The following is a 256,162-nucleotide window of genomic DNA, read 5'->3' as shown; positions in this document are numbered from 1 at the left end:
CTGAATTTGTGCTTTACGAGGAAGGCATTGTTTAGCTAAACGAATGTCGTATGAATCAATGTGCAAACATTTCTTATCTCACTTGTATCCGTAACTCAAATCACATCAACTGTAACTCAGAGTGTCAATGTGTCAAATTTGAAAGTAACTTTTTATCTCTAAGGGTTAAAGCAGTTTGTTGGATGATGGGAAAATTATTTATGTCATTGCAGCAGAAATGGATGTCACCTTTTTTGTCAGTATGACAGGTACAGTTGGATATCTAATTTATTTGACAATGAATTTAAACTATCTCTGAAGAAAAACAGTAGTCTTTGGCAAGAGATGCAAGAGTCATCCTTTTTCATTAGGGTCAGGGGTCATTCAAGATTTAAAACATCTGTCAAGGCAGCTGAAATTTTAGTTTATGGTCACAATAAATAGCCATATATGGCTTTTTGTTTTCTGATCATCACAGGTTTCTCACATACACAGAATGTATTTCATTCTTAATGAGTTGAGCAACTAGACCAGATATGTTTGGTGTACAAATTAAGATCAGCGTATATTTTTAAGGCTGAGATTATTTCCTTTATTGGATTGATTAAAGTGGTAACGATGCAGTAATCTTTTGTGGAAAATAAATTTGATAGAGAACGTATACCTGTAATTTATATTATAATTTTGTTATACAACCTTGATAATGTAATAGTAATAATAATAATAATACATGGTTCCCACGCTTTTCTAAACATAAATTTCCAGGGTTTTTCCAGGTTGAAATTACTTTTTTCAAGGTTCACATATGACCATTACTGAATGGAACTAAAGAACATTGTAGATTATAAAACAGACGTTTTCTAAATCTAAAGATATTTCTCTCAAGACCTCCAAGAACATCGAAGTCGGAGAAGATGATCATGTACAAAACCTCAAAATATATCACACGAAACAAGTTTGATTATATTACTATAAATTAGCATGTAAAGTCATTTCGATGTACAGAATAAAAATTTTAACTTTATTTTGCTGCATTTTGTTGCTAAGTGAGAACAACATAATGAACATAAATTATGTTTTGTTTCCTTTCAAACTTTAATTCTAAAGAATTCTGTAGCAATATATATCAATTTCATAGAAAGTAACATTTCCTATTACAGTATAGAAAAACAAATAATTAGAATCTTGCCTTGCAACGAAGAGTTTAACCCTGAATTTAGCTGTACCAATAAAATCCCCCCAAAAAAGATTTTTCAAACAACCTAATCTCTTTAAGACGATCAGGTTAAAAAGCCCATCATTTGAAAATCATTTTCAAGACCTTCACAATTATATAATGTTGTATAAACAAGGACTGAATTTTCTGTAAAATCAACTTGTCTTCTTGTAATTCGTTAGACCAGTCTCCAAACATGTATTGATACAGGAGCTCGTATTGGGTTTTAAATATATACAATGCTGTCGAGCATTTCTGCGCACCTAAGGTTTCTGTCTCCGATACTGAAGCAAAACGCATACTGAATTCGACCGATTGACGAAAATAAAATACTGTAATGCTTACCATTTAAAAAGAGGCAATTGTCACCACAATATTCAGTTCAAAATAATATTAATTTTAGACACACGGGATACCACCACCGTGTTTTCATGACTCGAGATATGTCGGCCAATTTTGCGCACAGCTTTCAAAAAATTTAATGTTTATCCATCGGGCTATATCAACTAAATACATTACTTTGGACTGTTTCTGTCGGCGGTTCCGTCGAGTAGTTTGATCAGGGTTATAGATAGTTTTGCCAAACTGAACGTAACAATGTCAATAAATGGCAAGCGATATTAAGCCAACTAAACCGATCTTGTAAAATGTTTTAGTAAAATTAGATATTTTATATAAAAAAGAGCTATTATGTGAAAGAGAAACAACAATGAATATGGTGTAATGTGTTTACAACGTCTTGTTTATGGGGACACATACTAAAACATTTAGAAACAGGCTATACGTTGGGAAATTATGTGAAATTCCCGTTCTAGTGGCAAGCTGACATGTCGGGCAGCAGATGATTCTGTATGCGTGGGACAACTTCTTGCTAAATTGGAAACTTTGATTCAGATGCGTAATTTTATTTTAAGGTATACATTTCCTACTTTTATAAAAATGTAGTTATTTGTATGATTGTAACAGATACATAGTAAATAGGATGTTCTGGGTTACAGGTTCAAGCACAGGAGTCTGACGTTTTATCAATAAAGTACGGCGAAATTCTGACAACATGACATCACCTTATCGGTAATATAAATGAACACAAGGAGTGCAAGTGTGACCACAACCCTCCGCTCGATTATACTTTTCTCAAGCGTCTTTTATCACTTCAGAATCGCAAGAAGTCTAAAAAAAACTACACATATATATTCAAGAAACAGTGACGTACCAACGCATGAATCCAATCCGGCGAATCAACCTTTATTTTCATCATTATTTTTTCAGGAATGGCAAGTATTATAATCGTTATGTCGTTAATCTGCAATCAAACAAGACGAAACTACGGCATAGATGAAACCTGACCCAGTACTCGCCATTTGCATCACTAGTCACATGACTTCACAAATCTCAAATGAATACATCGATAGTCTAATATTCACGTGATATCAACAACAAACTCCTTTATAGTGTTGTTGTAGAGAAATTCAATTATATTAAATGAAAGTTAGATACTTATTGTAAAATCCAGCAATCTGGATAGTCTGGTCTATCAAGCAGAGATCACTTGTCCACGTGGTGGTTACGTGAAACAACAATACTCCAAAAGTTGTTCTCGGAATATATAAATATGGATAATTTTGTGTTCGTTCGTTTTTGTATTTTTATTACAACCAGTATAAGACTTAATTTAATATTTTTTTCTTTCTCTGAAACATTTGAAAAGGTGGGTTGTTAAATATGTGTACAGTACGCTAGCACCAGGTCACATTTCATCAACGACGTAGTTTTATCTTGTCTTTTAGCAGATTAAAGACAACGATTTTACTACTCACAATTTCTGAGAAAACAAGTAATTTTAACATCGATTTCATGCATGTGTCATTCGATCTGAGAACGTTTAAGGTTAGCTAGGCCATTCGGTAAGCGGCTACGCTTTCCCACCACCATGTTGGCTTCTTGTGATGCTAGATTGGTTTTCATACCTTTCATGTAAGGAAAGATACGCATATCGAGCTGACTTTGAAAATGAAAGTCTACAAGACGATTCTAATCCACTGAGCGTTTGGACTGACTCAGCATATATGTTAGGGGGCAAATTTCTGTCGATCTATGAAGAACACATTAGTTTGAGACCAGAGAACAATTAATTAGATTTATGGAGACAGGCGCATGTTAAATCGCTATACTGCAAGAATTTCTAAATGTCTGGTAGGGGACAGTAGTGACGCTAATTACACTTTTGTTTATATAGCAGCCAGACGGCCTATTAGGGACACGGTTAAGCTTCGTTTCATAGTGGAACTGTCAAAAATTGAAAACCATAAACCGTTAGTCGCAACGTAGAAGGTCAAACCGATACCAGATTTGGCGCCTAGTAATAAAAGGCGGTAAATACATTTAATTCTGATTGGTTAAGCTAAAAAAAGGGCGTGTTTCCCACACTAAATTTCCTAGTTTTAAATATCGCCACATCGAAAAAATCTAATTAGTCTAAGCTTTGCTGCAAGAGTAAACGTACATGGACTCCGAGAGGAATTTGAAAGATATTCTCTCTCGTAAAAAACACTTGTCCAAGGCAGCGGCGGTCTGAGGGTTCAACGGTCACAATTTTGGGGTAAGAGCAAGAAAACGTTGAAGCACAGGGGAAAATAGCTATTCCGACGTATCATCAGATGTACCTACGCACTGAGCAATCAATTAGCCGTGTATCTACATGCTGACATAACTACCTACCCACACAAAAAAGAGGACCGAAGGGAGGCGAAGCAGTAGAAATGTTGGAGAGGAGAAAGAAAAAGGAAGGAAAGAAAGGGCGAAAGGACATAGAACAGCAGAGTGAAATTGGAGGGAACCAGAGCTAAGCAGGTTATGCAATTGTACAATTGTACAAGGCAACGATTTCGATTGTTCACTCGATCGTATGATGACTAATTCTATCAGTTAAACAGATCGACTATTTTTATAAATATATTTGTGTTTTGAAATTTGGTGAAAGATTTATTCCAAAGAAGTGTATCTTCCTAATTTATTGTATTATCTCCAGTGTTTATGTAATTGATTAAATTTTGATTCTTTTCGTACGGGGACTCGTGTCATTCTGTTCTATATATCTGCTCAGATCTCTATTTATTCCACCTATAAGTTTACTCGATCCGTGCAATAACACCGAGGGCGATCATCTCCTAGATAACGAGAACCTAATAAAGCGGACACCTTGAAAGAAGGTATAATCCACCAATCAACCTACACTCTTTGCAAGTGAGGGGCGTACCTTTACAATATATGTTTGTTGCAAGCAACCAAATAATCCATACTGCACTCTCCGAATATTCTGTTAGAAATCGATAAATTTAACTCACGATCAGTTTAGTAACGATTCAATTACGTGATTGTTTCGGACGTCAGGTGGTGGCGGAAAATTCCAGGGTTTTTCCCGACTTTCATCAATATTTGCGAAATTCCAGGACTTTTCATGGTTGGGAATTTTGTTTTCATTTCTCCCGACTTTTTCCCGATAACCCGGTAGCGTGGGAACCATGATAATAATAATAACTGATAATGATATTAGTGCCTGGTCCTTTTCAAAAACAAATTTTAACGCAGCTTAACCTGTGTGCAACAACCAGTTTTGTCTTTAAACCTTTATTCTAATAGTAGTAATACATTTTCGGTCACTATTGCCTTGTTGAATTTGTCAGTTCAGAGTGAGGCTGATGGTTCAGAGAAACTGGCATAAGCAAATGTACTTAAATTTGTGGTAAGAATATTCCTACTGTAAGCTTTCGAAAGGCTACGCCATATTTTTAGCCATCAGGTTAGGGCCAAACAATAATATGCCTTCGTTCTGGTGTGCCAAAATTCGAAGCTAAAAGGAGGAGAAAGTATTGTGTGACTAATATCTTCCAGTGACAAAGGATCAAGATGGGTCCAGGCAGTGGTAGTAGTCTGATTTCATGGGCTTAGTTCTCTTGAAAGAAAGGTGCCTCACAGTGAGGGATTGATTGGCTCTCTTGATCGTGTGGACACTCTTTATGGAGATGTTATATGGTCAGTATACTAGTAGAGCCCATACATTATTGGAACAGCTGTTTCTGGCTTTTCCTTCTCCATTTTAAACTGGTTAAATAATACTGTGAAGCTTCAACTAGAACGAGAAACATGTCCTGATCATTCTGAGCAAAGACTTGACTTGAGACTGGGGATCTCAAAATGTAGTTGTGCTAGTAAAGGAATATGGTTCCTTGCCAGAAACCCAGGTTTGCAAAGGAAAGAAAAGGACTAAGAATTATCAGTGAACTGTACACAGCCTTTTTCTACAGACAAGACATGAAGCTCACTTATTTTTCTCACACATATTAAGAAGAACTGGAAGTAAGTTTAAAGTGCATTTTCTTGAAGGAATCTTCACTCAGCAAGTGATAAAGATGTTTTGATAAAGCCCACTAAATGCACGAGAGATTCCATCTTAGCATCAGTGGGTGAGATATTGCTTTCTGCAGCTGAAATACTTGATAAAATCAGAAAGATGATGATCTGACCCAGTGGACGAATACTTCGAGAACTTAAGAGTGTTAGACAGGACTGCCCTATCATTCTTAATGATCATGCTTGGAATATGCTAGACACGGATGGAGATCCCAGCCTAGGCTTTCTAAACCTCCACGGGAAGGAGGAGACCATCATACAATGACCCCGTAATTGGTTAGTGCACTCTTTGTAGGGACAAAATTACGACTGTATTTTCAGGTTATGGGAGCGTTGGGGCCACAGAGGGGCTACTAGACAACATTGGTCAGTTGTGGCGCACTTGTGGAAACATTATAAAGGAGCTTGTTGTTCAGCTTCTTCGCGAACAAGTCCACCAATATCATCCCCAGAACCTGAAAAGAGATTCTGCTACGGATTAGACCATTCGCTAAGTACCACCCTGACAACTCTGGACATAGCGTTTTTGCATAATATTGATCATGCTTGGAATATGCTAGACACGGATGGAGATCCCAGCCTAGGCTTTCTAAACCTCCACGGGAAGGAGGAGACCATCATACAATGACCCCGTAATTGGTTAGTGCACTCTTTGTAGGGACAAAATTACGACTGTATTTTCAGGTTATGGGAGAAAGCTTCTTTGTTGAACCACAAATCCTGATGCGTTACCCCTTCCAGTCCTAAATTAACTCCTCAACCCGAATCTGAGGTGTCGGTATACAGACATAAGAGGCATTATGAGGCTTGAATTGGGATTCCGGTCAAAAACTGGTCCCAATTGGACCACCAACTTGGATGATGGTGAAAAGTATACCCTGATATATCCGGGCTGATAGGGATGTTTGTGCGGTCTCCGGTTTGCCAGGAAAAGGAACTAGCTAGTACGCAAGTGAAGTCTTCCAAGGGAAACCATGTCAGCCGCTGATTTTAAAGTTCCCAGGAGTGAAAGATAAGGACAAGCCGAAATCGAAGCCTTTGCTTGGAGTGCTGACAAAAGAAACCATATTCCGTCAATTCTGTTCAGTAGAAGGGCTGAAGCTGGCGAGGAAGTTCATCTCCAAATAAAGAAGATCCTGAGAAGGGATTAGATTAGATGTTTCTACGTTTGGAATAAACCATGCTGTAACAGTGTGGACCAACTGAAGAACATATCCTGCAAAGGGGACTCACTGAGATTATTGTGTATTAACAAGTCATCGACATACTCGAAGATGGGAATCCCTCGAGAGTTCAGATGGACTGCAAATAGTCATATCACCCTGATAACAGGTTTATGGCTGCTGCTAGTCCAAACGACAGAGCTCGAAATTGACACCAAAAATTTCTCTATTCAGACAGAACCGGAAAACCGGACGTACTTCCTGCGGAGATGAAATATTAGAATGTCATGATAAGCATCCTGTAGGTCGACGAAGAATGTCCTGTCACAGGGCCTAATGGTGTTCCTGACTGAGGTGGTAGTCTCTCTTTTGATTTAATATTCCCCAAGGAATGTATGTTTAAGACAAAAAAGATGAATAGCCATAACGGCCCTCCTTGCATAGACGCTAGGAAGATCTGGGAGTACAAAAGCACGAGACTTAAACCCCTCACTCCCTCTCTACTGCGACGTTCAGTAGAAGGGTTTGCACATCTTGTCTTAATTGAAAAAACTTCGGTATAAGAGGATGGAGCTCCTTGATAAATGATGTTTTCTTCGGAAACTAAAAGGTTGTCCTTTATGCTAGAAAAAGAACCCACACATATTTCGTTATGTTTGACCAGACTTTTGAAAAGAGGGCTTGCTGAGCTTTCGCGGGGACTCCAGGAAGAGCAATAAACGGTAGGAGAGGGATTTAGTCTCTAAAACTTCCTCTCCTACCCTACTGTGGTCGAGTAAGTCATTCGAGGTCCCCATAGCAACATCACTGCTGTGAGGAAGTGCAGCCCTGCTAATATCGCCATAGACATGGATAAGACATGGCCAACAGATTTTGCTATAGCCTCCAACGGGCGTTGAAATGGGGACGGAGACAAATTTTCCACCTTCAAAAGATTGAAGTAGGCGTCGAATATAGTATTGGCATGTGAGGCTGTAATGACAAGAATGCAGGACATTAAGACCATCGCTTTTAGCCTTCCATGCCTTGATCAGAGGTTAGCGTATGGCCCCATCGAGATCCACACCTGTGATTCCCCCGTGTTTGGAAAAGGGGCAGAGGAGGCTTAAGGAGACAGCGTAGAGGGAGACAGGCCAACCATTATATTGCCTAGAAAACTCCTGACTCCTAGAGAACTTTTGGGAAAGCTCCCGTACAGTCGCTGAATGATGGGTAAGAGAAGATCCGAGCGTGATGTTGACCCGAGGAGTTTCCAAACTAAAGATGAGTATCTTGTTCACCAAGCTCAAAGGCTCTGTTAACAAGTTTAGTGTTTGAAGGCTGTAAGCCTCATTTACCACCTTATACAACTTTCAGATTTCGTCCACCTCCAACGTCGGAACAAACAGGTGGGTATATACCGGAGATCCGAAAGGAAGATGTGGGGCCGTCTTAGCTGGCTCCTCGTCACACTCGTTAGAGTAACCCAAAAAATATAGGACGTCCTAGTGATGTGCTTATTCAAGATGAGTTAAATTGGTTTATGCAAAGCTTAAAACTAATTTCAGCACATCATAAGCTATGCATAGTGGCCAGTATATTTGCTGGAGGAAGAAATGCCTATCGTACTGACACGCTTTCTCATATACCCACTATCTTCGAGCCACATGGGGACACTCGCTCTAGACAATATACAGGACTTTTCATTTTAAAGTCTTTCTCGTGACAGTAGACTTGCGAATAAGGAAAGCTTCGTCCGTCAACTCTGCCTAGGATGTGCTGAAACTGCTCTTACTAGCACACCATTTAACAGGACCAGATCCCTCTCATCCATCCCAGAATGGCTAGAGAAAAAGAACAGCTAACATTGGCTCTGCATGAATAGACAAAGGTCCGGGATCTGCAATATTTAAGTTGTTTCAAGGCTAAGGAAAGGTATCAATTGGGCAATGAAGGGAAAGGAGGGAACATAGGGGAGAGTGAATGCCGATCCGATCCTAATCATTAGTTAGGTCAATACATGACGATTCATTATTCCGTTATGATTGATTGGTAGCTTATAGACGGGGATGGCATCCAACCGATGCCCGAACCCAGACTGCTGACGGGAATCCATTGACCAATCACTGGTGCTGGAAGACCAGCGACCAGTCAGGCCACAACGATATTAGATAAAGATTCTCATCGGAAGAAAGAGATCGCGATTGTTGCTCACTCCCTCCCCCACTCCTTCAAATTAAAGCGCGATCTGCTTTGAATTTGTATCAACGATTGCCTGATCGCGATGTATCACGGTGTGTACACGTCTGTTTTCATGTTATATTGTTGCATCAGCGACGTTACTGCACCGATAAATTCTGTGCCAGGATGAACTTGTAGCAATTGTGGCCATCGCTGACCGACATGCGGATATGGTCCTCGCGAATAAATTCGTTCAAACACCGCTGAGACATCCGTCGATGTTTTAAACGATAACGGTTCAGCCTCTTCGTATCTACTTGCAACATTTACGACAGACAACGCGTATTTGCATGTGCGCCGTTTATGTACGTCGTGTGGTAAAAACAAGATATCTGCCTGATGAACTTCAGTGGGTGCGTTGACATCAAACCGTCCATATTGAAATATTTTTGGGACATGGAAGATAAATTTGCAATATGGCATGTCGTGACAACCAATCTGCGGCTTCAGCATGTGTGACACCTGCTGAAGTGGTGAGTGTTTTAATGACTGTTGTACCTTTCCAATAACCTCTTGGACTATAATGAATCGACTCCATTATGTAATTGCTGTAGTTTAATTGCCAGCTGGGGAGCTACGCTTCTAACACTATTTTACCTTTCATCGCCGATCTTGACAAATTTGCGAGAGATCCTCATATGTTTTGTTTTGTCTTTATCGAATCCAGCGCGTGAATTAACTTGACATCCGCGATATGTCGTTATTGAAGACCTGGATTTTTATGCGTCACATCATGAATATGGCACGCTTGATCAAACGCATTTACCGGAAATTCACCTGGTTTTGATTGATTTTTTTCGTCAAGTCTAATATCAAGGCGAGTTCCAAGACCACACTAGTTATGTCCTGGAAGTCGTTTTTCCCCAGGATACTTAGCCCATGGTGCTCCAGGTATTTTCCCCAGTGCCTTAACGATATCGCCACCTTCTTTGCAACATGAATACTCACAAACTGATATCTTTGTGCGCTGAACTTTACACATTTACCTGTAATTGCCGGAGAATTATTTTTCAACGTGGTTGCTCTCAGAAATGTAGTACCAGTTACTGTTTTGCATCGAACACAAACTAAACTTATGACTATAAATAAAATTATATTTGTACAATATGAACGTGATTGAATTTTCAGCAACACGTGAGCTAGCACCGGTCAAACATCATTCAGTGTTACCAGTTTCCATTCGAGCTATTATAATTGGTCCATCTGAGTCGGGTAAAACTCAGTTGTTGCTCGACCTCATAATGAAGTGACTCAAATGGGACAAACATTTTTTTTGTAGCTCCATCCGTGGATGACCAACGATGATATGATGTTTTTAAGGAATTTAATTAACCTTCAGCGACGGAAGACGATGTCATTGAATTTATCACAGACATCGATTCAGCTCCGTCCGTTGAGGATCTTAACGGGGACAAGCGAATCCAGCCAGAATATTTTCACGGGGCAAACATAAAAACACCGATGTCATTTACGTAACTCAGCGGTATACTCAAAGTCCCAAACTGATCAGAAGTAACTAATTTGTTGGTTATTTTTAAAGGGGTTGATATACATATGCTGTGAAATATTCATCGGACATTATGTCCCGGCGATATGGATATAGGTAAGTTTCAAAACTTCTTTGCACATGCATAGAAAACCCCGCATGAATTCATCACGATAAATTTACACGAATCAGCAACACGTTATTGAAATGGTCCCGATACAATCTTTTATTAAAGAAATGCGTTTGCTGTATAATGAACCAGGAAAATATTAACGAGAGTATCTCTACGATCGAACAATTTCAGCAAGATGGTCTCGCGCTTCAACTCAATGTTGAAAAACTCAACGATGAGTTTGATATGGATGAAGGGACGTGAAGAGGGCAGATATACACTCGCGATTGATTACAGATTTATCAAATTACTCCAGCGTGAAATGGAATTTTCGTTGGCGGATTTACATAAACAACATGGTAGAGCTAAATACTATCAGAGCTATCTCATCAAAATGAAACTCGTGATAGACAACTAAAAAAATTGTATTGGAGTCTATTAAAAATGAGAAGTATTCTCCATGGAGGCATACCCCAAACGACCAAAAAGGAATTAACGACATCAAATAAGTTTGTCGTTCATTTGTTGGGGTCATTTTTTGTATTGTTGTTAAAAAATTATCATAGTGGGCCGTCATGGCCTGTCACGGACATACAAACTAACAGTCGATTCTTCACCATTTTTGTCCAGTAAACTATCGTCTTGGTCAGTTAGACGAAAACGTATTCGTGACAGCGGTGGATTATGACATATTAAAAATAAATATGGTTAGTTGGCACCGACACAATCAAATGACCCGGCGGGACATCTGGAGAAAAGCTGTGAAGAACATATCCCTGCTGAGTCTAATCTTGTAATGCTTGACCAGACGAGGTATAGCTACCGTCGACTGCGTCTGACTAGATTTACAGAAATCATCGACGTTATATTGACAATATCCGGCGACACATGACGACCACCACCTGTTGGATAGTTGTTATGTAGGATACTATCTGGAGGGCCCCGTAACTTCCTGTGAATAAAAATCAAATCTCCCTGGACGTGGTGGTTTAACAGCACCTGGTGATGTCAGTGGCTATCCTAGCCCTTTCCGGATTGACGATTTGCATATGTCAACGGTCTAATTGGATGCCTCAGAATCCACCGCCGATATTTCAATGTCGGTGAACAGCGTTGACTCCTATACATTGATATCGATCTTTGTTTCTTTTCCTGTTTCTGATTTAATTCTTGCATTGAAGTTCATCATTGATTTGTTTGATATGATGTTACCCTGATGGAATGGTAACGACTTCCCAGACCAGCTCGACGGTTCCTTCAGCGGTGGTTTTATGCGAAAATAACAGTGAATTATTAGCGTCTAATCTACCAAATGATTTTTCTCTGATATTTGGCTAACAATAATAAAGTCGTAATTGAGCCAGAGCAGTCTCATCGGATTGGAAAACCAATATCGAATTCCAGCTGTGTGACGTTGCTAATATCATTGTGGTAGTCGGTGGTGTGGTGTTAGCGATTACCCGTTACAATCGTGTCGTTATTTATGCGGTCATTATTATCTATACGGCAGATTCTAAATGCGGCGTTGGCAAGTTTTAATTATTGTGATACCGATAATAAATATCCCTGATCGCATCAGATTCATTGTCCGATATGATCGTTTAACCCTTGACAGTATAGATGATATATTTATGCAATCATAGATATCAGCGTAAGTTATTTCAACAGAGACATCGATTTCAACCACGGGTGGTATCACGTGCGTCGCTGTATACGTGCAGACTAACGACGTTGTTCAAGCGGCCAGCGAGGAAACCGCCTATACAACATTGTCGATCACAACGACTGATTGCCTAAGTAAATCCAAGTGCACCTGCGGAAAGTAATAGACTGGATACAACGACATAAAATCTGCAAACTTGAATCAATATTCTGATCATGACCCGTAAATGTCAGTAAACGATGAATACACGTGCAACTTGATTATTCTCAAAATTCAACAACACTTCTTCAGATGGTTCTTGATGACCATTTATCCTCAGAGAGACTTCAGAAACTCCAAGCGGGTCAAACACCATTGGATTTCGTACCTGCGCATCTGCTCTGACCTTATCCTGAAACACTATGAATATATGTCGAGGTGCTGAAACTCGTAGCTGTGATGCTATCTGCCATATAAATAACCCAACAACCTTACTCTGGACACTGTCTGTGGTCATCGTCAACAATGACAAAGACTTGCGCCACTGTCCATGACTGAGATCAGCCGTTATTCTTCAGCGAGTGATGGTGTCATTGTTTGCATCCACATCGAAAGTTTTGTCAGTATTACTTTATCAGCATCATCGACAGGGCGTCAGACTGCACTGTTGTCGGTGGCTTTTCTGACAAGCACAATTGTGTTTTTAGCACCGAAAAAGCTTTTCTGGGAATTCTGCAGAATCCAAAGATGTGAGACAGTGGAATTACACATGAAAATTCTATGTTTTTACCCTTTAACATTTATCGCAGTGCTGAAAATCCCAGGTTGAATTCTGGATTGACGCTCTGCAGTGTCGCAAAAGCAGCGCAGGTCGTGGTATCGTTGCAGCTGCTGAAATATCGAAACTAGCCTATGCTAAAGGTACCATGAGATGCTGCCTATCGTCAGGGAGGTCAGTAATGCCCTTGGCGAATATCATTGACGAACCGGCGGACGGTGAATAACCATCGGAATAGCTTGCCAGATCTAGTATTGTCGTGGCAACATCAACATTTTCCAGACATGATTCAATGTTTTTTTTTCTTCTTCTTCCATCTATCATATACGCGGCTCTGTTACATAATGCCGTAACACTATTATTAACAAAACCAACTCGAACTTCAGATGCATGTGTTGTATTATCTGTTTTCAGAAGTTTTCCTTCGATCTCAATGAAAGCCTCGGCGGGCAGAAAATATCTGGTTGAATACTGCACTTGTAGCTCGATTCATCCACTTGCGTCAAGTACACGTGTATCATAAGAATAATGCTGAAAATAACGCACTGAATAATCTTTGAGGACTGGTGAGTCCATGTCAAACGTGGGACCAGATACACGCTTGAACATTTTTATTTATGTCGTTGTTGTCTAAAACGTTTGTCAACAGCAACAACAACTATTATTATTATTATTACTGAAATATTACTGATTTCAAGAAAGTTTAACTGTTATTATATTCTTATTTACGTACGAGAAGTAGATCATAAACAACATTTAGTTAATTCTGGTACATAGTGGCTACTATTAAATGAAATTGCAACCTTAATCTTATAAGGATATGTAAGCCACCGTCAGTATATGACCTATAATCATCAAACATCAGACGCTACACTGAATATATTTTGTGATCAAAGCCAATGAAGGTATAGCAAGTTCGATTGGAGTTTTGTATACGATGATCAACGTAATTGCATGCGCTTAACAAAAAAGTGATGTTCATTCTTTTCCATTGTAAACTTACAACAAAAAAAAAGGTTTACATTCTAGAGGAAATTGTGCTGTAAGATATTTGCGTCCTTACTGGCTACAGCTTTACATCTGTAAACAACCGCAATACAGCCCGTGTCCAAAATTAATCGGAAAATCCCGTTTGCCGTGATACGCGCGCGCGCGCGTGTGTGTGTGTGTGTGTGTGTGTGAGAGAGAGAGAGAGAGAGAGAGAGAGAGAGATGTACTTACGTTTGTTTCAAACTGTGTTGATTTTTTGTAAATGTATTTTTTCTCTCCTGGTTTAATTCTTGATGTGTTCGAACAAAAAAAGAAGCTCTCTTATCCAGGCCAATACATAAAATCTCTCGTCAGACAGCACTACTATTCTTTTTTGATGTTGTTATTGTGAAAGGACTGCTAACTACTTCTAGTTGTGACCTGTCACGGTCTATTCCTTCGACCAATTATAACTAAAAAACAGAAGATGTGCACCTGTGCAAATTTTTGCTACAATAACAACATTACATGCTCAAATTTGTGTTACTTTGAGATGTAGACCTTCGAGAACACATTTTTATAAATTATGTACATCTACAGTTGTATTTTATTTGCATTGTAATCAGTTGGCCGCTATCTACCGTCATAATATTTAGTAACTATAGAGTTTAAATAATTGTTTTTAATTAGTCAAAAAATGAGTTAAAATTGTCCAGGTGAACTTGGGTGTTCGGAAGGGAAGGCGGAGAAATATTTCACAACAACAATAAGAGGACTGAATCTAGTCTGGTTTCCTGACCACTCTCCACTCCATTCATAACGGAGTGGAGAGAGGTTAGGGAACCAGACTAGATTGAATCTAATCACCTCAGTGTTTGCATAAATAATCAGTGAGAAAAAGTCACGATATGCTCCGATTGCAATATGGCTGCAAATATAATTCGCATTAGTCTCAGAGGCATACCGTTATGTAAATTAGAATTTAATTCTCCCCAATGTTTTTCTTTTCGTCACATATGTCATTTTAGCACCACTAGCTATATCAGGGGTAAAGATTGGGCTAAAGTTTATCATGAAAAAAAGGAGAACATGAAAGGTACTATAGTCAGCAATGTGTATTGCAAATTTGCAATGTTGAAAACATGCCTTTCCAGATTACTCCATAAATATCCATCGCATTATTTTTTAATGGTACATTTAACTTGCACTTATTTATACATGTTTATTATTGTTTTAGGTTCGTCTTTCTCATGGGCGAGGGGTTGCATGCAGTGCCCTGGTCAATCGAGACTGCAATATTTTAACCAAATGCAATAGCCTTGGTGGCTATTAAACTAGTTCAATGACAAGATGGTTATAACGTTGATTTCTGCTTTGGGTATTTTTATTGGACTTGTATTGTCACCCTCGTTGCAATCCAATTAACGTGTGTGACTTGGATTTTTAACATAGCTTTTTATAATTTTTTTAGTCATGCTATGATGTGTGGCAGTTTATAGTGATGTCTAGCACTGGGATATAGGCAGCTGCTTGTTCCATTTTTATAAGTATTTGGTATGACTCGGCTGGGTTTGAACCCACAACTTCCCGTATCCCATGTGTCCACTCTAACCACTTAATCAGGACACATATTGTATCTGCAGATGGAATACACTCCAGCCCAGTTGATCTATGTTGTGGTGTTCAACAGGGGTCTGTTCTTGGACCAGTTTTCTACATTCTGTACACTTAGTCGCTCTCAAGTGTCACAGGTCATCATCCAGTGTCTCACCAATTGTGGGGCCCTGAGTGGCCAAGTGGTCTAAAGCGCTCTCCGTCACAGATCACTGCCATCTCACCGGTCTGCGTGGGTTCGAGTCTCGGGCAAATGTGGATATGAGAGAAAGCTTGCCGGTAGCTTCTCGTGGGTCAGTGGTTCTTTTTTGGGTTTTCCCGGGTTCTTCCTCCACCATTAATACTGGCTGCCATGTATAGCCTGTTGTGTGCTGAAAAATGGCGTTAAACCCTATAACAACAACAACAACAACACACCAATTGTACACTGATGACACCCAAATATACAAATCTAGCCACCCAACTGAAGTTGATGCTACCATCTAAGGTGTAGAGAGGTGCATTTCTGATGAGAAATCATGGATGACATGTAACAAGCTGCAGATGAATGATGAAACTGAGGTCATTCTGATCACAACACAAAGACTATACCTCAAACAATAAATATCAGCAACACCAACAATAAATTCACACAATCAGTATGAAACCTAAGTGTTACTCTGGACAGTACTCTCACATTGCACCAACATGTCATGAACATATGCAAGGCTGCATATCTTGAGTTGAGATGCATCAGCTCAATTCGCAAATATCTTTCAGCTGATGCCACTAAAACACTTGTGTGTTCACTAGTACTTGCAAGACTGGACTATTGTAATTCAATTCTGTCTGGTTCATCTCAATATCTGCTCCAGAAACTTCAGAGAGTTCAAAACACAGGTGCTCTGATCATACATAGAGTACAATGATCAGAGCACACCTCCCCGCTGCTCTGTACCCTACACTGGCTATCCATTCGATCCAGAATCAAACACAGAATTTGTTCTCTGTGCTACGTTTCACTGATGGACTCTAGTCCAACATACCTATCCGACCTCACCCATGTGTACACACCAGCAAGATACTTACGCTCCTCTTCTGACAATCGTATACTCATTATTCCCACTATGAAAACAAAGTCATATGGAGAGCATTCTTTTGCATACTAGAGGCCCAGCAACGTGGAATGAATTGCCCACTGAATTAAGAAACAGAGACACAGTGATTACATTCAAGAGGGCTCTCTTATTTCGACTGCAAGAACAAAAAGACATTAATGTTTCCTACCTGAAATATTCTCAGCATGTTTTTTTTAATAATGTTTTCTAATTTCATGGTGTTTTTGTAATCATATAATTATATGTATTTTATCTTTAGGTGTTGTCTAATGTTGTAAAGTGCTTAGAGCTAAAGATTAGGCGCTATACAAAGTCCTCATTATTATTATTATTAAGCCACCAGAGCTGCTCATAAAGAGAGTATATTGTGTATCTTTGGCTCAGATGTTTCCATTTTGCAAAAAAATTCTTCACAATTTCAAAGCTGTTCTAACATTTTTAGATAATTCTTAAATTAAAACAAGCACCATCACCCCAAGCTTCTAACATTTTGAACATGTGAAAGTCTGTCATGTGGTCAGAACTGGATATAGTCCATTTTAAAATGTCAGCAGGTTTGTAATTTTAAGAGACTGCTGAAAAAATAGGACTTTTGACTTTGTTGAGTCCGTCTTAGGGGACACAATTACATGACCAATACTTTGGTATTCGTGTGCATGTCCATTTGTCTATCCATAATCTGTATATGCCCTAGATTAACCTGAATCCTGAAGTTTTTATGTGATCAGTTTATCAAGTACAGTTGATCACAGTGTCATGTTTCAGGGTTCTCCATGACAGAGTTTTGGATGTATGAAAATTTCAACAGTCGAGTCATTTGTATGTATGATGTTTGTCAGTGAACTTCTATTCTTTGATCCATATCTTCAGTCATGTAGTGTACGGGCTATCAAACATAGTTCAAGTGTGAACTTATTAGGTTAAGACGTATATGTGTGTCACATAATTGCTTGCTAATGCCAAATGATTATTTTGATCTAAAGACTGTTAACACTTGCATTTTATTGTCCACCATATTTAAAAAATGTCAAGATTTTGGGAATATTTTGTTTGTCGGAAGAATAAAAATGCCTGTGTTAATTAATGACAAATTGTCATTAAAATCAGCTTTTCTTCTGTGTCATATGCAGTTATACATTTGTTTTCCAGTGGTTATCACATACACATGCATAAACACACACACACACATCACCAAATTGATATAGTTTTATTCTGTTCTCTTCCAATACATTGTGCCATGAAAATTTCATAAATGTTTGTGATAGATGCATGTGTATCAAAGATAGAAAACATCCTTTGTTTTGGTTGGATGAAACCCACTCTAATGGTGTTTTGTCACAAGGTTTCTCTAAGTTTTAAAGGGTCTTTTATATGGACACAAGACAGCAACCACCAGGCCTGATTTGGTAATCAAACTCTGGTACTACTTGATGAGAGTCACTCATGGGAACTTGAGTTTCTACAAAATTAATAGATACAATAAACATTTTTTTAGCCTTTTGTTTTGCATAAAGTAGAATCTATAAAGCTAAAGGTATATTTGCATTGGTGCTAATCAGCTTCCATTATTTAATAGCTTTAATATTTGTTCATGCAGTTTTATATTAAAAACATTATACGTGTAATTAAATGGCAATAAGCAATCAATGTAGTTTTTGGCTTTTGTCAGTCAGAGTTTTAAATATTCAGATATACCATTTATACTTGCCAATAAGTCGAGTCCAACTGCATAGAACAGAGACCCTGATCTGCCATCACATAATGGGCAGGCTATTGCTCCCACGCTAACGGGAAAAAGTCGGGAGAAATTATAATTTTTTCCTCGCCGTGAATAGTCTTTGCATTTCGCAATTATTGATGAAAGTCTGGAAAACCCCGGGAATTTAACGCCGTCACTTGATGCCCGAAGCAGTCACGTAATTGAATTGTAACTAAACTGATCGTGAGTTAAATTTATCAAGTTCTAACCAGAATATTCAGAGAGTACAGTATGGATCATTTGGGTGCTTGCAATAAACATATGCTGAGTGAATCCAAATTCTCAGTGGATTAGATTCATTTAGTAGACATGTTTTCAAACTTTGCTCGATATCTGTATCTTTCGTTACATAGAAGGTATGAAAACCAGTCTAGCATCACAAGATGCCAACATGGTAGTGGCAAAGCATAGCCGCTTATCGGATGGCTGAGCAAACTTAAACCTTCTTAGATCGGGTGATACATGCATGAAATCGATATGAAAATTATTTTTTCAGAAATTGTGAGTATTCAAATCATTGTCTTTAATCTGCTGAAAGACAAGATAAAACTACTGCGTTGATGAAATGTTACCTGGTACTCGCAATTTGCATTGCTAATCGCATGAGTACACAAATCTAACGACCCACATTTTCAAATGTCATAGAGAAAGAAATTTTTTTTAAAATGAAAGTCGTATGCTGGTTGTACTAAAAATACAAAAATGAAAGAACACAAAATTCTCCATGTTTATATATTCCAAGAACAACTTCTGGAGTTTTGTTGACATGTGCTCTCTGCTTGATAAATCAGACTGGCCAGATTGCTGGTTTTTACAAAAAGTATCTGACTTTCATTTATTATACTTGAATTTCTGTACAGTACCATTAAAAAGGATTGTTTTTGTTGATATCATGTGACTTTTGGACTTCTGATGTTTTTTGAGATTTGTGAAGTCATATGACTAGTAATGCAAATCGCGAGTACAGGGTCAGGTTTTATCTATGCTGTAGTTTCTTCTAGTCTATCTGCGGATTAAAGACATAACGTTTATAATACTTGCCATTTCTGAGAAAATAAATCATTTTCCTATCGATTTCATGCAGGTATGGGTCAATATAACGTAAGTTTAAATTTGCTAGGCCCACTGGTATGGGACTACCATATGTCACTAAGCACGGTAGTGGCAAATTCCAAATTTTTGATATGCAATTGCAATGACCCCACACACCAGCCTAAATATCCAAATATGAAAAATGGGGTGGAAATCTTCAGAGGAAACCCAAATTAGAAAATGCACTGCTATTTGTTTTAAGCCAAAGTTGTAGGAAATGTATACTTTCTATAGGATGCATATATATATATATGTATATATTGCTATAGAAATGTTTACAATTATAGGTTGGAAAGGAAACAAAACTAATTTCATTATGTTGTTCCCACTTGGCAACATAATGCAGGTCAGCAAAATAATGTTAGAATTGTTATTCTGTACATTGAATTGACTTTGTATGCCAATTTATAGGACTATAATCAAACTTCTTTCGCGTGATATATTTTGTGGTTTTGTACACAATCATCTTTTCTGACTTGGAGAGTGTTGAAAGAGAAATATCTTTAGATTTAGAAAATGCATGTTTCACAATCTAAAAGGTTCTTTTATTCCATTCAGTAATGGTCATATGTGAACCTTGAAAAAATTAATTTCATCGTGGAAATGACTTGGAAATTTATCTTTAGAAAAGTGTGGGAACCATGGCTGGCAGATTTGATTACTCATTACAAATGGCAGAGAACCAGATCTACTAATGCATTATGTGATAGCAGATCTGGGTCTGTGGAGTTTTGGCTTATAAGTGAGTATATATGGTATTCCCAGAGGAAGTTGTATACTCCAGCAACAGGAACTAAAATGGCTGCTGGGATACATTGATTGGACCAGGATCAGCTGTCTTCATTATAGTGCGGAAATTAGATAATGCATACCTGAGACATTATTTTGTCTCAGGTATTCAACAGAATTCCAAACTCTCTCCTGAAGGAAGTAGTGTAGTAATTCTAGTCATCAGTACAGAGAAAGCATCTAGGTCATAAATTATCTATAGACAAAGTCACCTTCAGATAGAAAATGAAACAGCTTGAGGGAGGTTTGCAGTAATGGAATTTTGATTGTGAGTGATAATTAACAGCTTGGAGTTCGTACTTGGAAATAGAATACTGGCTTTCTACATACACTACTGGGTGAGACTATTTTTATAAATACACATCTTTAAGGTTACAAATTGGAATTCATGTATTGAACTCTGATTTGAAATTGTTGATCTTTGAAAGAGGAACATCAAAGAAAATATTGGAAATTTTTGTGGTACCAAAACTGGGGCATCACTTTTTTTAGATTAATAAATTATGAAGATTAAGATAAAATAAAAACACCAGGCACATTATTGTTTTGTACTTAAGTTAAATTGTCAAGAATGAACAAAATAAATAACATGATAAAAATACAGTGGATATTTGCATTGATTGAGTCATTCGTTGCCATAAACGTGCCCTTTTATCATTGTCCAAATGACAGAGTATTTCAGAGTATCAATATATTATTTCTGTGAAACTAAAACAATTTGGGATAACTAAAAATATCCACAGAAAGCAGAGATCTACCACAAGTAGCTGAGAACACCATAAGTCTAACATACCATTTGGATGAGTGCATGTCCAGGACAGAATTGGAGACTTAATGCTTGCTATTTAACCTGCGTGTTCAACCTTTTTTCATAACGGGACACATTGCAATTTTTTCTCAGCCACAGGGCCTGCTGAGCAAATTCAGAAAAATATGGTATTAGATGGCACAAAATAAACACAAGTTATGAAAGCTTGTCGGGCAAGATATAGGCTGTATGTTGTACATTCCTACTTTAGAAGGATTAATCAACAAATGTTCCTGAGTGTGTTGTGCTTGTGTTTTTTTAATATTTTTAACATAGCTTTTGACAGTTTGAGTCATATTTTGCAATGGTGTCTACAGTGTGGCAGTTAATAGTGATGTCTAGCACTGGGGCATCATGCCATGGGCATGTAACATCATATTGACCCAGTCACATTATCCTGACACCAGGCCAACCAGTCCTAACATTAACCTATTAATGTTGAGTGCCAATTATTTGAAATAAAATTATATTTTTCATTTATCTGTGAACATTTTATTACAGTTTATGTGTGTGTTATACTTTCAGCTTTCCTCAAAATATTAATCCGACTACTATTTTTCCCAACAATGAAATGAGGCTGTTCAACATCCAAGTCTATGGATTTGACTATGATTATACGCTGGCAACCTGTAAGCCAGCGTATGAAAATTTGTGTGAAACATTTTCATTTATTTGAGATACAGTTCTATTTTTCATTTATCTGTGCACATTTTATTACAGTTTATGTGTATGTTGTAATTTCAGCTGTTCCCCTTCCTCGAAATATTAATCCGACGACAATTTTTGCCAACAATGAAGTGAGGCTGTCCAACATCCAAGTCTATGGATTTGACTATGATTATACACTGGCAACCTATAAGCCAGAGCTGTACCATCTACTATATAAATTAGGGAGAGAAATGCTTGTAACTAAATATACAGTAAGTTAAATTTCAGTTTATACCCTTGTAACTAAATATACAGTACTGGTAAATTAAATTTCAGCTTATAAGCTCCTCATGCAACAAGACCAAGTACGGTAAGGATAAGCATCGATTGTATATCGATCAGCAGTTACTATTTTAAACTTCACAAAATCCACCAAGCCATTGGTGGACTGTATGATGGAAATTCATGCTGTGGAAGCACCCTGGTATGGAAGTTTTAAATTGTGTAAATTATGCTGGACTGCCATCAGATAATGGCCAGTGTTACTAAAAGTAGAACAAATCCTTTAAAATACTTATCAAAACTGTTTAACAGACTTAATCAGATTGAAGAGACTATTTAACAAATTGAATAGGCTGTTTAGGTGGCACTCTACAGTTTCATATTTTGCGATGGTTAGATTTTTAAAGAAAATGAATTTCTCTGGTTTCCTCACTAGGTATTATTCAAAGAACTTTTAATTCCCTTTATTTTGGTGTATGATTGATGTGTGTTATTTGGGTTATTGAGTATACAGCTTGTGCTTCAGATGTGCACCTTTAAAAAAAAACCTGCTATATCTGCTTGGTTATTTTCCCTTCCTGGGCTTCAGAGGTAAATGTTAAAAAAAGTGCCAGTAACTTTTTTTTTACATTTGATGTATTTGGTGAATTCATTCATTGCCCTTTAAAAAGCCAGTATTGTCTATTCTGGCAAAATTTGTTTTTCCTAATTTAATTGCTGCAAAAGATAGTGTACTTTTGACTAATTCAAGCTGGTGTTTTAACACAAGGGAGCAGTCCTTTTTTTTTTAGCTGTGTGCTTAGATCATGTCCAGTTTCCACAAGTACAATAGCCAAAGAAATTTCATCCACAATACATGAGAATAACATGGGGGATGTCAACATTCTCTCCACTGTACATGTTGCAAATATAAACAACTTCACCCTATGCTCGTCACTGTCAGTAGTTCACAATATCTATAGAGCGCCTCGATAAAGAACACATAGGTATTATTATTGTATGAATTAATTTTGGCTCTATGGCTGAAGCAATTAAGTTGTAAGCATTAAAACAGTCCCTTATTTGTGTCAGTCTCACATGAGCCCAGCTCCTTATGATGAAAAAGGGAGTTATTTTAAAAATGCACATTACATTTTGTCAACAAAATAATCAGTATCGTGCTGAAAGACATGAAACTTGCCACAATTATTCCTGAGATGTCACCAATAAATTTTACAGTTTGAAAAGGGATTAAATTCATGGAGGGCAAAGGTCAAGGGTTAAAATGTTTGCTTATTGTTCTAACACTAGCATATTTTCAAATTCAGACATTGTGCGAGGTTAATCATAACATTGTATATATATAATTGAAATATATGATGTTAATCACAATTTTGTATTTTAAATATGATATGTAGGATGTTAATCACAACATCGTATATACATGATTCAACATTATGTGTGTGAGTTTAATAACAGAAATATTATTTCAGTACCCAGATGAAATTTTGGATTGTGAGTTCGACCCAAATTTTGCAGTAAGAGGTCTTATCTATGATGTCAGGAAGGTAACTATAGCAGATTTTGATATAGTTTATCAGCCTCAGGAGATGTCAGTTACCATATATATATATATATAATATATATATATATATATAGAGAGAGAGAGAGAGGATCTCAAATGGGTAATGATTTAACATTGAATTTGTGAAACTAATTAAATATCCCTGGCTCGCAAAAGCTGGACATTATCTAATGAGTTTCATAAATTTAATGTTAAATCATTACCCATTTGGGATTTTTTTTTATCACATAGTTTTATTTCAGTAGAAATTATTTAGATAGAAAGAGGAAAGAATAATTTGTCATTCTGACAGACACTGTACCTTTCATTTGTTGTGCGTAAAAAATAGTCCCAAAATAATTTGAAATAGTAAAAGTATATTCTACATTTTTGATAAATATAAATTGAAGAATAAACAGAACATTTTATAAAAGAAAAAACATTTGTCAACACAAAATGCCCAATGCGTGTGATGTCACATTGTTTGATATGGCGCACAGACCAGTTTGAGTTGGCCAACACAATACAGTGGCAGTGTTTATGTTGAAATTCCACACCTGAACATTACATTGTTGCGATATTTTTTGAAAAGAAGATTACTGGATGCAGAAATACACATATTTACTGTATTTGATTTGGATCATTAGATTATACAGAATATGTAAACAAATCTCTGACTCGGACTTGCATCACATATTTACCACATAAATGTGCAATGGTTGGATAAAGTTCTGTCAGTTGGGGAGACCGGTTTATGTCTACATTCTTCTGTGAACAAAGGTGAGTTTGTTTACTAAGTTCACGTTTAAACCAAGCTTGCATATTGGGTTGATTCCATGCTACAGATATACCGCTCATCCATCCCCACCCCACCCTTGTTATCATCTAAGCAATGACTGTAGTTTTACTTCTTGTAATTGTTCTTGTCACGGGGTTTTGCCATTAATCATGTTATGATATGATATACATGACGTAACAAACCCCTTGGGAGTAAATTGACAATATTGAAACAAACAGTACCATTATTTTGCAGTTCCAACAATGGCGACCAAAAACATGTAGTGAAAACAAACAATTCCAGAAGGCGGGGTTTAAAAAGTTTCCCAAGGATTGCAGCCAGTCAGTAAAGAGAATACTGCACAATAATTTCATGGGCTTATTTGGACCAATCAGAATCACATAAAGTGATATGTTCATATGTGTAATATCAAAAATATTAAAACTGCACATCTACAAGTTACACAGACTCAGATATGCCATTGTATGTTGTACCAGCAGATCTTTGTCACTGATGTTTGTTAGGGGTAATCATGAGGGCAAACAACATATAAATCATTATTTGCTGATGTATATGTAATGTTGGATGACGATTTATATTGTATGGAATTCGATTGATCTTGTATATGAGTATATACATTACTTTCTTTTGAAGTACAAAAGCAAAGGAGATTAAATAACTTTAATATGTGTTATGCAAATATAGGCATAAAGTATAATATGGGATTTGAAATATCATCAAGTATGTGTGTGTGTGGTTTGGTTTTTTAACATAGCTTAAAAACATTTCAGTCATATCACTACAATGTCTGCAGTGTGGCAGTTTATAGTGATGTCTAGCACTGGGGCATCATGCCACAGACATGTAGCATCGTGTCCCACCCAGTAATGTTATTCTGACACCAGGCTGACCAGTCCTAACACTAACCTCTTAATGCTGAGCACCTAGCAAGGCAGCTGTTAGTACAATTTTTATGTCTTTGGTATGACTCAGCCATGGTTCTAACCACTAGGCCACTGGAGCAGTCAGATAAATGTTAAATACTGTCAAGTACAGAACACAAACATTTCATGTAAAACTATGTTGATGGAGCTGAGTACGTTTTAAAGTACTCAGTACAAGTACTTCTGTTTTATTAGGATTGAGTACAAGTATAGGTATACTTCTGTTTTATTAGGATTGAGTACAAGTATAGGTATACTTCTGTTCAATTAGGATTGAGTACAAGTATAGTTATACTTCTGTTCTATTAGGATTGAGTACAAGTATAGGTATACTTCTGTTTTATTAAGATTGAGTACAAGTATAGGTATACTTCTGTTTTATTAGGATTGAGTACAAGTATAGGTATACTTCTGTTCTATTAAGATTGAGTACAAGTATAGGTATACTTCTGTTTTATTAAGATTGAGTACAAGTATAGGTATACTTCTGTTCTATTAAGATTGAGTACAAGTATAGGTATACTTCTGTTCTATTAAGATTGAGTACAAGTATAGGTATACTTCTGTTTTATTAAGATTGAGTACAAGTATAGGTATACTTCTGTTCTATTAAGATTGAGTACAAGTATAGGTATACTTCTGTTCTATTAAGATTGAGTACAAGTATAGGTATACTTCTGTTCTATTAAGATTGAGTACAAGTATAGGTATACTTCTGTTTTATTAGGATTGAGTACAAGTATAGGTATACTTCTGTTCTATTAGGATTGAGTACAAGTATAGTTATACTTCTGTTCTATTAGGATTGAGTACAAGTATAGGTATACTTCTGTTTTATTAAGATTGAGTACAAGTATAGGTATACTTCTGTTCTATTAAGATTGAGTACAAGTATAGGTATACTTCTGTTCTATTAAGATTGAGTACAAGTATAGGTATACTTCTGTTTTATTAAGATTGAGTACAAGTATAGGTATACTTCTGTTTTATTAAGATTGAGTACAAGTATAGGTATACTTCTGTTCTATTAAGATTGAGTACAAGTATAGGTATACTTCTGTTCTATTAAGATTGAGTACAAGTATAGGTATACTTCTGTTTTATTAAGATTGAGTACAAGTATAGGTATACTTCTGTTTTATTAAGATTGAGTACAAGTATAGGTATACTTCTGTTCTATTAAGATTGAGTACAAGTATAGGTATACTTCTGTTCTATTAGGATTGAGTACAAGTATAGGTATACTTCTGTTCTATTAAGATTGAGTACAAGTATAGGTATACTTCTGTTCTATTAAGATTGAGTACAAGTATAGGTATACTTCTGTTTTATTAGGATTGAGTACAAGTATAGGTATACTTCTGTTCTATTAGGATTGAGTACAAGTATAGGTATACTTCTGTTCTGTTAGGATTGAGTACAAGCATAAGTAAACATACAACTGTTTTTCCTGTTTGAATTGCTAGTGTGTACTTTTTAAATTGTTCTTTTGAGTACAAATTATTGGTTGGTTAGATTTTAATGGCACTTTTATGACATTGTATGATGCTAAAAAAATGGGAATTAAGTTCCTTTCTCGAGGACACACTGAGGCAGCAGAGTATTAAAGTCACAAATCTTCGATTTACAAGTTTCATTTTATACACATGAAGCTACATGGGTCAAATGGAGCTCTTTGGAAAATATACTTTGGAGTTCAGAAAGCCTGAGAGTACTATTTGGAGTTCAAAAGCCTGACAAAGTACTTTAGAGTTCAAAAGCCTGATACAGTACATTATAGTTCAAAAGCCTGACACAATACTTTACAGATCAGAAAGCCTGACAAAGTACTTTAGAGTTCAAAAGCCTGACAAAGTACTTTTGAGTTCAAAAGCCTGTCAGAGTACATTAGAGTTCAAAAGCCTGACACAGTACTTGACAATATTTGTAACTTTTCAACTACATACACAAACAATAGAGAAAGCTAACCTGTAGCTTTCTTCCTCATGCTACGGACTTCATCAGCAGACTAAAAAATTTGCTTGGTAATTATTGATTAACTGTTTGGACAGATCTTGCAAACGTGCTGTGCCATCCTTCCACTGAATTGTTGGTAGACAAATCTCCGATTGAATAGCTTCATAGTAATCCCATCTCTCAACTTGGAATAAAGTGCCAGCTCTGGCTCTACAACCATGTTTTCTTGCAATGAAGGTTTCTTCAAAGTAGTTGTGAAGAGGTTCCGTGTCTGGGAAAGAATCCAGGTCAATTAGCTCTTCATACAGACATGTTTTATTGCAACTGGGTACATATGCCAAAGCTACCAGCATCCAAATGCACATTGCAAACTTGAAATTGCAGTATAGTTGAAGTTTGATGCAAAACCCAGTTCTTGAGTTTTTTCTCCAGATGCACTTACCCAGATGGAAGTGGAAACCATCAATATTTGTCAAATAGATGGCATTGAACATGTTTATTGCTGCTCTTTCAAAATAGATGATTACTGCTTGAGGATTCAAACATGAATTTAGTTCTCTGGTTGTTTTGCGATGAGAGCTATTTACACTTTTTCAGATTTGTTTGGCATCAAGGCAAAGACACAAGATATGTTGAAGTCATCAATTTGGCCGGGATTTGTATACAATTCAGTAAATCCAGCTGGACTGACCTTGAACATACCAAGTGATGTTTTAAAATTGCCTTATCTGATTTGCAGTACTCCAAATTGTCTGCTTTTGCTTACTCTGAATCATCTGCTCTGTATTATCCATTCCAAATTGTCCTGCTCCGAAATAACTGTTCACCTAAACAATCAACTTCTAACTTCTGTCTCCCATGCTTCACACAAAGTGTCCCCCCACCTTGGGTGAACCTATTCTGGAAAACAGGTGATCCAAGTCATTTCATATGGTCTCCAGATCTTGTTTATCTGCACCCGACCCCCAACATATACACTTTAGTTGTCCCACTTCATGTCAAATGCTGAAGAGATCCCATGAATGCAGACATCCTATTGAAAGAGATAGAGAGGTTTTGTTTGTACAACAATGTACCCTGGACCTCTCCTCAGAATATTGCTAGTAATGAAGTCCAATGGCAAATTAGATTTTGCAGTCTAAGTCAATTTATTTCTGCCTGAGAATTGAAGATAGAGATGGTTGACACATTTTTGTTATGCTGATTCTTATGGCATCACACATATATCTTTGATTCACATATTATGGGGTTGTATACCAATTCCGTGCCCTTCAGCTTCATTATAAGACCTTGGGCCTTAACTGAGATGTTGGACTGTGTTGTATCCCATGCCCCTACACAGTGACAGTAGTTTACCTGAATGACATCTACAGAAAGATTTGGTAAGTATGGTTTTGGTTCATGACATAATCAACCTTCTCACCCTAATTTGTAGTCTACAATAGATATTTCATGTAGAGAAGTTGGTTCTTATTCCTTTTCAGCATTTTATTTATCTAGATATTGGAGTTATTTGCCAATAAAAAAGGTAAAAAATAGATATTTCTGAATGTGATGGCAATGGCATCAACACTAGAACTGATATTAAGGTCTTTTATTAAAACATTTGTGTGTGTGTGTGACTTTGGATTTTTAATGTAGTTTAAAAAAATTCAGTCATATCAATACGATGTCTGCAGTGTGACAGTTTATAGAGATGTCTAGCACTGGGGCATAACGCTGCAGACATACATCACGATGTCCCAGCCGGTCACATTATCCTGACACCTGGCTGGCCAGACCTAACATTAATCTCTAAATGTGCCTAGCAAGGCAGCTGCTAGTACACTGCTCTCTTGATAACTTGCACCCTGATAACTTGCAAACCCGCTTATAATGCGGGGTCAGTCGTGGATCCCCTTATCTGTACTAGAAAGTACCAAAGTTTGACCCCTATTTGTTGAACATGAAGAAAATAGTGATCAAAATTGGTAATTGAAACCATGATATATCACTTGTTTTATCATTGAAAACAGTCGAAATGACATGAATTTTAATCAACATTATGAAATTATCAACTTTTAATACATTGGCAATACATTGGCATGTAATTGTGAATATTTCTTTCCAAACAACATTCATGGTACACCGTAAAGAACAGTATGCAGTGAAATTTAGATCATTGAAATTGTCACTAACTGTTACTTGAGGCAGCATTATAACAAATAAATACCAATTAAATAAGTTTTATATCAAGTGAAATGTGTGTTTTAGTCGTATCTTTTAGTTCAGTTTAAGTGTAATGATCATAAATACAATGTGTAATGTTGTGTTCAAAACGTGAACTATGTCAGTCTACAGTAACAGCTATGTCTGCAAGCATTTCTGTGAAAACCTAATTAAGTACCAATGGTGTTTTGATACGTAAGTTGCATAAGTATTTGTAATTCTAAGCTGACCTCCTTGTATTACCACATTAATTAGACTTGTATTACCACATTAATTAGACTTGTATTACCACATTAATTAGACTTTTGTATCAAATAAAGGGATGGAATAAGTTGAAAGGCATGCAGTTCCAACCTGTGCAAGAGCTATTGGCCCTGGTTGAGTGTCAGGTCAACTCATTTCAAGTGGTCAATCAAACACTGTTAGAATTCTTTGGGGTGAATGTAATCTAATTAAACAACCTTAAATTAGCATACTCATTAGCAAATGTGATCAAATATAGCAAGGCAACCATCGAATACTTGATGAAATAAAATTATGTTTCAGATACATTTTATTAATGATAAGCAAGTTTCAGAGTTTGTAATTTGTAGTTATTGAATTGGCACTCGGAGATTCCCTCATGGATGAGAAGAAGTTTCACTATTACTTGCAATAAAATCATGGTATCAGTATTTTACTAATAGAACAATAAAAAAATTGTCAACACTGTCGGCTGATTCACAAACAAAATGTTCTGTTGTGTTTTTTAATAAAAGGAGTCTTGTTTGGTTGTGAATTTGAATCAATAACTAGTCTGTTTCCCTGCTTAGTATTGCACTGCATTCCACTATAATAGAGAGCAAAGCAGGGAATATACGGTTCAGGGAACCAAACTGAACAACAACAATATAAAGCAGTGATGTAATACACAATGTTTTTGCATACACGTGACGGTTGTTGAAACCAGTTGGAATCATGTTAATGATTTAACAGTGATTGTGCATCTTGAAAGCAAAGGGCATTTTTACATAAAAACAAATAATTTAGCTTGGAAAAGCTCTATATTGATAATTGTTCCCAACACTATTTTAAAACAAGTGTTCAGTCATTAAACAGATCAGTTTGCCCCCCCCCCCCACGTTTTTTTTTATATCAAGCAAAGATGGCATCATTTCATATTGTTATTTAAATTCCTCGATAACTCGTGCCCTTGCTTATAGTGTGGTCTATGTTTGGGACCCCATTGTTTGTGAGTTATGGAGGGAGAGGTGTACCATTTGTATAAGTCTTTGGTGTGACTCGGTCCGTGCTCGAACCCACGACCATTTGCATCTCAGGCGGACACACTAACCACCAGGCCACCGTAGCAGTCAGTATTAGCATTTGAAAGTCATATATCTTTTACAGTTTTGGGATAATATGCTAGATGTTTAATATTCGTAGCCAGAGATGCTAAAATTTAAAGTACCTTTGTCAAAATGCTGTTCAGGGCAGACATTGTATTTCATGGAATGCTTGCTTTAATTTGTATTTTTTTTTCTTCTTTATCAGGGTTTACTGATGAAGATGGACTCCTATCACAATATACAACTAGGGACAGTGTATAGGTGAGTATTCATCATGTTCAGCATTTGTAACCATGTGGCAACTATGAAGATGGTGGAATTAAAGAAATTATCTCTAAATTGTTAGCTGCATTTTTGGGGTGTCTCTATCAATGTATTCAGACACAAAACCCAGATCCTACCATGGAGAAGGCTGGGTTCAGTTTTAAGATGGCACTTGAAGAGACCTAAAAATCGTACCTCTTGAATGCTCTCCCCCAGCATCTTCACACCTGGTATACCATGTGAAAGCATCAACAGATATAGATGATGAAAATGACCATCCCTTTTTCCCGCTAAGATCAAGAAGGTTGCTAACCGTTTGTTGGAAAAAGATATCAGACCCTGGTAATTGCCATGTCTTTTTCAAAGAAAGCCAGCTGCTGGTGTTATTTTACATTCGTTGGTATAAATCTGATTTGGACTGTTTAACTCTTTTTTTGTGGAAGTCCCAAAATATAGGGTCATTGTGATCTGTATTTCACATTTTACTGGATTATGTTTTGTATTTGCTCATGGCCAGTTGTCTTTTCTTGACTGGTGCAATCATTGTGAGTTGCTAACACAGGGACTGCAGCTGTATTTCTATTTCCCACTCTATGCTGTCATTGATAAAGAATTGCACTTTATAGATCTTAATTACATAATCAAGACGTGGTAAGAACATGTGCCACATGAGTGATTGGGCTTGGAATTAGGCTACAGAATGGCATATGGTCAGATTCTAAAGCATTGCTTGCTGAACTGATTGTGTATCGGAATTACAACAGTAAATGTCACTGTAAGTAAAATATTTATATTAGCTCCAAAGCAGGGTGTAAAATAACCATACATGTTCACCTATAAACCCAGTCCAAGTGCAAAGAACACCAATCTGCTGGCACATTTTGTGATGGCAATCATACAACATTTTTTCAACTCAAGCGGATATGAGCATATGGGTATGCCTTGATGGATGGAAAATGTAGCATTGATAAATAAATTAGATTCTGTGTGAAAATGCTGACAGTGATTTAACATTTGTCAGTGTTGTTCAGAGGTAAGTATTTGTTTTACCTATACTTATTTATTATATGCCAACCCACTATTGATTACATTTACTTGTATTCTAGAGGTTGCCAGCCTGTGAGTGATGAGGAAGTGATAACGTTATATGAAGGAACCCATGTTTCCCTTGATGATATGAGCATTTTCAATAACACAGTAAGTTGGAGTTACTTCCGTTACTAAACCTTATAAATCCACACTACATTTATCAGAATATATTAAGTATCCATAGTTTCACCTGGAAAAAGACATTTGCAGTTGTTCTTTGTCCCAAATCCAGCCATGTTTACTGCATGAATTTTGCCTTAGTTCTTCTAGAACATGAAAAAAAGAATGAGGGTCGAGGCATCAGGTTTATGGGAAAAACATTTTCCTTCCAAGATGCAATGTGCCTGAGTTCAATTTATTTATTAGACTCTTGAACTTTATCACTGCAGTGCTTGAGAATATTTTTTTGATGTAAAACATCTGTTGGACTTTGAGTGAGGTTAAACCGTTGAGTTTGATGTTGTGATGATCTGTTGTGCAGTGAGATTTAGGAACATTCTGAAATTAAAGATAACATTGTTTAAATAGAATTGAAGGTATACATGAAGAATTGTGACCATGCATCAACCAATTTATGCACTCTATGGTTGATATAGAACAGGTATTGTGTGGTGTTGAAGTTTTGTCTGCCGTAGATTACCAGCTGGAAATAGCAATACGTACACTTGTGAGGTTTTTCCAAGCTCTAGATATTAGACCTGACAGACAGGACTTGGGGAAAACTGCTGGGAAACATTTGTAATGGTAAACTTGTGTTAATTGTTAATCTGGATTTCTTCTTTTACTGTGATGAATCTAGTGATTACATTCATCTTTTATGAAAATGAAAAAAGAGGTCACTGTGATGTGGTTTTGTTTAGGTGATCAGTAAATAGACTTGTGCTGAATACAGCCTAGAATCATTAAACTTGGTAACGAGATCATTTATTTGTCTAATGTACCATTCTAAAGGAATATGCTGCTATAACCTACGTTGGTTTAAGTTCAGTTCAGTAATAAAGTTTTTTTCTTCTCATGTATTGCTTATGAAAGACCTCATAAACTTGATGAGTATATGCATTTCTTCTTCACTGTTATGACCGGATGCATGGTGATTCAGTTCATTGAGTGTTTTATTTGTAATCCAAGTGTCACATGGTCATTCCCTGCCCAAGCCAGCCACAGTCACCTGAATCAGTGTGTCCTTCTGAAGGCATTTAGCTACCATTTCTTTGGTGCGATATAGCCAAATGAAGTGCTGAAAAATATCATTAAAAACCAGCTTTAAAAGAATGACTTGGACCTACTGTAATTAATCTATGTAACCAAAACCTCCAATTTTCTGGACACCAGAATTTCAAAATTTGTAATAATTTTGAAAAGTAAAGCTAAAATCCAGAAAGTTCTTCCAAAGCTGATAAAAACTTTCAAATTCAAGTTAGAAGATAAGAAAAGGATTATTTGACAGTACTAAAATGCTGATGATTGAGCAGTCACATGTCCAGCTGTCAAACCACTTTGATTACTCTAATTTCACATTGATGATCTGAAGGCGTTGTCGATAGGCATCATCAAAAACATCTAACATGTTCCACATCTCATGATAAACATTACCCTTAACAAAGTGAGCCATGAGCTAGGTAAATGTAATAGTAAAGGAAAACTACCTCGCATTCTGACACAATTAGTACTACTTCAAGCTAACCCGAATGTAGGCTTGTTGTATGTTTACAGCTGGAAACCAAACAGAGACAAAGCAATCTTGCTCATTAAGTCGAAATAAATGTGTATTCTGTAAACTAATAACAAATATTTCCCATTTCCATGGAACTAAGGTGGGTTTACAGTTATGTTGAATAAAGCTGTCAACATCTCAGACAGATGTTCTTGAAGTCTCAGTTTTATTCAGTGGTAGATTTTTGGTATCATCAGTTTGGATGTAGTTTGGTTTTTACACCTATAATAGTTATAAAATATTGGTATTCTATGCTTAAATTCACGTGCCAGTCTGCATATAAATGCTTATAAAGACCATCACTGCCATATTTGCATTTGTAGTCAAGGATTTTTGAAGGAAAATATGTTATCTTTCAGATTTATAGAGGTTATTTAACATGAGTAGATGTGTATTATTTTGTTGGTAAATTCTGTTATCAAAGAAAATTTTACAAAATGAAAACAATAGATATTAGAACTTATTCACGCTGTTAGGTAACTTTCTTGCAATGATTGAGACTTATGAGTGGCATTACCACGATGAACAAAAGAAAAACAAGTAACAGAAATGCAACCATAAATCTCATTTTTGAAAGAGAGACTGAAACATTGTCATAAAATCATTTGTTTGGCAAGCAAGGATATAACTCTTCTAGACCACTTTTGACCACTTGCCAGGCACATCGATACACAATCCCAACAACGAAGATATTAACTTTTTAGACAAAATATTTGGGAAAAATAATGAGCTTCATTTATACAAAAATTATGTGGACAGAAAGAAAAGTGTATTGTTTAAGTCCATGACAGTATATTTCATGGTCTACTGATTTGGCATCCAGTATGCAACATGAATTGTCCATCAACTTTTTCTACTTAAGACTTCTTAGAGATCACTGGACCAGTTTTAACAAAATTTAGTTAGGAGCTTGCGGGCATAAGGAGTTTTCAGGTTTGTAAATTTCATGTGTGTTGCTGTCAAACATGGCCACCAGTATTAAAAGTAGAAAAAGAAACTTGGAACAACTTCATAAAAACTGCTCCAAAAATTGGACCTAATTTGACAAAGCATGATGATGTATAAAGGAGTTTGAAGTTTAAGCCAGAAAAAATAAATATAATTTGACCCAATTTGACACAGTATGATGACATAAAGGTTTTCAGATTTTAACAAATGATGCTAATTGGCCATCAGATATGGCCACCCTTACTAAAATCAGAAAAATCTTTAAATGCTACCATCTCATAAAATGGGTCAACACAAGTTGACAAATTTTAACAGAAAGTATCCTGGCATGAAAGACATGATTTGCACAAATGTTGACCATTTGCAATGAAATTTTGTTGTCATTACTAAAAACAGATAAACATCTAAAGGGTTTATCAAGAAGCATTGAACGGAATTTGGTTAAATTTGAAAGAGAATACTCTGGCATGAATAGCTTTCAAATTTGTACAGATGGTAAAAATGTGTCATCCGATATGGCTACCAGGAATAAAAAAAATAACTGCTTAACCCATTACCTCATACAACCGTCTTTGGACGTCTCTACAAAAGTCGCATCGAAGCGACTTTTGACGCTTCTACAAAAGTCCCATAGAAGCGCCTTTTGACGTCTGCTGTAAACATCAGCCATTTTAAGCCGGTTTTCGTAGCGCCACCTTCGGGGAAAACCCCTTATTAGATACTACATTCATTTCTGTGAATGACAATTACGTCAGATCACGTGGTCACTGTTTATGTACTGGTCGATATCTGCTATTTAAAGTAACTGGGTCGTAATCTCCACTCTCCAAAATGGCGGTCGCGGATTTCATTCAGTACTTACGAAGTTTTCATGATTAGAATCACAACTATGAAAGATTCAATAACCTAGGTAAAGGCTCTGATATTGATATAGGCTGCAATTAGTTTTTATAAATTATCAAATTTAGATGACTTAGTGATGTAGACACAGATGAAAAACTTATAAATTTCGAGTATGAGAAATGGCAGCTCTACGGTTGGTCACACGGCCGCACTGACATGACGGTGAACGAATTCTCTCCAGATTTTAAAGCACATAACAAATTCTTCCGTGATAAATAATTACACAGCTATAACAATCAGACTTTACTCTTAAATTGTTCCACATGTAATAGATGTGTACCAAAAATGTAAAATGGTTAAAATTGCTGTTAAACGTAACATACACTACATTGCTTAATAGTTCACAGGCAAGCTATGCGTATGCGGTCGACTAGGTAACCTGTGTTCTATGTATAGCGAGCTGCACTTTGTCACTATGCTCTATGAGGTAAAGGGTTAATTGAGTATTCAGGCAGAAAGGCCTTTCTGTAGTGGAGGAAAGATGTTGGTATGCCATCAAATATGGAAGAAGATTAAACAAAATAGAAAAACCTTCAAACATTTGTTTACATAACAAATGCAGTCAACATCCGTAGAAGAGATTTTTTTCAGAAAGCATCAGAAATGATCCATATATTTTGGTCAGCTGCATTTGCATTTGGCTGTTAGGTAGATATCAGTTGAACAAATTAAGGTCCACTTGGATCTCTTGTAATAATCTTATATTTAGTAATGTTTATTTGTGTGTGTATATGAACTGATTAGAATTAGAATTTGACTAATTAGAGACATAATATGATGGTTTTACAAATTTGTTTAGATGATGCTTATCTGGCATCAAAGATGGCTACTGTTACCAAACACAAAAAAGAAGTCTTTGAATGACTCCACAAAAACTGCTTAACAGGTTTTAGCCAAATTGGACAAATGTCATCCCACTCATGCTGGTCATTTCAAATTTATACAGATGATATCAATCTGCCATCAAATATATCCACATACTAAAAATAGTAAACCCTTGCATTGACTTCATTTTCAGATTTGGCCAAATCTGATAAAAGCATCCTGACAGTGGGAACTTTACCATTACCAAAATCAGAAAAAAAAACATTAAAGCAACTTATTTCACAATGCTGTTTAACGGATTTGACCAACTTTGACATAGAGCATAATGGCCTTTCATTATTGGATAAATGATGCTGATGTACCATAATATGTGGAATGATGATAAAAAAGATATTTAAATAGTTTTCATACTGTGGCGAGTATCATTTCTTCCGAAAGCATTTATGCGTATGGCTATGTGGCAGATGTCAGCAAGGTGAGCAATTTAGATCCCACTTGGGCTCTTGTTTGCATTGAGCTCCTGACAGTTTTGTGCACCATGTATATAGTACAATACTGCCTAGATTATTTTCTAATCTTCAACTTTTTATGTTTCAGGGACCCATGTTTCAACTTGTGGACCTCTTTTCACCACCAGAGATATGCTTGATGGCCAATGTGACAGAGGTACTATTATGAAAATGTTAAGAAAACTACAGTACTTTCAAAAAGTTTAGAAGAAAGCTGAAATTGTCCAAAAATATTATTCATTTAAGCATAAGTGATATGATATAATTTGTGCCAGTCTCTAGAGTCTGATTTGTATTTTGCAAATGTTTATATTACAGTCTTCACAGCTGTAGATATGTGGTCATCACAGCTGTATATAAGTGGTCATCACAGCTGTGAATAAACCTTCATCACAGCTATAGACATGGTCATCACAGCTGTAGATAAGCAGTCATCAAAGCTGTAGATAAAGCGGTCATCACAGCTGTTGATAAGCAGCATATCTGTGTATTTTATACAGATGATTTTATTTAATACATATAAAAAATATTTTAGCGCATTCAGATTATGCGAAGCATTTTTAAATTAACGCTTTTAGTCTCAAGCAATAAGCACAGTTGAATGTTGTATGATGCATCTATGTTATCAGTATAAACTAAGCTATTGCTTCACGTTCCAGTTGTTCTTTGCATGTTTGAAATGAAAGCACAGTTAAACCTGCTTTGTAAGATCACTGTTGTGAGAGACCACCTGTTTTGATTTACCAGATTCTCAGTGCATGGAATTAATGATTATATATTGTTGTGGCCTGTCACAGGAGACTGCCAGTCTCAAGAGACTATGATTTTTTGCACAGAAAGGGTGGTCTTTCAAGATATTTTCTGCAAAACTGGATTGTTGTGAGAACATTCAAATTAAATGATATAATGTGAAACACTTTGAATTTGTTTGGGTCCAATTTTCAAGGTTTTCATTATTTAGCCAGAAGTAGATGGTGAATTTAAGGTCACAATGGAATTATCAACCAAACCTATATTCTCACTGCCCCCACCCCCATATGATTCTTTCATTGTTTTAGTACCATGGCTATCTATAATGCTGAGAATGTGAAATATACATTAGGATAAGTACATTAATGACAAGAAATGCTAAAACTAATTGATTACAATTTAATTCAAATGCAAAATTTCATCAGCACGAAAACTTGTGTCAGATTATAATATTTTTGCATGATGTATATTAATAAATGCACATTTGCTCAATGTCTGTGTCCTTTATTTCCCAATGCACATAATGTTCCCATTTATATATACATTTGAATTAAGTAATAAATAAACAATCAGCTGATTATACCTGCTTTCTCAAAGCCCATTTGAATCAGGCATCTCCAAGTGCTACTTTGTTTTGTGTGCAGATAAACCATTTAGCGTGAATTAGCAAAGGTAGATGTTTTTAGGTCAACTGAAACCTGGTCTTAATTTATATCTCCGTTGTCTGTATCTTTGCAGTTTACATATTGCATATTTTGCAACAATTCCTTCAGCACTGGCTATCACAATACATGCAGTAATAATACTGGCAGTCATCGGTACTTTGCAGATCCAATTTTGGTCCATGAGATGAAACCCACCCAGTAACAAGGGCTTCCCATGGGGGGGGGGGGGCAGGCATTAAATTCACTAAATTTGTTTGTTGTTTTTTCATCTGTGTGACTTTTATCTGCACATAGTTTTGTGATTCTGTTGTAGGGCTATAAACAGTATACATATTTATTCCAATAGATGTATGATCATTGATGTATACATGAACAGTTTAGAAACGATAAAAGTATCTTGTTTTTGAGTCATAATTATCGGTTACTGCATTGGTATGGAAAACTATAAACAAGAGTTTCTTGAATAATGCTGCATGACTTTGCGAGTGCAGTATTATTTAAAAAAATGAGTTCATTTATCAGGGTATCTTGTTTTTGAGGCATAAATCATTCTGTCACTCTCTTTTTTATATCCTATATGTAAGTTTAATTTTGCTGATATTTATCTTTCAGTTTTTTATTAAAAACAACATCCCGTATGACCCAGAGTATGTGTTTCATGATGTCAGGGTAAGTGGAGACAAACTCATTTGAATTAGTATTTTAATTATATGGATGCTATGTTTCCAAACTTTTAAATCATACAGAAGAATGGGGTACAAATATATCGGTGTTTTCTGGGCAGTCAGTTATCTGGACAATATTTCTGTCTGCTGAGCAACAAATCTTGTACTGTAGTGATACGCTTTTCCGTTTGAATGTCTTGTGAGCCATGGTGGCTCAGTTATTAGCATGCCAGACCTTTGACTAAAAGGATGCCGGTTCAATCAGCCCAGATCGGCTATGGTCTGACTTTTGGCAAGGCACTTTGCTCCTAATAGCTTGACACTAAATAACCTACTGGCATTGCTGTACCATTAAAACATGAAACCAATTGATCATCCTACCAAATCTAACAAACTTCATGTCCACACTGATGATAATGTTTGAAAGGCTCCAAGTTTCGTATGACTAGCGATGGGATACTTTATTTGTTGAAGATACATCAATACTTTAACTCCACACTATATATTACCTGATCACAAATACATTAAGTGTATCACTACCACTTTGAAATCCAGCCCTCATAAGCTTTCTTGTTAGCAACAAGGTGCATTAAGTCATCTGCCTACCGTGGTTGAGATCAGACAAGAATGATCTCCCCATTATGGGCTAGTGCCAAATCCATTCCTAATGTCGGTTACTATGGTCTCTCAAGGAAGTTACTTCGTTTTATAGACTTCAGAGAATTCATACTTTATTGGTCTAAATTCATCATCTGATATACTTGTCAGTGCCTTTTTAGTTACCTGCCCTAAAATCGTAGTACTTATCCTAGTATATGATTCTGTCGGGTAACTATTTGTTTTTTTACATGCTGTGAGGTAGTTCATGTTAATATAATTATTTATACACTTGTGTTTGTCTTTAGCGTCCTTTTTTGGAGAGTTCATATAGTATTTGGTTTTACCAGTGTATGCCGTTGTTTTGTTCACCATAATTACAGGTGTCATCATGAGCAGGACCAAGTATACGGTGTAAGTGTTTTTAGCTGGCAGGAGATAACCATGTTACCTGTTTCTGTTGTGTGGGTTGCAATTTGGCCCATACCAGTTTCCTGTGCACATGATAGAAGTCATTTGGGCAGCTGTCTAGGCCAGTGAGCCTGGTCACAGGTACAATGATCTAATTTCCTAGTATATGCAGACCTTGCTTCTGACCTATGAAATTACTGATTTTGACTTACGGTATTCAAGGCAGCAGTATCAAAGAATGAATGGCCTCTGTCCAGTACCAGATAGCTCCAGCACTGGTTCCAATTCAGTCATAACTTGCCAACGTCAGCAGCAACAGTTCATTCTTGTATGTCTGGTACCATTCATAGACCACTGACAATTCACTAGCTCCATCACATCCTGGTGCCAATAATGACATTGCATCAGTGTGTAGACCCTGTATCATTCCTTTACCACTGAGGGTCCACAGTTCAGTTGAATCCCAGTCTAGTTCACTGTCTTTCTTTGCTAGCTTTGTCACATGCATTGCAGGAGGCATGTATGTAACCCCATTGTTCAGACAAGATTTTAAGAGCCAGTGACTAAAGGTGGGAGATAAGGTTAACTTTCAATAAACTTTCTCTCCTTACCAGACTAGCCAGCATGGATGACACCACCCTCCTGTAACTCTTTTTACACATACCAGTCTAAGAAAATGAGAAACACTCCACTCCAATGATCTGTGGCTCTTTCAAACTGTTTTGGAGGTTCCCACCAACACCTCCATTGTCAAGGGATCCTTTTGCTAGAGACATATTCAGAGATGACATTCTCTGGAAAGAGATAGTTTCCTCACAAAATAGGTCAGTTTTACTGTAGAAATTGTTAAAAATGTAAACTTATGGTGGGAATGTTTACTCCTGACTGATCTGGGCCAAAGGCATGCTATTGCCAGTCACATATCTAAGCTTTATAAACATTTTCATTTGTGCAACATGCTTTAGAGCCGCTTTCGTGTCTGTGGCTTCCAGCTACCTTGACCACATTGTGAAAAAGTACCAGATGAGTGACATATTCCATATCAAGACATCAATCCCTTCTGCTTCCATTTTTGAGTCATTGACAACAAGGACAAATCTACTATTATCCCATCCAAGACTGTTTATTTACATGGGTATGCAGTACAAAATGCATATGAACAGGGTATATTTTTTTCAAGATTATGATTGGAAAATAATTGAAATGGTGTACAGAAACTTTTAAAGAATGTGATCTCATCCTGGGAATTCCTTTCTCTGTTGGGTCTCAATGCAGTAGCAGATTCAGACCTGCCAACCATCACGATTTTGGCATGAATTTCATGACCCTCAGTAGTGATTCATGGATTCATGCCACGTGCAAAAAAATTGCAAATTCTCGATATCTCATTCATCTTAAAGCATGAATAAAATAAATTTTATCCCATTAAGTGCTAGTCTAAACACAGGAGTCTGATGTTTTATCAATAAAGTATGATGAAATCTCTGACAACACAAAATCACCCTATCAGTACTATAAATTAACACGCTTGAACTCCCTTGTGTTAATTTATAGTACTGATAAGATGACTGTGTTATCAGAGATTTCATTGTAATTTATTGATAAAATGTCAGACTCCTGTGGTCTAAATAGCAGTGGTCACTGATACCCATAACGGTCCTGTATTGCTAGTTGCGATGTTAGTAGAACGATATACAATTATTACAGTTTGCCCTGTAGCAGGCATTGTAAAGTATATAATCTATATTTAGAACAGAAGTTTTACAAATACTCATGAAGAAAACCGGGGCTCAGCTGATTTTGTTTTTAAATAGCACATGTAGCAGCTGTAATTTTTTTTAAACAATCACCAAGTGAAGACATCTATTTTGAGTGTAGGAATTTTTCAGATATTAAAAGATTAGCATGTATTGTAATTTGCTTGAGTTCATATTTTTCTGTGCTTGCACTGACACCACTAATCATTAGTCGTTCAACGTTTCATCTTATGGATTAATACCATTTCGTAATTAAGCTACACAACAGTTCAAATGCTTTCACCCTCACGGAAAACGATATGTATTCCACAAAAAGTGAAATATAGATTGGAGTACACCAAAAATTGGCCTTGCATTCAGCCATCAAACATTGATGTACATTATGCTTTTCATACAGTAATGTTAGTACGCTGTGAATTTTGAATTGGGATAAGTGTACAGATGCTCATATTGCTGCTTACAATTTACCTGTCATACATGTACTGTTGTTATTATCATATGCAGTGCATGCTCAACCATTTGACATCATCATCAGCAATGGATGTACTATTATATATAATAACATTATTGTATAATACATGGATGACAGATAAATGGTAAGCAATGATACAAGCCCCTGTGGGCATGTGGCAGAATGATGTGATAAAGCACACAGCTTGCAATAAGCACATAGATATTGGTAAAATGAAGAGCACCCAACAGATTTCAGCTCTGGAGAACTTTAAGCCACCTACTCAAGTCCTGCAAGCTACCAGTGCTGAAGCATTGATTGTGAGTTTTCTTGTTGAATATAATTTGTCTTTCCCACATGGAGATCAGCAACTGTGACAGTGAAAGAGTAATTCCTATTGTAAGGAAAAATAAGACAAATTGGATGGAGCTAGTGTCATGGTATAATTTTTCACTAATTGTGTTCAAAATTCACTAATTTTTATCCCTCTTTTCACTAATTGCAAGTCTGGATGGTTGGCAGCTCTGCAGATTGCATCATTCTGGGCAGGCTGTATAGGAGACCATTGCCTTGTTAATGAAGCAGTTCCAATTTTGGGATAAATGAAGTTTTATCTAGACACATGGAATAACCTCTCTTGGGGTTTAGCAGGAGTCTCAATGCAGGTTCAGGCACTGGAAATTGCAGTCTGCGTGCATGGTGGACTGGGATGTCCACTTTCTGCATTTGTTTTCAGGAAGTTGGTAACTGGTGCCCTCCTCAGAACAACCTAATGAATATTACTCTCAAGTAGATGAAGGCCATAGTGGGTGCATTTCATTTATGGTAATAGCAGCTGACTGAAAGGGGTATTCACATTCTGACAACTCCACTGTGGTAAATTGTATCAGAAGGCCGGAGGGGATCAAATCCTCAGACTTCTGCCTTTTCCCAGGCAGTGTCATCAATAACAAATCCATGTTCAAGTTTGACATATTCCAGGCAGACTTAATATACTGGCAGACTTGACCCAACAGAATAATTTTTTCTAGCTAATCAGTCTTCAGTCACATCAGTGCCCGCTGTAGCCATGCTGAGGTGGATTTGACTTGCAGCGAGGTGAAATGCAAAGCCACTAACCTTTGTGTCTCCATTCCCAGGTACAGAAGCCACAGCAGTCAATAAACTTCCCATTGATTGGACACACTCACTAACCCCTCTGATCTCAAAAGCCTTGCAAAAAAGGAAGGGAAGCAGAGTGTTTTCTTTCTTCTCCCTTCCAGTGGGAGAAGTCATGGATAAAACTACTTTAAAATTAGAAGTGGAAATTCCAATGAAGGTTGTGGTCTCTCCTTGTTTGCTTTAGCAGCTTTGACAGCAGGCATTTCATCTGAATCCAGAACTGTTTTACCTCCAAATCTGGATCATATAAAATAATCCCTAAGGGCAAAACAGGCAAGGTGGTGGACAGAATCACTCGGGCAGAAAGGCCCATCACCCAGAAAGTATATGAGGGTAAGTGGAGAGTGTTTTTTTCAGTGGTGCATGTGGGAATGTATCATTATGCTTAAAGCCTTCATAACAAAAATAGCCAACTTGACACTGTGGCTCTTGCGAGGATTGAAGTTAGCACCCATTGCTATAAAAGGTTGCCATTGTAGAATCTCAGACATGTTTCATCACCACAGAGAGAGGACATAGTCCAAAACCAAAGACCTCTGTCATCTTCTCATGAACTTGACCTATCATGACTGAAAGCTTTGGCCCTGTTTCTGAAATGGAACTGACCACTGGTTCTTACATGTACAATGAAAGCACCATTTGACAGTTCATACTTTTATCTGTACCCTCTTTGAATCATGTTGGGTATAGAATGTGTTTTCTAGTCATTCTAGCATCACAAGGCAGAATTGATGAGATAATTGTCTTGTTAGTTGATCCAAGTGATAAGCAGTTTCTTCATGATGTTTGGATTTCACAATGCTCAAAACAGGCCCCAGTTCATCTAGAATCTGTCATTTATTCAGAGACCTCTTTCCTTGTTTGATCCTTCACCTTGTGCATCTACGGGATGCGGTAAGGGTAATGAAGTGGTACCAAACATGAACCAAGCTGGTGCAGAGAGGGAGATCTTGTTTATTTCTACCATTGAAAGACAGAAAAGTCAATATTTCAGCTAGCATCCTGGATAAGATTGCTTACTTTATACAGAACTAACCCAGGGCCAAATGAATATCTTCTTCAGTTCAGCTAATAAGGTTAGAGCAGTAACTACTAGTATAGCATGCAAGTGAAACTGTTCCCTGGCATTATCACAGACAATGAGTGGAAAGCAGAAATGACTCTTTTTAGCTTATTACCTCACACTTATTTTATTCCAAAGGGCTTAGTTTGATGTGTTGGAAGCCATTGGAGTAGTATGACAGGTTACCTTCCTGGGTTAGTCAGCAGTTTCACAATGATGCACCACACAACTTCTGCTGGATTTGCTGGGGGTGGGTGGGTGTATTTTCCTTTGTTAGCCATGTCTGGAGATATGCAGATATTAATCTTGTTCACCTATTTGAAGCTGCTTCATTTACTTTAGTCTTCTCCAGGATAATCAGCATAATGCCCACTCTTTCCTATTTCCTTAAGGTATTATTGCTGGGTAACGTTTGAAGAAGAAACCAGTTTTTAAAGTGAAATGTTCTTCATTGACAATACTTGCCCAATCACATTACCATCACATCCTCCAGACCTACCTACAGTTACTGCTGCAGTATGAACTGAAGTAAGGACAGGATTCAGCATTAATCCCTGTTGCCAAAGATAGATCACTCTTGTCTGACTCCTACATTGAAGGAAAGAGGAACAGTCAGCTTAAACAGCAGTCTGTACATTTGTACCAAAAGTAATGTTTAGATTCTTGTCCATGCTTGGAAAGACAACAACAGCATTTATTGGATATCATCACGTCAGGTTGAAAGATCTAGCAAAAGCGTTGACCTGCATGTGATTTGGAACTGAAACTTAAGGCTATGTCGTTAAAGGCCTAAATGTAGTTTAGTAATATTTAACTCATAAAAATAGGGTAAGTGTTATCAAAGAAACTTATTTTACTCCCAAACTAGGTTTTTCTCATAGAGTGCTATGCAGTAACATTTTATGGATAATGGTGGGTGGGTTGATGAGTACTATTTTAATCTATATTTATATATTTCATTCTTTTTTTAAAAGTCGACTGGTAATAAACCAGGAGATCATTAGTAGTAGCATGTTGTTTGTCCGTTCATTAGCACAGTTTTCTTATCACTGCCTCTACACTACTAGGAGGATTCCCATGAAACTTTTCATTCACATGCATCCCATGGTCTAGTTGGACCTTGATGAGAATGATGCTATGACATCCATGCTGCCATGGCAGCCAGCTTAAAAATCTTGTTATTGCTACTCCTACTGAATGGATGGTCATATCAGACTTGTGCTGATCTGATACCCAATCGTGCCACCACAGTAGCCATCATGAAAATTTGATTACAAGTCATCATAGGTGGAAAGTCATATCAGCATTATATTTTCACCAGAAGTCTGGCCCTAAATGAGAATGATGCTCCTCAGACATTCATGGCGGCCACAGCAGACTTCTTTAAAATCTTGTTATTGTTACTCGTTTTTTGAATCGATGGTCATATCAACATGGTGCTTTCACTAAAAGACTTAAGATGAATAGTACTGGTGCTAAATTAAAATGGAAATTTGACAATGAGAATAATCACCATGGCAGCCATCTTGAAACTAATAATATTCCTAACCTTCTAAAAATGAGGCTGTCACCAGAAGACTAAATACGATATCTATTTGGTCCGGAATGAGGATAGTGTTGATCTGAAGTCAAATATCGCTGCCACATAGTGAAAATCTTACCACTGATTCTCCTGAATGGATGGTGACGTCATGATCAGATTTTTACTGAAGTCTTCTAATGATGTTCTGTTTGTTCTGAATGATCTTAAATCCATTATGGTTGCCACAGTAGCCGATTTAAGAATCTTCCATTATGGTTGCCACAGTAGTTGATTTAAGAATCTTATCAAGCTAGAATGTTGGAGATGGTTTCATTGCATAGTAGTTAAATAGAAGTGGTCTTATCTTAAATTCCTGTAAATTCTTTGTGCCAGTAGTACATCAGTAGGGTCTCTTGTTTACTGTTGTACCGTATTTTCTGGCCTATAAGTCGATGCAGAGTACGAGTCAAATTCACTAATTTTGAAAATTTTCCATCCTTCGTCTGTCTGTAAGTTGATTCGGAGTATAAGACTTGGTCAGGTCAATAACTTGACTTTGTATTTTACACTAGTAACTTCTGGTTTCATGAATACTAATGGTATCACTTTATGATGTTCCATATTACCGGCAATTGTGAAACTGCATCACCGAAGCTAATGTGCTTGTGATTTTACTCCTGTACAAGGCACTGCTATATTCCATTATCAACTGACACAGCTGAATAAACAGTCCATGCTTGTTTTAATTATGATATCCATTGCAACAAGAGCCACATGGCTGTGCATGCTATGTACATATTAATTAAAGGTCTAAGCTTTAACCTGAATATTCCAGTTCAAACCAGTCTTGAATGCAAGATTCAACAGATGAGATAAACTCAGTGAGGCTAACAATAGGGAAATGAGGCTATCCATAGGGAAATCAGAAATGTGAAGAAAGTTAAGAGACAGAAAACAAAAGTTACAAACAAAAAAATAAATAAAAATACTTTCTATTATACTTTAACATATCTATGAAATGCTGTATCAAATTTACACAAATGAACAGTTTTATAATACATATTATTTAACATGTCAATTATAACTGAAAGCACATCGATCTTGTAATTCATTTTATTACCTGTAGTAGACCTGTTCCACATTCTAATTAAGACAATAATGATTAAGAGTTCACTTAATCATCTCCAGGACCGCTCCGGTGGCCTAGTGGTTAGAGCGTCCGCCTCGGATGCGGGAGGTCGTGGGTTCGATCCCCGGCCGAGTCATACCAGAGACTTAAAAAATGGTACTAACAGCTGCCTCGCTTGGCGTTCAGCATTATGAGGTTAGTGTTAGGACTGGTCTGCCTGGTGTCAGGATAATGTGACTGGGTGGGACATCATGCTACATGTCTGCAACATGATGCCCCAGTGCTAGCCATCACTATAAACTGCCACATTGCAGACATTGTAGCGATATGGCTGAAAAATTGTTAAAGCTACGTTAAAAATCAAAATCACATCACATAATCATCTCGAGTATCTGAAAATCCCTTGAAATCTTCCATATTGGAATGAAAAATGGTGGCTATCTCAGGGCTAAGATCATTGGAAGTGTTCTCTTTATTGTCTGTCTCCATCTCATCTTCCTCATCTGGCTTCTCTATTCTGCTGACAATTTCTACTTGTTCTCTTTATCGTCTGTCTCCATCTCATCTTCCTCATCTGGCTTCTCTATTCTGCTGACAATTTCTACTTTAGCAAAGCCATTCACAATAGCCAATTAAGGAACCCTGTCCCATGCATCCTTAACCCAATGTACAACCTGGGAATATGTAGTGCGCTACATATGTCCCATGTTTGTGAAGCTGTGCTCGCCTGCCGTCATCCAATGTTCCCACAACTTCCGAGGCTCAGCTTTGAAAGAGTAAATAATGGAAATGTTTTATGGTTGAAATAACTTTGTCATATCACCTGGGATGATGCCTAACGATGTCTTCTTGGTTTCAAGCTTCACCTTGGTCTTGGCACTGATGTGTGCATGCATATAATCCATGATTATGAGAGACTTTTTAGTAAGGAAAAATCAAAAAAAGATTGATAATACCATATTGCCATTTTGTTTTTACAAAAATTAATAATGAGTTGTTGGTGAGAAAATACAATGATTGATACATAAGCTCTCTTATTGTCATTACAGTATCTACTGGTGTTTATTAACAAATGGACAAAGGACTTCACAGAACATACCTTTAAATATTATTGTTAATTAGTTCTCCTTGTAAAGTCCGTCACCATAACAAAACACCTCATGCATTTTAAAATGAGTTTGGAAGCCGTTTGATGTTTTATTATACAATAAAAATTACATCTCAGTACATGCAAAAGTGAAGACCACCGACTTTTGAACAACTAGTCTTATTGTTTCATTATAGTCATACAAACTTAAAACATAAAAACCATGTCATTTTCTGTTGTAAATTTGAAAGTCACTGACTCCGTTAAATTGATTCGTATATATACATATACTATCTTTTAAATGTTTGTTCTGTTTTGACTTGGATATAATTAACGTTTTATTGCAAATTTATTCAATGATATACCCCTCTATTATCTTTATTGGTAAGTTCGAATAATAAGTAATGCGTATGATCGCATGTCCTTATAACAAATTCTGTATGGACAACGGCTTCAATAGCACATTAACAGATTTTCATTTCCCTAAAGAGAGCCTCATTTCCCTACTGACAGCCTCACTGATTTAAACTATTCTGTCAATTCTTACCAACAGTCTGGTTTCAATTGGAATAACCAAAGCGCTAAGAATGAATTGTTGATTTAGCGGTGTTTATTAATAATGGAATATAGTAGGGTCGTAATACATGAGGATTATCACAATCATCAGGTAGCTCAAAATACTGTCTTTTTCCTCTTTGCAAAAGCTACAAATAAAAACCATCCTGACTGTCTTCTTCTTCATGCTTGGCTCTTACCAGGAGAGTCTTGCAAGACAAACAATTTAAACATTCAATTGTGGAGAGATCTTGAGAGCAAGAAGGCCTTCCATTCTGAAGGCTTATGAGGGAAAGTGGCATGTTTTCGAGGACTTGTGCGAGACCAATGTCATTGTCCCTTTGAATGCCACAGTCTTTCAATTGGCCAACTGTTTTCTATGGTTCGCTGAGGAGAAACAGTTGGTCCCTGTCACTATCAAAGGCTTTCACTCTAAGATATCGGACACATTCTGGCATCATAGCAGACATGACATTGGACATGATAAAGACCTTACAGATCTTTTCGCCAATTTTGATCTCAATTTACCAAAATCACTCTGTTTCTGAAATGGAACCGGCCTTGGGTTCTAACATGGCTCAATTCAAGAAAATTTGATTGTTGGTGGTCCTCTTGGCACACCTGGCTTTTTCACCCAAAACAGGCTACCATCTGCCAAATACCAAACAGTTGTCATTAGCTACCTCTCTTCTGTAGACAGTTCAAGTGCAGCAGTCATGCTAGATCCTGTTCATGCTCTTAAGCACTACTTGAAATACACAGACTCAAGTCTGGTACACACAAATGCCTCTTCCTCCCAGTGAAAGCATGGGAACATTATATCATTCCTCAGGCCCATGCTTAATGGCTGAAGTGGGTTATATGCTAGGCATACTCTGAGGTCTTATAAAATCAGAGTTGCCTCATGCAGATTTTTTGCACACGAGATTGGCGCTATCTCAGCAAGCTTTATGTTCAGACATGTTTCGATCCAAGATATAATAAAAGCTGTTGGCTGGCATGCAGAGGCAGCCTTCTAGAGTTTTTATCTCAGGGATTTAGCATTGCTGAGACAAACCTTGAATCTGGTAGGGCCAGTGGTTGCAGGATGGACAGCTACCAGACCCAATTAGAGCAAATCAACACAGCCATTTAGCTTCACTGGATTTGCCAGTGAAATTTTATAGGTAAGTAGATTTAAACTTTATCTTCTTAAACCTGATAAGGGTCAAAGATCAAGTGACCCTAGACTGTGTTGCTTACATAATCAGGGTTATCATTCACATGGGAATCCAGCTATTCTTCCCAAAAAGGATACCTGAGGTGGAGGTTGGATGGTCAGCATGCCCTCCTCATGCTACTTATTCTTCTGATGTAATGTGATTGGGGAATGTATTCAAAAGGGGAAAGTACATTTTAAAGTAAATTGTTTTTCTGAGAAAACTTACCCAATCACAATAATTAGAAACCCTCCCAACCACCCTGCCATGTTAGCTTCCGCATCAGTATCTCACTCAGATTAGAACTAGTGACACCTGGTAGTACCAAAGAGAGGAAATGCGCAAGTCATTTGCCCTTTGTCTATTTGAAATAGTCTGGAAAAGACGATTTTCATCTTTTACTAGGACTGGATTCACGAGGTAGCAGGACATTATTCCTAACATAATGTCATTGGATAAATACTTTTGGAGAAACATAATTTACTTAAAAATTTGCTTTCTGTTTCTGACACTTAAGTTCTCTGATCATTTGATACGAACTGTTGATTCACTATTTTTGTGGATTGTTTGGTTGCCATAAACCATGAAATTAACAATTCAAAAAGCAGTGATCCTTTCAGGGAAATTATTGGAACCAATCTCAGTTCCATGAATTTAAGATCCAATTGAACTGGAACTTTTCACAAAACCATGAAACTCTATAACCACAAAAATTAATGAATTAACCGTATATGTTTGCTACATGTGTGTCCATAAGAAATTTTAGTTTGACAATGAACCTTTTTTTTTAAAAAGGTTATGTAAAGTTACGTAGCAGTTTGGAATCCAATAGCCTTACAATTAATTATATTGAAATGGAACACGTTTGAGGCATTCCAAGCATAAGACTATGTCAGACTGATGACTTAATAACCAGGATGATGATCTAAACATAATGATAGCCTGATTTTAATTTTATAATAGACTAATTCCATATATTTAATTCCATAGAGATGAATATTTAGGTATAAAATTCATATATTTAGCACTCATTTCCTTAGATGTATCATATTCAGAGAACTAAACTATTAACATCCAATAGAACCTTAACTTTATGCTTGGGAGGGCTCATGTTTTAAGAGAAGTTGTACATATGCAAAATTGTATGATAATGTATATTTTTAATTTCAGACTGCTGTACAGAATGTGCATGACTCAGGGGAGTTTCATCAAAAGATCATGGAAAATCTTGGTGAATAAATGATCAGGCTTTCTTGTTTTATGCTGATAAATATTAGATTGGTTGGTTGGATTTATGGAATACATTTTTGTATTTAAAGATTTGAAGATGCCAATACATGGTTCATGCAGCTTTTGAAAAATCTTTGGGTTTTAGGGGTTGCCTTGCAAAAAAGTCATTGAATTTCAGAAAGTTTTTTTTATCATTGAGAAGTTCTTGAATTTGTTGAAAAACTCTGATAATTTCCCAGAACTTATCTGAGGATATATAATGCATTAAAAGTGAATCAAATATGTCACTTCTGGAATTTAGAATTTCTGTTGTGTGGTTAAACGTGTCAATAGCAGCCACTTTTTGGCATTGGAAAAACTGGACATTGTACAGGTTCACCTTTTAAAATTGATTTTTGACAATGTCATTTTGTTCTTCATGTTATGATTATTATTGTTACGTTATCAAAATTATTTTATGTCCACTCAACAACACGATCATAATTCAGGTATTTGTTGTTCTCTACCAATGATTTTGGCAGCCTCGCTAGGTGCTCAGCATTAAGAGTTCCGTGTTAGGCCTGGTGTCAGGATAATGTGACTGGGTGGGACATCATGCTACATGTCTGCAGCATGATGCCCTAGTGCTAGACATCACTATAAACTGCCGATATCTTAGTGATATGACTTAAATTTTTTTAAAGCTACATTAAAAACACAAATGTCCCACACAATATTACTGTATCCAGCTCACTTTTAACCATTTCAACACTACTGACTGGTAAAGTTGTCCGGGAACAATAACTCCCGCTCAACACTGTAGACCGGTATTCTGGTCTCACATACCTGTCTCGTTTTGGCGATAAATTCTCAGATTGGTCAATGTCTGGTATTCCCCTATAGTAAATATTTATATCATACATTGATTCATTTGCATACTATTTGGATACATTCAGACTTTTAAGGTAGTTTCTTTACAAGAAAGTTTTTTTTCTCTGATCCATAAATGGAAATCTTCGAAGTCGCCTAGGTACATCCAAAATTTTATAGAGAATGCAGTGAAACTTAACTTTTGAAATGCCTGTATTATCATCTGTGTGAGACTAAACTTGCTTATGAGAATATTTTCAGAAACCTGACTGTTTCTTCTTTACAGTGATACCAAATATGTATTCCTGTCACAAGAAATGAAATTTATACAAATCATTGAATATATGTTGCCTACATTTATTGAGATCTTGAAAGTTACTTACTGTTTAAGGGCAGTCTTTCCCTTGTAGTTACTAAGTGGTGAAAGGTTTAATACATTTTTGAAGTGAAATTATTACAAACTGAAAAATATATGCCGATTTTAGTTTTGTTCATGCTGTAAAAACAATAGCTTCATTAGCCAGTTGCTCAACTTTCCAAGATCAAAAGACAATTGGATTATGTAAGAAGCATGTGATATCAGAAAATTTAAAAATTTTATAATGGTTACTCTTTGTGACACAAACACTGAAACTTTGCCTGCTTTACAGACAAGTTTTGATTATTGAATGACCTTGGATCCTAATGAAAATTAGATGTAACTTGTATCTCCTCTCAATCGACAAACATTCTTTTTGAGATATTGCTTTAATTCACATGCAGATTGATAAAGATATCTCACTAGACACATCAAACCGACACAAAAGGTGACTTCCATTCCTGCTGCAATAAAGCAACTTATTTTACCTCCATCAAGCAAATAGCTTCATTCCTCTACCCTAGTAATAAAAACTGCTTCACTTTCGAAATTCGCATATTGACACCTTTAAGTCAAACTGTCAGCATGACAACATGAGTTATGAATAAAAACGAGATAAGAAATGTTTCCACATCAATTCACATAATATTCCTTTATCTGAACAATGCTGTCATCATGAAGAAAAATTCAGTTTGCATAGACTGGCTGGTCAATTTAGATAGGCTCAGCTACTGCTTAAGGACGGGAGAAACCATTGTTTAGTTAGCAAATACCTGGCCACTGAATATATACAAATTGGGTGAATAAAATAGTGCATGGCATGAGGTAGTTACCAATTGCTGTTCATTTTACAATCATCAGACTAGATGATGGTATAACTTGGTAAGTGCTGTACCAATGATATCAAAATGTGGCCTACATTTCACTGGGTTTGTTAAGTTTCTGAGTTTAGCTTTTAACCAAATAGGTTTTAGGCACCCTGTTTGCATACTGTTATTCCAATAATGATTAAATTTGCGAGGGGAGGTATAATGATGAACATTACACCTTCATAACCTTCATCACAAAAGGAGGTCACTAACCCATGTTTCACTGACTTGGGTTCAGTGTCAAGCATTGTTCATGCCAAGATAATTGAATAATTGAAGTAGATGATTTTAGGCATCGCTGTTAGTACCACATCCTTGTAACAAAAGAGTGTGACTTTTTAAACAACATTTCACATTGTATTGCTTTAAGTTTGTATATTTAACACATAGCTACATAGGTTTTTTACCTCTTGTATAATTATATTATGCCAGGAATCATGAAACTTGTTGATAGGATGCATATTGATCAGTACTCCACCCACGTATTAAAAGTAGGTCATTGTTACCCCTATTTCATACTCGAGTGACTTTGGTTTAGTTTTGTGTTTTTACTTTTCATATTTCAATCATTAGACCGGATGATTCCATATCCTCAAAAAATTGCACCGTGACCTACATTTTACTAGGTTAGTTTAATTTTTATACTTAACTACTGCATGCATACATTTACTGCATGCTGTGTACATACTGCTCTCTCTGGAATCATGAAACATGGTTTGCTGATGCATCTTCATGAGCACTACACCCTCATTTCAATTGTAGGTCAGTATGGTCCATATTTTACACATCATTAGCTTGCAGTTAATTTGGTGTTTGATGTTCATTTCTCAGGTACTGTTCACACTCAAGTCATAAAATTGATGATGATATTCGCCTCTGCTTGTACCATACCCTTGCAACAACAGAAACCCTTGATTACCTCTGTTTTATCCTTTGTTGGCTGTGGCTATGACTTTGGAGTTAGCTCATGACCACAAGAGTTTTTACATGATTCGTGTATATTCTTCTACTCAGAATCATGAAATCTGGTTATTGAATGCACCTTGATAAGTTCTACAGCCCAATTGCAGACCTTTATTTCATGCTTGATACTTTGCTGAAATAGTTGTGTCTTGAAATTCATTTCCTTAATGCTGTTGGACTTGACTTATAATTAGGTATATAAAATAATACAAAAACAGCAGTTAATATTTCTTTTCTTCAAATCATTATGATATCTGTACTGTGGTATCTCAGAATAATCTTCTTTTTGGGAATGTCTTTTATGTCCTATCATGGCAGGTAGGTTGTAACATAGCTAGATGGGTAGGTGGGTGGTTATGTAGGTAGTAGTCTGAGTTTCCTTAGACCCTTGACACCCCATTTTTGATATTTGGGCATTTATGTTGGAGTGTAGGGTCAGAGTCCATTGCCTACCGAAAAGTTGGAATTCACCAACACCATTTGGTGTTGGCATAGGGTAGCCGCTTACTAGCCAACCTAATAAACTTGAACGACCTTTGATCAAGATATGCCTACATGAGATCGATAGGAATATGATTTATTTTCTCAAAAATCGTGAACATAGCATTCATTTTATCTTTAATCCGCTGACAAGTTAGATGAAACTAGAGCATTGATAAAATTTGAGCTGGATCTCTCCATTTACATTTCTAGTCACATGACTACACAAATCTTGTAAACTACATGTTAATATGGACTCTTGTGTGGCAATGTCTTGTGTGTCACATTTTTGAATGAGTCATGTAAAAGACAAGAGACAATGAAATATATATATATATATATATATATATATATATATATATATATATATATATATATATATATATATATATATATATATATATATATATAAAAGATAATAATAGATCTACTTTTTAATTGAATCCGACATTGCTGTGCATTTACTGTCATACATATAATGTATATACCTGCTTATACGGTCCAACTGCAAGCTGCACAGACACAGATCTGCCATCGCATCATGCGCCAGCAGATCTAGGTCTGTGCAGTTTGTTAAGAGTAATCAGTAGAGCAAACAGCATAGACCCTGTTATTCTGGTGCATTATGCTACAGCAGATGATGATCTCTGTTGTTTGCAGTTTGACTGGACTTATAAGCAAGTATATATGGTATTTGATTTCCATGTCCTGCCTCACTTTTGACAAACACTTTCATGTGTCAGAGTACATAGAATGGCATCCATATAAACATTATGTGAATAACATTTAGCATATAATAGTTTGTGTTAGTGTTTGAAAAGAACAGCATCTGAAACCATACAGAATATATTTGGTTTGTGTTAGCTGAGTGAATGGGGGCTTTGATGGATAGTTTTTTCTTACAGAAACATACATGGTGAAAGATGACAAGATAAGAAAACTGATGGACAGATTAGTGGGGTCTGGAAAAAAGCTCTTTATCATCACTAACAGTGGTTTTCCATTTGTGTAAGTATGGTTAGATTGCCCGTTTTTGTTTGGACCTGATTTTAGATCACTTTTGGTGTAGAAATTGTTGTTGTAGGGTTTAATGCCATTTTTTAGCACAAGATAGGCTATACATGGCAGCCAGTATAAACGGTGGAGGAAAAACCCAGGAAAATCCCAGAAAGAACCACCGACCCACGAGAAGCTATTGGCAAGCTTTCTCACATGCCCACACTGGCTGAACCCGAGGCTTGAACTCATGCAGATAGAGATGAGATGGCAATGATCTATAACGGTGAGTGCTTTAGACCACTCGGCCATTCAGGGCCCCACATTTGTGTAGATGTAATGCAATTGAAGAGGATAATTGGTAACTGGTGGGAACATTTTAGGTATGATTGATAGAAATCAATCCTTTTCAGCATTAGGACAGGTTATTGAAATCCCACCTGAAGATCTGAATATTTGGTTTGAGGCTTTCTAAGTTCATGTCCACAGATTTTGATCCCAAGTGTGTGTTTTCTCTATCCCATACAAATATATATGAATATTTTTCTTTCGTTTCAAACTTGGAAAATAGTATTGAGAAAAAAATTGCATAGTTTAATAATTACATAGTATTGTCTAAAAGTTATATCATCTGAAACAGTTAAAAACGGTTGAATTACAGCAAAGAATAGGCAGATAAATTACAATTGTACTGTACTAGCTGTTAATGAGTGGCACATTTCTAATGTATTGGCTGTTAATGAATGTTACAATTCTACTTTACTGGCTGTTAATGAATGTTACAATTCTACTTTACTGACTGTTAATGAATGTTACAATTTTACTTTACTGGCTGTTAATGAATGTTACAATTCTACTTTACTGGCTGTTAATGAATGTTACAATTCTACTTTACTGGCTGTTAATGAATGTTACAATTCTACTTTACTGGCTGTTAATGAGTGTTACAATTCTACTTTACTGGCTGTTAATGAATGTTACAATTCTACTTTACTGGCTGTTAATGAATGTTACAATTCTACTTTACTGGCTGTTAATGAATGTTACAATTTTACTTTACTGGCTGTTAATGAATGTTACAATTTTACTTTACTGGCTGTTAATGAATGTTACAATTCTACTTTACTGGCTGTTAATGAATGTTACAATTTTACTTTACTGGCTGTTAATGAATGTTACAATTCTACTTTACTGGCTGTTAATGAATGTTACAATTCTACTTTACTGGCTGTTAATGAATACTGTAGTATCATTTATTTTCATTAGGCTCAATTTTCGTTGTTTTTGTTTTTAAAAAAGTAATTTTTATGGGTACTTAAGTTCGTGGTTTTCCCTGTCAAAGTTTGCATATTAGTAAGTATTTAATTTCATAGTTTGACCTCTACAAATACCCAAAACAAAGAATACAGAAGAATAAAACTATGCCGACACAAATGGTGGTCACATTAATGTTTAAATTAATACTACCACCTGTATGAGCACAAATCAAAGACCTTGCAAGTTCAATACTTACACCATGTTTTCGACCATGTGAATAACATCAGTCGAAGCCAATGCAGCCAACAACACTAAAACAATACTTCCATCTCTATGAGCACAAATAAAACACCTGTCAAGATTAACCACTTTCGCTGTTTTCGTTTGAATGCTTGACATCAAAGGAAGCCTACGCAGCCAACAACAGTAGGCCAATTGGCTATTAAAGTACATATGAATGATCTCTTACTTAAACCACTGTCCATCAAGTTGCATCATCAATATTTGATGTGTTTAAAGCCCACTAAAGTACAAAGATGCAAACTAAATTGAAAGACTGTGGAATCACCCCTTTGTTTATACCTGCCTCTTGTACAGACCACTAGACTTGACAGTAAAGAAAGAGTACGAAGTAGAATTAAAGTCACACTTCCACAAGTGGTATGCTAAAGAGATCATAGAAGCCATTACTGAAAAAGATGTTACTGGTGATGAGCAACCTCATTAGTCAAGCCAGTTCACGCTGAATGGACAATTGCAGCTCATGTGACAATGAGTACAAGATCAGACCTAATTATCAGTGGTTTTGAGAAAGCTGGACTTATTTAATTCAGCAATTTGGTGATTATTTACCTAAGAAGCATTTGTGAGTACCATGAGGCTTGATTGACACGATGTTGATACAATGGCTTTGTCCAATAATCTGTGATGGGTGAGCTTTAATACTTTGCAGTAATTAGTGTATATACTTAGTGTTTCATTAATAATAGTGTTTCAAGAAACAGTTACAGTATTTTACAGGATTGTTGTTCTTTTGGATTAAAAATGCATGGATAAAATGAAATGTGCTTTCAAAAGGATTTAAATGTTTTAACAACAGTTGTACTCAAATGAAGGATCGATTTGAATAAGTATTAAATTTAATTTTCAAATACTGTTATTTTGTATTATTTTTTCTTTCATTTTCAGTACTACTGTTGTTTGAACGCTTATGCTTTTTCTCTATTTTCTCTCTATTTTTACTTTAATTACCTCACATATCAATTTAAGGCAGTGAGTGTAAAATTACATCTCTTGGATACCTTATCGAATGTGTGCATTGATACAATACAAAAACGGATTTATAATTCTTGTTTCAAAAGGTTAAAATAAAAAATAAAACAATCACATGTAAGAGCTAATTTTAATTTACCAGATTTTTCATTGGTGCTTTAAATTTATGTTTCAGGGCAACAATAAATCTACAAAAATTGGTCCCCCACAAAAATTGATGATATTACAGTATTACAATTCTACTGTATTAGCTGTTAATGAGTGGCACAGTATTAATGTATTGGCTGTTAATGTTACAATTCTACTTTATTGGCTTTTAATGAGTGTCACAATGCTTCTGTATTGAGTATTAATGAGTGACAACAAACAGTGAAAAGAATTAGCTCACTTCAAGAATTTCATTCAAAATGTTGTTTATCACACATAAGAGCTTCCAAACTGCAACTTGTAAACTGAGGCTAGTGGAATCTAGATATTAGGTTATTTTACATGGACTGTCATTTGCTTGATATATATTCAGGCCAATTTATTTGATTTTTCTGACTAATTAAACATTTCTTAAATGCAAGTATTTATTGTTAATTTATGATGAGCATGACTTACAAACTGGAAAAATGTAATAGAATGCCAGCTCTGTTTTGAGTCCTTGCCTGCATGTGACAAATTTCTGAGAGTACAGGTAGTTCAGCGGTATTTTATGTACACATTCAGACATGATTTTTCTCCATTTTAAAGCGAAATTCTGCTTTTCTCCTGACTTGAATCTGATTTTATCATCTTCAATTCGCTTTTTTAAAAATGTTCTGTTTGGTCCCATTCTGCAGTGATCCTTTTAATGTATTCGTTTCTAATATTAGTTAGCTCACGACTCGTATAAAGAGTATTCTGAGTCAAAAGTTTAAATTCATCCAATGAATCTTCATGTAGTGGAAACTGATGGCAATGGAAAGAAGTGTGCTTGCAAAAAATGGCATCCCGAGTTGTCGAGAGAGACCATGACACAAGAAGTTTTAAAGGTTTCAAAAACATGGAAATAGGAATGGCTGGAGCAAAAAGTCTATGGAAATTTAGTTGGTCAGTTTATAAGAAAACTGAATACTGGAGGACTGGCATTTTGTGACCTCTGCTCTACGGTAATCGCGGTTGGAAGTGTTTGGAGCAGCATCTACAAAAGAAGCTGCATACAGAAAAATTTAAGCTCAGAAGGCATCTGGAAAAGTGCAATTAATTACTATAAAAAGAAAGATTTCTTGCATGGTAGAACAGATGTAGCTCACTGTCAGAATATGCGTACTGTATGTCGACAGTACAAGTACCAGCTCTCATTGAGAAGGAAAAGAAACGATTGCATATTGAGCCAAAAAGGAAGGCTAAAGAAAGCCGCAAAAGAGCTAGACTGGCATGTCAATATGTTGTGTCCATTGGAGAAAAAGACAAGTGAATGTATGGGATTATTTGTATATAGTTGATGTACTTGGATGCCTATTTTATAGATTTGTTATGAAAAGAGAGGAGTATAATATATTTGCTGCAAAAATTATTGTGACTTAATTACGATGTGAATACTGACATGCACATGAAATAACTCAAGCATCAATAGTATTGGAGAACAAATTCATGTGACAATAAATATTGTGAAATCATTCAAGTTGAAAATTTTTGGTAAGTTTGTTAGTTTTTCAAATGATTATTTTATTATATATTATGATCATAAGTTGCACCAGGAGCACTTTTTATGATTGTGAAATGCATTTTTGGCCGGGAGCCTTTGACCCTCTAGACCCCCAGATCAAGGGCGCTGCCCCTCAAGACCCTGTTGGGGGAGGACCCCATATCTCCCCTTTCACATTTTCAGCTTTTTTTGTGGAATACCAAAATCATGTCTGCATATTGCTATTCTTGTAAAAGAAACCCAAATCTGTCTCATTTCAGTGAAGCTGGTATGCGCTACATGTTAGGAGACAATTGGGCAGAACTGTTTGATGTTATTGTATGCAGAGCAAGGAAACCCAAATTCTTCAATCAAGACACCAGGTTTGTTTGACAGTTTTTGATTTTAAGGAAATGTTTTAGAAGCTTGGACATTATTGGAACGTACAAACATTTTTCTAGAATTTTAAAGTTTGTACTGTGTAAACAGCAACTGCACACCAGAATGCAAAAGATTAATTTTGTTTTTCATGGCTGTGAATATTGGGTATTAGATTCTCCATTCTTTTTATGCCCCACCATGACAGTGATAGGGCAAAGAGTATTATCCTTGACTGTCCTTACATTGTCAGTCTGTAAGCATATCCATCCATCATGCCATGGTTATGTTTTATGTTAAGGTCAGTTTTCAGGAATTGTGGATGGACATTGATGTTGATTACACATTTATATTCTGGCTGTACCCAGAATGCATTACAAATTGTGACTGGTGACGGTGCTCCCTTACTCTGATATGCCGTAGTGTAACATGGCACTGTTACTGCTCAGGTTTGATCATGGATCCCATTATAAAGCACCTGAATATAACTTGGATCCTGATATAAAACCATTATGGCCATAGATCCCATTATAATGTACCCAAGTATAAAATGATTATTGATATTACACAGGTATAGTCATGGAATTGATTATAAAGCACCTAAGGATAACATGGTCCCTGATTATGCGGAATATCTGTACTTTGCAGAAATTGCCAGAATAAATTTCCCTGAAAAAAGGGACATGCGGTTGATACATGTAGGAACATCTCAGCCTTTTACATGACATGGTATTGTATAAACATCAGAAGTAAATAATCACCATTCTGAACTGGTATCAGGCCCACGGTTATTATTATTACATCATGATAACTTCATTGATGTCTCATTGACTAGATGACATGTAATCATGAACAGTTAATGTAAGATAAAAAGTGAAATGGCATGTATTTAATTGATTTTTAAAACATTATCAACTGTTTTGTTCTAATTCCTTCATTTTATAAGAATATGTATGTCACACATCTAGCTTGCCTCTACAGATCACTGACATTTCACTTCTATCTGCATGGGTTTGACTTTGGCCTTGTTCAACGTGGGTATGTGGGAAGGCTTTCTAGTAACTTCCCTTGGGTTGGTGGTTTTTCCAGATTCCTTTATTATATATTCTGGCCACCATGTATATTATACCATTTGCTGAAAAATTATGTTAAACCCACTAAACCAAACCAAACTAGCCAGATGTTCATCCACCAAAAACTTACAGTCAAGGGAAGTATTGCTATGGTTATTTCATGTCTCTCAGTTGCTGTTGTTGTAGGGTTTAATACCATTTTTCAGCACACGATAGGCTATACATGGCAGCCAGTATTAATGGTGGAGGAAGAACCTGGGAAAACCCTTGGAAAGAACCACTGACCCACTAGAAGCTACTGGTAAGCTTTCTCACATACCCACATTGGCTGAACCAGATACTCAAACCCACGCAGACAGAGGTGAGATGGCAGTGATCTGTAACAGAAAGCGCTTTAGACCACTTGGCCACTCCGGGCCCCCAATGTCACTCAGAGAGTGAGAGTTATTCAACTCACATTAGAAGGAGATGAGGATGTTCTGAATGACATTTGAAACCATATTTTATTAAAAGATTTTTTTATAGAGATGATTAATATAAAGAGATTTGATTAGTGTCAGAACAGCCTTTGTTAAAACTCCTGTAATTTCGTCTGCAAACTGTTTTATGGATGAGCCACATTAGGGAAGTTAAACAATATCAGGAATCAAAATTTGCTTATCAGTAGCCAGTTTTAAAGGTTAAAAAAATTCCATTTTATTTTAGGCCCTTTAGGTTGTATGACCCTGCTACAAAAGAAGAAACTTGGGATCGAGTTAGAAACCTCATGCGGGGCAAGGTCTACATGCAGGTAACATCTAAATGATAATCAATCAATGCAAGGTTTTGTTGAGTCTGCATTGAGTAGAAATTCAAACTAATTGAATCCATCATGCTTTTATGGGATGGCAATATCAGATTTGAGGGTCAGAATTTGTGGGCAAAACTCATGAATTCATGTCAGCAAATTTGGGTCCTTAGGGTGGAATTTCTCAATCCAACATTAGTACATAATGACAGTGAGTTATTTTTCTCTCATTTCTCAGTTAGATTTCCTTGTCTTGGGACAAACACTTTCATAGATTACTTTTTTCATTTTAAAATTCCCTGCACTTTTGCATTTTATTTGACAGATTCAAAACACAGCTTTCAGCAGTCACTATTATTGCTTCTCACTTTATATAAAGGTCATAAGGTTTGTACTCTTTTATGAAAATCTGAATAATTATCTAATTAGAATCTAGATATATATGCCGTTCTTAGAAAAGGAAAAAAATAAAGAAAAAGACATAATTGTTATGTGTTGGAAGTATTATGCAATGAGTGTCTCGAACCACATGCTATTGTTGTTCAAAATACAGTATGGCTCATTTATATGAAAATGTTAATTAGTGCAGAGGGGCAACCTGTCAACCCTAAGTAAACAAGTTCTGTCCACGAGAAAATAGAAACATAACCATTTGTTATTTTGACTGTATTACTACATTTAATCAATGGATGTCATATGAAAATAAGTAATTAATATCTTTTACTCAGAGGACTTTTAGCTTTCATCCATTTTAATTTGGAAAAAGTTCTATGGTAGGCAGTGGTACAATACATTGCTGGGTACAAACTGACAAAAAGTTTCAAAGTGTATAGTGACAGAGATTTCTAATTCATGATATTCTTGGAAGTAATATTTTCGTTCTTGGCAATCTGGGAAGTGTTGCTTTTACTAGTGCATGATACACTACATGGAAATCTTCTTGTGGAATATCATGTGGACTGATGAATGAACCACTCTGATTGGTAAGTGCAGGAATTTTCATTTGTTTACAATATTTGGTTCACCTGGGCTGTTTGGTGGTGTTCGCAAAGTTTGAAGAATGCAGGGTTGATAAAACACATTTCAAGTTGTTGCCATCTTTATGGTACCTCTTGAGAGAGTTTGTATTTTTCACTTTGTTGTCAGTGATGTGTATAGTCTGTGTGTATGGATCAGTGTTTTCTGTTATAGTTTGTTTTACACAGCATCCTGAATTTTATCCTTTCTGTAGCTCAGTCAAGTGTTAGATCAGTGTGATTAAATTTTGCTATCTATATATAATTTGTTTCATGCGAAGTATTTAAAACAAGTTAGGTACTTTTAGCTACATTTAATAACGCTGATCTGAAAATATACATTGTTAGGCCTACAGATAGGATTATATTGACCATGCTGCGTGGAGTGAACTAGTTTCTAGCATAACACTAAATATATTGACTTCATGTGCATGTGAATGTCTCACATAAACATGTTTTGATACAGTTTTCTCGAATGTGGAAAGACCTTAAGTTTCTGTATGGGTCTTTTGGTGGTGTTGTAGTTTGAATTTAGAACAACTACTTCAGACACAACAGAAAACAACAAGGTGTTTTTTATTATAAAGTAGTTCTTAACACATGAACACCTTGACTAAGACAACCTGTCTGAAACAACCAGACTGATAAAAGAAAGGTTAGGTTAGCAAAACAGCTAGATTTCTCAGTCGTATGGGTGAGAAATATAAATCTCATTCAGAAGCCTGGTCACTCTTTCTGTGACAAGAAGAGCTTTTGGGATGACATGTTGTTTATTGTCCATTCATCTGTTAGCACAAGTTGTTTCTATTGCTGCGCCTTATGATGTTCTTGGAAGATAGATATAAAAGTATATATATTCATCCCAAGGTCTAGTTGGTAGGTCCTGAATGAAGATGGGACTTGTCAGATTGGAAGATTGATATAAAAGTATATATATTCATCCCAAGGTCTAGTTGGTAGGTCCTGAATGAAGATGGTACTTGTCAGATTGGAAGATTGATATAAAAGTATATATACTCATCCCAAGGTATAGTTGGTAGGTCCTGAATGAAGATGGTACTTGTCAGATTGGAAGATAGATATAAAAGTATATATACTCATCCCAAGGTATAGTTGGTAGGTCCTGAATGAAGATGGTACTTGTCAGATTGGAAGATTGATATAAAAGTATATATACTCATCCCAAGGTATAGTTGGTAGGTCCTGAATGAAGATGGTACTTGTCAGATTGGAAGATAGATATAAAAGTATATATATTTATCCCAAGGTATAGTTGGTAGGTCCTGAATGAAGATGGGACTTGTCAGATTGGAAGATTGATATAAAAGTATATATATTCATCGTAAGGTCTAGTTGGTAGGTCCTGAATGAAGATGGTACTTGTCAGATTGGAAGATAGATATAAAAGTATATATATTTATCCCAAGGTATAGTTGGTAGGTCCTGAATGAAGATGGGACTTGTCAGATTGGAAGACTGATATAAAAGTATACATATTCACCCCAAAGACTTTCTCATTCACATTCTTTACCTCAAACAATAAATATCAGCAACACCAACAATAAATTCACAGAATCAGTACGAAACCTAGGTGTTAATCTGGACAGTACTCTCACATTGCACCAACATGTCATGAACATATGCAAGGCTGCATATCTTGAGCTGAGACGCATCTGCTCAATTCGCAAATATCTTTCAGTTGATGCCACTAAAACACTTGTGTGTTCATTAGTACTTTCAAGACTGGACTATTGTAACTCAATTATGTCTGGTTCATCTCAATATCTACTCCAGAAACTTCAAAAAGTTCAAAACACAGCTGCTCGGATCATACTTAGAATACCACGATCAGAGCACACCTTCCTGCTGCTTTGTACCCCACACTGGGTATCCATTTGATCCAGAATCAAACACAAAATTTGTTCTCTCTGCTACGTTTCACTGATGGACTCCAGTCCAACATACCTATCTGACCTCACCCATGTGTACACACCAGCAAGATACTTATGCTCCTCTTTTGACAATTGTATACTCATTATTCCCACTATAAAAACGAAGTGATATGGACAACGTTCTTTGCATACCAGAGCCCAGCAAGGTGGAATGAATTGCCCACTGAACTTAGACACAAAAACACAGTGATCCCATTCAAGAGTGCTCTCAAAACTCACTTATTTCGACTGCAAGAACAAACTTAAAGACCTAATACTGTTTCCTACCTTAAATATTTTCAGCATGTTTTTTATGTTTTCTAATTTCATGGTGTTTGTTTTTTGTAATCATATCATTATGTATGTTTTTTTATGTTATAGGTGTTGTCTAATGTTGCAAAGTGCTTAGAGCTTCTAAAGATAAGGTGCTATACAAAGTCCTCATTATTATTATTATTGTTATTATTATTGATCATCCTTCAATTTTCAGGAGTGCATACATTTTCTCTTTGATCTTTATGTAATGCCCAAATCCATTGAATATTTTCTTGTTTGTTGAGTAAGTGTATTTTATGTATACTGGCCATATGTGAAAAATGTCTTGCCTGGGTTTTGGCATCCTATTCAATGTTTCCCTATTATGTCAATGGTGCAGCTAAAAAGACTGCCGGCTTAAGTGTCTAAAATATCACATGAACAGAGTATTAACCTCATTTACTTACTGTCTGATACCATACCTTTGTGGCATGCAAATAATCCCTAATGCATGTAATTCCATTGCAAAAATTGCATACGTCTTTAAACTATTCAATGGTTTTGTCACAGATCATTATGTATCTGAATTCAATGGGAAAAATTAACAGCAAAAATAGGTTAAGAAAGATGAAGCATATGTATGGTTCACTACATTTCAGGGTCTATGAAAGGTGTCTGTACAAATTTCATACTGCTACAGTTTTCTCATATGCATTTCCATGTACCTTTATGAATTGTAATTCCCAATAATTAACACTTGTATGCCTATTTGTTTGAATGACTACAGCAAGAATAATTAACAATCAACACAAGTCATGCTTTCAACGTACAAATAACTTTTACTTCAGATTTTGTGAATATCGAAAGAAACATGTGAAAACTACTATACTAATCATTGCACAAAGTGCAAAGTCAATCAGGTTGCTTGACTCCATAATTTTAAATTTCATGATTTCTTCAAAAATCTGTCTAGTGGAGTCTGCTTCTTTGCCATGAACTGTTGGCTTCTAGCAAAGTCAATGCTTCTGAGTTGGAGGATTTTGACACTGTCCACATCGTAAGTTTCCAGCCACCTCATTCTGGCTTCTAGGTGCTCTACTGCCTCTGACACTTTTAGTATCATTCAAAATCGTGGTCATTAGCATCAAGGTTTCAGGCTCTGGTTGTGCAGCTTCTGTCTTCCTGCTGATATTTGCAACAATTTCATCATCTGAAATGTGCTCATAAATGGAGCATATGTCATCTGCTGAATACCGGCTGAGGATATCATGATGACTGTGCTCATATTCTTTGGGTGCTTCTTTGGCTAAACTTATGTCATCTTCAGTGAATCCTGTAAATTCAGGCTCATCGTCACTATCATGGTGTGTAGATGACATAAAGCTGGACCAAAAATCTTTATCCAGCATTCTTCAATGCAGAATGCAGAGATAGCATCCCAGGCTTTCCCACCGAGGTGCCAGACTTCTTTCAAGTTGAGTGATGCCAGTGATGTTTCAAAGGAGTTGTAATCCACTACCATCTGCTTGATCATTTCACGATGTTAGTTTTGCTTAAATACCGATATGATGCTTTGGTCCAGTGGCTGGATTTCTGACATAGTGTCGATGGTTAGGAACCAGTCTTCAAATATGGAGCTATTCATCCATGCATTCTTGCTGTTAGTGTATTCAAAGGAAAGTTCCTTCATGTTAACATGATGAAAACATCTGGGAAATTTCAATTTTCTAATAATCAGAGGTCCGACTTTGTTGTTGCCAGATTTGTTGCTGCAAAACAAGAGAGTAACTTGGTCCTTCCTCTTCTTAGAGACTTGTCGTTTGTGACGATCAGTCTTGGTTGCGAGGTTGTGGTTGGGTAACGTTTTAATGCATAAACCAGTCTCGTTTCAGTTATAAACTTGATCGGCTGTGTATCAACCTTGATCCAGCAACCTCTTAGCTCAATTGGGTAGGAATTGGCAGCCTCTTTTTCCCCAGACACAAGAACTTGGCTGATAGTGTGCCTTTTCTTGAACCTGTCCAGCCAGCAGTTACTCACCTTAAATCTGGAATGATCTCCATTGATACTGTGATCAAATTTCTCTGCTTAAGCTTTCAGAATTGGGCCAGAAATGAGAACTCCTTCTGAGAGAGCCTGGACAAACCATTGGTACAAGGCTGACTCTAGGCTTTTGTCTATAGCAAACTTAACCCTTTTACTTTGTAAACCAGTTTCCTCTTCTAGAATGTAGGGTAGACTACAGAGCTTTTCTTCTGTTTTCCTCCCTCACAGAGGGGACTTGCTAATTCCTAGATCTCTGGCAGAGTATTTTTGTTTGCCCTTTTTTAGTTGATCCAGGGCATACAATTTCACTTGGGTTGAGAATGACTTGCATTTGTGATATTGCTTTTCTATAATGGTAAAATATTTTTTTATAAAAAATAAGAAATTAATAATGATTTCATAAGCAAACACCATACACATGTAAAACCCGAGAACTAAGTGCAGTGGGCCAGCATTGGTCACAAGTCACTTATATAGTTTTAAGCTGAACGCATGTACAATTTCATACCCTTTCAGTTTCCAGCTAATAAAGCGGACATTATTTTGCTGTTCAACTAATTGCATCTAATAACACCGCCAAGCCCAGAAAACATGTTGGCGGCTTTTGTTTTTTGATGGTATTAAATTGTGATAATCTTTTATCAACCACTGCTGATTGGTTGTGTATGCATTTAAAGAAGAAACACATGTCGGCTACTGTTTGAGCAACAATTTTATACATAATTAATTGAAGACAATCACAAAAACGACTTACAGGCTTTACTCATGAATCAGTAATAAGTAACATTTCTGATGTTTATTTTGGCATAACACTTGAAGAACCTGGTGAAATTGTTAAAATCATGATCATTCTATATTCAAATTCATATGCAAACTCTTCCCCAAAATGATAATAAAGTACATGTATTTAAAATTTCATGAAACAAGCTATGATCATATTTTATTTAAATTCATACAGAATCTCTTCCCCGAAACGATTGTAAAAAAAATTATACACTATTTCACATCCTTTTACCCAAAAATATTTTTTCATGTGCAAATAAATATATGAAATTTCAGAAGCCATGCCATGACTAAGCCATGTCCAAATTTGCGTTATTGTGGGGTGCATTATAGCAGGGTTGCACTGTACCTGGGCAGTTGGGCCTTGTGCATCTCATGCTTTCAAAAATGATGCATGTAAAATGCCCTTGACAGTTCAGTTACATCAAACACTTTGTGGCCTCTGCTAATTTTCTCTAATTTAAACTTTATTATTTTTCTCACATCAGGGTCCAAAAAGTGAATCTCATTTCATCATCTATCTCATTCAAATGTTTCTTGTCATTCTTATTTTTGGTGAATAGTTGTTTAGCGCTTTCACCGTAAGCCTATTTTTGATCAGCCATCAACAAATTGTATGATGCATCTTGCACAAAACTGTAAAGCTTCAAATGATTACACATTCAGCTGATGAATTTAATGCCCATGCCAACAAAAATATCTTCCACATAGTCATTGGTTGCCTCCTTCACTGCAACCACTTCCCACTCACAAATAAAGGTCATTCATAATGATGGTCATTTTATGGATTAAAATGATGAGACCACTTAAGAATTGTATGATATGCCACTGTATTTCATCAGTAACATTTGTTCATGTCAGCCTTGGTATTAAGCATGGAGTAACCTAAAGAGCATAGATTTTGCAGTATGCTTTATGCAAAGTTGTTGTTGTTGTTGTAGGGTTTAGCACCATTTTTCATCACCAGATAGGCTGTACATGGCAGCCAGTATAATTGGTGGAGGAAGAACCCTGGAAAACCCCGGGAAGAACCACCGACCCACGAGAAGCTACTGGTAGGCTTTCTCACTTATCCACGTTTGCCGAGCCTGAGACTCAAACTCACGCAGACAGAGGTGAGATGGCAGTGATCCGTAACGGTGTTTATGCAAAGTAACAGATAGCAAAATTGCTATCTTTCAGTATTTTTATGTTGCAGTCATTTACTTATGCTACATCATATAAATATCTATGCAATTGTCCAGCTTACTGCAGATCTTTATATAAAATGTTTTTGTCTGTCAATCAGCATGTATATTTATGGACAGGTTCAAATGAAAAAGTTGTAACAAAATAGTAAGAAATTTTCAAAATACCTGTGTTGTGTGTATATATTCATGCATACATAAGTATGTACACACATACATACATACACACACACACATACAGATATACATACGTACACACATACTTAAATATATTTATTGGAGACTAAAGCTTTGCAGGCTTATGTTGATGCCTATTTATTTAATAATTCTTTTATTTCTAGAACTCTGAGTGATCAAAGAATATGTATAAATATTTTCATTCATGAAACTATGGCACTTATGTTGTGTATACCAATAAAAAGGTTAGTGTTGAGGGGCAAGGTGTTCAAACACTTATGTTGAGTATACCTATAAAAAGGTTAGTGTTGAGCGGCAAGGTGTCCAAACACTTATGTTGAGTATACCAATAAAAAGGTTAGTGTTGAGCAGCAAGGTGTCCAAACACTTATGTTGAGTATACCAATAAAAAGGTTAGTGTTGAGCGGCAAGGTGTCCAAACACTTATGTTGAGTATACCAATAAAAAGGTTAGTGTTGAGCGGCAAGGTGTCCAAACACTTATGTTGAGTATACCAATAAAAAGGTTAGTGTTGAGCGGCAAGGTGTCCAAACACTTATGTTGAGTATACCAATAAAAAGGTTAGTGTTGAGCAGCAAGGTGTTCAAACACTGATGTTGAGTATGCCAATAAAAAGGTCAGTGTTGAGGGGCAAGGTGTTCAAACACTATTTGCCCATATAGGTCAATATTTGATCCCAATACGAGCTAGAGTAAATGGTTTCTCACATCTGATCCTGCAGAGGAATATGTATAAACATTGGAACATATGCAGTTAATATATTATAATAATTCTTTAATTGACCTGATTTTTATTTTCTACAGGGTAACTTTAAAAGTTTTCAACACATGACTGGTTGGTATGGATCAAAGGTGATTTACCTAGGAGACCATGTTTACACTGATTTGAGGGTAAGATATTGAACTCGATTGTTTAAATTTTTTTCTTCAGATATATTACCTATTCATAACATGTTTGGAGTACATCTGTATATCTGCCATAACATGAAGTGTTGCACTAAAAATGCAGTTTGTTATTCCCAGTTGTGTTTAAAAAAACATGATTTTCAGTAATTGTTTTAAAGGAAAGTGGCACTTCATTATATCCCAGTAGCTTGTAACAGTCCAGATCGGAGTTGATGTAAAACTCTGCTTTGGGAATGGTGTGTCACAACCCTTAGCCATAACCTCTAGGTCAAGGTTACTAATCGTGTGTCACAAACCTTAGCCATAGCCTCTAGGTCAAGGTTACTGCAAGGGAAAATGTAGTTCATTGACTTTTAACCTTGTTTATAGCATTAAATTGGAACTACTGAAGAAATTTTATTGTAACCATGTAAATAATTATGACTATGGTTTCATGTGTGACAGTAATACCTCATGCCACAAGCTTAGAGTCATAGCATGGAAAATGTAATCATGGTTCATACAACCTTGAAAAATGCTTGAATTTGACATGTTGCTTTGAAAACTCCTTGAATTTTGAATATTGTTGGTTTTATTCTTGAAATTGTTTGTTGAAAATCATCTTGAATTTACCACAAACTCCTTGAATTTATTGGATTGAATACAAAAAATGTTAATTTTAAAGTGGATAAATATATCACTTTTGAAGGTTATAATTTTTGTTTTTTATTACATAATTTCCAAAAATAATAAATTGATAATTAACATTGGATAATATTGGGTGGATTAAATGACTCATTTACACAGGTAATTACCAGCTGGATTAGCACCACATTGCTGTAGTGATTGGCTTGTTTGTTACATGTTATTTCTTCAACTTTTATATCAGTTTATGCAGTGATTAAAATGTAAAACATGAAAAAGTTAAATTTCTACACAAAATGTATTGCTTGAAACTTCAGGAAATCCTACAATGCTCCTTGAGAAGTCCTTGACAGTCAGCTATCTGGGGCTGTATTAACCATGGTAATTGTTTGGTTTATATCCTTGTCTGGAGTGTGTCTTCCAGATCACTGAAGATATTTTGAGAAAACTTTGGCCATTTGTTTCTCATCAAGACAAGATAGTGTGTTACATGCCAGGCAATATGCTTCAAGGTCAAGGTCATGGCAAAGTAAAATATCAATCGCCGACCTCTGTCCATTTACTGGGAAAACTTTGTATCAAAGAAGATACTTTAATAAAACTTTAGCCAGTAATGTGTCTTGACCTGACAGTTTCATATGTATTCAGTCATACTGCTGTCTTCAAGGTCAAGGTGACAACAGTTACAAATGTTCTGGCCTGTTTTCTTTTCTAGGCTGACACTGTTTAACTCCAGTAGAAATCTATACCTGATTATGTAATCCATTTACACGTAAAACTTTTGTACCAAAGAAGATATTTCAATAAACCTTTCACCAGATATATATCATGACAGTTTCTCAAATAGTCAGTCCTACCCTTGCCCTCAGGATCAAGGAGACAAGGGGTCATGTGATTGTCAAATACCTAACTTCAAAGTCAAGTCATTATTAGAGAAAAGATTGTTTAGTGTGCTCTTGTTAAACCAATTTTATTGATTTTCTTTTGCAATTTATGGGGTAACTTTTACATTAGAGTTTAATATTTTAGTCATAACTTGTCGGAATGAACTTTGCAATACCTTTTTTATGCATAAAATAGCATGTATCTGGCCTTACTCAAGGTTTTGTCCAATTTTGATAATCTTATCTAAATCTATGGAGAAAATTTTAAGGTTTCAATTTGAGTGTAGAAATCTATCTGTTGACAGCTGTGTGATATTTCATCTTTTAATTTTGTTTTAGGACAAAAAAATTCATTGGAATTAAACTTTTGTGTTAAATAATGTGTACTAATATCTTGTTTAATACATTTTGTTTAGGTTAAAGTATATGTTTAAAATTTTGTTTATTGCTTTAAGTAAGTAACTGTGCAGTTGATTTTGTTTCTTCAAACACATTACCCCATCATAATGACCTTAGGAGAAAAAAACATTACCTTGTAAATCCAGCTTTCCCACACTAGTTTCTAGCAATAAAAACATTGCTATCATCTGCCTGAGATGACGATTGTCACTCTTTTGGTTTAATTTTGTATGCAAGATCATGCTGTTGCTAGTTTGGTTACTTTGATTGGTATTATGTTAATTAAAAAAATGTATGTTCAGTCTACTATATGTATTTTGCCACAAATTGTATAGTATTACATACCACAGAGTTGCATATGTAATCATTGTCAGCATTTGTGTTCATCACTGACATCATCTTTGTAGTTAGTTTGCAGGATCCTTGAATGCTTTCATCACTACTGGATATCATTTTGCTCCTTATTCATAGTGCAGGACTAAATAACTTGAAGAACAAACACTGAAATGGTTATGGAAGACCATGCAACAAATTGAATATGTATGGGGTGTGATTCAAGTCATACTTACAACATTACCATTTTTGACAAGCAGTGCATCTAAGCGTATGGGAGGGTGAGGAAACACACCATATTCTGACATGATTTTTCACCTGACATGAAAAATCTGATTCTGGATGTAGCCAGGTTTTTTAAAATATCATTTCTGATCTGGTTTGTCTTGTTCTGTTCCATGATCTTTGTAAAGTATTTGCTCCATATATTGGTTTACGAATGATTGTTGTAAGGAGTATTCTGATGATTGGTCAAAAGTTTGTACCCATCCAATGAATCTTTGTGTTACAGAAACTGATAGAAAAGGAAAGAAATAAGGATGCTTGCAAAACATGGCATGTCAAATTTTTGAGAGAGAAAAGAATACAAACAGTTTGGATAATTGTTTGAAAAATGTGTGGAAATGGCAATGGCAGAAGAGGAAAGTCAGTGGAAATGTAGTTGGTTAGTTCATAAGAAAACTGAATGCCAGAGGACTGATATTTTGTAAATGTTTTGCAAGAGATTGAATTGCATTGTCCATTTTTGGAAGTGTTTGGAGCTGTAGACTGCACCTCCTGCATACAAAGAAATTAAATATAAAAAAACACAAATTACAGACAATACAAGAAGGTTTTTGAACGAGAAAACAAAATCCCTGTTGAGAAAAAAAAAGAAAAAAGATTGAACACTGAGTCAAAACATCAGTGGTGAACAAAAGGAAAGCAACAGATATCTTTGCCAAGACTGGCATACCACTGTCGACAGGTTGTGTCCTATGAGGGAAAGGACAAGTGAATTTATGTGATTATATGTCTATAATTGATGTATTTGGGTGATTTATTTAACAGATTTTTTCTGAAAAGAGAAAAATGTAATATAATATTTGCTGCAAATATAGACAGATTATTGACTGAATTACTGTGTGAACACTGACATGCACATGTAAATATTTCAGCACATATAATATTGGAGAAGTCGATGTAACAAAGAACATCTTGAAACTCTTCAGTTATTATTGAAAGTTTTATAAAGTTATTTTTTTTATAATGATGTTTGTTTGGGATGAAGTAACAACCCCCAAACCCTATTGCACATTTTGCTTTTGGACCAAAATCATGTCTGCATAGTATCACTCTGCCATGATGGATCTTTGCAGATACAGTGCTATGACAGTCCCATGTTGGGCCATTACCATCATGGAGTCTGATTGGACCAGTAACATTATAAACTCTTGTAATCATATCAACCTGCTGCTATTATGGACTCATGGCCAATATGGAGCCTGTCGGGCAAGTGCCATTACAGACCCTTGTTGGTCTCTCTGCTGTCATGGACTCTAATCAAACAGCTTCAGTATGGCCCATCATGGCTTAACAACCATGCCCTTCCTATAATCATGATATAGCTCTGAATGCCTGATACCATCCCTAACAATTGACTGTACCAAGAGTGACCAGTCGCCATTCACACTTCTAACATAGTCTGGTTGAGTCACTGTCTTATTGCATTGTGTACAGAGGCAATTTCAAGATCCATGTGTTGTTGCTGGAACAACTCCCATTTGAATTTAGCAAAGCTTGTTATAAGAGGCATAGTCCTGTTTTCATACCAAGGTCCCAGCCTTGGACAGAGACATTGCAGGCCATGGAATTTCAAAATCTACATAGGTTCATTTGGATTTTAAGTCCTTTCTTGACACACATTTACTGATTCCAAATGTTGTTGCAATATTTGATATCTATGGCTATTTCAACAATCTGAACAGTATATCCTCACCTACTGATGATCTACTGTTGTTTGAACCTCGGACAAGTGATACCAAGGTTAGTGCTAGGTCTGTCAGCAGCATGAGGCCCCACTGCTAGACACTAGTCATCATATAACCATAATTAGATCACTTCAAGCCATTTAAGAGGCTAACTTTGTGGGCCCATCAAGCCAGAGCCTTGCCCATATCTGACAGTAACAGGAAGGATCCTTTAAAACATGCATTATTGTGGGCTGCCCTTTTCTTTTTGTTGATCAACCAGCTATTTGGAGGAATTCAATTTTCTGAATTAATGATAGACAATACCCCACTGATCTATGGATGATAAAGGTTGTTATAGAAGGCCTCCCAACTGCAGGCCCTACCTCATTATATTGTTAGCCATCAATACATTTGTCCGAAGACACCTGTTCAGAGATGTCTTGCAGCAGAATCATTGCTGGAATTAACTGCTAAAGGCCAATGGTATACTTTGGTTGGCCATCAATCCAGCTCCTTATCATTTCAGTCAGGTGCAGTGCTTTAAAAAATGGAATCAAAGAGATGAGTTGTCAAGACCATTGATAGAAATGTCATGTTCAGGAATACAGTTTGCCAGTTCAGGTCATTTCCTTTTGCTCTGGACTTTCAGCTCTGCCATGGATTTCTTGTCAACAACAACAACAAATCCATTGCTATATCATCTTAACATTTTATCCACTTCATTATGAACAAGTCTGTAAAGAGCCTTGGATGATCATAATGGCCTCATCTATTTTCTCAAAGAATCACATCCCAGTCTGGTTCTTTCTTCACATATTGGGGGGCCCCGAGTGGTCTAAAGTGCTCTCCATTATGGATCACTGCCATCTCATCTCTGTCTGCGTGGGTTCTAGTCTCGGATTCGGCCATTGTGGGTATGTGAGAAAGCTTGCCAGTAGCTTCTCGAGGGTCGGTGGTTCTTTCCGTGGATTTCCAGGGTTCTTCCTCCACCATTAATACTGGCTGCCATGTATAGCTTATCGTTTGCTGAAAAATGGCGTTAAACCCTACATGCATACATACATACATACATATACACATACATACATACATACATACATACATACATACATACATACATACATACATACATACATGCACACATACATATTGGATCTCCTCATTGCAGCAGCAGGTCTCTCATCATGGACTGATTCTTTATGAGACCACTGGAATGATTCTCTTATCCCAGTGGCAACTCAAGATCTGCCTACAGGATCTAGAGGTCCTAGTTTTGGAATACCTCAGGTCCTATGTCAGTAAAGGGAGAACCAAACATTATTTACCATGGATATTCCCTTGCAGATTCAGCCTCTAAAAGTTTTAATCTAAACGATTACCACCACATTGGGCTCAGGTGCCCACCTCCTTTTCTTTCAGAAAGACAGCATGGTATGGCTTTTCAGGAGCATTCAGTACCATTCAATATCCTGGGGACATAAGTCACAGTTGATGCTTTTTAAGTGTGGCAGGAGATACTGTCAAGAAAGTATGTTCTCTTTCTTCTATGTTCACTAATTATGTTTGATTATCTATAGACACTGTCAGTTTTCGATGGAAAATGAATGTGACAGAAACGGAAAGTTGGTGGAATTTGTCAAAACCAGATGTGAGCTGTCATGAAATTAATTCAAAGCTAGATAGAAATTTCAGTTTAGAAGATCATTTTCTAATCTCATTTTTAAGTCATCAATTTTAACACATTTTCTAGTATCAAGAATATTTGTTATGTCTGGATTTGCTGCGGCCTGAAATGAAAATAAAGTTTTAAAATTCCTAAAACTTGAACCATAAGAACATTGGTAAATTGGACCATTCAGGTTTGGGTTCTTTTTGTTCATAGATAGTGTTAAAATTCACTGAGAACTTAAAGTCTAAATCAGTGTTTCCCAGCCCTGATTTTGTGGATTCAACCCTAAATTGGCCACCAACAAGACCTCCCATCCCATCAGGCTTATGATACGGTTTCTTCTGATGACCCTTTGTGACTCTGCTGAGGACCCCATGTGCCCCTGAATTCATCATAACATGAGGCTGGGAACAGCTAGTTTAAGTAAAGCAAAACTTGTTTGTTAGGAAATATGAGTATTTTCACAAGTAAAAATAGATACAAGAGTCAACAATGCAAAATTGATATAATCAGTCCAAATACAGCTGTCAGAAATCTCATCTCATAATAGTTTATGCATAATTGAAAATGGAAATCCCCAACCTCTTTTTCTTATGGCTATATAGCATTTGTATACCCTGGGATTTCTGGATTCATTATGTTTCAGAAAATGTTGGTCATGCGTAAGATTTCAGAAGCAGGGAAATAAAAGGTGCATTGTTTTCTATCTTGAGGACTTCATACTCATGCTCATAAATATATCGTATCCCTGTCCTGTTCATTATACTGATTCCAATAGCTTGTTCATTATACTGATTCTGATAGCATGTTCATTATACTGATTCCGATAGCATGTTCATTATACTGATTCCAATAGCTTGTTCATTATACTGATTCTGATAGCTTGTTCATTATACTGATTCCGATAGCATGTTCATTATACTGATTCCGATAGCATGTTCATTATACTGATTCCAATAGCTTGTTCATTATACTGATTCTGATAGCATGTTCATTATACTGATTCCAATAGCATGTTCATTATACTGATTCCAATAGCTTGTTCATTATACTGATTCCGATAGCATGTTCATTATACTGATTCCGATAGCATGTTCATTATACTGATTCCGATAGCATGTTCATTATACTGATTCCAATAGCTTGTTCATTATACTGATTCCGATAGCATGTTCATTATACTGATTCCGATAGCATGTTCATTATACTGATTCCGATAGCGTGTTCATTATACTGATTCTGATAGCATGTTCATTATACTGATTCCGATAGCATGTTCATTATACTGATTCCAATAGCTTGTTCATTATACTGATTCCGATAGCATGTTCATTATACTGATTCCGATAGCATGTTCATTATACTGATTCCGATAGCATGTTCATTATACTGATTCTGATAGCTTGTTCATTATACTGATTCCGATAGCATGTTCATTATACTGATTCCGATAGCATGTTCATTATACTGATTCCGATAGCATGTTCATTATACTGATTCCGATAGCATATTCATTATGCTGATTCCGATAGCATGTTCATTATACTGATTCCAATAGCATGTTCATTATACTGATTCCGATAGCATGTTCATTATATTGATTCCAATAGCATGTTCATTATACTGATTCCAATAGCATGTTCATTATACTGATTCCGATAGCATGTTCATTATACTGATTCAGAGATGTGTCTTCTTTCCTTTTTCAGAGAAGGCCTCAGTTCAAACAATCAACAACAACAGCATTAAGTATTGTTATTCAATTATGTTATTGTTTTTTTGTAATTGAGGTGGTTGTTGTTTGTTTGTAATTGTTCTTATTATTATTCTTATTATTCTTATTACTTCTCTTGACTATCATTATTATGATAACAAGTAATTTCTTTCCAGGACCCATCACTCAAGCAAGGCTGGAGGACTGGTGCGATTGTACCCGAGTTATGGGTATGTTATAAGGAAAAGGAAAGGCATTTATTTCTTCTTTCAAATAGGTTTTTACTCTGGCTGTTATAAATATACCCTCATTCTGTTTACCATACTCAAAATAGACAAATTTATGGCAGAAATGTTTAAAGAAATTTATCCCATATTTTATATAATAAGTGCAGGAATCTCTCACTATAAGACCACTCATTATAACACTTACGGTTATAAGGCTTGTATTGTCATGGACCACATTTAAATATGCAGTATTGAAATTATATGTATAGTATTCTTCATTATAAGCAATCATGCTGTAAGGTAGTTTATTATATGCTCATTTTTTTTCCTGTTAACTTTACATTTTCAGAATCGTTCAGAATTACCCGATACTGAACTCGCGCGACAATATCAATTTATAGCATTCATGTGTACAAAGGTGCTACTTTCTGTTGTAAACAAACAACGGATGCAGACGCCAGCACTTTTGATTTGTACACAAATCATGTACACTTGCGTAAGAGGCTCTTTACATTGTGGCTGTTTAAATTTGTTTCTGAATGAACTAAAACAGATGTTTGGTGGACCGCCACTTACCAGCTCTTTTGGCACATTCCGCGTTGATACAATGTTACAGATTTAGGCTAGCTACATTATATAACAGACGCAAGATAAGGTCCTTACAAATAACATACAAGTGACAAGTCATATACTCTCTTCTCTAGCTAGTGATAAGAATGGCAAAATAAAATATACTTACAGTTTTACATCCTGAATTTCCTCAAAATGTACTTTCTTAATTCTGCAAATCTGAATTACATGAGCCATGTCATTGGTTTTCAAATTGGATTACACATTTCGAAATTGTGCTGTAATTTCGATAAGTGCAATTGCATCCTCCTTACTGCACTCAAAATGAAATAAGCATTAAATTCCATAGCGTCTTTTTGATATTTGCAATTGAAAGACTTCATATTTTTCCCACATTATAATTTCAAACATTCAATGACAGAAACAGAAACACGTTTGCAGATGTCAACATGCTTCTCCCTAGCTTATTAAATCTCATGTATTTCATGTGGAATCGTCACATACAAATCCAGTCAATAATCACGAAATTTCCTAGAATCAAGAAAAATATCAAAATCTATTCATTCCAGATCAAATGGAAAAGTTGTTGCAATGCACATTCATTCACAATATGACTCCAAATTTCAATTTTAACTAGACATGCCATTTTCTTTCGAAAGTTATGTCAAGCGCATGACTAAGTTCAAATTTATCTGGGCAGAGTTATGTGCACAATAATAATGTTGATTTGTGTAATGATGAATATGCACTTGTGTATTTAGTTTGGAATGCAGCATACATTCATTTACGTTGTTTCTTGTAGTGTATTGTGTTTATATAATTAAACTTTAGGTAGAATAAAATAATGAGCATATAATAAAAAGGTTACTGCATTTGTATGGGAAAATATAAACTCATTTTGTCGGAAGGATTCTGCACTCCCAAGGTAGTGCAGTATTCCATCCCAAAACTCGCTCATATTTTCCCATACAAATGCAGTAACCTTTAATTATTTTATGACTCCAATGAATAATGTTATAATGAGGGAATACTGTATCATGTATACAAACTGATCACTATAAGGCAGCATACTTGATAGATTTATGAAGAATGTTATTTTGAGGGAGTACTGTATCTGATTACAGACTGATCTATATGGCCATTTAATTTGTGGCTCCCATGAACAGTTATAAAGAGGGAGTACTATATCTGATATACAGACTATGATTACTATACGGCAGTTGATGCATTCCATGAACAGTGTTTTGAATTTTGAATGTAGCTTTAACAATTTTTTAGTCCTATTACTATGATTTAAGCAGTGGGGCAGTTTATGGTGATGTATATAGCACTGAGGCATCATGCCGCAGACATGTAGCATCATATCCTACCAAGTGACATTATCCTAACACATGTTCGACCAGTCCTAGCACTTTGTTATGACTCAGCCAGGGCTAAAACCCACAACCTACTGCATCTGAAGTGTACGCTTTAACCACTTATGCCACTGCAATGGGCACTATGAGGCAGTTTACTTGATGACTCCTTAGAACAGTGTTATAATGAGGAAGTAATGTATCAAACATGCAGACCATGCAGCATATGCTGTCACAAACAATACATAAACGTATTCCAATAGCCAGGTGGATTAGAGGGTTGGGACAAATCACCTCAGAAGGAAACTGTTGTGAGTTTGAGCTCAAAAGGCAGAGATATGTTTTTTCTTGGGTTTTATTTAAGAACTGAACCTTCATATTTAAGAGGGTTCAGGGTTTGGCTTAGTATGGTGTTGCATGGCACTGCAAGACCAGTAGATTGTTTCAAGCTGAGGAAATTGGAGTAAAGTGCCTAGCCCAAGGACACACCATGGTGGCTGACACAGACTGATCTGATGGTAGGATTTGAACCCATACCCTTTGGGTCAGGATTCCAGCCCTCTAACCACAGAGTCACCTTGGCTATTCCAGGTTTCATGAAGTCATCAAGCTGAAAATTGATTGCACACTTTAGATTAATGGCATTTTCTTCATTATAGGCCATTCATGTAGTGTTTGATTGAGTCAAGAATCATGACACACTGCTCCAGTGGCCTAATTGGTTTGAGCATTAGCCTTGGATGTGGGAGATCGCAGGTTTGAACTCCGGCAGACTTATACCAAACACTTTTTGAAATGGTACTAGCAGCTGCCTCACTTGTATTCACCATTAGGAAGTTAGTGTTTGGACTGGTTGGCCTGGTGTCAGGATAATGTGACTGGGTAGGACATGATGCTACATGTCTGCAGCATGATGCCCAGTGCTAGACATCACTATAAATTGCTGCACTGCAGACATCATAGCGATATGAAATGAATTTTTTAAAAGCTACCTTAAAAATCAAATCACACACACACACACACATATACATATATCCATGAGTCTTATACAATATGATGTCTAATTCATATAATTACAAATAATTATACAAATGATACTGAATCATAAGAAATAAAAATGGACTATATTTTAACATATGTTAACAAATATTGACTCAACAAATAAGAAGGACCATGACAATATAGATAGTCCTATTTTGGTGTTATGAAATAATAACATCTAGTTTTCTTCATCACATTTTAACCAATTTAAAAGGCCTTGCAAAATCTTGGTAAAATTTGTAAATTGTTAAAATTCAAGGTTGAAAATCCAGCAAGCAACAACCTTGATGGCTGGTAAAAACATACATGATTCAGAGTTGTATTACAGGCTATCAATAGTTAACATTTGCATATAAGTTCGATCTAGCTGAAGACCGCGTAGACCTAGATCTGCCATTGCATAATGTGCTGGTAGATCTTGATTGATGCAGTTTGATAGGAGTACAAAAAACACAGATCCTGATATGCTTGTACATTATATGATACAGACCATGGTCTGTATTGTTTGTAGATGGACCCATCATATAAGCAAGTATATACTACTGAAGAGAATCAGTTAGAATTTCATAATTCAATAACTGGTTTATCTTAACCAACAGATAATTGATTATAATCAGTTACTAAGAGCAAATTTTAATTTTTGTTTCTTATAGTTATATCTTTGCTCAAGAGTTCCTAAAGGTAATAAATGTACAGGGGTAATCTCTTTTAATGACACTGATAGTTTAACCTGGTAAAAATATTATATTTTTAAAAATTATGTTGTGCTGTTTTTGTTTTACAACTTTGTTAAATGAAAAAAAATAGTTATGGCTGATCAATCTTATGTAACTGATTTCTCTTTGCAATCCTCCAAAACTGGACGGATGAATGGATAGATGGATGCATGTCTGTCTGTATGTGATGTATCTATAATTTAAGGTATATAAGGACATGGTTTTCTTGTTTTTCACTATTTACAAATACTGCAAAGGATTTTACATTTATGCTGAAACAAAACATAAAAAGTTTTAAAAAATGTATTCGCTCAGTAATTTAACAGCTTAATCATGTAATAATGACTGTATGTTTCTAATTATGAAAGTTTGCACTTACAGAATATGGTGTGGTTTATATTTGTAAGTTGTGAAGGGAATAAATAATTCAGATAAACTTGTTTGGATTGGAAGCCCTATTTAGCTTACTATTTACACAAAGAGTTTTACTAACCTTTGTGTTTTCCATGCAACTAAAAAACATTAGTCTCCCTTTACATACAGTCGATTACAGAGTTTAACAATCGATTATCTTATTAGTTCTCACAACCAGCTGATGACCAAGGAATTAGATTTCTTATCCACATTTTGTTATGTAACAAAGTACATAGTACAAAAGTACAAAATAATGATACATTGTATGCAATACAGAATAATGTGCATCTTAAAATAATTGATAATGTATGAAATAAAAAACTTTGTAAATCTTTGACACTTACATTAAGAATAACATTATAAATTGTAATTTTCAGAATGAAATTCAAGTCATTAATACAGATGAATGTAAACAAAGGGTTCGATGGCTTGTAGCCATAGAGCAGCTTCTAGAGGAGATTCAGGTGAGAGTTTATCACATTTTTCCTTTTTGCCTGTATTAAATTTAGGGGGAATTTGGAGTCTTTTCACTCATATTCAGCATCAGCGCCGCTAAGAAGAATCTTAAATGTCCACCTTGAGCCTATTTTTAAATGTGACCATCATACTTATTGCATTATGTTATGTTCTCCATTCATTCATCTGTTACCAGTTTCATTTCCCCATTTTAAGTTTGCAGACTTCATGGATTGCTTTTACTTAGGTTAAGGAAAAAAAAAACTTTATTGTATTGTGGGGTGTAAAGTCAGTGGTCATGGTCACTGAAGGCAGACATGCCAACCCTCCCATTTTTTGCGGGAGACTCCCTGAATTCAACTGTACCTCCTGCACTCCCGCATTATTATTTTTTCTCTCGAATAAAATTCGTTTCATCAAAAAATATCGGGGAAAAATTTGTTTCGATTAATGAAAAATGTTTTGGAAATTCTCCATAGTGTAAAACCAGAAGTGCACAGAAGTTCTTAGAAAAGCTAGCAAACTTGAATCCATATGTTTGGTGATCTCATCAACAATGTCTAAAAGAAAAGGAGATTCGGATGAAATTGGAAAGTAAAAAAAATATAAAACTTTCCAACCTTCCTATAGCCTGGAATTTCCATGCCTGACTCATGGAAGTGATAAACATACAGCAATTTGCAAGACGTGCGATTTTTGTTTCATTGTTGTCAGGGGTGGACGTGATGATTGTTGTCGACATCTCCAGTTACAAAAATAAGTTTTTAATCTTGCTGTTTATTTTAATGGCCTTTATTGTATACTGCAAATTGTAATTTGAGTGCCAGCATTAAAAGTGTGATTATCTTTATAGAGAAATTAGGATAAACTGATAGATTGTTTAAATTAGGTACTGCTGAATGAATGACAGTTGAATTGATACATCTGCAGATGATGCAAATACTAAGTCTTCATTATTATTATTATTATGATTATTATTATATTTAGCCATAAACCTGAAAATGTATTTTAACAATTTAAATTTATGAGCTCCTTCCTAAGAACTATAACGACTTTTGAAGAGAAACAAAAATTAATTGTGCCTGAAGTTTTAATAAAAAGTTAGAAACATTAAATGCAATTCATTTTTGTGAATGAATGCAATTTATATTTTGTTATCTTTTGTTTCTTAGTCTTTAAATTTTATGTACTTTGCAAAGAGAAACACCTTGGATGTGTCAAAGTTTTTCTCATGAAGAAACTGTGACCAAAGCTGAAGCACTTTTACTGGGTTTCTTGTTGAACATAATATCCCTTTATCTGCAGCCGATGATGCAGGTGCCCTTTTCAAGGCTATGTTCCTGCATCCATCCCATTCAGCATATGACATCATTAAAAATATCAGTGTGGACGAATAAAGACAATATGTATTATTAAGGACGTGCAAGACGTTTATATAGAAACGTTAGTTCAGACAATGAAAATGGGCCATTAGCATTGCTACAAATCATAGCAATGACAGGGGAGACAAGTTATACCCACTTGTTGTTCACTATCGTGAAAATCAAAATACAAAAATGAAACTCTAACATTATAGGAGTGCACATCTAAGGGAATAGGGGAAAACATCGCAAAAATGATTGACAACAAATTTCAGGAAAACAGCATCCCTTGAAGGAATTGCATTCACTACAGACAATACCAAATGTTATGATAGGAATGAAGAGTGGTGCCTATGGACTTTTGCTGCAAGAGCAGCCAGAGTTATATGCAATTGGTTGCATATGTCATCAGCTCCACTTAGCTTTTGTGAATGGGCTTGGAAGGAGCTTACTGTTAATGTAGAATCGTTCTTTCATGACATTTATTACTACATGGAAAAGAGCACCAATAGGATGCATGCATTCATACATTGCCAAGAAGAAGCATGTTTTGATATCACAAAAGGTGTGCAAGGATGGCAATCTCTGGGAAAAGCGACAAAATGGGTACACAAGCAGTGGGATCCACTTACAGCCTTGTTTAAGGCAGAGTGAGAAGAGGAGATGTCTGCCAATAAAGAAGTCAATACAAGACAAAGTGTGGAAGCCAGCCACTCTAGGAAGCAGAGAGTTCTGGAAAATTTAAGATCCAGGACTTTTAAGTTGAACCGCCCCTTCTTGGGACTTCATCATTCCCTTTTTTGAGAGGGTGAATCTTGATCTGCAGTGAGAAGAACCAATGATCCACAAACAGGCTTTGTTTGCTCAGACACTTTGACAAAGTTATGCTTAAAAGATAAAAAGTAGCAACAACCATGTCTCTCCAAGAGTAGAGTTAATTGATGTTCTTTACTTTTAAGTTTTGTTCAGTCTGTTATTTATATATTAATATTTATTATCTAAAAATAAACCATTTTAGAATTAGTATATGTTCATTTGAAAACCATTAACATTTTGTAAATGTGTTCAACATGTTTCTCCCTTGATGAAATCCTCCATGCAGTAATTGAAATCTCCCTGAACATTTTTCAAAATCTCCCTTGAAGACTCGTTAGGATTGGCAGGTCAGCTGAAGGAAGAGATGTTTCCACATAGTAACTTGAGTTCTCCACCATATACCATTACCAATCTTTGTGAATGGCTTGCAGTGGGATAAGGAAGAACTGATTGATTGTGGGATGAAAATGTTAAAGGTCAAGGTCACTGACTGAAAAAGAATAAAGATGGTTATTGTAAGGTAAAAATTGGTTACACATCACAGGCCTGGAACAAAATCTGGATGGTTTGCACTTGTATGGCTGAAACCTATTATTTTGGGTTGGTTATAAGGTAAAAGATCAAATTCAGTGTTACTAAAATCAGAAAAATGGTTTTGCTAGTAATATTTGAGTTTTGACCACGAATCATCACCAAAATTTCTAGATGACTTACATGCTGTGTAAGAAAGATCTATTTTTTTTGTTGCAAGGTCATAGGTAATAGGTCATGCTCATGGTGAACCTGAGAAGAAAATAATGGTTTCTCGGACGATAAATTTAGTTTTCAGAACTGCATACCTTGGTCTAAAGTTGAGGTTAGTGAGATCTTCTGGTTATTAATTTCAGAAGTGAACAATACCCAACTTGTGCCTTCATAGGGAACCATTTAATGTGATCTGAACATACAATGTACATTTCACATTGGATTTCTATGACCAATAAATTATGCTGTGCACCCATAAGTGTCTGAATCTGGTGTGTGTGTTTTCTCCCTTGAATGCAATACCCAGTCACATTAATGTAAAAAGGAACTGCGGCTACTCAGTAAATCTGGCTCTTTCAGAAGGACAAAAATATTGTCTTTCCTGTCAATATATAATAGTCAATGAAAACAGTATTTATAGGTAGAAACTGTTCTATATTCCATTATAATTATCTCCCCTTGCCACTACAAGGTTCTCACTGATTTAGCAGATGGTATTCAATTTTCTAGTTTTCACTGCAATACTGTCAATATTGTAGTTATTGCATCACCTCTCAGTATCTGTCAGAATTCATTTTTATATCTACACATTGACCAGTGAAGTTAGTGTGTTATTGATAAATAAGGATTCTTTAAGACATTGGTATGTATCTTTCTGATTTATCATTGATATTTTCCCCTATTTTTGAAAGTCTGTGGTCGCACACATTATCAGTGATGTGCGCTGCAAGTATGTTTACCTAGTAAACCCTACTTTTTTTTCTTTTCATCTGATTCAAGTACACTTTATAATTTCCTGCTGTTTTGTCATTTTCATTGTTGATTCAGATTTATATTGATTGCATAAAAAAGTTAAGGTCCATGAGTTCACATATGAGATGTGCCACACTTACACCAAGTGCACATCAGCATGCAAAAATTGTACAGAATGGTCTGAGTGAATGCAATCAAGCATTGTATATGTCCAAAGGGCTGGGTGAGATGGGCAAACTTACCGACAGGGACATTTTGAGTTTTGACCTATAGACTCCATCTCTAGCTAACACACTGGGAGATGTCATGATGGCTCCTTTCCCTCCAAGATTCATTGATATCATGATGGCTCCTTTCCCTCCAAGATTCATTTAACCTTAACTTTTGTGACCTGCACCTGAGGCCATCTGGAATCAGAAAAACAGGGTGATGCAGATGCCCATGCTGCACCCACCCAGTCGCTACTTACGTCTCGGGAGATGATGACACAGTTGTTTGCTTTGGGAAGTTTGCATCCTGCCTGTTGTCATGTCCCTTTGGATAACTCAAGTTTTGGCAGCTGATTCGGCATAAGTCCAACCTGGCAGCCTTGTATTACTGGCTATCTTAGCCATACTTGAATGATGTGCACTTCATCACTTTGCAGTGTCTGTTAAAGGGATATGATCCACCATCTTACAATAAAGTCAGAGGGGCCATTAGAGACAAGTCCCAAAAATATGAACAGTTGCATTTTCAACACCTGCATTTTAAACCAGTATAGCAGGGGATGCAGTAATTGACGAGCAATCTCCATCCAAGATTGCTTGAACTTTACCTTTGGTGACTGTCACATCTGGCCATCAGTAAACAGAAGAATAGTGTGCTATGAATGTATCCTTACTACACTCACCCCAGTCACAGCTTGTTTCAGGAGATGATGATACATTGGATGGCTTCTGGAGAGATGTATCCGACTTTCATCATCTCTTCATTACAGAATTGGAGATGACTGGAGATTGCTGCTATATTTTGTCATTGAAGTCAATGTGTTTAGAATCAGTGATATTAATGGTGTAATACAGTTGGGTATGGAAGCTGTGCAAGAGGAGGCTGACATCCTTGCCATGAGTTTGGAGAAAACCTTGATCAGCAGGTCCACTCTGACTCAAGATGGAGCAGGCAAAATTTAGTCTTGAAGCCACAATTGCGGACATTTACTGTATATACTCATGTATTAGCCTATTCGGGTATAAACTGAACAGGTATAAACACTAAAAGCACATGACCCGTGTATAAGCCGACCCACAACTCCGAGACATCACAAGATGCATGTGGTAAGTTCTAAATGCATTTATTTAGGCAAACCTCAATTAACAAAAAGTACACATATACTTATCTCTGGCATGGCATGTAGGATTATTAAAAGGAAATGGTATAATCTTGTTAGAAAAGTAATTTATTTATTTTTCTGTTGTCTTATTGGTTCTGCCTAATTTAGATTTGTGTATAATTTGATCGAACGATAACAAGAATTGAGCAATCACAAGTTGCTGTAACACTACGTCTCCCTGTTGACTCAATTATTATTTGTTTATGCATCATTGCATTGGACATTTTATATCAGTGCAGCAATAAATATGTTTTTATTTTGCCTTGAAATTGTAAATACCTAACTTATTAAAATTTGATTCTAGTATGACAACACAACGAATAACAATACCATTTGATTCAACACACGCAATTAGGCTGCTGTATGTATTTGCATAAGGGTGCCACAGCATGTCCATGGTAGGTTTGAACACGTGCTGAATGAAATAGATTCCACTGAATGATGTACATCCCTTAGAGTCAAATCATGGGCACCACTGCACTAAATTTTCATATCTCCAAAATACAATAATGAAGTTTCAGAATTAATTCTTCGAAAATTATCCTAATACCATTAACTTGAGTTGTAGTTTGCTTTGATGTAAGCAACCTTACACCATACCTGTCAACTCTCACGCTGGGAGAGAAGAAAAAACTAAAGAATTTTGGGGTCACTCCACACCTACCTCCCAAGTTAATAATATATCCGGATTTTTGAAGAGAACTCCTGATTATTACATTAAGTCTTCAACTTTAAATTCTCCTAAAAGACAAAAGTCCTACATAAATACATCGAATGCAATCCATGGAAGGCATGTTCTGGTGTATCACCTGTGAATATAGTCCTACATATAAGACATCACATTTTATTTATGTTTTAGTGCTACAACCCTGATGTCCAGGTCTCACATGTAATTAGTTGCACTGTCTTTCTTGCTTGTTTATTTAAGACTAATCTTTAGCTGTTGTGCAGTATGGCCACAACTGACCAGAATGTGAAAATAGGGCACTTCCTGGGGGAAAATATGTCACATCACAGGGAGAAACCATGCGTCCTTTGTGAATTTTGCCCATATTAGACTTGCATACATTGGACACCATAGATCCCTGGCAAGGATCACAGTATAAGAAAACTCGGAAACCAGCCAGGGTTGAAGAGCTATTATAACAATCAAATAGGAAGGTGTACAAAACCCTAATCAAAATTCATAAACCTGTTTCAAAAATCCGTTTCAGTGTTTACAAATACAATCCACACCATGGGGGAAACAGGTACACATAAAAACCACTTCAGCTTTTGGCAATGGTGGTCCTCTCTGTGATGGAGTTTGAGAGGGACCATACCTAAAAATTAGACTTAGAAGATGGATCAATATTTAGTGAAAACAAGGCTTTAAGAATGCCACATAAAACCTCCTGATTTTAGGCAATTACACAACAATGTACTGGTATAGTTGCTAGTCAAAATTCCCTCTTAACACAAGCAAATTTCGGGGTTTTAACGATTAACTGTCCTGGTTGCTGTTGGAAAACAAAAGGCAAATCCACAAACTATCAACAAAGGAGACACCGAAACATCAAGCTTTAAATTGTATGGAAAGTTTGATGTTGTTCAGCCAAAACACAAAACTAACATAGATTGGTGATGATCTTAGTTGATCTATAATGAGAATTTTAGCCTTTATTATTACCACTCTTCGTGAACATGTAAGTTATGCTGGTTATGTGCCTTGTACAATTAAATGTGCATACCTTTTCATAAATATTACCTCAGTGTGTAGGATCACTTATGTCATGGAAAATGAGTAACTCATGAGCGTGTAATTCAACTTAAACAAAATAGATATTAAGGCCTTGCTGAAATGTTATCTGAAAGAATTCAATTTGGTCGAAACAAGGATTAAAACAAAACCTGCATCTAATATGTTTGCGTTGGATTTAAGAGACACTATGCATGCTTTGCACTGTGTAAGTACTGTACATTAGAGTTCAACCTGGTCTCCTGGGTAAACTCAACCAGTCCGCGAAGTTTGAAGTCTGTATTTACCTTTATTTAATTTCATACTGGAGAAATCAGAAAATATGCACATGCAAGCTAATAAAAAAAATCAATCATAGTACTTGATAACAGTTCAGTAAGTGTCGAGTCACAGAACATGATTTTTCTTTTATGTGCATATGTCTTGGACCTTTGAAAAAACAATTTTTGTGTCCCAAGATTTACAGCCTTTACAGTAGTCAACAAAAAGACTTAAAACTTGTCAAGTTTAGATACTGGCCACCGGATAAGCTGATCCCCCTGTCTTCCAGGCCTTTAATTTTTCCTAAATTATTCAGCTTATACAAGAGTATATACGGTACTACAATTTGATCCTTGCCAAGTATCCTGCACTTCCCTTTGCAAGTCAAGCCTACGAGGTCAGGAGATGAGTAGATAACAAATGATGAAGAGCATCAATCTTTCTATTTTGCCGCATCCAGAGAAGATGAAGGATTTCTCCGATCATTTGTCAGACAAATTCTTCACCCTGGAAACTCTTAAGTCCTTCTCAGACAATCAGTTGCCAGCATTCTTCTCCTCCCACTGGGTTTGTGCCCACTTAGATGAGTTTAATTGTTTTAGCATGATGTTTGAAAAGTTTATCCGCACCAGCTAAAGTTTTCATGTTCCAGACCTAATACAATTCTTTGTCTTGCTAGATTTTTAGCTTAGACAGTGAGATATATTTCAGGCATGTGATCATAGTCAAGAAGATAAAAAAATTCCAAACAGGAACTTTCATATAGCCTCTTGAAGCTGAAAAAATATAGTCAGACGAAGACGATTTGCATGAAGTAAACTATTCATACAGTGCAAATTGCAAGTTGAGCATCATTTCTTATGCTAAAATACTTGGTAGAATAGCCACGGGAGGGACTTCATTGTAGGAGAATCTGGTTAGGTTGTGGAGAAGAATGACAGATCAGGACATAGTGACTTTTCGAGAGTGATGCCAAAGAGGGATTTGAGGGATCTGATAAAACAAGGCAAAACATCAAAGGACCCTTTTTAGAGACAACTTAAAAATTGAAAAGATATACCTTCAATATTGCTAGTTTTATCATTCATTCTTTTATGACAAAAATATTTTTTTTGTTATGGTCAGGTACCACAATCTACAGAAAAGTCATGAGAAACAATCAAACACTAGTATATTTTTAATCATTTCAAACATGTATAACAAATAATTATCATTGAACTATCCAAAATGGCTGTCTATTGTCATGCTATTTTGGAATGTATTAAATGATGTGTGTTATATGGCAGAACTAAGCATTCTCCCTCGTTCTGGGTACAGTAATTATTGTGCCATATTCAGCAGGAATTGGCTGCAATTGAAACATGAATTTTAGTTTTTAAGATACTAAAAGAAAACTACAGAAATTCAACATAAAAATGATTAAAATGAACCAAGTTGTTGAAATGAAGAAAATTCAAGGCAGTTCTAGTTCTTTATGCGACTTTTCTGATGATTATGTTTAGTATTGTTATTAATGTATCTATACTTATGCTGGGGGATCAGAAGGAGTGCTTATAAGTATAACAATTAACCATAAGTATTTACCAGAAAGGTGAATTTTCTATGCGCCCAGGTGTTGGGTCAAAATCAATGCAGATTCAGAAACCTTGTTGTGGGAAATTTTGAGGTAAGTTATCAACAGTAGATTGAGTATCACATAAAGCTAATATTTAAGTTGTCTTACAATACTAGTAAAACAGTATTAATTATATTCACAGATAGCTGGCTCTAATGATGGACAAGATCTCATCCAGCAGCTTCTTGAAGAGAGAAATGAACTCAGGTAAGCAAAAAGAGCATGATTCCATTACTTTCAGAACAAACAATAATTGAGTTAATGCTTATTTGGTATCCTCTGTCTGCGGCGGTTCGAGTCTCGGATTCAGCCAATGTGGGTATGTGAGAAAGCTTGCCAGTAGCTTCTTGTGGGTCGGTGGTTCTTTCCGGGGTTTTCTGGGGTTCTTCCTCTGCCATTAATACTGGCCGCCATATATAGCCTATCATGTGCTAAAAAATGGCGTTAAACCCCACAGCAACAACAACAACAACTTATTTGGTATTTTCCATTTGCCATTTGAAGGGAGATCTAAACCATTGGTTGGTTTGCAGTGTGTTTTGGAAGAGATGATGGAAAGATCACAAAAACATATTACTTACAGATAATTTAGAATATGCAGATGATGCATGGTTTGCTGTGAGCAGTTTTTTATTGGAGCATAAGAAATTATATTGACCACAAAAGTGAGACAGACATTTTTTGCACACAGAAAACCAAGTATAATCATGCTAAGTACATAAATTGTAATCAGATAGAAACTTGTAAACATGATAAAACCCCACACTCAAGCTGCACATCACAGAAAATGCCTTACATCAAACCAGCTCAGCAAAAATGTGAAATTGCCTCTTCTGTGTGTTTGTCCCAGTTCACAAAGCATGATGCTTACATGCATGACTCCCATCAAATGGGATGCCATTTTGATGCTGGGTTGCCTAGGTCAACTGGAGCCATCAAGGTTAAGTACATGACTTTCTTTAAATGGGATTTCATTTTGCAGCACAGCTGATGCTACATATTTACAGCTAGATCAACTGGAGCAACTGAGCTTAAGTGCATGACTTTCCCTAAATTGGATGCCATTTTAAAGCAGGGTTGCTGCCTCCTATTTATTGCTAGGTTCACTGGAGCAATTGAGGTTAAGGACATGACTTCCCTTAAATTGGATACCATTTTAAATCAAGGTTACTGCTGCCTATTGACAGCTGGGTCAATTGGAGCAAGTGATATTAAGTACCTTGCCAAAGGTCACCTCCAAAATAAATGGAGCATATCTTAAATCCATGAATGTTTTATTCTGATACTGTACCTTTAGTGCCCACTAGTGAGCCATGCTCTCATTTTTAAGTTGCATTTATGAAGTTGAGATATGCCATTGTATTACCCTCAGTTTCAGCACCAGTGTCTGCACATATCAGGTGACACTGATTTGACATTATATATGAATAAAGAAACAACAACTGGAGAACCTTGAAGCAACTGTTTTTATAACAAATGCCATTGGAATAAATTTCAACAGAAAGCAAAATAACCCAGCTTTTGAACAACCTGCTCTTGCATTTGAATTTTAGATTGATGTCAGCCAGGTAAGTGATCTCAGGCACACTTGGGCCTCTTTAGGTTGATGTCAGCCAGGTAAGCGATCTCAGGCACACTTGGGCCTTTTTAGGTTGATGTCAGCCAGTAAGCGATCTCAGGCACACTTGGGCCTCTTAAGGTTGATGTCAGCCAGGTAAGCCATCTCAGGCATACTTGGGCCTCTTGTTTATACACATTTTGGGAGGGTCACATCATCTGTCACATTTCTTATAACCCTGTGCAGCACAGGGATGCAGAATAAGTCCAGGATGCTACCTTGCATATCATTGGAGGACAAGCTTGCATACCATAAAAATCCCAGTGTGCTGTCTTGTGTATCATAGGAGGTAACTGATAGATGCAGGAGCCATGGTGACTCAGTGGTGAGCATATGGAACTTGTGACCAAAAGGTTGTGGGTTCAAACTCCACCTTTCAGTCAGCCTGGATGAGCTAATGTGATCGTTGGGCAAGACACCTTACTCCAATTGCATGTGCACTAAATAATCTATTTGCGTTTTTGTGCCATAAAACACCAAATTATACCAAAGCATTTTTTTTTGTCAGTGCTGGAGACTTTTTAATGTCCATGACATTGGGGTCAGACTTCATATGTGACTTCCATGGAGTGCAGACTTGCAAGAAGGTTTTTGATTTGGGGAGTCAGGTGTGGTATATAATTAGAACATTACCAAGACATGTCTTCATGGGTGTCAAATCAATGACCTTTGGGAATATTTTGTTATAGACAAGATTTTATTCCGCTGCTTGCTTCTGGAGAGAAAACCGTGGCCCCCAGATCAGGGGTCTAATGTCCAAAATAAGATGCTGTGAAACCAATTTGGTACTTTCCTTATAAATCCAATTCCTTTGTTAAATTGTAATATTCAACTTTTAAACTTGGAATTTGACTTCTAGGAGAGTTTAGATTTCCAGTAATGTTTTGGACTTCCAGTTGGACCACTGGGTCTGTGGGGACCAGAAGGTGTCAGAGGGGTCAAATAGTTAGGACATCTCCAAAGCACGTAATCAAGGGTGTCAAATCAAAGTTCTTGAGTACTTTGGCATGGAATTATTTTTATTCTTAAACTGACCCTGAGTTTCCTGTGTCAGTAGTTGATAGAAAAATGAATCAAAATATCAATGAACCATTTTTTAATGTAGGTCATATGTGATTAATTATTATAGTTTGTTCTTTACTGCTCTAAATGAAATATGTGTCATTTATTAATCATGTTCCATAATTGTATACCCACTGTTTGGAGAAATATAACAGGTATATTGTTTTTTCTCATTGTCTGTCCATATTAAAATGATTATTTACTGCAGTTGATTGGAAAAAAAAACAACTAAATTTTGTACTTAAAAAGTTTTTCAGTGACCTTCTTGGAAGTTTGAAAACATTTACTGTAAAGTCTCATGTTTAAAGCCACCGATAGGAATTTTGATAAGAAACCTTTTTGGGAGGTGATCTTAGTTAACAGGACAAGTGTCCTTATTAAAAATGTGAATGGGACTGACTTGATGTTTCTTTCTGAGGAGCGATCCAATGTCGTGGTTGTTTGAAACTGCACAATTGAAAATTTAAGAAGGATGATGCGGCAGAATGAATGAATTGTTAGATATGCTATATGAGTACAGTGGAACCCCGCTATAACGCGATAATTGTGGTCCACAAAATTATATCACATTAATAGTGGGGTCACATTAATGCGGGCTTTTACAATATTTTACTTTTTTCAGAGAACAACTCATTGACACATATATGTGTATTCATGTCTAATATATATGATGAATAGGGTATCAACACCGTTTACTATCGTGCCATCGTGGCATGCAGTTCATCCATAATGCATGTAATTCCATTGAAAAATTAAGAAAGATGAAGCATGTGTACAGTTCATTATGTTCCAGCATCTATGAACAGTGTCTGTACAAATTTCATACTGCTAAAATTGTCATATGCATTTCCATGTACATTTATGCATTGTAAATTTCCAATAATTAATGCTTGTATGCCTATTCATTTGAACGACTAATGCAAAAATAATTAACAATCAACACATGCTTTCAGCGTGCATATAAATTTTGCTTCAGATTTTGTGATTATTGAATGAACCATGTGAAAACTACTATACTAATCATTGCGCAAAGTGCAGAGAAAAACTTGCATTTGTGAACTTCCTTTTCCATAGTGGTAAAATATTTTTATAAAAAAATAGGAAATTAATAATGAGTTCATAATCAAACATCATACACATAAAAAACCCGAGGACTAAATGCAGTAAACCATCAATGGTCACAAGTCACTTTTATCAAATTTTTAAAGCTGAATGCATGTACAATTTCATTCCCTTTCAATTTCGAGCTAATAAAGCAGACATTATTTACTGGCCATCTGATTGCATCTAATAACACCGCCAAGCACAGCAAGCATGTTGGCGGTTTTTGTTTTTTTATGTCTATTGTTAGAATATTTTATCAACCGCCACATTGTCTGCTGCTTGGTTTTGTATGCAGTTAAAGAAGAAACGTGTTGGCTATTGTTTGAGCAATGATTGTATACAGAATTAATTGAAGACAATCACAAAGATGACTTGCTGGCTTGAGGAACGAGAAAAGTTCACATACATGTATTTAAAATTTCAGGAACCACCCCATGATCATATTATATTCAAATTTATACTCTATCTCTTCTCCAAAATGATAATAAATTTTGTATACACTATGTCACGCACAGTGCTTTGAACAAAAAATATTTTTTCATGTGTGAATGAATAACAAAATTTCAGGAGCCATGCCACAACCGTGTTCTATCCGAATTCTCATTATCACTGGGCGTGTTATGGTGGGGTCACACTGTACACCGCTCCCTTGATAACTCGCACCCGGATAACTTGTGATCCTGCTTATAATGCGGTGTCCGTCTTGGCTCCAGATTTTTTCCAGAGAAAGTGTATTTAAAATATCTTTAAAATATGCTGAACATGAAAAATTTACAATAAGAATTGGTAAATTAAACCTTGACACATTGCTTGTTTTATCATCGAAAATGGTGATTAATGCCCGTAAAAATAGAATCCATATTTTGAAATTTGCAAGTTCTAAATAAGAATTATTTTCAGAGATCTCGAAAATGTTAATTACGCGTATCTGGATGCCAATTTTTGATCTGGGACACAGAAAATCACTGAGGCGGGAGTCCTCCGTACGCATGTAATAGGTGCTCGGGAAAATTCAAAGATTTGCCAGTCCTGTTTCAGCCACCTGCTTTGTGAGAAAATGTGTTGATCAGTTGGCTGTGCTGATATTTACAATGACAGAATTCGGTGACTGAAAGACTCCTTGATGTACATACATGTTGCCATTTTATAAGAGTACATTAAAAAAAGAACATGATGCATTAGCTAGGCGGCTAGTTCAAAGGCTTTGACTGGTGGCCAGGTGAGAAAATGTACTGATATTTAGTGATTGAATTCAGAGGCAGAAAGACCCAGTTTTAAAATCCTAGCGAGACCTCTGTTAAAGATATCATATATTATGTAAGTTTTTATGATAAATAGTTGTCAGTATACAGAAAATAAACAGTCTGGTGAAATAGCGATCAATGAAAACTTCTGGTAAATGCTAACAGGTGGCAACAGAGAATGAAATAAACACCAATTAAACGTCTTCCTGTGTGAAAGTCACGTTCTAATCCTTTAATTCTGTTTCACTGTAAACATTATAATCTCAACATATTCTGTTCATTGAAAACATGAACAGAGTCAATCGACCATCACATCGAAACCCGTGAGTACTTCTGTGAGAACCTAATTACATGCCGGCTTTGTTTTGATCAACACCTTGGATAAGTGTTTGTTGCATTAAAAAATCGATTACAAGAGACCTGGGGTGCTGGATTAAGGGTCTTGGAGCTGCCTTTGATGTAAAGCGAAACAGTAACAGAGACAGCGACGATGATAGTGACTTTGAAGGTTTCAGTGAAACTGATGTCATTAATGCCGAGGCTGTTTGGGAGAAATTCGTACAGACTCATGGTCCTGAGGTGGGCGTTTCTCTTGATGATATGGAGGAGTGGATTTGTGCTGACAACGATTGCCCCACAGCCGAATACATGTCAGATGAAACAATAATTAATTCTATAACAAACAAATTTGCAGCAGAAGACGATTTTAACTGGAGTACCACAAGTGTTGAAAGTGATTCAGACGCAGATGTTGTACCACCTCCCCCCTCTGCACAGGAACAATGAAATCTTTTGATATTGCCATAAGGTGGCTGGAGACCCAAAATGTTGACTACGTAAACCTCATGCAGTTGAGAAATCTGAGGGATTTTGCTCGGCAGCAGAGAAACAAAGGAGTATCACCAAAAAAATCAACTGATTTTTTCAAAAAGTGAATTGATATTTATCAGGCGTGGCACAAACGGCAAGTATTAACTTGTTCTAATTTACGTTGTTTTAAATTTGTAGACCCATTAAATTCATGTTAGTACTGATTAACCCTTGTTTTTTGTTTTCCATTTTACTTCTATCGCAATCAGATCTATATATCGTTTGATCAACAGTGTTTCTCGAAAAGTGTCGATCTTTTGTATATAATAAAAAGCGTCTAATTTGGACCAAACAGTAGAACTAGAATGTATCCAATGCAACATAAAAATTAGTGATGTAGTACACAATGTGTGAAGTGGTACACATGTTAAGCGAACGGAAACCACGTGAAATAATGTTTTCCATGATCGCCTCAATATACTGTAATTTATCCTGAAATTAATGTTGCTTTATGAGGAAATAATAAACAAAGTACACCATTATGAAGAAATATTTATTCACAGTTAATCTTAGCACGATTATAAAGTGAGTATTCAACACTATTATCTGCCTACCCCCCACCCTTTTTTTTTCCTTTATGTCGTCGATCACTTTATTGGTTTTGGGCTTATTTTATGGGTCCCTGAATAACTCGCACCTCAATAATTCTTGTGGACCCCGATGTGCATGAGTTATCGAGGGAGTGGTGTATTTAGATGGCTTGAAATGAATGTATCACTGTACCAAGTTGCCAATTGCCAATTGGCATCACTATTACAAGCGAATGCATCATGATATCTAGTTGCCAGTTGGCATTAACAGCTTCTGCATGCAGTTATTTAATGGAATAGCATTAATTGTAATATGCTGTTGGAAATTAAAATTGAATGATGATTTTACTGTTAAAAAAATCATCAGTTAGCAATACTGGTTGATTACTTAATAATGAATACACACGCATGAACATACGCACACATGCACGCACACACACACACACCGAGACCTTAATAAAACTACTATTAACCTAATTTAAAATCATATTAAATAATATTGTCACTTCAAAAAAGTTGTCCATTGTGATGGCTTGCTGTCATATTTCTTCTTGTTTGCTATGCTGTTACAACTGATGGATACTGATTGATGAGCTAGTGTTTTCTGTGCTTTGTCTTGACTGTAACTGTAAATAAAGTTTGTTGTCGAATGTTTATTACATTTTTGATCTTTACCATAAAATTAAGCTTAGATATACACAACAGGATTAGTACTCATTGTTGACACTGTGACTCTGGGCTCCTGGATCCTATATGCATGTTGACTGATGTTCTGTTAAGTGCTGGTCATTGTAGATAGGCTGGCTGATAACTGATATTGATTAGTACAAATTACTTACATACTTTTGCTGCAAAGGCAAATTGACGTATCTGATTGACATTATTTTACATGCTAGCTGTGAATAGTCCAAAAACCTGCAGTAGTCCGACCTCTTTACACCCATAAAAACTGACTTGCCTCAGGCTAGACCCTAAAACATTTTCATTAGCCAGACCAGGAAGTTCACCTGTCTCGGATGTTATTCTTTAGTAATGCTCAGTCCTCCTTTTTTGTGTTACATTTTCAGTTTACTGCAGACTTTTTTTGTTATTCTAATTCAACGATGTTTTAAAATTCATACATGCCATAAGTAGGGCTGAAAATGATGGAAAAGATAAATGGTTTCCTGCATATAGCTTCCAGTCCTTTGAAAGAAAATGGACTGTCAGATTTGTTAATTATTTAGGCTTACAGTTATGCTTGTAAAGATTCAGATCATGCAAGCACAGACATAACAAATTGTTGCTTTGAATTAACACTTAGAAGTAAGGTGGATGTTTTTGTTTGTGTATAAAATGGTATAATTAAGGTTTTGTTCCAAAAACAAAAGAGACTAAAAATTCATTGAAAGCAGTAAAATGTTTGGCAGATTTAGATAATTTTGGTTTCCCTGCAGTTGACATAGACTAATACAATTTGTTTGTATGCATATTTAGATGTATTGGTTGCATTTATTTGCCAATAAAGCAATATTTGAACTTTATGGATTTCTATGATTTTTAGGTGCAAACTATGTTGGTACAAAAAGGAAAACTACTTGATATAAACAAACAGAATTTGGTGGACACAATTGTATACATTTGCAGATAACTTGTTCCTAATTAAATATGACAAATTTTAGATTTTTTGTGTGACTTGGATTCATTGTTTTGGTTTAGACTTTTTTATTTACAGTGGCATCTGTTTTGTAAACTAGAATCGTGTTATAAGCATTTTTTCTTACTTTTGAACTAAGACCATTTCATTGCAAACCTGATTATACTGTAACTGACCTCATCAAGTGAGGCTTGGCATGTTTATGTTAAGATCTAGAAGTCTTGCTTAACAGATTTATTTTTCAATTTAAATGATTATGGTAAGCTTTATATAACTTTCTTATATGACTTGTTTTCTGCAGTGAGGTCATATATGTTACACAAAATATAATTCATTCCTTTATTTATTGCCCTTTAAAACTCGGGGATGTTTTATGATACTTTATCCCTTTTTCTTTTCAGACTCTTTTTGAAATCTGCGTACAACAAGCAGTTTGGCAGTTTGTTCCGCACATTTCACAATCCCACATACTACAGCCGACGATTGGCTCGCTATGCAGATATCTACATGTCAAACCTGACCAACTTCCTTCAGTATTCTGTGGATCACACTTTTTATCCAAGACGTACAGCTCTTCCACATGAACCATACCCTTTTACCTAATGAAATATTCCCTCATAGTGAAAAACTTGTTTACCATCAGTTCTGTTCTTGACACTATTACATGAAGACCAGTGTCTTAAGATGGATTCAGACATGGTCTATAGCCTGCAGTATTTACATGAGTATAAAATACATGCATGCAAAAAAGTAAAGTGTACAGACCCAGATCGACTATTATATAATGCACTGTTAAATTAGAGTCAGTATGCAGTTTGATATCAATATAGAATGAGAAACAGTCCATGATCTGCCGCTGCACAATATGACAGCAAATCTGGGTCTACCCGGTTGGGTATTTGTTATAAATTAGTAAACAGAGTAATTTGGTTAATTAATGTTTATATTGTTGGATACAGCTGAACCTCACTATAAGGCCTCTCAGAATAACATAACCCCTTTTATAAGATGGTCTGATGTTGGATTCCATCACATTTTGTCTTAGTAATACTGGTTATGGTCTATATATTTAAACAATGTTGGGAATGGTTTATCCACCTAAATCTTTATCAATTTTTGCTTTATATTTTTGAACTAAACTTTTAATCAGCACCATATGGCCTGAATTGTGCCACTATACATTACATATTGTTTATAATGTACCTCATTATGAGGCAGGCTCTTCCAGGACAGCATTCTAGTGAGGTGTCATTGTACTTAATTTAAGGCTTATATACCCATTTTGGTCGTGACACTGTGTAATTTGAGCATATGAATTCATATCAGCACATCAGAAGCTATACACTTTAATTAATACTATCTGTAATACCTTGATTATGCCTTGCAGTAATGCCATAAAAGCTTCCTTGCAACTTCTTAGGGAGTCATATACTATGCCCTTAACTTTCACAAGAAAGTGGTAGTGGTGGGAAAACAAAATTTCTCCCTCGAGCCTCCCATGAATGGGTAATGAGTGGCATTCTTTACTGCCTGCTGGAATCAATCCTGTAGGTGCCAGACAGGGATCAGCTTCTATGCGACAAACAATTAGGTGATGCATATCATTTCAGAGGTGCTCCAGATCTTGTTCATCTGGCCTTCTATTAAACCTTTTCATGTTGGAGATCTCGAGCAATCCCATGAAGGTGAAAATGTTAAAGAATGAGTAGAGACTTTCCACTTAAGGCTGATAGTAGAAGTAGTCCAAAAAGCCAGCGGACATTGAGACTGGTCATAGACTTTAGCAAGTTCAATTAGTTTATTGCTGCAATGAATATTCAAGATGGAGATGGAAAGTCGCAGCTCATCTGTCCTTGTGGTATGATGAATACTTAATCAGTCCCAGTCTGTCCAACATACCTCTCATATCCCAGAAGTATGTTTGCTTTAGATACATGGGTTGTAGTCCAACAACACACCTTTCTATTTGGTCTCAACTTAAGCCATTGAGTCTTCACCAGTACATTGGACTGCACCATATTCCACTTTTGAACCTCCTCCTTCATGATGACAGCAGCATAGCGTTAAGATATTTCTTAAAAACACTTGGTAAATTCAGTTTTTGTTCACCTTATGGATAAGTTTATTTACTTCATTCATAGTTTAGGGTGGATTGTTTATGTGAAGTCAGACATTGTTCCTTCACAAAATTTTGTTTATCTAGTGATGGAGTTTCTCACTGCATATCAACCTTGTTCATATTCCTCATATTTGACCGTATCATTCATGCATCAGAGCCTCGTTTAAAAGGATCTTCATTTCTTTGAGGCAGGAGTTTCTTTGCCTGTCTTTATCCACCATATTGGATTTTGCAAACAGTTGCCACTTTCACTGTATCTCATCTTTATAATATTTACTTTTAATCATGTCGAACAGGAAATCAGAATATTCAGAATTTTCTGCAGGAAAAGACAAGAAAACAGAACTGGAAGGACAATTGTGCCATCTTTAGATTTGGGAAACCATCTAGTAAAGGAGAAAACTTTACATTTTGGAAATTATGTAATGTGATTTTGCTGTTGGGCATGGAGGTGCCCATGACATAAAGGGGCATGAAAAAACTAATAAGCATCAACTTACTGCTTCATCATCAACAACTCAGCCTGAACTTATGACATATATAAACCAAAGATAACCTTGATGTAATTCGATACAAATTTGGTTTTTTAAATTTCTTTTAGAAATGAACCTTCCTCTTTCAGTTGTTAGTGTTGCCGGCAATTTATTTCGCACCCATTTTCCAGACAGTAAAATTGCAGTTGATTATTTGTGTGAAGAAAATGAAAACAGTTCGGTAAAAAAAGGACACAGAATTCAGGATATCAGTGAAAGATGGTACATTGGAATCAATAATGATTGAAGAAGAAAAAAAGAGGTGTGGAAAATGCTCATATAAACAGCCAGTGTCTTAGTGTGTGTTGCACTCTTTTACCTTCTTTATGGGCACACAAATGGAACAAGATGCCCATGCAAAAGGTGCAAGAGTGCAACACATGCATCTTTGACATTAAATAAGGAAGGTATGTTTTAAGTAGTTACATATGCATTCAAGTTTTAGAAATAAGCATTTGTCCTTGAAAATCAGTATTTTCATAAAAGTATTTTTGTACTCGGGGGTTGGCAGCAATGACTTGGTTATTTTGAAGTGAAGATTTGGATACAAACTAAAATTAATTGGCTATTTTTACTGCTTTGCAATTGCCTTAACATAATGTATGTACTTGAATCAGTTATAATCATTTATATTATATAGGTAGTTTCTACTGTGCTCATTTGAAGTCCTGTGGCTCAAATACATGTTGTAATGGCTAAGAAAGGGATATAAACCTTAAATTATTCAAACAGGAAATCAAACTGTAAAATTGCAAGCTAAGAATATTTATTCCAGTGGGCATTAGTCTAGTCTTTGTTGTTTATTTATTGCTTTGAGAAACAATCAGTATTTCTTTAATTCAAAAATGAAAATTAACCCTCTACCTCATACAATATAAGCAGCTTTGGAATGCTATGAATGATTAGCATGAATATAAAGGGTTTCATTAAGTCAGGTATAGGTGACATTGATTTTTTTAATTAATTTTTCAGATTTTGTGGTTTATTGCTAAAGACTTAGACAGTGGACTGGTACATTTAGAGGTTGAGAAAGGTCAGCTATGGTTGGTCACAGAGCTTCACTGACTTTACAGTGAATGAGTTCTCTCTAGACTTTAAAACATGTCCAGATATTTCCATGAACAATAATTACACAACTACAGTCAACTCCTCTTATATATATAGCCTCGGGACCAGACCCTAGCTATACATATAATCGGAGTATGCATTTAAGCGAAATTCATGTATATTTACAATGTACATGTACTTCTAAAATGGAAAATCATACAACAAAACTTATATGTTATATAAATATGTTTCAGTGTATTAAACATCTACGTATGCATTTAATTCCACATTGCACATAAATTCAGATGAACACTATAAACTGTTATTGCCAAAATTATTATTGACAGTGTGTGTCGCTCTTTGGAAGCAAAATATTATACAGGTCGCTACTAAAATTAGTTCCCAGTAGAGTAATAAGTTCATGTAAAAAGAAAGAGATTAAAGTCATAGCAAAAAGTTTGCAAGTTACTTGGTAAAAAGGTCTGTAATTGATTTTTGAACACAGTTGGGACAGCCAATCTGGTGGACAATAGTCTGCAGGTTATAAAATCCATCATACAATTTGCACCCATAAGCTTCCAGAAACAATCTAATAGTCTCCAGACTTCTAATGGCAGTAGCAAAGTTTGGCGGCGGGACAGATAAATCGTTGGTAGACTCTTTCACATCCTCTGGATCTGAATCCTTTTCTTCTTGCTGGACATTTGAACAGATATCGGCATCTGCAGGGCTCGAAATTAGCGGTAGTCCGCTAGCATGAGGCTAGCAGATTTCCTGTCATAATGTTAATAGTCCGATGGGCTAGTAAGTTTCGGTTATCAATAGTCAACGTTTGTTTACGCCATTCCCTAATAAAGACTTGACTTAGCAGATGTTCTGTAGAATCAAAGCAGTGGCCATTGTAAACACAGTCATAAAATATTAGCAAGAGAAGATGAAGTCAATTTCTGCCTTATGGTCCCATCATTAACAATGGATGTTTGGTAATTGATCCTAATTAATCTGATTATGAATTTTAAAAAAAATGACGTATCACACTTTATTCACTCGACCACAGTAACAAACTACAAAGCGATATACCATACTAAAGAACACGGCAAAAATTGTTCAAAGAAATTAGTTTGCACATTTTTTTATTTAAGGTTTTTTTTTTTGCTTGCTACCCAAATGCTCCAACAGTCACAAACAGGAAACTACACATTTTACATTTCCATCGAAATAATTATAAGAATTAGATCAATTTATTACGATTACGTTATTGGCACATCCTTTCCATACAGCTACATTTTCTATGATGATAAGAATAGTTTTTATATATTTCCTTTACGAGAATGAATAAATAATTGAATACACGTGGAGATATCCAAGCAGAATGTCGTACATTTGTTGGGAATTAAAATCTCTGAGCATGGGCATCTAAGATTTGAAAAGTTTCTGCCTTATTATTAATTTCAACAATACATTAAGGTTCGATTAATTAGGAACAATTGCCAAACTTACAACTTATGATACCATAATTGGAGCTGTAAAATACAATGCGCCGAGTGTCAGATGGCTTCGTTTGATGGGAACACACCTTTTCCAAGCTGAAACTAACACTATCTTCTGATGCTAATATTTTTTAACAGTGTTTACAATAGCCACTGCTTTGATCATGCAGAACATCCACTGAAGTTAAGTCTTTGTTAGGGAGAGGCCATTTAATTGTGGGAGGGGGCAGAGACACGTGTTTCTTGCTCTGACTTTCTTATATAAAGGACACTGTGCCATTCCTTTTCTTGCTTTAAATAATTCACGTCAGCTATACGATAACATCTCATATTTCAAAACAAGGCACAATTCCCTCCTTTTAAGATTGGCAAAATTTGGCATTTGATAGGTGTTCAGCCACTGGAAGAAAAGCAAAAGTTGAATGAGAATGATGAGGAATAATTCTTATGATTGGGAAAAGCGTAATGGAAAGTTTCAGAAGAAATAGACGAAAGACAGGGAATGGCAGAATTATGACAAGGAAAGGAACGTTATGTGGTGCAAGTGGTGTACGCAATTCGCAAAAACAAAAACACAGAAAACATCCAGTTTTGTTCAGGGTTGTTTGAACTTCAAAATTGAATCAGTAAACGTACATGAAAGCTGTGTGACAGTTGTTTTGTAAACAGGACTAGTAAAGATTTGGCAGGACTAGTAAATTTCTCAATATACTAGTCCTTCTGGCTACAAAGAAATTTGTGTTAAATTCGAGCCATGTTTTTTCTTCTTCAGTATGAAGGTGTTCATCCACTGCCACATAGCGATTGAAATCATCCAATGCCATAGTGGGTGGGATAAAAACCTCAGTGTTGTCATCATTGGTAACATCTTCAGTGGAAGCGGTGTTTTTGACATAACTTGCAAGTCGATAACAGTTGGCGATGGTTGCTCCTGAAATTTGTTTAAACGCCTCTCTGTAGATGCAAGGCATCCAGTAAACTCTTATTTTTGCCAATTCTGCAGCACGCCCTTCACTTCCATTGCCGATGATGTTAACAACTTCATGCAACATTAGTGATCAGTATTGCTTCATTAAGTTAGCATGATGCCTTGATCCATCGGTTGAATCAATGATGTAGTGTTAGGGGTTAGAAAGATTAGTTTGACATTTGTTAAGCGAAGATTATCACTGTGAGCAGCACAAATGTGTCACAACACGAGAATCTTGCGTTTTCTGCTTCGCATCTTTTATCGATTTTCTTAAGCCATTCTTGCCATATGTCCCCTGTCATCCATGCATTTTTGTTTGCTTCGTATAGCATGGCACTGGTAATGTCTTAACATTGTTAAAACAACGCAGATTTTTTCTTTTGCCAGTCACTAGTGGCTCTAGTTTTTTGCTCCCATCCATGTTAGCTGCAAGCAGCAGAGTCAGCCAATCTCTCACAAATTTAGCCCCGGATACATCAGCACCTTTAAATGAAAGTGTTCCATCTGGGATAGCTCTTCAATAAAGCTCAGTCTCATCAGCATTAAAAATGTCAGCTGGTTCATAATCTTTGATCAAGTCCAGCAGAACATCAGTTATCCATCGTTCAGCAGCAAAGTCATCAGCATCTTGCTTCTCACTATGCTGCTTCTTGAACTTTATAGCATTGCGATCTTTCCATTTCTCTAGCCAGCCATTTGTTGCTTTAAAATCCACAATGCCTAAGCCCTGTACTAGTCCAGCGGCTTTTTCTAGCAACAGTGGGCCGCTGATAGGCACCTGTCAACTCCTTGCTAGGGTGAACCATTGCAACAGAGCTTCCTCAATATGTTCCTCTTTTCCTGCCATTTGACGCTTTCTGTTAGGATTGCTGTTACTCTGCCCCACTCTTCAAGAATCATTTCCTTATTTTTCTGAATTCTGGATATTGCACTTTGGCTAACACCAAACAACTGTGCAATCGATGACTGTCTTTATTATCTAACTTATTTATCATTTCCACACGATCAGCTAATGATAACATCTTACATGTGCACTTAACCATTTTGGATTTGGTCATTGGGTTGAATTTACATTGCTATCTTCAGGAGTTGTACAAGAACCTTGATCCAATGCAGGGTTAGGACTAGGTTGCCACTGATATTACTGTGACTGATGACTCATCAGGTGGTCATCTGGCCGCTGCCAGCTGGCAATAATTTCTAGCTCTAGAACCAGTGCACAGGCGTTACTAACGCCTTTGCTGATGAGTGCAGAGGTTGTCCGGGGGCACCAATCTACAGTTTTCTACGATCTTTGGGATAGCAGTCTACACGTATACAGCCTTGACCTCCACTTTAGATGCCTGGACCATGTTTATGCAATTAAGCGGTGTCAAATACATATAAAGTCAGTGGTTGAGACCAGCAAATTATATGCAATTAAATGATTTATGCATTTAACCAATTTGCGTTTATCCGATATTGATTACTATGCATATTAATGAAGGAAAAATAGGACCATACTTTTGCTATGCACTTAAGTGATGTATGCAATTAAGGGATATGCATTTTAAGTGGAGCCGACTGGATAACTATTAGATTGTACTTTTAAACATATCTGTAGATAACAGATATGTTACAAAAGGATAAATGGTTAAAATTTATGTTGAACTTAACACTGCTGTAAATTTTACAGGCAGGCCTATTCACATAGACTCATATAGGTAACATGTGTTCTGTTTATGGCACATTGCACTGTGTGGCTTTGGCACATGTATAGATCCAGCTTACGCAGTAGCAGATGCTATGAGCTAAACATTTAAAAAAATTCCCCATCATTTAAAGCAATGATTCAATGAAGTATTTCATAAATACCATTTTTATATTGGCATAGCTTTTCCTTTAGGGCATGTCACTTTACTGATTTTCATCTGTCAGATTACGAATGAGTTTAGTCATAAACTGATAAAACTGCTTGAAAGAGATTATATTTTCTAACCTTATTATTCTGCAAGTGTTGATTGCCATTTTGTATCCATATGCTTTTTTTAATAGAGATTATTTATAGAATTATGGTCCTTTTTAACCTTTCTTTACCTTTTAAATGTTTGGTGTTTATTATCAGCAGGAGAATCATTTTTTTTAGGTGATAATGGTTTATGAAAATAATGAAATGCATAAAAGTGGATAACCCATGAATAAAGTGAATTCATAGTTTGGACGTATCACTCGGTGTTTAAGTGTTAGCATGTATATCTTTACACAGGGTTATGTTTTACAAACACAATTCAGAACATGGCTTCTTTATTTTTGTCTAGCATGAGTCAAAATCAGTAATAAAACATATTTTCTCTTGGCACCTGTTAGATTAAAGCCAGAAATAGATAAGATACAAGGATATAAAATGTTTATGATGAGAACATTAATTCAGCTGTCAATGTTTTATTGTCGGTTCACACTTTATCGAGATGGCTTATTCAAAGTCTTATTATGTTTGTTGTTTGCTGTCGAAATCTATTATTTTAATAGGATACGGATACAAATCCACCAGCAGAACCTCAATCATTTTCAGCACCAGACTGTCACACCCAAGTATATATTTTAAAACTCACATGATTGTACTGACAATTGTTGAGGACACTTGTAAGTTATTCTAAACCAGTCAATCAGATCACAAAATCTTTTAAAATCATTTCCATGCATTTAATTTTCATGGTATACAACCAAAGAAAGAAGCTTTAATCGTATTTAAAAAGAAAATTTGCTTGCAGCATTTTTTAAATGGGACAATTCAAGTAAAGTGAGAAGGACATGCTTAACATTTAAGTAACAAATTTTGAAAACTACTGCAAATTCAGCAAGTTTCACAATTGGTTTATTTTTTACTAAGTATCAGAAAATATTTGTGAATAGAAACAAGCCAAAGATTTGCAAGTTCTACTTTTGTTTTACTTTTTCTCTTTTAATAGCATCATTTTTATGATTGCTATCTATCACAGCAGTATGAATGATTTTTTTCATGTATTAATTTAGAGGGCAATTTGTTAGATTTAAATTTTGTAGGCTGTGAGACATTTTAATTTCTATTTTTGTAGCAGGATACTAATGTGTAAATTAATGGATTATATAGATCAAAGCAGCAGTATAAATATACAGTGTATCCTGAAGACTGAAATCTTTATTGGTTCCATCAAAAAGGTTTTGGTTTTATTGGGTTCTGGATTATTGATGTTCAAAAATGTAATGTAAAATGGGTTGCAATCAGTTATGTCCCCTTAGTTATTAAATAATGGATTTACTGATTAGTACCTGCTTTATGTTTTATTAATACAGTGGTCTTTTTGTATTGGTATCTATCCTGTATGTATTTACACTAATTTTGTTTCAGCACATGCATTTTTATTTTTTCTCAATTTACATATCCAACACAATCTTAGTAGCTGGTACATATGAGAAATTATCGTTGCAGAATTGAGCTTCTTTTGGTTTATGTCAACAAAAATGTTACAGATGAGGGCTTGCTCTTAAGTTTAAAAGCAACAGAATTGAGGATTATTTAGGTGAATAGTATTGGACATAGATGATCAACAAACAAACACAATATCCTTTGATTTTCAATACCACTGGCACTTTATTACAGTTAACTTTAAAAGATGTTACTTCAGCCAGATGTAAAAACCACTGATTGGCATATTGTTTACACTGCTCAGAATCTGTGATGTTTACACCACACAAAATCTATGCTAGTGCATGCTTTCCTTAGCACATGACCCTTGGTTATTTCCAGGCCATGAACAGAATTCATAATCAGAATATGGCACCATTCTATTCACATTTTGAGTAAGTTTCATTTTATGGTGTTAATTTCATTGTAAAGGTTAAATTCTGGAAACAGACATTTATTTCAGCTTTCAGAGTAAATGGGTTTCAGAGTTGTGAATAATTTCTATTGAAAATAAAGAAGAAAAAATTAGCAATCAAAAAATTTTGTTTCAAGAGGATTTCTGTTTAATAAGGTTCTATGTTAGGTTTCACTGAACACAGGTGAAAATGAATAAATTTTTTGTATGAAATACTGGACTATTTTCCCCCCAAAAGGTATTTTGATAATGTTTTGAATAGAATCTCATTTTGATGCACATATTCTTCAGAGCACATGTTTGTGTATATCACTGTTGATATCAGTCTATTTTAGCATTGATTACTTTGTATGATGAAATGTATTTTTCCAAACTGTAGTATTTTGTATTACTTGCCAAAAATGTTTCCATTGATGTTGTGGATTTATTTTGGTGTATTAGATGTTTTAGAAACATATTGCGAGTTGCACCAGGAAATTGATTACAAATAGTACTGTGCTGTTTGAGATCAGCCAAAACTTGTTTCCCTTATCTTTTGTTCACATTGCCCAAGGCAAGTTCAGTGTGCTTTCTTCTGAAATGGAAGAGAAGGCATAGAATAAGTAGAATACTGCTTTTAATAGAACACCCCTCTACCCTCTAATCATTGCAGGGTAACCTCAACTACCACATTTTTGGTTTTGCCTTTGTTGTAACAGTGGGAAATATGAAGAAAAAAATTATTTGTAATTTTTTAGTTTGGTTTAAATTTGTCACATTTTTTCTTCAGGTATCTTGCATGGTAAGATCTTAAAGCACACTGATTTTAAAAAATCGATAGGTCTTTTAAGAGAAAATGTTCCAAGCTATACTGGTCTGTAAATGGTATTTCTTTTAGTACACTGGATAGATACAAGATAAAAAATATTCTTAAGAAGAGAATTATGTGAAATCAGACCAATTCAAGAGCCATCATATAAATCATATTCCTTTGAAAAGATGGACTTTTGTAATTAGAGATGGTTTTAATTTAAAACAAATAGATGAAGACAACAAACTATATCTGTAAAGTTGTTAAAAAAAGTGACATTCATTTCTGCTGCAAAGACATCTCTTTTCTGGGGCCCCGAGTGGCCGAAAGGTCTAAAGCTCTCAACGTAACGGATCATTGCCATCTCACCTCTGTCTGCATGGGTTTGAGTCTCTGGTTCAGCCAATGTGGGTATTTGAGAAAGCTTGCTATTTGCTTCTCGTGGGTCAGTGGTTCTTTCCAGGGTTTCTCGGGTTCTTCCTCTACCATTGTTACTGGTCGCCATGTATAGCCTATCTTGTACTGAAAAATGGCATTAAACCCTACAACAACAGCAGAAACATCTCTTTTCCCACCATCCAGCAAAATGAAGTGCCATGATTCTATCTCATAAGGATAAAAACTGCCTTGCTTTTTGAACTCCAGCATATTGACATCTTTGATTTAGGCTGATGCTGTGACTGGGTTAGAGCAAGTGCAAGTGAGATATGAAGTATTTACACATCAGTTCATATGATCTGCCTTTATCTAAACAATGTCCTTCTCATCAAACCAGTGTTTAATTGGTATAGTTAGATTAATCACTGTTAGTACACTCCAGTCATTGCTTAAAGCAACCACTATTGTTTAGGAAACATCTGATCACCAACTACATAATGTAAGTGATCGTTGCACACAGGACAGTTATATAGGAAAGTTGATGTGGGGGAATTACAATGGCTGTTGTTACGAGGTGACCATAACACACATGACATTTATTAAGAGATTTGCCTGGAAAGTGATGGGTGGGGGGATAGAATGCTGGTGTGCCCAGAGGACCACTATGTACAAGTAACTGTTAGGGCAGGTTTGACTGTGTAATAGAAAAGTTTCATCCTTGGGATCAGATTTTACTCGGCAAATGCTGTCTGATGCAAAATTCTGACTCTTAGATTGAATTTTCCAATCTTACACAGATACATATGAAAAATTCTATAAATCTAGCTTATGGTAAATTTGTGGATTTATATATTTGAATGACCAAATTTTTTATTTTTGGCCAGTAAAAGATGACATTTAACACACAATGAGAAATTCTAACTTTCCTGGATGAAGCCATTGAATAGTGGAATGACTTTTTGTGTGATGAGGTGTTATTGTACACGAGTAGAAAAATTGTGATATTGCTATATATATAAATATATATATACATTTTCCATTGAGGAGAAATTCAGTAATATATGCATACTTCAATTCTTTTATTTTCATATCTTAATCAGATTCTGCCAATTTATTATTCAGTGTTAAATAATTGTGTCTTTGAATTCTTGCGTTATGGTATCCATCATTTCAAAAGTAGATTGCTGTGTCCTACATAGGATTTTACAGTCGTTCAGATTTTATCAACATGTATCCTTAGAACTTCTTGTAGTGTAATGTAATTTCAAATAACTTGTACATGTTCCTTCAGATATATTCCCTGATCTGTATATGTTAGAGAACACCCACTACACTGCAGATCCAGCCCTTCCTAAGTGAAAATAATTGGTTTTGTTATGGTCATATGTTCAGCATGCGATAACGCCAGACCAGCTGTTTGAAAAAGCCATAATGAAATAGTGACAGATGTTGATATTTCTTTCTGTCTCTGAAAGACATCTTTTTATCAGCAGAGATTTAGACAGAATATTAGTGACAGAGGCAACGTCAGCAGCAGATGATGATCCACATCTTTGTGCTATCACTGTAAACCATCTTAGCACATATTACATGTATGGTTCAAATTGCACCATTGAAATTGAAAGGTAAGGGATTATTCATAGTTTGAAATGCAATCATTTCACACTTATTAATCCTACCTGTTATTATTTATACCTTTAATTAGAGAAGATTAGAAGACAGCAGATGCTGGTGAAACATTGAGTGTCATGCAGAGTTTACTGTGCATTTAATGCCATGAAGTAGGATAAGTACCAGAGAAAAATGGAAATTTCTTTTTACTTACATATGGCTTTATGCTGTGGTTTTATTGGCTTTAGCTGCATTTTTAACACTTGTCGACTGTATTGTGCCATGGAAATGAGAGCTGAGTGCAGTTGCTGTTGATAAACCTGTGATGGCCTTGGGAAGTGTTGAAAATGCAACCCTTGGAGTCCCATGTTCTACTAACAGAGCTATCATATGGGGGGGCTCCCATTTTGATAAAACTTCTAAAAATGATTGAGTACTATGAGGAATTAATGACACTTAAGATGACACCAGTTAGATTATGTTGAAGTTAAGGTAGTCGAAGTGCAAAATAAAGGATTATGAATGAGATTCAGCAAGATATGATGAACAATAAATGGAGTATGCTTCCTAGAGGTGGGGAAAATCAGAAGAATCACCTAATGAAAAGTCATAAAGTAGATTGCTATTAGTATGACCTTTTACAGTGTGCTGACCAAGCATGAGCAGAATAATATAAACTGACAAGAGTCCCTCTATCAAAGGGGAGGCCACACTAGTTTGACTACTGCCTATGCAAGCAGATAATCTTTAGCACTGTAGCTGCTGAAACAAGCCAAGAGATGTGAATGTCTATTTGAGCTTGGGAGGGCTGGATTGTTGAGGTAGTGGATGTACTGATGTATTATCAACAGTTAAGTAGTATCAAGAACTGTTAAGTTACATAACTGGTTGCTAATCAGTGTTATTCAGATTGGGCATGTTACATGTATTTCATTGTGAAAATTATTGAGAGCTGCTAATGGGCTGTTAACAGGGTACATTCATTTTAACTGTGACTTTATCAGTAATAAAGATTTAAGACTGAAAATTTGGCTAGTGTCAAATTTGTTCATTTTTTCCCCATTCCAACTAATAATGCTACCATTATTTATATTAAGAAAATTGAAAACTGGAATATTGCTAGTCACATGTAGTTAAGGTGGTATATTTCAACATTAATGAGATTTTGTTGTTCCCACTTCTTTGTAGAAAAATGACACTTCAAATTGGTCCTTTCCATTTATCTTTTGTTTCTACATGCATCCAAATTTAATTGAAAGATTTATTTATGGTATCTGTTGTCAATATTATCTTATTTCTGCCTCTTTTCAAATGCTGCTAGACTGGATTCATCCATATTTGGCAGGGAGTATGACTTAAGAAAGGCCTTTTAATTTCTTTTTTTTTAACCATACAATGCTAATCCACCATAAAATATGACTGTCGTTGATAAAAGTACAAATATTTTTTATTATTTGAAAACTGCTGAACAGAATTAACCAAATTTGACAGCATTCTGGCTTGAAGGACTTTTAAGTTTGCACAATTTAGATTGTTATATCGTCAAATATAGTCATCATTGAACAGCTTTACCAAAGATAAAAAAGTGTATAAAAAACTATCAAAACTTTAATTATGGTTTCAAATGAAATATTCCTCCAAGAATTGTCTTTGGAGATATTGTGGATTCACAAATTATGGTCAACAAGTATTGATTGCCTTACACGGTATTTAGAAACACTGTTAATTCTTGGCCAATAAAAATGATTTAAGATTTTGTGATAGGTCTTATTGACTCCTAAATGACCAACGAAGGGAGTTTCATTGACTGGACTAAGAATTTCCTGTCGAGATGACTTAGGAACAAAACTTTTGATAGCTTACTGATCATCGCCTCATATGATCTCCATGTTTTCAAAAGGACACAGTTTTTTCTCCAGCTAGCAGAGTGGTACTTGCCTGGCTTCACTTTCTCTAATAGCTCTCTGAAACAAACAGGAGAACGCAGGATCTTGTTCATGTTTAGCAACGCATTGTTGTCATTCGTCTCCCTGATCAGAATAGAGACATGAGTAGTAAAAACAGAATCACTGTGATCAATGCCTCTTGACTGATCAATACCAGGGGTACAAATTACGTCATCAAAAGAGTGACCAATAATGTTTCAGCTAAAGAAATAATTTCCTGATCAACATGATTCTCAAGAGCTTTTTTTGTCACAGCTCCGTAGTTGCACAAGCATGGTATAAATCGGAAATTTCAATCTCAACATGATCAACCTTCTGATCCAAACAAGGTTTGTCAGTGATAATTAGATTAACCACAACCTACATTGTCTAGCAATAAATGCATGCCCTCGATGGGTAAACAAGACACCCATGACAGTCACGGGTCCTTAACCTAAGTCTGATGACAAATTGACACAATGGAGAGGAACATTAACAAAGCCGCACTCTAGTCCCTGAATAAGAACACTTTCAGAACACTTCTCAGAGAAAGGCATAGTACCTGATAATACAAAGTTGAGTAGATCCCGTGTCCCTTAGGATTTTAATATGTAATACGTGATATATAGCCTTTTTACATAACTGGTTAATAATTCTCCATAATAAAACCAGACTGGAGATTGTTTGACCATAGCAATGTATTGCAATCAATACATGACCGTGACTTTGGCCTGTTAGAAATTGAAGCATTTGGAAATATTCGTATGAGACCGAGATTGTTTTATTTTCACCAAATGAACCTTTGTGAGTCAAGGAATAGTCACTATCTGTTAAATCAGCATTCTCAAAGGCTCTGCCTTTCAGTCATCAAGATAGGTTTTGACATCACTGGATGCAATTCTTGAATCTCTAAAACTAACATGAGCTGTCTGAGGTTATCGTAATCTTGATCAACGTTCTTGGCTGAGCAGCACCGTTCAAACAGTTGTTCTTTCTTTGAAAATTTTTTCTACAATCCCTAAACCTTTGTCGATATACCTCTGATACCAGCTCATAACCCTTCACGATATATCCCTTAACCACATCATAATCAGCACCTTGTTTGTACCGACAGTGAAGAGTAGACCTCTCGTGCTTTGACAACAAGTACGCTTTTTAAAAATAGAGTCCGATGCTCTCTTGGACATCGCAAATTTTCAACAATGTTCTCAAAATGAGAAAAATATTGAGTTACTTCTTTTTCGTTAAAGGTTGGTACTAACCCAATATTTCTGGTAACAACGAAACCTAAACTTGTGTGTAAGGGGACGGGGTGGGGAGAGCTAGATTAGATTTCATAACCAACCATCTGATTCACATCTCATTAATATCTACTCATTTAAGCAAAACCAATTTTATGGTTAATCAGCTATGGCAAAGTTCTAATTATGCAGATTACAAAATCTAGTCATATGCTCGACCATGCATAATTATTGATGCAATGTGTACTCGGGAGTAGATGTATCAATATATAAAAGCAGACATTGAAGTAGGGTCAATACATTTACTGTCAACGTTCAAAGAATAAGGTTATAAATCACATCTTGTGTGTGTACAAGACTAGAGTACTGCCTTACCCTTTACCAGAATAATGTTTTGAAATCTCATCTTGTGTGTGCATAAAACTAGAGTAATGCCTTACACTTTACCAGAAATAGGTTTTTGAAATCTCGTCTTGTGTGTGTTTAAGACTAGAGTACTACCTTACCATTTACCAAAATAAGGTTTTGAAATTTCATCTTGTGTGTATAAGACTAGCGTACTGCCTTGCCCTTTACCAGAATAAAGTTACAAAATCTCACCTTCTGTGTGTATAAGACACGATTCCTGTCTTACCCTTTACCACAATAAGGTTTTGCAATATCAGTGTGTGTGTGTGTGTGTGTGTGTGTGACTAGATTACTGCCTTACCCTACCAGAATAAGGTTATACATTTCATATAGTGTGTGTATAAGACTAGAGTACTGCCTTCCCCGTTACCAGAATAAGGTTATAAAGCCAAATGCGTAAGCTAGAGCAGTGGTTCCCAAATTGTGTATGCTGTGACCCTAACATGGCCTCCAATACGATCCTCCCAGCACTCAAGGTACTGTGCAACATTCAAAAAGCGGTGTCATATTGGCGCTCCTTCTTTGCTGCAGAGAAGATTTTTCAAGGTAGTAGGACTCCGTAAGTAATCGCGTCTGTTGCATTAAGGTGAAGGAGAAATACTTTGAAAATAATAACTGCCAAAATCACCCCACACCCCCCCCTCCCCGCAGCCTTCGAAGGTGCTCCTCTTCGTCTGGTGCCAAGGAGCAATAGCTCCTTATTAACCCCACCCACCCCACCCACTTCGTGCCGACACTATTTGTATAGCTATTTAATTATGATTTATATGCAGTCTTTAATGAAAGTCACTAAAGCGGCCTTCATTGACAACCTGGGGATATTGCAGGTATGAACGTATGGTATTGCGAACATGTGAATCTATCGAATCTCAACCTCCAGTTTCATTCTGTCATCTCTTTGGTCCTTCACTCCTTCCCGCTATACACAAAAATCTACCGATAAAACTAGTTGTGTTTATTGACTGGATTGTGTGATGAGGTTTGGTCTACATTTATATTAATGAGTTATAATAACAATCCCAGGCTTTAAAGATCAAATGGATTGCACCTTATAGGTGAGATGTATTTCGTTGACCAGTTGTTTTTCGAGTTTATATGTGCGCACAAATGAAACGTAATTAGCATCACTCTAAACTGGACAAGAAAGAAGCAGACATACCTTTGAACTCATGAAAAAAATTGTGTCTCGTTTAAGCCCTGCTCCACCCCTCACAGCCTAAGTACTTAACCAGTTCTGCCGATAATTGTGACTGAATTTGATATGCTCTTCATTTTCCTTCTCCAAAAGGTGTCATTGGAATGTGCCATAGCTATTCTAACGGGAAGCCTTTGTAATAAACGCTCAACTCACCCCCACCATTATTTCCAAAGGAAAAGAAATGTCTACCGCTTCAAGATTTATAGATCCGTATATATCCATTATGGTATGTCTAAATAATTAAAAGAATACATAAGTACTCCAAAGAAATGTTAGAAAAATCAAAACAACTTAAGTAACTAACGTTTTCAGTCGAACAGTGATGTACGGTATTTATCGCCTCCCCCTTTTGTAATAGAATAAGTGCAGTATTAATTTACATTGAAAATACTGATATCTAATAATATTGGTCAGATTCAGTTACTTAGCGGTTAGTCATCTTTTTACTCTGTTGACAATATTTCCATATTTACATTTTGTTATTAATGTATTTTTTGTGGTCATGGTTTATTTTGACAGTTTACGTAAAAGGCGGTCTGAATTAAATTTCCCCACCTTTAACTTCACTAAGTCTACAAAGTAACGTTAAGTCGTTTATACTAAAATATTCATAGATAAGCTTCGTCATGATAGCAGTAACGTTTCTAATATGCTTTTGCAGATTTGTTTAATTTTGTTTTATATCCGTATGCAATCTGCACTGAAAGTTACACAACGTGTCCTGCAGCGACAACCTGGGGATGTGTTATCATTGTATCTTTAATTCTTATTTACTTTCAAGTCTATTTTTCATTCTTGCAAGCATGATCATAGGGTCATGTGAGCATTTATGTCTTCCTTTAGCCATAAAGTATCACAAACGTTTCCATTCGAATGATTTAAAAAAATGAAAATAAGTGTTTTTCTTGAATTCAAATAGTCTAGCAAGAAGAAAACAAATGAAACGACGTCTAATGAACGCAGTAAAAGTGATGATGTAATATCTAATTTTCTGCCAAATATGTAATATCACATTAACTGCAATACAAGAGAAGTTTCATTTACTTATTCCGATAGCCGTTTCTAAAAACTAAGTGTGTGTGTGTGTGTGTGTGTGTGTGTGTGTTGAGGGATGGGGCAGGGGATTCAGATATTATATTATAAACAATATACATATTAAATTCGATGGTCTAATCCCAATACGGAACACAAAAATGCGACTGAATAAGTAATACACTATATAGCAACTACAGCTTCAATAGTTTTTGCAATATGAAAAGAGTCATAAATTAAATGATGTCACATGGGCTAAAATTGTGCGCTGCTGATGTGTCCATGCACTTTACTCTCATCGCATTCTGAACGATTCTCCATCTTGCTTGTCCCAAACTCTAGCTGCATTTTGTGATTGATGGAGCCATACAAGAAACCTTCTTTGTACATGATCTATAGAATGGAAAAAATACAGGATTGCACATGACTGCTCATTTAAAACGAAATTAACGGACTGAGTCGAACAGCTAAGATATTTTGCCAGTCTTCTTAATCAAAGAGCAAAATTATTCGACGACGTTCATAATTTTCATTTCAAATTAACAAGTATGTAGCATCATGACAAAATTAATATCTATTTATAGAATCCATAAGAAAAGTGCATTGACGTTTAAGGACATTCGGATATATTACACCTTTTCTTTACATCATGACGTCACAAATCACATGCGATCACCTGGAACATCCTTGTCTCTTTCTAATGCATTGTGAGGATCTAGTAAAGACTTAAACAGCTGATTATTGTCGGCATTCATTGGTAGTCTTCTTTTGTATTTTAGTTGGAAAGATTATTAAGAACGTTCTCTGTATTCTAAAGTTCCATTTAATGAGTCAATAGTACAAGAAAATATGCGATCATAGTGCACGTATACAGCAAATCATTCTGACCGGGGCTGTACTTTGTAGTCGCTGTGACCTGTATCAAGATTCAAGTTAATCTTTGGCAGGACATTTAGCGACATCGTTGGTCCAGCTAAAGCGTAAACAAGGTTTATACTCCGTTCTACAGAAGCAAGATGGCCAGTACAGAACGCCCTTATATTTGCCTGCATTTTATCTATCATCTTTCGTCGTCTTAACCTCATTGAATTATTCTTTTGGTTCTATTTCATTCCAATAGTTGGTACTTGTGTGCATGCCTCAAGCATACTGGTTTAGACATGTTTCCATCTTATGAAACGAACTAAGCCAAATAAAGTTATAATGAATGCAACTATACCAGCTTTTGTTATGATTCGTTTTAAGCACAACAGTCAGCTGTATATTCCTTTTCAAGACTCGCAATCCTAAAATTATTTCTTAAGTCACACCAGAGTGTAGTTTATCGAGAATTACAATCGGTATGATGCGACAGATTATAACAGTCTAATCTAGTGTCCGATTTATGTACCTGTCAGTGAGAACGTCAAGATAGGTAGGCCTATATATGTTGTTGACTTCAGAACTGGATTGAGATTATGCATCGGCGAGAAAATTGACGGTGAACACGTAAGAACTGTAAAACAAAAAATTAAATTATGAAAGTAATAATCAATAATTACAAGCAAACAACACCACCCTAAAATTATTAAACGTTTGGCTGACTGTAACTGATTTCCAGTAATATTGTTTATGCTGATATTCATTTTTTTATTCTGAAAGTAAAAGACTGACAGTTTTAGCCAACCTCGGACAAAAAGGAATGTAATAAAGCCAATGGATTTTTGTACCAGAGAAGGCACTCTGATTGTTAACAGACTTTATCTTTGCATCTCACAAGGTTATTATTTCTTAACCAATTTACGCATTATTTTATTCAGCTTTGAAACACGGTTGCTATGGCAGCATTAAATAGAAACATCAGTCTTTAAAAAGATAAATGAGAGATTAATTTTCCATGATCTCGTTATATACTGCCATTACGTGGTGACGGAGTAGGATAAATTATAATTTTTAGCGCAGTTTATAAAATATTCAGTCTTAGGGTTCGACTTGCTTCATATATTATTCATGCGACTGAAAGTTTAGCATGAAATGAAGTGCGGGTTGATGATTGTAATGAAGTGGAGTTCATTTACCCTGGTTAGCCAAAGATGACTAGTGTATATTATATTGTGACAGAAGAACATGAACACTGAGAGAGAGAGAGAGAGAGAGAGAGAGAGAGAGAGAGAGAGAGATTTTAAACTTTTGACTTCATGATTCCAATGAAGTTTCACCTGGAATGAATTTCCAAGTTTATAAAATTACCTAAAGACACCCATGTAGCGGAAGCAAACATACCATTAGATGAGGCACTAAAATTAACTATACAGCTTACAGACAGGCCGATCAAGGTGACATGCCCTGTTTCACTCGAGAAAAGTCATTTTTAAAATCGTAGTGGCATGAATGGGACATTATTAATGATTGGTTACGCATACATTCAGCATTTGTATCCAAAACTGCAATAAATAAAAAGAAAAGATTTAATAGACATAAAGAAATAAATTGTTTGATTTATCCTGGAAGGAGAGGTAGATATATACTTTATCACTATTGTGAGTACATTAAGCAAAATATAGAGGGACAAATGCAATCCTTCCTGTCAAACATTAGATGTAATATAAGAGATTAAGTAAAATACTTCTGGTCCCCGAGTCTTGAACGTAATTAATTAACATTAGCAGTAAGGAAACGCTCAGTCATCAACTTTCGTGTCCATCCTAAATTTGGATTGGGTAAAGTGACGTGCGGAACATTGATTAGTAAATAAATTAAAATAAAACGTAGGTGCTTATAAACGTCGGCTTCATTCATAAACTCTCATTAACGTCTTTGACTAACAGTATCAATTAAATAGGCACAGACCTTACCGAACAGCAAATGCTTTTTGGAATGCTGGCAACAATGCGTCAATATTGATGTTGGTTCTCGTCATCTTGTCCATGTGTGTGATAGGGTTTGTAAGAGCCTCTTTGAAACAGCTGATCAGTGGCCCAAGAAGGCTACAAAGGCAAGCAGTTGTCTTTGAAGCCAACATTAAATTATTTTTATCTGTCTTCTGTATTATTCAGCCTAAAAATTTATTTTAATATTTCCACAAACGTTGTTCAATATATATTCAACCATGAGCATAAGAAAAATGACTATCGTACAGAATCCATACCCTGAGATGTTATCTACGCTTTCATTCTGTTTGATAAAATGAATGATCAATGTTATGTGACAGTTGAACCTAACGTTGTGTTCGTTCTCTCTCTCTCACTCTCTCTCTCTCATAAAGACGTATATATCACACTTATTTTTCTACATATATCGCATACAAATCACATACTTAGATTTCCAACGCATTTAAGATTGATTACAAACAACAGTGTATTGGCGGAATAAAAGAACTTTGCATAGTCCTGTTCAGTGTGTCCGCTACGAAATGTTTAGTATACATATATTGTACACAAGTGTAATATTATCGTACTTATACGTTGGAAACATTTGCTATGTATATATACCATAAACTGTTCAATTAGACTTAATAATCCGCTTGTTTAAATGAATATATATATATATATATATATATATATATATATATATATATATATATATATATATATATATATATATATATATATATATTAGGCAATCTCCGTTAATAATCGGTAGCCTCCGAGTGCCAAAAACGGATATGACGTACATTATGACGTACATTTATCTCTTCTATTCAACCTAGCCATTCATGCGTTTACTTTCCCCGCGTAAAGTGAGAAGAAAAATAATCTTTTCCGTCACACGAGAAGTTTGGATCTTCTAACTCCGATTGAAAGCTTTGTGGTGCATATGGGAAGAAAGATAGAAGGTGTATAAATAAACTATATCACAAACAAGATTACAGTACAGTAATGTTACTTCAGATGTAAACAGTAATGTCTAAAAGAAGTTTAATCCTTCTTGAATGTGCCGAGTGTAGACATTGATGAAACACTTTATTCAGCATTACTATAACCAAGAGGAACTCAAAATGGTTTAAAAAGAAATATGAGGTATTACTCTGAGACATTTATCTGTATAAGCGTTGATTCAGTCACTTACATACATACATACATACATACATACATACATACATACATACATACATATATATATACATACATACATGCATACATACATGCATACATACATACACACACACAAACACACACACACACACATACATACATACATACATACATACATACATACACACACACGAACACACACACACATACATACATACATACATACATACATACATACATACATACATACATGCATGCATGCATACATACATACATACATACATACATGCATGCATGCATACATACATACATACATACATACATACATGCATGCATACATACATACACACACACAAACACACACACACACATACATACATACATACATACATGCATACATACATGCATGCATACATACATACACACACACACAAACACACACACACATACATACATACATACATACATACATACATACATACATACATACATACATACATACATGCATGCATGCATACATACATACATACATGCATGCATGCATGCATGCATGCATGCATGCATGCATACATGCATGCATGCATGCATGCATGCATGCATACATACATACATACATACATACATACATACATGCATACAAAGTTATTACAAAATCACCTTCCCAATGTCTGGTACTGTTTGTCTGCAAATATTTAAGCTGTGACAGCTTGTAAATCACCTGTCAGAAATTGAATAAATAACAAAATTAAGTAAAATGTAATAAATGTTACTACCCAAAAACAGCAGTGCTAAATTTATCATGTTTCATTTAAATAATCATTAGATAGTACAATACATTGTGGCACTTCCTATATTCCTATTTGTCAAGAAGAGTTACAACAAGTTTCCGCAGATTAGAGAGTTTTTAACAAGCGTACTTATGATTGTAAATGTACATACCGTATTTTAAAAAAAAATTATGGTCTCTACACAGAGGGTCTATAAAAATGAAATTAAGAGCATCGGTCAATAGATAGTAGGTTGTCCGTGTTATACTGTTACAGTCTGAACCACACAGTCCTCTATCCATTGATCGATTCTCTTCAACTCATATGCATCAAGCTCCAGTGGGTGGTGGTGGTGGAGATAGGACAGTGTACGATTGCTCTTGAGGTGTGGAAAACAAATAGCTGTTCAAAGTTATCATTTTTGACACTTGCAATCAAACTTATAAAAGTAAAAGACTAATTAACTATTAATAACATATTGCCAATTAACATCCCAAATTATGTTTAATTCATCGTTCTCTATCCGTAGTTTATGTTGTTTTATTTTTCGACAACAAGAAGCATGTACGTCCACTTGGGATAATTCTACGTCGTTTCCTTTTGGCGTCCGGCTGGCTTCCTGTCTAAGTGGAAAATCTTATCTTAGAGGAGGTAACAGCTGGTACAGTATCTGGTGGTTTGGCAGTAGTCAATGCTATCAACATTATGACACTAAGGCAGTTCACTGTAAATAATAATAATAATAATAATAATAATAATAATAATAATAATTATAGTAATAATAGCAATAGTAAAAATAACACTACTACTACTACTACTACTAATAATAATAATAATTAAAATACTAATAATAACAATAATAAATATGCAAAAAGACATAACTGTAAAGGTTGAAACAAGACAAGATGTTTTTAGCACAGCTTAAAATATGAAATTTGTACTTAGAATACACACTCTGAAACATCTTGATTCTAATGAAGATTTCCAAAAAAGACACAACTTTCGAATGTGAAGCTCGGCTTTTATATCTTCTAGAGGCGTTATTGTGGAATGATACGCTCATGTAAATATAAGAAACAATACGTTTCAAATGTAGTGATGATATCATTTAGTTGATGATATTTGATAATGTTTTGTGGGCTTGTACGTAACACAAATAAAGGACGGACGTGATAAGCATTATAATCGTAGCGAGGTCATGTTCCATGGGATAAACTTAAAACTAAATGCTTCATTTTGTGAAATCCTTTAACACTTAATCAACATATGCTTTTCTTTCTGTGAATTTGTTAAACCACAAAAGAAAACACGAACGTGGTGCTTCAAAATGTACATTTTCCAAGGCTTAAGTTATAATCTTTCAATTCCCAACTTTTGTTCCTTCAGTACAAATGCCGTGAAATACGTACCTCCTAGAAAATCGTTGTAATAATTTGCCTGTATCTTTGATTTCTAAGACGGAATGTATTTTATGATTAGAGTAGTTTATTTGATGGCAGAACAAATTTTTATATTTTTTAATTCCTGTTTGCTTTCTTACAGGGTACAACGAGTTTACATTTCCATCTCCCCCATCCATGCTTTTGCTTTCTTTCATAGCTCAATAAATGATGTTTACTGTTACATTAGCACAAAATTTAATGACATTTGCTGTCCCAGCACACGTCTAGTGGTGCAGAGAAATGACTTTAACTATTGTCGTAGAATAACTATATTGCTAAAAAGCATTTCGTTTTACTATTGCAGTTAAGTGAAACAAACTTTTACTGTTGCAGTATCACATAATTTAGTGCAGCAAACTTGAGTGTTATTGCTGCGGTAGCTGGCAATTTAGATAAAAGACGAATTTTATTGTTATAATAACACACATGTTATTGAACATATACCTGATGTTTACTGTTGCAGTTATATATATGTTAGTGGCGAAAACCAACTGACTTATAATGCTGCAGTTACATTCAATTTAATAGAACATAATCTGATTTTAGCTGCATTAATATCACTTATTTTAGTGAAGAATCTGACATGTACTGTTGCCGTGGCATATAATGTAGTGAAGACACTGACATGCTCTGTCACACATTTGAGCGAAAGAACTGAGTTTAACTTTAGCAGTGCCATACAGTCTCCAACGGAATGTTGATATCATTGTGTGTTAGAGAACAGCAGATCTCTGGATGCTCTTTACTCCAAACGGCATATTGATGCTGTTGTTATGTGTTTCTCTAATGTGTGCTTTTAATTTTTATTCTTGATTGGGCTTAATGCCTACCTCATTTGTCATCATTCAAAGAATCCGAAAAGATAGTAGTTGCTTCCTCATGCTTTTATGGTTTTCCTTATGAGAATCCTGCAGGTCATTCTCTTGGATGCATTTAGATAATATAAGACTGTGTAGTCCAACTCCTAAACTGCCAGAGCTCAATTAGAAAGACTATGTACAGATTCAAGTTAAATGCCAATGGCAGTGTCATCATTACTCTGTGACATAATTATGAGCAAAAGATGTACTTTTGTGATGTATTTGGAAATATTTATCGTGATTTCTATTCGCTTAAATATACATAAAATTCGGAAATAGAAAACAATCCTTTCCCCGCCAATAAAACAAAACAAGTGGCTGTATGGTGTTTACCATACTAAAGACTGGTTTGCGATTTGACGCACGTTTTTTTATATCTTCTACAGGCGTATTTGCGCAATGTTGCGCGAATATAATAATAAGTGACATGAATTTGAAAATGTGCCGATGTTAAGATGTGGTTGATGATGTATGATAATGTTTCATCAGCTCATACATAACACAAATGTAGGAGAAACGTAATAAACATAATAATCGTAGCAGGGCCAAAGTAACAGGGAGAAACTCAAAACTAAATGTGTCGGTTTAATAAATCCTTCAATACTTTATCATCAGAAGCTTCTCGTTCAGTGAATTTGTTATACCACGAAGAAAACATTAACGTAGCATTTCGAAAGATAGTCTTTGTAAAGGCTTGAGGTAACATATTTTAATTTTCAAATTTAGTTCATTCATTACTACTGCCATGAAATTCGTACCTGCTAGAAAAGTGTTCGAATAATTTTACTATGTACATTAGTATCGAATGACAACTAATTGGCCTAAAAGATTACAAAAGTAGCACCAATGTAATAAATTCGCTTGTCCTGCAGCTGTAGCAACACGTAAGTATAAAGGCAATGTTGATTCTAAATGCTTCAGTGCTTCTTGGTACAATTTATCTCACAAAGCAGCGGCTAGTTTGATGTGTCGTGTTTTGCTTTAGGAAACCAATATAGTATAAAATACAAAGGTATGTGTGGTTCTTGTTACTAGTCCGAACATACAAAAGCGATGTCATCAAAATGACGCTTTTTTCTAGTTTAAGCTTCATTTCAATCAATCTTATCCACACAAAATTGTGTACCGACCTACTTACCATAAAATTAGTTTCAATATAACCAGAACCACACCTAATGTATATTTGGTCTTTGGTCTAAATCTCAATGATTCTCTTGCTAAATTCATCTCATAATAACACCGATCTTGATCTGTCGGAGAAGTATACTATATAACTGCATAGTTTTTGTATTAGAAAATACAAATATTATTAACATTTGAGATATTTTTCATATTTAAATTTTCTGAAATAAAAACAAGAATAATGGCACAATATTTAGTCAAATTTCCATCCTGGCTAATGCTTTCAGAGCAAAATTAGGTTACTGGAAAGCCGGTATTTATAATTCTTAGAAAGTGATTTTGGATAAAGTATCACTTGTTTGCACCAAAAGGAGAACATATGATCAGCTTAGAGAACCATGCGATACAATATACATTTCGCAGGCATATGTAGCCTTGGATTTACGAAAACAGCAACATGAAATAAGATGAAACCAAAACCCATTCCATTTTATTTATTAGTAATTGTTAAATAACCGTCTAAAGATTCGAAATTAGCTTTGTGAAAATAATCGTAACATGGTCACATATCCCACATAAGCAAATATTCATACATCTAAGAATGCTTAGGATCCGATGTTCACATCCAGTACTTTATATAGGATCTCAGTGTAGACATAGATAATCGGAAGGCAAATATCTGTTATTTTCATCACGAATATCCTAATGTAGGTATCTTATGACAGAGTGGGGTCTTGTTTGATCGGTTGATACCACATTCCCATGAATCATTCATCTTAATAATTGTTAACCGACCCTCTTAAAAATATACGAAAAATGTTTAAACAGATCATTTGAATTATGTTTGGATAGTTGATCTTAATGAGGACATGGCATGCGTCCCATAGATACAAATGAGGACATGGTATGTGTCCCATAGATACAAATGAGGACATGGTATGTGTCCCAAAGATACAAATGAGGACATGGTATGTGTCCCATAGATACAAATGAGGACATGGTATGTGTCCCAAAGATACCAATGTGGACATGGTATGTGTCCCATAGATACAAATGAGGACATGGTATGTGTCCCATAGATACAAATGAGGACATGGTATGTGTCCCATAGATACAAATGAGGACATGGTATGTGTCCCATAGATACAAATGTGTATTCTTGTTTACACGTTTTAGGGATCAGAATGTCACATTTTGTTGATGACCTAGGATATTTTGGTACCTTTTAATTGTTCTGAGATGCATACAATTAGCTATATTCCCTTGCAATATATCATGAGTAAGATCACTTACAGTAATATATTTTAATTAAGTACATTGTCATATAACTTCCCTGTATACTGTTATGTACTAATTTTTTCACAAATGTTAAAACCTCACCATCCCACGTTGCCATAAAATGTATGATTCATACTGTATCTAATTAGTTATTTAGCCTGTAAATGGCTAAATATATGTTTAGAAACCGCATTTATTTTTGAACAAATTTATCACATTATTACATGCCTTTTTTGTTTTTAAATTTCTGAGTGTCACTGTGTATAGTGTAGTTTGTGTTACTGCGCTGAAAAATACATCTTTTCGTGTCTTGCCTGGTACCTGGTACAAGGTGGAAAAGATTCAATTGTTTGGAAGCTCTTCTGTAGTGGTGGTAACATGGTTTCAGGGGGATATATGCAATGTGCCTGGCGTAAGTAACCTAGATAAGCTGCTGCTAGTACCAATTTTAAGTCTTTGGTATGACTCGGCCTCCCGCATCCGAGTTGGATATTCTAACCAATTAGGACACCGGAGCGGTCGCAACATAACACTGGTATTATTGGCACTGTGAAACCTGTATTAAAATGTCCTGGAACGTTTAAACTTAATCGTTACGAAGTGCAGGCTGTAGTATACCTGGTGCAAGTTTAATTGTTTTCTTTTCTCTCTCTCTACATCCCCGGATTACGCCCCTTATCAATGAGGGAGAGGGAAAAGTAGAGAAGATTCGATGAAAATCTGCACCATGTTTAATTAATTTAGAACAAGAGGATTATATTTTGTATCGTTATTTGATTACGACGCTAATGATTAGCCAGTGGACATTCATCACATATTTAGAGAATAGAGAATCGATAGTCTTCTATTCAAATATAACCTAGTGCTAAAAAATTGGCGGATCACAATGTGATTTGCAATTATTAGTGATTCAAATTCTTTAACCAGAACTTTCAAAGCGATGTTATATATAATATATTTACTTATCTAGCTCTGGTAAGGTCGCATTCCGTACTGGTAAAATAGCTGTCGTTTCGGCAGCAGTCAATACTATCAGTAATATGGCACAAATGCAGTTCACTGTAAATAATAATAATAATAATAATAATAAATATAGGATAAAACGGCATACTTATAAAGGTGGCAACATTATAAGTAGATCTAAACACCATTTAAAATAGGAAATTGTTACTCACTATACACACATTGAAACATCTTGATCCTAATGACGATTTCCAAAGAAGACACTACTTTTGAAATCTGACGCACGGTTTTTATATCTTCTGGATTCGTTATTGCAGAATGTTGTGCGCACGTAATTAAAAGCAACATTAATTTTAAAATATAGTGATGTTATCATGTAGTTGATGAAATATGGTAATATTTTGTCAGCTCGTACATAATACAATATAGGACGTACGTGATAAGCATAATAGCAGTAGCGATGATTTCCAATGTAGACACTACTTTGCTATACGACGCAGGGCTTTTACATCTTCTGCAGGCGTAATTGCGCAATGTTGCGAGCATGTAATTATAAGCAACATGAATTTAAAATGATTTGACTTTATGATGTGGTTGATGATAGATGATGATCAAGTCATGTTTTGTCAGCTCGTACAAAACACAAATATAGGATGAACGTGATGAACATAATAATGGTAGTGATTTCATGTTATTAGGAAGAATCCGAAACTAAATGCTTCTGGCTGAAAACTCCTTGAATACTTAATCAACAGGGGTTTTTCGTTCGGGAAATTGTTATATCATGAAAGAAAACGCGAACGTAGTGTTTCGAAATGTGCATTCCTATCAAATGCTTGAGTTATAATATTGTAATTCCTAAATTGTGTTCCTTTATAACTACTGAAATGAAGTACGTACCGCTAATAAATAGTTCTAATATTTTGCTAGTCCTTTTGATTTCTAAGACGGAACATATTTCATGATTTGAGTGGTTTATTTCATGGTAGATATTATTTTGTATGTGCACATACTTTTTAATTTCTTATTTTCTTTCGTTCATGGTACAACGCGTTTATATTTAAAACACAACTAAAATCCATGCTTTTGCATTATTTGATAGCTCGACAAATGATTTTTACTGCTGCATTGTCAAATCATTTAGTGAAAAACCGACTTTTCCCAGTCCAGTATACTTTTGGTAACGATAACATACGTTAACTGTTGAAATAGCATAACTAAGTGGGAAATAACCCTGCCATTTACAATTGAAGTTGCACAAGTTTAGTGCAAACAAATGTTTACTTTTGCAATATCACATGCTTTAATTAAACACATTTAGTGTTATTTGTTGCTGTAGCGTGCAATTTTAACTTTTAGTGTTTTAATAGCACACGTGTTTTTGAAAACGAAATCCCTGATGTTTGCAGTTGCAGTTACAGATGCTTTTATGGAGAAAAACAACCGACTTTTACTGTTGCAGTTATATGCAAATAATTAAAAAAAAAAATTTAATTGTAAAAATAGCACATATTTTAGTGAAGAAACTGACTTTTACTGTTGCCGTAAAATAAAGTGATGACAATGCCTGTTTTGATGCAGTAGCACACATTTTTGAGTGAAATAACTGAGTTCAAATTTAGCAGTGCCATGCAATCTCCTACGGCATGTTGATGGTATTGTGTGAGCGTTAGAAAATAGTAGATCACTGGATGGTGGTAATATCGTTCTGTTTAACCACAGTGTGTTTAATGTTTGTGCGAGAGAGAGAGAGAGAGAGAGAGAGAGAGAGAGAGATTTATCTGTGTACATAACATATTGTTACCATGCTTTTGTTGTCTTCCTTTCGAGGATCCTCAATATGATTCTCTTAGATCCATTTAGTAAAGGAATGACGTCGAAGTTCAACTCCTGATCTAGGAGAACGCATTTAGGAAATGTATGTAGAGATTCAAGGGAAATGCCATTAACCTTTTCATTATTTACTCTGAGACATAATTATGAACCTAAAATGTACTTTTCTAATATATTTTGAAATCGTTATAGTGATTCATATTCACTAAAATATACAGAAAAAAGTGGAAATAGAAAACAACCCTCGAATCTAAAACACACCAAAACAAATGATAAGTCGCTATATGTCTTGATTTGGTTTCATTTGCTTATGTCTATTTAAATATGGATAATATTTCCATACAGATTTGTACGAATAGAGAACAGCCAATCATCAGATGTTACAAGCAATCGAATGTGATATACTTTAAAAATTGACTGAATGCTCGGCTGATTTTATCTAACTTATCACTAATGGTCTCTTTCGTTGTTCTCGTACGACAGGTTTTCAAAATGAACTTGTCGAGTCTCTTACTTTGACATATGTAATTACATTTCCTGGCATGGTATATGTCGTACTTATCAAGGTGAAGAAATTCACAAACTTTGTGAGGAGGTGATGTAATTAGCTACATTTTGTGATAGAAAGTTTTCAATTAAGAATCCTGGCGTCCGTTCTATTTCTCTATCTCTCTGCGTAGAGCATCGGGCTCGTAATTCAGGGGTAGCAGGTATGAGTCAATCCTATGGCAGCCGAGGTCGGCAAACCCGAAGAGTTCTTGGGAAAGGCAGCACATAGCAACCATTTTTGTGTGCCTGGTAGAGCCGAAAATTATATTAATTGTGTTGACAAATTTGGATGTCTATATATAACAGTCAAGTGTCAATAATTACAAAGTCTACTATATTAAAGATGAAATCATTATTTGAGTTTCAAATTAATCCATAGAAATGGCTGAAAATGTGTTCTTTCTAATGAGAATGCAGATCTGAATGCGTGCTTGTAAAGTGTAAAAGAAAAGCTGTATAAGATCATTGGACTACTTAAGTCTTCTATCGGCCTCGTCAGATCATGGAAATACCAATAGTCATTCAGGTATTATTCATTCATGGTTCAGTTTTAAGAAAAATAGTCTTTATACACACTTAGTGAATGTAGTGACAACGGATACTCCATGTTGTCACGAGCGTGGCAGACTGTATCATTAAGTGACCATTCTCTACTGAAACACTGTTATTTTCACTCTTCCCCGTTTGTACACAAATACCACACTGTTGCTTAAACGCTGGGGATGAGTGCTTCCAACATTATTGTCCATTTTACTTTGAGTGTTTTCATCTGACTTGTAAATCCTAATAGGAAACATAAGTCAGCAGATACATGTATGCTGCTCCCATCCATGATTCTGCCGTCATTTCTTGGCGGCTGACCAGATATTGGCTCAGGGCTAAATAACGAAACACCTACTCGATCAAGATGAAAAGAGTGACTGGAAACGTATGACATTGGTTGTCATATGCGATAAAACAGGGATTTACGTTTTTCAACCAAACTCAAACGAAAATAATCGTATTTAGACAGACTGAAACGAACTTCTCCTTTAACGCATTTGTAAACATTGCTTTTTGGTTTAAACTACACGTTTGTGCAGTTTATCGGTGTTTATTAAGCATTATTAAATACTAAAAATGAAAAGGGATTCCTAATGGATATAGATAATTTTCAATTCGTGGTTTTCTTCTTCCGACGATATGCTATCGATGTTAATTATATGAATCAAAATTCAATTTTCTCAATTCCTGTCCTTGGTTGTTTCATCTTCAAACAGTATTAATAATTTTAAGATTCTTTTGTGTGGAAAGACAGATAGCCAACACCATCCGATACGACATTTTCATGTTATTCTTCAGAGCGGAAAAGGATCTTAAAACAACTCATATAATAACACCATAACCATCGGAATTACAAAGACCATCTCAATAAATCCAGGACATCTCCACAACGTTTCAAATTAAAAGAGTGCAAAACACTTTCCAAAAGCAAGTAGGCTCTTGTTTAAAGAAAACCAGAAAAAAAAAACTGGTTTTTGAACAACGAAACCGACAGAAAATATAAAATTAATGCTTTTCATCATCAAACGGTAACAGACGTCGGTGTTCGTAAAGTTCATATGATATTAAATATATTACCTATGTTCATAGCGCCAGAACAAATGCATCGTTTACCTAATTTTATAAAAATGCCTGCATATTAATTTAACCTGTAAAATATGTAACATGTAATATGTTGGACACACACTTGAATACGTTTATAATAAAATGAGCAATATCGCTTTTAAATAAGGAAAACTGTAAGAATCCTCACATTTCGTCTAATATTTCGTTGCATTTTTAATGCAAATAATAATTCTTTACGTGATTGTGACTTCATGCCAATCAATATTGTGCATAAATAGACTAATTAAAGAAAGCTAATCGATTTATCTGTTTGACACTTTACTCTGTATCCAAATGTTCGTATATAGATATATTATTTATATCAATGTAATAAACCGACAACGAACAGTGCAAAACTAGTATCTAGCTAGCCTAAGCGCTTTCGACTCTTAATGAGTCTTTTTCAAAGGCCAATACAAAACATAGAGAAGACAAACAAATAAAACAGACAAACCGTTGTCTTTGTTAAACTTTACTTGAATATGACTTGTTGCGGATGCTGAAAGATATTTTATATTGACCTAGAAATCTGTGAGCCATAGTGTCATCTGTAATTTTATGTAAATTTATGTACGTTCAAAGTATATCCCGGATATTTCATTGTTATAGTTGGTTTAAGAAGACTAGAAAAAGACAGCCACCCACAAATAAAATTACCTTTTTGCAGCCGGCATGTTCTTTTTTCAATAAGTCTCTAAATTTGCTTATTAGTCACCCAATAACCTATAAATACAAGTATAACACTTAAATTTCCGGGATATAATTTGCGCGTACATAAATTTACATAAAATAACAGATGACGCTAATGCTCATCCATTTCTAGGTCAATACAAAATATTTTTCTGCATATCCCTTTATCTTTCTGCTTGTTCTTTTTCTACAATATCTGTATTTTATTTATTTTTTTCATTAAAATGAAGCAAGGCCTTCCGAGTTTTCTTTTAATGAAAAATTTATAGAACGATTGGTATATCATTGATACAGCGTACATACTGTAAATATATATTTATTTATATTACAAACAAATAGATATATAGTCCTTTGAACTGAGTTAAGATTTACTACATGCAGCCGTGTATTGACTGAGCGAATGAACTCCTCACATCCCCGAGTGTGTCTGCTACAAAATGTGGTTATATGCCTTTTGTGGATATTCACAATTACCTTTACGTATTGATAAGTCAATTGTTTTATCTTCTTGTTTCTATTTTTCGTTATATTGATTAAATCAATATAATACAAACTTATGATTTAAGCATGAAAGATGATGTTGATAATAAAAGGAGAGCACTACAAACATTTGGATTATTTCCGCGAAACCCAAGCAGCGACATGCATGTTTCAAGTATTGACTTATTTATATATAATTTTTAACCACGAATCGTGCAAACTGTTAGTGAGGGTACTGACAAGACCACTTAATATTAGATATACAATGTGTTACTATTCCATAGTCTTAATCTAAGTAACAGAAAGAAAAGAAATCAAAAACTTAAATTAACTTAATTATCAGTGCTACAAAATGTAAATTTAAGAGGAACATTGAGGTAATGTGAATAATTCGAAGATTAGTTTTTACAAGTTAAGAATAGGGTTCATACCGAAATCCAAGCTTAGTGTGTGATATTGTACCAGTAGATTTGAATGTGCTGGTGTGCCAGCAGCCTTGCTGTATAACAATGGCATTGGACAGAAAGTATCTGAATGAATTCACAATAATGCCAATATAGTGATTAGTCCAAACATTCATAAGCACTTTGTAATTCCAATAAATAATTCAAATAAATGTTTCTTCTCAAATTAAATATGAATACAATATCAATTGTTTCTGCAGACAGAAAATAAAATAAAAACACTAATGAAATAGAAATTCGAATAATTGTTCACTTCTCCACAAATATTTTACGACTCTATATCACATTTCATGCTGCACGTGAAATATTTCACAGAACATACGCACGTGACCAATGACACACCTCTCATTAATAATAATAATAATAATAATAATAATGATAATAATAATGAGGACTTTGTTTAGCGCCTAATCTTTAAAAGCTCTAAGCGCTTTATAACATTAGACAACACATATAACATAAAAAACATATAATGATACGATTACAAAGAAACAAACACCATGAAATTAGAAACATAAAAAACATGCTGAAATATTTAAGGTAGGAAACATTATAAGGCTTTAAGTTTGTTCTTGCAGTCGAAATAGGTGAGTTTAAGAGCACTCTTGAATGGGATCATTTGTTTTTGTGTCTTAGTTCAGTGGGCAATTCATTCCACGTTGATGGGCTCTGGTATGCAAAAGAACGTTGAACATATGACTTCGTTTTCATAGTGGGAATAATGAGTATACGATTGTTAGGAGAGGAGCGTAAGTATTTTGCTGGTGTGTACACACGGGTGAGGTCGGATAGGTATGTTGGACTTCATATCAGTCGGAACATACCCCAAGCAGTACACAGGTACATTACCAAGGCTGTAAAGATTTTTTTAATAGGTCCACTATCTTAAAATAACATCTATGATTATAAGCAAAAATTATGTAAAAATGCTGTTTATAAATGATTATTACATTATACAGTCATTAATAAAACTTAAATACACAATGAAAATATACATAACAAATGTCACCTAGAAAGTACCTGCTACACTCAAAGACAAAAAGGGTACACGTTATCTATTATATATTAAGTGCCATATCGACAGTATCTATTCCACTTGAAGACAAATGGTACAGGCTTTAATTCTGGTATTCAGTGTCACCGTACCTGTTACACTCAACGACAAACGGTAACTGTTTTCGGGAAAAACTCTTGATCAAATATATTAATTTATTTGCCTAATCAGCGATTGCTACTCTCAAGAAACATATAATGATATTTGAAAACGTTGGCGATATCGAGATTGATGAGTAATGATTGGAAACCGAAATAAAATGACATTCGAAATTTGGATGCAGCATCTGCCAGTGCAATATAGTTCATGTTTAAATGCAGAAAAATTAAATAAAGAAACCAGATAGCATAATGAATACTCGCATTCATTATTTGTAAATATGCTACTCTCTGAAGTCTGTACAATACAGCCACTCTGTCATGACTCTACAATATGCAATGTATCAACACGGGCAGGAAACTTGTAAACGAAAGTAAAAGTCTCTTTTAATTAATATATAAGGAAGTATTTCATTAGATGCCCCTAATTTATCAGAGCAACACCTTGTTAGATGTCTCCTATATAATAGAACTAGTGTGAAAGTTATATTACTGGCTCCCGAATCTTGTAGTTTCATGGTGTAATAATGAAATTATTGGCCATTGGCAAATATAACTGTACAATCAAAATATTTATATCTAGATGAAGTTTCAAAGTAATTAAAAGCTATCATCCATGCGACATATTACTTTGCACAAGATGTGCCCGTGTATGAAAGAATCTTTATCTAAATCGCATGCTTCTCACCATTACAATGTCGAAACAACATATTGTTTTCAAAATGTTATTATCTGAGTATGTAACAAATAGCTGAATTATTTACGTACTTCATCAAAATGCATTACACAATTCGGTATGAATGTATATAGGATTCTTCATTAAGAAAACTATGGGTCAATTGAACTTTTAGAACTGGTGAATTTCATAATCTGATCGATTCAGAGCAAGGTATTTTACATATTTGGGATAACGGATGAGACCAGGAACCCCAATGTATGAGTTAACACGGCTTTCTGTATCATCTTCAATCAATAAATAAAATTTACCAATAAAACTATAGAAAACGGTCATAAAATGTCTAAGCTCAAAATTCATATAAAGACGGACTACGGATTGTACCATCTTCAAGTGATAACTATGAGGTTTCCAAGCAATTCAAGCTACGCATTCATATGACGCATTACTTTGTGCAATAGCTACACATGTAAGATGTAATGTTCGACTAAATCGTATGCTACTCACGTTATAAGTAGAAAGAAGTATTTAATACAGATGTCATTATTTAAGTAAGCACGAGATAACTAATTAATTTAGTACTTCATTTAAATGCGTACAATAATGCATTCGCTATTAACATATCGAGGATTGTTCATTATTAAAGCGATGGGTTAACCATGGGTTTTCCCATGCATTCTATTCAGACTATCAGAACATTGATTAAATTCCATGTACATTTCAGTCAATTAACACCACTATTGATGAAATACAGTGCATTAGTGATAAGTCCTGATATATGAAGATCATCTTTTCTATATTATAAACTTACTTGGAATCTATCTATCTATCTATCTATCTATCTATCCATCTATCTATCTATCTATCTATCTATCTATCTATCTATCTATATATATATATATATATATATATATATATATATATATATATATATATATATATATATATTGGTTTTGTCGCATTATCTTCAAATAGTTACATGTGAGTGAAATAACTGTAAATTTTAGTAAACGTGACCTTTAATTTATTGGTCGAATCACATGTTTGATAAGCCTACGCAAATAACAAAAAGCTGAATTAAATAAACATTTTGTATTTTGTTCCGGTTTTAACGCCACATGATGTTGATTGCAAATATTCTTCATTGATTAGCAAATACCTTGGAGAACTCCAAGACACATATTCATTATTTCCTTTGAGATTCTCATTAATCCAATTAGTAAACAGATGGAAAAAATACCAGACTAGCGCTTATTGTTTAAAATATGTATAGGTTTAAGATCTGTATCTCTCTATAAGGTCGAACGAGAAAGTTACATTACGGCTGAATATATAAAAGACATAGGGTCAAATCAGAAGTTGAACTTAAAAATGTTCATAGGATGAAAATGTTTGGATCGATATGGCTTCGAGCTGATATTTGCGTGGGTCCATTACTGGAATATCTACAATCCAACACCAGTTAGGTACTGTCCAGCACACATTTATCTACTAGCCAGCACCCAATGCTCTACTATACATTACATACATTATATCGTCAACACACCAATTGAAATGACTCTCATGCCGAGATCTACTATCGCTTAGTACCCATCAAACCATTCGGCGTGACCGTTACCCAGTTATCTGCTGTCTAACACTCATCTTCATCTTTCGGATGGAAATTGCCTTATTCTACAAAGGAAAGAGTTACAAAATTTCCTCTAATATGTGTTACTGTAAGAGAAAAGGCCAGTGTCTTCACTGCAGTAGTTAAAACAGATATATCCTCATTGTAAGCATGTTCTACTGCAACAGTAACAGTCAGTTTGGCACTAAATTGTATGGTACTTCGACAATAACATTCAGGTTTGCTTAACTAAATTGTGTGACACTGCAACAGTAACAGTAAGTTTTGCTACTAAAAGTGTGCTACTACGACAAGAAAGTTCAGTGTTTCCCTAAAAGTATGTGTCTCTAAGAATAAATGTCACTTATCTTAACTGAATATGTGCTACTGGAACCGTCAAAGCCAGTTCCTTGCTAAATGTTGGGCTACTTCAACAGCAAAAGTCAATCATTCGTTGAAACTGAACGCATAGGCTTGAATTGTATGGTTTCGTTTAGAATGTAAACCTGCTGTACTATGAAAGTAAGAAAACTCGATTTAGTTTAAATTTGGTTAATTTTGAATTTGTTGTACCTGAAAGAAAACACGCCAGATATGAAATAGTTTCCGCTTTGGAAATGAACAAAAATAAATGAGAAAACGATGGCACGAGTACTAAAGGACCTAACTTTAAGGAGCAAAACTATTCTAGCTCAAACCATTCAGATCATTTACAATTAAAACAAAAACAACAAGGTCCATGTTGTCATTCATAGAACAACAAATGCCCTGAAGGTAAAGCTTTGTGTTGATTAGGTATTCAAGGATTTTGCAACCTTAGTCATTTTAGTTTCTTTTGTCCTTATTCATGTAGTATGTCAGGGATGAAAGGTTAACACAAACAACATGCACAGGTTGTAAACAACGTGCACAAGCTAATTATCATTTGTCATCAGCCACAACATGTCATCAGTAGATAATTACATTCTTGTTGATTATAATTACATGCATGCAACATTGCGCACTTACGCCTGCTGCCCATATAAAAGCCATGATTAAATTAGTAAACAGTGTCTATAATGGAAATCATCGTTAGAATCAAGATGTTTCGATGTCTATATAGTGAGTAAACATGTTTTTTTTTAAACTTGCTTTGCTTCCACTTTATTGATATGTCTTTATTACATGGTTATTATTATCGTTATTATTATATTAATATCATTATTATTATTATTACTATTATTATTATTATTATTTTACAGAACGCTTTGTTTGTGGCATGTTATTGATATCACTGGCTGTTGCCCAACTAAACGATACGATACCAGCACTGAATGCGACCATACCAGAGTCAGACAGGTAAAAGCTTTATATATAGGTGCTTGAAAACGTCTCAAAATGTCATTATTTTTTATATTTACCATATGATATATATATGACAACATCAAAACGAATAATGAAGAGAGAGAGAGAAGCACAATGACAGTACTTATAACTTGAATAAGTTATTGCAGTGGCGTCGCTAGGGGGGTGCGGGGGGTGCGGACCGTACCGGGTGACACCATCTCAGAGGGGTGACACCAAAATGAAAAATTGCAAATTTTACAGAGCACACACTGCTCGGTCTAGTCGGATTTCATAAGCGGATAACCGATCATAGTTAAATACATGACTAGCAGGCACAGCAGTGGCGTCGCTAGGGGGATGCGGGGGGTGCGGACTGCACCGGGTGACACCAAAATGACATTACTAAAGATTCTGTATGGTCTGTTACGGAAGGAGGACCATGGGGGTGACACCATGAGCTACCGCACTGGGTGACACCAACCCGAGTGACGCCACTGAGTTATTGAAATCGTCCAGAAGAGGTTATATATTTGCATCAACCTTTCCCTAAAGCATTAAATCTAAGCTAATAGTTGCATATGATATTGAACGTAATTTCTCATTGACTCACCGGTTTCTCTTCTGTACTTGGGACAAAACATAAAAAATGTGCATGATGTTTTTGATCCCATAGGTGAACAAGGAGTGTCCGCAAGTTGAACACGGTAAAGATCAAGTTGTAATGAACTTTCCCTGTGTCGTAATCTAATACGCATACTATCCAGTGTTCGAGGAATAACTAATGGTATTTTGCAAGATACAACGTTTGGGCATAAACACTTCTTCAAAGCTCTGTAAGACATATAACACTGAGTATCCTGTTGGAGATTGTTCCACAAAGATACTTTTGAAGGAATAAAAGAAGATTTGGTAGAATTTGGCCTGAAACTGCTAATGACCATATTGTTGTATTGTTTGTTGTTCAAAGACAACGTGACCTGACAAACGAATACTTCCTGACATGAAATATAAGATGTTTATTGGAGAAACGTTTCCGGTAAAGCTACCTATCAGAGAGAGAGAGAGAGAGAGAGAGAGATAGAGAGAGAGACAGAGAGATAGCTCTGGGTATGAGTTTTGTACGTTATTCCTTTATCCTAAGCTCACAGTTAAAATTATTTTCAATACATGTAATGCATATATTGAATGAAATACATTTTCAGCCAAAATGAAACAAACGGAATGCACGCATTTATAACCTGTGGTAGAATATTCGGATCCAACTTCAGCGCATTAAACACAGGAACAATGGACTTCTTAACGGACACGTTCTGCAGGTAACTTCGAATCTCAGTATTACGCACAGTAAATCAATGCTTTTTTTCAATTTCTTTCACTTGTCCGCCACATTGGAGGGCAAAGCCAACAGATGTTTGAGAACGTTTCAAAATGTCATTATATTTGTATCTGTACCACATGATATAATAAAGACAGCATATAGGATTATGACTTGATGAAATCGAAGCAATGTGTAAGTTAGAGTTGACGTTTATTCTTTGGAATCTTTGAAACATACATGGACGTTGTGTCGACTTGCTACATTGCCTCCAGCTTGATCGATAAATCGAAATAACACTTACTTGTGAAACTATAACATTTCAATTTTTCACTGTTCCGTGCAAATAATTTGGCGCTTTAGAGCTTGCAAACATTTTACGGTATTTACTTTTTACGCAGCTAGCTTCCCTTTCCTTTCTCCGACAAAGAGAACTGGACATGTATTTTATTAGGCTACCAACGAATTCAAAGTTTCAGTCTCGTTTCCAGAGAAATATGAGCTCAAACGAAATGTCTGTGAAATGTAACCATCAATCTGTTCATAAAACAACATACTACAATTATCAAAGAGACATTGTTTTTCACCACATGAAGTTTGCTTTGTTCTAATGAAACCATTTCTTGGGTTGTTGGTGAATATAGGTCAGCGAAACCACTGATGAAACGTAAGTGTCACAGTTACAATGAGATTATCGCTATCCTTTGTCTTTTGTCTTTTTTATCGTTACATGTATCTGTCACATGCCAAAGTGTTATGGAACAATTATCAGCATCATAACCACACAAGGAGAGTGGAAGACGACAACGATAATAACGAGGATGTTGGTATTAACACTAACTCAAACATGATAAAACCAATGTTTTCTATTAAAAGTGAAATATGCGCAATCTTCTCAGAGATTACGTACACATAACACGTGTCCCACCAAACTATATATTTTTTCTACTATGTAAATTTATTCTAAGTTTTAGGACAGAAAATTAAATTGCTGACAAGATTGTCATTACCACCACCGCTAGTATGTGATAATTTTGTCTAGAAAGGAGGAACGTGTGGAAACATGTATACCATTTTCAAACCTCAACCTTTAATGTGGTTTACAAAATAATTTAAGAACAGTAACAAAGTAATTGCACAAAGCTTCGAACATAGTTCGTTGGAATGTGTAATAGATGTTTGGAGCATCCATCCATCCTATGAAGTCTTCACACGAATCTTTTTCTTTTGCTTAAGTTATTGACATCACGTCAAATACTCTCAATTGATCTTACAGACACAAACTCTTTTATCTGCAAATGCGTACCTGGTAAAAACAGTGTTTCAGCTTGTATACGCTATTATAAGTCCATACACTGAAACAATACAAGCATTACCGGACGTGGACCCTATCTCCCAATCCGTATATCCGTCTAACTATGGTTGTTATTTCTTTTGAAAAGAGTCGCTTTTTGATGCGGATCGACGTGGAACGAAGTGGATCGACATCCCATGACTAACAAAGATGGTTCTTTAATTGAAAAGAACAAATCAGAATAGGAAACAACCAGGAAATCAACTAATCATAGAGTGTGTCACTAACAACATTTTATGCGTGTAATCGTAACATTGAACAAGTGCAAACCGGATACCCCTTCCAGTTCAAGTGGCCACTTAATGAGTTTGCATTTTCCTAGTAATTTCTTGGTGTCGACGGCCATGTTAGTTTAAGTTTGGTATTGATAGAACACTTTTGAACTCGTCAGTTTTGTATTCCATTTCACAGAGAGGCGATGTGCTAGTTTCTTTGTATTTGTTTGTGTTTTTATTGTTATGCTGTGGCCACAGATAAAAATATTTTAAATTGGATTTAAAGTCCATTGTTTGCCTTTGTAGTGGTCTGGAGCCATATGTAAGCTGTGTCATAGAGGGTCTTATTAACGCCACTACACTCATAGACAACGCGATAAAAGGACTCATCAACAAAGACGCAGTGCTGCCATCATTCCAAAATGCATGTGCTGTTCGGTCAGGTATGTGCCTATTGTTTGATAATGTCATTCAGAAACGTTGTTAATGATTGTTTATCGACGACGCAGTCTTTTGAAAGTACTTAAATTTAAGTTAAATTTAATTACGAGTCAATGTTCTGTGGACATTTTCCCCAATCATAATTAAACATGACTATAAAAAATGAATGGTTAAAGTTTCCTTATTGCTCAAGGTACAGAAGGTGAAAGATTCGGGAAACTGTAAATTTCACGTTTTCTCTGAAATGTCTTACGTTTGAAGCGATGTTTTCAATTCTCTCGTTTCTGCTTCTTGTGCTCACTAAATATATCAAGCATATACCATGCTTGCCTTCTCAGATCAAACAATCTATCCATCAATCGATTTCACTCTCTATTGAAAAGTTTTTATTTTTATCTATTGTAGTTTGGGCGCAAAATGCTGCGTGTATCCGAAATCAAACATTAAAATTGTCCACCTCTTGCAACTACTATTTTAATATTGAAATACTGCACCTGAGCCAGAGAGTTTCACCTGTATCGTTGTGTAGGTAAGTTGATTAGATAATATGTGTCCCAGTTGATATTATAATTGCTTCCGTTAAATAGTTGCTTTATGTAATTTGCACAATTTAAAAACAACTGCATATACAATTTTATTTGCAATTACGGACTATGAACTCTCTCTCTCTCTCTCTCTCTCTCTCTCACACACACACACACACACACACACACACGCTTTGTTTACGTGCTTATGCCACGGTATCATATCCACCCCCATCATCGGATACTCAGGGTTGATGAACTCCACTTCTCAAAACCCAACCACCCTGGGTTTATTTCATGATATACTTTCCGGCTCATGACTAATTTAGAATGCAAGTTGAACACTTAGAGTGGATCTGATAAAAACGGCTTGGAAACTCTAATGCGTTCCACTCCAACACCGCTTAATGGCAATAACGAACTCAGGGAGAAATTGACTCATCAGGCGTGCACTTCTAAAAATGTAATATCTAGGGAACGCTGCCTCCTTTGTGCATTTTGAGGCCAAAGTTATATGAACCAAATTTGTGTGATGATGTCTGCATGTAATGGTAATGATTGTTATTTTCAGAATTTCCTTTTATTTTACAGTTCTTTCGTGTCCTCCATCAACTGCCTCGCCGATGCATTTTCTGCATGCAGTTCTGATGTCAGCAATATATATAGGTCTACCTATCTTAACTTTCTCACTCAAGAGTGCAGAAATGGGACACAAACTTAATTATAATGTAATACAAGCGGACATGTTTTCATTCTGATATTTAGTCTTGACAAAACAGGCTCTCGAGTGACTTCAAGAAATTATTGTTGATTGCGAATCTAGTAAAGGTCTATACAAATGGATGTAATGTTTGAAACCAAGCTTACCAAAACGTCTAGTGGATTCTCTGATTGGTTTACTGCATTCTTTATAAATTTATTCTGTGCTAGTTACATTAAGAGACGTGTAGTTAGGTCCAGTCACAGTGCATGCTTGATGTGAACGAAAAGACGGCTCGTTTAAACCACCAATCATGAGCATGCACACAAGTAATAAGTATATGAATAGACAATAGCCAAATAAATATTCATCTTAGGGTCCGATGACTAGTAGTGTACTTTGCCGCTCTAACGAAATGTCCTGTTCCAGCATGGAACAAGCCAATTATCGAAACGACAGCATGAGGAAACAGGCAGAGAATAAACAAAGATGATGGGGACCACTTGTCAGCGGTCTTGCTCAGTACATAAAATGCGGCCAAAAATAGAAGCTTCCTGTACTCGCCATCTTGCTTCTTTTAAAGTGAATATGAACCTACATTACATCTTTGGCTGAACCAGTGAAGTCGCACGATGGCAATGAAAATGGCTGACCAGAGGTTAAAATGAAAAGTGATTCAGATCTGAGCCGCGGACTAAACATAGCCCAGGTTATTATGGTATGGTAGAAACGTGCAGTGCACAATGATCTGATATTCATCTGTATTTTCGACTCATTAAATTGCACCTGGGAGTATAGAACACGTTTATTCTTCGGCATGAATATCTTATCAACCTTGCAGCTACAATGCAAAAAGCAAAATATGGCGATATCTACCAACAAAGATAAGTTGTTTACGCCTTTTCTTGAGGCTCAAATTGCATGCATCTCTCGGAGTCAAGAGAGAGCCTGATTGAACGAGACTGTCAAGATAGTTTTTTTTTTACTTTAATTTTTGTGGCTTGTTGAAGTCACATTTGACGCATCATTACAAAACCTTTCATTGCAATAAACATGATTTAGAATAAAAACTAGCAAACGATGCCGTCTTCCTGTTTACTGTCATTATATGCATCATAAAGGAGGATACATGCTTAGGTACCTAGAACTGTTGGGTAGGAACCATGTTCCCAAATGACCACTAATAAACCAAACAGACTACAATACAGTAAATAATACGCAGATATGCTATTCAAATAAATTGAAAAACTTCCCAAATGCGAGTTATGAACTCAACTTTTAATCATGATAATACATTACTACGTTTATCGGAATTTCCTTTAACAAAGCAATAATATTAGACCCTTTCAAAATATATTACTCACTTAAGAGTGGATAACTTTGTTTATTTCAGTAGACGGATATTGTATATTCTAGTGTATTTCGTAAATTACTCGTTTAATACTACTCCAACCAATTAAAGTAGGAGATTCGCTTCACAAGTAAATATATGCAAATTAATTAATACATCAGTAACCTAATATAATTAATGACTCCCTGCACCTGTACCAAAAGTATGTTATCTGCAAGAAAAGCAATATCTGGTGTTATACAGGTAAATGTTTGTAAGATAGTTCAATAGGTCGAATAAACAGGAACATCAATTACATCAGGAAGTTAGCTATACAAAGTATCATTGGTTGTTAAATCAACTAGAAATGACTTGAGAAATAGTACAACGTAATGCAAATGAATCCTCTTCTAAACTTATGTAGAAATTAATTCTTAACCTCTACCGTTCACAGCTGGAATAATCGCTCCTATTTAATAAACAGATATGCAACTACTACAGTATTTAAATGAAAATATTTAAGACTACACAGGTATTTTCTTATCATGGCTATAGAGGTAGAAAGTCGAATATCCAGCACGTCAAAATTATTAATAAATGTGGTGATCTACATTACGAATTGTGTATGAAAGTGTGCGTGCGTGTGTGTGTGTGTGTGTGTGTGTTTATGTGTGTGTGTGTGTGTTTTAAAATAGCTTTAACAATTGCACAGCCTTACTGCAACGATGGTTGCATTGTGACAGTTTATAGTGATGTATAGCACCGGGGCATCATGCCGCAGACATGTAGCATCATGTCACACCTAGACAAGTCCTTTTTATGTCTCGATCGTGGTTTGAAACCTCCCTTATCCGAGGCGGACGCTCTAACCACGAGGCCACCTGACGTTCGTGTATGAGCTATATATATAGTCGTGAGGTAATATGGGCTCGTGTGTGTAGCAAAGCGATGGGTACCGTTTCCACGCGGACCTGGGTTCGAATCTCCGTAGAGTACGAATTAAAATTTATCTAACCTGTATGATATTATTATGTGTATTAAAATAAAGATTCTGCCTGCTATTATCAAACATTCTTCTGTCTGGTGTATATTTATAATTTTATAGACACACACACGCACACACACACATACATATATATACGCAAAAAGTTTGATGAGATCATAACTAGTTTTCAGTACCATTGTTCAGAAATGCTGTGTATAATGGGCCATCCAATTAGAGTGTGAATGAACATTGTCTTTTATTTCAGCAAATTCTATCTTTTACAAAAGAAACAAAACATTTTATTTGACTTTTAGAAAATAGAACGCTATAATTTCTATTTTTTTCTTCCTTTTTAAAAAAAGACTTTTTCTTATAGACCTTCGAGGCCAGTCTAGCTCCCATCCCCCAGTCTCTATTTCTCCTATGGGTAGATTCACCAGAAATTTGTCTAATAAATGCACTTATTTTACGTCTCTTTTTGTTTCGTTTATGTTTCACTTACAAAGAAAGTCGCTTTCTTACAATGAATCTTCAACGAATAAAACCTGTTTCATACACCGAAATAAGGAAATATTATTTTAATATTCCATGCAATAGTTATTTCATTTATCGGTCTAAATTTTAATTTATCGGTCTAGATTTAGATTTTTATTTATCGGATTAGATTTTCATTTATCGGTCTAAATTTTAATTAATCGGTCTAGATTTAGATTTTTATTTATCGGATTAGATTTTCATTTATCGGTCTAAATTTTAATTAATGGGTCTAGATTTAGATTTTTATTTATCGGATTAGATTTTCATTTATCGGTCTAAATTTTAAATAATCGGTCTAGATTTAAATTTTCATTTATCGGTCCAGATTTTCATTTATTTGTCGGTCTAGATTTTCATTTACTGGTCTAGATTTTTATTTATTTGTCGGTCTAGATTTTCACTTTTCGGTTTAGATTTTCATTTACCGGTCTAGATTTAGATTTTCATTTATCGGTCCAGATTTTCATTTATTTACCGGTCTAGATTTTCATTTATCGGTCTAGATTTTCATTTATTTATAGGTCTAAATTTTGAATTTGTGACCTAAAGTATGAAGTAAAATGGTACCCAGTAAATCTCGCTTGTTTATTCAGTACTTCAAAGCAGTCGTTAGAGTTGAAGAGCTGGCATGGGGGAGAGTGGAAGCTGGGTAAGCTGGAAAAAAAATGTGTATATAAGCTATCAAGGTGAATGATACGTTAGCATGAATCAGACCACACGTCTGATACTCACTGGCAGTTTAGTGGATATCGCCTATCTATTAAAACCAGCAAAAATCTGCAGACTCTCTGTCTACAAATATCGGTGCGTATTTTATACACTTACCGATATTCCTTTCGGTTTGTTAAGCTACCGTATGCTGAAGAACTCTTTTTGGCGATATGTATGCAATATATTTCCGAAACAATTCCTGTGTTTGACGACTTTAAACTCCACGTGATATAGCACAACCCTTTGTCCTGTGTCCATTTTGATATTCGCGCCAAATATGGTTATTTCTTAATATCGGCAGTTGTCTAAGCTGTGAGAATATGTTTCTGAAAGATTTGTGTCCAGCAAAATTGCACATTCTAATAAACAGGTGGCATCATACCCAAGTAGTAAATGGGGGCACTTTACCGTCAATGGGAATTAGCATTACAGAGACCCCTGGGTCAGATTAGCGTCAAGGGAAATTTAACATGGAGAAAAATCGTGGGTCAGATTAGCGTCAAGGGAAATTAACATGGAGAAAAATCGTGGGACGGTTTAGCGTCAAAGGAATTTAAACAGGGTGGGACTTTATAGCGTCAAGGGAAATTGAACATGGGATTTTTTTTTTTTTTAAATTTTTTTAAAAAAGGGGTAGGCAATGGAAAGGCTATCTCTTTTCGAGAAATATGGCTGGCCCTGAAAAGGGCCTTTGGGTTTTCTTCTTCTTCTTCTGCTTCTAGTTTCTTCTTTTTCTCCACCAAGTTCTTATTTTATCTCCAACACTCTTTCTCTTCTTTTCTTTCTTTCTTTTCTCCTGCTCTTCTTTCTTCTTCTCTTCCTCCTCTTCTTTCTTCCTCTTTTCATTTTCTTCTTCTTTTTCAATTTTTTCATTCCATGCTCTCATCCTTATCCTTTCCTCTTCATCCTCCTTCTCCTCCTTTATTTCTTTCAACAGATCACTGATGATTACCTTCATTTTTCGTAAATTGTTTATCTCCATCTTCACTCGATGGGGACTATAAGAATAGTGATCCTCGTTTAGGTTAACCAACATTTGCTCTATCATTCCTAAATTGTCGAGGACGTTTTGCAATTTTTCCATTTTGTCCATTTGGTTAGAAGCCATCTTCTTTTTTTATTCTTTGCAGAATGGTTTGAACGACGAATACTGTGGGTTCTTATACGAAAAGCGCGGACGTGAAGGAAAACATCCCCCTACTTTTTCATTTCATATAATAAAACCCAAACTATACTTTCTCATTTCATATAATAAAAACCCAAACTATACTCTCCACATACGCTAAGAACAATAAACAAATCCATAATCTACTATTCACACAATCGTACGTGAGCGGGTACAAACACAAACACAAACACACAAACACACAAACACAAACACACAAACACATACGCTAAGAAACAATAAACAAATCCATAATCTACTATCCACACAATCGTACGTGAGCGGTTACAAAACCCAAAGTATACTCTCCACATACGCTAAGAACAATAAACTAATCCATAATCTACTATCCACACAATCGTACGTGAGCGCTTACAGAACCCTAACTATACTCTTCACCTACGCTAAGAAACAATAAAGAAACCCATAATCTACTATTCCCACAAACATACCTTAGCTCTTACAAGCACCAACACACGAACACATACCCTCACACTATCTTAAAAAAGAGTTAGTGTTTATAATCACACTACTCTACCTACACACATTGGCAAATCGATCGTTATTTCTTTTCTAGAGTATTGGGTAGCCCTGAAAAGGGCTGGTTTTTTTTATTGGAACTTCATGGACACCTGGTTAATGGTGGCACCTTCCAGGCCTGGCGCCGCATACACATCTTGTCCCCCAGTTACTTTTTACCTTTTTGGGGGAGAGAGCAGAGGCAGGATATGTCGCTTCAGAATCCCAATTTTCGCTCTCTGGGATTCTGAAATTTCTTCTTCTTCTCTCCTTTTCCTCCTCCTCCTCTTCTTTGTATCTTCTCTCCTCCTCTTTGTATCTTCTCTCCTCTTCTTCTTTATATCTTCTCTCCTCCTCTTCTTTGTTTCTTCTTTCCTCCTCCTCTTTTATCCTTCCCTCCTCCACAATGGCTTCCGCGGCCAGTTCATTTAATATGCGCCTGGCATATTCCAGATGCACATGAAGTTCCAACAGTTTCTCCAGTCTCGTGTTCATTTTTGGTGTTGATCAATCAACAAGGGTAGCTGGACTGTCGAACGAGTTTAAATTTATAGTGAAAGCGCGGACGTGAAGGAAAACATCCCCTAAAAACATAAAATTGATCTTACCTACATCATGACCAAAAAACAACAACGCGTGGACCTAAAAGAAACACTCACTCACTTTTTATGCTACCCATCACTATTTTAAAATTTTTTATAAATCACTTCAATAGACTATCCACATACGCAAAGCAATCCAATCTAACCCCAAATTTACACCTCAAACACCAAAAAAAAAAAAAAAAAAAAAAAAAAAGACATCATTTTATTCTACTATCAATACCAACTTACTTAACCACTTACAATCACAAACACACAATCACATACCCTCACATTTTTAAAAAAAAAGAGTTAGTGTTTATTTTCACACTGCTCTACCTACACACATTGGCAAATCGATTGTTATTTCTTTTCTAGAGTATTGGGTAGCCCTGAAAAGGGCTGTTTTTTTGTTTGCTATGGCATTCTTTTTAGTTTCTAAGAATGCGATGTCCTCTGAGGATAGACTTTCTGGCGATAGGTCTGCTTCTTCGGAAAGAGAAGAACTCTTTGGTGTCGATACGACAATCGACAAAGCCTCTGTCAGCTTCAGGTTGCTGCTGCTGCTCTTGTTGTTGTTGTTGCTGCTGTCTCTGAAGTCTGTACTTCTCTGTCCATTCTTCTTTTTCCCTGTTCATTTCTTCTCTGAAGAGCTCTTCTATCAGGTCTTCAGTGATTTTTAACATTCTCACATTCTCTATTTCTTCTGGCTTCGGTATCAGACTGTGTCTGACCCTATGCAAATTCACGTAGGCTTCGTTGAGTTTAGCTAGTTTGGAGCACATCTTCTTAGGAGGATGAGTCGACAATGGATGGTTAGACTGGAAACAACCCGGTTCTTAAAGTCAAAGCGCGGACGTGAAGGAAAACATCCCCCACACGGTTTTTGAGTCGCAACGTTTAGTGAGTGTCATGAGAGAGATAGTAAGAAATGAAAGAGCATCAATCCAACATTCTTATAGCTAAACAAAAGACAAAGGCATTTTTTTCAAAACACAACATTTTTTATTCAAAAATCACTTAACACTAAACAACAACTCTAACATTTTTAACAATAATCCAACAATATAACATCAAACAATTTTTTCAAAACACAACATTTTTTATTCAAAAATCACTTAACACTAAACAACAACAACTCTAACATTTTTTAACAACAATGCAACACTAAAAGTTTCTCCACTAGGTAAAGAGGGATAACAGTCTTCCATAGTTTCTAGTAATCTAGGATGACTTCTCTCAAACTGTTGATTTCTATGGTATTATCGAATTCTGCATACAGGATGACGTTCACCGTTTCATCAGGGTCTCGGTCTTTAAACTGAATTTCCACACGAATCTGGCCGGATTTTATAGGGTGGAAATGTCCCTCGTCGCTGCCTTGGTCTGGAGTGAAATCGAAAGCCCACAAAGCGTAGCCTCCTGCATAATCCTCGTACGTAATACCGTGACTGGTATTGGTTCCTAACTGTCCGGTGGCTTCGTACAAGGACAAGTACGATCTCAAGTAATTCTTCTTTTTAAAGTCAGGTTCGAAAGGTCGGGTACACAAGGTCTTGCCATCGCGACTGACTTCGATTTTGGACACGCCAAAGTGTTGAAAGTAGAAAGGATTTTTTGCGGCAGCTCCGTTGAAGGCTGTATTCTCGACGATACCAACGATCAAACGTATGGGTAACTGTCCTTGGAACAGATGATCTTCGATCATGGATCGCTGTCCCTTGGGAATGGTGAAGGTTTTCACTTCCACGCGTCGTATGGGATACTTGGCAGTCGTTCTGCTCAACGTCTGACTGATGTCGTTTCCCACTTTAGGTAACACTTCCACACGGCGTACGTAGAGTCTGGCTTCTTGGATTTTGGTTTTGTAACCGTCACTATCAGCCATCAAATGGAAAGCGGCACTGCTACGATTCAGTCTCAGGCGGACACCCACCCCGTTCAGCAAATACTTTTCTTGCAACCACATGTCCAAATGCAAACGATCCATCAGTTCTAAACTTGTGTCGGCTCCCGTGATTCTCTTTTTTCGTTCTACAAATCCATCATTGTTGTCTTTCTTTTCATCAGTTTCCAATATTTCAAACTTGGTAGGTTCGTCAGCTTCCCATACCACACAGGCATTGAGATGAGTGTTCTTGGCATCTATTCCGTACGTCAAGAGATTTTCCAGGTAGGCACGATAAGGGTAAGTATCCATGCTGCTACTGACCAGTTTGTTATTCAAATACAAGTCCACTCCACTGAACAAGGAATGCATGAAATTGTTGACGGGAGCTACTGCTTCATCGTCTATAGCACCTCCAGTCTTATCTAGAATTTTGACTTTCAGGTACAAGTAACTGCTATTCAGATCGATGTAATCTTCGGGCTGTCCTTTGATTTCAAACTCGATGGGAGCGGAATCGGTCAGTGAGGAGACGGGGTGAAATTCCACCCACTGGGATTCTTGCATCGTCATCATTGTGGGGGGCATGGCAAACAGATCCAGTTCCGTCTTGGAACAAGTGCAAGATTCTCGGTGCATCATTTTTTTGTCTCTTTTCTCAATAATCGAAAACGTCTAAGTCTCGAACGGTTCTTCTTTTCTTGGCCTTTCTCGCTTGAAGTCTGGTGAAAGGGTGTTTTCTTCGTCTCTTTCTGCCTTGTCCTTGCTGAATGCCTGACTCGGTAGCGTGCAGGGCATTTATAGGTGTTTCTCGTTGGCCTAAAATGTCTTTGCCCGTTTGCAGCAAGACATTTTTGCCTGCCCTCATGAAGGCTTCTTTAGGGTTTTGTTTGTCGATGATGACATTTTGGAGAAATTCTTTGCCTTGCGTCAGTGCCGCATCTTTCAAGGCGTGCAATCCGCGTGTCACCATCGGTTTCAACACCGGGGCCACCGAACGAAAGGCCGATTTTAACATATCTCCTAAACCGTGTCCTCGCTGTCGAGCAACCCCTCGGTACACTGGATACATGACTTACGAATCGTGAGAAAACCGTTTTCGAAAATGGAGTTTCACCGTGACTTTTCCTTTGGTGAATGGAATATTTTGTCCCAAATCTCCTTTTATAGTAATGTTGACCGTGTCCAAATAAGACTTACTGACAGGCAAATAGTGAGGATGTACAAATTCGCGGTGGACGTGGTAAGTGTTTCCACCTTCCTCGTCAGCGTTCGTGGCAGAATCCACTTTGAAAGGAATGACACGCAGTAACGGTACGGAGGTGTGTCCCACCACGTTATACTCCACCACATCGGAGTACACAAACATCAAATTCAGTCCTTGGTTCAGTTCTACCGGGGCACGAAATAACTTGCTAAAAGACTCGTTGTCGTAAACGATGGGTAATTCGCTTTTCTTCATCATGCTCATTCTCAGGTTCATGTCTCCGCCCAACATGTCATACAATTCAGGACAAAATAAAATGGACAGGATTTTACTCCGTTCAAATTTCATCAAGAAGCGACGAGCTGTTTTGTGGTACTCCATGGTGACACTTTTGTTAACATGCTCCAAAGCTTTCAGAAACACGGCATTAAACCTGGAGGCTATGGTGCTAACCAAATGTTGACCACTAAAATAATAGCCTGGGGAAATGAACAAGTGATAGGTGGTGTACTTTTGTGTACGGGTTTTCTTGTCATATTTGACATTGCTATCCATCCACTGTTGCAATTGTTCGTCATGAACTTCCACATCAAAAAAATTTTGATTGGGAAGGACATTGAGGACTTGGGTCGGGTGAATCATTTCTACTAAAGCCACTTCCCAATGGGCTTCGTGATCTAAGGGGATGGCTTGAGGTAATTTGGCCGTGTAACAGCACAACGTGTTCTTGGGAAACACCTCCATGGAACTGTCACTGGGTAAGGTTAAGTAAAATTGGTTTTGGTGACTCATAATTCCAGAGTTCTGTGGCTGTCCGAGGGGTTAGTGGACGTCAGAGGCGTGTCTCCGCCCAAAATGGGGTTCTGGTTGTGGTTGGAGTGGTGACTGGCACTGGCACTGGACACAAGGTTCCCGTGGTTCCCGTTGGAGGTGAATTTCAGAGAGGGATTAGGAAGCAGGTAACCGATGCAACTGCTCAATAAAATGGTCCACAATTGTTTGTCTCCTTGTTGCAAACTCAAATTGGCGATGGCTGCCCCGATGACACAATACACCACGAAGATTTGGCAGAAAAAGACGATTTGCGTTTTAGGCACACGTTCTCCACACCACACCCACAAGGGTTGTTTTTGTAAATCTTGCACAGAAGAACTGGGTGAAGGAGGAGTGGTCGACGTAGCTGCGTCTGTGTGAAAAGGCATGATGGTCACTTCTTTTTATAGTCGATGACTTGCGAAGCGTCGATCCAAGAATCAAAACTGGGTGGATATCCTTTCCAACGTACTTTGACTTCTTTGACACGTCGTTTGCCCACTTTACGGGTTCTGCGTTCGAGAATGCTTTCGATGTCGTACACGTCGTCTTCTTTTTTGGTGACACGTTGTAACTCGGGCAAATAAAACGTTCCTTTGAGCACTTCTCCGTTCATGTCTTCCAATTTATAGACGGCAGGATGACGGCCATGCACTCGTCCAGTGACGCGAAACAATTCGGTCGTCCAGTTAGGTAAGTAACCTTTGTCGAAAGTGCGTTTGGTTTTGCCAATGCGCACCCAATCTCCTACGGCCAACATTCCACTTTTCTCGGGGACAGCCCTCGTCGGGGACGTACCAAACAGACGCTCAAACACCAACACTTCGTTGTCGGGAGTCACGTCTTGCGGGGCACGTCCGATGCTTCGATGGTAAGATTGGTTGTACGCTTGCACCAGGTGCGGTAAGATGTCGATGTACTTCAGAGTGTGGTGATGCGTAAAATATTTCCACATGCGTTCTTTCAAAGTGCGTTGAAAACGTTCCACGATGCTGGCTTTGGTTTCGGGATTCTCGGTGGTAAAAAAATGAATGTCACGTTTCTTTAATTCTTTTTGGAAAGCTTGGTTCAGAAATTCGGTGCCTTTGTCCGTTTGCCATCGAAGAGGGTGACAACCGCTTTGTTTCAGCACTCGTTGCAGGGCTCGCACTAACTCGCTGCTCGATTTGGAAGTCAAGGGTACGACCCAGGCAAATTTGGAAAAGACGTCGATGACACAAAACAAATATTTGTAGCCACGATTGTAGCTGGCCAAATGAGAGACATCGGCTAAATCGGCTTGCCATTGATGATCGATGCCTTCCACTCGGGTGCGACTTCTGGCAAACTTGCGTCGAATGGGTTTGTGCAAAGTGTAGGTAGCTTGTTCTTGTAACCATCGTTGCACTTGAGGTAAACGGAGACTTTTCAGTCGCGTTTTGGCAGCACGATACAATTTTTGAACTCCTGCGTAACCTGCAGGATGGGAGGGATCGTAGTAAATGCTGGCTAAGACTTTTTCCATTTTTTGTGTTGGTTGGTGTGTTAATAAGACACCCACTCTTGGAGGATGCTACTCTTTTTCTCTTGGGGTATTTTCTTGGGTTGCAATGCTTTGCGTGTGCGGCCAGCAATAGGTGTCGAAGAGGAGAAGGATGTCTGAGCGGGGGATATCGGTTCTTGTTTCACTTCTGTCTTCACTTCTGTCTTCACTTTCTTTTTCTCTTGTGAGGAAGAAGGGGTGGCCATCATCTTTTTAATCCATCCAATTCTGGAGGTAGGTGGTGTTGTTAACTTGCGTACTTTTTCTGGTGGAGTTTGAAACCCTTCCTCTTCTTCTCCTTTTTCTGTCTTGGTCACGGGTACTGGTGGTACTGGTACTGGTACTGGTACTGGTGATAGTGCTGGACTTTTCATCAAGGTCTTAAAATCTTTCAGAGTGGGTAGAGCTGTTTCGTCTAAAGCTTTCTGGTGAAAGAGTTGCAGTCGTTGCAAGAGTTGACCGTACTTTTGCGATTTTTCTGTTTCGGACAAATCTTGGCGATCCATCAAGGACTGCAATTCGTGTTGTAACTGGGACATCTCGCTCAAATGGGGATTGGGAGGTAAATGCGGGGTGTGTTGTTCTTGCCACCGATGGTATTCCATCCATCGTTTGTAAGGCACTAAAGCTAGTTTTCGTCCTTCCATGGGGTTGTCAGGGGTCGATTCTGAGATCTTGGAACTTCCGAGGCCTTTTTATCTTGCTCCCACCAGTCTTCCCAACATGGTTCCCAAGACTCCTTTCAGTATGGGGCCTAACAAGAGAGGTAAAATACCTCCACGTTGCACTAACATCTTCTTTTTTTGACGAATGGGAATTTTCTTTTGAACCATTTGGCGAAGAACGTGACGATGTTTGCCTAAGCATTGTTTCTGGTGTTTGGACAAAGGGATCGTGCCTTTCAAAACGTTCAAACAACATTCGCACACGGTATCGATGACCTCTTTGGAGGCCGTTTGAATGAGTTTTTCTCGTAGGGGTGGAGAAGCTTTGGACAGGACAGATATCATGTCCCCATGTTTGGCTAAACGTGGTGGCAGTCCTTTCCTTTTCTTTCCTTGGGGTTTTCTGGAGGGTGACATCTTTGAGTCTTCAGGAGCACCAAAAAACACTGATACCCCGACTTGGTCACAGGCCTTTTTTTAAAATGGAACGCGTCGCCACTGATTGTCTTGACGTCGTATTAGTTTGAGGACAGGCATGACACGTCGTGCAGGGGTACGTAACGGACTAAATCGAGCCAGTTCTTGCTTGGACAAATCCAGTAAACCTTGTAACATGCCCGATCTTTCTTGAACTTTGATTTTGGGAGAAGGTACTTTGTGAGCAGCAGCCACTGCCACTAAATTGGAAGGTCCTGCCACTGGTGAAGTTCTTTTGGGGGTCATCAACGGAGAAGTTCTTGGTGTGATCAACGACTCCAAGTACTCTTCAGTTCTGGGTGTCATTAACGGAGAAGTGGACAAACGTGAGGCTGCCGGAGACGCAGTCACCGCCGTGGCAGGTCGTGGTTTGCGAGTGTAAGGTTGCGTCCTGGCCGAAGTGCCTCTCTTGCGACTAGTTTTCTGTGGACTTTTCTTTTTCTGGGGACTTTTTCTCTGTTTTTTTTTCTGGGGGCTTATTTTCTTTTTCCGGGGTGGTGGTGTCTGGTCAGAGGAGGGCCCTGCCACTGGAGAAGTTCTCCTTGGGGACCTGGTCTTTTTCTTCTTGGGGCTTCGTTGGACTTTTGTCTTGGGTATAACTTTGGGGGCATTAGGATCCCATCTTAAGAGTGAGCGAATGATGACCCCTCCTAGAGTACCGCTCCCTCCAGGTTTCAAAATGATTTGTTTTTTGGTTTGAGTGTCGATGCGGGGATCGGCCAGTTGGACCAAAGCGACTTTGTTTCGATCGAAAAAGCGTTTGGTTTGATGAGGAATCTGAATGATTCCTTGGAGTAATTGACGTGCCGTCACCGTGAACCATCGTAAGACTTCTTTGAGACTAGCTTCTAAGACACGAGCTCGTGTTTGTGGATCTTTTTCTCGACTGATGCCATACAAGGCACGAATCAATTTGACGGGAAGATGTGACTGAAGGGACGTCATGTTCACACTGTGTGAGACAGACGAAAAAGGGTCTGAGGTTTTTATAGATTTTTTATGGGGAGTGAAATGAAGTCGAGGACGGAGACGTGTACAGGACAGGCCCTCCGTCTTGGCACCAGTGGTGAAACAAGTGGGTACGAAATCGCAAATCCTCGGGAGTCGTAGGTTTCAAATCGACCAGTAAATAGGCGTGTGGCGTTTGAGTGGCATCGTCGTACGCCTGAGTCAGCCAAGGCGTTCCTAACTGTTTGGCTAAGACTTGCACTTGCGATTTATCTCGAGGGCTTTTAAACAAGACCACGTAATGCGCATTGAGACTGATGGTGCGATGGGCTTTACTTTGTTGAAACAAATTTTGGGTGATGTAAACGACACTGGCATTACGGTGATGCCCTTTGCGCGTGAACCACAGTTTAATTTCTTCTTCGTCTTCTCCTAACATGTCGTCGAAAATGACCAAATGGGTTAGACGGGAGTCAGAGACGATGCCATCGTCTTCTTTAGGAATGCCTTCCACAAACACGATGGAATCGCCTTGACTTTCTCGCAAGAGGCTGTACGCCGATTGCCACTCTTTGTAACACCACACGATTCGTTGAGGGGGTCGATCGATCAAATGATGTTTATGTTCGATCAAACGTTTGACGAATTCGGTTTTGCCTGAACCGCTAGGTCCAGCAATGAGCATGTTAAAGGGATGGCGAAGATACAAAGCCTCCCAACTGGCACGATCTAAGTGTTCGTCGATGACTTTGACAGTAGAGGAAGAGGGAGCAGAGACATCAGAGGTAGCCATAGTGTGAGAAATGTCACTTGTGACACGAAAAACAAACAAGACAAGAGTTTATATACTTTTTCAGAACACGTTTATTGAATGTTTTTTTTCAAACATGAATACGAAAGACAAAAATACATAAAAGCCAAAGGCTTAAGTACAAGAATGAAAGGCACATGATAACCATGAACGTGGAATAAACACAAGTGTCTGTACAACATGTTTTGGGTAATGTTCTAACCAGTTCTATAGTAGGGGGTAAGGTCACACAAGTGTCCTCCCGAAAGGGTCTTTCAGGCCTGTCCACGACAGTCCTGTCCTGGGTGACGGGTTCTTCTGGCACCGTCACTAACACAGGTTGAAAAGTAACTTTTTTCCTTGAATAACTCTCGTGCATACTGGGCCACCTCTTGTGTCCAAGCCTCAAAACCCTGGTCTCGGTGATGTCCAACATTTGACTCCTAACCAATCTGGTTTCTTCTTCGTCAACGACATGGTAAGTTACTTCAATGAACAATGAACTATTGGTCTTGGACGTTGTCCCTTTTTATATGCTGACCAATATCGATGTGACCGTACGGCAACGTAAAGTGATTGGGAAGTCTCACTCGCTTCTGGTACACGATTTGATAGATTTTTTCCAGGGGCCGACTGACGATGTGGTGAGTGGGTAAACGTACAATCTTGTTCGGTTGATAAGTGGTCACTTTAAAGTTTCCATCCTCTCCCGATTGCAAGGCTTCTTTCAATACCCCAAAGTTGACCACTCGACTGGTACGATGATTCAGAGTCAGTCCTTTCACTTTGCACGTCGTGTGCACTTCTCCTTGTTTGTCCCGGTATTCGTAGCCGTAATTTTTGGGACCACCACTGACGAAACTTAGAATCTTGTCGTCGGGATGCTCGTCTGTCCAGGCTCCTAAACGGTCTCCTTCGATGTCAGGGTGCTGTTGAATCGGGTGATGGATGTAAATGCAACTGTCCGTGTCAAAGTACAGGACGCGTTCTTCTAACAGTTCTAAAGCTTCGTACAATTTTAAGCGAGCATGAGCTGTCACGTAAGCCGCAATGATGACATTTCCAAAAGGGTCGTCTTGTACAAAGTCCAGATCTTCTTCGTAATTGACCAAGATCAAATCCTCTCGAACGACGTCCACGTGTTCCATGTATTGGTTTTGTCGTGAATCATCTGGAAGTAGCGGGAAGGTTCTGTCAAATATTCCGTCTTGGGTAAACACGGTCGTTGTGCCATTTTACCCCACAAGCAATTTAACATCACTTTGGCAAACGATCGCCTGCCTTCGTTTTTTTCGATGTGGTCTAAAGAGATGCCTTCTTGTGCATAGTATTTCTCTTTGAATTGTATTTGGTCTTCGGGAGTGTGACACCAGGAAGGATAGCCGCTGGCTTCTTGTTTCAGTTTCAAAAAGGCACAATCCACGTAGTCGGCGAAAATGCCTTTCTGAGTAGGGTCACCCTTGTGGTACTGTTGTGTCTTGGGAAAGTGGCAAATTTCGTACACTTCTAACAGTTGGTATCCCATGTCCAGAGCTTTGAACAATTCCACGCTGACCCAGGTTCCCGTCAAGGAACGTTCTTCCTGGCTGTGATGGCAAGGTTGGTCCTGGTTGCACGTTTCGGCACAAGTACGGCACAAGGGAAACATCAGTTTGCTTTGACAATGGTGAGGTAAGACGGGATGGTATAGGTTCGTGGGAGGCAAAACTTTGCACTTAATCAAGCCTTCGTATTGTCGAATGTTTTTCAGGTCGATGTGTTCCGTCAACAATTGCGGGTGCCCTACGGGAAAGCGACAATATTTGCACACGTAGGGATACAGCGAACACACGTCCAAGTATTTGATTTCTTCTCCTTTCTCTTCGTCGGCTTGGTACAGCAAACAGGTGGCATTGGTCCTTCCTCCGTACAAACTATCCCTCGGGTTCAGCGGGTCCATGAACTGGTAACTTTCCACGAGGTGTTTAAACTCGGGATCGGTTTTCAAACGGTGATCGTACTCGTGTTCCCACATTTCCACCACTTGGTATCCTTGCTGTTCTAACTTTAGGCGTCGCTGACAAGTGTCCTGGTACAAGTCTTCCATGGTTCGTTGCAAAACCTGATTTTTAGTGTCACGGTCAGGGTAACAGACGGGACATCCGTGAAATAAGCAACCGTTAAACTCGTACACGATCTTGGGGTTTTCCAAGTCCCAGCCATCTACCGAATACGTTCCGATGGTCTTTTCGCCTCCTCCGTTGCGGGCATGCTGAATCCATTTGTCTTCCTTGTCGCACAAGTAATGTAACCAACGTAGGGCTTTGACCGAGTATTGACGCTTGACATAGTGGGTCGTTTGAGGACTGATGACAGCCACGGTGTTTTCAGGCATGAATCGTTGGCGGTACACTAAGGAACACGCTTTGGCAATGGTGCAAGCTTCTTTCAAAGGATCGACCCCTCCGTGTTCCATGAACAGTTCTCGAAATTTTCCACAGCAACGTCGTAAAATGTCCACGTCGGAACGACAATACTTTAACATTTCTTCCTGAAAGTCGAAGGGGTCAGAGGCATGAGCCTGGTACCAAGCGTAGAAAGCTTCTCGTTGTTCGGTACGCATGTTGTCGGGGTCGTAATAGTGAGCCTCAGGTAAATGGGGTAGAACGGCATGTTGATTGGCTTCCGTATTGAAAAAGTGTGGAAAGTACCCTTTAGCCATTTCTGTCATTCCAAACGTTTTAGGCGTTCGACTCAAAGGCATGGCCAAGTAACTCATCGAATCTTTAAACTGTACTTGTCCCACTTGCATGAAAATGATTTTGGCTCCGTTCAAAGTCACTTTAGGACGTTCGGTGCCTTGTTCCGTATAGTATCTGATAAGAAACTGTCCATCGTATCCGGAGAAATTGTGAGCCATCACCGTGGCATGACGATGACAATCTCCGTAACGTTCGATGTCCTCTTGGCTCCACGTCTTGTCGATGGGGTCTAAGACCCATTGGGCAAAATCGGCTAACGTGTTTGGTCCCCGAAAGATTTTTTCACGCCCTCCGGGAGTCTTGCTGCAGTGAGGGCAATGACTGAAGATAGGTTCTTGAATGCACTTCTCGCACGCTCGATGAGCCACGCAGAAATTGGGAATGTGAATGCCGGTCTCTTGCATGCATTCGAAATCGAAAAAGATGAAATTGCCTTTCTTCTTGTGACCGTCCTCTTTCTCTAGTGGGGGTTGGTATTTTTGCACGTAGCATTCGTGTTCCAAGTCCACGATGCGGTGACAAATGTGACATTTTTTTTTTCCTGAACATACGTGTGCCTTGGTACTATTGGTACGTATGCATTGTCTACACGTTGGGCACAATCTCAAGAGTTGACAAGCACATTTCTGCTGTGAACCTTGCGTCTTCAGATGTTGTTGGTAACAGGTAGGACTGACAAACGTGCGCAAACAAGTCGAACAAGGCACTGGTCCTTCGCTCAGACAGGGTGGAGAGGCCAAACATCCTGGGCATTTCATTCCACAATGCTTGTGTTGCTCTCGATTGTTATAACCATAGTCACATTTCTCACAATAATAACTGTATCCCAGGAATCCAGTGATACTGGTAATGGTATCGAAATGGTCATCGTGATGATAGACATGAATGTATTTTCCGTCCTTAAAATCTTGGCCTCGAAACAACAGAGTTCCACGCATTTCTTGAGGGTGCACTTTCAAGGTGTAGCGTGGAGCTAGGGCATCTTGCAATTTTTGCATCTCAGGAATGCCACAGGGTGTGTCTTTGGACAGTCCGGCTTGTTGTAACAGGAGTTCTGCTTCATTTCGTTGTTTGGCTCGGTCGGATTGTTGAATAGTGTTCCAGGTTCTTTTCCATTCTACCGTGTCGTTCTTGTTGGCATATGTTCGTCCCACCACGATGGCACGGGCTAAACACATCTGGTCTTGAGGGTTGTTAATTCGGACGAGACTCTTTTTGGTGTTGCGAAGGTCGTCCACCAATAACATCTTTTTGCGTCCTGTCCCTTGAGGAGGAGAGACGTGGGCCATTTTCAGTGTGGCTTTACCATCGGTGATGTCAAACTGGTCATTAGATTGTTGCACCTGTTGTATCTTGTCCATGACTTTGGAAGGGGTCAGTTCTGCGGGTCTGCTAAACTCGATCCAAACAGGGGATTTCAAACCGTCGTGATCTATGGATAGTGTCAAGCGATCGTCTTCTTTGGCTTGACATTGTCGCTTGAGTGCGGTGAGCAAAGAATCCCACATCTCGGTGATAAACCCTTCTGCTTTCTCCAAGTGTACGTTGGCCTTGAAATCTTTAAACTTCACCGTGTAGGTGTAAGCCGTGGTTCTAAATTTTCTAGAGGAGCGCTTTTCCGTCTCTCGAATGGAATAGTACTTTTCAGGGTTGACTAAGGGTGGTGAACTTGGTTTAGAGGGTTCGGATTCTGGTTCACTCATGTCCTCTTCAAAATCACTGGCATGAATTTGTGCCAAGATTTCAGCCCTGGTACGAGGCGATAGATCACGTTTCTGCCTCTTACTTTCTTCTTCTTCTTCTTTCTTCTCGAATGAATAGGATCGTTTCATCTTGAGTGCAAAACGTCAAATGACTCAAGTTTAAACACCATAGACTAATTTATAGTCTTGGCAAACCTGCGTATATAAAAAGGGTGTGTGTCTTGTCCTTTCACTATTCATTTCACTCTCAAGCCGAGCACAACGATGGAAGAGACTACCCAGATGGAACGTTTCGTCAGAGCTTTGCGAGGGGTCATTAGAAAATTCTCTTCAGACCAGCCGACGGACTACTCTCCTTCCTTTCGAGATAAAAGTCAAGATACTTGCTATATCTGTCAGAAGAAAGGGAATTGGTCTTCAGAGTGTCCAGACCGTCAAAAAAGAAAAAAAAACAGGGGCTAAAAAGGACAAAAGTCAAGATACCTGTTATTATTGTAAAGAAAAAGGACATTGGTCTCCAGATTGCCCAAAAAAGAAACAAGAGGAGTCAGAAGAAAAGAGGAATTCTTCAGAAGAAGAGAGGGATTCTTCAGAGGAAGAAGAGAGGGATTCTTCAGAGGAAGAAGAGGAAGAAAGAAGACAATTCTATTTAAAAGAGGCAAAGAAACAGGAGAAGAAAAGAAGAAGGGAAGAAAATGAGGAAAAAACGGTGAAGAAATTCAAAAAACAGAGAGACTAAATAATGAGAAAGAAGAAGTGTACGAACTTTTTAAAGTGTTCTGTGGTGAATTGTGAATTGGATTGTAAAAAATGGATAAAAGAATACATGAATGATATAAGGTAAGTGTCTTTGAGTTTTGATTTTAAAATAAGAAGCTACACTCAAGCACTCATACACAGACACGTACTATAAGGGTAAAATGGGTGGGGTTTATTTTTGAGTTATTGGCAAATTGAAATTGTATTTCTTTTCGAGAAATGTGGGTGGCCCTGAAAAGGGCCTTTTTTCTTTATGGTGTAGGAGTGAGTTTAACTGCCTTAAGCCTTTGCCACGGCCAAGGCCTACTTCTGATGATTGGGTTGAAATCACTAAGGGTGGTAGGACAGGCTTAGTCACAGGGTTGGCGTGTTTAGCTCGGGAAGGTCGTATTCTCTTCGGTCGTGATAAAGAAGTCTGATACATTTGTTTCAGACTTCTTAACTCCGCTAAAATGTCCAACAGTACCGTAGCCGTTTGATTTTCACCCTCTTGTTTCTTTGCTGCTACTTCTTCTTGCTGTTGTTGCTGTTGTTTTTTTCTTACCTCTTCTTGTTGCTGTTGCTGTTGCTGTAGGAGAAAAGCTTGTTCCGCTTCCTTTTGTCGTTGCATAAATTTCTCCAATTCTTCTTTCTGTCTCTGTCTAAAATTCTCCACTTGCGGTAATGAAGAAGGTAACGAAGGTTCCGGAACAAATTCTTGCGAGGTAAGAAAATCCACAAAATCCCAATGTACCTCTTCTGAAAGTAAGTCCGGGTTCCCTTGGGCAGTCTCCCCTGCTGGTGCACCCCAATGGATCGTTTTCTGAGTTTCCGTCATGTTGAATCACTGTCGCATAGATTGACTGCACACAAGCGCTAACGAATCTATATAGACCACGTGACGTCACAGACTGCTCTCTTCGGATTGGATGCGAGCTGACTGAATTTTGTAACGCGTGTTCGGATTGGTGAATGAATTCAATCTGTTTCAATCCTTCCTGTACCTATAAATAAGCGCAGTTCACTGCATTGATTTACCTATTCTCGTCGGTTCAAGATGTGGACCACAGTTGAGTCATCCACCCTTGTGTCTTCCATGATGTTTAGGACGGACATGCTCATGTATGTCAGGTCCAAGTGGACTGTTGTTGATAGGACAGATACTAGTCAATGGATGAGGAGAGTTTACATAGAAAGACAAGGATGTCTCAAGAGGGTACTTGTGTATGGACCGGCAGTTAGAAGGAGTTTAAGAAGAAGAAGAAGAAGATGTGACAGATGCCATCTATGTTAATATTAATATTAACATAAACCCAAAGGCCCTTTTCAGGGCCAGCCATATTTCTCGAAAAGAGATAGCCTTTCCATTGCCTACCCCTTTTTTAAAAAATTTAAAAAAAAAAAATCCCATGTTCAATTTCCCTTGACGCTATAAAGTCCCACCCTGTTTAAATTCCTTTGACGCTAAACCGTCCCACGATTTTTCTCCATGTTAATTTCCCTTGACGCTAATCTGACCCACGATTTTTCTCCATGTTAAATTTCCCTTGACGCTAATCTGACCCAGGGGTCTCTGTAATGCTAATTCCCATTGACGGTAAAGTGCCCCCATTTACTACTTACCCATAAATTGTCCATCAGTATCGACATATATTGTGTGTGTGTGTGTGTGGGGGGGGATTTATCTGATTACAGGATGCATCAAGATGCATGACGGTGTAAGGAATTTGTTTAAATGAAGATTTACACTAAAGTTCGAAATTTGGTTACATTTGCAGAAAGCGCGTACTGCATATTTCCATGTATAAAGCTCACTAAGCTGCAAACAGAAAATTTGCAAATCTTACGACGAACTGACCATTTCCAACTTTGTTCATCGAACGAACATAACAGACCCTGACCTGCCGACGCATTATACCGGTATTAGAAAAAAACGAAGTAAGTGAATATAAGTCGCATTCCAATATTTCACAATCAAATTGTGTACTGATTGGTATAATGAGACATGATTTCGATGTGATTATTCGGAGAGGCTCCTAAACGTTCTATGCCTGTGAAAAAGTCTATATTCCTGTCACGCAAAGAATGTTTATTGTTAACGATTGACAAAGTCCTTGGATTGAATAAATAAAATCCACAAAGGACTTATGTCTCCTAGTTCCTTTCTGCATTGGGGTATGCACAGAACAAGGGAACATTAATATAATCGTTCGTATGCATATATATTGAAGGAAACTTTGCTCCAGTTTTTTGCAGTATGATCGAAGTAGAAGATATAATGAAATACACCAGTCACGTAATGGAAACTAGAGATATTCTCTATCGTGGTTCCACACTGGAAACCACAACCTGACACGTGCATAAACAGTGGCGACTACGACACTGCCTGTGTCGCCATGTTATATTGCTCAGGTACCGAGTTTTGTATAAAGTGTGTTATGAGGCGCTATAGCAAATGGCTGCGCGTTTGAATTGTTTACTGCATTTATACGAGAACATGATAAGACAAACTTGAAGGAAGACACTTTTGTAACAAAATTTCGTATATTTCTAAACAAAGATAATGCTATATATTTGTCTTTCTTATACAAAAGCATCCTGTGTCTGTAGGAATAGGAATGAGTATCTACGATTGAGTATTCGGGGACATTCTTTAGTTAAATAGACAATGTAATTCTATGTAGCCTCTCCCGACTTAAATGTATTGCAGAGCAGTGCAGTTTATCTTGTTCCTGTTTATTAATGCGTATTTGTTGACCCAGATTTGACAAATAGGACAAGGGGATTGTTTGTGTGTGTGTGTGTGTGTGTGTGTGTGTGTGTGTGTAGGTGTGTGTGTGTGATTATAATTTTTAACGTAGCTTGAACAATATTTCAGTCATATCGCTACGATGTCTGTAATGTAGCAGTTTATATTGATGTCTAACACTAGAGCTTCATGCCGCAGACACGTAGCATGATGTCCCACTCAGTCACATTATCCTGACACCAGGCCGACCAGTCCTAACACTAACCCCTTCATGCTGAGCGCCAAGCGATGCAGCTGTTAGTACCATTTTTGTAAGTCTTTGGTATGACTTGGCCGGGATTCGAACCCACGACCTCCCTTTTCCGAGGCGGACTCTCTAACCACTATGCCTGCCACCGGAATGGTCGGCAGATTGTAAAATAGCATTAAACCTGAAAGGAAATTTCATAAACATGCCTTTTTCATAGAAAATACTAGACCTAGTCAAGTGACATAAATACATTGTAATGTTGCACATCGTTTATATTTACATGCGATACGTATTTAACAAATTGCCCAGAGGACACAAACTATGTAGTGGCACATGTAAGGCAGTGTCTACTACGGAAATCTTAGTTAGAATCAAAATGTTCCAATGTTTGTGTAGGGAATATAGTTGGCATTGCCTATAGATGGTAGGATAATAATGAATACAACAGCTTCAATTTCAAGAACGGTCATTAAAATCCAAGATGTGCTGAAATATAATGTTTCCATTATGAATAAGAATAATGATAGTAATGTATTTTAATTTACCATAACAGGATCCTTTTTGTTACTCTGGTAAATTATGTTGTGTAGCTTTTAAAAATATTTCCGTTTCCTTTGAGAATTTTCTTATCTTTGTTTAGCAGCAAGGGCCAAATTGAATGACAATCAGCATCGTTTGTAGTAAAAAGGGATACCTTCACTCACTAATTGGTGAAATTCTAACACGTTTTTAAGATTAGGTCATTTAAAGGATTTTAGCGGAGGGTGAGGTAATACTGGTATCCATATGCATCATACATCATATCACTTGATTGAAAGTTCTTTCAGTCAAGCATGCTTTCTGCCAAATTTAGCCTGAAAGCTTCTATGCCAGGATGATTTCTATCAGTGGACCACACTGCACGTGGGCCGATTGTGGTTTACAATTAATGAAAACTAAAGTATTTGTCGGAGTACTTGTTATGGTAAACCAAAACCAAAGAAGCTTTATACACTACTAAAGCAAATGAGAATATGCATACTTTTATTTTACAGAAGTCATGTTCAGTAACCATTTAGCATGTATACAAATTTATGTTTTGTTGTTTGACATAATCTCTAATGCATCGAAAAATGAAGACAAACTGTGTTTTTAGCTCTTGTTATAATATTGTTCCCATGCGGACTGTTAAAGTCAACATCGCAAAATCACAGAAATGTTATTTCTTTTTCATTTCGTCAAACTAATCGTTACCATTAAATAGAAAACTATATTTGTTTAGGGGGTGATGAGTTGCATTTTGGATCGCTCTTTAGTGCAATTGCAATAAATCTTAATACAGAGATTAGTGTAGCTATACAAAAATGGTTATGTCATTTGCTACTAAAGATATCTGAACTATGAGATCACGGTTACTAAATTAAGCTGTCTGTGTCCTTGTTCGAACCTTTGCAATCATGAACTCGCCCAAACATGATTAGAACACGAGACTGAACTCACTTGCCATCTTGATCTTAAGACAAAAACTAAGCTTTGTGATTAATTTAACATACATTTATTTTAACAGATTATTATTTTATGTGAAAAGGCCAATTTTATTCAACATTCGCTTATTAAAACGTTTCGGAAAGTAATGAAACCTTGTCACATTTATTCTGTCAAAATCTCTAACCAATATGTTTCTTTGAAAGTAAAATGTTGGAGACAAAGTTATAAATGGTGCGTTCAATTCACAAGAGATGTTTATTTTGAATGTGTATTGCTTGTGTGCACACAATGTTAGAAAGAAGTTTGCAAAATCATGGGCCATGTCTGGAAACCAAAACTGTATACATATTATCTGCCTTAATATTACCATACATACATTGGAATATAAATAATGTCATAAACGCGTTTACGTGCCGAGTTACGTCTATCAGAACCTATGTTAACTGTTATTAATGGTGAATTTAAACTTTGATGGATTCAAAGCTACATATTATAAGTATTTATGTTCTCGTCAATTAGAAACAAAAGTATTAATTTAGTTAAATGTAAAAACAGATTATGGATTGTTCCATCTTATAGTAACAGATACTATACAATAACGTTTGCATCCAAATGAAGGTTGAAAGCAATTAAAAGCTAATACCCAGGTGACACATTATGGTGTTCAACAAGAGCCTGTCACAGCCCCTCTACAGTTTTAGGTAGACATTTAAATTTGTAATGACTCCCGAGCACCCAGCCAGCTATACTGACAACCTAAATACATAAACAACTCAAGGTACAGTAGATAAGAATTTGATCAATATTAAAAATAAATGAAGCAATTTCTGGATATAAATCTATAAATTACACTCCACACATACATTTTTGCATTCATTTGGCCTTTTAATTAATGTCTTCTTTATTGCATCACAAGAGAGATAATATCTTAATGTGAGATTCTACTTATAGTGGGTAGCCCCTGTATCAGTTCTCTTTTTCTCCCTTGTCATTCCCTATTGCCTTTTTCCAGTGCCGCTACTTATCCTATTCTCTTTTTGCGTCCTTTCCGTGCTAATCCCTGTACTCTGTTACTCCTTGTACTATTCTCGTACATCTTCCTCCCCTCCCCCCCACCCAATTTTAGTGCCGTCTCTATGAGCTTTCGGGAGAAGCTCTCTTTCTCCTTCCCTCTTTCCCAGTTCCATTCCTCTTTCAGTTTTCCATTCCTCTTTCAGTTTTTAACAAGTCTCTCGCTCGGATTGGTCTTTACCCTTAGAATTATTTTTGATAATTTTTGTATCCTTCGATCCTCTGAAAAAGTGAGGAAAGACTGGTTAATTTCGCACAGGCACTGGCTAGATGTTTCATTGTCCCCTTGTTTATCTGAGACGTTAGGCCCTCCTACTGGAACGTTTCTAAATTTCTCTAATTCCGATTGGCTGATACGCCTCGTTTGATTTTAGCGGTGCGTTCCAAAACCCTTTACAGGTACATGTGAAAGCAGAAATCTTACCTACGAGTGGCACAAAGAAACTAAAAATGCGCCTAATTGCTGAAAAAACACAAAGCCAGCCATCCGCTGTAGCCTCATAAATCCTTCGGACAATGTTCACAAATCGTAATTAACCCTTATCCTGCAAGAAAGTTAATATGACAGCCGTAACCATTGAAGAGGTTTAAACATTTCCTCGCAATGTCCATGTACGAAAGTGTTTGTGTCTAAATCTTCTGCCTCTCGCCATTGAAATATAGAAAGAACTAGTTGTTTTCAGGATGTCATTATGTAAATATGGACCACATAACTGAATTATTTACGTTCTTCGTTTAAATGCATTCAATATATATATATATATATATATATATATATATATATATATATATATATATATATATATACATAGGAAACTTACTTATAAAAAAATGTTGTTTAACCATGGGGTAGTCCCATGTGCTATATTCAAGATATCACTCTTCTATTTAAATTCTTTATGTATTTCTTTTATTTCACTGCATTATTAACAAAATACATCGCATTAGTTATAAGTTCAGATCTTATCTATATTAGGAACTAACATGGACACACTATATAAAATCACTCGGCATTATGTTATTTTATTGCATTATCTAAAAGTAGTTGCCTCAGAAAGAAATAACTGCAAATTGTAGTGCACGTGATCGTTCATGAATCGGACGAATCACTTTTGTTCGTTTTATTAGCCTACGCACTGACAAAAGGCTACATTAAATAAACATTTTATTTGGTCTTTAGTATTTACATTTGTTTCTGTTTAATGCAGACAATCTTCTTCACCGATTTCTAATCTTCCATTCATATCAAGAATCTTAGAAAAGGTTGTTCTATCCAAGCTTGTATGTCATCTGAATTCAAACAGTCTTTTTAGCAATGTACAATCTGTATATCGCCCTTGCCACAGTACTGAAACTACTCTTCTAATAGTAGTTAATGACATTATCTCTGCTTTGGATAGTGGAAATATTACAGTCATCACCCTCCTTGATTTGTCTGCAGTATTTGACACAATAGACCATGATATATTACTTCACCGTCTCCAGCATGCATTTGGCATTCATGATACAGCCTTACTGTGGTTCTAGTCCTACTTGGTCAACAGGACACAAATTGTGTCTGCAAATGAAATACACTCCAGCCCAGTTGATCTATGTTGTAGTGTTCCACAGGGGTCTGTTCTTGGACTTGTTCTCTTCATTCTATACACTCAGCTTCTCTCAAGTGTCATAAATCATCATCCCGTATCTCACCAATTGTACGCTGATGACACCCAAATGTACAAATCTAGCCACCCAACTGAAGTTAATACTACCATCCAAGGTGTAGAGAGGTGATGTGAAATCATGGATGACACGTAACAAGCTGCAGATGAATGATGATAAAACTGAGGCCGTTCTGATCACAACAAAAAGACTTTCTCATTTACATCCTTTACCTCAAGCAATAAATATCAGCAACACCAACATTAAATTCACACAATCAGTACGAAACCTAGGTGTTACTCTGGACAGTACTCTCACATTGCACCAACATGTCATGAACATATGCAAGACTGCATATCTTGAGCTGAGACGCATCTGCTCCATTCGCAAATATCTTTCAGTTGATGCCACTAAACACTTGTGTGTTCATTAGTACTTTCAAGACTGGACAATTGTAACTCAGTTCTGTCTGGTTCATCTTGATATCTACTCCAAAAAACTTCAAAAAGTTCAAAACACAGTTACTCGGATCATACTTAGAGTACCACGATCAGAGCACACCTCCCGCTGCTCTGTACCCTACACTGGCTATCCATTCGAACACAAAATGTGTTCTCTGTGCTACGTTTCACTGACGGACTCCAGTCCAACATACCTATCCGACCTCACCCAGATATACACACCAGCAAGATACTTACGTTCCTCTTCTGACAATCGTATGCTCATTATTCCCACTAAGAAAACGAAGTCATGTGGACAACATTCTTTTGCATACCAGGGCCCAGTAACGTGGAATTAATCGCCCACTGGACTTAGACACAAAAACACAGTGCTCCCATTTAAGAGTGCTGTTAAAACTCACTTATTTCGACTGCAAGAACAAACTTAAAGACCTAATAGTGTTCCATAACTTAAATATTTACAGCATGCTTCTATGTTTTCTAATTTCATTTTTCTTTTGTTGTAATCATATCATTATATATGTTTTTATATGATATAGGTGTTGTCTAATGTTGTAAAGCGCTTAGAGCTTCTAACGATTAGGCTCTATACAAAGTCCTCATTATTATCATTATTATTATTATTATCATTATTATTATTATTATTATATAATTATAGGCTATACCATGCACATACTATGGTTGATATGCGCCTTTCACAAGAACCCATCGAAGTCCCCGACCTCAACTGCATTATGATTGCCTTCATCATGCTACCCTTGAATTACGAGCTAAATGCTACACGCAAAACGCTAGACATAGGACGCACGCCAGGATTCTGGATTGAAATTGTTTTATCATAAAATGTAGCTAACTATATTATCTCCTCACAAAGTCTGTGTATTTCTTTACCTTGATACGTTAGACATATGCCATTCCAGAAAATGTCATAAAATTCATCAAGGTAAGAGATTCGACCAGTTCATTTTTTAAACCTGTCGTATCAGAATAAGGAAAGAGACAATTAGTGAGAAGCTAGATAAAATCAGCAATGCATTCAATCAATTTTAATGTATATCACATTCGTGTTCTTGTATTTGCTGATAATTGTCTGTTTTCTGCCCATACAAATCTGTATGGATATTTTATCCATACGTATATAGACGGAAGCAAATAAAACCTAAATAAAGACAAATAGCCACTTCCCTTTTTCATTATTTTATTTTCGGTCGAGGATTGTTTTTATTTCCGTTTTCGTTTTGCATATTTTAGTGAATAGGGATCACACTAAAGATTTCAAAACACCCTTGAAAAGTACACTTTTTTGTTCATAATGATGTCCCTGAGTCAATAATGAAATGGTTTTTCGCATTTCTCTTAAATCGGTAAATAGTCTTTGTAAATGCATTTTCAAAGATTAGGAGACGAACTTCGAAGTCTTTCCTTAGCTAAATGCCTCCAAGAGAATCAAATTCAGGATCCTCCAAGTCAAGACAATAAAACATGGGGGCCATATGTTATGTTCAAGGATATCCACAGTAAGGCTGTATCATGAATGCCAAATACATGCAGGAGACGGTGAAGTAATATATCATGGTCTATTGTGTCAAATGCTGCAGACAAATCAAGGAGGGTGAGAACTGTAACCTTTCCGCTATCCAAAGCAGAGAAAATGTCATTAACTACTTTTAGAAGAGTAGTTTCAGTACTGTGGCAAGGGCGATATGCAGATTGTACATTGCTAAAAAGACGGTGTGAATTCAGATGAGATACAAGCTGGGATAGAACAACTTTTTCTAAGATTTTGTATATGAATGGAGATTAGAAACTGGGCGGTAGTTCTTTAAATCGTTATGGTCGAGTGTTGGTTTCTTCAGCAGAGGCTTTACAATGGCAGTTTTGAAAAATGATGGGAATTCCCCGGATGAGTGAGAGGTACTAATAACATCAGTTAGTGAAGGCAATACTGAATCTAAGCACTCAAGCAGTAGTGATCTTGAAATTGGATCAAGTTCACATGACTTTGGTGCACTCTTCATCACGATTGTACGTACTAAATCCATAGAGACAGCTTCAAATGCTGCTAATGGTTGCCGCTGAAATTCTGTATCCCATCTGTATAGTGACGATGAGTCAATTGAAATTGTGTTGTCAAGCTTACATCTAATGGTTTGTACTTTGCCACAGAAGAAATTTGCAAACAGGTCCGGAAGGTCGACTAGAGAGAAGGTAGCTGAAATTGGTGTACATTTGTTCCTTGACATTAGCTTGTTAGTAGTCTCATAGAGTTCTTTGCAGCGGGAACCTTCCATTATTTTAGTACTGTAGTGGGCTGATTTCGCTGCATGGATTAAGTTTGTGACGTTCTTCTTAGCGGCTTCATATATTTGCTCATGAATAGTGAGTCTGGTGGAAAGCCAAAGACTCTTCGCTTTACGTCGTTTAATGGTTTTGAAAAATTATAAGGTCATCAGTCTACTAATAACAGTCAAGTGTCAATAATTACAAAGTCTACTATATTAAGGATGAAATCGTTATTTGAGTTTCAAATGAATCCATAGGAAATGGCTGAAAATGTCTTCTTACAAATCCGAATGTTGATCTTAATGCGCACTTATAAAGTGTGAAAGAAAAGCTGTCTAAAAGCATTAGACTACTTAAGTCCTCTATCATCCTCGTTAGATCATGGAGATACCAAGAGCCACGCACGTATTCCAGTTGGTTCAATGTCACTAATAACCGTTTTTAGACAGACGTAGTGAATACAGTGACAACAGATACACCATGTTGCCACGAGCGTGGCAAACTGTATCATAAAGTGACCAACCTCAACTCAACTGAAACACTGCTATTTTCACTCTTTTGTACACAAATAATACGCTCTAGCTAAAACGCTGGGAATGGGTGCTTCCAACATGATTGTCCGTTTCACTTTAAGTGTTTTCGTTTGACTTGTAAATTCATAATAAGAAGCATAATTAAGCAGATGTATCTGTTCCCATCCATGAATCCATAGACGAGTTAGTTACATAACATTAACTTGCTTTTTCATTTAACTCTTCCTTGTATAGTCGTAAAATAATGTCTAATAACCTTTAGATCTCACAAGTTTCTTGTAGGCAATTTTATCGATTTTTTGCAATGGTCACTGATAACATGGTGATGTCATAAACATATAATCTGTAGATTTTAGTTAAAGAACATCGGGGGCTAGGGGACGAATTTATATATTGGACGATCTTGATTCATGTGAAATAGTGATGGTGATTCAGACAAATCGATTATCACATTTTCAATATTGTTTAACGATATTCCACGGACACATTTATGTGGGACGACATCGGTGTTTAAAACGATTTCGGAACAGGGGCTTGAGGTGTGTTGTGTACAAACTGCTTGTAGGCTATTTTACTGATTTTTTTTAATGGTTTACTGATCACATGGTGATGTCATAAACGTGTAATCTGTTGATTGTATTAAAAGAAAGTCATGAAAGAATAAATAATATTGAGGGGTTAGCGAGTGACTTTCTCTCTTGGACGCTCTTGACTCTCTCTGGCGTGGTGATAGTGATAGCGATGCATACAAATCGATTATCACATTATGAAGATCTTATTGCGATATTTCTCTTGAACTGAATCTTTGTTTCAAACGATTTTGAAACACATGCTTTGGTACATAGGATATTAAAGAGGTGTGCAATGTGCTAACCACCTTTGTTAACACTCAGCGTCCCCTTTCAGGGACAAAACAGACTCCTTGAAAAGGATCATATTTGTTGATTGCATTCATCACTATGTGCTTGAAATAGCGTGTTTAAGTTGTTTTTTTGTTTGTATATAAGTATGTGTACGTAAAAATAAATTAAAAACAGACCCCACCTCACTTTCTTCGTGTGTGAAGGTATGTTTATATTAATGTATATGTGTATAAAAACAAAATAATACTGAATTAAACCTCTTTTATGTGTATGTGTACTGAATCGTTAATGTAAGAAGAGGGATATTTAAAATGATCTGAACATTTTATGATAACTTTTATGCTTCTTTAAAACTGTTGATACATTCAATGCATATCGATAGACTAAATAGTTATATAAAATGATCAGCAGCTGCATTGGCAGCGCAAAGGACACCTGCAGATATAAGCATGTCGTGTAACAGGTAAATTACGTAATATTGGTAAATGACAGTAACGTAAATATGTTAGAGAAGGAGAACAAATCTGCGCCTCAACAACGAACATAGTTGAATCCGAGCACTCTCATGGTAGCAAGGCAACATAGATAAAGTTCACGGATATAATGCTCTGTGAAATGATACAATTGTGGGTTGGTTAATCGTTTTAATGATGTTGTCGAGTTCACGGAATAGGACCCATAATTCTGGTAGACTGTTATCTAGGAGTGACGATATGGACATAATTGTTGTTAACGCGTCAGTGGAATTTGATGCTGAAAACATATTGGAAAATATTTACATTACAGGCATTAGCTCGTCAGCTATCATATACACAATAATCGTTTGAAGGCTGAATACGTCAGTGCAAAATGTGTCCGTCATGTGTTGGCGGCTGGTCGAAAACTGACTCAGGGTTAATTAACGAAACACCTACTCGACCAAAATGAACAGAGTCATCGGAAACGTATGACAGGTTGTCACAGGCGATGAACCAGGGATTTAAACATTTTACATTTATTTTTTAAAGTGCTATACTAGAGAGACATAAAACCTGAATACATTGTCTCTTAACCAATCGGTTCATTGATGTAATTAGTTTATGAATACGAATTATGTTAAGCCAATGGTATCAAATTTTACACAGAACAATGCTCTGCGAGATAAATATCTCGGGTCAATATCTGGCTTTCATTGTTTATATATAAAATAATATACCGATTAACCATCCCATTCTCTAATGTGTGACTAAGATGACATCCTTAACATTGATCACTTTCGTCTCTCCTGCGTTTCAAACATACGATTTAACAACGATCTTTCAGCTGTACCGCGACCAAAGAACATTTTCAGATGATGAATATAAAATAAGAGACTAAGTAATTAAAATGTTCTCATCAACGACATCGTCAGCGTTTAGCAAATTCAGGTTCATTTGATATTTTTGGTAACTTGTGGCCATGAATTTAAACATTTGATTAATGTAGTTCGTGATATAAATACCTATACAGTATCGCTGATTACACGCATATGGAGGACCGTTCAAACATATAGTCATAAAGATACCGCATTTCTTCAGTCGAACGTCATACACATTTTGACAGCAATTACTGAATGATGCCATGCACGCTGCAGCCGTAATAATGCCAGTGGATGGTGGCGGCAAAGTATTTTCAATGCAGGAAACAAGATGAGTGAAATAATAAAACATGATGTTAGCATGAGCAACTCTTTTGATTTTGCAACCCTTCTCTCTCCGCCTCTAGTATGTGACTCCACTAGACATTATATATCAAATTTAATGTTTTTCGCGTTTAATAATGTTGGTATTTTGTCCACTGAAAGGGACTAGTTGCTCTAAAGAAGCACTACAATAAAAGCTGTAGATGGGAATATATGATTTTGAATTACATTGCATCTAAATACATAGTTCAGTTCGCAAACATTGGAGGAGGGGGTAAATGCATTTATCCAACATCCCAACCCATGAAGCTGGCGGCTCGGACAAAAATTATGTCTGTGAAACAACTATGTGCCATTATCTTCACTCATGCTTCATGTCCTGGTATTGTGCCCGACACAAAAACGAAGTCCGTATTATCTTCAGTGAAGATCACCACCTTTTACTCAGTTCCTCCCTAACGAAATAAGCATGATAATGTTCTATAAAAATACATACTTAGAACTAATTGGTGGTTATATATACTTAGGACATTCCTTTCCCATACAATATTAAGGAACATTTCCTCGCAGGTAAAAGGTATGAATGACCTAAGTGTATTACTTTTCGATATAAAATCATGTTCGTTAAAGCCAAATCACTGTTTCCGCTATTTGATGCCCGTTCGTGCAGAGGAATATGCTTCATACATACAGGTTTAGGTGGAGCTGAAACAGATTTGCAAATACTAATAGATACATTAAAATTATCCTAGAAGTTATAATAAAAACATGTAGTGAACGTGGAAGATATCCAGAAAAAACGCACAGGAAGACTGGTCTGCGATTGGTAAGGGTGTGTGTGGCTTCTGTGTTGGGACCTATTCATGAAGATGTTCGATAGAGTTGAAGATATTTATTTGATCACGGGCATTAGTACATCATTTTTCATTACGCAAAGCTTAGAAATGAATGGTCTCGCGTTTCTTGACAGAAATAAAACACATAATGATATCAGCTAAGAACAACTTGAAAATATAAAAACCTTACCTAGATGTGTTTGAATAAGATTTTCTCTGAAACATGGATTTAGTTTTTTGAAGCCGAATCTAGAAAACAAAAATGAATTTAATCTTTTATATCAACCATATAGTTATGTACGGCAAAGTTAACATAAAGCCTATCACATCCTTACACATCCTTATGTTAACCATATAGTTATGTACGGCAAAGTTAACACAAAGCCTATCATATCCTTACACATCCTTATGTTAAACATGTAGTTATGTACGGCAAAGTTAACACAAAGCCCATCACATCCTTACACATCCTTATGTTAACCATATAGTTATGTACGGCAAAGTTAACACAAAGCCTATCACATCCTTACACATCCATATGTTCCACTTCGCTTGCCTCAGTTGTAATACAATTACACTAACATTCCTAATCGAAATAATGATTAATTATTTCGATTCAAATTAAACATATCCTGATTTTGGTATTAATCGCCTCTTCATTCATGTTTACTACAGTCAATTACAGTTTTTAATACTACTGAACACCTGTTTCAAATTCAAAGCAATACGATTTTCCTCAAATACCCAAAACTCCAATACTCAAAACGGCCAACGGAGGACTAATAAGTCAAACCAAATTTTACTCAACTTTTTCTTAAAGCTGCATGTCTCCAAGTAGAAATTTAAACAGTTGGTTTGTCAATCCTTCACATGTATACTTAGGTAAACGATCTCGAAATACGGTTCTTAAAACAAGTTCCAACCAAAAAACGTATTGACATATATTAGAGTAGTGGTCTTTTTACTGAAAATTAAGTGAAATGCGAACATGACGGTGTCCATATATCTCATTTAATTTATGACCTTTAAAAATGTATTTACATCTACATGTGGAAATATTCTCCTTCAGTTTGTCTCTTATATAAAAACTAAAAGTATATTTAGAAATTATCAAAGTACAAAAGCCATGGAAACATGAAGATCATTTGTTGGTTTGTTAGAGCTTATTTATTTATTTATTTATTTATTTATTTATTTATTTATTTAAGGCATTTATATATGTGTTGTACTCTCATGTACGTTGTACATAACAATACTATCTAAACCGGTCGTAATACATGAAAGGCAAGTCCTCTAACTGACAGCATTATCATTCGATAGCATTTAATATAGTTATATGAAGTTTCCGATGAATTTTGGATTTTTTTTCTGTCTAAATGAATTTCTTAACTCTTTTCTATAGTGGCATAATTTCCATTACCCGTAAGAGTTGATTTGCAAACGTCAAATATCGTCGTTATAAATATAATTTCTGTTCTGGTTATAAACACAAATTTACATTCAAGTCAACATGCAATTTAAATGCACAAAACAAGGAAAGATGTTACCTAAGAACATAATACACCGATTACCAAAATATATCGAAAATGCAGATGGTATTCAAGTTATTAAGCGGTACCATGTTTTGTGTATGATGCACAATTCATCAAATGTGAACAATTTGACACTGTTTATTTGATAACTACAGCATAGCGCAGATAATAATAATAATAATAATAATAATAAATTATTAATATAATAATATTATATGTAATAAAATATTGATAATGACAATATGTATAAAAATATGTATAAAACTAATAGCAATATCATGATTATTATTATTATTATTATTATTATTATTATTATTATACAATTTTAGATCGTAAAATTGCTGAACCAAATATACAGCTCACACATGGTCACGTTTCAATGAAATGCACAGTATTAACATGATGCAAATTAAAATACATGGGACAATTGCGTTTATTTAACCCAAGGGTGTGTGTGTGTGTGTGTGTGTGTGTGTGTGTGTGTGTGTGTGTGTGTGAATGATGTCCTTCCACCACTTCAACTAACAGAGTTTACTTACCTGGTAATGCAGCTTTACTTACCATTAATCCATATTCCAAACTTAGTGCCACACATATAAGGTTCAACACATTTCGTTGCGAATGCGTATAGACCGTATTACCATGTGAAGTGGAAAAGGCTGTGCAAGTCGCATTGGTCGCTCGATTGATTCGATTGGTACTGACATTGATCGTCCGTATTAAGCAACGGCTTAGAATAAATAGCCAAGCAGAGATCCACTGTACAATAACAAAAAGACAATATATGTTACATGGCTCTCACACTCAGCAGTGACGTTAAGTGACATCTAATCAACATTGTTGAATTACACTGACTGCCTACCCAAACTGCATACCACATAAATACCCTTCTCATGGGCCGGCTTAGTGATTTAAGATATATGTGTATACATACATACATACATATATATATATATATATATATATATATATATATATATATATATATATATATATATATATATATATATATATATATATATATATATATATTCCATCAGTTTTAAATACATTGCACATGGGCTATGTTTGCCTGGCTGTAAACTACACTACCAATTGATACAGTAGATCGAAAATATACTTCTCATAGGTTGACATATTGGATTTAAAATTATATATATATATATATATATATATATATATATATATATATATATATATATATATATATATATATATATATATATATTATTTAGATTCCTCTCTGCTTAAAAACCACACTAACTGGCCCGTCCCCTACCCTTCCCCCCCAAAAAAAAGAAAAGAAAATATTACCATTAACTATAGGTGATCGTTTACACTTTGCTGACAGTATTAAGTTTTACTGGATTTAAAAGCACACCCTTATTAAGTGAATGAATTGTGAATATGACAAACTATATCTTATTAAATCTAATGTTATCTGTTTTATCTAGTCTGTGTATGGTACCTAAATGTTGACATGTAAATAAAAGAACCATTCCAACAGTATCCCATTTTTCTTAGACGACTATGAAATTAAATTAAGAATATTTATTCAGGGGTGCGTTCTGGCATTTATTCAGCTAGATATACATTTCACTGTGGTATTACGTTGTTATGCCACACTGCTGTTTCGATCAAAGTTTTCATGGCATTCTGAAGGGAAATTAATGAGGATTTATTTACGTAGGATGATTGTTCTTTGGGACTTTCTTCTCTGTCAACAAAATGCTTCGCGCAGCAGCTACCCCGGGAGATTTCAGCAGGTTGGGTTTGACTCACGATGCCCTCGGAATCCCGTGAATCCGTCACTGTTAAATTTAGGTATATAGCAATAACCCAGTCCATTATACCACAAAATATTTGTGTTATGTTATGCCACATCAATCTGTTCATGACCATCAAAAGTCAGAAAAATGATTGCAGATTCTGAAGGCAAATCATATCGTCATCAACAAATGATCTTACGTTTTGTTTTGTAAAAGCGCCAACACAAAATCGTAACTTACAACATTTATTTAGTTCATTTCCAATATAATATATCCTTTGATTTTGCAGTGTCCTTCCCACTGGAATACGTTTAAGACCAAAGTCACCCCAATAAAGTGTCACCTTTTTGTTTAATTTATTACATGAATACTATAACTGCTTATCTGAAATACTGCATGTTGAATGAGTTTGCCGGATCATTAAAGCTCCACAGCAAATTAATAATACACCTGAAGAGAGAAAAAAAAAGGTCACATGAGAATATGCGGAGGTGAACGGAAATGTACCATCATGGATCATTACATTATGGAGATGTCTGGGAATCAAGCATTGTTTTCCGAAGTTTGGAACAGTTGCGTGGATGTACCATGGTTGATACAATAAAAGGCCCTATGGAATATACCATGGTTGGTACAATAAGAGGCCCTATGGAAATTTGGGGATTTGACTGATTAAAACCCATTGTTACTGACAAAACTTATTTTGAATATACAATTCCTATTGTACATTATCAACAGCTATTTTGATTTACCAACACGCTCTCTTGACTGACCACTACTTAAGAGAAATGACCATCAGCTACGTTGACCAATGAACACAAAGTGCCTGGCCAACATTTATTCAGACTGAGCAAAGCCTATCTAGGTTGATTGATACGCATTATGCATGCCATACAAATTTTGACTGACGAAGACCTATTACAGTGGCCAACAAATATTTTAACAGAGTAAGGCCTATTATCGTTGACCAATGCATACATTAACTGATATATATGTTCTGCAACTCTACAGCTATTTTGACTGAGCAAAGTATATTCAGGAACCCCAAAACGCTTACAGAAAGACCAAAACCGATTCTGATTGGCCAACACCTTTATAGAAAAACTGACTTTTCCTCTGATTAACCAGTGCCTATTAAAATAAATACCTTTAGTGACTAGCCTGAACCTAGACAGAGTGATAAACACATAATCTTACTCACAAATACGTTTTCTGACTGACCATTAAAGCTGACCAATGCCTATCATGACTGACACCAATGCCAAGTGTTATTCACCAAAACCCACCACGAATGACAACCCTTTATGTGACTGGAAGAAATGTATTACTGAATATTTCATAGTTTGACTACCAGTATCTATTATCATTAACCAATAGCTACTTTAAATGAACAGCGCCTATTTCTAAGAAATACACTTGGTATGCAGTTTGTCAGAAGGTCACCTTCGTACATTCTATGCAGATATAAATTCGAATTCTATTTTATAGAGCAACTGGGTAAATCTGTTTGCTATCACGAAACTTTTAATAGTTTTCGGTAAAGGTTGTGCCGATTAAAATAACCTGTACAGAATCCACTGACCCAGAATGGATGGTGCTGGATTATGTAAGGAGATTCCCTGTTATGAAAATTCATTGCAGAAATTCGGTGTCATAACCTCTTAAAACTGCGTTATCAACAGACGCGCTTTTTCTACATTTATTTAAAAAGAAATAAGATCGTATAAAAACATTCAATAGTGAATGGAGTACATTTACTCTTTCTCAAATTGATTCAGTTCAAACCACTTCAAGCTATACCGTTTGTTTATCCTTAATAATCTGCTGCTTTTCCTTGAAGTATCCAAATCAAGACTCTATTTTATGTTCAGAGTAAGCACAAAACACTTGGTGCTAACTACCAAGAGTTTGTTTGGACAGACGTCATTTATATTTGGTTAAAAATTTGGTTTTGATTGTACTAATATATTTGATAACAATATAACAAATCACATTATAGTTTTATTTCGATGTATGTATTAAATATTGTTCAGCACGTGTGTCTACATTGCAAAAGCAACGAATCAATGACCGAAGAAGAAGATCATTAACTGATTGAAATCGAAAGCGTTGATAAATGTGTGTATGTTATGCCCTCTTCTGCAACATTACATAGTGACCGCAGTAATGAATAATGCAAGAATAAACATAAATAGCACCTGTTTTGAACACATTTACCATGAGCACATATTGTTAAATTATCGTTAATTTCGTTAATGCCAGCTTCAAGGCACGCTGGTTTGATTGTTTGGGAGTTATTTTCTGTATCGGGTTGGTCCAAAACGTTAAGTGATGACAAAGAGTTTAGCTGATCAGTGCTCCGACATGTAATTTTTAAAGACAGTTGGAAACGAACAATTAACATTTGGATAAAGAAAAGCATTCGCATTCGCAGGGCAAGGTTATGTACTCTAGTCAAAACATTACAAAATAAAACGTAACAAATCTTGATTTAAATAAATCCCATTTTAAGTTTAAAAGTTTATATCACACTTTACAGTAATGCCATTTTAAACATGTTTCTACGTGTTTGATTGTCCCGTACTTCATCCAGTAGTAGGTGAAAAGGTGCATTGGAATGTTTGTCTACAATAATTTCCACTCATATTCATTCTGTGATAATCCTTGATTGGTTTGTTTTCACTTTGGCAACGATGGAAAAGCAGATAAATGGAAAACCTACCTGTTATTTATATATTTTATTACAGGTTCTTGTATGTACACATTGTTTGCAGAACATATTTACCATGATCCACACCTATGTACATTATCGTCAAAACCACTGTTGAACAGCGATGATCAACAAGTTATTTCAATTTGAAATGTTTGTCACTAATACCGATATCTCAGTAAACATATCTGTGTCAGGAATAATTCCAATATCAAAGCTTGCATATTTATATCGATATCGAAAGCTCTTAAAAAGTGGCTTCCTATAAATAGTGATTTTCGTAGATATCAGTGGGAGATATCTACATCGTACAGTTTTCACCAGCGATCGAATATAAGAAGTCACATTTTTGGGCGCAATAAATCTATGACTTAGAAACTCTTGAATTTTAATGAATACACGTGGCACGTATCGTCTGAATTGCAAAACAATTTCCATGTCCGTGCCAACTGAAAACTAAGCTTCTTGCAACGTTCGATGTTCTCCAATTCCTCTCAATCTTTAGCCTTTGATATCACATCAGGATATCTGAAAGCCTCTTGGCTTAGCAGAAGGTGAATATCACTTTAGCCCAAAGTGGCTTATCCTCTACCATAAACACTTGATCCTTCTTTTCCACAAGAATCCAAACCCTTCAGAAGATAACTGTTTCATGCCTGCGTCGAAAGCATTGTTGAACTGAAGTGATTACAGTTTAGGAAAACGTTCGCGTTTGCACCATGTAACGCACGCCTCATATGTATCTGCATTCTTTTCGCAAGCTATTTCATTGTACTAGGTGGATCTGGTGTCTATTCTTTGTTTTCAAATTTCCATAAGAAATCTTGATTTTCAAAAGCGGACTGATTGTACGTCAGTTATATTTAATTTGTACAGCTGTGGAAAAGGTTCCATACTGTATTCGTGTCTGGTTGCTGAAACAAATCTTATATGGAATTATACTACACACTACCAACCACTTAATGCCACTTCTTGAGATGAAACAGACTTTGCAAATCGATTTTCAGTTTAGTGTTGTGCCAACGACCTGGATGAAATGATAATAATTTGCTACAAAGTAATCTTGTCATCAGACATTAGTAAATCATCTCTTTCAACTTTCAGTACGAAAGAGTCAGCGCGAGACATTGATGTAACTTTTGATGCACGACAATCTAGATAACCAATGGAATTGTTGTTTTAAAGGCGAAAAACGCATACCCAACTCTTTTGAGAGGCGTGAAATATAACCTTCATTCAGAAGTCTGGCTTCGTTTTTCTAATCCATTCCATCGAGAAATGATTTCATATTTTCAAGCCTATAAACTGTATCATCATGTAATCATACACTCCATCTTATTCATGATTATATGATAACATGCCATCATACAGATATGAAACAGAGACTGAAACTAACAATGTGCCGTACACCACACCTTATACCGAATTTAAAAGTCATTGTTTGTCTTTGACAACTTTCATCCAATGTTTCAATTGCATTCATGGAATAAGGGTAATCTTTAAATTGCTATATAAAGCGGAATTGAACTTTCTATTTATAAAGTACGTCATAGTAATCACTTGGAGCAGGTGGCGGTGATCCGACAGATGGCGGACGGAGGGGTGCTTGAAAAAATGACGCAAATTAGTACATGGAACCGTTGGAATGACCAACGCATGGTAACATAAACTCATGATGTTTTTTGTGCGCTTTGAAATGTGAATATTTTTGTTACTAAAAAAGTAACAACTAATCATAGAAATAAGCAAGTGATCTGACCAAATAGCGCACAGAGTGGGTTGAAAAACAATGACGCAACAAATACATTTTACTGTTGGAATGACCAACGAACAGCAACATAAACTGATGCTTTTTCATGTGCCATAAAATGTGAATACTTTTATTTAATATGAGCAACAGACCAAGTGAAATAAATGAAGCAATTTATTACCCTTTCTGGATGTTCTGCTTTAATGAGCGTTTTTGCTTTGATGCTTTTATTAGCATTTTTGGGTTTTAATGCTTTAATGCTTTGTTTAGCATTTTTTGAAAAAATCAAGGCTTGTCCCACACGCATTCTACAGTGAGGAAATTCACTGATAATTGATAGTTGCTTTACACCCACCCCCTTCCCGCTTACGAAAGCCCCAGGATACAAAACCCCGACCCCTTTCGGGTTATGGACGAACTATCAATTATCAAGGAATCTCTGGTTAACTTTCGAGGCTGGGCTAGTGCCTCCACTATCGTAGCATTTGTCGCAGACGCTGACAATATGACTTTCACGTTTGTCGGTTTTTGAATTCGAATTCATGTAGTCCGATCGAAAGTTTTCTGAATGCTCTTACCAATTCGGCCACTGTCTCGCTTAAAAATATACGAAGAAATAGTTCATTTGAGGATACGCTTACTGAAAAGACAGACATACATTAAACATGCACACGTATTTAGATGTATTGTAGTATTTTACTTTTATGTTTAATGTAACAAATACTGATTTCTTTAGTGTGTTTGTTGCGCAATATACAGTTACCGAATTTTTTAACCTGGACATTTCAGCGAGTTATTAATAGCGGATTCAACCACATGACCTCAGAGGATCGCAACGAGTTATTTACGCGCATAGGTATTTTTGGCTGCTTTAACCGTGACCGCGGCAATGTCTAAACTGTTGAGTCAAATGGAGATGTCTGCAATTTATTGTATTTAGAAAAGTTACGTTACGTTACTGGATATACAGTAAACCCTTGTGTATCATCTGACTTAGTGATCTGTAGTTAAATCGTTGTTGTAATAATAATAAAAGTAGTGAGTATCATGGAATCTCATAAGCTAAATTAGCTGGACAGTGACTGGATACGATCATGAAGTATCTTCCAGTCTGTGATTCTGTCAAACAACAGCTGCAACAACGTTAAGATAATCGTATGGAATTTACAGAGGGTATATAACAGTTATTTAAACCAAGTGTCAAACCAACTAAAAATATTGTTTTAGCGACTGAAGCAACACAAAAAGCTGATATTGCTGGTCGTCTTTAACCCCCACCACTACCAGTTTAGCCACTACCCGAGGTTCGAATACCACTACCAGTTTAGCTACCACCCGAGGTTCGAATACCACCACCAACACAAGGGTTTACACAGACATAATGGATACATTTACTGGGGAAGGTCTTTCCAATATCAGGGATAAAACTCAAATACTTAACATTGCAGCTTTTGAGTGGTAGGAAAAAGAAAATTGTGAACATATCAAAAATATAAATCGGGCTGATTGGATATATATATATATATATATATATATATATATATATATATATATATATATATATATATATATATATATATATACAAAAAAATGAAGCATGAACTTTAAAAAAATAAGAGAAGGAACAATAGAACCAGGTGTAAAAGCTCGGCCTGAAACAAAGGCGGGAAAGAGAAAACCCATTTCAGAGGCACAGCAGCAGCAGCTATTTCCTGAACCAGATACACATGGTGAACCACCTAAAGGAGCAGCCGAAACTGGCCTGGCCACTCGCGGCATACGTTGTAGTAACCGCGGTGGTAATATGATCGCTGAATGGCCGGTGATTGAAGATAAACTTTGTCCCAACAACTTCTTCGCTGTTGTTGATCGACTAGAAATTCTGACTGGTGGACGACGAGCCCGCAACAATTCCTACGAAATCATCACTGAGGCAGCTGGTATTTGTAAGCGTTTATTTACCGGTGGCGTTATGGACAGTTGTGTCTATCGGCTACTGATCGATGAAATTAACGACCAATACTACAGCAAGTGATCAATTAGATCGGTGATAATAAAATAACATGATTACACACAATGCCCAACGCAGACCTGAAAGCGTCAGGGTGATAAATTCACGTTTACCGGTTTATCAAATGATCTACGGAGATGGACTCGGCGATATGGTTCAATTTTTTTTCAGAAAAATAGCTCCAAAAGCTATTGCGATTGTAAATGACTTAGGTATGAAAGCCATAGAAGCTGTTCGTGACAAAGCTATTAACACTGCTGGCAATCGTGCTGGTAAGGCATTTTATGCGGTCAAAGACAGACTCAGCAGCAGGGAAGCTTAACAGACCTTTTTTCCCAGACCAAATAAGCCTTTCTACGCAAAACTTTCTCGTAGAAGCCTCAGAAATCAAAAATAAAGCCTTCCACGAGGATCAATTTTCATGTGATTCAGACTCGATGCATCGGGTGAGTATACCAAGTGTGTCATAAAAATATGCCACCCTGGACAAAAATAAAATTTTCCTTATCAAGGGAAGTTTAACAGACCTTTTTTCCCAGACCAAATAAACGTTTTCTACACGAACTTTTCCCGTAGAAGGCTCAGAATTAAAAAATAAAGCCTTCCACGAGGGTCAATTTTCGTATGATTCAGACTTGATGCATCAGGTGGGTATGCCAAGTGTGTCATAAAAATATAATACCCGAGGCAAAAATAAGACGAGATGGGATATTTTTTTGGTTATTGTTTTTTGTTGCGTGGTCGAGGCTGCTTTGGTCCATTTTACGTCACATTAAATAATATAATTAAAATTAATATGAGTTCGAGTACCGGTACAGTTGGAGAGCCGCATTCTGCTAGATTAGCGCGAGAACAATTAGCGGCATTAAGGAAATTTATTCCCACGAAAGAATTATTTAGGAAAAATGTGCGTGAATACGAGGACGCAGAGCAGGGATTTACCGAATTATCGTCGAAGTTGTTGAAGCCAGTCACGGAAGTAACCGAGCGAGTCTTACTTGGTGACGTTGAAGATCCGGATATCAGAAAACGCGGAATCCTTCCTGTGTTGAGAGACATTGAGGAACATACTCGAATATTACCAGATCGGCCAGTACAAGTGCCGCAAGAACCACCGCAGGCAGAGGGATTGGAAGAAGGAGAGGAAGGAGAAGAGGAAAGTCAGGAAAGAGAACCTCAAGATGAGATAAAGAAAAAATTTACTATTGGTGGTTGGGGAACGATGACAAAACAATTTGACGAATTTGGTGGTGATATCGAATTATTTGGTACATTCGCGGAAGATTCTTTCGACAATAGGAAAAAAGTTTTAACAAAGGATGGATTGAAAAAAATTGGAACACGAATTACTTGGTTTAATACGCTATACCGAGCTAGATTTAATTTATCCCAGGCGAAGAAAACGGATCCGATTTATCTTCATTTTTTAGGAGCCGCATAGGCGAGAAAGGAATATAACGAGGGAGTATTACCGAAAATATCTTCGAGGAAACCAAAAGAGGAAATTCAACCACAAAAAGAAATTCAACCGCAGGAATTAGGGGCAATACCAAAGCAAATAAAATTCATCGATACACCTTCGGTATCTTCTCCCACAAGTGGGAAAATCGATTTCGCAGGATCTATGCCTTACGTCCATTTTACCGAGGATGCTATCAAGCATTTTAAAAACGAGAATAATCTAATTAACGTTGCCAAATTTGGTTTCGAAGAAAGAGATAGATATTTATCTCATGGAAGTATCGATAAATATACCGAGGATAATTGGATCCCTGCGGTATATTTTGCTTCAAAGAAAAGACGCGTCGATCTTAATAATCCTGATTATAAAAATTTTCTCGAAAAAATAAAAGAACCAGAAGAAGAGGAAGATATATTGAGGACGATGTACAGTGAACCATCACCACCAACACCTAAAACAGGAAGCGGATATACTATTTGCCCCGACAGCGTCGTCAACGACGTATCTCGCCTCGAAGTATTAATCGGGGGAAAACGAGCCGGAAATAACTCCTCCGAAATAATCAACGAAGCTTCCGATATTTGTCAGCGATTATTCCGCGGCGGTATTATTAATTCCTACATTTACAAAGAACTTGTCGACGAGCTTATCGATTAAAACAATACACTTGAAATAACATGATTGTTCACAAGCATCAACGCAGACCCAGACAGGTCCGCGTGGCTAACTCTCGATTGCCAGTATACAAATACATCCACGGCAACGGATTCGGCGACATCGTTGGAAGCCTCGTTACAAGAGTAGTTCCTAAAATCGGACCCATGGCCAAGCAAATTGTTTCAAAATCAATAGGGAAGATTGGCGAAACTGTTGTCTCTGGCGTTGGTAATTTGGCCAGCAAAGGTTTCGATGTCGTCAAAAGTAAAATATCAAACTTAATGCGTAAAAAAAGCAGCCTGTCAAATTGCCTAGCACCAGCGAAATGCCCACCGATGTTAGTAAAGTTATAAATGACGCAGCAAATAAAAAAATAAATGATCTAGCAAAGGAAGTTGCAAATACAAGTTTTATATCAGGTAGCGGTCTTCGTTTTAGACGATAATTTTAATAATAAATGTTCGCACAAGTGTCAAATGAGGTATTCGACATGGACGAGCCTGTAGGCAAGGACACATCCGTGCGTGATTTCCAGTATTACTCGTACGACGCAGTTGAACCAAACACACCTAATCGCTTGGAAATTAAAGTTCACGATACGACAAGATATTTTCTTCCGTCTGAGGCATATATCGAAGTTGTCGGGGAAATTCTTAAGGTGGATAGTACCCCCTACGCAGCAGATTTTAGAGTCGGATTTGTTAACAACGGCATTATGGCATTATTCAAGAGTGCCACTTACATGATCGACGGAAGAGAAATTGAATCAATTACCAATGATGTTGACTTAGCAACGACGATTATAGGTCTAGCTAGATACTCGGATGATTTTACTAGATCAGCTGGCCCTAGCATGATGTTCGCTAAAGATAATTCTGATCGTCCCGAAAGCAGACAATTCGAGATCAGACAACCCAACGATCGCGCTGCTCCTAATCCTGCTCCTGTAAATGTCGAAGATATAATCATTAAAACTAATCCTGATTATAATCTCGGATTTACCACGCGAAAACTCACGCTAACGGTAGATCGCAGAAGATTCTCTTGCGCTATTCCGTTGTCCCATATATTCGGATTTTGCAGACATTTCAGGAAAATCATCTACGGAGCAAAACATACCGTAACGTTTGTCAGAAAGGGAAATAGCGACGATGCTATCTGGCGACAAGGTGCTATCGATTACCCTACCGGCGTGATAGGTCCCAATGATGCCGCAGATAATAACGGTATAGTAAGATTAACTAAATTTACCTTGTGGATGCCAGCGATAACTCCATCAATAATCGAGGAAGAAAAATTGTTATCGTTTATGAACCAAGGTGGTAAATCTGTCATGTCGTGGCTGACAACGACAACAGATTCCACAAATACCGATATTAACGGTGATTTTACCTGGCGCATTGCATCGCAGCAAGGTACCTCTGCACCTAGACATATCTTTATCGCTTTTTTGCGTACCAGAAGATATCATCAATTATACAGTCACATGATATTTGATCACATTGAAGCAACAAATGTATCACTGAGAATAAACGGGCAACAAGAACCATCCGAGGAAATATCAATTAATTTTGAAAATCATTCGACGGCTCGCGCATATTATCGCTTGTTAAGTTTCATGGGTCGCGATCAAAATATCGATACAGGATTGCAAATATCACAGCTGGATTTTAATACTCACTATCCTATCTATTACTTTTCCCTGGAACATCTTGATTTGGTAAAACAATCCGTCGTCGATATCCATTTCAAAGCCAGAATTAACACGGGAGGTAATTTACATAAAGCAATCGCGGTAATTCTCAGCGATAGAACAATGATCCTGGAAGGAATTAGTGGCAGAATGAGAGTCATCGACGCACCTGTCGAAAAAATGTAACATCGAAGATTGAAAATCGAGATTTTCTAAATTTAGATTAAAACGATATTAATATGCCAAACGAACACGTCAGCGTAACTCTGACCCCGGGTCAGATAAAAAAGCTCCAGTCAGCGACAACGAAGCGATGCGGCGTGAAATTAACCCTGAAAAATGATCAAATTCAGGGCGGGCATAATAAACTATCGCTAACTAAGAATCAACGTGGACGTTTTACCAAAGCCAAATCAGCGAATTCCGGCGTTCATGTGAATCTTAGTCCAGGTGCCATCAGAGATATGGTCAAAACAGGCGGATTTTTTCCATTATTAGCCGCTATTCCTGGATTATTAGCCACGGCTGCTCCGGCGATAGCAACTGGTCTAGCATCAGGTGCGGCTGGATACGCAGGTAAAAAAATAATGCAAAAAATAACAGGAGGGCGATACGGTAAAAAAAGGGAGGGAAATTATCATCGCTCGATATATTATTGGAGAAATTTCCAACCGAGGAGAGAATCGGTCATCTTCTCACATTCGGCAAAAAAATGGCAAGGTTCGCAAGAATATCACCGGAGGAACAAGAAGAGGAGCGGAAACGCGCTCAATTAAAAACGGAGGAAATACAGAGGAAAATAAAGGAATTGGAGGAAATACAGAGACAAAAAAAAGGAAGCGGCCTTTACCTAAGACGACCCCCCCCCCGTACGGATCCGGCCTAAGATTAGCGCGCCCTCCTCAAATTTAGATTTATCCAGCGAAGCAAAAAATAAAAAAATAAAATTTTTCAGAGGCGTATTTATGCGGGATCAACTACCAGAAAAACCAAATTCCACCGAGACAGGAATAATAAATCTCGATTCAAGTATTGGTCCTGGTACGCACTGGGTCGCCTACGCGATTAATCCTCGCGAAGTCGTTTATTTTGACTCGTACGGTCTAGCGCCACCAAACGAATTCATCGATTACGTGTCAAAGTTAAATATTCCAATTTGGTATTCGACACTTCCGACGCAGACGTTAATGGATCCACCGATATGCGGTCCTGAATCAATTAACGTTCTTGATGCAATTTCAAAATCATCCGGTCCATATCATAAAATTGTATTTGAATACGCCGTAGATAAGTATCATGGTTGATATTTACGGAAGATTCCTCTACAGGAAAACTGCAGTGGCCGACGTCGATTTGTCAAAATTCGCCACCAGGGAGGATATTAATAATCTTCTATCGCTGTCAGAGATAGATCCTGACGCGGTTGCTATTTTTCAGAGCAGGGAAGGAAGATTACAAACAAGTAACGTCAAAATAACCGATATAATCAAGCGAGACGAATATAACGATCACATTGATCATTTTACTCGTCTATCAGAATCGGTATCAAAATCCATCGCTGATATCACCGATCTTGTAGCGAAGTTGCCCCTGAAGGCCGATATCGCAGATGTGGAACGAAGAGATAGCGAACTATCAGCAACGTTGCTTCTGAAGGCCGATAAAACATTACACGACGATCTTCAGGACAGAGTGACAAAAAGATTCAACAGGCTAAATAACGATCTTAAAAAACTCGACGATGCCTTATCTAAATTTAGTAAAAAATTTGAGGATGATATAAAAACATCCGGCGATAATTCATCCGCCGCACACGAGCTAGCAAAGAAAAAAGCCGATCAAGTATCGCACGACGATCTCAGCGAGAAGGTAGGAAAAATCAACAAGGACATCACTAACATCTTCGCCGATATTACCGAAATAAATACCGTAATGAGTCAGAAAAGCGATAAAACATCATACCATTACCTTGACGAGAAAACAAGAAAAATCAACGAGGATATTATCAAAATCAACGAGGAAATTAACGCGATACGTCAAATCGCGAACGATGATCTCAGCGAGAGCGTGAGAAAAATCAACGAGGAAATTTCCACGACGCGTGATTTGGCGCGTCAAAAGGTCGATGTATTGTTGTACGACGGAGAAATTCGAGATTTGAACGCGAAACTTCTCGACGCAGCTACAAAACTTAACGATATTAACACAAAAATATCGTCAGTGAACCTTGAAAAATTAAATCGTATTATTGTGCCATCGGAGGTAGAAACAAAAAGAATTCCTTGTTATGTACCATTCACGATTAGCTGGATATCAAGTACATGGTCCCCCGAATACAACACATTTAACTACACCGCGCCAATCACCGGTATGTATCGAGTATATGTTTTTTCCGGGGTGAAATTCAAGATAACAACCAGGGTATACAAGTGTAACCATACCTCCGATGAATATCTTGGATTTTTAAATATTTTGATGGGTGAAAAAATCGAAGAAACGTTCGAGTTATCACCGCCAGATAGAACTATAATGGAATCAGAGAATTATTTTGTAATTTTCGAATTTGTTCGCGAGGTTCCATCTCATTTAGTTTGGTACGTTAAATAATAAATGACCGCATCGGATTATCGATACAATCAGGCGCGTTCATGGCAGGATTCGTTAAAAGAACTTCTCGACGAATATCAAACAAAAATAAAAAAATATCAGCGTAGATTAGTTACCATCGATGTTGTTGTGTACGCGGCAAGCGCAATAATCGCCGGCGCAGGGATAATCTTATCCGCGGTGACAACAATCGCGCCGATCGCAGCAACGATAATAATCTCATCAACAACAACAATCGCGGGTGTTCTTAATATTATCGCAAAAAAAAAATATCCTCATGCACGAGTGAAAAATTATCCCTATACACGAGTAAACTATCCCAAGTCAACGAGGCGTATTCGAAATTATCATCGCTGCTTTCTGAAAGTCTCAACGACGGAGTTATATCCGATCTCGAATTTTCCATGATGATAAAAATCTACTCTGAGATTGAACAAATGAATATCAATAATGTCGGAATTAGCTCAAATCGTGACAAACACAACACCACCGATAACAACGCTGATATCGGCAAGCTCAACCAAACCCGAATTTAGTATCGATTTTCCAATACCAATTAGCGTTAAGGAAATGGCGCTGTCACAGTTACGCGTCTATAACAGCTGGCCCAATATTAGATCGAAATCATTCGGTAGATTATTATCGAACAATTCGCTTGTTTTTGCCAATAAAAACAACCCTGATGGATCTCCCGATTGGATTGTTGTTGGTATACCAGAAGGCAGTTACGAAATCGAGCAAATCGACAAGGAACTCACCCGCAGAATATCGAATATAACCGGAGATACTGAACCAGGAATAAAAATATCTGCGCACGAACCAACGTTGTCGTCGACCATCGAAGTAAAATCGCCGTATATCGTCGATATTTACCAATCATCGATTAGGACAGTTCTAGGTTGGCCTGAAATTGCACCTCCAGCAGAATTAGTGTTTCTCAAACACAATAATGATCCAATCGGGCAGGGACGACATATCTCGCCTGGTATCGTTAATATAACGGAGGTTATCGCGATTAATCTTCACGCGGATGTCGTTGAAGGTAGCTACAACGCGGATGCGTCTACGTCAGAACAGGCACAACAGGGATTTATCTTATATTCGTTTTCACCCAGCGCCTCTCCGGGATTTTTGATAATAAAAGAGACAGTAAATCCGTTTTACCTGCGATGTCACAATCGATTATTGTCGAAGATAAATTTTAAGCTGACGGATCAGAATGGAAATTTACTTGACATACGCGGAGAAACACTGAGTATAAATTTGCTGGTAAGATCGTGAAAAATCTTCGATTTTTAAATCTGTCCACGGTAAAAATATGGCCAAAAAATAAATAAAAATCGGGGAAATTTTCAAAAAACGGTAAAATTTTTAATTTTTATTTTTTTTGTGATAGAAATTTTTCAATTTTTGTTCTCCTCGACTAGTTTTTTAGTTGCCTAACACGTGAGCTAGTAATTTTTCTTGACTCGTACTCATCGGATAAACTCGACCTTACTTTTTCTACCAGCATCGATAATTTAACAAAATCCCCGATTTGATCATCGCAGACAGACGCGAGTGATTGATACATCGCAGTCTGGATTTTCTTCACAAATTTGTATTCGGATGGTATAGTATACCTGTATTCGAGTTTTCCTTGGACGATCGTTTCAAATTCGGACCGGATTTTATCTGTGTTCAAATCAGAAGGCAAATTTATATTTTTGTTTTTCAAATCCTCGATGGCTTTGATGATATCGTTTACATTTTCCTCGTTCATTTATATTATATTTTGTAATATTTAATTAAATTTAGAAAATCTTTCGATTTTTAATTTGAAATTATCGGAATGTAATAAAACTCGATCCATGTGCCAAATCGGTAGGAAAATGTTCTGCTGATTATTTTTTCTGCTACGAATCGTACCGATTGTGAATTAATACCAAAATACTTTGCAGCTGCATACATCGACGTAAATATAATTTCCTCATTTGTTTCTCGATTTATCGATTTGACCGCCTTTGAATTTTTTGGAGATCTACCAACGTTATTACTGCGAAGTAAATTTTCACTCTGCGTCACTGCTCGAAGATTGGATATTTTGTTACTGAGTTTATTTCCGTCAATATGGTCGATAACAAGGCCATCCTTGATAGGTCCGTGGAAACATTCGAATACGAACCTGTGGTTAAAATAGCTTGTGCATCTTCCTTTACCCATGTTGATAGTAAATATAGAATAACCCGAATTACAAACGAAACCAACCTGATTCTTTGTTCTGATATTTCTGACGATACCATCCCTTGACGCCTCGTATCCGGTGATCGTTGGGTGAGATTTAAATTCGTATATCATTGTTGATTCTGGAATCGCTGATTTTTGATTCATATAAGATATTCTGTTTGTCTAAATCGTTATTAGCTCGAAATCGATTAATATAATCTTCTTCACATGTTATAACGAACGAAGATTTTTTTTCGTAATATCGCCTTAATTCCCGGTAATTCTTTCCTCCACATTTCAGACACAATCGAGTTTTCCTTCGCGTGCCAACTTGGCAAACTAAACATCGCTGTGGTCCCTTACTGCCATTTCGAATCGCATATATATGAGCACCGCAGTAATCGCCTCTGCAGGATTTATCACAGAAATTTACCGAACCGATTAATAGCCATTTGCATTTCATTATTAATTTAAACATTTGTCTAAAATATAATCATGGACGCATTTGATCTTGATGAAGCAGAATACATAATTCCTGAAGTTGACCGAGCGAAGAAAGAGTTCTTCGATGATGGAGCAGTTCACACTTGGTCGACCTGGAAAACAAATTCCATCGATGCTACGATGAACTTAGATCGAGCTAAAAAAATAATCGAACATATAAAAACCGAACATCCCGAGGAGCGATTTATTTTTGGAATAAAATTTATCGCACAAATGCCTGACGATACTTGGATTATTCGCGATAAACGAGATCCTGTGCGTGGTGGTAAGAAAAATGTTATTCTCGATAAAAATTCACGACCCGGATTGTTATTGGGAATCGATGGTCCTTATTATGCTAGGTCGTATCCGGCTAGTGCTGTTGTTTATGGAATTTATCGGCTAAATAACAATCCAGATATAAAAAACTTGCCTGTGATGAAAACATCATCGGTGATAAACTGCGTGGCTGAGCGCGTGATCGAGCATATGAAAAACGCTCGACGTGGATCCGGTTTGACACAATCGAGGCTGGATAAAATTAATGCGTGGGCGAAGATCGTCGCTGATGGTGCATCGGTGGACGACGTGGCTGTGTTGAGGAAAAAACTAAAATTTCCAATTACGGTAAAAACGTTATCGGGAGAAATATTATACTCGTCGCCGTATAGATCCCGAGGAGCGCCAATCGAGATTATTGATCATAACTCCCACGCGTGGTCGCATTCGGTAATGATATTTCCACGGGATCGTGTGGTTAAATTTTATCCCGTGGACATCGCGAATCTCGCGGCGGAATTTTCCACGGAAAACTCTGCGAAGAATAATAATTCCGATGACATGTTCGGATTTATCAAAAAATTAAGCGCATCTGATCCGATATCTATCTGGTTGTTTTCGAGCGAAGAGAAGTACGATCAATTTATTCTGCCATGTGGTGATATTTACAGAAACAAAATATTACATAAATCGATGAGAAAACTCGCGGTGAAATATTCGTCGAATCCCGATCAATTACTAACGAATTGCTTTACAATTTCGTCCGTTGCTGCTCACGCCGCTAGAGAAAAAAACTCATGGAGGTCGACAAGAAACGAATATCTCGCTGATATTCAACGTAGCTGTATCGAATACGGCCATGGCGGACTGTGGAATACCAGGTACGATTTCGAGGATATAATTTCCGTTGACATGAGCGCATGTTATCCTGGAAGTTTTCTCGGATATGGCGATTGTGCTGAATATTTTGCTAAATTCGGCCATCCTACCAGCGAAATGACAAGAGTGGCAATTAACGGACCGTTACCTGATTTTGTCATGACAGGATTCGCTTGTGTCACGTCGTTTGAATTTGCTGAAAATTTACATAAAATTTGTTATATTTGGTTCGGGAGGCATTGATCTCAGCGTCGTTGGGTTCCCACGGTGTTGTTGAGATATATGCTGGATTCGTCGATGTTAGTGTCGTTGACGGTGAGTGAGGCGATTATATCGTACAGGAAACAGACCGATGTGTGGTTGCCGACGGATTGTGATAACGCGAAAGATATAGGAAGAAAAATAATCGGTAAATTCACTCAGGGTGGATCCGTTGATCACAAGCACAGGCACACTAGATTGTTTATCAATGATGCTGAGATGGATTTTATAATCGCGGACACAGCGTCACGAGGAATATTTTGTAACAGGGAGAATATTATCGTTGATGGAGCAAAGTTAGGTACCGTGATTAGCTATCTTGACGGAGAATCAGCGCAATATACTCATCTACGATCATCGATGCTCGCTTACGTAAGTATAAATTTGCTTACGATGATAAACAAATTTTCCGATATCGCAGTAAGAGTCGCGACGGATTCGTTCTACATCGATAAAAAATACCAAGATAGGTTGGAAAATTTAATTACCGACGGTAGATCGTGGGGAACTTGGAGAATAAAAAACGAGGATATTCTAGATTATTGTGAAGACGCTGACGTTGAAGATTGCGATGAATTTCACCGAGGTAGATTTGAAAAATCTTCGATAGAATCTTCGATTCTGGAATCTTCGGCGGCCGCATCTGCGTTCGACCCAATTTCGCGCAGTAAATTCGTTTATCTGAATGGACCTGGCGGTAGCGGTAAAACAACGCGAGTAATAAATTTATTTGCAAATTCTGATATGATCGTGTTGACTCCGACACATAGATTAGCGCGAGAAATAAAGCAGCGTGGTGTTAATTCTTGCACGTACCATAGTTATTTCAAGTACAGCGGTGGATCATGGGACTCGGTGCGTATGGGCGACAAGTATATCAACAAGATTATAATTTTCGATGAGATTTGCACGGTGAATTTAGATATATTAAAATCGATCTTGGCTTGGCTGGGAGAGAAAAATACCGCAGTGGTAATGTGCGGTGATCATGGCCAACCTAATCCGATTGATGGTGAATCACCTCATGAGTGGCTCAGAAGATTCGTTGATTATTATGAGGAAATTGACGCTGATCATAGATCGACGGATATTTTGTTGACTGAGTTAAAAAAATTAATTAGATTACAACCGAATAAGATTCAATGTGACGTTATGAGGAAAATAATCGACGAGACTCCGATGAGCGATTTCCTAAATTTGTGGCGTCCTGATCATTTGATCGTCGCTAGCAGGAAAATTATTCGTGATGTCATCCAGGAAATGTTATTCAAGCTGCATTGCGAGAAATTTCCAACATTGCAGGTACCGTTGTGCTATAGGCCCGCCAATACTCGACGACAAAATATCAGCGTTACTTTGCCGTGCGGAGAGGAAAAAAACTTGGTCTTGAACGATATTATCTTTGTTGATATTAATCTTGTTAATGACGCGTTGAATGCAGAAAAATCACCGTGGAAATTAGGTTACGCAACAACGATACATTCATCGCAGGGATTAACCGTAGATGGTAAAGTTTGGATCGTCGATGATAGAATTTCTTGGTCAAATCTAGTATAGTTGGCCGTGTCGAGAGTAAGAAAGCTATCTCAACTAGGACGAATTCGAGTAAACTACCTTAGTGACGCTGGCGGTAGTTGAGTATCTTCGGGGATTATTTGTAATTCCTCCTTGGTAAATCCGCTTTGTGGCGCTAGCGAATCTAGAATATAAAATGCCGGTCTTCCTGACGATCTTGTTACGGCGGATATTTTGTGTGTTGTGACACTCCAAGTTGGGTCGGTTGCTCTTTTTCTTCCTCCTTCGGCCTCACCTTCTTTGTACAAATACCTGACTGTGACGCTACCTAGTACGGGCTGAATTATGGAATCTCGCTTTAGGGGTATATTCGATTTTGTGATAGCAATTGCAGGTTTCATTGATATTGTTCGAGTCGTCTCGTTATTTAGCGCGCTGATTACATGAGGCAATCTTGATACCCAATCGTGAGATCGATTATCCTGAATAAATTCACGTGCGTACTGGTATCCGAATAATCGTTCTGCGAGTGTTTTGTTGAATCTTTCGACGATGGCCTGATTGCGATGAACACCTACGAGACCGCGACGGATTTTAACGTTATTTTTTTTTCATCAATAAGGTAACCGCACCGAGGAATTCTCGACCTGGATCAATCTGGAGAAGATTCGGCCATGTTAATGGGGATCGGGAATAAATTTCGCTAAATGCTTTAGCAATTTCCGTCGATGTTTTATTCGATAACGGCTCTGCTTCCTTGTACCTGCTAGCGATATCAACGATGGTCAGGACATACTTGTATGTGACGCCGTCGACAGTATCGTGAGGAAGGAACATCAAGTCTGCTTGGTGGACCTCATTGGGGACACTGACGGTGAAACTCGCGTATGGTATTTTTTTAGGCGGAGGGAGATATATTTGCCAAATTGCCTGTTTTGATAGCCACGATTCAGCGACGGATTTTTTACCGATGCGGCCTTGGCGAGTTTGGCGATTGCTTATTTTCCTCGCCAGAATCCTCGCGGAGAATAATATATCTCTTCCATATTATTTACCAGCGCCGAACACTAATTTGCCTTTCATCGCGCCTTTGATCAACCAGGATGCTAATTGCTCTCTGAAATTTTTGTTGGAAATCGCGTTTAATGCGTGAATTAGCTTGATATCAGCGAGATGCCTTTGCTGTATATCTCCGCTGTAATATGCCAGGTCGTGGTCGTAACAAGCTCCATCGATGGCGTTTATCGGATTTTCGCCTTGCTTTGGTCGTTTATTCTTGTCGAGTCTAATATCGAGTCTCGTTCCGGGTCCGCAGTAATTGTATCCAGGTAGATGCTTCTCTCCGGGATATTTTGCCCAGGGTAATCCAGGTAGATTTTTTAAGGAGGCTGCGATGTCTCCTCCGGTTCTACTTTTTTTGTGAATCTAAATTTACGCGTCTTACAAACTTCGCATTCTCCTGCAATTGCGTTCCTGTTATTGCGTGTGACGATTTCGGTTGGATTTATCGTAGCTGTAGATCCATGTATTTTAGTAACATGAATGTAATTGATTTTTCAGCCACGAAACGACGCGAGCAAGTGAAACATCTTGCGGCATTACCGAATTCGATCAGAATGATAATCATTGGCCCGTCAGGATCGGGCAAGACACAATTATTGCTGAATCTGATCATGAGATGGCTAAAATGGGACAAGTTGTATTTAGTTGCACCATCCGTCGATGATCAGCGTTGTTATCAGGTACTAAAGGAATTTAGTGACAATACCGATGAAGGCACGATCGAATTCATCACGGATATCAACGAAGCTCCATCCGTGGAGAATTTGGACGGTGATACTAATAATCTTGTTGTTTACGATGATGTTATGCTAGATAAGCAAACCAACCCAGCTAGAATATTCTCGCGTGGCAGACACAAAAATACCGATGTGATTTACGTGACACAGAGATATACGCAAATTCGGAAGGTGATCAGGGACAATTGTAATATTTTATCGGTATTCAACGGCGTGGACACGCACACGCTGAGAAATATCCATCAGACCTGGTACAACGGTGACATGGATATAAACAAATTTAAAAATCTATTCAGTCACGCTCAGATGACGCCGCATGGTTTCATCACGATAAATCTACATGATCCACGTAGTCGGTATCGTATCGGTCTTGATCAAATTTATTCATGAAAATGCAGCCTCGACCATGCAACAAAAAACAATAACCAAAAAAATATCCCATCTCGTCTTATTTTTGCCTCGGGTATTATATTTTTATGACACACTTGGCATACCCACCTGATGCATCAAGTCTGAATCATACGAAAATTGACCCTCGTGGAAGGCTTTATTTTTTAATTCTGAGCCTTCTACGGGAAAAGTTCGCGTAGAAAACGTTTATTTGGTCTGGGAAAAAAGGTCTGTTAAACTTCCCTTGATAAGGAAAATTTTATTTTTGTCCAGGGTGGCATATTTTTATGACACACTTGGTATACTCACCCGATGCATCGAGTCTGAATCACATGAAAATTGATCCTCGTGGAAGGCTTTATTTTTTATTTCTGAGGCTTCTACGAGAAAGTTTTGCGTAGAAAGGCTTATTTGGTCTGGGAAAAAAGGTCTGTTAAGCTTCCCTGCTGCTCAGACTCGCACTATTAGTACTACTAAAACAACAACAGAATGTCGAGCATTCCAAGTCAAGCATTCCAGTAAAACAGCCCAGAACCAAAGTGATGCCACCAAATGTCAACAAAATAATAAATCAAGCTGCAAATGAATTAGCTGGAGTATCATCGCCGACAAAATAAGCCGCAGCTGAGATAGAAAAATACATAACTGCAAACCTGATAGCGGATAGTGGTCTGGCCCGTCATGGTTGGCAATATTGATCAGTGTTAGAACATTGTTTTAGACAACAACGGAGTATAATAAAATGTTAAACCGTGTATCGGATCCAGCATTTAACAAAGGTGCACCGGTTCTCTAAGGTCAATCAGTGCGTGATTATCAGTAATATTCATCTGATGCACGTGTACCTGACGCAGGTGGACGAATCGAGCTACAAGAGCAAGATACAAGCATATATTTTCTGCATGCCGAGGTTTTCATTGAGATCGAAGGAAGACTTCTGAAAACGGATGACACACCATGTGCAGCTGAAGTTCGAGCTGGTTTTGTTAATAATGATGTTACGTCATTATTTAACAATGTCACGTACAGCATTGACGGAAAAAACATTGAATCATGTCTGAAAAATGTTCGTGTTGTCACGATAATACTAGATCTGGTAGGATATTCCGATGATTATTCACGGTCCGCCGGTCCATCAATGTTGTTCGCCAAGGCCCACTCTGACGATAGGCAGCATCTCATGGTACAATTAGCACAGACTAGTTCCAATGTTTCAGCAGGTGAAACAATACCACTATCACCCGCCGCTACTTTTGCGACACTGCAGAGCGTCAATCTAGAATTCAACCTGAGATTTTCAGCACGGTGACCAATGATAAAGGGTGATAACATAATTTTTATGTGTATTTCCACTATCTCACATTTTTGGATTCTGCAGAAATATCAGGAAAGCTATGTTTAGTTCTAAACACACGACAATGCAATATGGTGTCCTTTTGGTAATGCTGGTAAAGTAATACTGACAAAACGTTCGCTGTGAATATCAGCAATGACACCATTGTTCATTGAAGTACAACGGCTGATTTATTTCATGGATAGCGGTGGATAGTCATCGTTGTCATGGTTGACAATTACCAAAGACGATATCCAGAGTAAAGTTGCTGCGTTATTTACATGACAGATAGCATCACAGCAGGGGGTGTGGGCGCCTCGACATATATTCATAGCGTTTCAGGATAACGCCAGAATAAGCACGCAGGTGCGAATCCCATGTTTAATCCGCTTGGAGTTTATGAAGTCTCTCTGAGGATAAATGGTCATCAAGATCCATCTGAAGAAGTGTTATTGAATTTCGAGAAAAATCAAGCTGCACGTATCATCATTTGATAACGTTCATGGGTCGTGATCAGAATGTTCATTCTGGTTTGCAGATATCTCGGCGAGATTTTAAGTCGTTGTATCCGATCTATTATTTCTCGTTGGAGCCCTTGGATTTGCTTAGGCAATTTGTCGTTGACAAGCATTTGCGGGCTCACGTAGCACCGGGTGCTACTGCTAATTACAGAGCAACCGCTATAATTCTGTCAGACCATCACGTCAATGCTACTCTGACACCCAGTCAGATTTTTTAAAAAAAACTGTAATCTGCATTGAAGGAAATTTCTTCCGCAAAGAAATCAAGAACTGGTGTGAGACGTGATCTTTCTATGAATGCGATCAGCAACACAACAAAAATAAGCGGTATATTTCCATTTTTAGCCGCGTTAGCAGCGCTAATTGCTCCAGCTGTTGAAAAGCACTGTATTTGGTGCTGTTGAGATTGCTGCCGTATGACACTGAAAAAAGCAACAAGAAACGACATAAACACCTCAAAAAAGGGACGCGGTCTATAATTACGAGGAACTCGGTATAGTCAAGGTCTGAGACTGCCGGATGGAGGTGGGGGGGGGTCGCTTAAACTCTCTCAGGTCCAGTTTTGATTTACTTGATGCTATTCAGCGATTAAAGATAAAGAAAATCAAAGGTGTTTTCATGTGTGATCAATTGTCGGCATAACCAAACCGTGTTGAAACCGATATCTTTAATCTCGATGAAAGTTCTTGCCCTGCTACTCATTGCGTTGCATATGCGGTCGATCCACGTCGAGTTGTAGATTGGCGCCACCAAAAGAATTTTACACCTTAGTGGCTTAGCCGGTGACATACCAATCTGGTATGCAGCATTGCCAACACAGACAAAAACGGATCCATTATTATGCGGTATTTAACGCCGTGTCAAAGTCATCATTGCCGCCTCATAAAGTCGTACACGAACACACAAGTGGTCGTTTTGAACAGGTTAATGGTTTTTTAATGGTAGTTATTTACGGAAGACCTGCTATACGTAAGTGCCCAGGTACAGTTATCTGTTTGCGTATGTGGCGCGAGATGAATTCGCTGATCGTGTTCGTCTTAACGGGATTGATCCGGATAAAGTTGTTGTTTTTCAAGATCAGCAAGGCCAGTTAAAGACGAGCAATATTAAGTGGGCCGATATTATCCCGCTAGTTTTAGGTGCAACCAACTATAACATCTTGATATTTACCGGAGACGGAATTTTTTTTTATAAAAAAACCTCGAATATATCAATTGTAGAGTTACGTAGATATGTTCTTTTATGCGGTGGCTCCATGACCGGTTCTTTCGTCATGACTGGAAATAAAATTGCTGGTTTTGGAGAACCGAAGTTAACCGATGACTCTGCAACGAAGAAGTATGTGGACGACGGTAATATCGCGATAAGGAGTTCGTTAACAACAACGAGTGATAGATTAACTACATTACGGTCTAAGTACGATGGTCATGTAAACGTGTTTACGAGACATCTCAGAAAATATCAGATTCTTCTTCAGGTCGCCCGTGATTATTTTGGAAACCCAATGTTCGTCAGCACCAAGCTCGCTGAAATTCTCACACAGCTCAGTGATATAGTCAGAGTTAAAACCTCAATCGAAACGATTTTCATATTGCTCTCAAAAATATCAGAATTACTTTAAAAAATAGATCACAAGGATAAATGGCATTATTACAAAATACAGATAGTGGTATTGATAATCTGAGTACTTGAATAAATTATGTACAGGGCATTATGCAGAAACCATTTAAACTAGATTCATTTACCGTCATTCCTGAGGAAACAACTTTAATTTGTTTAGAACCCCATACTCTAAGAATATATTATCAAAAGAATATTTTAAAATATCAAATGTCGCACATATTTCTCGCAAAGAAGATAAATGTTTTGATGATAATATAGCAGATATAAACATCACTGATGTACATTTTATAGAGAGTAATCATGGGGTGAATATTTCATCCCCAAAAGATACTATCATCTTAAAGATAAATAACCCGAGTGAGATCAGCATAATGTACAGATCATTAACGGAATTTACAAGGAGATATGAGACTATTAAGGCCATTGTTTTCGCTGAGAAGCTGATTTTGACCGGGCCACAGTTGGTCACACATAGCAGTAATTTTAAATGGTTTAAATGGTAGATATTTACAAAAGATCTGCTAATCGCAAAGGTCCCAGTGACATTGATTTATCCAAGTATGTGACCCGAGATGAACCTGCCGATATAATGCGTCTCGCCAATGTTGACTCGAATGAGGGTTTTTTTCAGGATCAGCAAGGGCTGTTAAAGATGAGAAATATCCCGTTGACATATATCATTCTGCGACTTCCAGGCGCAACCGAAAATAACTTAGTGGTGTTTACTAACGCCGGTAAAATTAAAGAATCGAGGTATTCAATTCTAACAATAATGGGAGAGATTGCTGGGCGTATTAGAAGAATTGGAGGCATAATATATGGCGATCTCAACATGAGCAGAAATACAATTAGTAATGTGAGAGAAACAAAATCAGAAGTTGACGTAGCAAAATAAAATACGTTGACAACAACAACACCACGATCAGTACTGAGATCAGTAGGCATGTTGCTAAAACTGGCGATGCAAGGACTGGTGATCTCAACTAAGGTGGAAGTAGCATTGCTAATTTAAGAGAACCAAAATCAAACAATGACGCTGAAACGAAGAAATACGCGGACAAAAGCAACATCCCGAAGATGACATCGTGACTGACAATCAATGATGGTATGACCATATACAGACCTAAATATGTTTATCATGTAACCGCGTTTGCAAAGTTATGTAGAAACATAAATAGGACCAAAGATAATTTCTTCGGAAATCCAACGGTTGTCGATAATAAGCTCTCTAAAATGCGCACACGCCTTGTTGACAACACCGAAAAATCAAAGCGATTCAAGATCGTGTTGTTCATGCATCTTCGCTCATCAACTTGGTATACACAGTAGCATCTCGATCGGCAACATTGTCGCAACAAAACATCTCCATCAAACATAAAGCTCTGGTTAACAGGGTGTATTAGCTCTCCGTGTTTAGCGCCGCTAAATTTGAGATAGTTACGACACATGTATGGCGTGATTCCAAAAGTAGATTTTCCGGAACCGTCTCAGTCGTGATAAATCAAAATATCGAGGAAATATTCATACTGGATCCAGAAGACAAAACCCTAACCGCAACGAAATATTGGTGGTGTCTGGAATTCTATGGGGAAACACCTGTATTTGTAACTTAGTATATAGCATAATGAATCCTTTCGGTATAATCAAGCATGTGCGTGGAAGGAATCGCCGGAAGAATTCGTCGACGAGCTCATGATAAACCACAAAAATATCGCGGACGAATCATCGTCATCCACAATATTGTATACGCGGTTTCCTTGCTGGCCACTGGAACAACAACGTTAATCGGTATGTTATCAGCGACGCACGTGATAGCCCGTAGTTGGAATCGGCTTTGTCGTTGTTGTCGGTGTTGCTCGTATACTCAATATTATCACGAAATAAATATATACATGTACCATAAAAAACTGAACGAGCACACATAAATGAATTACGTTGCGACATATGCCTGCACAAATATATCATAGATACTGTCAGCAGGGTTAAACGAAGGTGCAATATCAAATAATGAATTTTCCGCAATTAGGGATATTTATTATCGATATCACACGAACGCCACCATTGCCAACGTTGCCAACGCCACATTTAGAATCCGACGTATAGATAATAATGACCGCAGACATAACCACACGACTAGAAGAGATCATCACCAACACAACGCTGCCGATGACCACAATGATACCAGCAACGTCAACATGGTCAGAATTCGATATTGGTTTTCCATCTCCGATAAAGGTTCCTAATGGTGGGACACTTGAGATCGCAATGCCACAATTGCGACTTTATTAAAGCTGGCCAAATATCAGAGAAAAATCATTTGGTGGATTAGACGCTAACATCTCACTGGTATTCTCGCATCAAAACCACCACTGAAAGAACTGCCGAACAAATTCCAACCTAGAATGTTGTCAACGCACCAACATGCTCAGATGAAAGCGAACAAAGTAATGATGAACTTCAACTTAGAATCAAATCTATAAGAGTTAAAGAATCAAAGATCGCTCTCAAAGTACATGAGCCAACCCTGAGCTCTGCCATAGGAAGACCGGCGGGGGATTCTGCGGCATCCAATTAAGCTGTTGACATATACAAGTCGTCGATCAGAACCGTGGCGGGATTGCCGTTAGCAGTGTGGATTTATAATGAACATCCACAGCCAACGCGGTTTGATTAGTCACCGGAATGTCTTGGGTATCTGGGAAGACCAGAGCAAGAGAAGCTCTTCTTAGATTTCATTCATAAACTACATCAGTGGGGAATATTAAAGATTCATGAAAAGAGTAGACTGAGTAATCTACGAGCGCTTTTTGAGCAGTATGTGATTTAATATCAGAATGATGATCTGAAAGAAAGAAAAAATATTGATACAATAAGACATCTATCGGCGGTGAAACTGGATGCTACACATTTAATAAGATATGCTATCGAAAAACACAGAAGTGATTACGATTATAAAAAAGTATTTCTTGATCACCACAAGATCAATGAAGCCCAATCGCCTGCGTTCATACTACCTGGGTTTAACATCGATAAAATGAAGCAGTCGACGGTATCTATACTGCGTCTGGGCAAGCATTAAAGCATGTTCAGCAGGGATCTGTTCTTTACGGATTTTCTCTGGATTCCCCGCCTGGTAATTTGATTGTGTCGGTACCCACTAATCCGGTTTATTTACAATGTCATAAAACATCGCTGTTACGAATACGTTGTGGTTTAACTGATCATAACGGTAATTTATTGGACAAACGTGGAGAGAAATTGGCTGTTAGTTTGTACGTACGTGACAGACCATGACGGCACATAATGATATAAAAAAATAGCAAAAAAATATATTAAAAAAATTTCATTTTTTTAAAAAAATTTGTTATTGTTTGGACTATTCTTTTCATTCTGCCGGAATCTTAATAGATTCCAGTGCAAGTCGGTTTAGTTGTCTCGCTCGTGCACTTACAACCGCTGGAGCTTCTTGTTGTCGAGACAAATCTGATCGTATCTGCTCAGTGACGCTTGCCAAAGGAACAAATTTAGCTATATCATTTTGTTCATGTAAATCCAAAAAATGAACATTCCATTTCGAGTAGTTTGATAAATCTATACTCTGCCGATTGTGTATATCTGCCCTCTTTACGCCAATACTGTATCATCGCAAAATCATCGTTGACTTTTTCAACATCGAAATGAATCTCGTGACCATCTTACTGAAATTGTTAGATCGTAAAGATAGTCTCGTTAATATTGTCCTGGTTAATTATACAACAAATGTATTTCGTTCATAGAAGATTTTATCGAGACCAATTTGATAACGTATTGTTGGCTCGTGTAAACGTATCGTGACGAATCCATGCAGGGTTTTCAGAGCATTTGCGAAGAAATCTGTAAACTTACCTATGTCCATATTGCAATGACACCATGTCGCATGAATATATCGAGGCACATGTGTATTGACACCGTTAAAAGTAACCAAACAATTGCACAAACACTCTTTTAAAACTTTGGAACACTGAGTATACCGCTGAGTGACGTAAATAACTTCTGCTATGTGAAACTATTCTGGCTGGATTTGATTGTCAAGCATGTTGCAAGTAGATACAAAGAGGCTGAACCGTTATCGTCTAAACCGTTATCGTCTGAAACAGTCACTGAGGTCGCAGTAGCGTTTGAACAAAATTATATGTGAGGACCATTGCGCTGCCAACAATTGCTTCAGGTTGATCGGTCCAGTAACGACGCTAATGAGGCAACAGCACGTTAAGATCAGACGTAGACACATCGCGACACATCGCGATCAAGAATTCATTGAGCTATTTAATCAAACACTTGCACAGTGACTCTTTTGGCATCAATATGCCCAAACATTACGGCAATTTTAGGACAGATCTCGTGAATGGGTTACGAGAATACCTCATGTGGTGGCCGCGTTAAACAACGAGGTCACGATCGTAATTAACATGAAACCTGGCGATGTATTTGCAACAAAAAATATACCACGACGAAAATCACCGGATAAGCTGCAAATACCAGTGTTGAGCAGGAAAGTAACATTGAGGTATTTATATGAAGCTGGTGAACTTGAGGGTGATGCAGCAAAGGCAACTGATCCCTTGTGGATTGTAAGAACACATACAATTTCCAGGTTGGTACGATCTACTACGCAGCCACCATTGTATAGATTAGATTCAACAGCCCATCAACGTGCCAGCGCTGACCCCCCCCCCCCACGCGCTAACAAAAACAAAACGCTAACAAGAGTCACACGCGTTGAAGAACGAAGCTTCTCTACGTCTGTTACATTCAAGACATGTCAGAGAGACATTTTCGCCTGTGTGTCCGAGACTACTCTCGATTCTGTCCACTATAAATTGCCGTTAGTCATTAGGAAAGTATTGCCACAACATTATCTTTGTACAGCAGGCGCACTGATTATTTTGTCGTTATTTCAGCGTCATGATAAATTCAACATCAAGATCAAACTGGCGTCATTTGTTGTCATCTCGTGCATAATTTGGCAATTGTTTTAATGGGTTGATAATTCCTGGTGACGCTGTTGTTGTTTGTGACGCTGTTGGCAACTTTGAAACTTAGACAACCCTGCGTAACTGATATATTTTTTACTCTAGACACAGCCATATAAACTAAATTTGTCAATTCTATGCGGCCACCGACAATCCAGATATTGGTATCTGATATTGTTAATCCCCGAGACGAATGAACTGTTATTGCATATTCCAGAATTCAGAGCAATGGGTTTAACAACATCACCTTTTGTACAGCCTCTACTGCAACCTCGACTATGTCATTAAGAACGAGTTTTCGTTTTATGCATTAACCTCCGGTGTCTCCAGCCAGAATACATGTATATTTTGTCGGCATGTATCTGTTGGTCGATAACATAGCAGGACTTGCTGAGTTGGAAATATTTCCTTGCGAAGCTCGAATAATTTATGCTGAAATGAATCACGGAGGTTTTTCCTGGATACAACTATTAGATCATTAGGGCGCCATAAGTACTAGAAATCTGACTTTGGAGTCTCTGAATTTACGGTAGACAGTATTTTACATTGAATTTTGTCAGGTTGTAATCTGATTTACGCTTTCAGTTGTCGTAATTGTTCATCCTGTGATTGATGGTCGACCAAAACATCTTCATAGTGGCCAATATAGTTGATCAACCAAACATTCGTGTGGTGATTCACCTGTAAACGGCGGAGGCTGTCCATGATCGCCACACATGATAAATACAGTACAGTTTGTTGATAACCAATCAAGAACCAGGTCTAAAACATATTTGGATACTGTAAAACTCTCATCCCAGAGAATTATTCTCTTGATATATTTTTCTCCAATTTTGTTAGGGGTCCATGCATCTCTTAGCCGTCTAAAGAAACTATGATACGTGCATGTCCTGACACCACGATGAGTTGGCCTCAACACAATTATATCAGAGTTATTAAATACTTCTATCGCACGTGTTGTTTTACTAAAACCAACTGGACCGTTCAGATAGACCGTAATATAACTCTTGATTGAATCATTTACTGACGGCGATGATGATTGTTCTGATAAATTATCGTTGCGATAATACAAATCATGTACTTTACCATCAGCCGACTCTGAATATTTACGTATTTGTTCGTGTTTTATTGGCCATGAACCCCAGTCGACACTGATGGTGTTTTCTTCTATAAGTGGTTTCACAATGGGTCCATACTACAATGACTAGTATATAAAGAATATCTGGCGACTATATCAGCGCCATTGGGAAATCTGTTGATCATCGATAACAGGTTTATTGATGAGTAAGCCAACATAGATGATCTCAAATGAGTAAACTGAGGTGAATTACCCCCGTAGTAGACAACTGTTGTACTTACGTTTTTTCCATCTTGCATGACCGCATTATTCGCGACACCAGTACACCTCGCGCCGTTGTGTCCTTGAAAACAACATCTAATTATGCTGGATTCATGAAGAATCTTGTGCAACGACGTGCATTATCGGACGATGAACCCTGCGTAAACTTACCGATAATTTTTCTACAGATACTTTTGTCGTCTTGTGGTAACCAAACTGGTATCGCATGATAAATATTTGTGAAAACTCTAATGATTTAATCTCGGCAAATCCAGTAAGATATGCATTTGGTAGTGGTCGGTTTATTGCAAATCTTGTCATTTCGTTTGTTGGGTACCTGAAGCTTTCAAAATAACAATGACACTCGTCAAGTCCAAGAAAATCCGCCAGATAAGCAGCGATATTGTCAACATAAATCATGTCAGAGGAATTGTGTTCCAAAGACCACCATAGCCAAACTCAACACAAGATTGTGATACATCATCGAGACATTGTTTGGAGATGGACGCCATTTATATTTGTGTTGGACTATATGAGCCACAATAGACAACGTTATATAACAGTCAACTAGTAAATCGTCGTTATTTATGTTATATTTTACCAACATTTGTTTCATATCTTGTTGGAGTTATTCCTTCCGATAATGAACCCCAGCCGACAGATGAAACTGATCAAATGTTGATTCGTCAGACTCAGAGTCATCTCCGTGAAATAGCCAGACTGATGCAGAGTCACGCTTACTAATGCTGTAGATTTCTTCGTAGATATGCCCGTCATATTGTCGTATTATTCTCTCCTTTGGAAATTTTGTCACCGAGTTGGTCTGCACATGTGAATTATGATCGTGTAAAGTAATTGGAGCACCCTTACTACAGTATTTACCAAATATGTACAAAAAATCTCATTGGTAATTGTTTTTTAAATTATTCGAATCTTTAACATTTTTTTCTAAAATAGCCACATCATTTATTTTGTCTCCGTTATAAAAAGAGTTTTCCCATTTATTTAATTTTATTTTTCTTGATTTTATCAATCTGTTTCCTCGTCTCGAGTTTTTAAAATGTTCCCTGACACGTTCAGCCACGCAATTTAGCGAGCCGGTTTCCATCGGAGCAAGAGCAGCTATGGTTGGTTCATTCAAACTATAAAGTGCATAAACTGTAGCATGGTTCGTCAATTGCGATGAAAATATCTGCTTTATACTTTTATCTACTATGATGACATTGTTATGTTTGCTGTGATGCCTTAACAGAGTCGAATTTATCACGAATAATCCGACTATCTTCACAAACATATTCAGCAATAAATTTTATTCCGAAGATGTACTTGCTGTCATCAACAAGATTATTAACGAAAGCATATGTTTATTTGTCGTCCATTGTGGAATCAATACATGTTCCACCGCCATCAGTCATAAATGTTGGAGAAAAAAAAAATGGGACGCACCATCGTTGATAAATTCGTTCTTTGCTTGTTTGATAAAATCATGCAGCTGTAACTCAAATAGTATTTGTTTTCTGTCGCCTGGTAATCTGTCAAAATCTGATTTGGTGATGTGCTCTAGCTCAATCGCAAGATAACCTTGTAAACTCATCATGTGATGCTTCTAGTGAACCGGTGAAATTTTTTATGAAATTTTAATCTGTTTTTAATTTTGGAAATATGATTTTGTTCCCGGTGAGGTTTTGATACTTTTGTTGTAGTAATCTAGCTTCGTCTCATCGTCCCATGCTATATGATTATTTTTCTTTAATATACGTAATAGTATTTCTCTAATTAGGCTTTCGTCTAATTAGACTTTTAATAATAGTATAATGATCAACCAAACATATAACAATTCCATTTGGTCGGATCATTTGCTTAACTTTGATTGGCTGTTAATTTTTTAGTAACAACAATATTCACATTTTATCGCGCATAAATAAACATCATGATGTGCCACATATAGTTTATGTTAACATGTGTTGGTCATTCCAACGGTTCGATGTATTTTTATATGTCATTTTTTCACCCCCTCCGTCCGCCATTTGGTTGGATCACCCTCTCAAGCTGCTCTTGGCTAACTTCATCATTGCTTGCCAGGACATTGTCAAAATATGTGTTTGTTTGTCAGAATAGGTTTTGATCATTCAGAATATGCGTTGGTCAGTTAAAATCTGCGTTCTTCAGTTATAATGTGTTTGTCGGCGAGAACATTTGTTCGTCGGTCAGAATATGTGTTCGTGATATAGAATATGTATTGATAAGCCGGTGTGTGTGTGTGTGTGTGTGTGTGTGTGATTTAGATTTGTAACGTAGCTTTAACAATTTTCCAGTCATATCGCTACGATGTCTATAGTGTGGCAGTTTAAAGTGAAGTCTAGCACTGGAACATCATGCCGCAGACGTGTAGCATGATGTCCCACTCGGCCACATTATCCTGACACAGGCCGAGCAGTCCTAACACTAACCTGTTAACGCTGTACACCTAGCGAGGAAGCTGTTCGTACCATTTTTAGAAGTCTTTGGTGTGACTCGCCCGGGGTTCGAACCAATGACCTCCCGCATCCCGGGCGGACTGTCTAACCACTAGGCCATATGAAGCGGTTAAGTCGGAATGAAATATAAATAGTGATTGTTAAATTCTGGAGACCCCGTGATCTTTCCTTTCTAACCTGGAAAAATTGTGTTCTATTATTTCAAGACGATGTCATTGAAACTAATATCAATGTCCATATTTGGACAGAAATATTCCCTGTAGTGGCCCGTAGTTGGTATTGAGACTGATCCCCATAGTGTACACATACATGCATGTATGTATGTATGTATGTATGTATGTATGCATGCATGCATGCATGCATGCATGCATGCATGTATGTATGTATGAAGCGTGCTTGCGTGCGTGCGTGCGTGTTTGTGTGCGTGCGTACGTGGGTGCGTGCATTCATGTATGTATGTATGTATGTCTGTTTGTATGTATGTATGTATGTATGCATGCATGCATGTGTGTGTATGTGTGTATGCGTGCGTGCATTCATGCATGCATGTATGTATGTATGTATGTATGTATGTATGTATGCATGCTTGTATGTATGTATTTATGTATGTATGTATGCTTGTATGTATGTATGTATGTATGTATGTATGTATGTATGTATGTATGTATGTATGTATGTATGAATGTATGTATGTATCTAAAAAGGAGAATGCTATGTACTGAAATCATCAACCTTTTCCTATTAATAATTTCCTCGGTGTTTTGTAGTAAAGTACACCACTGAAAAGACTAATCATTTCATAATCATTGTGACACGTGACAGTATTTCAGTCATCCACTTCCTGTAAGGCTATAATTCAAAAGATTTTAAACCAATACTTGTATTAACACTAAAACGAAACAAAATAAATGTATAGTTTAAATACGTAAATCTAATATACACATTGTACGTACAGTGACATCGAGAACAATCTGCCTCGGCATACTTATCCGTATATAAAGGGTATTCTACCCAAAGTCTGAATTTCTGGATGGTCTCACAAGTGAAGTTTGTTACGCAAATAAGGACGTTAAATCGATCCAACGATTGATAAAGTAAATACATTGGCTATTAAAAAAGAGACGAGACAGATTAACACATGGTTAAGCTGAATGAATGATTATACAGATATAAAGAGAGATGATAGACGTAACCGTAACAAGATGAGTAGGAAACAATCCAGTGATAGCGAAGATCCTCAAATTATATTTTAAAACTAGACAATATATCAGACTTGATTTATGATCATGAATGAATTATAAAACATACCCGTCTTTAAACAGCTACATTAGTATTGTAACAAGACATGCTACAGATTCCAATTTATATGTAATTACCTTCTGAGAAAGCGTTATGAAAACAAGGCCCTGAAACTAAATTATTGGTTTATCCCGGTAAAATGTGACTTGCAATTTCATGAAAGAAAAAATAATTCTAGATAATTAGAGTTAATTCAATGCTACAAACGTACCAAGATCCTTGAATATATTGCCAGCCATGATTTAGCTGTCCTCTATTCCCATAATGCATGCGGTGTCTTCTAAGCTATAGTTTTCTATTGTGTCGGTTATTGTTATTTCAAGAATTTCAGGCTGTGTCCATGGATACAATCGATGTTATAAAATAGAAGCTATCTGTGCTCCTTAATATTGATATACATAATATGGAAATTTTTGGACAACAGCGGCTTTGTAAATGACGTGAGCTTTTGTTACTACCCGAGTAGCGTGCGTTATAATCGTTGCAATGGGATTTTTAAGTTGTTAAGCGGTAGAAGAATGGTGTGTTTCCTAGAATTGTATATCTTGATCATACAAGTAGGTTTATGTTTTCGTGTTAGAAAAATTTTCTTTATTTCATGAATAGCCTCAATTTCGTGTTATTGTTAAATAAATAAAACAATATCAGTCTGACCGAGCTTTGTAAAATCTGTATCCCATTCGAGTGCTTCCTCATACGGCCACATTTTGCTCAACGAACGGCGTTTTAATTAATGACTAACGAAAATACACCTATCTAACACCAGTTGGTCATAACCCCAATTGCGATGGGGTGTTAACCAACCAAAGACCATTAAATCAAATATTGACTGCTAAATCTATCTGAAATCAGGTTGTTTGGTTCCCTGATGGCTTTACAGCAGTTCTCTCACTACATTAATGTTGACGTTTCTAAATTAGGTTGATTTAAAGCATGCTACGCTCGTAAATGTCATTAATCTCCTTTCTGACGATTACTACAAATGTATGTATGTATGTATGTATGTATGTATATATGTATGTTTCCTTGATACTTGATCCTGAAAATGATTAGTGGTCATCTTCACTATATCTAGGAGAGACAGACTCCCGTTTTATTCTGATGATAGACTCAAGATCACTGTATCAGTTTGTGTGTTTGGACTACTTTGCTTATATTTACTCGGTCCAGCAATATAAACAAACCGAATCAGTCAAAAGAATGTTACTAAGATATACATATCTTTTTAAAGATGACTTGATAGGGTTCTGGGACTACTCGGCCCATAGCAGATTATGTCTTGTAACGTTATCGGCGCATTTCTCGGTTCAAAAACATTTAGATATATCAACATCCATAAAATATAGTCGCTGAAGGGACATAAAACTTTTTTAGATTAAACATTGCGGCTGATCATTTAAAATTGATACATTTGTCGATGTTGAAAATGTAAAAGGACACAGAAAAATGGAAAATGATGCTATATAATAACTTTATTTCCCACAATGCAGTAGTATTAGACTGATTTAGTTTTCCAGTATTAATACAGAAATACACTCACACAGGTATTGGCATAGCTGCCATATCAAGCCTAATACTTGGAATGTTTCCTACTACTGCTTTTCAAAACATGGTTATATAAGATAACGTGTAATTCGGTACAGTTACATATGAAGCTACAGATTTAACGAAATTCACTCAGCTTATACAATCTGCATTACGTAGGTTTCATAAATGATATGATTTTCATTTAGATCATCTGGCACTTTACTTTTCTTCAGCACCCTTCTCCTCCACCGTGTTAGTCGGATTTTCATCTGCCTTCTGTTCGGATTTATCAGCTGTCTCTTTTTCATGCTTCTTTTCTCGCTTTGTCTCTTGCTTCCTTTGTGCTGGTTTGCTCTCTTCCTTTGCTTCTGAATCAAGTGTTTTGGTGGTCAGGGACAGCTTCTGAAGCAAAATGTTACATGCATATAATCTAGTAGATAGCATTTACTCTAAAGAAAAAATAGTCTCCATCCATCTGTGGTTACCCTCTCAGAAAGATAAAATATAAACTCTTTTGAACAACATAAAAATGAAAATACACCTACATGTCCCGTCTGTCCACAAACCTACCAGCTACTTGTTATTTATTTATTTATTTATTTTGAACGGCGCAACGTCTGCTGAAAAAATAAAACTCTCATAAAATCAATTAGTGTGTTTACTTTATCTTTACACAGAACTTATTTCAATTCTTTTAAATAATATAATGCCCGTAACAGAGTGACATGAGACACTTCTTCTAAGAATAGCGTGTCACTTTCCAATCGAAGAATAAGTTACCTTAGGTATCTTCAAAACAATAGCACCACTTAGTCTGGTATTGTTTTCATTTCTGCTCAGAACGGTAAATACTAGATCACCAGTGTAATCGTCCTGACTGGCTTGACTGGATTGATCTTTAGGACGAATTCTAACGTCGGTAGATGCTGTGTTCATGTATGTTTTAAAGGTCAGCACAACCTTTGAACAATATGAAAGAAAACAAAACGTTATAGCAAGTGATATTGAGTACAATACATACGGAAGTATCGATGCCCCATATATCAGCCAACTGTGTTCGTATTAACATTTTTCAACCATTTTGTTTCAGCTGGAATAATTAGCATTTGTGAGCTGATATGAAAACTTTAATAACTAACAAAGACAGGCTCTTCCAGCATTTGTCTATTTTAGAATCCAAAGATCGATTAGTCTAATCTTTTTTTGGAACAAATATAGTATTAAGATCAGAAAGATATGTTTTACCATATTTTCACAACCAGCACAAATAAGTTAATTCAATTTGCGAATACTTCAGTGGAAACAATTTCTATATTTCAGCTTTTTATTTATTGCTTCAAATATGAACGTTTTACTCTGACTGAACACAACCAAAATATAAAACAAACCTGAAAATATCAATGTCACAAATGTACTATCATCCTTGCTATTTCTGAATCATTTCTATGCATGAATTTGGAAGAAAGATCATTTACATATTACCGTATTCGAATGATTTTGCTAAACGTTCTAACCTCTCCATTCAGTTGCGGATCCAGTTTGATGTTGTCAGTGCACTTGATTGCTATATTTTCCCCATCCTTTACGCATAATTCTTGGCTGACGTTAGGATTCAACGAGTATCCTTTCTGTCCCAGCTCTGCTAATCGCTCTGATACCTTTTCAATAGGCACACACTCAACCCGCAGTGTGGAGGGATCGGTAGTTTTCTGAACACACAATATCTGCGAAAGCGTTTCCGTACAGTGAAGGAACAACTGCTGAGCTGCAGTCAGTATGTTTTGCGAGTTTGCATCCTTGGCAGTCCTTATCAGGAAACAGCTATTGAGCAAGACAGATAGATAAATGGAATGGTGTTATGATGTGAAATAGCATAGGTTTTATCTGCAATCAAAACTCTTTCATTTCCCATTCGTGCAATGTGTGTACCGTAACTTAATGTTGCTTATACAAGAATGAACAAACAGAAACATATTACAATATTTCAGGTGATTCATGCTATCTTATTATTCCAATAATAATCTGTATACGGTTAAATTATCTTATGAGAGAGAGAGAGAGAGATGTTGGTTCTCTTTGTGTTAGACGCGATCGTTAAAACAAATACTCTTAAACAACACCTTAACAATCTGGCATGAAAATTAACACCTCTACGAATCCACTCGCTCAGACCCAGGTGATAGCCATAAACAAATACCGACAGGACCCAAAAATCAGATCGTATAAGGTGGCCTTGAACCCAGACCATCAGGACCGTCCACACTCAATCAGATTTAGGAACAAATGACCCCAAATTAACAATATATAAGGTGGTCTAAACTCCAAAGACCATCAGATCCCGCAGCAGAAGGCTGCAAAACAAAGACTATGCATTAGGAAGTACTACCCCAACTTAACACGCATAAGGTGGTCTAAAACCCAAAGACTATCAGATCCAGCAGCACAAAGCTGCAACGAAAAAACATCACTATTAGAATACTAAGACCCTAAAACCAATACCAACCAAGGTGGTCTCAAATACCCAAGACCATCAGGGCCCGCTACACAAGGTGGCAACATCAAAACCCATGGCTGTCAACCTGGGTATCTATCTTTAACCTACTCTAAAACAGCACAGAGTTATCCTCCAAATTATGCAGGACGACACTTTTAGAGCTTATAAACGCTAAAACTGTGCCATGAACCGCCTCTCGATCCATAAGCCTCTTCCTCCTCTGCCACGACCGGACATCAAACATCACGCGTGCAGTGCACGCGAACATAGCAATATACACGAGTGCGCGTTGGGTCCAATCCCACTCGTCTCAATCAGCAAAGCAATGCAACCTAAGCAATGAATCTTGCTGGGTCCAATCCCACTCACCTCGGCCATACATCCCGATCGCTAGGAACTAAATAGTACCTCGATCTGACGGCCTAATTAATAAGTGTTCCATGATCACATAAAAGCCTGGAGGATGTGGCTCTCCTCCCCCCCCCCCCCCGAGTAATTAAATAGCACGCTCCATTGGAGCGAAAATCACCTTAATCCAACTAAGTAAGTTAAAATTTCGATTTTTGCTATCAAGCTATGTTTGTCTGAAGGCCGAGCAGAATATACATAGTTTACAAAAATATTTTCCCTTTTTTCATTTACGTAAGATGTATCCCCCTTTTTGCATTTGCGCCGCATTATCAATATCTATAGAGACAGACAGACATACACTGGAGAGAGAGAGAAAGGGAGAGGGACACAGAGACAAAGACAGAAAGACGAATATACAGTAAAAAGTCGTAATATGATTTTATTAAAATTAAATGCGAAAAGTAACGAACTCGCACACATAGAGAGGGTGTAAAATACAGACAGACAAAAATAGGGTTCAATAAGATGTACGCATGCCTTGTATATGGTGATACAATGAAATGCAGATTACACCATAGTACGATAACGATCATTATTTACATTTAGAACATGATCCAGAATGAAATGCGATCAGCAGGAGATTGCATATAGGTAATACATACAATGAGATAATAATAAAGTGCTTTTTGTTTTGATAATCCGTGCAAGGTAGTGATTGTATATCAACGATTGACTCACCAGTAGTCGTTATGGTTCACTTTGGTCACAATTTCATTCGACTCGCCAGCAATTTCCCACTTTTCTCCCTCGCACCACACTACACCAATCTGTTTTGTTTTGTTCATATCCCCTGCTACAAAGTGGTAAAGGCACGACGTGTTATTTAATCTATCGCTTTTTACGAAGTAATATATAAACCTGAAACCCACAAACATGCGCATTTGATATTTCTTGTTTGAATTGCCCTTCACAAATCGTCTTTTGCGACACCTTTTCATTTACATAATCTGGCATATGTATATAAAATTCATGCAATTAAGATATGTTCTACGCGAGCCACAAACGTGAAATGCAATTCTTAACTTTACAAGGATATATTTACATCCGAATCAAGCATACATTAATGATCTCTATTTCTGGTGCATTTCTAAATCCAAATAATATGGTATTTTCTGTTAAATCTAACTCAATATGATATTTGTCAAAAAGAAATGACCTAAAATTTATTAAAACTGTTTTCTTAAAACGACATCCAAAAACTGAGTGAAGCAGATTCTCTTTAACTTCATTACAAGAAGTACACGATTCAGAGATTTTAATGTTAAACAACCAATACTTAATATGAAGAATTCTGTGGAAAACTTTCTATTGAAAACTCTGAGGTCATATAGCCTCAATAGTAAAGGAGGGAAGGAAAATATAGATTTCGCATTATCAAGAAAGTAGTTCTTATTTAAAATAGAATTCTATTTAATTCCTTTCAACTGGAAGTCTTTACCTTTTCGTCGCATCGAATATATAAAATGATTTAGCAGTTTTGTCATGCTTTCTAAGATGTTTTATATTTTCGTATAATGGTGATTCTCTTTCCATAGGTTTTCTTATAGTGTCTTTCCAAGTTACTGGTACACGCGTCAAGAACTCCAGGAATGCTACAGGAGTAATATTAGTATTAAAGTTTCGTATGAATGCTACAGAAGTAATATTAATATTAACGTTTTGTATGAATGCTACAGAAGTAATATTAATATTAACGTTTTGTATGAATGCTACAGAAGTAATATTAATATTAACGTTTTGTATGAATGCTACAGAAGTAATATTAATATTAACGTTTTGTATGAACTCGTTGCATATCAGGAACAAACCATATTCCTTAATTATGTCACTAATACGGAATACAGACTTTCACATCATCTCTTCACAAAGAATGTATCATCATTTATCTTGATATATTTATTATACCAGAGTGCCATTGATAAAATGTATTCATGGGTTGTAGTGAGATAGTCACTCAATTTCGACAATGCAATAGAAAATCATCATCATTCAAGAACGTGTTAAAACTTGTATGTGGAGTCCGTCTTTCTTCAAACATAAAGTAATGTCCTCTCCAAACATTTCCAGTGTGTCAATAAGAAGTCTGCATACTGAATGTTTAAGAGGATCATTCATTTTTATCCTGGTAACCTCAAAAGCAAACAGAAACGATTTAGTAAATGATATATTTAGCAACCCATATATATATATATATATATATATATATATATATATATATATATATATATATATATATATATATATATATATATATATATATATATATATATATAATACATAAATAATTAAATGAGAACAATTCTCAGTATTTACCTAATTTTGCAAATCTGAATTTCAAACATTTCATGCATTTATTTTGGCAGTTGAGAGACACGATGGGGCTTATGGAAATTATGTTATGACATCCTTGATGTAAAGTCCTTGCTTTATCGAGGTCTGTATCGAGCATTTTATGTACCTGAAAGAAGTGAATATATTTGTTTACAGATTGTCGATATACGATGTTTTACATTATAAAGCTTCACAAATCTTAAGTACTGAAAATAGTATCATCATCATCACCATCATCAAAATCATCATCATCAAACTTTCGTCATCTGAAATCCACACGTCTATGTCGATAAGTTTAGAAGCCCTTAATTATCCACTTGAGCCTACATGGAATTATCAAATGAAATATTTATACGTGAAATAGATGATACTACAATTTTACAGTGAATTTACAAAAAAAGTGTTTAGGACAGTTATTTATAGATCTTAGAATCCGCTATGCAGGGCTAAACCACATCTCACATCTTTCGGATTTTTGGCAGGGTAGGTCTTACAACTGCAGTAACAGGGTAACACAAATTGCTTTCGTTTCTCAATGAACAGTTGTGGAACTATTTCCAGGAAATGTGCATCAGAAATAACACAAAGGAGCACGGGTAGGAACTTTAAAGATCTACAGATAGTTTATCGTTTAAATAAGTTGTGGCACTTTCCTGCTCATTTTTCGTCATGCATTCTTATTACGGTCTTAAAAGAAGGACCACAAGTCACCTTGGCACATTCAGCTGTATACCGTCAGATAATAATTAGCTATATGGATTGGTAAAGTAATTTCAGAAATCACATACCCCCATGGCCCCGGTGTCGATTAAAGACCATATTTATTCAATCTATTAACGCATCTACCTACACAAATGGTCCTAGACCCAAAGAGATTCAAGACAACTACCGGAACACAATTTATTAAAAGCAGTTAGTTTTACCCATCACTGAGTGCAGGCAATGATATGTTTTGGTCCACAACATAAGATTATCCAGAAAAGATATAAAATAAGCAGCAACAACAGCAAGACCTGTGCTATTTATATTGATCTTTGTTGTATGATGATCGTGAAGGAGATCTTAGCAAATTAGTTCTGGGACGAATGCAGTTATAAAAGTTTAAACTGCTGTTGACTTGCTGATAAATTTTTTTCTTGTTTACCAAACTATGAAAACGGAAGATAGATGCACAAATACAGGGCGTAATCTTGGACACAATTATACTTTTGTCATGGATAATGCTCCTGCTTTACGAAATAAATACCATAATAGTGGAAATGGGATACTGTCAGAGCTTTTTCAAGGAATATAACATAGAACAACTACTATTTCCCATTTAGGTCTCATTACTGAGTTTAACAAGTCAATAACAAAAAGACTACTTTTAAAATTGCCTTAGTTCTAATTTCAAACAATGTGTGTTAATAGTTGTCATATCTGAGTCTTATTGAGAATACCAGAATACATGAGAATTAGTTTCCTCAACTAAAAAGTAGTAAAGAATAGTAGTAGTCTGCCATTACAGGCATAGGTCTAGATAAAGATAAGTATTTTCAAGCACGTAAATTCATATCGCATGTGTCTTAGTTGTTGACAAAGCGTTTAAATAGATTAAGATAGTAGGTCGCATGTGAGTTTCAGAGATAGACACTTTAACAGACGTACAGAGGCTACGATAGGTAGTGTTTTATTCTATATTGCATTATGTGCGCAAATGTGCAAGTTTCCTTAAGATCATATAAAACATTAGATGAGTTTCAAGGGTTCTCCAGGTGCCTCAAGTGTAAGAGTAAGTGACTATTTAAAAATATTTGGACACGTTATATATTTGCAGCAGTGCGATCTTTCATTTAAAAACATCCTTATTTTTTCGTCTACGATATATATTTCAAAACATATTTGGGCGTAGTAAAGAACAGCCATGGTTTTGTGAAATGAGCATTGCTTGAAAATGTTTGCTGGAAACAAATTGAACGATATAGATATCATTCACTATTCAATACTAAGATCTGAATATACTTACACTTAGTCTTACGTTGGTCTCAGCTTCATCGAAAGCTTTGGCCGGAATCGTCACCCTTATATTGCTATCAACTTTGCTTTTTATTGTGATTTCTTTGTCCTTTACTAAGACATTTTCGGTCTTGTTCCGTGCCGCAACAACCATAGAGAGATTTTGGAAATCAGTAAATTCTGCTCCAACCAGATGTTTTGTCTACAAAGATGAGTAACTAATTGTTAATAACCTAATTTAAAAAATAATATTTGTATTATTGTGTTGAACAAGCAGAATAAAAATACATTTTATCTCAATCTCTCTGAACCCTATTATTACATAAATACAAGCCATTCTGACAAGCATGGGTATTCACGGGAGTTCAGTTCTCCAAGCATAACTAACTGAGCATGTTCTGCACTACAGAAGTATTCCTCTCTTGTACTCGTCTAGAGATACGATTAAATGTAAAGATTGCCGAATTTTGCGCAAGCTCAGTTGCATTCTTATGTGAACAATATGATAAAAACTATTAATGAGCGTATGTTATGATATGAGAACTAAAGTCGCCTATAACAGATGTGAACATAAACGTTAAAATGTAAATGTTCCACATAAATTAAGTTAGTGCTTATATATTGATGCATTTTTTGAGGGAGGAAGTATATGATCATGTGTGAATAATATCAACTGGAAAAGACATCATGTTGTAAGTACACGTGCATTTGTATTAAATTCATGTATTTGTTTTAAAAAATATTAAAAGTGTCATAAAATCATCTATATATTTCTCGATTCAATGTTCCAGTTACGTCATTTATATTATTTTATATTTAGAAATTGATTTAAATCTTATGTTTCAATTTTTTTATCCAAATTCAGCAAATGAAGTACATTTGAAGTTGCGATGAATAAAATGCCAGACAAAGTATATATCTTCATTATTATGCACACTAAAAACGAACACCCCCAAGGTGAACAGAAATTAGGGAACATATTTTGTTCGCCTTGTAACTAGGGAAAAAACAACGATGGGAAAGAACTTCTTTAGTGTTGTCCCTTTTTACCCCTTGAAGACCTTCAGGACACACGGTACTAATGTTATGGAAAATTGGGAACCAGCCTGGAGATGGGTGAACAAAAAATATGATATATATGGGTTAGGCTGATCAGTATTGGTTAATAATGTAAGTTATGTTGTAGTAAAATGTATCTTTTGAGAGCTTATCATAATTGTAAGTGAAATATAGAGACATTATGTTTTTGACGGAATTTCAGTCCTTTAAGAGTCCTGAGTTTGGAAAATTCATTACTAAAATTAGCACCTGACTCTTTGGTGTGGAACTGAAAGCACATGTTTCAAACACATACAGATCCAGAAAATGCCGCGGCTCATATCCTTTTCTCTACACAGAAGGTGACATCCGGGTTTCATCTATACTGATAAAAATAGGTTTGATTATGAGCACTCAAAAATTCTAAGTTATGGAATTTTTAATATCATGGTGTTTGTATAGGTTTACTATGGGAAATGAATTAGTACCGTGAGTCCTTCATTAAGCTTTCTGTTACTATTGTTACGACTCGTTTTAACATAAAGACTAATTGAAATACTTCCATTATAGGCCATTAGTGTATCTTAAACAGTTAACTTGTATTCAGCTCTATAATTGTATGAAATTTCAAATTAATTAGTAAATATTATCCACAAGTGGAAATTGCTATCCCTTTTGAGAAATAAAAGTCTTATACCTGTCGGTCACCAGTTGTTACAGTAAGATGCAAAACTGGTCTTTCCTCCCATGGTTCGCCATCTACGGATACTTTTACAACAGTTGTGGAGTCGTTGTGGATCTTTACTGCTTCAAGAAAAACCTGTGCTCCACACTGAAATTTTTCTTTGCTTTATGTGTTTATGATTTAAATTATATCCATATCGTCAAAACTAGCGATAAAATATTCAAATATATAATGTAGCTCTTAGTTTGTCAACTTCAATATTGAAAGTTTTCTTTTCTAGATATCATTTTTTTTATTACATGATAGAAAATGGTGGATAAAACATTACGTATGTGTGTGAATTAATCCATTGTTCAATCTACATAATGAGCAATGTAAATGTAAATAAAATTGCATACATGGCTAATTATTGATATGCTAATCAGCTATGAATGGAATTAGTATAATTGTGCAAATGGTTCCTTTAATTAAACTATAAGGATGCGCATATATAATGAGTAACAGTTTCACCTGCAAATACATAGTCTTTAAGATTATTTGATGCAGATAAAATATTTTAATAGGGATACCTAAATAATGGCATGGTTCTGCTAGAGACACTACCAATTCTTAGATATGCATGTTTATCCATGAAAATCAATATAAATTGAAGTTATCTACTTCGGTTATTTTTTGTCTCCTGAAAATAATAAATGCAATACTCCGTTAGCTATATTCTCACCTCGATCCTCTCGTCGGTCTTTATTTCCACAAACTGACTCGCCATCCTTTCTTGTAATTCAAACGGAGAACCGCTGCTTCCTACCTGAGCTTCATTAGATACGGAACTTTTCAGGGAGCTTGACTTCAATAGCTCGTCCGGGCCTCGTATGAGTGTAAACTGAGTTCGCTCTGACATTTCTGCATCTTCCATACCATCATGTAAGCTTAAATTTGAATATCGGCATTTGATATGAATACAGCTAACATCAAATCACGGGGAAATAATATAAGAATCTTTTACAAATCTACTTTCTACCTATGAACTAAAATAAAAAGTGAATAATCGATATGATGATGATAACGCCCAAGCGAAGCACTGTTAGTAGGATCAGAGCATGGACAATGGTTTCGGGGAATCTACAATAAACTACCATTTCTGCATTGTGCATATTGCGTTGCTACTAATGCAACACAAATTGTGAACTTTGACGAAGACATCACTGTTCGAAGGACCACTAATATCGTGGCTTTTCGCTGATGTAATTGTTATGATATTTGTAAATGTAGATCAAAAACACATTTGTGCCGATGAAAAGGTGAACATGTTCAATTATCTGCACACACGTTTAATAAAATTGGTTTTCATTCTAACACATAACAGTTCAACCCCAGCAATAATTATTCAGGATGTGAGCGGGTACTTACATCTTCTCCTTCCAGTGTTTTCTTTCAACATTAATCTTTGCTAAAATAGCCTCCCTTTTTCGTTTTCTTTCTTCTTCTTTCTTTGTTTTATTCCTTTCCTCTTCCATTTTTTTCTCCTCTAAATCCTTTTCCATTTTCAGTCTGCTTTCTTCCTCTTCTCTTTCAAGCTGACGTCTTCTCTCTTCCTCATCCCGTAATTGTTTAAGTCTTCTCTCTTCTTCTCTTTCCTGTTGGAGTCTTTTCTCTTCTTCTTCACGTTCTTGTCGGAGTCGAGTTTTCTCTGCCTCCTTCTCCAGTCTTATCCTTTCTTCTTCCGCTTCTCTCTCACGTTTAATTCTTTCTTCTTCTTCTTCCTTCTTCTTGATGCTATCACCATCCACCATCATTCTTATCTCGTCCTGTCTTTTTCTGTGGTCATGTTGTCCGCTGCTTAAATCTGTTACCTTTTCAAGCCTGACTAGTTCTGCTTCCTTTTGCCTCAATTTATTATGTTTCTCTTCTTCCGTGTTCCATTCTTCCTTACGTTGTATTTCTACCTCTAATTTTCTTTCTTCTCCCTCTCTGTTGTCTTTATCCGCATCGTTATTTCCCGTCAGTGTATCCTTATTCTTTATCTCCCTATCATCACATTTGATTCCTTCTTCTTGAGATTTCAGTTCCTTCTCAACTTTGTCACCTTTCTCACATTTACTTTGTCCCTCCTCTTCTTTCTTTACGTCTTCATGTGCTCTTTGTTCCATGGCAGATTTTGAATGTTCTATTCTGTGTAGTATCTGGTTTAAATCCTCCACTTCTTGTTTTCCTACATGCAGACCATCTTTAACCATTTTTATAACGTTATCCGTCTTAATGAGGAACTCGTCTATAACCTTTTTCTCGTATTCAATCTGCTGAAGAGTTTTCAACGTTTGCAAGCGTCTTATAATCCCTGACCTCGGTATGGGTGGCTTAATGATGGATTCTATGACAGCAATAAAAACATTAACACATACAACAACCAAACCAATAATTTCGAACGACACGTGCAAAAACTAATAAAAATGTAACCGCTTGTTCTGAATAAACTATCAGGAAGCTGCACTCCAAAGTTTAACACATAGGTAGTGTTTATTAACATGACGATATATATATATATATATATATATATATATATATATATATATATATATATATATATATATATATATATATATGAATTAGAGTTTCTTAAGCTTTAGCAACAACGAAGATATGAAATCCTAGGGCGAGAATTTTGTGCGTTTTGTGCATAAAAATGTGAAAGGTAACATCTTCATCTTGATTTAATCTAGTCCTTGAAAATGAATTTAATGAAATGAATCCAATCTTTGCAGATAATCTACGAAAGGAAAGACAGCTTATGGCATTGCTAATCAAACGTCATATAAAATGAATACGAATGTTGGATGTAAAACTTAAAAAATCATAATTAGAGGACAAACAGTGGATAACTTCATTTGTTCTTCATTGCCCCTTATGTAAATACAAATTTATTTCAATATATGACTAATGTAATGGGCAAATTACTCACTGACTGTATTTGTCTCCTTTCCACTCTCCCTTTCACGACTACTTGACACTTTCCTCAGCGTTGAACGATTGGTTACTGTTTATAAGAAGATACGTTAATATAGTTATTATGAACAAGGGGTGTGCCCGTCATGATTTACATGTTTAAAATAAATGTATACCAGATTATTAATTTGACTTAACAGATATTGTAAATATATGGATTATAAAGACATCTAAATGGCAATGTTGTATGGAGTTTATTAAATCGGTCATACGACCGTAGCTTAACACTTGCACGATGAACTTAAGATGTATTAACTACGTGATAAAGCGTTCTTTTCCGCATATTAAGATATAATCTGAAACAGAGTACACATTATACGAAATGAAAATAAAGACCGGACAACGGGATTACTCAAAGATCGAGAGAGTAAAAAAAGATTACCAGTAATTGATCTATAATGAAGTTTTATGTAATGCAATCGTTTTGTTTTCGTCTACTGGTACTTTTAAATGTACGTCATGACTGACAAAGGCTCATACAGGGCATGCGCAGCAACATCAGCAAAATACCTATTAGTGGTTCCATTCAGAGCGTAGCCGACTGAGCAATAAGATTAAACTATGTTGAGCAATCTTGGCATCATCATATGATTTCTGAATGATCAAAATATTTATTAGACTTACTTGTACCAGATCCATCAACAGTTCTTCGACCTTGAAAGAGCACAAATAATATTATGTACATAACTGAAGTAAATAACGTCGACAGTAAGAAATATCGAACATTTGTTTGTAAGAGGTATGGCAGGTAATCTAATTAGGCATCGAGTGCATTAGAAAACCTGTCATGGTCTTTATTTATAGTTTCAAGGATTTAAAACATAATGAGAAACAACAAAGTATGATATTCATCGAGAAGTGTTTTTCTAATTATAGAAGGAAGTCCCGGTGGCAGGGTGATTTAAAGTTCTCGCCTTTACCGATCACTCATGCATCTCTCTCGGACCGTGTGAGTTCGAGTCCCAATCCTGACAAAAGTCAGGGATTTGAGAATGTTTGCCAATAGATTCCCGTTTGCCGGTAGATTTTTCTGTACCTTCTAAAGGTCATCACCCTCCCGGAAAAATTCTGGCTTCCATGAATACCCTCCTGAGAAATTATGTTAAACCCCACAAAACCAAAGCAAACAAACTGTAGAAACTCTTACCTCTTAATACGTTTTTTTTTAACAACACAAGCTTTAATCAAATGGCAAAAATGGTTGTTTTTAAAGCAGATTCAAAAGGACAAATTTTGGTATCCTCATATTTTTGCCCATTTATGTCGAATAAGGTAATTTATTCATCCCTAGTAAACATCAGATTTAGAGTTCATGAAGTGTCATTATTGTAGCGCAAACATATCTGATCTAAAACGTAAATAATATTATCACAGTGGCATATGTCCGTCATATAGATTTGTTTACTCTGTTTATGCATCGGTTTGTTTCGGAACACTATATGCGATCTTTTACTTGTATATATGAATTCATTTAGAATTCAGATTTTGGATTATAATTTTAAAAACTTAAAAAATGCCTGATAATTCTTATAAAAAGAATCATTAGAAATATGGATAATATTAGTCAAGACAAGACAATGGATATGCTTTGAGGCTTACCTTTTGCGCTTCTGTCTGTTTTGGTGTGTTCTACGATATACATAAGATAAAATTTAACACAAAAATGCACGTTTTAAATATTATGTTGCACTATGTATTAAACAAACAAAACCAAAGCGGATATCAACATAATCAAGTGAAGACCGACAATGGAATATTTAATGAATACGAATACCAGTATAAAATATACAAATCGATACACACAAGACTTTTGAATTACTAAATATTGCTATGACTGACAACAGCTGTACACATCGTTCTTCTTAGTGCAAATCGTTACAATATTTTCTTTATTGATAAGCTATTATGTGCAATATACCGCAAATGAAAAACGATCACCAAAATCATATTGCAAATCAATAAAACCGTATAACAATAATTTTTAACGGTAAAAGATAACATATGATATAGTCCATTGTATTGTACATACGAACCTTCAAAAAAAGCTTTCCAGTGTATCCCTAATTGTTTTTAAGCATACACAGCTCAGAACTTTGTCGCATTTTATACTGAACTTAGGTGGGATTTTTAAATGCTATGAGAAACTAACGTTAAACCCCCAAAGTGATTTTACATATTTGCATGTACTGTTGTTAATTGCACAAATACTAAAGAGGATATTACGTTCTCACTCGTGTTCCATAAGTAATGTTTGTTTCATAAATCAGCTTAATGGTGTGTTCCAAGAACCGCCGTCATTTATTTTGTTGAACGTTTGAATGTGTCATTGTTGTAAATTGTTTCCTTTTACATTTTTATTTATTAACATCTGCTTTGTATGTGGGGAATCGTTTCACTTGATGTCAGTTTCACCATAGTCAGCTTCAATGGTCATCCAAATATAGCTTCATTTATTAGTTTGTTTTTCCTTATTTTAGGTTTATTTTATTCGCATCAGACAGAGTTTATTTGTTTCTTGTAATCTTTGTTTGTAATATTAGAATATTGATAATTTTCCTTGTTTTGAATCATATTATATCACAACCATCCTTGTTGTATTTTACCCTTATTTTTGCTTTGTTTAGACATCATTTACTTTGTTTGAATCTCAACTTCGGCGGCAGAAAACTTATATGCATAAAAGATGCAAATTTGCTGTGTCTTTTCATAGGAAATTTATGATGTGTAGTGATGTAAACACATAGTAAATTAAACATATGTATCGTGTTGCTGAAGCCAGAATCATTCTTCAGTTTCTATCGGTAAGGACAATTCTACTTATTTATGAAGTTTTCAGTCCAGCAATTTCAAGATAGTTTTCTCAATCTGGATTCATCTCTCTTCCATCTCTCCTTCTCACCCCCATCCTTTCTCGACCACTAGAAGGCAGAACAAACTCATGCACACAAAACATAAAAACACATAACTTCCTATTGCAAAACCCCACTGTATATCGTGAACGGGAATGAACTGTTCGCTAGTTGTCACGTGTTTCAGATATCATAGTATATGTCATGCTGAAGGGTTGACCTAGTTTATGTCGACTTGAATGCAAAAGGGAACACACCACTTCATACAATATGACATCATCGTAGACAAATGACATCAAGAAATGAATCTCAGAATACATATGCGTATTACCTACAACTGTACTTGCTCAGTTTTATATTTTCTTTCAATTTCACTCTCATAAACGTATTCACACACACACACACACACACACACACACACACATGTGTATGTGTGTGTGTGTGTGCAAAGATATAGCTACATTTTTGTACCTCACTTATCTTTCTTCGTGGTCCTCGAGTGGCTGAGTGGTCTAAAGCGCTCTCCGTTACGGATCACCGCCATCTCACCTGTCTGCGTGGGTTCGAGTCTCGGATTCGGCCCATGTGGGTACGAGAGAAAGCTTGCCAGTGCTTCTCGTGGGTCGGTGGTTCTTTCCTGGGTTTTCCCGGGTTCTTCCCCCACCATCAATACTGGTCGCGATGTATAGCCTATTGTGTGCTGAAAAATGGCGTAAAACCCTACAACAATAACACCACCAACAACCTTTCTGATATCCCTGACTCACGAAGTAAATAAAGTCTGCAGGACTGTTAACTTTTTGAGTGATTAGGTAATTTACGCTTCGATAAATACACATATGTGATCAATTAATCCTTGTAAGTCCATTTTTCTTCCTTTTTGTCATCATATCTGCGGATTTTATTTTAAAAGCTTATTGTTTTCGGTAGTTCGTAGGTTTATTTCATTATCCTTTTCACTGCGCAAGAATTCAAATGTCGACTCATATAGCAATAAAGCAGGGCCAGTGAGGGGGTATTTTTCGCCCTAGGACAACCTTCCACCTTGCCCACCTCTTCTCGGGGGTGGGTGGGCATTGCTTATTTTAAAATATTCACTATTATGAATACACGTTCGGCTTAATAATTTATTAATTTGATTATTTAGTCTACATATCTAATTATAATACATGCATAATCTGACAGTGTACAGAGCAGTACAATGAGACTGATTATCTTCAATCAGCGTCCCGTAATTTTTGGTGATCAAACGGCGGTCGCCTAGTTCGTCTGTTGTGTTGTTGTTGTTGTTGTTTTTTTGTAGGGTTTAACGCCATTTTTCAGCACACGATAGGCTATACATGGCGCCCAGTATTAATGGTGGAGGAAGAACCCGGGAAAACCCCGGAAAGAACCACCGACCAACGAGAAGCTACTGGCAAGCTTTCTCACATACGTACATTGGTCGAATTGGAGACTAGAACCCACGTAGACAGAGGTGAGATGGCAGTGATTCGTAACGGAGAGCGCTTTAGACCACTCGGCTACGCGGGGCCCCCTCATCTATTGTTTAAAACCCGCCCTGATTATAGTTGAGTGTTAGAGCGAGTGATTACAGCAGGGCGATAGAGAGCGACCAAGAGCCCAGGAGTAAGAAACACCCGGACCTCTCCTAGTTCTGGTTCAAACAAAATTTGTCTTTTTTAACATTACAGGTCTGGGCCCCGGGCTATATATTACTGCCCTCCTCCCCCACTTCTTTTCGGCCCAGCATGCCAGTGATCTACGGAATTTGCTATGGTCATCTTTTATTTTATTATTTGGCTGTTGTTGCTTAAGCAAGAATGTACCTTGTTTAACATCGAGCGCTTTTAATCATCGACTTGCAAATTTTATCGGAAATAACGGAGGTGGGTAGAATGGGGCTTCGTGTTGTTATTATTATGATGTAAGGCGTTGTTATAGATAAAGATTCCCATACAATGACCTGGAAACTGGGAACCAAACACAATCCGCATAACTTAACGATGTATAAAAATTACAGAGCAGTATAATGAGACCGATTATCTCCAATCAGGTTGCAGAAAGCTTGGTCGATGCATATATATATATATATATATATATATATATATATATATATATATATATATATATGCCAGCTCGATGATTTTTCAAGGCTCTCATCATGTTATATCATCATGTTATATTATATACCTTTCTTGGCTGATCCAGGTTTCGTTGCAGCTGAAAAAAGAACGAACAGCGAAATGAGGTCGAATTTAAATTATCGATAATACGATTCAAGGACTGATAAACGGACAAAATATCTATGACGCTTTAGGTACAAATATGAGAAAATAGATTAAAAAAAGGTCGAATTTGCCATTATCGCACAAAACACGCTAATTAGTAGTTAATTTAAACATTATGTCCAAGAACAGTCAAAAGAGTATTTCGAAATCAAAGTGAATTAGTCTGTATATTCAAATAGTAGTCTAGAAGTAATAATTATTTTGTGAATACACGCAGAGAGAGAGAGAGAGAGAGAGAGAGAGAGAGAAGCCTACATGAGATTGGGCCGTTTGGTTTATTCTGTCTAGCAGCATCTTTGAGCTGTTCTGAAAAAGAGGGAAATGGTCATGAAAGCTTCTCATCATATTGTAAATATCCGACGTTTCTATTAAGCAGGCCAGGCCTGTTTTCATTATTTTCAGCATTTAAGTTCATAAAATATTTTGGACATATTTTTATTTGCAATGTAGTTCTTACAATGAGTACAATATTATTCTTGGCATTATTAATACAAATCACTTGCCATGAATTGATTATGTTACTGTGGTAACGACAAAAGTATGTCCAATAAGTAGCAGACATTTCAAACTGAAGAACGTCATTTGGAGACAAGGAAGTGTATGAACGAATTCACTTTTTTTAAAAATTTGAATACTTTGTTCCCTGTTGTCTTTCTACTGATATATTATCTCAGAATTCTGAGAACTTACTCGAAATCGTGGCTATCTTGATAAATAATTTTCATCTGCATGGGCAATTCAGTGTTACAAATCGTGACTACTATTGTTTCGCATGGGCAATTCAGTGTTACAAATCGTGACTACTATTGTTTCGCATGGGCAATTCAGTGTTACAAATCGTGACTACTATTGTTTCGCATGGGCAATTCAGTGTTACAAATCGTGACTACTATTGTTTCTAACATTTTTCATTTTTGATCATATATTGATACTTCTCGAGAATTCGTCGATTTCAAATAGCATTGCAATAATTGAAGCACGATACATGACATGACTAATAATGCCATGCTAATGTATAAGGAAAATATTTTATTTATACAGTTGGGATCTGGTTTGTTGTCATTGGTGCTAGGATCCCCTTTGAGAAAACTTTGCATGTTACTGAAAAGCAAATTTCGCCTTCCTTTGCTTTGCCAGTTTATTTGCCACAAAGCAAGAATATGTTTTAAAATGCTTGATGAATGTCATTCCAACTGTCTGTCCTTCAAACGTTTGTCCCGAACAAAACTACTTCCACACCGAAGCTGTATCATAGATACGAACATTCACAATCATTTGGGTATCAAATCTGTCATCTAGTATGATTATAACTTATTCGTTAGTTGGTGCAGACGGAAATCAATTACAGTACGATTCAAGGACTGATAAACGGACAAAATATCTATGACGCTTTTGGTACAAATAAGAGAAAATAGATTAAAAAATTTCTGAAACTCTCGTCCTTATCTAAGTAAAGGGAGAAACACGAATAATGTTATCAAGAGCATACTGCTGCTTTATGTTGAGTCGATATTAGAAAATGTTAAGGCAGCATCAATGACTATACATATATTGTACAGGAGCAGCAGAGAGGGTGAACAGACCATAGAATTCCGACAAAATAAATAAAACAAACAAATAAATCATCTCGTAGAAAGGTCCAGATTTTACAAATGAACTTTCCTTGAGATGTTTATTTTTGCAATGACCGATTGTGCTAATAAAACCTCAGTTCGAAATAGTAGCTGAAAAAATAAAGTACTCTACGTGTTTATTTATTTCTTGTTTATTTTTTTGACGACCAACGTTGGTAGGTACCCTCTCTGCTGCTATTAATTTACCACCATACCAAGTTTGATGAATATTTTTCAACTCGTTCTCGCTGTCGTTTTTCCTCATCTGTTTCATCTTCATCTGAATCTTCGGAATTTGTTCTATGTTTCAAGTAATATTCAAGTTCTGATGGTGGTTTTTCTATTTTGGGATTTATGTTCTTTCTGTGTTTATAATATATCATCAAACTTCGATATCGATCTCCACCGCAATTTTTACAAATCTGATATAATCCTCTAACGCCGTTGTTACATCCAACACATCTTCGTGGACCAGCATGAGGGTTTTTCTTTATAAGATAATTATGTTTCTTGCAATATTCTCCACGGCACCTTTTGTTGCATTTATCTGTTGTTCCTTGACGTAACCACGCACAGTTGTTCATTATATTAATGATATCTATTTAATTCAATTTAATTTTATCATCACCCCTGTTACCCAAATATTTTATCAATACCCACACGATATCTTGTTCTTGGATCATGTAAATTTATTGTTATAAATCCATGCGGGGTAGCTTGCGCTCGTGAGAAGAAATTTTTGAATTTAATTATATCCATGTCACCACCACACCAAGTTTGATGAATATTTCGCAACGTGTGTGTGTCTACGCCATTAAACACAACTAAAATGTTGCAGTTGTCTCTGATCACTTTTGGTATTTGTGTATATCGTTGAGTAACATAGATCACGTCTGTATTTTTATGTCTCCCTCGGGAAAATATTCTGGCTGGATTTGATTGTTTATCTAGCATCACATCGTCGTATACAACTAAATTATTAATAAATCCGTCTATGGAATCTACGGATGGTGCTTCATCAATATCGGTTATAAACTCTATAACATCAGTATCTTCATCCAGTAATCGTGCGTTTTCATTGAAATCTTTAAGTACATCATAACATCGTTGATCATCAACGGATGGTGCTACTAAATACAACTTATCCCATTTCAACCATCTCATTATCAGATTAAGTAATAATTGCGTCTTACCCGATCCAGATGGTCCTATGATAATCATTCTGATGGAGTTCGGTAGCGCAGGATGATGCTTAACTGGCTCTCGTTGCCGAGTTGCTGAGAAATCAATTATATCCATATATATTATAACATGAATTTATATTGCTTACGCTGTAAAGTTAAAACTCCAACTATTGATTTAGCTACAGTTACAACAAAAAATAAAAAAATAGCGTACGGTGGAAAATGTTCTATATGCGGTAGAAAGAAATTTTCGTTTTTACCTAATAAGCGCGGCGGTGATATTGCTAATTTGATGTCAAAGTTTCCAGGTGCTCCATGGGCTAAATACAGCGGAGAAAAACATCTACCGGGATATAATTATTGCGGTCCTGGTACTCGACTTGATATCAGGCTCGATAATCAAGATCAACCAAAACCAGGCGAGGAACCAATAAATGCTATTGATCGAGCTTGTCATGCTCATGATGTAGCTTATAAAAGTCAAAATCTACAAGATAGGCATATTGCAGATGTAAAATTAATTCATTCATTAAATTCTATAAAAAATAAAAATATTAGAGAATCATTAGCTAATTGGTTAGTAAGATCCTCGATGAAAGGTAAATTAGCGATTGGGGCTGGTAATTAATAATGGAATCAATTTATTATTCGCCGAGAGGATACTGGAGAGGCAAAGCAGCAATTGGTAAACTCGCTGATGCAGCATCGGTTAAACATTCTACTGCTAAAACGTGGTTATCTAAACAAGCAATATGGCAAATTTATCTACCACGTCCTAAACAAATTCAGTACTCGTATTTCGATGTCAGTGTTCCTAATGAAGTTCATCAAGCTGATATTCTGTTTTTACCGCATGATACTGTGCGTGGAAAAACGTACAAGTACGCGTTAACCGTAGTTGATATTGCAAGTAGATATAAAGAAGCAGAGCCGCTATCGGCGAAAACATCATCTGAAGTAGCCGATGCGTTTGAACGAATTTATCAACGAGGTGGTCTACGATGGCCGCAGCTACTACAGGTTGATCCTGGCAAGGAATTTCTTGGTCCAGTATCATCGTTGATGAAACAACATAATACCAAAATACGACGAGGTCATACTGCAATTCATCGTGATCAAGCAATTGTTGAGCGATTTAATCGAACACTTGCTGAACGGTTATTTGGATATCAATACGCGAGGGAATTTATTCAGGATAAGAGATCTCGTGAATGGGTTGCAAGATTACCAATCCTGATAGCTGCATTAAATAATGAGATCACACGAACAACCAACATGAAACCCATTAGCGCGGTCACAAAAAAAAATATACCAACACAACGGAAAGATGCTGGAAAACAAAAAATATTAGGTGATGTTACAGTCAGATATTTATATGAGCCTGGTGAACTTGAAGGTGGTAGCGCGAGAGCAACTGATCCTATTTGGAGTGTTACCACACACAAAATATCTACCGTGACAAGATCCACTGGAAGAAATGTAGGCGTTTCCAGACCTGCAATCTACAGATTAGATTCTGCTGCTCCTCAACGTGGATTTACACGTGAACAACTACAAATAATTCCCGCGGATACACAACTACCGCCGCGATCACTTCGGTGATTTCGATCACTTAACTAGCGCCAGGGTGCCTGCACCCCGACGTCGATTACACTCAAGACAGGTTAACATGGTATTTTCTCGTGTATGACCGCGACTATTATCTTTTCTATCTACGGTAAATTGTCTTGAATCATTACTCGAATACCGCCATAACATTATACAATTACAACATGCGCAATGATTGTTCTGCTGCTGTTTTAACTCAATAATAAATTCAACATCAAGATCAAAGTCGCGTTTATTTTTTTTGTCAGATTGTTTGTATCCGATTAATTTTTTTCTTATTATATCATCATCGATGATGTTAAATTTATCAACGATTTCAGGAATTATGATTCTACGTAATTGAGATATATTTCTGACCCTCGATACCGCTAAATAAACTAAATTTGACCACTCGATGCGATCGTCTACAATCCAGACTCGTGTGTCAGAAATAGTTAATCCCTGTGACGAGTGGATCGTCATAGCGTATCCCAACACCCATGGAGATTTGTCAGCGTGTAATGCATCTTCGACTACACTGATATCAACGGCGACAATATCATTTAATACGAGATTCTGTTTCCTTGACTCTGTCAAGGGTCCTGGAATATCAACATTAATATTCTGTTTTCGTGTATCTAATGGTCTGTAACACAACGGAACGGGTAGTTCTGAATATTGTTCTTTATGCAGTTGAAATAACTGCGGCTGTAAAGCGTCTCTGATTATTTTTCTACTTGCTACGATTAAATCGTTGGGTCTCCATGAGTTCAAAAAATCACTCATTGATGTCTCTGAGATCACTCCACGTAATATTTCACACTGAATTTTGTTTGATTGTAATCTGATTAATTTTTTAAATTCCTTCAGATTTGCATCAAGAGCTCTATGATCATCATCTATTTCTTCGTAATAATCAACGAAATTTTTTAACCAATCATGTGGAGATGGTCTAACAAAGGGCGGAGGTTGACCATGATCGCCACACATTATTATGGCGGTATTTTTCGTCAACAACCAATCAAGAAACGTTTTTAATGTATCTAATGACACCGTGCATATCTCGTCCCAAATAATTATTTTAGGTATACATTTTTCTCCCATCCGTTCAGGAGTCCATGTATCCTCGCGCCACCGAAAGAAACTATGATACGTACACGATTGTACTTGCCGCTGTTTCATCTCACGTGCAAGTCTATGTGTGGGTGTCAGCACGATTATATCTGAATTTCTAAAAACATTAATCGTTCGAGTTGTTTTGCCGCATCCACCAGGTCCATTGAGATATACTGTCTTATATCTAGTTATTGGATCACTCAACGATGGTGCCTTCGACATTTCTGATATTTTATTACCCTCACGATAAACATCTCTCACTGGAACATCTGCTGATTCTACATAATTGTGTAATAGTTCCTTTTTTATTCTCCACGAACCCCATCGTTCATCATTACTTGTAAATTTCATAACAGGTTCTAAATATTTACTTGAAATATAAAACGAATCTGTTGCGACTCTGACTGCGGCCTCAGGAAATCTATTAATCATCGATAATAAATTTATGGAAACATAAGCCAACATGGAAGATCTTAGATGAGTATATTGCGGGGATACGTCATTTATGTAACTAACGATCGTACCTAATTTTGTTCCGTCGGATAAATAAACACTCTCTCGATTTACAAATGTATTTTTCGCCGTTGTATCAGCGATTATAAAATCGTACTCGGCATCATCTAGAATTAATCGTGCGTGATGTCTTTTATAATCATATGCACCACCTTGAGTAAATTTACCTATAATTTTTCTACCGAGATCTTTTGCGGTTTTGAGTTTATTAGGAATATCATCCTTAAACTCGCTAATAACTTCAGAATCTGACATGGGCAACCAAACTTTGGTCTGTGCATGATATGATATAATTGCCTCACTGACCACCAACGATGTCAGTATCGCACAATCTAGCATATATCGCAACAAAACTATAGGTGCCCAACGTTTTTCACAAAAATGTCTGCCAAACCAAACATAACAAATCTTGTGAAGATTTTCGTTAAACTCGAACGATTCAATACAGGCGAATCCAGTCAGATCAAAATCAGGTAATGGTCCATTAATTGCCACTCGCGTCATCTCGTTTGTTGGGTGACCAAATCTTTCAAAGTACGTAGAACAATCTCCGTATCCCAGAAAACTTCCTGGATAACATGCAACCATATCAACCGAAATAACATCATTGTAATTGTATTTGGTATTCCATAATCCGCCATGTCCATATTCGACGCAACTTGCGCGTACGTCCTCGAGTAAATCAAATCGTGTTGGTTTCCATGAATTTCGTTCTCTGGCGAAATGAGCCGCAACAGATGGAACGGTAAAACAATTAGTTAGTAATTTGTCAGTATTTTCCACGTGCTTGCACTGTAAAAACGTCGCAAGATTTTTCATCTCGTCATGGAGGGATTCTGTGCGATATATTTCACCGTTCGGTTTGACAAACTGATCAAATTCACCCTCCTCATTACTTTTGAATAACCATACCGATACAGGATCGGTTTTACTTATTTCGTTGATAAAATCAAACATACTATCTGTGGGGTAAAATCTAACAGTTCGATCACGTGGAAATATTGTTACCGCGTTAGTCCATGCGTGCGCGTTATGATCGATAATATTTATTGGAGCTCCCTTCGATTTATATTTCGACTGGTACAGTACTTCTCCCGTTATTGTCGCCACAGTTATTGGAAATTTTAATATTTTTCCTAACTCAGCAACATCTTTTATTGTAGCACCGGTATCCTTAACTGAATCAGCCCACGAGTTTATTTTTTCACGCCTTAAATCAGTTAATCCATTTCCACGCATCGCGTTTGTAAAGTGTTCTATTACTCGTTCAGCCACACAATTTAACCTTGAAAATTTCATCGGCGCTAGTTTATCAACGTTAGGTTTTTTATTTATCTCATAGATTCCATAAATAACCGCCGTTACAGGATATGCTCGCTCATAATACGGTTTGTCAATACCAGTCAATAGACCCGGTCTGGAATTTTTACTTAATATGATAGTTTTATTATTGCCAAGGACAGGATCATATTTGTCACGGATAATCCAACTATCTGTTTCTGTTAATACAATAAATTTTACTCTGAAGAAATATTTTTGATTGCCCTCGTATTCAGCGATGTAGTTAATGATAGTTGCCGCTCGCTTGTCATTCATTGTGGCGTCCGTGACAGTGTTGCGTATAATCTTGAACGTTGACCATGTATGAGATGCACCATCCGTGTAAAATTCTTTCTTAGCGTCATGAATTTTCGAGATCAAACTTTTATTTTTCGGATCAACCAGATCTCGTACTGGCAAGTCAGAAGATAATCTGTCAAGGTTGAATTTATACTTAACAGGCCTAGTTTGGGATAATCTCTCAAACTCGTTCATATAATTAAAACAAATATTTAAATAAAGAAAATTATATATATATATATACAATGTCCCAATGTAGATGGTTGATGATCGGCTCAGTAAATCGATGCAACAAATCCTGTAGAAAGGAATTTTGTTGGATGCACTCACAAAACATACGACGAGGAAGTCTAGGACCAATACCATGTCTACGGTGTGGTATTGGAGTGCGAGGAAAGACAGAATTATGTGGAAAGTGTGGCGGGAAACGGTTCAGAGAGCTTAAAAGATATTATGACAAAAAAAATAATAGCGGTGAAAACGCTATAAAATCCGTGAAGGATTATATATCAAGATTTCAGACAAACAATGATTTAAACATATAATATTATTATAATGGAGCAAAATATATTTGTCCCACATCCTGTCATAACAAACTATGAATCAAATATTAATGGTATCATCAGGCACCGCAAGTTAAAAAAACCAGTTGGCGTTGTTTCTAATACTGGCTATCTAAGGTTCACATGCGAGGGGGGGAAGAAACATTATTTGTGTCATAGATTTACATACGAGTGTCACAAGGGTTTGATCAATGATGGTCTTGTTATTGATCATATTGACGGGGACACTCAAAACAATAATTTATCCAACCTTCGTGTTGTCACATACAGCGAGAATAATACACGTGGAAATACAGGAAGATATAAGACAATCGGAAAGAGGGCGGTAATTTCTACAAACATAGAAACCGGCAAAAAAATTATGTTTCAGTCTATGAACGCGGCTGCGACATATTTTGATATTAACTCGCGTGTGGTAAAATACGTCGCAGATAATATAACCAGATCTACTTTCTCGAAAAAATATAAACAGAAAATTACATTTCAGTATCAATAACTATCATCACCACATTATTAACTATCATCACCACATTATTAACTATCATCATCACATTATTAACTATCATCATCACATTATTAACTATCATCACCACATTGAATTAATTTTTTTAATTTATGTCACAGAGGTCCTCCATACACTACTGAATTTTTGATTACATAAGGGAGATTACTTTGTAATATATAGTTTTCTTCGTAGATGGTTGGTTTTTTATGATCGTAATTAGTCAGTTTAACTAATTACATCGTAACTAATTACATCGTAACTAATTACTCGTAGAAGTATTATTTATGTTTTTTAAATATTTTCCCATCATACAACACATGATAATATTATTGATCCGTAGGAAGCTGTGTGTAAACAGAAACCGTTACTCATTGTAATTGACCTGCAGTTGTGCATTAATGCTACTGTTATTATTGATTTTCGGTCTGCTTAGGAACCAGCTACAAATACAGAAACTGTTATAAATACAGAAACTGTTATTATCCAGAAACCGCTACAAATACAGAAACTGTTAAATACAGAAACCGTTATTATTCAGAAACCGCTGTTTACTGTAAATATTGGTTCCTTAGCTATATAGCTAGCTATATATTAACTTCCGAAACATATGTTCGTAACAATGTTTGATAGCTCGATCAGTATGGTATTGGACTGTGACGCTCGCGGTCCAGGATCGAATCCCCATGGCTGACAATTTGTCGGTGGTGCGCATAATTGCGATTTTTATAATAGTGGGGGGAACCGCAAGAACCCCTCCGCTCAGCAAATTCACAAACCACAATATTGACTTGTGGTTGATACCTATTTTCGTATCACCCACTGGATTAATTATTGTGGGTGTGATTTTGCTGAGCGTACATGTTTGTACTGTCCTTAGTTAAGTTATATGTTTGTACTTCATTCATAATCTGAGCTCGCTAATACACTCGATAGGGGCTCTCTTCATTCATTGTATATAACCATTTCATTGTATATATCCATCCTTAGTTAAGTTATATGTTTGTGCCGTCCAAGTATAATCTGAGCTCGCTAATACACTCGATAGGGGCTCTTCATTCATTGTATATATGTTATATGTATATCCTCTAAACTTGGTAGATTGCGGTGGCAAGCTACGAGTTTAATGAGGACTGTGCTGTCCTTAGTTAGTTATATGTTATATGTATATCCTCTAAGCTTGGTAGATTGCGGTGGCAAGCTACGAGTTTAATGAGGGTTGTGCTGTCCCCCCTCTTGGGCCTCTAGACCGTTGTTTGGCGGGTTAGGGGCTCTCGTAGAGGGAATATTTGCCTAATGAACTTGGTAGATTGCGGTGGCAAGCTACGAGTTCTTGGCTGTGCTGTCCCTGAAACATCCCGACGAACTCGCTAATACACTCGATAGGTGTTCTAGGGATATTTTTTTTATTTTAAAGATTTATATATTATATAATGAACCATGAAAATATCAATGATGTAATTGTCGCTATTAAAAAATTAAAAAAAGATGGAATTAATATATCTGATGAACTTAATCCTGAAAAAATAGTTTCTGACTTTGAGATTTTACAAGAACGTAAAACCATGGGGACACACACACTATCATCTGAATACAGGCTCATGAAACGGATTCAATCGGCAATGTTTCAGTCGCTAGCTACCGTAGAAGATGATCATGTGAAGGAGTTCGTTCCTCTTTCTACCGCCGTAGAAAGAATTAAGTCGTTATTATCCCACGAGTATGAGGCAAAGAAAACGATTAGTACTCGCATAAGACTATTAAGAAAAATAATGTCAGAGAGTGAAACGATCCAAGGTAACTTCGTTACTAGTGAAACGATCCAAAGTAGTAATTTTGAAGATGACTGAGATCTTTGATCAGAAATAATATTTCTGAATTTGATGGGTTAGTAATTTGTTTTTTTTACTGAAATTTAACAAATTTGTACAAATTTCTTAATTTTACAAATTATTTATTTCTGAATTAATTTATTTATTTACTGAATTAATTTTTTTTTTACTAAAATCAAGAAAAATGCACAAATTACTTGATTCTGACGGGGTAGTTGGTAGTCAAAATCAAAGAAAAATGCACGAATTACTTGATTTCTGACGGGGTAGTTGGTAGTCAAAATCAGGAAAATTGAGCAATTTCGTTGTATTTTAGTAAAAAAAAAATAAAAATCTCAGTAAAAATAATATTATTAATAAATAAAATTAATTTATAATAAATAAAATTTGTTAGGAACAATTTGACAAGGTTAGAACTTTCTTGATTTTGACGGGGTAGTTGGTAGTCAAAATCAAGTAGTTCGTGCATTTTTATGTTTCTGAGGGGGTAGTTGGTAGTCAAAATCAAGTAGTTCGTGCATTTTTATGTTTCTGACGGGGTAGTTGGTAGTCAAAATCAAGTAATTTGTGCAATTTCAGTAAAATTAATAAATATTATTTTTTTTAAGTTGATCGAATTTGATTCTGATCTCTGTTACAAATGTTCTTCTAACTGTTAAGAAATCCTCGCGTGTAAAACCCTCCTCCACATGAAGATCTACGATAAAGTCTTACGACGGAAGTCCTTACGACTTTACATACAGATTTATTACAAGCTCTTCTTCACGTATGTCAATCAAGCGATTAAGGTGGTCTGTGAGTTTAAAATTGATTCGTGTTAACATATTATTGTGACACCGCAAATACACGGGATTAGTTGGTTCTTGCACGATTAAATTTCCAGGGGGAACTTGTGGTGTGAACGTGTACAGGATGTATCCTTGTTGAGCCTGATTTGATCTTCCGAGATCTATTTGATAGCTGCCATCGATTACGTCACAAACTAGATTGACCGCGACCGTCGGTGTTATATTAACGATCCGCGGGGATACGTGTCTTCCGCCGCCATGTGGATCATTATCATGTCTGAGAACGGTTGGAGGTGGTGCTAGTTTTTTCCACGCATCGAGTATTTTAGGAAAAAACTCATCAATGACATCACTGACAGATTTTCTTAACTCGGTTACACTATACCCGGGGAATTTATAATTCGGTACATCGGCTTCTGTTAATTTATATTTTTCTAACCATTTATATGCATCAAATTTTTTAAATGATCCTAAACTAACCATCGCTTGAACTATTCGGTTATTAAAATATTCCATATCTGATATAAGCTGATTTAATATTTCCACACGCGTGATGATTTTTTCACGCAATAACGCTGATATGTCAAACATATGTTCGTTAAAATATTGATTCAGTTGATCTAGTTGTTTTTTACATTTTTGATTGATTTCCTGAAAATATTCAATAATATCACCTCGATGAAGACCAAAAACATGTCCTGTTTCCCCCTCCCGACTTAGAAAAGTCCATGCCTCCATGGAGTCGTGAAAGAGAAAATGGCTAAATATTAATTTATTTTTAAAAATACGTAGTTTTTCCCCGTATGATGGATTAATTTCATGATATGATTGTCTATCCGTGACATAATCAGACTTTTTCGGTTCTGGTGGTATCGGTGTTATCGGTGGTGATATTTCAGGCCAACCTAGTACGGATCTGATTGAAGATTGATAAATATCAACGGCATAATCAGGCGAGTTTATTTCAACCGTCGAGGACAACGTCGGCTCATGAACGTTTATTGATATTTTTGATTCCTTTCCCGTTATTGATTTTATTCTACGCGCAAATTCCTCACTGATATCTTCAATCTGGTAACTGCCAGTTGGTATTTCAACAACAACCCAGTCAGGTGTTCCATCGGGTTTGTTCTTGTTAGTAAATACAAGCGAATTATTTGCTGGTGTACCATTAAATGATTTTGATCTGATATTTGGCCAGCTGTAATATACTCGTAATTGTGCTAGTGCTATTTCTTTTACTGGAATTGCAATAGGAAAATTAACACTAAATTCAGGATTAGTTGAACTTACCGAGATCATCGTTATCTTTGGCGGAGTTGTGTTGGTCACGATCTGCTGGAGTAATTCTGTCATTATTGATACTTGTATCTTTAATACCTTCATCGTATATTTTGGTCATCATTGAAAATTCGAAATCAGATATAATTCCATCACTGAGACTCGCTGATAACAACGAGGATAATTTCGAGTATGCTACCGTCGCTGTATGTAATTTTATTTTGTAATCGGATAACTTTTCGTTCGTACAAGTACATATTTTTTTTGTGATGATACCAAGCACACCTGCAATAGTTGTTACTGCTGAAATACAAATAGTTACAGCTACTGGTGCCATCGTTGTTAACGCTGATAATATTACACCGGTTCCAGCAACAACAGCGGATACTGAATAAACAATCACATCAACGATAACCAATCGTCGTCGATATTTTTTTACTTTTACTGTATATTGATCAACTTGATCTTTTAGCGCCGCCTGCCATTCACGCGCTTGATTGTATCTGTATTGCGCACCGTTCATATATATTTTTATGCAGTAACCAATTGAGGTGTTTCAGCTACAAATTCCAAACACCACCAGTAAGATGTTGCGGTTAATGTCTTATCATCTGCATCCAGGATAAATATTTCTTCGGTTCCGCTATTTAATACAACAGATACAACCCCGGAAAACCTGTCGGTGGAATGACGCCATGGAAACATTGTAAATATTTTAAATTTTGCAGCACTAAACACAGATAGCCTGTACACGCCAGTGACTGTTGCGGTATATTTGATAGTATTATTTTGCTGCGACCATGTTGCAAATCCCGATGATACCGTGCATACGATGTTTGTAATATGCCCGGGAGTTATTGCAGCTGGAATTTTAATCAAATTTGTTTTACTGACAATCTCAGGAATTCCCGCTACGATGTCTTGCTGTGTTTGTTTGATCGTGTCTAGGTCAGTTTTGATATCAATGAGTTTTATATCAGCGACCAACGGATTACCAAAAAAATCTTCTGCGGTTTCATTAATTTTTCTAAAATTTCTGCGAAGATTTGTGAACGCGTTTACGTGAACATCATATTCGGCCCGTAGCGTGGATAGTTTTCCATCCACGTCGTCGACGTATAGTTTGTTTGCGACGTCGTTGTCAGATTTTGGAGCTGTTACAGCTACTATTTTGTTCCCGCTCATGTTGAGTTCACCTGTCATCGTGTCACCGGTGTTTCTCACGCGATTAGCAACACTTTTTGCAATTTCATCTCTAATGGTTTTAAGTGACATACTTGAATCCCTGATTCTGCCACCGTCAGTAAACACGGGAATATTATCTGCAACTGCACCGAGTACTCGCCGGACTATATCATTCCATTTGATATTGCTGGTTTTTAGTTTACCATATCGATCTTGAAAAATAACAACTTCATCTGGGTCAACTCCAGCAAGGTTCATAATATCAGCGAGGTCATCTTTAGTCGCATACTTTGACAGATCAACGTCGGATTTTATTTTCTTACTAGTAGAAGATCTTCCGTAGATGTCAACCATTATAATAAGATCCGTTGTTTAAAATGCTTTACGCGCAACATATCGGTTGCTTGTATAATCGTGCACGACTTTATGTGGCGGCCTGGATGATTTTGATATAGCGTCGAGTACATTAATTACTTCACGGCCGCATATTGGCGGATCTGTCATTGTTTGTGTGGGTAGCGTTGAATACCAAACTTTGGTTGTTGCGTGGAGTGGTGCGACATACTTGATAAATTCAACAGGTGGAGCTAACCCGTACGAATCAAAATAAACAATTCCACGTGGATCAACCGCGTATGATACCCAGTGAGTACCGGGTCCGGAACGTTTGTCAAGATTAATAATACCTGTTTCTAGTTTGTTTGGTTGTTTCGGTAATTGATCTCGCATAAAAACACCTCTAAAGGCAGGTATTTTTAATTTTTTAGCAGCATCAAGTAAATCAAAATTTGATGATGGAACGTCTAACGAAATGACCCTGGAAGCCTTAGGCCTCTCCCCCAACGAGATCCCGGTAATCTTAGACCGCGTCCCTTTTTTTTGTTATATCGTCCACCAGTAGCTTTTTCGAAAATTTTTTTACCCGCCGCTCCAGCAACACCTCCAGCAACACCTAACGCGGCCGCTTTTGCTAAGGCTGGAGCAGCTGCAGCTATTAATGCCGGAATGGCCGCAAGAAATGGAAATATACCACCCGTTTTAACCATGTCTTTGATGGCGCTCGGGGAGAGATGGAATTGAACTCCAGTTTTTGATTCTAGGGCTTTATTGAAATGTTTAATCTGATTATTTGTCAACGATAATTTGTTTGGACCACCACCAATCTGATCTCGTTTTAGTGATATTTTAGTTCCGCATTTGTTGGCGGTTTTTGATTGAAGCTTTTTTACCTGACCCGGGGTCAGAGTAACATTAACATGACCATACGACATTTTTATATAAAATATATTTTTCTAAATAACACGATTAAAGATTTTCCACCGGTGCATCAATGATCCTCATTCGACCACTGCCACCTTCAAGTAACATGGCCTTGTCGCTAAGTATGACCGCGATCGCTCTGTAAAAGGCACCAGCACCTGGCGGGGCAGTAACATGAGCTCGAAAGTGTATATCAACAACAGATTGTTTGGATAAATCAAGATGTTCTAATGAAAAATAATAAATCGGATATAGACCTGTAAAATCTAGTTGTGATATTTGCAAACCAGTATCTATATTTTGATCACGTCCCATGAATGACATTAAACGATGATATGCGCGCGCTACATGATTTTGTGCATAATTTAACAATATATCCTCGGATGGTTCTTGATGTCCATTTATCCGTAAAGAAACTTCACTAACTCCAAGGTTATCAAATATCATATGTGAACGTTGTTGATTATTTATCCGGTCATTATTTTGTAGTGCAATAAAAATATGTCGTGGTGCAGAAACACCCTGTTGTGATGCTATATTCCATGTAAATAAACCATTAATATTGCTTTGAGCAGCATCTGTGGTTACTGTTAACCATGATAGCAATGATTTACCGCCTTGATCCATAAAAGATAGTAATTTTTGTTCCTCAGTAATAGATGGAGTTATTACTGGCATCCACAATGAAAGTTTTGATATATTTACTTTACCAGCATCAGCAACACCAGCACCTCGCCAGATTGCATCATTATCATTACCTTTTCTTACGAGCACAATTGTGTGTTTAGCTCCAAAGATGACTTTTCTAACATTTCTGCAAAACCCAAAGATGTGTGATAATGGAATTGCACACGAAAAATTTCTATCACCTCCCGACAGCGATGCTTGGCGTGTTGCAAATCCTAAGTTGAAAGTCGTGCTATCACCTTTTACAATATCAAAAGCAGCAGCTGGTCTGGCTGCGTATTCAGGACCATCAGCAACCGGTTGTGGATCAGATGCAGTATCTACTGGTGTTCGTATTTTAGCATACCTGATATGATCAGCGTTATCGGTGATATCCTTAGCAAACATCATTGTTGGACCAGCTGATCTTGTAAAGTCGTCAGAATATCTCGCTAGACCAATTATTGTTGTAGCAACATCAACATCCTTCTGAACTGATTCAATATTTTTTCCATCAATCATGTATGTGGCGCTATCAAACAACGCCATGATCCCGTTGTTGACAAAACCAACACGCAAATTAGCAGCATATGGCGTATTAGCTACAACATTCGTTACAAGTCTACCTTCTACTTCAATAAACGCCTCAGCGGGCAAGAAATATCTACTTGTATCATGAACCTGTAATTCGATTCTCCCCGGATGATTTGGTTGTCTTGCGTCATAAGAATAAAATTGATAATCACGTACTGACTCGTACTTAAGGACAGGTGCCTCCATATCAAATGCTGGGTCTGATTCGCGCCTGAACATTTTTATTATAATTATCATTTTTCCAAATGATGATCATCGTCGACGAAGACCGCTCCCTGCTATTAAATTTGCTGTTATATTTTTTTCTGCTTCTTCAGATATCGCCGCTAGTTTTTGATTTGCAGCCTGATTTATTATTTTACTTACGTCTGAGGGCATCACCTCAGTACTTGCCAGTTTCACCGGTGGTTGTTGTTTTCGTCGCAATAATCGTGCTAATCTTTCTTTGATCGCCGAGAACGCCTTACCAGCAACATTGACAATTGCACCAGGAGTTTTATCACGAACAATATCAATAGCCTTCATCGATAATTGTTTTGCGACGGGTGCTACTTTTGGAGCTATCCTCGTGAATAATCCTCGAATGACATCACCAAGTCCATTTCCGTAAATTGCTTCATAGATTGGTAATCGTGAGTTTACCGCTCTAACCTGTGTGGGTTTACGATGATTATCATGCACAATCATCTTATTTTATTTACCATTTATCTAACAACTAGTCATCAACGAGCTCATCAATAAGTTCTCGGTAAACGCCAATATCCATGATACCACCTTGAAATAGTCGCCGACAAATATCAGCTGCTTCATTGGTTATTTCTGGTGAATTATTTCCGGCACGTTTTCCTCCTATGAGAACCTCTAACCGTGACACGTCATTGATGATATTATCAGGACATAAACCAGATCCTGTTTTAGGTTCATCTTGAGGTGGTTTAAATACTGGTGGTTGCATTACCGGAGTAAGTACTTCAGTGGTGGCCGGGGGTGAGTCACCTTCTCGAAATCCATGTGGTGAACCTGTCGGTGTAAATGTCATTTTCGGTATAGAAATTTTCTTCAAGGGGAGTAATTTAATTAGCTCTTTAGTCGTTTTAATTTCCGACATCAACCTTTGCTGTGGCGAAGAAGATTGTTGTTGTTGTTCTATTTGTTGCAGAGGTGGAGGAAGCTGATACTGGGAGGACTCTCCTTGTTTTGGTTGTTCCCATCTCTCTCTATAAAGTCTTTTTACTTCTTCTTTAAGTCTTTCGTATTCTGGACCTCTAGCTTGTTTTTTGTTGTAATATACGCGATATATCCATTTAATGAAATTATCATCAGTTGTTTTTTCATAACGGGGTTTTAAAATACTAGATTTATTAGATATACTATTTAATATTGCTTCAGGTAATCTCTCTCTTTCAGTTTTTCTAATTTCCTCAACAACTCCTTCTTTAAATTTTGCAATTAATTCTACGTTTTCTCCTACTGGTTTGGATTTAGATGCAAGTTTTTTTCTCACATCGGCGACTTCAGTATGAAGTTCTCCAATACGTTCAAGTATTTCCTCACCAACAGGTGGAGGCTGAGCTGCAGCTATGTCAGTTGGAAGGTCTCGTAAAATCTTCTTTGTTTTTTTAGTTCTCGCTGCTATTTTTTCAGCCTGCGCTGCAGTTTGTTCTAATACCGGAAAAATACCCTTTTTCCTCTTCTCATCTTCCTCCGCAATATCTCCCCATATAGTTTTTTCAACAGCCGATGCAGCTTTCTTAGTAGCTGCAGTAACGGGTTTAAACAGTTTTTTAGTGTCCTCTTCATACTCAACTTGTGCTTCTTGCTGCGCTTGCAGATTTTTTCTAAATGAGTCTCTGACAGGAAGAAATTTTTTAATTGTTTCTAATCGTTCTCGTGCTATTCTTGCAGTATGAGATTCTGGATGTACCATTTTATTATAACATAATAATTTAATTAATATCAGCAGAAGAGGAGCAGCAGAGAGGGTACCTACCAACGTTGGTCGTCAAAAAAATAAACAAGAAATAAATAAACACGTAGAGTACTTTATTTTTTCAGCTACTATTTCGAACTGAGGTTTTATTAGCACAATCGGTCATTGCAAAAATAAACATCTCAAGGAAAGTTCATTTGTAAAATCTGGACCTTTCTACGAGATGATTTATTTGTTTGTTTTATTTATTTTGTCGGAATTCTATGGTCTGTTCACCCTCTCTGCTGCTACAGGAGGTTGGACAAAACGTGACGACCTAGTGAAGGAACTTGGATAAAAATGGCATGGCAGGTGAAGAAGAGGAAGCGGGACAGACAGCTCAGTATCGTAAAATAAAGTCGTGAGCAGTGTGTTAGATCAACGGCCAAAAATGATTATACAGATGAAAGGGTCATGCATAGACGATAGAAGTAACTCTGGTGAGTACAAGAAATAAAGTTATAATAACCAAAAACAGCAACAAATGTAAGCTATGCGCATCAGAAATGCAGAAAATATATGTATAATGCTGATTATTATAAAAACAAAGGAAATAATAATTGAAAAGAAATACGAGATGCAACTAAATGTGTCCGATTTTTGTGGAATATGATGCAATACCATATTCATAATTAGTTGAAGGACATATTTCTTGGTAGCTATATCATCGAAGTTTCAAGTCTCTACGAAAATAGAATACTAAGGCGCTATTTTATTATTTTGGTATTATTACAGAGGATAAAACCCTAACGCAGTTTATTTCTTTAATATGATATAATTCATGCCATGATTAAAGTTTAAGGTTGTCTTTTCTTCATTTGACACTAACATATATACTGTCGCTTCAGAACGTGACATAAGATAATAAGTTATAAAATCGTAATTATTACCTTTTCATATTTCATCGGCGGGGAGAATGAGAATATTTAGAAACGGCAAGGTTTGCTAATTTGTGTAGTTTATTCAATCTAGAAAAGGTGCATCCTGAGACACGCAGTGCATGCAGTTAAAATTTGAATACAATCAAATAGGAACACATTCCTTTCCATATACCTTCTCCGTTTGCCCCAGACTCATTTTGTGCTTTAGCATTGTATCTTCGTTTTGTTTTACCAATTATTTCTATTTTTCTTTTCAACAGCCCTAAATTTTCTCGTAGATGAACTTCGTCTGTCTCTGAATCCGTGCTTGCCGTGTACGTGTCAAGTTCAATCACAGAATTATCAATTGTCGACTCCAAATCAGACACACTCGGAAGTGATTCTTCGATGCCTGAATCGGTTGACTTTTCTGGTTCTGGTGCCTTCTTCAAATGGTACTTATCCGTAAGAGAATCTACAAGAATAAAGTCCTGTGGTCCAGTTCAGACAATTGATGTTGAGTGAGTACTTTAGCTCATTTAAACAGCATTCACTTTGTTTCCTCAATATTTATTTCAACGTCTTATATAGTGTTTCCCCACCCACTGTGGTGTTTAGTTCAACTGTGTTAGTGAAGCAAGCATGTTATAGTGCAGCACTGACCAATTTATGTGTCTTATCTAATTGCAACACAAGCATAAATATTCCGCGCATTCAAAGTATTCACACAAATCTGTTGCAATTAACTAGCTGTCACGCTTCTGCTACATAATACACAACCAAATAGCAGTTCATTTGATCGCCAGGGAAAACCCACATAATTGTAGTGTCTCGATGCCGTTAACCTGATTGAGAAGTCTCCATACACAAAGCAGAGGAAGAAAGATAATGATCCATTTGAAAGAAATAGAGGAAATAAGTATACCTTTTGCATCCCTGAACAATAAACTTTAAGCTGCATCGAAAATAATCGTGCACTTAAATATGGTACAAAGCGACCCGTACGAAGAGACGTCTTTAACTTAAACAGCTGAATTTACATTAAGCTATTGTATCAATGGACGGGTATTTGAAAAAGGTGATTGACAAAAAGTAATTAGCTTTTCACAGTAGGCGTTCCCATACATACAATCAAGCACGCTACACCAATTTTTCAATACTATAATATACTAGTATGGACGGAGTAAGAACTATAAGAACTATAATCTTCAAAGCGATCAGGAATTTTAAAAACTAACACTGTGGAAATGCTTAATTGGCAGTAAACATTATAAATTGTCATGCCCGAGTTACTCGATTGCACACCTTACTGCTTTTTCTTAGAAACATACAGCTCAACCATGAAGTGTTTGTACACTCGCATTAAATGTTCTGTATTATCGTTAAATCAAGTGAGCAAATGCAATTAGTATCAAGCATTGACCTGTAGAATCTAGGGATAGAACTTTCGGTTCTGTTTGGTGTGTATTTGTAATTCTCTCTCTCTCTCACTCTCTTCCTGGGTATATATATATACACACACGCATATGTGTGTGTATATATACATATATATATATATATATATATATATATATATATATATATATATATATATATATATATATATACAGTTCCTTGACACGTACGACCAAGAGGTAATAAATGGTACAAAATAAGAGAGTGTCGTTATTACTCACCCATTTCGAAATAGTTATTATCTGCGTCTACATCCAGAACATTCTTTTCCTTGTTTAATTTTCTTGAATAAAAATCTCTTAAAGCAGATTTTGAAGACCGTAAATGAAAGCCTTCAGATTTCAGAAGATGGATGCAACGAGAAATATGCATTTATCTCAAAGTATTTCTTATATGCGTCTGGGTATCTCATATGCATTTAAAATATGGACTAAACTGCAGATGAAATCCAACAAAGTTGTGTGTGCATCACTATCTCTCTCTCTTTCTCTCTGTCTCCATATATATATATATATATATATATATATATATATATATATATATATATATATATATATATATATATATATATATAAAGAATTGAATAACAGAAGACCAGACATTATTATTTATGTGGTGCTAATACAAGCTGTGGCGGTAGATTTGGCACCTACGTTTGCGTGTACATTCACGGAGAGACATCACTATTTGTTATCTCCGTTGTCTTGGAAACACACACGTGGCAAAATAATATCTTTATGCCGATATCTATTTCGGGACCGGTAACGTTGAACGGGTATACCTCTACTGAAGTCGATAATACGAAAGAGTGAAGTAATATCAAAAGACACACGTATGAGAGGATATTGAGAAATGCGTATTACTTACTTGCCAAGTCATCAAGCACTTGATGAATCTTTGTGTTAATAGCCTCGCTTGATTCTTTCATCGTTCTATTGACCTTATCGTACATAATCCTGATAGAGTCAAAATAATTCTGAACCGTCTGTGTTGTTTTCTGAAATCGCTTGACTACCAGAGATACATCTGCTTGATATTGTTCAAGTTCTTTTGCGTCGAGAGGGATATTTTTTGAAGCGATTTTACGAATCACGTCGTAGTCCTTTGATAGCATATACAGCACTTTCTCGTCTGTAACACCATCCATTTTGAAAGAAATAAAAATACCTCCCGTTAAAAGTCTTTTTTTTTTTTATATTGAGAATGTAAGTTGCTTTTAAACAATAATAGAGTATCTGTGAAAGGAGTAGTCTGAATACATGTAATTGGCAAAGACTTACCTCCACGACAATGCACGCAGGCAAGTATAAAAATTCTTTTGTTTTACCTCTAAAAGAATAATTTTCACCTATAGCTTAATACATTCTTAACCAGCCGGGCAAGGAAGAGACATCAAGGGTAAAGCTTTTCATGTGGTTATTAGAGACAAAATCTTTTTTCACAGTAATAAACAACATGGCTATTATCAGAGAACGTTTTGTAAGCGAGTCGGTCACTATCTTGCTCGAATTGTCTATATCGTCTGCAGGAGATTTTTAGTCCTTGTACATGAGAACTGAGAGTTATGAATACATTTTTAAAAACGTCGAAGTCATATATGATGTAACTAAAATAGTAATAGAGTTCGCAAATGATGCAGTAGTTTGGAAGTCGAGTAGGAAATTACTTTGTGTACTGACATAATAATAATAATAATAATAATAATAATAATTGTAATAATAATAAGAAGATGTTGTTGTTGTTGTGGGGTTTAACGCCATTTTTCAGCACGATAGGCTATACATGGCGGCCAGTATTAATGGTGGAGGAAGAACCCGGAAAACCCCGGAAAGAACCACCGACCCACGAGAAGCTACTGGCAGGCTTTCTCACATGCCCACATTGGCTGAATCTTAGACTCGAACCGCCGCAGACAGAGGTGAGATGGCAGTGATCCGTAACGAAGAGCGCTTTAGACCACTCGGCCACTCGGGGCCCCATAATAATAAGAAGAAGAATAACAAAAATGTTTTCTTAGAACTGTTAAATTCTGATTTCTCACTGTTTATGGCTATATTTCTCGCTACCTTTATATATTCTGAATCAGACTGGCCATGTATATCAATAAAAATGTATAATTCTTCTGCCAGTTAAATTATTCTATCGCAACAACTCAGTTTATTGTATTTTGTTTTTGTTTGAATGAGTATTTAATCATTTGCAAAAACAGTTCGGCAAATATGTTAATTTATCGGTGGATACATTGATCTGAAAAAAAGAAATTGGAGATCTTTAGTCCGACCAATATATATATATATATATATATATATATATATATATATATATATATATATATATATATATATATATATATATATATATCTTTTTTTCTAGGGCAACACGTGTGGCAGTCAAAGAAAAAATGCACCCATAAATAGTGAAGTCTCCATGTAGTTAAATACTAAAATTGTGTAGTCCCAACTGATGACCCCACATTTAGGCAACGGTCCATTTGTGTGCTTTATTCGCCAATATAAACAATATAAAACGTAAACAGGACGATTCATGCTCGTAACAAATAGA

General features: G+C 36.6%; 4 protein-coding genes across 46 annotated transcripts; 2 read left to right on the top strand and 2 right to left on the bottom strand.

The window, feature by feature from the left end:
* The first annotated feature begins 14,840 nt into the window (after positions 1-14,840).
* LOC149799979 (5'-nucleotidase domain-containing protein 3-like) lies at positions 14,841-113,451 on the top strand. Its single transcript, XM_089959505.1, has 16 exons — positions 14,841-15,071; positions 21,879-22,054; positions 23,537-23,611; positions 31,027-31,082; positions 32,192-32,282; positions 37,162-37,230; positions 39,101-39,157; positions 51,256-51,316; positions 55,740-55,842; positions 60,292-60,393; positions 62,167-62,251; positions 70,468-70,554; positions 78,321-78,374; positions 82,845-82,931; positions 91,726-91,790; positions 100,049-113,451. The coding sequence occupies exons 1-16, from the start codon at positions 14,900-14,902 to the stop codon at positions 100,248-100,250; spliced, it is 1,542 nt and encodes a 513-aa protein (XP_089815631.1). The 5' UTR covers positions 14,841-14,899; the 3' UTR covers positions 100,251-113,451.
* LOC149799978 (uncharacterized) lies at positions 109,392-129,067 on the bottom strand. 42 transcript variants are annotated; one of them, XR_016421279.1, is made up of 8 exons: positions 128,886-129,038; positions 128,673-128,769; positions 122,899-123,732; positions 121,058-121,194; positions 120,528-120,651; positions 119,619-119,723; positions 114,288-118,621; positions 110,172-110,219 (listed from the first exon to the last, which is right to left on the bottom strand). XR_016421279.1 is itself a non-coding variant. In XM_089959507.1 (5 exons), the coding sequence occupies exons 1-5, from the start codon at positions 129,019-129,021 to the stop codon at positions 110,185-110,187; spliced, it is 492 nt and encodes a 163-aa protein (XP_089815633.1). In that variant the 5' UTR covers positions 129,022-129,051; the 3' UTR covers positions 109,392-110,184. The 42 variants fall into 42 exon arrangements, 5 of the variants coding, with proteins under 5 accessions (XP_089815633.1, XP_089815634.1, XP_089815632.1 ...); XR_016421268.1 differs by having other exon boundaries at positions 114,288-115,966; positions 116,300-118,621; positions 119,619-120,651; positions 121,063-121,194; XR_016421269.1 differs by having other exon boundaries at positions 120,491-120,651; positions 121,063-121,194.
* Positions 129,068-138,729: 9,662 nt separating this feature from the next.
* LOC149799977 (uncharacterized) lies at positions 138,730-143,735 on the top strand. Its single transcript, XM_089959504.1, has 6 exons — positions 138,730-138,874; positions 139,015-139,111; positions 140,302-140,415; positions 142,290-142,426; positions 142,830-142,953; positions 143,540-143,735. The coding sequence occupies exons 1-6, from the start codon at positions 138,832-138,834 to the stop codon at positions 143,667-143,669; spliced, it is 645 nt and encodes a 214-aa protein (XP_089815630.1). The 5' UTR covers positions 138,730-138,831; the 3' UTR covers positions 143,670-143,735.
* A 72,110-nt stretch (positions 143,736-215,845) lies between these two features.
* On the bottom strand, positions 215,846-254,810 carry LOC149799976 (uncharacterized). Of its 2 annotated transcripts, XM_089959502.1 has the most exons (15): positions 254,468-254,809; positions 233,268-233,318; positions 232,915-232,944; positions 229,472-229,501; positions 228,497-228,526; positions 227,829-227,903; positions 226,280-227,240; positions 225,594-225,798; positions 224,885-225,019; positions 223,160-223,351; positions 221,137-221,281; positions 219,502-219,616; positions 217,433-217,739; positions 216,699-216,878; positions 215,846-216,320 (listed from the first exon to the last, which is right to left on the bottom strand). In XM_089959502.1, the coding sequence occupies exons 1-15, from the start codon at positions 254,745-254,747 to the stop codon at positions 216,138-216,140; spliced, it is 2,919 nt and encodes a 972-aa protein (XP_089815628.1). In that variant the 5' UTR covers positions 254,748-254,809; the 3' UTR covers positions 215,846-216,137. The 2 variants fall into 2 exon arrangements, with proteins under 2 accessions (XP_089815628.1, XP_089815629.1); XM_089959503.1 differs by lacking the exon at positions 224,885-225,019 and having other exon boundaries at positions 254,468-254,810.
* Between the last annotated feature and the right edge of the window lie 1,352 nt (positions 254,811-256,162).

This window comes from Sinohyriopsis cumingii, chromosome 5, assembly GCF_028554795.1.
Source record: "Sinohyriopsis cumingii isolate HCF-2022 chromosome 5, ASM2855479v2, whole genome shotgun sequence".
In the NCBI taxonomy this organism is placed as follows: domain Eukaryota; kingdom Metazoa; phylum Mollusca; class Bivalvia; order Unionida; family Unionidae; genus Sinohyriopsis; species Sinohyriopsis cumingii.
This window is presented reverse-complemented; position numbering and strand designations above follow the sequence as displayed.

What these genes read in the sequence shown, in the direction of transcription:
- LOC149799979 (XM_089959505.1), top strand. Translation starts at nt 14,900, where the DNA reads ATGGCTGCAAATATAATTCGCATTAGTCTCAGAGGCATACCGTTATGT. An exon ending in TGCTTGTAACTAAATATACA is followed by an intron (nt 22,055 to 23,536) that starts GTAAGTTAAATT and finishes ATATTATTTCAG; the next exon opens with TACCCAGATGAAATTTTGGA. An exon ending in AACAGTGGTTTTCCATTTGT is followed by an intron (nt 55,843 to 60,291) that starts GTAAGTATGGTT and finishes GTCTCATTTCAG; the next exon opens with TGAAGCTGGTATGCGCTACA.
- LOC149799977 (XM_089959504.1), top strand. Translation starts at nt 138,832, where the DNA reads ATGGAAATCATCGTTAGAATCAAGATGTTTCGATGTCTATATA. An exon ending in ACCATACCAGAGTCAGACAG is followed by an intron (nt 139,112 to 140,301) that starts GTAAAAGCTTTA and finishes ATACATTTTCAG; the next exon opens with CCAAAATGAAACAAACGGAA. An exon ending in TGCATGTGCTGTTCGGTCAG is followed by an intron (nt 142,427 to 142,829) that starts GTATGTGCCTAT and finishes TATCTATTGTAG; the next exon opens with TTTGGGCGCAAAATGCTGCG.
- LOC149799978 (XM_089959506.1), bottom strand. Translation starts at nt 129,021, where the DNA reads ATGTTGCTTTTAATTACGTGCGCACAACATTCTGCAATAACGAATCCA. An exon ending in CAAAAAGCATTTGCTGTTCG is followed by an intron (nt 114,389 to 121,062) that starts GTAAGGTCTGTG and finishes TGTTTGTTTCAG; the next exon opens with AGAGCTATTAGAGAAAGTGA. An exon ending in ATCATATGAGGCGATGATCA is followed by an intron (nt 110,220 to 114,287) that starts GTAAGCTATCAA and finishes CTTCCATTTCAG; the next exon opens with AAGAAAGCACACTGAACTTG.
- LOC149799976 (XM_089959502.1), bottom strand. Translation starts at nt 254,747, where the DNA reads ATGGATGGTGTTACAGACGAGAAAGTGCTGTATATGCTATCAAAGGAC. An exon ending in AACAGACAGAAGCGCAAAAG is followed by an intron (nt 228,527 to 229,471) that starts GTAAGCCTCAAA and finishes TGCTCTTTCAAG; the next exon opens with GTCGAAGAACTGTTGATGGA. An exon ending in TAACAACTGGTGACCGACAG is followed by an intron (nt 223,352 to 224,884) that starts GTATAAGACTTT and finishes TCATCTTTGTAG; the next exon opens with ACAAAACATCTGGTTGGAGC.